The sequence below is a fragment of the Microcaecilia unicolor genome, chromosome 8 (assembly GCF_901765095.1).
Source record: "Microcaecilia unicolor chromosome 8, aMicUni1.1, whole genome shotgun sequence".
NCBI lineage: Eukaryota > Metazoa > Chordata > Amphibia > Gymnophiona > Siphonopidae > Microcaecilia > Microcaecilia unicolor.
The window spans coordinates 69,993,392-70,237,184 of NC_044038.1; the positions used below are offsets into that span (position 1 = coordinate 69,993,392).

The 243,793-nt window shown below is 45.0% G+C and overlaps 3 protein-coding genes across 7 annotated transcripts; 2 read left to right on the forward strand and 1 right to left on the reverse strand.

Annotated features, from left to right (window-relative positions):
- The first annotated feature begins 103,157 nt into the window (after positions 1-103,157).
- Positions 103,158-117,086, forward strand: ERF (ETS2 repressor factor). Of its 2 annotated transcripts, none has more exons than XM_030211643.1 (4): positions 103,158-103,345; positions 113,814-114,048; positions 115,182-115,297; positions 115,468-117,086. In XM_030211643.1, exons 1-4 carry the CDS (start codon positions 103,324-103,326, stop codon positions 116,670-116,672), a joined length of 1,578 nt encoding a protein of 525 aa, XP_030067503.1. In that variant the 5' UTR covers positions 103,158-103,323; the 3' UTR covers positions 116,673-117,086. The 2 variants fall into 2 exon arrangements, with proteins under 2 accessions (XP_030067503.1, XP_030067504.1); XM_030211644.1 differs by having other exon boundaries at positions 115,182-115,219.
- Positions 117,087-123,549: 6,463 nt separating this feature from the next.
- GSK3A (glycogen synthase kinase 3 alpha) lies at positions 123,550-236,832 on the forward strand. Of its 2 annotated transcripts, none has more exons than XM_030211894.1 (11): positions 123,550-123,811; positions 137,834-138,021; positions 145,491-145,574; positions 172,270-172,380; positions 173,427-173,557; positions 174,110-174,216; positions 189,333-189,430; positions 206,073-206,168; positions 206,485-206,671; positions 207,301-207,402; positions 233,610-236,832. In XM_030211894.1, exons 1-11 carry the CDS (start codon positions 123,787-123,789, stop codon positions 233,684-233,686), a joined length of 1,206 nt encoding a protein of 401 aa, XP_030067754.1. In that variant the 5' UTR covers positions 123,550-123,786; the 3' UTR covers positions 233,687-236,832. The 2 variants fall into 2 exon arrangements, with proteins under 2 accessions (XP_030067754.1, XP_030067753.1); XM_030211893.1 differs by lacking the exon at positions 123,550-123,811 and adding an exon at positions 123,831-124,404.
- A 2,620-nt stretch (positions 236,833-239,452) lies between these two features.
- On the reverse strand, positions 239,453-243,308 carry LOC115476528 (zinc finger protein 526-like). 3 transcript variants are annotated; one of them, XM_030212947.1, is made up of 2 exons: positions 243,024-243,308; positions 239,453-242,393 (listed from the first exon to the last, which is right to left on the reverse strand). In XM_030212947.1, the coding sequence occupies exon 2, from the start codon at positions 242,339-242,341 to the stop codon at positions 239,483-239,485; it is 2,859 nt and encodes a 952-aa protein (XP_030068807.1). In that variant the 5' UTR covers positions 242,342-242,393; positions 243,024-243,308; the 3' UTR covers positions 239,453-239,482. The 3 variants fall into 3 exon arrangements, with proteins under 3 accessions (XP_030068807.1, XP_030068809.1, XP_030068808.1); XM_030212949.1 differs by lacking the exon at positions 243,024-243,308 and adding an exon at positions 242,857-242,996; XM_030212948.1 differs by lacking the exon at positions 243,024-243,308 and adding an exon at positions 242,638-242,742.
- Between the last annotated feature and the right edge of the window lie 485 nt (positions 243,309-243,793).

Sequence of the window (243,793 nt, forward strand, 5' to 3'; positions counted from 1 at the left end):
GAGTGGTATAGTTAGTTTTCAATAAACTATACCTTCAAGTTTGCACCCCCTCCCCCAATGAAATTGTAGGCTCCTTGGGTCCTCCAACATCATAATCACCCCAACAGTATACCTCACAGAATAACGTGGGTAAATGGGCTATTTGAAAATTGTCCACCCTCTTTGCTTGTGAAAGGACCTCGTTCTGTATGGCTGTCAAGACTGATTGTTTTGCTTTGCCTACATCTGTTCTTTTATATTCCCCAGAAGCAGCTGCCCTAGGAACCTGCCTAGAATTCCTACTGGCTAGGCCAGCCATGTCTCCTACCTCTTTTGCATTACCTGATAGTGTTTGTTGAGATTACTTCTCGCAGACTCCTTTTGGTAGACGTTGGATTCAGTGAACTGTGCCTTGCACATTGTGCTATATGGCAATACTTTGTTCTCTTTCTCAGTCTCTTCTGGAAAGACTTTAGGGCCGCAGAGCAGGGGCGAACTGACTATACAGACAACCAGGCAGTGCCCGAGGGCCCAGAGGCTCTGCCCAGTTGCCTGCCACTGCACACTACAGCCCCCACAGGGCCCTGGTGGTCTAGTGGCCGCTGCCGCTATTCTCCCTGGTTGTACCGCTGTATTTACAAAATGGCTGCTGAGACTCCCGTGGTAGTCTCGCAAGAGGTGAGACTACCTTGGGAAGTCTCAGCAACCATTTTGTAAAGAACGGCGCCATGCTGGGCAGAGTAGAGGCAGCGGGTTGGCAGGAAAAAGAGGATTTATTTCCTGCCCCCACAAAAGCCACAGCCACTAAACCACCAGGGCCCTTCAAGGTGAAGGGGTGGGAACAGCGGCAACACGGTGGAAGGGATGCAGCACAGTGGGGGTGGGAGCACCGGTGGCAGTGGCAGCAGCATGGCAGGGGGGCCCAGAGTACTCTCAGTCCGCCCCTGCCGCAGAGAGACTATCTCAGTGGTTTAAGGTCACAAAGAGGGGCATTATCGAACGTCACCGGCGAAATAGGTCGCCGGCGATCTATTTTGGCGGCGGCGCAACAGCTGGCCGGAACCGTATTTTCAAAAAAGATGGCCGGCCATCTTTTTTTTCGATAATACGGTGTGGGCTGGCGAAATGCCTTGGATTTCGCCGGGTTTGAGATCGCCACTTTTGTTTTTTCGCAATAATGGAAAAAACTGCCGGCGATCTCAAACCCGGCGAAATCCAAGGCATTTGGCTGTGGGAGAAGCCAGCATTTGTAGTGCAATGGTCCCCCTCACATGCCAGGACACCAACCGGGCACCCTAGGGGGCACTTCAAACATCTTTTATAAACAACCAAATTAGCTTCCAGGTGCATAGCACCCTTCCCTTGTGTGCTGAGTCCCCCAAATCCCCCCCAAAACCCACTGCCCACAAGTGTGCACCATTACCCTAGCCCTAAGGGCTGAAGGGGGGGCACCTACATGTGGGTACAGTGGGTTTTGGGGAGTTTGGGAGGGCTCAACATTACCCACCACAAGTGGAACAGGTAGGGGGGGGATGGGTCTGGCTCTGCCTTTCTGCAGTCCACTGCAACCAACAACAACTGTTCCAGGGACCTGCATACTGCTGTCTGGGTGCTGGGTATGACATTTGAGGCTGGCATACAGGCTGGCAAAAAAGGTTTGTATTTTAATAATTTTAGTGTGGGAGGGGGTTGGTGACCACTGGGGGAGTAAGGGGAGGTCATCCCCCATTCCCTCCGGTGGTCATCTGGTCAGTTGGGGCACCTTTTTGAGGCTTGGTCGTGAAAATAAAAGGACCAAGTAAACCCGGCGAAATACTGCTTATCGCCGGGTTTTATTTTTCCATTATCCGCGAAAGCTGGCCATCTGGTAGCCACGCCCAAGCCTGCCCATGTCCCGCCTTCGCTTCGCCGCCAACACGCCCCTTTGAACTTTCGCCAGCGAGGCGAAGGGAAAGCGGCGAAGCTATCACAAATGTAGCTTTCGAATATATGCTTTTCGCCGCTTTTGCGAAATCGCCGGCCATATCCCGATTTGTGTCGGGAAATAGCCGGCGATTACTTTCGATTATAAGCTGGAAAGTGAACTAAGGACAGAAGAAGGGACGGAACTGGTGAGGGAAATGTCTCAGTTGTATCCTGCCACAGTTAATATGCTTTCTTTTATTCACCTACATTATGTTCTTTCTGCACTTCTGTAGCAATGTCCTCTCCTTAATTTTACTGTTTTAAGTGCAGCTCAGGAAGGGAGTCACTCAGCTATCATCTATTCTGGGGCACAGGTAACATAACAATGGAAAGGGCAGATTATCCTTGTGCCCCTCCTTCTCCCTTCTGATATCTCTCCCTCTCCCCCGTCCCCCCCCCCTTTGGTACTGTAGAGTGGTGGAGAAAGCCTCAAGCAGCCTCCTCTCTAAAAGTCTGCTTTTCAAAGGCTGGCTCAGTGCCCGCAGACTGGGACACGGAAACCAGAGCCTGAGTGTGTACATGCAAGCTGGGGCCTGAACATAGCTACACAGGGAAAGGGGCTGTGTGTCTCTGTGCAAGAATGTGCAGCACACTGGGGAGGAAGACATGCTTTTATTGTAGATTGTATTTTTTTTATTCTATTTGCACTTTCCTGCATTAGGTTTTAATTTTGTCTTTGTCTCATGTCATCAAGTGCTGTCTAATTCCCTGTTTTGGGTAAGGGCAGAATGAAAATGCTAAGTTAAATTGGGCAGCTGAACTTTTTTTTTTGTTTGTTTGGTTGTTTGTTTTAATTGGGAGAGTTAAGCAAAAGCACCAGCTTCTGACCCAGGCTTTCTAGTTGTTGATGCCATATGGGGCAAACGTTGGTTGGGCCAGGAGATCCATCCCATTTCTCTGCCTAGAAAGATGGGAAGGGCAAGTGTGTGTGTATGTGCTAAAATAGATGGGAGGGACAGTTTGTCTATAAGGGGTGTAACTGGGAATGTGTAAGCTCAGGTCAAATCAAACAATGGTTGTGTATTACAAATGGGGACTATTCCAATTGTTTGCCCAGGAGAAGATTATCGTAGTTGACTTGCATATGGTATGTCCTTTCCACTTTAATTAATTATCTTGCCTGAGGCAGAGGGAAGTGGGTGTCATTAATTTTCAGGAAGGAAAAATTCAGCCACACTGTTTCGGGCAAATTTTAGGCACATCATTTTAGAGGCTGACTGAAACCGAATCCACAGCTGAAATCCACGCCTCGGTTTTGGCCAAAACTGAAAAAGTGGCTCTGCCATCACCACTGCAAGATTACCCCCCCAAGAGAAAATCTATCCACCTCACTGTCCCACCCATAGCTTCACCTGCCCTCTCCCTCTCAGGCCTACCTTCTACAGATCCTGATGGTCTAGTGGCTTTATCGGAGCTGGAGCATCCCACATTGCTCCTGCCCCTAGTGGCTTCATGTTCAAAATGACAGCCACGACTTCCTGCAGCAGGCTCGCAAGACTACCATGGGAGGTTGTGACCGCCATTTTGGAATTGGAAATGGCATGAGTAGGAGTCCCCCTACCTTCTCCTCATACCAATTAATGGCCCCTTGTACTAAGCTGGACAACATGCGCCAAATCGGAGTTACTGCCCTGTTACCGCATGGCCCTTGCGGTAATTTCAATTTTGGTGCACATCCACTATGCGCGTCTGAAAAATATTTTTTATTTGCGTAATGGACGCACGCCAAGTGGCACCTGACACACATAGGTCATTACCGTGCAGATTATTTTCGGCAAAAAAAAGGTATTTTTTACCAGTGCGCTGAAAAATGGATTGGCACGCGCCCCAAACCCGCACCTACACTACCGCAAGCCTTTTTTCAGTGGGCCTTTGTAAAAGGACCCCTAAGGTAAGTGAGCATGCTGACCATTGCATACCCAAATATTAGAAGGTGTGCACCACATATACCACCCCTAATCCTTATCACTATTATTATAGCATATATCCCAACTCCATTACAAACCAAAAACATTGTAAACAGTCAGTAGCATGTCAAACATCACTTCAGGGAACCCCTGCATGTAACAACACACATATCCTCCGTGCTCCTCCACAACTCAAGAGTTGTAAACCTTTTGTTATGTATCAAAGTTCTCAGGTGGTCTCAACCCCGAATAGCTGTGTCCCTGATGTCTGTCACATTAAGTGACCTTTCCCATGGTTGACTACTTACCACTTGGGATGAGCCTGACACATCCCTGCAACTTTAGCAATAGCTATTCTCTCAGGCATCAATGATATAGAGGAGGCTGCAGCATGGAAATACTTTGCGTGCGTCATCTAAATGTTATATTAGATATAACTTCCCTTCCAGATAAAAGGCTAAGACAAATAGATGTTGCCATCAGTATTTAATGCCTTTATCTTACAAATATTTAGTGAAAGGTTTAAGTTCAATCCATCGCAGGGCTTCCATGTCCTGATATAGTTCTATATTGTAGGTACCCCATCGGACGGCTGTCCTTGCTCTGGCTTTTACCAGAACTGCTTCCTTGACTTTATAATCCAAGAAGCAAGCAATATTACCTCTGGGTAACATAGTAGATGACGGCAGAAAAAGACCTGCACGGTCCATCCAGTCTGCCCAAGAAGATAAATTCATATGTGCTACTTTTTTTATTTGTACTGTCCTCTTCAGTGCACAGACCGTATAAGTCTGCCCAGCACTATCCCTGCCCCCCACCACCGGCTCTGGCACAGACCGTATAAGTCTGCCCAGCACTATCCCTGCCACCCACCACCGGCTCTGGCACAGACCGTATAAGTCTGCCCAGCACTATTCCTGCCACCCACCACCGGCTCTGGCACAGACCGTATAAGTCTGCCCAGCACTATCCCTGCCACCCACCACCGGCTCTGGCACAGACCGTATAAGTCTGCCCAGCACTATCCCCGCCTCCCAACCACCAGCTCTGGCACAGACCGTATAAGTCTGGCCAGCACTATCCCTGCCACCCACCACCGGCTCTGGCACAGACCGTATAAGTCTGCCCAGCACTATTCCTGCCACCCACCACCGGCTCTGGCACAGACCGTATAAGTCTGCCCAGCACTATCCCTGCCACCCACCACCGGCTCTGGCACAGACCGTATAAGTCTGCCCAGCACTATCCCCGCCTCCCAACCACCAGCTCTGGCACAGACCGTATAAGTCTGCCCAGCACTATCCCTGCCACCCACCACCGGCTCTGGCACAGACCGTATAAGTCTGCCCAGCACCCACCACCGGCTCTGGCACAGACCGTATAAGTCTGCCCAGCACTATTCCCCGCCACCCAACCACCAGCCCCGGCACAGACCGTATAAGTCTGCCCAGCACTAGTCCCGCCTCCCAACCACCAGCCCCAGCACAGACCGTATATGTCTGCCCACACTAGCCCCGCCTCCCAACCACCAGCTCTGCCACCCATTCTAGGCTAAGCTTCTGAGGATCCCTTTCTTCTGCACAGGATTCCTTTATGTTTATCCCACGCATGTTTGAATTCCGTTACCGTTTTCATCTCCACCACCTCCCGCGGGAGGGCATTCCAAGCATCCACCACCCTCTCTGTGAAAGAATACTTCCTGACATTCTTCTTGAGTCTGCCCCCCTTCAATCTCATTTCATGCCTTCTTGTTCTACCGCCTTCCCATCTCTGGAAAAGGTTCGTTTGCGGATTAATACGTGTAATGGCAATTATGTTTTTAAGGGAACCGTTAGGAGAGAGAGTGACAGAGAGAGAGAGAGAGACAGAGAGTGACAGAGACAGAGAGAGACAGAGTGTCACAGACAGAGAGAGAATTCGCAGCAAAGGTTTGAAGCCTCATACAGTAGCTGACAGCAGGAATGGACCATGCTGACACCATCAAAGCTTTGCTCTCAGTATTTCTATTATGGGAACAGCTCTGTTAAACCTATTATCTTCCCCTCCCCTTTGCTTGTTCAACTTCAGAAACCCAAACCTACTTCCCCTCCCCTTTAACCCTGGAGGCTGGCTGACATCATCAGATGTTAATGATGTTACGAACCCAGGCCGCCAGACGGAGGTGCAAATTATTATCAAACATATAAACGGCGAGTGACCAGATATGCTCTTGACCTGCTAATAATCTGATGTGCTCTCACCAGCTTTATAGTATCAGGGAGTACACATTGCACCTCCCCCTACAAGAAGGCTCAAGGATCCCCTTTTTCTCCATTCTTTTGAAAGTTTTTTTTTATATACGTTGGGGTTTGAATTTGAGAAATATGGGAATACATCTTCTATTTATGCTGAATGTTCAAACAGGATTGAAGTTGATAGAAGTCTGGATGTTAAAACACAGACTGAAACTGAACTCAGATAAAACAAATTTGATATGTCTTAAATAATATCTATGGACCACAAAAAATTATGATTTGTCATCTTGCATTAAAATTTTAGGGATCTATTTAGATAATACATTAACATTAGAAACCCAAATAAACTGTTTAATTAGGAAAACATTCTTACTCTTTAGGAAATGAAGACAAATACGTAGATATTTTCAGGAAAATCAGTTTATAATAATGGTACAATCATTCTGAGCCAATGGATTATAATATCATATATTTGGGGCTCAAAACAACTTTTAAAAAGGCTCCAATCAATTCAAAACGCAGTACTTTGATTTTTTAGTTGAAGAAATTTAATAGCATGTTTCAATACTATATTAAGCTGCAGTTGGTGACAGAATTTTGTTCAGATTGTCGTGTTTTCTTTTAAGACTTTATCCCCCGGATTCTGTATAGTGCGCCTAGAAATCGGTGCCGAAATCATTTTTTATGTGGATACTATAACAGTGCGTGTAATTTAACAAGCTAATGAGCACTGATTACAGCACTTGACGCACAACTCACTAAGCATATTCTGTAATGATTCGCGCCGAACTTCTAACATGTGCAGGCAAAAAGGGGCGTGGTTATGGGTTGGGACATGGGCGTTTTGTGGGCATTCTGAAATTTACATGCCTAGTTATAGAATATGACCCAGTGCACCTAAGTCTATGCGCTGGGATTTACGCCATATTTTCGTTGGTGTGAATGGATGCACGTCGATTTAGGTGCTGAAATTTCAACTAAGCATATTCTACAAGCGGCACCTAAATCTAGACACTGATTATAGAATGCATTAGTTGGCACTGATTTCAGCACCGATTTTATTTTTTAGGTGCTATATATAGAATCTCTCCCTATATGCTTAGTTCCATCTTTAAATTAGCAATAAATAATAGGGATGCTAGGAAGGGGTTTGATCATTTTTTTTCCTTTCCTTCCCCTAGAGGTATAAAAAGGCTTAAATGTTTTAAATATTTGTTATCTTTCCAGGCAGCTAGATTTGGGAAAGAAATTTCAACTATAATTAGATCATCTGGCTCCTACATAGAATTTTGTTGTAATATGAAAACATTTCTATTTAGAAATATATATTAAATTCAGTATAGTGTGATTTAGATGGCTGAAGATTAGTATATGTTATGTTGTAATTCTGTAATCTTTATTATTAAATGAATAGTGTGGTAGGAAAGGTTTTCAAATTGTTTATCGTAATTCCTGGGGATTGACCACAATCTTACTTTGTAACCTGCTCTGAACTAGAAGGCTTGTGCGGGTTATACATTTTGTTATTATTACTATGAGAAGTAATTTGTGCTCTGTTAGGGCTGGTTCTGAGAGCCTATTTTATAAAGGCATATGGGTACTTGTGTTGCCTTTTTAAAGAGGAGTTTGTTGGCATGCCACTTAGGCACCAGGTTATAAAACTAACCCCTTTTCACGTCTCTGTTTGTGTGTGTTGGCCCCACACTGTGTATATATGTGTGTGTGTATAGGTGTGGATCATGTGAGCCTCATAGTGAGTGCATGATGTGTGTGTGTAATATAGATTATTTAATAATGTTTATTTTCACATGTAAAATCAGACTCTTCAAAAATTGTGCAAATATGTACATAATTATAATAAAACATTTTTATGGGCCCCAGGCACTGTGCCTATTATGCCTAATGGATAAGTCTGTCCTGGTTTCCTGTTATAAAATTAGCCCTAGGTGTGTATACACGTGTGCGCATGGCTGTTCTGTATGAGCTTCATACTGTGTGAACAGTGTGTGTGTGTATGGTATATAGGGCTGTACTGTATGTTGTATGGTATGTAGGTCTGTACAATGTGTGTGTGTGTGTGTGTGTGTGATATATGTATGTTGGTGTGTAGAGCTGCAATGCATGATTCTACTGTGTGTGTGTGTGTGTAGAGCTGGACCCTGTACTATTATTATTATTATTATTATAAATATTTAAGACCTGCCTATCTTATACACTTCTAAGCAAGTTTTAATCAAACATATATAATAAACAGGTTATACTACGAAGATATGTGTGTGTAGAGCTGCACTATGTGAGCCCTGCAGCGAATGATGGACCAACCCTTTTCCTGGATCCTGCCACTGCTTTTCTCTTTCTCCGGTTATTTTTCCCATTTAATGTACCCATCCAGAGGCACAGCCCTTGGGCTTACTCTCCCAGAATGTACTTTTGTCACAAGAAACACACTTGGATTCTGTGACACTTGGATTCTCCTTCCCCATTCATTCTCACTGTTCCACAGAACTGTAACTGGGTCCTGAGATTAGCGTTCCCACCTCATCCAGATGACTAAACAGGATGAGCCAGTCTTGGCTTTGGCACTACTGTATGCATGGAAATGCAGTTATACTTAAGGGTAAATTTAACTACAACCTCGTGTCCATTTTGGTTCAAAACTAGGACTGTAACAGCTTACTGGGTGAAGTGAGACCCCCCTACATTCGGTAAAGGCAGTGAATCTTAGTCTGTGCCTAGATTTTCTCTCAGTGAAGGAGAACAACTGCCCAGGCGGTGAATGTAACAGTTACGTGAGCAAAAAGTAAGTATAAAAGGGACAGTGTGTGCAGGCAGGAAATCTAAGACAGTGGCGTGCATAAGAAGTGAGTGTGCAAAAAAGATGAGTTTGAAAAGGGCAGCATGTAAAGAGTGTACAGAGCACACAGTAAGTACGTGCAAAAAGAACTTCATATGAGAAGTGTAAAGGATAGGGTGAATAAAATGAAGAGGGAGTGAGTGTGAAAAGATTATGCACACAGAATAGGTGTAAAGGGGCAGAGCGCACTGGGATGACAGTGCATGCAGGGAGTGAGTGTAAAGGGGTAGATTGGGCAGGGGCAAAGGGTGAGAGTGTAGGGGCAGTGTGTGTAAAGAATGAGTGTAAAATGTACAGACTACACAGGTGAATGAGTGTGAAAACGAAGAGCGTGTAATGAGTAAATGTGAAAAGGCAGAGTGTACAGGGGTTTGGTGTGTAAGGGTGGTATATAAACATGGAAAACCTGATGAGATTCAGCCAGCTGGAATATATCCTAAGCACTGTGGACAGGAATAATGGGGTACACTGGATGGGCCAGTTAATCTTTTACTTCAGTCATCCAGCTTGCCATGCTACGCTGTGACTGGGGAAGTCTTCCTGAGTTGGAGAGTGTATTTATTTTATTTTGAAACATTTCAGTTTCTCTAATCCAAATGCCCTCGGCGGATCACCAAAATCATGAAATATTTGTTTGCAACAAATAAACAGGAACATCACCCTATGACAGATAAACTAGAACCCTAAAATGTCTGAGATGCAGGTAGCGATCCAACTGGGTTTGGGTTCAGAAGGTCTCTGAAAGGCCTTGGGAGGTAGTATCACCCTGAATTAGATCCCCCAGAGCTGGGATCTGCTCTATTGTTTTAATTATTGCTGGAAATTAATAAGCTGAAGAGAGTGTGTCTCTGGCAGAGTGCATGGAAATATACTCCAGCCTGGGACAGGCTTCTGGCACCAGGAAGAATAAACCACAGGCTTCCTGAAGCAAACAGCAGAGGCTCGCTCCCTGGACTGCTGCAGTGTCTGTGTGAGAGGGATGACAGCAGCCGAGAGAACTCTGTAAGGAAGAAGACTACAGCAATACAATATACTCTTACAGAAATACAGTGCATACATACTGCTTACACACACAGTACTGTACATCTGTCATACATAAAACTTACACACACAGCACTGTACTGTACATCTTCACACATACACAAAGAACATTTTCCACACATAATATGCACACACTTTACACACCCAGTGGCCAATGCAGAAAGCCACCACGAGTCTAACCGAGCAGTTATCGAGTGCTAAACGTGTAACCTCCCCGCCTCAGGTGATGAAAGCGTGCCTTCCAAAGGACGCAAAAGAGAGATTACACCCCCTAAGAGCTCTGGTTAAGGAGTACAGAGGAAGGAAGAGTCTCCTCACTCAACATACTGGTCAGGCGGTTGCCCCAAGGGAAAAAAAAAGAATGCATCTTAGAGCACCACACACATGTGGGGGAAGGTTTTGTGGATATCGAAGTGGAACTTTTTGGTCTCAATGCTAAATATTATGTGTGGCATGAAGTACACGCAGAAGATTACCCTGCTAACACCATCCTCACAGAAAAGCAAGGTGGTGGCAGCATTATCTTTTGGGGATGCTTTGTAGCTGCAGGGACAAGAACGCTTGTAAAGATAAAGAGAAACAAGGATGAGGCAAAGTACAAGCAGGTCCCAGAGGAAAACCTCTTCCAGTCTGCCGTAGACCTGGAACTAGAGAGAAGTTTCACAATGAAAACATCTTCAAGAATTACAAAACACAGCTGTTCGCTTTCTTTGTCATGCCCATAGGTTTTAACAGTGTCACGCCAATTTAAATTCTATAAACTGGCTTATTTTTATGTTTTGGTTTCAATTTAAGATTTTTTACAATAGTGGTTGTCCCTTACATCCACTTTCGGTGCCTACGTTTGCTTAATGATTACTGCCTGGTACTCCGTTCTCCTGCCGTTGCTTGCTTGGAGGCCACTAGGCATAGCACTACTTTTTCGTGGCCCCAAACCCTTACAAAACAATATCAGAACCCCAGCCTTATGGTTAACTGCAGGAGCTTCCATGTTCTAGAGGACAAGTGGGTCTTCTGCAGAAAGGCAAAGTCCACCCCATGTCAATTCAAAGTATGTAAGATTTTTTGTCTCTTAATAGAGGATGTAACTCCATTAACATTTCAAGATGTAATTTTTTGTTTCAAATATCTTTATTGAATAATAAAAGATGCCAAAATAGAACAACAAGAAGAACAATACAATGCAGGAACCATAAAGCCTAAGAATAACCCCCTTCCCTCCCCCCCCTGCCAAAAAAACCCACATCACATCTGCATAAAATGCTTTCAAGATACAAATTTAAATGGCATCCAGAGTATTAGTAAAGATAGTAAAAACTGTAACTCAAGCTACAAAATATCCCAGGGAGGACCATCCCAGCCAGCACACAGCAAGGGTCAGCCAAGGCCCTTGAGGAGATCTCACCACCACATGCACCACTGAACACATCTCCAAAAATAAGAGAAAACAAAAGAAATACCAACAAAAACTCCAAAAAAACAAAACTGAAACTCCCTCGATTACCAAAGATTACTTGAATCCCATTCCCCCACACCCCAAATTGCATCCCACCCCCTATCATTAGAATGTCCATGTCCAAATATGGACTAGGTCATGGTGAAACTCACTTCCCCCCCAAAGTTCATCCCTCCGAGGAGCAAATAGAGCACACTCAGAACGAATAGATGAAATAACTGGATAAGGGTAAGTAAGGCAAAGCAATACAGCCTGCACTAAATAAGGAATATCCTAAAGGCACAACAAAGGCAGAGAAAACCACCCCCCCTAAACAAAGCAGAAGAAACTGCATGCTCGAAATATAAAACATCCAAATGGAGAAAAAACAAACAAAACCAACAACAAATAAACAAACCCCCCCCCCCCCCATGAATACTCCAAACCCAGGAACATATTAAAATGGAGACCCAAACACAGTAAGTCTCCATGGTTATCCAGAGGCACAATGGTGAACGAACATAACAGGTATACATAGGAACAAGTAGAGATAATTATGAGTTAAAAAAAGCAAAAAAACATCAAAAACAAACCATACAACAGTCTACCAAAATCTGTGAAACAAGAGCAGTTAAAAAGTGAAAACCACTCCAGACAAGAAAAAGAAGATATCGAGCAAGCATCCCCTGCAGAACTGAGTATAGTAAACATCCAAAGATAACCATCATTCCAAAAGGACTTGATCTCTTAGAGATAGGGTGTGTGATGAAACAGTGGGTTTCTAAGCCTGAAAACTGTATTATTTCATGAAGTGTATTGCTTGTTTTGAGTTTTAAAGATGTTGCAGAAAAAAATACTTTTTCTTTTCCAGTTTAAGCTTATGGAAAAGCAATCTGCACGCAGTGCCATTGGCCAGATACTTTCAAAGTCGATGCCCTGGGGCTCTGATTGGCCCTGGACGTCAAATCTAACCAGGAGGTACTGGATTTTTCTTTAATCTCAGTGTGGGTGTACAGAGGAGAAACAAGGAACAACCAATGGTTGTTGGAATATTTCCTTTAAGCGTTGGATAACGGCATTCATTTGCGCTAGACTTTGAAAACATCATCCACTTTATTATTATGACACCATAAGACTTCTGAAGCAGGTGCTTTGGCACCGAAACACGGTAGCTGTGTCGAGTCATTTGGTGATTTTTAATAAAGACCTACACATTGTGCACGCGTCTCCCTGGCTGTTTTTTTTGGAAGAGTCAGCCTACCCTACTCTTGGATTCACTTTGTACAGAGGAGAAACATCTCTGTCATGAACTCCCCAGGTGCTACCCAGGCAATAACAAGTGTTAGGTAGTTTTAATGTTAATCCTTGTTTTGGTTATCTGTTATTGCTTGCTGTACTTTTCCATCTGGTTTTTCAAACATTTACTGTTCAACTTTTTCATGATAATAAACCTATAGTTTATTAACTCTGCTGTCCTGGACTAAGAATCCTGGTTTGTGTTTTTGAGTCTGTGAGTGCTTTCTAGAAACTGTGGGACCCTGGAGTGTGGCCCCAGTTTCCTAGAAATCACCAGGAAATGAGAGTGGGAGACTAGCCCAGAGGTGAGTGGGACCTAGCCGGTGGGATGAGGGTGCTAGTATACAGCACGAGCCCACGTGCAGATGAGTCTGGGCAGTGCTGGGCAGACCCTTCAGGTGGCCGCAGGGTAACTCCAGGTGGGTGCTAGGCATTTTGTGACAGGGTGTATCAGGTAAAATCTTCATAAGCTTAAAGGAAGACTCCATAGAACAAGTGTGGAGTGGAGGAGTGGCCTAGTGGTTAGAGCACCAGTCTTGCAGTCCAGAGGTGGCCGGTTTGAGTCCCACTGCTGCTCCTTGTGATCTTGGGCAAATCCCTTAACCCTCCATTGTCTCAGGTACAAACTTAGATTGTGAGCCCTCCTGGGACAGAGAAATACCCAGTGTACCTGAATGCAACTCACCTTGCGCTACTACTGAAAAAGGTGTGAGCAAAATCTAAAGAAAGAAAGAAAGAATAAGGGTTTAGCTGACCATATCTAGTTTCCAAAAAGAGGAACTGTGCAAACCAATAGGTCAAAAAACAGGATCCTCCTAATATGCCCATGACACATCAGTGCAAACAAAATAAAATGAAGAGAGCCCACATAAAGTCCTCCAGTGGGACAATAGCAGCAATGGCGGAGTACCAGAAAGGCACTATGATCAACAGCTGGCCGGTCCTGCCACTGTCGCTTGCTGAATAAACGTTTATATGCTTCCAGTGATTAAAAAAAAGTGATTTGCCATCAATAAAGGGAAAGGGAAATGGGACTTGATATACAGCCTTTCTGTGGTATTTTGCAACTACATTCAAAGCAGTTTACATATATACAGGTACTTATTTTGTACTTGGGGCAATGGAGGGTTAAATGACTTGCCCACAGTCACAAGGAGCTGCAGTGGGAATCAAACCCAGTTCCCCAGGATCAAAGTCCGCTGCACTAACCACTAGGCTACTCCTCTACTTAGCCAGATATAATAAAGCAAACTTCACATGACGCTTATGCAGGTCCACACACAACGGTGCATAAGCCCGCCGCAGAGATGACATACAGGAGGAGGAATCCTGAAAACATACGACAGTTTTGTTATCATAGGAAAGGGGACCACGAGAGCGAGTTGCCCGCAGTATTTCTACTTTGTATGCAAAGTTCAAAAGTTTGAAAATTACCACCTGAGGTCTGCCATCATGAGTTCTGCGTGAGCCCAGGCAATTATTCTGCTCAATCCACATTGGTCCCGTTGCAGTGGGGAGCTGCAGAGAGTTTGTCAGCCATGTTTCCAGGAACCCCCTCAGCTCATGTTCCACTATAGATTCTGGGAGACCCATCAGCTTGAGATTCCCTTGGCGCGATCTATTCTCAAAGTCATCCATCTTCTCAAGTGCACCTTAGCTTGCAACTATGTATTGGAGGACGTCAAAGCCTGAACATGATCCTCCAAATCTAAGACTTGTTGACACTACGCTGAGAATTCTCCTTTCAGTCTGCCATCACCTATATTCAGTTTGACCGTAATATACTGCAGACGTTCGTCCAAAGAAGAATCGACAGCTTGTTTAACCTCAGTGATTATGGTGCCCACCCATATGGAGCTTACAGAGGATGACTGTCACGATGCTTTACCAGAACCGCTGCACTGGCTGCAGCTTTCTGATGCTGAGCGGAATGCTGACTCCCTCTCCTGCGGAGCTGGCAACTCCTGCTGTGTTGCCCCTACCCTCGCATTGAACCTCTGTGTTACTGTCCACAGTCTGGATGGTATCGGTAGTACTGATGTCAGACGCCCTCACCTTTATTCGTGGTGTCGATGTGCTGCTTGAAGCCTCTGTTACTCACTGGTGTGGTTCCTGGAGCACTGTTTTCTCTCTGTCTTTCTGCCTGAATACTGATGCTGACCTGTCTTTCTGTCTGCCTCTGAACTAGTGGAGCGGAGTGGAGGAGTAGCCTAGTGGTTAGTGAAGCAGACTGTGATCCTGGGGAACTGGGTTCTATTCTCACTGCAGCTCCTTGTGACTCTGGGCAAGTCACTTTACCCTCCATTGCCCCAGGTACAAATAAGTACCTGTATATACTATGTAAACTGCTTTGAATGTAGTTGTAAAAACCACAGAAAGTTGATACATCAAGTCCCATTCCGATGCTGACCTGTCTTGCTGCCTGCCTCTGACCTAGCCTGGATACTAACTGACCTCCTCTGCAGGTCAGGGAATTCCCTTCATCCTTTCTCTGACCAAACAAGACACCTACGCCTGCCTACCTCTCATCCTTTCCTCTGAAGTCCCACTGGCTGCCCAACTGGGCGCTCAACCCTCAGGGAACAGTAGTCACTGCAGGTAAAGAACCAGAGGCTTATAGACCGCCTATCCTATCCCTACTTTGCGACTGGCACAAGGGCTCACTCACACATGCCATCACCATTTGGGTGGTGACAATGACCCAGCAACGTTGCCATTGGCCATTTTAAGTTCTGATTGACACAGTCTCTGTCTCCTGGTTTGTTGAAAGTTTGAGCCATAATCTCCCAGTCAACAAAGCAAGAACATGAGATATTGGGCAGGAGCACCAGTTGTCAGCCACTCACAGGTTCAGCTCCCATTGAGCCTGTCTTCTAGGCTTTCTCTCTGACTCCTTGGTTAACCCAGTTCTCCCAGGTGTGTCTCGCCTGCCATCGGTTAGGACTGCTAGGCCTCCTGTTTGGGCTTCTGTTTCCCGATTGCAAACCAAGGGCTCATCAACCTTGAACTGTGTCAAGATACTAGAAAACAGCATAAAGAATGGCAAGTTAAGTGCAAATCACCAATAAGGAAGGCAAAGAAACTATGAAAAGAAGACTGCATTGGAGGCAAAAATACATGACAAAAACTTTTTTTTAATGTATATTGGAATGTAGAAGCGGGTAAAAGAATCAGTTGGACTGCCAAATGACCAAAGGATAAAAGGGTCACTCAGGGAAGACAATGCCATAGTGGAGAAACTAAATTAATTCTTTGCTTCAGTCTTCATCAAGGAAGATGTGGGGGAGATGCCAGTACCAGAAATGGTATTCAATGGTGATGAGTTGGAGGAACTGAAAGAAATCTCTGTAAACCTGGAAGATGTAATAGTGCAATTTGATAAATTGAAAAGTTAGCAAATCACCTGGACCAGATTGTATACATCTCAAAGTACAGATAGAAATTTAAAAAAAATTAACTTGCAGAGATATTGTTATTAATATGTAATTTATTTTTTAAATCAAGCATGGTACCAGAAGTGGAGGGTGGCAAATGTAATGCCAATTATTAAAAAGGGTTCCAGAGGTGATCCGGAAAATAATAGACCGGTGAGCCTGACATCAGTGCCAGGCAAAATAGTAAAGACTTTTATACAGTGGGGGAAATAAGTATTTGATCCCTTGCTGATTTTGTAAGTTTGCCCACTGACAAAGACATGAGCAGCCCATAATTGAAGGGTAGGTTATTGGTAACAGTGAGAGATAGCACATCACAAATTAAATCCGGAAAATCACATTGTGGAAAGTATATGAATTTATTTGCATTCTGCAGAGGGAAATAAGTATTTGATCCCCCACCAACCAGTAAGAGATCTGGCCCCTACAGACCAGGTAGATGCTCCAAATCAACTCGTTACCTGCATGACAGACAGCTGTCGGCAATGGTCACCTGTATGAAAGACACCTGTCCACAGACTCAGTGAATCAGTCAGACTCTAACCTCTACAAAATGGCCAAGAGCAAGGAGCTGTCTAAGGATGTCAGGGACAAGATCATACACCTGCACAAGGCTGGAATGGGCTACAAAACCATCAGTAAGACGCTGGGCGAGAAGGAGACAACTGTTGGTGCCATAGTAAGAAAATGGAAGAAGTACAAAATGACTGTCAATCGACAAAGATCTGGGGCTCCACGCAAAATCTCACCTCGTGGGGTATCCTTGATCATGAGGAAGGTTAGAAATCAGCCTACAACTACAAGGGGGGAACTTGTCAATGATCTCAAGGCAGCTGGGACCACTGTCACCACGAAAACCATTGGTAACACATTACGACATAACGGATTGCAATCCTGCAGTGCCCGCAAGGTCCCCCTGCTCCGGAAGGCACATGTGACGGCCCATCTGAAGTTTGCCAGTGAACACCTGGATGATGCCGAGAGTGATTGGGAGAAGGTGCTGTGGTCAGATGAGACAAAAATTGAGCTCTTTGGCATGAACTCAACTCGCCGTGTTTGGAGGAAGAGAAATGCTGCCTATGACCCAAAGAACACCGTCCCCACTGTCAAGCATGGAGGTGGAAATGTTATGTTTTGGGGGTGTTTCTCTGCTAAGGGCACAGGACTACTTCACCGCATCAATGGGAGAATGGATGGGGCCATGTACCGTACAATTCTGAGTGACAACCTCCTTCCCTCCGCCAGGGCCTTAAAAATGGGTCGTGGCTGGGTCTTCCAACACGACAATGACCCAAAACATACAGCCAAGGCAACAAAGGAGTGGCTCAGGAAGAAGCACATTAGGGTCATGGAGTGGCCTAGCCAGTCACCAGACCTTAATCCCATTGAAAACTTATGGAGGGAGCTGAAGCTGCGAGTTGCCAAGCGACAGCCCAGAACTCTTAATGATTTAGAGATGATCTGCAAAGAGGAGTGGACCAAAATTCCTCCTGACATGTGTGCAAACCTCATCATCAACTACAGAAGACGTCTGACCGCTGTGCTTGCCAACAAGGGTTTTGCCACCAAGTATTAGGTCTTGTTTGCCAGAGGGATCAAATACTTATTTCCCTCTGCAGAATGCAAATAAATTCATATACTTTCCAAAATGTGATTTTCCGGATTTAATTTGTGATGTGCTATCTCTCACTGTTACCAATAACCTACCCTTCAATTATGGGCTGCTCATGTCTTTGTCAGTGGGCAAACTTACAAAATCAGCAAGGGATCAAATACTTATTTCCCCCACTGTATGTCAATATAACAATATCAATGTCAATGTAAGATTTATCCCCTTGCAGGTTCACTGAGGTTTACAAACAAGGTTTATAATACAAACATTATACTCAACAAAATCCAAAATAAAAGATTAACCAGCTCATTTTCGAAAGTGATCGCCGCCCATCTTCTGACACAAATCGGGAGGTAGGCGGTGATCTCCTGAATCCGCCTAAATCGGCATAATCGAAAGTCAATTTTGGGCGGCTTCAACTGTGTTCTGTCGCGGGCCCGGCAAAAGTTGAAAGGGGGCGTGTCAGCATGGTAGCGAAAGCGGGACAGGGGCGTGCGTTGAGATGGCCGGCTTCATCCGATAATGGAAAAAAGAAAGCCGGCCGTCAGGAGAATTTGGTCCATTTTATTTGGACCCTTTTTTTTGGTCCAAGTCCCCAAAAAGTGCCCCAACTGACCGGATGACCACTGGAGGGAAGCGGGGATGACCTCCCCTTACTCCCACAGTGGTCACCACCCCCTCCCACACAGACACACACAAAAATAAAATCAGACATTTTTTGCCAGTCTGTATGCCAGCCTCAAATGTCATACCTAGCTCCCTGACAGCAGTATGCAAGTCCCTGGAGCAGTTTGTAGTGGGTGCAGTGCACTTGAGGCAGGTGGACCCAGCCCCCCCCCCACCTGTTACATTTGTGCTGGTAAATGGGAGCCCCCCAAAACCCACTGTACCCACATGTAGGTGCCCCCCTTCACCCCTTAGGGCTATGGTAATAGTGTAGAGTTGTGGGCAGTAGGTTTTGGGGGGGATTTGGGGAGCTCTGCACACAAGGGAAGGTTTCTGTGCACCTGGAAGCTAATTGTGTTTTTTAAATTAATTTTTTAAAGTGCCCCCTAGGATGCCCGGTTGGTGTCCTGGCATGTCAGGGGGGCCAGTGCACTAGAAATGCTGGCTCCTCCCATGCCCAAATGCCTTACATTTCACTGGATTTAAGAAGGCCGGCTCCGGTTTCCATTATGGCTGAAAATCGGAGTCGGCTATCTCATCTAACCCCGGCGAGTGATTTGGCTGGCACCAAGCGTATTTTGAAAATACGCTTGGCTCCACCCCTTCATGGAGCCGGCCCCGAAGGTGGCCGCCCATCGATTTGGCCGGCGCTGTTTGATTATGCCCCTCCATGCCATCAGGCTACATCATTAACAGTTATCAAATAAAAATGTCTTGAATTTCTTATGAAAAGATAAATAATTAATTTATAGTCTAACCAACAAAGGTAAAGAATTCCAAAAAGAATGTACTAAAATTTCTGAAAAAGAACACCTCTTTAACTTGGGAGTTCAAAAATAAGCATGGCACATGGGCAAGAAAAATGGCCAGAGAAAGAAGTGATAAACAAACCAAGGATCCCTTTTACCATGGCGCAGTAGGGCTACTGCAGCAATGGCATGTGGTGATCCGTCTGTACCGCTGGGCTCCCGGGGGAGGTCAGTGGTAGTTCTGGCTCCTATCATGTGTCATTTCCTGGTTAGGTTTTTTTTTTTTTTTGCATGGGCAGCAGGGGCATATGCTGATGCCACTGCAGGGTCCCTTTTACTACTGCTTGGTAAAAGGGGCCCTAATAATAATTCAGAGGTAAGACCATAAATCATTTGGAAAAATAAACAAGCTGATTTGAACGAAAATTCTTTAGTGAACTGGAAGCCGATGTAGCTCGGCTAGACATGGTGAAATGCTATCAAAACTTTTGATCTTATAAATCAGCCGAGCTGCAATATTCTGAATTAGTTGTAACTTGTTCAGCAGCTTTGAAGATAAGCCCAAATACAACACATTGCAATAGTCTATATGAGACAAGATCAGCATCTGAACCAACAAATATTATGTGCAATTGTGGTTACCACATCTCAAAAAAGATAAAGCAGAATTAGAAAAAGAACTAAGAAGGGTGATGAAAATGATAAAGAAGATGGGATGACTTCCCTATGAGGAAAGGTTAAAGAGGCTAGGGCTTTTCAGCTTGGAGAAGAGACAGCTGAGAGAGGATATGATTGAAGTCTATAAAAAACTGAGTGGGGTAGCATGGGTAGATATGAATTGCTTGTGTACTCTTAGCAAAAATACAAGGACTAGGGGGCATGCAATGAAGCTACTAAGTAGTAAATTTAAAACAAATTGGAGATAATAATTCTTCACTTAAAGTGTAATTAAACTCTAGAATTCATTGCCAGATAATGTGATAAAAGAAGTTAGCTCAGCAAGGTTTAAAAATGGTTTGGACAGTTTTCATAAAAGAAAAGTCTATAACCCATTATTAAGATGAACTTGGGAAAATCCACTGCTGATTTCTAGGATAAGCAGCATTAAATCTCTTTTACTTGGGATCTTGCCAGGTTATTTGACCTGAACTGGCCACTGTTAGAAACAGGAAACTGGGCTTGATGGACCTTTGGCCTGTCCCAGGATGGCAAGACTTATGTTCTTATGTAATATTGGTAACTCATTAAATAACACATTGGAACAAGTATTTATTGGAATGGAGTGTTTATTTTAATATTTTTCAGGTCCCACAAAACAAAAGTATAAAACAGAAATATTTCCATTTTCAGATATCATATACCGCTTCAATAAACATGCAGTGCACAGTTCCAGAATATATTCGCTGTTGTGTCTTATGTTTGGTTGTCAGCGGGTAATCCTCCAGTCCAATGAGGGACTGGATTACTGTTTGGAGAAACTGAAAGAGACTGTTAGTCACTGAGAAAACCTGTAGGACAGTGCTTATCAATCTGTTGTGGCTGTGACCCTGTAACCCCCCCCCCCCCCCCAAAGAGGTGCAGGATAATGATGCACCTATGGAGAACCTACCCATGTTGCAACCCTAAACACAGGTTTTGTAATCCCATTTTAAGTCCCGCCACACAGTTTAGGAACCTCTGCTGTTGGACATATCAGTGTCTTAATTGACAGTGCAGCTGAGAATATACAGAAGAAAAAAAAAAGGGGTACTTACAAGTTACTGAGTGAAAACTGTTTCCCTTCTTTCTCTCTCTGATTTCCGCAAATTATAAACACTGCCCAAATTAACATTTTTTCCAGACTGTAGATGTTCTGTAATACTCATTAAATTGTCAAGGTGTTCAACTTCTAGCCAGTTTCTCATCTTAGCTTTAATGGCATTCATCAAGCTGAATCCCCTTTCACAGTCTGCACTTGAAATGGGAAAAGTGCCACAAACATCCAGTAGAAGATACAGTTCGGCAAACTGTTTCTTCTGCTCTGTCAAAATGAATCTGTCATCAAACATTTTTACTAGTCCACTTTTAATTTTCTCACACGTAAGGAACTTAAATTATGAATAATGTTCACAGAGTTCCTTTCCAAAAGAAGGTTCATCACAACCTCAACCCCTACATATATGCGGATGATGTCACGATCTACATCCCGTTCAAAAGTAACCTAAACAAAATAAATAATGAGATCAACCAGAGCCTCCAAATCATGCATTCTTGGGCGGACTCATTCCAGCTAAAACTGAACCCAGAAAAAACTCAATGTCTAGTTCTCACTTCCCAATACAACACAAACAACTACACTACCATAACCACACCATACGGCACACTTCCTATCTCAGAAAGTCTGAAAATTCTTGGAGTCACTATTGACCGAAACCTCACACTCGATACCCACTTGAAGAATATAACGAAAAAAATGTTCCACTCGATGTGGAAACTTAAGAGAATAAAACCTTTTTTTCCCAAGAAACATCTTCCGCACCCTAGTACAGTCATTAGTGATAAGTCACTTGGATTACTGTAACTCTTTATACGCAGGCTGTAAAGAACAGACCATTAAAAAACTCCAAACAGCCCAGAACACCGCTGCCAGACTCATCTTTGGAAAAACTAAATACGAAAGGGGGAAACCTCTAAGAGAGAAATTACACTGGCTACCACTCAAGGAATGAGTTGAGTTCAAGATCTGTACAACCGTCCACAAAATCATCCACGCAGATGCCCCACTCTATATGTTAAACCTAGTGGACCTACCGCCTAGAAACGCCAAAAAATCGGCCCGCAAATTCCTCAATCTGAACTTCCCCAGCTGCAAAGGAATTAAACACAAACAGGCATACGCTACTACTTTTGTGTATAAAAGCACAGAGATCTAGAATGCACTACCCATGGCCCTGAAAACTACGGACAATCTAACCAGCTTTCGCAAAGCTTTGAAGACACATCGCTTCAACAAAGCCTACTAAATACATCCTAATAAACCATTCTCAAATTACTCAGGTGCATCAAAACACCTTTCACAATACCTTACCTAGCACCTTACATCTAAACCATACACCTTCAACCGATTATTGAATGTATATCTAAGATAATGTAATGACTGCATCATAACAACACTCTGTAAGCCACATTGAGCCTGCAAAAAGGTGGGATAATGTGGGGTACAAATGCAATAAATAATAATAATAATAAAATGTTCTACCTGTTAACCAACCTGGTAAGCTGTTGATGTTCAAAAGTAAAATTACAGCAGTAACTGGGTGGAAAGGAACCAACTTCAAGTGATCAGTCACCACACCAGGATAAGATGCTCCAATGAAAATTTTATTTGGACCCAACATGGCCCGTGTTTTGGCTATAGCAGCCTTCCTCAGGGGTCAATCGATGAGTGCTCAGTTGCGTATCGATTGATGATGTAGCGTTTTAATATCTATGAATTCCTGCTGTCAGAACTCAGCTGAAACCCACAAGGATATCGGCCATAACCACTAGGCCACAGTTCTACCCACAGGGAGCTGGAACAAGCAAAAGCCCAGAGGCAGGCAGGAAATAAATCCAACCTGTTACTGCTGTGTTCTGTCCTTGTGGAGAGTGTGAACCCCATTTGTCTTTTCAAAAGTAACATTATTCAGGTCGTATGGAGTAGCGAAACAGTCTTTATCAAACAAAGACAGTTCTTTTAATTCTCGGTCAGGAAGTTGTGTTAATAAGAGCACGGAAAGATGACAGCAATTCTAGTACAGCTTCACTGAAATTAATCTTCTCTCCAAGGTATTGGGTCAAATTCAGTGAATGGTGCCCAAAAATCGATGTCGGAAAAAAATCAGCACTCGGTGCTATTCTATAAGGGAGGGGTCCCAGCTGAGCGCCCTGTACAGCATAGCGTGTAGCACTGATTCACACGCCCAACTTTGGGTATAAGGATGTAGGTCTTCTGAAAAAACAGGCAAAAATTCGGGGACGCATGTATTTCCAGTATTCTGTACCACTGAGCCCACATTTTCAGAATGCCCCTGACCCACCCATGCCCAAACCCACGGCCATGCCCTCTTTTGTGTTGTGCGCTTTGGGATTTGGGCACCTAGTGCTCTAGAAGAGCACACGCGCAACTCCTAAGTGGTGTCAATTAATATCAATAATTGATTTTTAGCATCCAATTACTGCTTGTTAATGGTTTGTTAACCAACTAAGTTGGGCGCACATTTCAGGATCGCACCCAAATTTGGGGAATCTTTAGAATCTGGGGGACTGTGTCCTTAGCTTCCTGATAATTGCTTTTGCAAACTGAGGGGTCCTTTTACTAAGGTGCGCTGAAAAATGGCCTGCAGTAGTGTCGACACGTGTTTTGGGTGCGTACAGAATTATTTTTTAGTGCACCTACAAAAAAATGCCTTATTTTATTTTATTTTTTTCGCCGAAAATGGACATGTGGCAAAATGAAAATTGCTGCACGTCCATTTTGGGTCTGAGACCTTACCGCAAGCGGTAAGGTCTCACACGCTAACCGGGTGGTAATGGTCTACCCGTGTCAAATTCCACTTGACGCACCTAGCTGCTGCATGTCAGAAAATAAAATATATTTTTCAGACGCATGTAGCAGACGCGCATCAAAATTGAAATTGCCGCAAGGGCCATGCGGTAACCGGGCAGTAACTCCAATTTGGTGCGCGTTGGGTGCGCATAGGTGCCTACGTGGCTTAGTAAAAGGGCCCCTGAAATACTTCCACAGTTGTCAAATAACTTCTTTGAAGAGTTTTGCAAAACATCATTAAGGATAACCAATGCTACACAATATTCTGCTTTATATTTATTTATTTATTGCATTTGTATCCCACATTTTCTCACCTATTTGCAGGCTCAATGTGGCTTACAGAGTCCTGTTATGGCTTTGTCATTCCAGGATGTCAGATACAATTAGTGATGTGAAAATATTAGATAAGGGAAAGAAGAGAAGATTTAGGCGGATAGGTATAGAACGTAGACTTTCATAAATGGGTGGGTTGGCGAGGTGATTTAGTAAGGTTGTGGGTTTTCTTTGTAGGCCTTGTTGAAGAGATGTGTCTTCAGAGATTTACGAAAGTTGGTTATTTCGTCAATAGTTTTCAAGGTAGTAGGTAATACATTCCACAACTGCGTGCTCATGTAAGAGAAGGTAGTTGAATGTATCAGCTTGTATTTTAGTCCTTTACAGTTGGGGAAGTGTAGATTCAGAAATTTGCGGGATGATCTTTTGGCATTTCTGGGAGGCAGGTCCACGAGGTTTAGCATATAGGTTGGGGCGTCTGCGTGGATGATTTTGTGAACAATCGTGCAGATCTGAATGCGATGCGTTCCTTAAGTGGGAGCCAGTGAAGTTTCTCTCTTAGGGGTTTTGCACTTTCATATTTAGTTTTTCCAAATATGAGTCTGGCGGCAGTATTTTGGGCTGTTTGGAGTTTTTTGATATTCTGTTCTTTGCATCCAGCATACAGTGCGTTGAAGTAGTCCAAGTGACTCAGTACCACTGACTGTACCAGGGTACGGAAGATGTATCTCGGGAAGAAAGGTTTTACTCTTTTGAGTTTCCATATGGAGTGGAACATCTTTTTCGTCGTATTCTTCACATGGGCATCGAGTGTGAGATTACGATCAATGGTAACTCCGAGAATTTTCAGATTTTGTGAGACGGGAAGAGAACAGTATGGTGTGGTTATGGTGGTGAATTTGTTGTGTTATGTTGTGAGGTAAGTACAAGACATTATGTTTTTTCTGCATTAAGTTTTAGCTGGAATGCATCTGTCCAGGAGTGCATGATTTGGAGGCTTTGGCTGATCGCGTTGGTGATTTCAGTTAGATCGTGTTTAAACGGGATATAAATCGTGACATCGTCTGCATATATGTAAGGGTTGAGGTTTTGATTGGCTAGTAAGTTGGCTAAAGGTATCATCATTAGGTTAAAGAGGGTTGGTGAGATTTCTCAGGGGAGTATTTATGCATTGTATTATTGTTTTTATCAAATTGTTCTTTGTAATCTTCTGCCAATAAGTCACAGCTATTTAAATCATAGTTCTTGACTAAAGCACTTTCAGCAAAATGCCTGGATAGCCATCTGACCTCATTTAGAGGTTTGAATGAAATAGCTTTACATTCTGTTGCCTTAGCAATTTCATTAAAATTCACTTTTCTCACACTAGATCTGCAAAAAATTGTATAGATGGTATGTATAAGCATTTCTGAATCACTCTAAATGGACTCTGTTTCCAGGCATCATCAATATAAGAGATTTGGAATGAGACTGGTAGCCAATGCTCCTCATAAAGCAAGGGAGTAACATGATCAAACTGTTTAGCTCCAGTAAGAGGGCATATGGCTGCATTCTGAACCAGCTGTAACCACTGAATATCCTTCTTCTGGATTACCTGCAATAGAACATTACAATAGTCAAGCCACAAAAGCACAAAAAAATGGAGAAGAACATGAAGCACAGAAGTGGAAAACCGATGGCGGACCGAATAGAGCATTTTCAATTTGAAAAAATAAGTTCATATGAATTGAAAAGTCAGCGATTTGTCCAAAATAACACGTAGGACTCTCACTGAAGATACCACGGAGAGTACATTACTCACTATGTTGACAGGATGAATTAAAGAATGAGAGCGGGAACGAGAGAACAAGATAACTGTACATTTCCCAAAGTTAAGAGTGAGTTTGTCCATACGAAGCCAAGAGGCTACCTGATGTAGTTTAAAATTAACTGGTTACTACTGCTGAATATCACCACAGAGCATTAAACTCAAAGCCGTCTATTTTGTGGGAAGTCCAGTGGGCGGTGTCAGCACTTAACTGCCTAAGTTTAGCACAGAGATTTTCAACCTTTTTCATCTCACGGCACACTTACATGGCACTAAAATTGTCGACACACCTCCACAAATGGACCAGCATTTTACCTTCTACCCTACACCCCCCCCCCCCCGTTCCAGCATTTTCCTTTCTTCCTCCCTCCACCTGTACCCTCACACATGGTCCAGCATTTTACCTTCTCCCTCCACTAAATAGTCATATGGGAGGAGGGGAGGTGTCTGATGCTTGAAGGCTGGGGGGAAGTGGTAGGGGATAGGAGGGAGGTGGGAGGTGGGGCAATTTGAGGGGAAACAGGGGGGCTTTTAAGGACAAAAATAGCAGGTTCCAGCCGATATACAGCCAAGGCCCACATAACATTTTTATGTAGGCATCGGCTGAATATCTGGCGACCATCTCTATCTAATTTAGCCCCCAATATTCAGTGGCAGCACCCGGACATAGCCCAGCACTGAATATTGGGGGCTAATCTAGCCAACAGCGGTAAGCTGGCTGAAATCAGGGAAGGGGTATGTTTTAGAAGACACTCTGTATAAGAGTGATAAAATAGATATAAACACATATGTATATTATCTCTTAGATGAGTGCAGCATTGATTTATGGTAGAATACAGCCCTGAGTGAAGTACTTTGTTGAATTGGGTGTTGGTAGGGTTGAAACAGAAGCATATTGCCTATTTTTTGTTGTTTCTTCTGATAATTCTCGAGATACTACTTAGTTCGTTAAGAGATATAGGGATAGGTGGCACGGTACTCCAATGGTTTACATCCTTTTTGATTGACCAAACAGATTCAGATTGGTTATGATGTTTTCAGTTGGCATGTGTTGGCAAGGGGTATCTCCCAAGGCTCCGCACTTTCTTCAGCCTTTTTTAACATCTATAGGACACCTCTTTGAGGTACATTGTGTGCCTTAGACATAAACTTTCGCCTATATGCTGACAACAGTTTCTTATTTGAGCTATTAAATAGAGAAGTTGGTCCACTCTTCCATACATTTTGTCATGTCTTACTAGCAACGGCTTAGTTACTAATCTTAAAAAGACAGAAGCGAAGATAGTGTATTCTGAACGAGATTGGCCTCCTCCTTATCAACCTAAATATAACAGCAAGATAATTCCAATCTGAGATAATGTCAATATTTAGGAATCATGTTAGAGTTATGGTACCTCAGATAGCAAAAGTTATTCAAAATGTTTTATATAAACTTAATTTGGTCAATAGACAGCAATGCTTTTGGATCCTTTAGATCAGTGATTTTCAACCTGCTTTAGATTTTTGTTTGGTTGTGCAGTCATTGGTTCTGCCTTTTCTTGACTATTGTAATATAATTTATCTTGGGCTACCTGATATTGCCATTAAGCCATTACAACTTGCTCAAAATACGGGTGCAAGGGTAGTTAGTGGTCTGATGTGGTGAGCACATCATTTCAGCTCTATCGGGTTACACTGGATCCCTGTAAAATTCAGATCATATTTTAAATGTGTAAGCTTAGTTTTTATTGCCCTTTACCCACTAGTGCCAATCAAACATATCTTTCATATCTTTTTTTTTTTTTTTTGCATAGCCACAACCATGTATGATTTGTACGCTTGAGTTCTTGTTGCTATTGACACTACCTACACTTTTTCCATGTGAGGGCCTTCATTATGAAATAGTTTAATTTATGTACTCAGTATGTCTTCTTAGCATTTCATAAGTGTTTAAAGGCACATTTGTTTCATTCTGCCTTCTGAAGTATAGTTGTGTTTTATGTTTATTGGCAACACAATGTACCGCCTTTCGTTTAGCACAACAAGGTGGTGAACAATGCAAAAATTGAGAGCATGGAAAGGAACACCAAATCCAAGACAGGAAAGCAAGAGACCTAGAGAAAGGGTTAGAATCAGTGAACAGCACTGTCTCTATACAGGACCTTACGAGACTGGGAGACTGGGCATTGAAACGGCAGATGACATTTAATGTGAGCAAGTACAAAGTGATGCATGTGGGAAAGAGGAATCCGAATTACAGCTACATAATTCAAGGTTCCATGTTAGGAATCACTGACCAGGAAAAGAATCTAGGCATCGTCATTGATGATATGTTGAAACCCTCTGCTTTGTGTGTTGCAGCGGTTAAGAAAGCAAATAGAATGTTAGGTATTACTAGGAAAAGATTGGAAAACAAAAATGAGGACGTTTTAACGCCTTTGTACTACTCCATGGTGCAACTGCACCTCAAATATTGTGTTAAAAATGGATAACCAAAGTGAAATACATATGTAAGATGGAGAGGTTAACAGCTGTGAAAAAAAAAACTCTACCTAAATGGGAAAAGGTCTGGTCACCTTTCTTAGCGGCTTGTTCCAAATGAAGGGTGTATATGCAGGTTGAAAGGCTGGGAGAGAGGGGAAGGGAGGGGGGATGGGAGAGGGCGGGAGGGGGGCTAGAATATGGGATAGGGACCTTTCTCCTTTATAAAATTGAAAAATTTCGAAGTAAAATATGTTGTTAAGGCATGTTTGTCAGGTTGGTGCTGTTCCATGGCAAGTACTTAAGTAATGATTATATATATGTGTGACTTTCAGCAATGTATTGAATTGAGAATGTATTGTACTGGCTTTACAATGTTCAATAAAGACTTCTTCAAATTAAAAAAAAAATTCTGGTCACCATATCTCAAAAAAGATATAGTGGAATTAGAAAAGGTACAGAGAAGGGCGATGAAAATGATAAAGGCTTCAGCCTTTCCTTATGAGGAAAGGCTGAAGCAGTTAGGGCTCTTCAGCTTAGAGAAAGGACAGCTGAGGGAAGATATGATAGAGGTCTATAAAATAATGAGTGGAGTGGAATGGGTAGACGTTAATTGCTTGTTTACTTTTTCCAAAAATACTAGGACTAGGGGGCACACGATGAAGCTACAAAGTAGTAAAGTTAAAATGAATTGGATAAAATTTTTCTTCACTCAACACATAATTAAACTCTGGAATTCATTGCCAGAGAATGTAGTAAAAGCAGTTAGCTTAGCGGGGTTTAAAAAAAGGTTTGGATGGCTTTCTAAAGGAAAAGTCCATAGACCATTATTAAAATGGACTTTGGGAAAATCCACTGCTTACTTCTAGAATAAGCAGCATAAAATATATTGTACTTTTCTGGGATCTTGCCAGGTACTTGTGACCTGGATTGGCCACTGTTAGAAACAGGATGCTGGACTTGATGGACGTTCTGTCTGTCCCAGTATGGCAGTACTTATGTACTTATATATGCAACTTTGTATATCTTGGTAAACAAGTAGGTCTTGAGTGCAGCTTTAACTTTAATAAAGGAGGGATGCAGCTGTAACTAGGTGGGCAGTACATTTTTTACATCTAGTATGTCAGAGCTCTATGTCTGTGTGTTTGATTGTATTATGTATGTTTTGGCTGTAAGCCATTTAGTACTTTTATAATGAGCAGTTTATAAATGAAAGTAACATGAAATTAAATACACATACTCCTTTGTACCTTACACATTCCTCTCACACACATGCTACTATATTATCATGTGGCTAAAGATAAGCTGGTTCATTCAGGGTATCTGATTTTTAGAACACATTTGACACTGGATCTACACTAATGTGATTTTGTTTTAGTGCTGCTAGATTGGTCCTTAGGGCTTCATGGAAAGACCCTGGAGTCCCTTCAGTATGTAAATGGCTATACAAGTTAAGATACGGAGTACCTTACCGCACTTTGACGGAAATCATTACAAAAGTGGACCAAGATATAAGGGTCTTTAAAGGATAAACTTTGACCATCTACACCACTGGGCTGTTGTTTCAAGTTGATTTCTTTCTCGAGACTTTTAGAAATACTTCTTTTCTCTCATACAAAGTAATATTCCAGATATAAAGACAACAATGTTCAGATAAGGACAATATATCCCCTTTTCAGTTTACATTTGTTTTAGCTTTTCTTTTCTTTTAACTTTCTTTTTATTTTTTTTGTGGTGTTACCAAAATATTTAAATAGGAGGTTGTCTTTAGCACTGATGTTTGTAATAGACCGATGTTGACATTTATGCCCGATGAAAGGTTTATATTGTTTCTTAACTATGCTGTCAGCTTGTACATTGTGTCTTTCTTTATACCTCTTAAAAAAAGAGGAGGAGGCATTTAACGTCCCTCGAGGCATTTGACAAAGCACTTCATAACAGACTCCTGAGAAAATGAAAAAGTCATGAAGGAAGAGGATAGTGTTCTATTATGGATTAAGAACTGCTTAAAAGATAGTAAATAGAAAATCAGACTAAATGGTCCGTTTTTTCAATGGAGAAAGGTAAATAGTGGAGTTGCCCCAAGAATCTGTTCTGGGACTATTGATTTAACATAAATGATCTGGAAATGAGAACAAATAAGGTGATCAAATTTGCTAATGACACACAAAAAAATTAAAGTTGTTAAATCACACGTGAATTGTGAGATATTGCAGGAGGACCTTGCGAACCTGGTCAGTCAAATGGCAGATGACGTACAGTGCAGACAACTGCAAAGTGATGCACATAGGGAAAAATAATACAAATTATAACCACATGATGCTAGGTTCCACATTAGGAGTCTCCACCCCACCCCCCTCCACACACCCTTGCTAAGATCCCAAAAGCCTTATTCCTAAAAGTCTATTCTTGTACACTGCTGGAGTCATGAATCCTACCCTGCCCAAGAGACATAATGTTAATGAAAATACTCCTGCAATGAGATCCCAAACTTGATCTGTCATAAAGGAAACCCCTTATTCACATCACTCTGCTAGTGAAATCACAACTCCACCTTGGTCCTCCTATGATAGGGTAAGGGAAGAGTAGATGTGTCTGTGCCATTGGTGTAAAATGAGATAAGATGTATAGTAGGAAATTCAGCTCCTCCATCTCTAGTTCTCTGACATCTGTCCCTGTCCTGCATTCTCTCTCATAATCTCTATCTCCTACCACACTAAGACCCCATTCCTGCCCCCCATTTCCCATCTTTCCCTTTCACATTTCTCCCATCTCATGATTATGCCATCTCTGGCTCACTCTTCCCTCCACCATCATTGCCTCTTATACTCCCTCTCCCCTGCCCCCAAACCTTCCCTGTCTCTAAGTTGTGCAGAAAAAGAGAGCAGCAGCAGTAGCACCATCCTCATGTAGCCACAGCCTGCATCTGTAGCATTCTTCCCCCTTGTCTACACTGTAGACTCTACAGTGTGCCCTTCTATCCAAAAGAATTAAATTTGCAGAAGAATGAGAGGAGGATAGATGCAATGGAGATAGAAAGATGGGCTCCACTAGCTGACCATGCACATTCTCAAGCCAAGATCTTTCAGTTCAGCAACTGACAGGATAAACTCTACCACCTGCCCTAGGCCTCTTCCTCTTTTTGCCCCTAGAAAGATGGGTTCCGAGAGTTCCCTGAGTCCACCTTTCCTCTGTGGCAGCTCCACCAATTGCCTCCAGCCTCCTCTCCAATTCGATGGCTGGTGAGAAGAGTTACACCAGTGGGAAGATTTCCAGTTGCCTCCTCTGTAATTTGACAGCAGGATAGAGGCAGACAGTCGCACTGGGTCTCCTTCTCTCCTTGGCTGTGTTGAGGAGCTCTATTAGTTGCCCCAGACCTTATCCGCTTTTTGTCTGCCAGTAGAATTGACTGTGCCAGTTGCCCAAGGCCTCCTACTCTTTTCAGTTGCTTGTGGTATGGATTCTTCCAGTTGTCCTGGGCCATCTTCTGTCATTGGTAGTTGGGAAGATGGCCGCTGTCCTGTCTTGATTGTCCTTTTTTTTTTTTTGGAAGCTAGCAGGTGGAGTGTCTTGGGGATTCACTGAATATTTTAAAGGCCCTGATTGGATACCACAGATCTATGGTCACTAAACCATTGCATTATTTAAAAAAAAAAAAAAAAAGGAACCAAAAGGAAACTGAACACAAACAAGTCCCATGGGGTAGTAATGGCAAAACAGAAAGCGTGAAAAGGAATATTGCTCTCTGCCCGGCACGTTCTGTGAGCACTCACTATCTTAGCACCTTTTAACATTTGGAAAATGCAGTATCCATCCATGCATGGTCTTTTTAAAGACCTTCAAAACATTGTTGAATTTGGACACATTATTATTAGTCCTGCAGAATTTAACATTATCAGACTCCTGAAGCAAGCACTATAGTGACGAAACGTGGTGCCATGTCCAGCCTTATGTACTGCAGCAATAAAGTTTGATTGTTTGTTCCATCGTCTGTCAAGCATTCTTCCTTTTCCCGCTTTCTGTTCTGCCATTATTTTTTTTAAGGCAGATTTAATTTATTTATTTGAATGTTCATATCTTTTCCAGTAGTAGCTCAAGGTGAGTTACATTCAAATACACTAGATATTACCTGTTCCTGGCTTCTTTGGAAACTAATCTCAGGGAGGGCTCGAGTTAAACTGTTGGAGTGGAGAAGTAGCCTAGTGGTTAGTGCAGTGGACTTTGATCCTATGGAACTGGGTTTGATGCCCACTTCAGCTCTTTGTGACTCCAGGCAAGCAATTGTCCCAGGTGTAAATAAGTACCTGTATATACTGCTTTAAATGTAGTTGCAAAAAAACACAGAAAGTCCCATTCCTCTTATGGAGGTGGGTAGGGCAAATTTTAAATGATTTTACTTATTTCTTTTTGTTTGTACCTGCAGGCTGCAGCATGTACTGCTGGTGTCTTCCTGCAAGGAAGAGGAGCAGCTCATCATGGGGACAAGGTAAGAAGGTCCATCCCACCCTTAACTTGTCTACCCTCACTATATGCCCCTCATGTGCACCCAGAGAGACTGAGAAGGATGGAAATCAGCCAGTGGAAAAAAAAAAAAAACCAACACTTGCCTCGCCACCATTCCAGACCTGGGCATCGAATCCTGCAAATGCTAACTAAAAAGCAGCAGTTTCTATTCAGATATGATGGGGTCAGGTGGTCAGGTTTTGATGCTCATGCAACACAGGAGGAGGGGTGATATTACTTGGAGGCTTGATCCAGCTTTCTTGGACAGGTGCCTGCATTACCAAAAGTAGCTATAGAGTTATCACTTGTGCAAGTGGTAGCTTGCATCACCAGCTTTAGTTTCTTGTTCGGTGTGTGACCCTGTATTATCCTGTGGTGACCTATTGGTAGCACTTTTCTGTAATTTTCTGTTAAATGCATGGGAATACACAAAACAAGTTTCCACTGCTCCTGCCCCCCCCCCCCCCCCCCCCCCCCACAAATAACAGGACTCAGAGATGTTTTGAGCTTTGAGAGTTCTTCCCTCTTTCTTCCACAACTGTTGGGAACTTGGGGTAACCTAACAAGAGGTCACAGAGAAGAAGAAACCAGCAAAACCAAAAGTAATGTTAACAACCAGAGGATATTTAAAACAAAAAAATGTAAAAAGTTGAAAAATATACTCCAACAGATAATACATGATGAACTAGTACAATATAATTAAATATAAACAGATTTTATAGTGTTAAAAGCACTCAAGCCTGAAGATTGGTCGCTCCAATGGCAACTAAAAGAAAAGTCAAGAAAACATTGCCATTCCTCTGGAACAGACTGTACTGGGTGGTATCTTAAAGACTTTGTTCTACACTATAGGCATTCAAGAATCCTCTCATGGTTGCCCTAGGTTCCTTCTCTTCTGCAGCTTGGATTCTTCATCTTCCAAGAAGGTCTCTCCATACCATTGTGGTAGATGTAATGTGTAGAAGTGCAAAGTGATGCACGGGGGAAAAATAATCCAAACTATAGCCATCAAAAGCTGGGTTCTACAATAGGAGTTTCCACAGCCACACAGATTGATAAGGAAGTTCAGAGATCTAGATTGTGGATGGTCTCTCATCACTACTACTACCACTACTTATCATTTCTATAGTACTACTAGACATACACAGTGCGGTACACTAAACACATATGTGACAGTCTCTGCTCAACAGAGTTTACAGTCTAATCAAGATAGACAAACAGGACAAATAAGGGATCAGAGAATTACTTTTGGTGGAAATGATTAAAACAGACATGGGTACAGAACAAGTGAACAGGAGTTAAAAGCAGCCTCAAAAAGGTGGGCTTTTAGCCTAGATTTGAATGTTGCTAGAGACGGAGGTTGACGTATCGACTCAGAAAGTCTATCCCAGGCATAAGTTACAGGTAGAAAGAGCGGAGTCTGGAGTTGGCAGTGGAGGAGAAGTGTACAGATAAGAGAGATTTACCTGATGAATGGATTTCCTGGGGAGGTTTGTTGGAAGAGATAAGAGTGGAGAGATATTGAGGAACTGCAGAGTGAATTGTAAGTCAATAAGAGGAATTTGAACTGTATGCAGAAATGGATAAGGAGCCAATGAAGTGATTGAGGAGAGAGCTAATGTGAACATAGTGAGATTGACAGAATATAAGTCATGCAGCATAATTTTCAATAGATTGAAGGGGAGAGAGGTGGCTTAGTGGGATACTTGTGAGAAGCAAGTTGCAGTAATCTAAGCAGGAGGTGGATGAGAGTGTGGATAAGGGTTTTGGTAGTGTGCTCAGAAAGGAAGGGATGAATTTTTGTGATATAGAGAAAGAAATGACAGGTCTTAGCAGAAATTGTGCAGAGAAAGAGAGAGAGGAGTCAAAGATGACTACAAGGTTATGAGCTAACGAGACAGGAAGGACGAGAGTGTTATCTACAGAGTCAGAGAACTGGTGAAGAGGAGAGATAGGTTTAGGGGGAAAGATAAGAAGCTCAGTCTTGGTCATGTTTAGTTTCAGATGGCAGTGAGATATCCAGGTATCAATATCAGACAGGCAGGCTGAGATTTGGACCTGGATTCCTGCTGACATTTCTGGTCTGGAGAGGTAGATCTGGGAGTCATCAGCATAAAGATGATACTGAAAACCATGGGAGGAAATCAGAGCACCAAGGGAATAAGTATAGGCAGAGAACAGAAGAGGTCCCAAGACAGAGCCCTGAGGTACACAAACTGATAGAGGGATAGCAGTGAAGTTGGATCTAGTAGAGCATACACTAAAAGTGTGATGGGAGAGATAGGAAGAAAACAAAGACAGAACAGAGCCCCGAAATCCAAGTGAGGACAGCATATCAAGGAGTAGATAGTGATCAATAGGGTCAAAAGCAGTGGTTAGGTCATTGGAGATTTTATCAAGGGCTCCCCAGTACCTCTCCACTCTCGTTTCTCCTTACGCCCCCCCTCGAGTACTCCGTTCTGTAGATAAATCTCTCTTATCCGTCCCCTTCTCCTCTACTGCTAATTCTAGACTCCGTTTCTTTTGTCTTGCTGCACCTCACGCCTGGAATAGACTTCCAGAGCTTGTGCGTCTAGCAGTGGCGTAGCAAGGACGGGGCGGTGGGGGTGGTCCGCCCTGGGTGTCCGCGGGTGGGGGGTGCTCCATCGCGTCTCTTCTCCTGCCACCGCCTGCCTCTTTCTTTTTTTTTTTTAAATCCATGCAGCCACGCAGGCAGCGCTTTGCGTCTGCCCTGCGTGTGCTGTGAAAGAAGTAAATCGCCAGCGCTGGCGTCGGGCCTTCCCTCGATGTCCCGCCCTCTTGTGAGGTAACTTCCTATTTCCTCGAGGGCGGGACACGAGGGAAGGCCCGACGCCAGCGCTGGTGATTTACTTCTTTCACAGCACATGCAGGGCAGACGCGAAGCGCTGCTGCCTGCATGGCTGCATGGATTTAAAAAAAGAAAAAGGCAGGCGGTGGCAGGAGAAGAGGGCTCTGTGGCTCTCAATGGAGGGGGGATGGGACTGGGTCAGGGGGGAGCTCAGAGGGGAGAAGGGGATTGGAGAGGGGGTGGGGGAGTTCAGAGGAGGGGTGCTCAGAGGGGAGAAGGGGATTGGAGAGGGGGTGGGGGAGTTCAGAGGAGGGGTGCTCAGAGGGGAGAAGGTGAGTGGAGAGGGTGGGGGTGCTCAGAGGGGAGAATGGGGATTGGGGAGGGGTGGGGTGCTCAGAGGGGATTGAGGAGGGTGGGGGAGCTCAGAAGGGTACTCAGAGGGGAGAAGGGGATTGGGGAGGGGTGCTCAGAGGTGAGAAGGGGATTGGGGAGGGTGGGGGTGCTCAGAGGGGAGAATGGGGATTGGGGAGGGGTGGGGTACTCAGAGGGGATTGGGGAGGGTGGGGGAGCTCAGAAGGGTACTCAGAGGTGAGAAGGGGATTGGGGAGGGGTGGGGGAGTTCAGAGGAGGGATGCTCAGAGGTGAGAAGGGGATTGGGGAGGGTGGGGGTGCTCAGAGGGGAGAATGGGGATTGGGGAGGGGTGGGGGTGCTCAGAGGGGATAAGGGGACTGGGGAGGGAAGTGCTCATGGGAGAAGGGGTCTGAAACTGGAACTGGGGGCTGAAAAGGGGCAGGGGCTGAAACTGTGGGGACTGGGGTTGAAAAGGGGACAGGGAGAAGTGGCTGGGGGCTGAAGCCCAGGACTGATGGGAGAAAAGGGCTGGGGACTGGTGGGATAGTGGGGCTGAAAAGGGTGGCAGGTAGGAGATGTGGGCTGGAACTGGAACTAGGTGCAGGTGGAAAGAGGGGGCTGAAAAGAGGGGGCAGAGAGAGGAGACAGACCCTGGATGGAAGGGGGGGAGCGTGAGGGAGGGCAGACCCTGGATGGATGGGAGAGGGAGGGCAGACGGATCGAAGGGGCAGAGAGAAAGGGCAGATGGTGGGTGGAAGGGGGAGAGAGAAAGAGGGCAGATGGTGGATGGAAGGGGCAGAGAGAGAGGGCAGACACTGGATGGAAGGGACATTAGAGAGGGCAGACACTGGATTTCAGAGAAAGAGCGAAGACAGATGCTGGATGGAAGGAAGACAGTGAAAAGAAGATGAGGAAACCAGAGACAACAAACTGTAAATAAAATATATATTTTTTATTTTTTTGCTTTAGGGTATTGTATTGTATCTGTGTTTATGTGTTAATAAATGTTTATAAATAGAACATATAAATAAGGTAATCATTTTATTGGACTAATTTTTAATACATTTTGACTTAACTTTCAGAGAACAAAACCCCCTTCCTCAGGTCAGGATAGGATACTATAACAGCACTATACTGTATTGACCTGAGGAAGGAGGTTTTGGCATCTGAAAGCTAAATGTATTAGTCCAATAAAATGGTATTTTATTTTCTATATTTGTTTTATTTCTATTTGTTAATTTGTAAAGTGATCGGTTTTGTTAGTTTTTTCAAATTTACATCTACTGTCTTTATATTTTGCACAGTACTAGGGGACATTTTCTGTTTCTGTGGTGTTGCATTGTATGCAGAGTCTGGCATCGGGGGTTCAGTTTAATTTTTGTCTAAATAGAAAGTTTATGATTACTTATTCTATAGTGGATTAGGGTGTATCTGTGTTTGTGAAAAAGACATGGCTTTCGGTTGGCATTGACTGTGCAGGATCGATGATCTGTACTAATCTGTCTGTTTTCGTTTTACAATAGATGAATTGATGTTCTAGTGCTCACTGTAGCGTTTAAGATGCTTGTGTGACTTGTAGAAATTACTGCTTATGGTATGGTAGAATTGCGCTATAGGTCCTGAGTGTTTTGTATTCTCGGTATGCCTAGTACTGGATTGGGGGGGGGGGGGGGGGGGTTAAAAAATGACCGGCCCCGGGTGTCAACTACCCTAGCTACGCCACTGGCATCTAGCCCCGTCTTTGGTCGTTTTCAAGTCCAAACTTAAAGCCCACCTCTTTACTACTGCTTTTGACTCCTAACCTCTACTCACTTGCCCTGTCCTTTATCCTCCCCTATTTTCTCTTACCCTTAATTGTTCTGTCTGTTTACCTGTCTTATCTAGATTGTAAGCTCTTTGAGCAGGGACTGTCTCCTTTTGTGTATGGTGTACAGTGCTGCGTATGCCTTGTAGCGCTATAGAAATGTTAAATAGTAGTAGTAGCAGTAGTATTTCAGTTGAATGTAGAGGGCAAAAGCCAGATTGTAATGGATCAAGAATAGTTTGAGATGAAAGAAAGGCAAGACAACGGCAGTGAACAGCTTGTTCAAGTAGTTTGGATAAGAAAAGGAGGAAGGAGATGGCGTAATAATTGGAAGGGCAGGTAGGGTCCAATGAAGGTTTTTTAAGGAGTGGTGTAACTACAGCAAGTTTAAAGGCATCAGGAACAGTTGCAGTGGAAAGTGAAAGATTGAGAATATGACAGATAGAAGGGATGACAGTAGGAGAGACAGTGCTGAGTAGATGGGTAGAAATAGGATCAGAGAAACAGGTAGTGAATTTAGGAGAGGAAAGAAAATGTGCAGTTTCCTCTTCAGTAATTTCAGAAAAGGTGGCAGGGTTGAAGGAAGGTTGAGAGAATGTGAGGGAAGGAGAGGTGGAGGTGACTTGGCTGAGTACTCAGCCATATGGGGAGAAATTGATAGGGGGGGGGGGGAATTGGTGCTGGAGGCACTTTGAGGAGAGAGTTCAGTGTGGCAAAGAGACAGTGAGGGTTAGAGCCAAGAAAGTTTGTAAAATGATGTAGCAGTCTTGTTTGGCAAGTGAAAGAGCAGGCTGGAAGGAGATCAGCAAGAATTTGAAATATATGAAGTCAGCATGAGCATGGGATTTTAGCCAAAGGCATTCAAGCAGATCAGGTACAGGAACGTAGGTAGCGGATTCTAGAGGTCAGCCAAGGCTGGGGTTAGGTATGCTTTATAGAACAGAGAATGGCAGGAGCGAGAGTGTCCAGAGCAGAGGAGAGGACAGTATTATAGTATAACCCCTTGGGGATTACAAGGATGTAGTCTGTCATAAAAGACAGACAGGAGGAGATAGAGAGAATGCTAAGCTTCTGGGGGGTGGACCCAGCAGACATCAGAATAATTATCTCCCCTACTGTATGGGTGGAGATAAGTGACTAATACTGTTGCGAATGTTATGAAAATATGATTGACAGTGTTCTTATGCACAGAGGTTGGGTTTGGAAGGGATAAAAGCATCTGTGTGATACAGGACGGTGTCCTCAGCAGCCCAAACCCCCACCAAGACCTGAGAAGCCAAGGGGATGAACTGACCTGGCAAAAGAAATGGGGGCTGCAGTAATATGGTGATGCATTGCTGCCCAGTAGCAGGGGCAAACTAAAAAGGATACAAGCTCTCCGGGGTGGAGGAATTGTAACCCCCAAGAGTGGAGCAGGAGAATGACCTACTAGAAACGGAGGAGGGTGAGGAGAACCGTACTTCGAGAAATGGATGGACAGGGAAGGTTCAGTCTGTGGAAGAGTCTGGTGGCCGAGGAAAAGGCCCAGTGGGCTCTAGAGTGACAAACAGATCATCCTAGGCGTGGGAAATAAGAGTGGATGGTATGAGATGATTTGTAGTATGGCATGTTGCCATGATTTGGGTTTCTGCCAGGTACTTGTGACCTGGCTTGGCCACTGTTTGGAAAACAGGATACTGGGCTTGATGGATCATTGGTCTGACCCAGTATGGCTACTCATGTTAATTTTTAATTTTCTTTTTCCCCCAAGTTGCTACTTGCAAGAATTGTTCACATGATTTTTGTTTCTGTTAGTAAAGTTGGACTATTTTTGTTTTTAAATAAAACCTGGTGTGTGGGAGGAAGTGACATCATCGCTGTAAGATGGTTGCCTAATTCCAGAGTTCTGCTGGAGAGGGACCTATAATTAGAGATATGCCCATGAAACGATTCTTGGCAATTGCCCTAGACACCCTCTGAAACATCCTGAGGTTTGGCAGCGTGGAAGAAGATAGCCAAGTTTAAATTTACTTTGGAAAACGCAGGCCGGGGATGGCCACGGTGCAGAAGGCGGGTACGCGAGAAGCCAAGATGGCGGAGGAAAATTCCGACTCTGACCCAGACCATGTGGAGCTAATTGACACTAAAACTGAATTTACTAAGAGCGATGTCGCTCGTTGGTTCAAGGAACTCCGTCCAGAAAGAAATTCAAGCTGCGGTTTCTGACATTAGAGAGGAGGTCAGAGAAGTCGGGAGTCAGCTGGATCAATTCGATGAATGGATGTACACCTTTTTGGAGGATCTGCAAGCAGTGCAGACGGAACTTAAAAAGGAGCGACAAATGTGATCAGACTTAGAATTGGCGTTGGAGAACTTAGAGAATAGATCCAGATGGTGCAATTTGCGTTTTAAAGGCGTTCCTGAGGAGGATCAGTTTAAAGATTGTATGAAAGTGGTGAAAGAGATATGTGCCCCACTTCTACGCCCCGGCAAGGATGACACAGGAGATGAAAGAATGGTCTTTATTGTCCTGGACAGAGCCCATCGTAGTTTGGGGCCTCAAAGGAATTCTGCACCGAGAGACATTATCACGTGTTTCCATGATTATACAGTTAAAGATACAATCTGGAGAAAGGTACGACCCCTGGGTGATATTTCCTGGAAAAACTGCAAAGTTAAGATCTTTCAAGATTTGGCCAAGTCGACTATTCAATGGAGGAAAGGCTTTCGTGAAGTGACCACTTACCTGCAAAAGGCGGGTTTGTGATACTGCTGGCTTTACCCCTTTGGAATGCACATTACAGTGGGTGCTCAATCACGGAGAGTACAAACAGTTTCAGGGGCATGGGAAGACCTTTTGGAGATGGGCTGCAAGGATTTACCTGCAGTGGAGCCAGCGGCTTCAGCCCCGGATGCCTCGCATGTTAAATGGCAGAAAGCTAGAGGGGGAAGGAGGCGTTCGGCCTCAGATACTCAATTGGGACAAAGAGCCGATACTTGACTGGTTTAGGATCTTTTCAATAACAAAGCGATACTTGCTGTATACTTCGCTGGGGCATATGTGTTGTGTTATGCTATGGGTGTTTCGGGTTGGGTCTTTGGGAGTACTAGGGAGGGGGAATGACTTTGGAATGGTGTGTGTCTGGTGAGAGCGTGAGTGGTGTGTGTCTGGTGAGAGCGTGAGTAATGAGATGTTCGGGGTTGATGCAAGTTATTGTGGTTCTGCGGGGATGGCATTTTGTAAAGGTATGGTGGGTTTGACTCCGATTGAGGGCACACTTCCTCAGGGATTTAGTTGGCTGGGCGTGGCCCCTGTCGGTTGCTGGAGGGTAGGGGGTGGGTGGGTGGAGGGAGGGATGGGGTTAAGGGTGGGTTCTTGGAATGTTAATGGGTTAAATGATCCAGGTAAAAGATGTATTATCTTCCATGAGTTGAGGCGTCTAAAGTGGGATGTGGCTTTCTTACAGGAGACTCATGTTTATTTATTTATTACATAGTAACATAGTAGATGGCGGCAGAAAAAGACCTACACGGTCCATCCAGTCTGCCCAACAAGATAACTACATTTGTATCCCACATTTTCCCGCATAGCAGTAGGCTCAATGTGGCTTACAGGTTCTGGAGAGGAGAGTACCAACTCTGGGAATTTATACAGAGTGGAAAATAGTAGGTGCAAGGAAGCTGATAAGGTTCCGGAAAAGAGAATACAACTCTGGGACGAATATATAGTAGCATATAGAGAGAAGTAATCCCAATGAGGCTGATACAGTGGTGGAAATAAGTATTTGATCCCTTGCTGATTTTGTAAGTTTGCCCACTGACAAAGACATGAGCAGCCCATAATTGAAGGGTAGGTTATTGGTAACAGTGAGAGATAGCACATCACAAATTAAATCCGGAAAATCACATTGTGGAAAGTATATGAATTTATTTGCATTCTGCAGAGGGAAATAAGTATTTGATCCCCCACCAACCAGTAAGAGATCTGGCCCCTACAGACCAGGTAGATGCTCCAAATCAACTTGTTACCTGCATGACAGACAGCTGTCGGCAATGGTCACCTGTATGAAAGACACCTGTCCACAGACTCAGTGAATCAGTCAGACTCTAACCTCTACAAAATGGCCAAGAGCAAGGAGCTGTCTAAGGATGTCAGGGACAAGATCATACACCTGCACAAGGCTGGAATGGGCTACAAAACCATCAGTAAGACGCTGGGCGAGAAGGAGACAACTGTTGGTGCCATAGTAAGAAAATGGAAGAAGTACAAAATGACTGTCAATCGACAAAGATCTGGGGCTCCACGCAAAATCTCACCTCGTGGGGTATCCTTGATCATGAGGAAGGTTAGAAATCAGCCTACAACTACAAGGGGGGAACTTGTCAATGATCTCAAGGCAGCTGGGACCACTGTCACCACGAAAACCATTGGTAACACATTACGACATAACGGATTGCAATCCTGCAGTGCCCGCAAGGTCCCCCTGCTCCGGAAGGCACATGTGACGGCCCGTCTGAAGTTTGCCAGTGAACACCTGGATGATGCCGAGAGTGATTGGGAGAAGGTGCTGTGGTCAGATGAGACAAAAATTGAGCTCTTTGGCATGAACTCAACTCGCCGTGTTTGGATGAAGAGAAATGCTGCCTATGACCCAAAGAACACCGTCCCCACTGTCAAGCATGGAGGTGGAAATGTTATGTTTTGGGGGTGTTTCTCTGCTAAGGGCACAGGACTACTTCACCGCATCAATGGGAGAATGGATGGGGCCATGTACCGTACAATTCTGAGTGACAACCTCCTTCCCTCCGCCAGGGCCTTAAAAATGGGTCGTGGCTGGGTCTTCCAGCACGACAATGACCCAAAACATACAGCCAAGGCAACAAAGGAGTGGCTCAGGAAGAAGCACATTAGGGTCATGGAGTGGCCTAGCCAGTCACCAGACCTTAATCCCATTGAAAACTTATGGAGGGAGCTGAAGCTGCGAGTTGCCAAGCGACAGCCCAGAACTCTTAATGATTTAGAGATGATCTGCAAAGAGGAGTGGACCAAAATTCCTCCTGACATGTGTGCAAACCTCATCATCAACTACAGAAGACGTCTGACCGCTGTGCTTGCCAACAAGGGTTTTGCCACCAAGTATTAGGTCTTGTTTGCCAGAGGGATTAAATACTTATTTCCCTCTGCAGAATGCAAATAAATTCATATACTTTCCACAATGTGATTTTCCGGATTTAATTTGTGATGTGCTATCTCTCACTGTTACCAATAACCTACCCTTCAATTATGGGCTGCTCATGTCTTTGTCAGTGGGCAAACTTACAAAATCAGCAAGGGATCAAATACTTATTTCCACCACTGTAAGTCTCCGGGGATGGGACTACAGCTTCTAGTGAGCAATACAGAGTAGGATAAGCGTAGAAGTACACTTAAATATAACTGGAGTGGTAAAATTTGTACAGTTTGAAGTAATAGGATTATGTGGAAGGGGTATTGTTCATTTCTTAGTTCGATAGATGTGATGCATTGTTCATGAATTAGTTTGGGTCTGCTGGGTAGGCTTTCTGGAAGAGGTGAGTCTTGAGGTCTTTTCAGAATTTTAGATGGGTGTTCATAGTTCTAATGTTTCTAGGTAATGATTTAAGGGCTGGGTGCAAATGTAGGAAAAGCTGGATGCATATATTGATTTGTATTTTAGTCCTTTACAGTTTGGGTAATGCAGGTTTAGAAACGTTCTTGATGATTAAATTATGTTTCTAGTTGGTAAGTTGATAGGTTCGGTTATGTAGGTTGGGGCCAGACCATGGATTGTTTTGTGGACCAGAGTGAAAATTTTGAAGGCTATTCATTCCTTGATTAGGAAGAAGGACGCCCATCTGCTCCACCGCAGAGAGTATAGTGGGTGCTATACACTTGCTGACCCTAGGGGTGGGGGGAAGTGGGTGGCCTAGTGATTTATATTAGGGCTGGGACTCCCTTTATTAAGGAGAGTGTATTTCATGATGATATGGGTATGTGTATTGCGGTGAAGGGTTCTTTGTATAATCAAAGTGTAGCTTTTATTAACCTTTATGCTCCTAATGTGAAAGAGTGACTTTTTTGAATCCCTGAGGGCACCTCTCTCTCAATTTGCTGAGGGTAGGGTCATAATGGGGGGTGACCAACTCTACCCTATCACCTTTGGATCACTTGGGGGGGGGGGGGGTAGGTGGTAGTGGTATGGCACACAGAGATAAACTTTCACGTTTAACTAAAGATCTTGATCTTCTTGACATCTGGAGATTGAAACATCCGGGGCAACGTACCTACTCTTTTTATTCACATGCTCAACAGGTTTACACACGAATTGATGCAATCTGGTGCAGTCGTTCCGTGTGGGGCCAGGTACAAGATACTGAAATAGAGATCATGCACTGGTATGGGTTTACTTACTAGGCTTAGGTGGGGAGGAGTGCCGTACTTTTTGGAGGTTAAATGAATCCATTTTGGGGGATGTGGAAGTTTGTAAGGATTTACGTGAGATTATTAAAAATTATCTTGAACTTAATGACATGGGTGAGGTGGCTGATAGTATCCTTTGGGATGCTCTTAAGGTGGTGGTGAGGGGTCATCTTATCAAATGGGGTGCTAGACGTAAGAGGGAACGCTGTGCTCAGGAGTTAGGAGTACGCCAGCGGTTGACGAGATTGGAGGCACTGCATCGGGGGGGGGGGGGGGGGGGGAGATTCCAATGTACTACCCCAGCTTTTGGCATGTAGGTCAGAGTTGCAGAGGATCCAGGTGGAGCAGATGGAGCACCACAGACAGTTGTTACAACAAAAATTCTTTGAGTTTAGCAATAAAGCGGGGAAAATGTTGGCCCATAATTTAAAGAAGCATCAGTCGGGACACACCGTTGCTAAGATTAAAGGGCCTGGGGATGTTCTTCTCTTTTCTTCTTTTCTGATGGGGAGATTAGAGAACAATTTGTTCAGTTTTACAGCAACCTGTACTCCAGGGGGGCTAAGGTCTCACCAGCAAAGATTAGAGAATACTTAGTTAATAGTGGACTTCAGCAGTTATCTGCCTCAGTACGGGATGGGCTACAGCTCCTGATAACATTTGACGAGATATTAAGGGTGGTCAAGGGTCTTAAGGGAGGCAAAGCCCCAGGGGCTGATGGTTACAAGGCTAAATTTTATAAAATATTTGGTCAGGACTTGGTTCCCCTGCTGCGGAGGGTAGGTATTGACTGTTTCTTGGGTACTTCCCTCTCTCCTAGTATGTATGAGGCAGGGATTTCAGTCATCTTGAAGCCTGGTAAGGACCCGACGTCTTGTGGCTCTTACAGGCCAATCTCCCTTCTTAATATAGATGTAAAGATTTTAGCGAAGGTCATGGCTGATCACTTAACTGTAGTGCTCCCGCAACTTATACAGGAGGACCAGTCGGGTTTTGTGCCTAGATGCCAGGTAGCGGATAATATCAGGAGAACCCTAAATATTATTTGGGAAGCACAATCGCAGGAGATTCCCTTCACTTTGTGAACTACAGATGCTGAGAAAGCATTTGATAGGGTAGAGTGGGATTACCTGTGGGAAGTACTGTCTTATATTGGCTTTGGCCCTAAATTTATTGGTTGGCTGCGGAGTCTCTATGAGGCTCCCACAGCCCCGAATCAAAGTAAATGGGGGTTACTCTTCTGCATTTTCCATACAGAGAGGTACGAGGCAGGGTTGTCCCCTTTCTCCCCTATTGTTCGTCCTCTCCATTGAGCCGTTTGCATAGCAGGTTTGCAATGTCTCTGATATAAAGGGGATTCAAATAGGAAGTAGGGAGCATAAAATAGCTTTGTTTGCGGATGACATTTTATTTTATGTAAGTGTTCCCCAATCAACCTTGCCCATCATTGTTCGAGAGCTTAATAGATATGGGCAGATATCAGGCTTTAAAATCAATTATGACAAATCTGAGCTGATGGGAATGACTATCTCGGAGGAAGTAGTGGGCAGTCTATTGAAATCATTTGCCTTTCGGAGGTCTAGAACAAGTTTTCGTTATCTGGGAATACAGCTGTCTAGAGATTTATCTCAACTTTATTCTTTGAACTACACCCCTTTGTTTCAACAGCTGAGGAGGGACTTGGTCAGCTGGAAGAATGGTTGGCTTTCTTGGTGGGGTAGAATTTCAGCTATTAAAATTAATTTGCTACCAAGATTATTGTTTTTATTTCAATCTCTACCTCTGTCTGTTCCAAAAGCTGATTTGTTGCGCTTACAGTCTGAAATGTCTGGTTTGTATGGGGGGAGGGGGGTCACCCCTCAAAGTTATCCAAGAGTGTGATGTGGTGCCCTCCGGAGCAGGGGGGTAAGGGATTGCTTAATTTGGTCTGGTACTATTGGCAGCACAACTTAAGTTGATTTCAGGCTGGAGGCGGGAGGAGCAGCCAGCTACAAAAATGTTAGACCAATATTTTGTACGTGATTACCCCCTTGAAGCGGCTCTCTGGATCTCACTTCCTACTACAGCTTATAGGCAACTGATGCTTAATCCTTTTGTGTCTCATCTACTTACGTTACGGGGGTCTCTAAAGCATAATCTTAGGGGCTCTAGTGGCTCTTCATTGTTTGCGCATCTCACTCAGGAGCCAAGATTTCTGGCTGGTTTGCAATGGGCCCGTCGAGGCTTTCGCAGATTTCGGGATTTTCTGGACATGGGTGAGATGTGTCCTTTTGGGGAGCTATGCGAGTCCTATAGGTTTTTGCCTTCTGACTTTTTGGCATATCTACAGGTAAAACATTATATTTCTAGTCATGGATGGTTGAGGATTTTTTTTTTGTTACATTTGTACCCCGCACTTTCCCACTCATGGCAGGCTCAATGCGGCTTACATGGGGCAATGGAGGGTTAAGTGACTTGCCCAGAGTCACAAGGAGCTGCCTGTGCTTGAAGTGGGAATTGAACTCAGTTCCTCAGGACCAAAGTCCACCACCCTAACCACTAGGCCACTCTCCGGATGATACAGAACACCTAGAGAACCTGTGGGCTTCATTAGGAAAAATGGGTAAAGCTATCACACATGTTTATCATTTTATTAGGGGTTTTGATTTTGTTAAGCTGTCTTACATGCATGCATGGGAGAGGGATTTGGGGTGTGAATTGAGTTTGCATGAATGGAAGGCTATGTGTCGTGAGGTGAAAAAAGCTTCTATCTATGTTCTGATTAAAGAAAATGCTTATAAAGTGCTAAGTAGGTGGTATTACACTCCAGATAGGTTACGAATCATGTATCCTGGTTCAGTGGACATATGTGGGAGATGCCAGAAGGTCACGGGGACATTCTTCCATATTTGGTGGACATGTGCCCTTCTGCAGGTCTTTTGGAAAGAGGTGGCCAGTCGTCTATCTACTGCAATTGACTCTCAGTTTTTCTGCGACCCTAAATGGTGTCTTCTTGGATGGGGAAATCACAGAGGGAAGAAATGGCAACGTCGGATAAAGCGGATTAGTCTTGCAGCAGCTAAACTAGTTATAGCGTCCCACTGGAAACAGAGTACGGGACTCACGGTGGACACTTGGTTGCTGAGAGTACATTTGGTGAGGGACCTAGAGCAATTAACTGACTGCAGGCAAGGAAGGTTTTATGCCACAGCGGAAGAATGGGTAGACTAGGATCTTCTACAGGATAATAACTAAGTAATAATGAGAGTGGGAGGTTTTTTTTTAAAGTTACTGTTTTGGTTAACATAGGCTATAACCCAGTTGGTCTTATGTAAGGATTGTGGGTTGGGGGCGGCTAGGGGGGGTTGTAGGGTCAAATCTAGATGTGATATTAGGCATTGTCTATATTTCTGTTCTGGAATGTTTCACTTGTTTTTTTTCGCATCTTTAATAAAAATTCAATGATTAAAAAAAAAACCTGGTGTGTGAGTGAAATTCTTGGAGTTGAACTAGTTGAGATACTGAGTGATGATAGCAAAACCTCCCTGCCTACTGTGATTTAGTCCAGCCCCGGCCTACGCCCACCTAATTTAGACCAGAGGTTTTTTTTTAATAGATCCTGGTCTGGGTACCTAACCCAAAGAGCACAGACAGCCTCCTGGACTGTCTTGAGTGAGACCAGGGTTACAATAGAAAGAGACAGCCTCATTGACAAACTTGGATAACGTGAGTGATTGAGAAGAGAGATGAAACAGTGGTGGAGTGAGTGCAAGGGTCAATAGTCTGAAGATTCCTAAATATATTGATAGAGACTGGACGGGACTGGGGAGGGGGGGTGATTAAGTGTAAAAATTATCAGATGATGGTCAGAGAGGGGAAGAACTGAGATGGAGAAATTTGAAAGTGAGCAGTTGAAAAGATCAATGAAATGGCCATTCTGGTGAGTAGGGGTAGTGGAGGGCAGTTGAAGATTGAATGAGGATGCTAAGGTGAGAAATTTAGAGGCATAAGAATCAGAGGGGTCATTAGCATGAATGTTAAAATCCCTAGGAATGAGGGAATAAGGTTTGAGAAAGAAGGAAAGCCAGGAGTCAGTGAGAAAGGAAGGAAGGGACTTATCAGGGGGTCGATAAATTACTGCCACTCAGAGAGGTAGTGGAGTGAATACACAGATGGAGTGGACTTCAAAGGAAGAAAAGCAGTGAGACTGAGGTGGAAGAAGAGGTTGAAATCTACAAGAAGGTGAGAGTAGAAGACTGACACCACCTCTGCGGCCAACTCGGCAAGGTGTATGGGAGAAAAGGTAACCTCCATGACACAGGGCAGCAACTGAAGCAGACTCTTCAGGGTAAAGTCAAGTCTCAGAGCAAACAGATGGGGAGTATAAGAGATAAAGAAGTCCTGGACATAGGCAAACTTGTTGGAGACAAAGCAGATATTCCACAGGGCACATGAGAAAAGCAGAGAAGAAAGGGAAAGGAGAAAAACAGAAATAAGATTGGAGACATTGTGGTGTCTGCTACATGGGTAGGATGAGAGTTGATCTGGAAGACCAGGATTGGGATTGATGTCCCCAGCAGAGAGCAGGAGGAGTAACAGTACAGAGAAGAGTAAGAAAGGCATGACAACAGTGATGAAGAAGATATGTACTTAGAAAGAATGGAAATAGTTGAATGAAAGGAAGAAAATATTTAAACATGAGAGCTGAGATTAAGTTAGAAGACAAAAGGGATGGTGAGGTGATGAAAGCTGAATGTGGGCAATGTGATCTTGAGGTATGCAGTGGTTTGAGATGGGAAGAGATTTGGAAAAGTCAGTATCAAGAGGAGAAAGTGTACTGGAGCAATTGGAAATAGGAGAAAGGAAAATAAAAACCTGTAGAGATGGAATGTTTTGCACACCATCAGGTGCTCACCATCTGGTAGGCATCCGGGGGGAGCCCTGGGCAGCAGGAGTGGAGACTCCTGGGAAGAGTGTGTAGATGGGCTGAAAGACCTCCTCAGCATATGGTAGGCAGCTGGAGGGAGCCCTAGGCAGCAGGAGTGGAGGCCCTGAGTGGATCGGGATGGACCTGGGAGTCACCCCAGAGAATACTGGGAGGAGTATGCAGACGGACTGCAAGACCCCCTCAGGTGGTCAAATAGGCAATTATAAAATTGCCTGGGTGTATCATACATAAAGTAGGCACTAAGAAAATATAGCACCTACTTTCATGTGATATGGTGACAATTCCATAATGGGACACCTTTAATGTAACACCCTGGGACCACATGGGAGGAGCCTCTTCTATTATGGAACCTTGGCGCTTAGGCTCCATTATAGGATACTAGCATAATCTGGTATTGATGTACCTAACATTTAGTGCGTAAGTGCTGCATACACTTTTGACCTGCTCATGCCCCTCCCATGTTCACACCCCTCTAATAATTATGCACTATAGAATTTGCATGCTACATTTATAGAATACTAAAGTTTGTTAGTGCTAATTAGCAGCTAATTAGTCAATTAAGTTGAATGTGGAACTGTAGGTGTTTTTTAACCTGCATGCACAATGTTGCATGTAAAGTTGGGCACACAAGTTTCTAGAATGAGGAAGTACATGCATAGGAGTTCCCAGGGGCAGAGAGCCATTTATGCATGTACTTTACAAAACACATGCACATGGACCAATTTCTATTACCAAGTACACAAACCAAATGAGTCCTTCCTTGAAGTGGGTATAACTTTGTGCAGGAGCTTGTGGGTAGGCTATTTTATAAACACACATATTGGTTCATTTACTAATGGTTAGTGTGCACTATGTTGTTTATAAAATAGGCATAGCACATGCACCTTTGTGCCCTGAAAGCCTAGGCACTCTGTTATAGAATTATTCCCATAGGGTCATTTTTATAAAAGCTGTTTGATAGGTCCGGGCTGTCAAAAAAAAAAAGACTGGACCTGTTAAACATAACCTGACATGGGGGCTGGAGGTCCGGTGGATATCCAAATCCCCCTACCCCACCCTGACATGGGAAGTTGGAGGTCCACCCAATACAAAACAAATACTTGGTGGTCCAGCAGGACCCTAGTTGTAGCCCCCCCCCCCCCCCCCCGTACTTAAGAGAAGGGAGTAGCACTCCCTCCTCCTGCAAGCGCCACCCTCAAAATGGCAGTGCCCTGCCTGGTGCAATTCTGGGATGTGCTAGGCGGGGGCTTCACTACCATATAAAGCAGTTTCTCCCTTATATGGTAGGGAAGCCCCACCCAGCACATCCTATGATGCACCAGGCAGGGCACTGCCATTTTGAATGCGACAGTCGAAGGAGGGAGTGCTACTCCCTCCTCCTGCCTTAAAGTATGGAGGGTTAGGGTTGGCTGGGAGGCTTGGAGGGGTTACAACTAAGGTCCTGCTGGACCACCAGGTATTTTATTTTGTATTGGAAGGGTAGGGGGCTCCCTGTGTTGGTATCCAGGAGCCTGGGGGAGTGCTAGGCCACAAGGGTGGGGGGGGGGGGGGCATTAGCCATTAGGGGGGCAAGGTGTCCGGGGGCTCACTGGACCCCCAGGACTGATGGTGGCAGCCCAGTGCCTGGCTTGGGGGGGGGGGGGAGGAAAAGAACAGCATTAACCCTAATGCCAGCTCCGAGCTGGCATAGGGTTAAGGCAGTATTCTGCCTGTATGATCAGTGGAATACTGCAGAGCTCATTTAAATATAATTTAAATGAGCTCTGCGGTATTCCCTAGTGTGCTCGTTGTTTGCTACTCCAGACCCTTCTGATCATTCTGTACTGATATATGCGGACGCTAGTCCAGTGCTAATGGCCTTAGCACCCACATTTACCTTTGATCATCAGGGCCAGAAAGAGTGCACTGACCTTCACTCTGCAATCCTAGGGGCATAGGTTGGGTGGAGCAAGGCAGAGTTGTGACTTATGTGAGTATTTTGTGAAACACGTGTGTGCACATGGACCCACTAATTCTATAAAACTGTGTGCAAAGTTGGATATGCTTAGCATGCTGTCAGTTATGTGCACAACTTAATTGTTAAATTAGCTGCTAATTGGCTTTAACAACTAATAATTGACTATAACTGATGCTAACTGGTGCTGATTTGCAGTTATGCGCATAACTGCCCTTGGTCAGCATTCTACAAAATGAGCACGCAACTCTATGGGAAATGTGGATCTGGGAGGGCAGGGCTATGTCTAGCACCTATGCAAATTCTATTAGGTATGTGTGAGTTTTTAGTGAAATTTAGGTGCATAACTGTGGACATACTAGTATGCTATAATGGCCGATATAGAATTCACACTTACCTCCTAATTCTATAAAGGGCACTTTGAGATGTGCATGCAAATTTGGGAGCATACCCACACTGCATGCACATTTTAATTTAATAATTATCGCCAATAATTGGCTTAACAAGCTATTATTGGCGTTAATAGACATGTGAACTACGCCTATCCTGAAAAAGGGGGCATGAAAATGGGAGGCTTATGGGCAGTTCGGGGTGGATCATGGGTGTGGTTTTTGGTTATGCATGCAATTATAGAATAAGGGGGCTCAGCACCTAAATTTAGGCATGAATATTTGCACCACGGTTTTGTTGATACAAATAGACATGCCTAAATTTTACTGCAGACCCCAGAACTTAAGCACTATTCTATAAACCACGCCTAACTTTAGGCACAGCTTATAGAATAGCGCTCAGTCCCCAATTGGCACCAATTTTTTCGGCAACAGCATCATTTACAGAATCTACCCCTTAGCTCTTAACTTTAGGTGATCTATTCAAAATTACCCCAGTAGAATGCATAAGCCCATGCATGACCCCATTATGCCTGGATCAATTGTAACTTATTCAATATAACCTTGTATTTGTTTCTGTACCGGTCTAGGCTTATGCCTTACGGTATTAAGTAAGCCACACTGAGCCTGCAAAACGGTGGGAAAATGTGGGATACAAATGTAACAAATAAATAAATAAATATGTTCTTTGGAGTAGGTGTAAATTTGTGCATTACCAGACATCATCGTGGGAGTCTTTTTTTATAAAAGCACAGAGGTGCTTATGTTGCCTTTATAAAATAAGCACATTTTTGGACATTTGTGACCTTCCCTGGGAAAAGGAGACTAAAATATCGGAATTTTAATGTCTTGGGTCCAGAAGCGGCCTGCAAAAGTTACATATTGGAACTTCTGTAACCTTTTCATTTTTCACAAAAAAGGATGGGTTTTGGATTGTTGTATTATAAATTGTTCGCTGTAACAATTAATTAAAACCTCATTTTTTTTGGTGACCTTAGCCACCTTTCCCACAGATGGTCACATTTCATGTACTTAGAGCGGGGGGGGGGGGGGGGGGGGGGATTTGAACATCCGTGCTAAATTGGCATTTTGCAAAGGGTACTCTGCGTGGAGCGCCATAGAATACTAGTTTAGTGCAGTGGGCGTGGTATTTATGCTTGCTGAAACCTGGTGTAGGAGTGGCCTAGTGGTTAGCATGGTGGATTTTGGTCCTGGGGAACTGGGTTCGATTCCCACTGCAGGCACAGGCAGCTCCTTGTGACTCTGGGCAAGTCACTTAACCCTCCATTGCCCCAGGTACAAATAAGTACCTGTATATAATATGTAAGCCGCATTGAACCTGCTATGAGTGGGAAAGCGCGGGGTACAAATGTAACAAAAATAAAAAAAAAATAATGTAAATGCTGGTGTGCAGCTAATGGCAGCTGGGTGCATAAATGATTGTGCCTAATCTCTGGGAACGTCCCTGGTCTGCCCATGCCCTCCTATGGCCACACCCCCTTTTCACTTGTGTGCTGTAAAATTTAAGTGCGCATTTTATAGAATAGGGCACAGGGCAGATCTGTGCATAAACCCTAATGAGTGCCAATTAACAGCAATTATTGTTAACAGCTCATTAATTAATTAGTTTGCAGGCAGATCTAGGATCCACACCCAAATTTGGGCGACCTATACAGAATCTGGGAGCCACCAGTTTACAAGATGTGGAGGAGTGGCCTAGTGGTTAGAGCACCTGTCTTCGGTTCAAATCCCGCTGCTGCTCCTTGTGATCTTGGGCAAGTCACTTAACCCTCCATTGCCTCAGGTACAAACTTAGATTGTGAGCACTCCTGGGACAGAGAAATATCCAGTGTACCTGAATGTAACTCACCTTGAGCTACTACTGAAAAAGGTATGAGCAAAATATAAATAAATAAATAAATAAATACGATACTCATCCGTCTGGACATCCAGTTCACTCGGAGCATCACAAGCTGAGTGTGCTGGGAGTCACTCTCCATGGAATAAGTATGCAGCCCCATGTAAGCCGCATTGAGCCTGCCATGAGTGGGAAAACGCGGGGTACAAATATAACCAAAAAAAAAAAAGAGCCTGCAAAAGTCAGGAAACCTCACTGTCAGCATACTGCATGTCTAGACTATGTCCTGGTCTGGGCATCCAGTGCAGTGGGAGTTTGCCAGTCTGAGTATGCAGTGTGCTGGGATTTGGAATCTCCCAGTTTGGGCACCCAGTGTGCTGGGAATATCCTTCAGCCTGGCATGCAGCGTAGTGGGATCCTCCCTCAGGCTGTCAGTGCAATACACTGCAGTGCTGTCTTCCTTTGAAGCTTCTAGGTGTGAGCTGAACATTGCATCAGAAACTTGAGAGACAAAAGCTGCCTGTTTTTTAAAAGAAGGTGGGGGCTGGGCTGGTCTGGGGGGGGGGGGGGGGGAATAGGGCTAGGAGAGAAAACAAACAGCACTTTAATGATGCCCCTGGGCACAGTCCTGGCATCCTTACTGCAGGGACCTGATTACACCACACACCACACCTCTCTGGAAGCAAGAGTCAAGGTGTGTATAGGCAGAGGCTGTGTCTCTCCCAGCATACAGCTCACCCAGGCTTCTGTTCTTACTACCCAATTTACAACACGTGTTCACTGATTCTTTCTGTGTGCAGCCACGCCTGACACCAGGCAGCACTTAGGTACACACAGATTTAGGGGGCACAGATAAAGATACATACCATATGAGACACCCCACACTGACCTACAGAAAGAGAAAGCCTGCAGAGAGACAAGGGCTACTTTCAAAAGATAATTACCCAGGTGAAAGGCTCTTTCTGGGGTGTATGCAGCTTCCACAGTCTTGCAGTCCTTTAGCAAAATTAGCAAGAGGCGTTCAGGGAAGAAAATAGTGTGTGTATGTTCACGGTAATGCAGCTACAGAATCTGAACCAATTTTCAAAGAGAAAGTCAGTGCACCCATGGGCATAAAAAATGCTTGTGGACATTAGCATCCCTTTTCATGCAAGTATTTTTTTTCACTGAAAATAACATACAAAGATTTGAAAATGTAATCTACCTGCATTATATTCCTTCCTGACTTAAACACGGCCTCTTCCCCAAAAAAACATCATTGGCTGCCCATAGAACAAAGGATTCTTTATTAAGTTAAAGCTATCTGGTCCGGAATTCCCGCTTATTTGTCTAACCTCATTATACCATACTGCCCCAACAGAGTTTTACGATCTTTAAATGACCACCGCTTCGTAAAAAGCTGCCTATTACGATTCCACCCGATTTTCATCTTTTTATTTTCTGGCACCTTTCACTTGGAGTAACTTACCACTTTCCCCATATGCCAATATTTAAATAAGTATTTGGGATTCCTGACTGACTTCTAGGACTGTCTGACACTGACTCATTAGAACTCCAGCCTTTTCTTCCTTTTTTGTTCTTCTAGTTCACTTATCTCTCGGTAGTGCTTGTGTTTACTTTCCTATAATTTATGGAGTTCCTTTCATGCTGCATATTAGATTTGTAAACCCCTTTGTTCTGATTTCAGTTTTAGCGGGATAGTAAATTTTAATAAACTATAAACTTCTTTTAGGAAGGGCAATTTTCAGACAAACAGTTCACTTGTGTAAGCTGCTATCTACATATGTGAATGTCTTTTGAAAATTGTCCTCCCCATTTTCAAATGTAAGCACACTGTTTTACCCTCCATCACCACCCTGCAGATGCATTTAATGCACAAACTTTGCACTTACTAATTTTCAAAGAAACGGCCGGCATGAAATATCCAGATTTAACACAGGCGGTGGATAGCAAAAGCGCTGCCTGTCGCTGGCTGAATATTAGGCCCCATACGCTTTTGCAAACAAATGTCTGGATGAGTGAAAGTTTGTAACAGACTGCTCCATATGCAAGACTAAGGGTAGAGAATTCCAGAGAAAGGGAGCAGTGCAGGAAAAAACACCAGCAAGGATTCTTCTAAAACAGGGGTGGGCAACCATGTTTTTTGAGGGACACAACCCAGGTCAGGTTTTCAAGATTTCCACAATTAATATGCATGAGGGGCAGATACCGGGCTGACAGAGGGGAGTGAGGCACCCACCACTGGGTGGGCCTGTACCCACCCATAGCTATGCCACTGCCTTGATGGCTGTGGTTGCCCACCCCGGTTCTAAAAGAATCTAGATTCAGTTATATCACGCCTTGCTTGATGCAACTTCATTGGTTATGTGTTGAGTATTGGATTAGTTTCAAGGGGCTTGTATTCACAAAAAGCTGAGCACAGGTCTTTTTCTGCCGTCATCTACTATGTTACTATGTTTTTAAATTTAGGGTTCTAAATTTGTGCCTTATTTTCAGTCAAATTTAGGAGCCTAAGTTTTCGGCTGAAATTTCATCTTAGTTTAGGAACTTAAAAGTAATGTTGATAAATTTAGGTCTGCCATGCAATTGCCTAGATTTATGAGCCTAGCGCTAAGCTCTTACCTTTTCCTTGCTCTACATCTGCCCCTGTTGCCACCCACTTTTTATGCTCCTAACTATTTAAGGGTTTTGCCAATTTCCAGGCATTCAGTCCTAGTAAATGTTCGAAGAGACCAATTTAGGAGCATAACTCTCAAAGCTAGAAGCATAAATCCAAGTTAGAATATCAGTCCCAAGGGGTTATTTATATTCGTACCCAGGCTGAATTTGTCGTTTGCATCATTAGCATATACATTACAGTGGTATCAGTTGGATTGGCCAGTTAGGTGGTGTTTACAGAAATCTTTGATAGTACCGCCTGTGGCAGAACGTGGGGGGTGCTCCCATGCTTTGTGATTTGTATTGCTACCCTGACACATTTTTCCTTCAGGGTATTTCCCTTGGTTGGCCAGCAGGTGGTGTTTGACCTCTGCATTACATCCTGTAACAGAGATCCGTTTTCTTTTTAGCTACATTCCCCAAAAGGGAAAAGTAACCTGCAGTGTCATTGGTCAAACATCTTTAGTGCTAATGCTCTGTGCCCTGATTGGCCCTGAAGCCGACCTAGCCCAGAATGTGCTAGAAATTAAACTAATCAGTTTCAGTTGGGAGTGCAGAGCCGCCAAGAGGTGAGGGGGGGGGGGGGGGGGGGGAATTCCCCAGGCCTGGCCTCCAAGGCGGGTCTGGCACTGGGGTCTCTCTCTCTCTCCTGCTCCTGACGGGAGCTGGGTGATCGCATCATGACAGGGGCAGGAGAGAGAGAAAACTCTGGTGCCAGGCCCTCCTTGGAGGCTGGGGAGGAGCAGACACAGCAGGGCTTCGTGCAAGGGCCTCTGGTTTGGCTGGCGGGGCCCCCCCAAGGCCCCGTCAACAGAAGAGGTCTTCTTCCAGTGCTGCTGTTCACTCTCTGCCACATTGCCTAACAAGCGGCTGCTTTTTCCCTGAGGCTGCACATGCTCGGTTTTTAAACCGAGCATGCGCAACATGAGAAAAAAAGCAGCTGCAGGGACAGGTTAGGCAATGAGGCGTAGTGAAAAGCACTGCAGCACTGGAGGAAGACTTCTTCTGCTGGCGTGGCCTCAGGATCCCCGCCAGCCAAAGTATTTGGAGTTGCGCGGGGGGTGACAGTGGCAGTGGGGGGGGGGGGGGGGGGTAGCGACGGCAGCGATCCTGGAAGGGGGCGACAGCAGTGACAATCCTGGGGGGGGCAGCCCTACCCCGGGCCCAGCTCAGTCTCTCAGTGGCCCTGTGGGAATGTGGAGGGAGTAGAACTCTGAGCTGTGGCCGTGTTCAATTCCTGTGAGCAGTTTTTTTTCCTGACCTCCCCAGTTTCTATTTAGGTAGTAAAAAGTGGTCAGCTAGATTTAACAAGAAACAAAACAGTGAAGATGACTAACAAAAACAAAAACCCAAAAAAATAGAAATAAAATATATGTATTAAAAACGTAAAAATTAATCATAAAATATGTATTTAAAAAATAAATTCATCAAGATCAAAAATTACATAAAAAAGATGACACTTTGGATGTAAAAATGAAGAATCAACTTTATTAGCCAAACAGTAGCAGGGAGAAAGGGACTCGACACAGCTGTGTTTCGGCCATACTGGCCTGCGTCAGGAGTCTTCTCTGCCGTATGTTGATTATTTATTCTATCCAAATGTGAAAACAATATGTGTGTCAATGAATTGAAGCAATAGCGCTCAATTATACTCGAAATGGAGTCAAGCGGAGAAAATCTGATCTATGGAGACGCTGCTCCGATTTTCTCAGCTCGACTCCATTTCGAGTATAATTGAGCGCTATTGCTTCAATTCATTGACACACATATTGTTTTCACATTTGGATAGAATCAATAATCAACATACGGCAGAGAAGACTCCTGACGCAGGCCAGTACGGCCGAAACACAGCTGTGTCGAGTCCCTTTCTCCCTGCTACCGTTTGGCTAATAAAGTTGATTCTTAATTTTTACATCCAAAGTGTTGTCTTTTTTATGTAATTTTTGATCTTGATGGATTTATTTTTTAAATACATATTTTATGATTAATTTTTACGTTTTTAATACATATATTTTATTTTTATTTTTTGTTTTTGTTAGTCATCTTCGCTGTTTTGTTTCTTGTTGATATCCTTGCGAAGACTAGTTTCTTCTGTTTTTTGTACAGCTAGATTTAACACCAAATCCTTGTTATTTTACATGTTCCTGTTTGCAGGTTAAAATTTTACTGTTCACTGTTCTATTTTTTTCTTTTTGATAGTAAATCTATTAAGTTTCTTAGCTCTGTTGTCCTAGACTGACTAGGAATCCTGGCAGTTTGTGTTCTTGGTCCGTGGGTGTTTTCTGGGAACTGTGGAACCTCTAGGATTGTGGCCCCAGTGCTCCTAGAAACCACCAGGGGAATAACTTGCGGGTAGGAGAACTTGTCCAGAGGCAAGCGGGGTCTAGCAGGTGGGTGAAGGGTATGCCAGTGTAGGGGCACATGCACAGGTGCAGGAGGACATGAGCAGTGCTGGGCCAAATCCTCCAGGTGGCTACATGGTTAGGTGGGTGCTAGGGGCAATGCTAAGGCGTTATGTGACACCGCCTTTTAAGGCGGGTAAGTTGCGAATTACTCATAATCGAGCATTTTTATTTTTTTGCACCACAATTATGGAATGTATTGCCTGAGGACCTAAAAACTATTTTGCACATTAAAGATATTTGTAGGGGATTGAGTACTTACTTATTGAGACAAGGTTCAGCTTTATTTAATATACTGCAAATCAATAATATCTAAGCAATTTTCAAAGAAATTTAAAATTTCAGAAGAGGATATTAGGAAAAGAGAGACACAAAAGGTGAGCTAGGTTACAATTTCAGCCTGAATAGGGAGATAGAGGGGAGGAAATAAATTAATTTTAAGGATACAAAAGGAGGGATGATTACAAAAATCCCCCCTCAAAAACACATAAACACAACACAAATGCAGCACTCTCACGGGTAAAGAATGGTGAGCTCTTGGACCGCAGACAGGGGAATACTGAAGTCCAAGCTAGAGGCCAAGTGACCCCAACGGATGGCAGGTGAGACATACCAGGGAAAGCTGGGCTCACTAGAGTGTCTGAGAGTAATCCAGGGAGACAGGTTCAAAGGAAGCTGAACCTGTGGATGGCTCTAAAAAGAGCCTTTGGGGGCAGGCCTGGCAGACAAGAGCTTGAAGGTGGCAGTCCTGGCGGACCAGCGTCTGGAAGCAACTCTGAAAAGAGCCTTTGGGGGCAGCCCTGTGGACCAGGATCTGGAGGCAGCTCTGAAAAGAGCCCTTTGGGCATGTCTGGTGGAGCAGGACCTGGAGGTAGCTCCAAAGACAGAAACGCTGAGGCAGGGACTGGAGACAGGAACCAAGGCTGGAGATAGGAATGCTGCACATTTCGAAGGCAAGGCAGAGAGGGCCCGACTTCCTTAAATGGTCTCCATCCAAGTGATGTCATTATGGGGTGCCTTGGCCCACCTCCTGATGCTGGCCCTTTAAAATGTCCTGCTTGGCATGTGATTGCACCTACGAAAGCTGACGGTGGACTGGGAAGATGCCCTGAGGGGTCACAGACGGCCATGTAGGTGGCTCAACAGAACAAACAGGTTGCTAAGTCCCCAAGAGGGCTGTCTGTCTGGACTCACAGAGGGATGAGGTGAATCGGGGGGGGGGGGGGGGGGGGGGGGTCAGAACTCAGATGCAGCAATGACACGCACATCTCAGGTGATTATAAAAAAAGAAAATCTAGCAGTAATGCAAGACCTACAAAATATCTTTCAAGTACAGTTAAATATTTTATTGAAAAAGTAGGCTTTTAGTGCTTCCTTAAAATTATTAAAAGAGAGTTCTAACTGAAAACTAAGGGGTATGGAGTTCTAAAGTGTAGGAGTGACAGCGGAAAAACAGGTGGACCTAGCTTAATGGGAATGAATTAATAGGCGCAATGGAACAAGTAGGTGGTGGTCCACAGAAAGCAGGGTGAGCATTGGTATATATGGAATGAGCAATCTAAAAAACAACTGAAGAATCCCATGCAGAATTTGATGAGTCAGTGCCAATATTAAAAAAAAATATATGGTAATGAAAGATGGTATGATGATATGATGTGATTATTATGTGTACATCTTATGGCTGTTTTGCTTTATGTTATCTCCCTTCAACTATGGCGAGTGGGTGGATTAGAAATGGTATAAATAAATAAATAGTACTAAGGAAACAAGGGGTTCACTTGCTATTTCACACACTAATTGTGAATTAGTCTTATTGTTTCTATTTTGAATATTATTCTATTTAAAGAAACACAGAATTGTTTAATGTGTATACCTTTTATTGCATAAGGAACAACAGGTTGCAATTCAACAAGGGTACCAATGTAAAAACTTGTAGTTCTCATTATTTATATGTGGCATTCACAAACTTTGTCTCAGCATTGTATATTACAGATGGAGATCCAGGTTAAGGTTAAAAGATGGAGAGAAAGAGGCTATTAAAGCCAAAAGAGCATTTAAAAAAAAAATGGAAAGATCTCAATGAAGAAAACAAGAAGCAGCATAAGCATTGGCAAGTTAGATGCAAAGCAACACTTAACTGGGCAGTGCCGCTGAATATTGGTTCTCACTGTGGGTAGTGCTAAGATGGTCCAGGGGCAGAGTTGAGGTGGTGCCAACAGTTATGCAGGCACTAGCCCACTAGCTATATTTGGTATCAGTGCTGGTGATTGCATAGCTACGTGAGAAGAAAGGACTACCTTTTGTACAGTCTTATTTTTGCCCACCTAGCTCCACTGGTTACATAGAAACATAGAAAAATGTAGGCAAATAAAGACCATATGGCAAATCACTTAGTCCTCCATTGCCTCAGGTGCAATATACTACTTAGATTGTGAGCCAATCAGTGACAGTACAACTACTTGTACAATTGTAAGTAAATCGCCTTGACTTGTGCACAAAAAAGGCGGTATATCAAATGAATAAAACGATAAAAGAAAACGATATAGCCCATCCAGTCTGCCTATCCATGCCATCTACTCTCCCTCATGCCCTTAGAGATCCTATGTACAGTCCTAAGCTTTCTTGAATTCAGATATTGTTTTCATCTCCACCACTTCCACCGGAAGGCTATTCCACAAATTCAACACCCTTTCCGTGAAGAAATATTTTCTCAGGTTACTGTCTGTCCCCTTTCACTTTCATCCTATGTTCTGTTGTTCCAGAGCTTCCTTTCAATTGAAAGGGACTCACCTCCTGTGCATCTATCCTGCATATTTAAATATCTCTATCATATCTCCCTTCTCCCGCCATTCTTCCAAAGTATACATATTGAGATCTTTAGGTCTGTCCCCATATGCTTTAAAGTTCAATATTTCTCTATTATTAAAACTGGAACATAACATAACAGAGAAATTACAACGTACAAGTATGATTGAGAATATAAAAAACGTTAAGCTAACCACAATAGTATTATACATCCACAATATGAGAATGCAAACCGAAGAGTATATATAACATTAGTATTAATATTGGGAATTATGAGGAAATCTTATATTCCTATTGTGAACAAAAATGATCAATTGGTTCTCAGACCTTAATGAAGCGCCCAATCTGATTATACTTTTCAGCTGGCTTTATACCGATAAACAAGACATACTACATCCCACCAGCCATCGTCCATTTTAGTAGTCGCCCTCTGGACCAACTCCATCCTGTTTATATTTTTTTGAAGGTTTGGTCTCCAGAATTGTACACAATATTCTAAATGAGATTTCACCACAGTCTTACACAGGAGCATCATCACCTCCTTTTTCCTACTGGCCATTCCTCTCTCAATGCACCCAAGCATCCTTCTAGCTTTCACCATCACCTTTTCTACATATTTATACACCTTAAGATCATCACATATGATCACACCCAAGTCCCACTCCTCTTTCGTGCAAAAAATTTCTTCACCCCCTAAACTGTACCGTTCCCTTGGGTTTTTGCAGTCCAAATGCATGACCCTGCATTTTTTTAGCATTAAATCTAAGCTGGCAAATTCCAAACCATTCCTCTAGCTTAATTAATCCTTCCTTGTTTTATCCACACCATCAGGGGTGTTTACCCTATTGCAGATTTTGGTATCATCCACAAAGAGGCAACCTTACCAGACAGCCCTTCAGCAATATCACTTACAAAAATGAAGACATGGCCCATGAACGGAACCTTGTGGCACACCACTGAATGAGCTCCATTTACCACTACCCTCTGTCGCCTTCCATTCAACTAGTTCCAACCCAGTCAGTCACTTTAGGGCCCACATTGAGGACACTCAGTTTAGCTTTCTGTCGTCTATGTGGAACCATATCAAAGGCTTTGCTAAAATCTAAATACACCACATCTAGTGCTCTCCCTCAATTCAACTCTCAGGTCACCCAAATAAATTAATCAGATTTGTCTGACAAGACCTGTCTCTAGTGAAACCATGTTACCTCAGGTCCTGTAATCCATTGGATAAAAAAAACTTTACTATTCTCTGCTTTAAAAGTATTTTCATTAATTTACTTACAACAGAAGTCAGACTTACTGGCATGTAGTTCCAAACCTCTTCCTTACTTCTGCTTTTGTGGAGAGGGATCACATCAACTCTTCTCCAGTCTACTCTTGACTCTAGAGAAGCATTGAAAAGGTCAGTCATTGGAGCTGCTAGAACTTTCCCTAATTTTTTTCAGTACCCTTGGATATATGCCATCTAGCCCCATCACTTTGTCCACCTTTAGTTTAGCCAGCTCCCCACACAGCCTCTGAAAATTGTTCAGGGACTACCACCCCTCCATTCCTATTTGTGTTTACCTTCTGCAGTCCTGCTCCCAGCCCTTCAGTTAAGCAATTTTGCCTTATCTTTATCAGCTTCTACATATTCCTCTCCTTCACCTTTGAATCTCACAATGTCACTAACATATCTAAAATATGTCTTGTCCCCCCATTTTACCATATTGACTATTTTTCTTCCATTTGCATCTTGCTTTCCTGACTACTCTACCAGTTTCTCTTAGCTTTTCCAGATATTGTCGCCCGTCTTCCTCTTTCTGCAATCTCCTGTAGTTTATAAAGGCTAACCTCTTTTCCCTTACCTTTGCAGTTACTACTTTTGAGAACCAAAGCGGCCTCCCTTTCCTCTTAATTTTATTTACTTTCCTTACAAAAAGGTTTGTTTCTCTTACAATAGCTCCTTTCAGTTTTGTCCACTGCTTTCCAACTTCTTCCAGATGTTTCCATCCAGACAGCAATTCCTTGAGGTAATCCACCATCTGAATAAAATTAATTTTTTGAAGTCTAGAACCCTCACTTTTGAATAAACCCTCTCCACACTTATCTTAATATTAAACCACACCATCTGGTGATCACTGGTTGCCAGATAATTACCTACTATAACATCAGAAACACTCTCCCCATTAGTAAGAACTAAGTCCAGCATGGCCCCATCCCACTTGGGTTCCATTACCAACTGCTGGAATAGTTCCCCCTTTAGAGAATCCGGGCTCTCCCTGCTTCTAAAAGACCCTGCAATAGAAATAGGTGATTTTAGTAGTACTTCTCCTTATAGTTTGAATGTCTTCAATTAAATCTCTGTCCACTTCTGTCTGTGAAGAAGGACTGTATATCAAACCCGTGTAAATACATTTGCTATTCCCTCTTTCCAGACTGACCCATAGTGCCTCTTCCTTACCCTGTAGGTCCTGCAATTGTGTGGCTTTAGTATTATCTTTAACATATAATTCCACTCCCCCTCCCAGTCATGGTTCTCTGTGAACCATATCTGTGATCGCTATTAAATCCAAATCAGCATTTTCCATCACAGCTTCAAGATCCAAAACCTTCTTTCCCATACTTCAGGCATTAGTATATACTGCTTTCCAGAGGTTACCCATTTTTCCCATTTGTGTAGAGGTATTTAATGCTTCATTTACCTGAGGGCTTGTACTTACCTGTGGGCTTTGATCACCCTGCCCCAATGATTCTAATCTAAAGCCCTCTTCAGTAGGTTAGTCAGTCTGCTGCTGAAAACGCTTCTTCCCTTGATAGATGGACTCCATGATCCCTTTCTGCACCTGCTTGTCTAGTTACAGGTTCAAAAATGTGGTGCTGACCGTTCCCACATCAGCCCACGAGACCACCAGGGATCCCCTTTAGGTAGGTCCCAGAGATGATAGAGGATCTGGCTAGGGGGAGGGGAGGTTCAGAGAAGGTTTGGGTTGAGTACAGGTGTAGTGGGGCATATCTTGGGGACTGGATTGGGGGGGTCAGAGTGGCATTTGCTTATCACACTACTATCTTATTTCATCATTATCATGTTAAACAAGATCCTTATGTAATACTAAATGTATATTCTCTTATACATTTCCAATATTCATGATGTATTGTTAGCCACATTGAGCCCTCAAAGAGGTGGGGAAATGTGGGATACAAATGCAATAAATAAATAAATTGGGGTTCTGATTGGGGAGCTAAGGAAAGAGATAAGATCGTTGGGGGGAGGATGGCAATGGTGGAGGAGAAGGGGATGGAAGAGCTGCCACATGAGACGCTTATGTCAGCTTAGTGACACCCCTTATCTAGGTCCCAGCCAATATTCAGTGCCGGGACCTGCATAGCTGTCTTGTCTGGGTCCCAGATGAATATTGTCTGAAACCTGAAGAAGTGCTGGCAGCCAGCACATACATATATGCCCAGATATTTAATGCTGGTGCCTGGACATGGCTCAGCATTGACCATCTGGGTCTAGCACAGGCAGTGACAGTTGGCATTTAAAATAATACTCACCATCACCAGCTGAATATTGACTGGTAAGTTGTTTTATCGGTGTTTTTTTTTTTTTACTGATTTAAAAAATGTTCTTATGCTTTATAATCCACCCTGTATGCTATGTTGAGTGAAAGACGGAATAGAAGTATTTAAATTAACTTAAAAACTTTCTGAATTCAAACCAAGGCGTCTGTTACTGAGACAATGGAGCAGATCCACTAGCTGAATAATGTTATCTTCGTTATTCAAATCCTTCCCGAGTATTTTACTCTAATACATGATCTGTCCTACCGCAATCCATTCTATCCTTACCTTTACAATGCCATCGCAATCTAGGGTTACCATATGACTCCAGAAAAGGAGGACAGATTGAGCCATTCTGGGTTTTACTTCCATTGCTTCTAATGAAAGCAAAACCCAGACTGGATCAATGTGTCCTCCTTTTTCTGAAGCCATATGGTAACAATATCTCAATCTACCCTAATCCATCCCCATTTTCAGTCTTTCTCAACCCATCCTACATAAATGTAACCCCTTCCACAAATAAGCTTTTTTTATACAGGGCCATGGAATTGCAGTCAAGAATGCAGTGTTATTCCTAGCTGACATCACAGGCAGCTGATCACTTCCTGTTAACCTGCCTGGGTCCTGACCTCAGTCACACACCAATGGCCCAAAGACTTGTTCACATTCCTTCATATTAGCCAAAGTGGAGAGGGTCCTAGGTATGGGTGGGGGAGGGGAAGCAGAAGAGGGCATCTGTTTTCTGTTCGTTCATCCCCTAGCAAACTTTCATCCGAAACAGATCTAAAAAAGTTGCTTCATAAATGTAGAGGTTGGTGAAGAAATGGATTATGGATCAATTTGTTCGCAGCAGTGTCTTTTGTAATAGACTCAGCTCCAACAAACACAGGCTGTTCTCCGTCTGAACATGGGTGGGAGCAAGCACGGACTCCTCCACCCTCCTCTTTACCCACGTAAAAGCTGCTCTCCTCCCTCAAGTCTTCTTTACCCTGGAACATGCTGCTGTCCTCTCTTTTGCTTACCCAGACACACGTTCCCGCTCTCCTTTCACTTCCTGACACCCCAGGATATTGCTGCTCCCCTCCCATCCTTTCCTTTTGTCCCTGGATACCCTCTCTCCTCCCTCTTACCCCCAACACACAGTGCTGATTGTTGCTGCTCTCCTCTCGGATATAAAACATACAGGCAAAATGATCAAGAAAAAAAATTAAGAAGACAGGAAGAGAAAAAAACCCCAATCAATAAAAGGAGAAAATAAAACATTTTTTTTAGTTATTTACTTTTTGCAAGTTATTTACTTTTTGCAAATCCCACTTTTTCCCTTTATGTTACCTATTCCTCCTTTGTTTATTGTTGTCTCTCCGACAACAATAAACAAAGGAGGAATAGGTAACATAAAGGGAAAAAGTGGGATTTGCAAAGAAGAGACCAGTGGAATGCAGAAATCTTAAAATATATCCTTTTGCTCAGTATTTACAGAGAAGGAAAAAAGGCACGGATAAAGGTGAAATAGCTACATACCCAGTTACAGAGGGGGGTTACATGAAATATTCCTATAAATGAAAGTGAATAAGACAATATGACCCCCTACCCCTAAGTACTAACCAACTGATATTCAGTGCTATTTAACCGGCCAGGAATGACTCGTACCTGGTTAAATAGCACTTAGCCAACTAAGCACTAATATTCAGCAAGGGATAGCCGGTTATCTCTGCTGAATATTAGCACATCATGGTAACCGGCTATATTGCAAGATATACAACTGGCTAGCTGCGAATATTCAGCACTTTTCTGGCTAAGTTTAGCAGCCAAATCAGATTGCCTAAATAGCAGTCCTATTTTTGGCCAGCGCTGAATATTAGCTTGACCGGTTAAGTTTAAGCTGCCCCCTCCCCCGGATATTTAATGCTGGTCACCCAACATAGCCTGGCATTGAATATCTGGGCTCAGCGCCGATCACAGCACTTAACTGGCCTGCTCCCATGGGCTGAATATTGGCAAGTAAATGAGATCAAAATCCTGCTGTCCATACCCCTACAAATCTCTTCAAGTGGCCTTGAAGATGGGGGGAGGTTCCAAGCAGGGATAGTGGTGTTGGGTGAGAGGAGATCAACAGGGCGCTTGCATGCCACAAGGGGCCCCAAGCCTGCCTGAAGCTGAAGGATGCACACCCTGCTGGCAGGATTTGGGATCACCAACAACATTTCTACTCTGGTCCCTAGCATGTGTAGCAATGGCCCTGGTTGCACCATACCAAACTGTAGTTGGGCACTGTGTGACATGCCCACTGGCAACCCCTGTCCCACCCATCTTGCTGTTGCTAACGAGAGCAATGTTTGTGCTCCTTCATGTTTGCACCCTGTGCAGCCTCAGTGCTTGCACAGCTCCCGGTATGGCGCAGGGCTCTTGTTCATGTCTAGGATTACTATATTTGCCCTAAGAAAAAAAGAGGACACATGCCCTGCCCCCTGTCGCACCCCGCCCTGCCCCATCACACCCCACCCCCTGTCACTTTGACCGCCCAAAGCCAGATTCCCTCTCCCCCCCCCCATGTAGATCCCCTCCCCAATTTTCCAGCCTCCCTCCACCCACATGACTCCAATCACTACCCCCTCCTCTCCCCTCCTTTACCTTAGTGTGGTGCCCCGGTGGTCTAGTGACCTCTTTGGGGCAGGAAAGAGCCCCCTCTTTCCTGCCTGGAGCATCTGTAGACTGGCACTGATTCAAAATGGCTGCCAACAGTTCAAGCAGCGGCCTTGCAAAAGTTGGCTGATGCTTGAACTCTCAGCAGCCATTTTGAATCAGCACTGGGAGAAAGACAGTCTGCAGATGTGCTGGGCAGGAAAGCGGGGGCTCCTGCCCAGAATAGGTCACTAGACCACCAGGGCACCACACTAAGGTAAAGGAGGGGATGGGAGGGTAGGACACCCGCTTGCCTGCCAGCTCATCTGCAAATCTGGATAAATGGGAAACCTGGCAAAACCCGCCCAGTCATGTCCTCAAAAAAGAAGACATGTCTGGGTAAAACTGGATGTATGGTAACCCTATTCATGGCAGAGGGTAGGTAATCCTAATCCACAAAAGTAGTAACAAGGAAGCCCCCCCCCCCCACCCCCAGTCTAACTTCATTAGTAGAAACACTACTAAAGGAAAAAAAAAACGATAGTACTGTGCCTTGTAACAAGTAGATGCATTACAGCATGCCAGACCACATAGATTCAAAAAGGGAACATCTTATCAGGCAAATTTGATTGAGTTCTTTAATAAACGTACAATAGTACGAACAGTAAGGAATGAATCTGCTCTTTGGAATCCTGTGACCTAGATTGACCACTGTCAGAGACAGGATGCTGGGCTCAATAGACCTTTGGTCAGACCCAGTGAGACTCATCTGTTCTTACCTAAATAGGGAAAGGGGATGGGATTTGATACACCGCCTTTCTGTGGTAACAATCAAATTGGTTTACATATTATATACAGGTACTTATTTGTACCTGCTGCAATGGAGGGTTAAGTGACTCGCCTGGAGTCACAAGGAGCTGCAGTGGGAATTGAACCCAGTTCCCCAGGTCACTGTACTAACCATTAGGCTACTCCTCCACAGTGCATCAGGGAGATGCAGTGGGTTTCCTACTGGGACTTTAGTAAGGTTTTGGACACTGTTCCATATGAAGCAACCTGGACAGTATGGCTGTAATCCATAAAGTTTATTTATTTATTGGGATTAACCATTATATGCCATACTTTGTATTGTTATTTGAATATTTTTACTGCTGTAATTGCCTATTGCTCATGTTTGATCTATTCTTACTGTACACCGCCTTGAGTGAATTCCTTAAAAAAGGTGGTAAATAAATCCTAATAATAAATAAATAAATTAACCACCTTTATGAAGAGATTCACCCAAAGCAGGTACAGTTTAACATAAAACTTACAATTTTGTTAACAGCATAACAATAGTAAAATAACCAAAAACAAAATAAATACAATAAATGAGGTAAACTTGACAACAGTAAATTGAAACCTAATAATAGAACTACCATGAAACAGTATAAAAAAATAAACATTTAACAGCACTGGAATTCAAATACCAGAGTTGTAAATTGGGTGGGGAACTAGTGGAGGAGTAGCCTAGTGGTTAGTGCAGGGAACTTTGATCCTGGGGAACTGGGTTTAATTCCTACTGCAACTCCTTGTGACTCTGGGCAAGTTATTTAACCCTTCATTGCCCCAGGTACAAATAAGTACCTGTATATTATATGTAAACCGCTTTGAATGTAGTTGCAAAAAACACAGAAAGGCAATATATGAAGTCCCATTCCCTTCCCTACTTGAGCAGGATGCAGAAAATTGTGGGAACTGGAGTCCATGCTGAAGACAACCCCCTTAATTCTATAACATTGCATGCACAATTTTATTCTTAGCAAACAAGGTTGTGCACCCCCCCCCCCCCCCCAGATTCAATATATGGCACTCAAAGTTAGGTGCAGAGATCCTTGCGTGGTTTCCACATGCAACTTAATAGGTTGATTGGAGCTAAGGATCAATCAATCGACTTTAACAAGCATTAACTGGAGGCCTTATGCCCTATTCTGTAACCCCTGCGCCTGATTTCCATCGTACTCAACTCCAAAGTGGGTGTGGCCATGGAAGGGGCATGGGTGGATTAGGGGTGTGCCTGGAAATTAGGAGTGTGGTTATAGAATACCTGCATTTCCACGCCTAACTGCCATTAGTTGGGAGCAAGCATTTACAGCAGCCTTTGACAATAGGTGCAAAATGCATGCTAAGCTATTATTCTATAAAGATTATTCTATGCGGAACTGCCATTATCGAATTTGTGCTTGGTGTGCATCATCCCGGTGCCTAACTTTGGCCAAACTTTACTGAAATCCTCCCACAACTTACCAAATTAGGTCAATTAATAATTAGATTCTAATTGGCAGTAACAACCAATATTGGCTATAGTTCACGTTGTCACTAATTAGCATTTACGTGCTGAATTTATCTACAGTGCATAACTGCCTTAGGGCCCTGTTTACTAAGCTGCGCTAGAGGCGGATTAGCATTTTTCGCATGCGCTGTGTAGGTGCCCACAATATTCCTATGGGTGCTTACACAGTTAGAACGTGCTAATTTTGTGCACATGCTAAAAAACTTAGTAAACAGGGCCCTTTGATTATTATTATTATTATTTGTTACATTTGTATCCCACATTTTCCCACCTTTTGCAGGCTCAATGTGGCTTACATATGACCATTAACGGTGTTAGCCAATTACTGTCTGAACAAATACATGGTATGATTGAATACAAAGTGATATTGTAGTAGAATGAAGTACATGTAAGGTAGTTACATGTATGGTTGGTGCGTTGGGGGGAAGTTAGAGAGGGAAAAGGGGAAGAAGAGTCAGATAATGTCCGTTATGGTCTTTGGCTATATTGTGTCGCATGTGACCAGGTATTTTTATGTTGGATCGGTGGAGTATGCTCAGGGCTTTTTTTGAGGGGGCACTTGGGGGTACTGAGTACCAGTATCTTTTCTGTTGTCTGCTAAAATTGACCCATGGTCCCCAAGTTTTAATGAAAGAGCTCAAGCCCTACACACCAATTCTACCTTGTCATAGATTTTGTGACTGGCTGCAGGGAGCCCGGCTATTGTGGGGGTGGGTCCCTCAGTGATCACCCCACTCCTGAAGGGTGGCCTAGCATTGAGTACCGGCACCTTTTTTGCTAGAAAAAACACACTGAGTATGCTCTTCTGAACAGAACAGTCTTTAGTGCTTTCTGAAAATTTAGGTGGTCGAGCATAGTTTTTACTGCTTTTGGTAATTCGTTCCATAGCTGTGCGCTTAGGTAGGAAAAGCTGGTTGCATAGGTGGATTTGTATTTGAGTCTTTTGCTGCTTGGGTAATGGAGGTTTAGGTATAATCGTGCAGATTTTGTAGTGTTTCTGGTTGGCAGGTTGATGAGGTCTGTCATGTATCCCGGGCCGGGATACATGACAGACCTCATCGACCTGCCATCATCGACCTGCCTCACGACCAGGATAGATGGGATTCTACAACTTGTGCAGACAAAATCCATACCGCCCCCAATTTTTTTTTAAATGGCTGCTAGAACAGCACTTAGGTGGCCATCCAGTGATATTCAGCGCTGGGTAGCTGGCTATTGTGCACTGAATATTGCTAGTTAGCAGCTTGGCCTGCCACAATAGGTGGAATAACTTTGGCCGTTCTGACTTTAATTGTCCAGCGCTAAATATCAACTTGGCTGGTTAAAGTTTGACCAATCAAAGTTAAACCGGATATTCAACACCTATCACCGGAAACAGCCTGGCATTGAATATCTGGGTTTAGCGCGGACTGTGGGGAAGACAGCCCGGCTATCTCTCATGGTCCGATTATTGGGTGAATAGTCTGCAATGGCAATGAGGAAATGGACTTTGGAAAGGCATGAATGGGTCAAGGGCATGCCTAGCACTTAAGCGCACAAGTTATAGAATACAATCAGTTACATGCCTAACTGACAGCAGATAGTTGTGAGTAGTTACACCAGCCTTTGAGCTAGCGTAAGTGCTTGCACCTAAAGTTAGGCCTGTAACTTAAGACTTATCCATATACCCCCAGATTCTGTAAAGGTCTCCCAAATTTAGGTGCTGACAAAATAATTAGATAATGGGCTCCAATGATTTAATTATTGGAGCGAACAAGCACTTAATTAGCTCTAATTAACTTCCCAAGTTGTAAAAGCCTGAAGTATAAATCAATATACGTGTCAAGTTTCTCTTACATATGCACACAGCTCTGGAATTCTCTACCAAAACGCCTGAAATCTACGAATAATCATCTAGAATTCTGAAAAAAAACTAAAACCTCACCTGTTCAAGAAGGCATACACCATAGCATCTGACATAAACACCGAATAATGAAATATGGCATTTTAATCAGGAAACGGACAGTTTTCAACCCTGACGCATTATCACACCCTAACATTTTGTCTGAATCACCCCAACCTATTTACCGATACTTCTTTACTGTATTTGTTCACACCGGAGTCTGTAACCTCCTCTCCTGAACTATGTAAGCCACTTTGAGCCTACTAATAAGTGGGAAAAGGTGGGATACAAATGTAACAAATAAATAAATTATGATTTGGGCGCTGATCTGAGCTATGCGCTATTCTGTAACAATGGGTGCCTAAATTGGATCACACACAACTAAAAAAGGTGCGTGGCCACAGGAGGGGCATGAGTAGGTCAGGGGTGTTCACACAAGATGTGCACTGCATTACAGAATAGCAGGGAGTTGTGCCCAATTTGCACACCGGAATTTACACCAGGTTTCAACTGGTGTAAGTTCTTGTGGCCAAAGTTGAGTGCCAAATTTTCATCACCATTTATAGAATCTGGCTCATAATTTTATTTGTTTGTTACATTTATACCCCGCTCTTTCCCGCTCGATAGCAGGTTCAGTGCGGCTTACGTAATATGGGTTACAAAGTATCACAGAAAGAAATGATGCGATTGTTTAGAATAGGTTAAGAAGGGTGTGATGGGCAAGGGAGGAGGGAGGTAGAGGTAGTGGTGGTGTTGAATGGGCTTGTAGATTAAGTTGGGTCATTTGGGTAGGCTTGCTTGAAGAGGTAAGTTTTTAGCAACTTCCGGAAGGGTAGATGGTCACCTCCCATAGGAGGCGGTGAGGGCTCCGGAACCCGGCAAAAATCGGGTATTTTCTAGCACCAGAAATGGTACAAGGGAGACGCGGAACTACTGCCGGGCTCCTGGGCGAGCCTAGCAGTACGGCAAAATCAGTATGCACTAAGCGGGCGCAACCTGTACCGCCCTTTGGTAAAAGGGTCCCTGAATGTTTAAAACATGAAGATAAAATTGGTGTAACATGGAACAACCAAAACATGAAAAGGCTGTCTATGAAAACTAACATAAGTAATACTAATAATATAACTAAAAACCAGTGACAGGGAAATACCTGAATGCAACTTATTTTGAGCTACTACTGAAAAAGATGTGAGCTAAATCCAAATAAATAAACAAACCAATTAAATAAATATACATCATACACTGGAATAATACACACATCCTGATAAAACAAATAAAAGAACTGATTCAAAAATTAAAAATAACATCTTTAAATGGCATTGAAGGTAGTGCCTCTTTCGCAGAACAAGTTTGAAAGTGCTACGCTTGCCTAATTTAACAGTGAGCACTGGGGCTGTCGGAGTGAATGGCTGAGTGGTTAATGTCTTAGGGGAAATGCAAGCAACATCGGCCAGATTTGTCACAGGTTGCAATGGTGGAATCAGCTGGTGATGGGTTGGTCTGTAAGAAGTCCAACAGGTTTAATGCCTTGAATAGTGAGTCTTTTGACTCTTCTTTTGAGAGTAATTGAACAGTGAATCTGAGGTGGTAAGGGGAAGAGGGGTTAAGCATGTTTAATGTAACTAGCAATAGTAATAGAGGGGTGGATGTACAGTAGTCTGATATTTAGAAGGAAGCAGGGAGTCAGGAACAATTTCTGCCAACATGGAACATTCTTAGATGTTAGTAAAGTACCATCAAGTGAAAATGCTTGTTTATCAGATCAGGCTTTGTCTTGAATTTTGGTCTTGTTAACTGAGCAACTTGCCTCCTTCCACATACATCTAATAAATCAATCATTTTGTGCAGGAGAGGTATCAAGCCAGTTGAAGCATGCTGTAGTTATATACAAAAAAGGAAGGGGAGTAGGGATGATGTTTCGGTGTATATGTCTGTCTCAATTTGCCAGTTCCAAAATGGAGAAAATTGTTCTCTCTCAATTGAACTCTTCTCTAGATGAAGTAGAACCATATCTTCCGACTCTTTGGGGTTTCTACACTCCATGTGCATCACTCTACACTTCTCATTTCCCCCCCCAAACCCACCTCCCCGCTCCCTCCGTTTTCTATGTCTGTTGATGGCTCTCTCATTCTCCCTGTCTCCTCAGCTCGAAACCTTGGGGTCATCTTTGACTCTTCTCTCTCCTTCTCTGTTAATATCCAGCAGATTGCCAAGACCTGTCGTTTCTTTCTTTACAACATCTGTAAAATCCGCCCCTTTCTTTCCGAGCACTCTACCAAAACCCTCATCCACACCCTTGTCACCTCTTGTTTAGACTACTGCAATCTGCTTCTTGCTGGCCTCCCACTTAGTCACCTCTCCCCTCTCCAGTCGGTTCAAAACTCTGCTGCCCGTCTCGTCTTCCGCCAGGGTCGCTTTACTCATACTACCCCTCTCCTCAAGTCGCTTCACTGGCTCCCTATCCGTTTTCGCATCCTGTTCAAACTTCTTCTACTAACCTATAAATGTACTCACTCTGCTGCTCCCCAGTATCTCTCCACACTCGTCCTTCCCTACACCCCTTCCCGTGCACTCTGCTCCATGGATAAATCCTTCTTATCTGTTCCCTTCTCCACTACTGCCAACTCCAGACTTCGCGCCTTCTGTCTCGCTGCACCCTACGCCTGGAATAAACTTCCTGAGCCCCTACGTCTTGCCCCATCCTTGGCCACCTTTAAATCTAGACTGAAAGCCCACCTCTTTAACATTGCTTTTGACTCGTAACCACTCGCCTCCACCTACCCTCCTCTTTTTCTTCCCGTTCACATTAATTGATTTGATTTGCTTACTTTATTTATTTTTTGTCTATTAGATTGTAAGCTCTTTGAGCAGGGACTGTCTTTCTTCTATGTTTGTGCAGCGCTGCGTACGCCTTGTAGCGCTATAGAAATGCTAAATAGTAGTAGTAGTAGTAGTAAATTTTAACTTCAAAAAATGCATAGGAATAGAGATATATTTAAACAATACGTTTTTAATTAGTATCACAATCCACCACTATCATATGAAATCCATTATGTTATTATTATATCTAACATTGAACATATAGTGTATTGCATATTAGAATCTCCTCTCATAGAATGTCCATATGTTCTTAAAATATCATGTTCAAACTCGTATATAGATGTTCCTTGCAATGAACCAATCATATATTTTTTGTCCATCATACCGTATTAGATTGTTTGGTACTGATAATAGTCCATCTTCAGCCTAAAAAAGCTGATCAAATAAACATTTGATAATGTTCATATATTTCTTCCAATGGTTTGCTTATAAAGCAACAATTCACAGCTCTACACAGTGCTGTGTTTCGCCATTGGCGTCCTCAAGAGCTGTTCATAATTTGCTGTGCTAGCGATATATCAATGTAGTTAATCCTTTAAACAATATTTTTAAATAACGGTAGAATCTGACGATATTCATTTTAGTTTTACACTGACACATTCCTTCAGACAGGAGGCCTATCTTCGTAGGTTCATCCTGTATTCATTCGATCAGTGAAACAAATGCCATAAGTACATAAGTACATAAGTAGTGCCATACTGGGAAAGACCAAAGGTCCATCTAGCCCAGCATCCTGTCACCGACAGTGGCCAATCCAGGTCAAGGGCACCTGGCACGCTCCCCAAACGTAAAAACATTCCAGACAAGTTATACCTAAAAATGCGGAATTTTTCCAAGTCCATTTAATAGCGGTCTATGGACTTGTCCTTTAGGAATCTATCTAACCCCTTTTTAAACTCCGTCAAGCTAACCGCCCATACCACGTTCTCCGGCAACGAATTCCAGAGTCTAATTACACGTTGGGTGAAGAAAAATTTTCTCCGATTCGTTTTAAATTTACCACACTGTAGCTTCAACTCATGCCCTCTAGTCCTAGTATTTTTGGATAGCGTGAACAGTCGCTTCACATCCACCCGATCCATTCCACTCATTATTTTATACACTTCTATCATATCTCCCCTCAGCCGTCTCTTCTCCAAGCTGAAAAGCCCTAGTCTTCTCAGCCTCTCTTCATAGGAAAGTCGTCCCATCCCCACTATCATTTTCGTCGCCCTTCGCTGTACCTTTTCCAATTCTACTATATCTTTTTTGAGATACGGAGACCAGTACTGAACACAATACTCCAGGTGCGGTCGCACCATGGAGCGATACAACGGCATTATAACATCCGCACACCTGGACTCCATACCCTTCCTAATAACACCCAACATTCTATTCGCTTTCCTAGCCGCAGCAGCACACTGAGCAGAAGGTTTCAGCGTATCATCGACGACGACACCCAGATCCCTTTCTTGATCCGTAACTCCTAACGCGGAACCTTGCAAGACGTAGCTATAATTCGGGTTCCTCTTACCCACATGCATCACTTTGCACTTGTCAACATTGAACTTCATCTGCCACTTGCACGCCCATTCTCCCAGTCTCGCAAGGTCCTCCTGTAATCGTTCACATTCCTCCTGCAACTTGACGACCCTGAATAATTTTGTGTCATCGGCGAATTTAATTACCTCACTAGTTATTCCCATCTCTAGGTCATTTATAAATACATTAAAAAGCAACGGACCCAGCACAGACCCCTGCGGGACCCCACTAACTACCCTCCTCCACTGAGAATACTGGCCACGCAATCCTACTCTCTGCTTCCTATCTTTCAACCAGTTCTTAATCCATAATAATACCCTACCTCCGATTCCATGACTCTGCAATTTCTTCAGGAGTCTTTCGTGCGGCACTTTGTCAAACGCCTTCTGAAAATCCAGATATACAATATCAACCGGCTCCCCATTGTCCACATGTTTGCTTACCCCCTCAAAAAAATGCATTAGATTGGTGAGGCAAGACTTCCCTTCACTAAATCCGTGCTGACTTTGTCTCATCAGTCCATGTTTTTGTATATGCTCTGCAATTTTATTCTTAATAATAGCCTCCACCATCTTGCCCGGCACCGACGTCAGACTCACCGGTCTATAATTTCCCGGATCTCCTCTGGAACCCTTCTTAAAAATCGGAGTAACATTGGCTACCCTCCAGTCTTCCGGTACTACACTCGATTTTAGGGACAGATTGCATATTTCTAACAGTAGCTCCGCAAGTTCATTTTTTAGTTCTATTAATACTCTGGGATGAATACCATCAGGTCCCGGTGATTTACTACTCTTCAGCTTGCTGAACTGACCCATTACATCCTCCAAGGTTACAGAGAATTTGTTTAGTTTCTCCGACTCCCCCGCTTCAAATATTCTTTCCGGCACCGGTGTCCCCCCCAAATCCTCCTCGGTGAAGACCGAAGCAAAGAATTCATTTAATTTCTCTGCTACGGCTTTGTCCTCCTTGATCGCCCCTTTAACACCATTTTCGTCCAGCGGCCCAACCGACTCTTTGGCCGGTTTCCTGCTTTTAATGTATCTAAAAAAATTTTTACTATGTATTTTTGCTTCCAACGCTAATTTCTTCTCAAAGTCCTTTTTTGCCCTCCTTATCTCCGCTTTGCATTTGGCTTGGCATTCCTTATGATCTATCCTGTTACTTTCAGTTGGTTCTCTTCTCCACTTTCTGAAGGATTGTTTTTTGGCTCTAATGATTTCCTTTATCTTACTGTTTAGCCACGCCGGCTGACGTTTAGTCTTTTTTCCCTTTTTTCTAATACGTGGAATATATTTGTCCTGAACCTCCAGGATGGTGTTTTTAAACAGCATCCACGCCTGATGCAAGTTTTTTACTCTGCGAGCTGCTCCTTTCAGTCTTTTTTTCACCATTTTTCTCATTTTGTCGTAATCACCTTTTCTATAGTTAAACGCTAGTGTACTTGATTTCCTAGTTTCACTTCCTTCAATGCCAATATCAAAACCGATCATATTATGATCACTGTTATCAAGCGGCCCTCGTATCGTTACCCCCTGCACTAGATCATGAGCACCACTAAGGACTAAGTCTAGTATTTTTCCTTCTCTTGTCGGCTCCTGAACTAGCTGTTCCATGAAGCTGTCCTTGATTTCATCAAGAAATCTTATGTCCCTTGCGTGTACAGATGCCATTCAATTTGTTCACAAGCCTCCTATGAGGAACCACGTTAAACGTTTTGCTGAAGTCCAAATAGACCACATCTAGCGCAAGACCTCGATCCAGTTCTCTGGTCACCCAGTCAGATAAATCAATCAGATTAGTTTGACACAATTTTCCTTTGGTAAAACCACGTTGTCTTGGATCTTGTAAGCCACTAGATTCCAACAACTGTACTATCCTTTCCTTCAGCAGAGCCTCAATATTTTTCCTACCACTGAAGTGAGGCTTACCAGCCTGTAGTTTCCCATCAAATGCAACAAACCATAAACCACTTCTTCTCTGTCACCGTTTTTATGGGGAGGAACCACATCTGCCCTTCTCCAATTCTATGGAACCTCCCCTGTCTCCATTATACAATTTAAGAAGGCCCACCAGAACCTCTTTGAGCTCCTTCAATATCCTCAGATGTATCTCACCTGGCCCCATTTTAGTCGCAAGCAATTACATCATGTCAAAGGCTGGTGTAAATGCTTCTGCTTAAATGCCGTCAGTTATGCATGCAACTGACAATATTCTAAAACGTTAGTGAGTGTCAGGCACGCCTATGACTCACCCATATCTCCTCCATATCCACACCCCTAGCAGTTGCATGCTAAAGGCATTACACGCTAAGGTTATAATTGAATAAGGGCATAAAAACGATCACTTTTCCCTTATCTAAGAGAGGCTCACTGGTTCCCCATTACTCACCGTATTAACTATAAACTTATTTTGCTTGTTTTTAAAATCTTGCAAGCTGAACAGCCTCTCTATCTTTTCTGTCATCTTATTCCTTGTATTCCTGCACGTGGACAGCAAAATCAATTAGTGATACCAAGCCATCGCAAAGTAATTCATGAGCACATCAGACATGTTATATTAAATGTACAGGGGCCATACCTTTGGATCTCACTCCCTGTTTCTCTTCATTCAATTCAAAACTGAAATTAAAACGTATCTTTTAAAGATGCATATAAATTAGTTTTCACCCATCAACTGTAGACATGCCGGGAAATAATTTGGAAGATATTTATAACCCTCCCTCTTGTCCTTTCCCTCCCCCTTCTATCCTATCAATTATTGTAGTTCTCCCCACTGCCCTACATAGTCATGTCTGCTTCTTTGTTTGACCACTTGTTCACCCCCTCTCTATATCTTTTAGATAGTAAACCACCTTGAAGGTGCTCCGTAGGGCAGGATAGTAAGCTAATAAATAAACTTGATAAACTTGCCAATTAGCACCAATTAACTCCAATTATTAGTTATTAATGTCAAATAGCATCTAATTTTACAATTAAGTCACACATGTAACTGCCATTATTTTATAATGCATGCACGCAATATTTCATGCTAAGTGCAAAAATATGCACACAAGATTATAGAATTAGGGGTACTGTGTCTGGAAACTGGGATATATCTTTAGCAGCAGTTCAAATTATATTTATTCTATACAAGCCCACAGGAAAGAATTTTTGAGTTTGTGTAATGCTGATATTGTTTGGGGGCCCAGCTGATGCTAAAATATCCTTCAAATGGACTATATATATTTGGGTAATACGCGAGGGTTTAGAGCCCCAGCTCTATCATCTACCTTTTGTAAGAGATACATCCATTTTGAACTAGACAGTATATCAGATATCTCTTTATTTTATGTTCCTTTAATTACTTCACTGTATATATGTTTGTGCTTTCTTGTCTGTGACTTGAACAGAGCCTTGTAGAAGACTTCACACTCTTGTACATTTTTTATATTCTGCAAGTTTACACATACATTTCTAAGTGCACCGGGGGTTTGTTTCACTGACCTACACAATAGAAGCTATTCTTGCAACCTGAAAAATTAAATTTAGAAATATTCAGAAAGTAATTAAGAATAAACCAAACATTCTTGATTGTATAAGTCTTCACGCCTTTTGTCACTGCAACTCCAAATTAGCCTAATTTATAAAAATTGCCTTAAAAATGCCTATAAGCAGTTAATTGGAGCAGTCATAGTAGCTGATCTGATCTGAATACTCTTGGATGAGGAATCAAAGTATTTCTGTTGTACATAGTGAAATGTGAAGCAAAGGTCTAAACAAGCTGAACTATGATGCCAAAAAAAAATGGAATGCTAGGATAAAGTTATTCAAAGATACAGACTAGAGGAAGGCTAAAAGAAAAATTGTGTTTGAATATCCTTTGGGGCACTGTCAGGTGCATCACTGTAAGCTGGACAACAGTTTGGTACCACAAAGATACTACTTTGATCAGGATGTCCCTCCTAAATTAGTAGCCTGTAATTTAGAAAACTTATGAGGAAGACCACTAGAAGGCCTAAGATTTAGAGGGTGATCAAAACCAGGGTTCTCAGTTTCGACCAAAACCAAATCAGCAGTTAAAATTAGCTGTTTGGCCGAAAACAAAACCATCCCCCCCCCCCCCCCAGCAGAAATAGGTCCTCCTGGGGCAGCTACTGCTACCGCACCCCCCCCCCCAACCACAACCCTACTACCTGAAGGCCCTTCCTAACCCCACCTTTAAATGCCCTGGTGGTCTAGTGCCCTGTTCTGGGGTAAGAGCAATCCCCATTCGTTCCTGCCCCCACTGGTTCCTCAGCTAAAATGGTTGCCGGGACATCTTGCAGAAGTCTCACAAAGCTGCCATGAGAGGTCCCGGCAACAATTTTGAGATTGCTTCTGCTGCTTCCAATCGCCAATTGCTCCTGCTTATGCTGGTTCCAATTCCAAAATGGCCACTGGGACCTTCCACGGCATCCTTGTGAAATTACTGTGGGAGGTCCCAGCAGGCATTTCTCTACTAACATTACAGTAGAATCACGATTAACCGACATGAATGGGACTGGCCCACTGTTGGATAAGTGAAAAATCGGATAATACGGAAAACAATGTTTACTTAAAAATTGTTTATTAATGTAACCCTGTAGGTTAGAATATGTTTTAAATAAAAAATACCTGGTCAACAGGATCGGGTCTGGGTGTTCTGAGACAGGACTGGCAGTTACACTGCCACAGCTGAAAGTAGCAGGAAGGTCTGGTAGTCCGAGCATGGGCAGGATCGGAGTTGAAGAGGCTTATGGTTCAGGGTTGCTGCAGATGTTGAAGTACCGCGGTAAAGCGGCTCATCTCCGTTCAGGCCTGACTTCTGACCTCCTCAGAGCATGTGCAGGAAAACCGCACATGCACAACAGAAACCCCCACCTGTCTGCCCCTCACGCTACCAAAGCATGCTCTCATTCAGCCTGGACTCCTCAGGTGCCGCTTCAGTGCAGCCCAATGCTGCCCATTTACCGCAGTACTCCAGCACCCTCGGCAACCCTCAACCACGAGTCTCTTCAGCCCTGATCCTGCCTGGGTTCGGATCACTGGACCTTCCTGCTACCATGGCAATGTCAATGCTGGTCCTGTCTGGGCTTGGACAACCGTTATGGACGATTGTTGGAACTTCCTGCTACCATGGCAGTGTCACTGCGGGTACTGTCTCCTGACCCAGACCACCCAGACTCGATCCTGTTGACCAGGTATTTTTATTTAAAAACATATTCTAACCTACAGGGTTACACTAACACTAATCAGCAACAGAAAAGAAAGAAAAAAAAATTGTAAAGCAGGCAATTTGTGAACAAATACAGAGCAGTGACATCACTGGGTGGGGTCTGTCGGATATGCTGGATGGTCGAATTACCGACACTGTACTGTACTTTAAGAGAGCTCTCTGTCTGAGATCCGAGAAAATGCTGACTGTTCAACAATGTCAAGATTAATCCACAGGCATGGCCTGTACAGAAGGAAGCCACTGATGAAGAAAAGTCATAGGATGTGCCACATAGCATTTGAGAAGAAACACTTAGGAGGCACTGTCCCCCCCCTGAGATTTTCATAATCAAACAGAACAATAATGTTTATCCCAACATCACTCACCCTAGAACAATCCTGTTATGTTTCCATCATTTTTATTCAAAACTTAAGAAGAAAAGTTAACATCATCATGTATGAACATCTGATATTTTCCCCCTATGTGGCTAAACTAACACATAGTACTTCTACCCCAACAAATAGGACTTAACCTTCCCTCCCATTCCCTTCCCCTCCCACCCCCCTTTTTTTTGTTTCCCTTGCTATGGCATCAAATGAACATAATAACGCAGGGTACAGGGCAATATCTAGAAGTTTAATAGTCTACTCCTGGCAGTTGGGGTCAGAGTATTCCAAAAGGGAGTCCCAAGTGAGTTGGAAACGCACTCCAGTCTTCGTTTTAAAGTCTGTAATTCCCACCCTCTCTACCCGCAATAACGTTATCATACGCACACGCCACTGCGATACTGTAGGGTAGTTGTATGTAAGCCATTCTGAGAGAATTGCTTGTTTAGAACAATCCTGTTATAATGCATAAATGGACATCACATTTTTAAATATTAAACTTTGTTTTGTACATACATATGTAATGAGGGCAATTTCCAAAAGCTATCAAGATAAATGAGCTATAGAAAATTGTCCAGCCTTCCTACTGATAAATGTAAGTACTCATGGGTCTTTGAGTTACTAGCTGTCAGGACCTCTTGTTCTGCTTGTTTACAGCTGCTCTTTTGTTACTCCCCAGAAGCTGCTGCCCTAAATTTGTCTAATAGTTAAACCAGTCTTGGACACTGCATGCATTTTGGAGAAGGTTTTGTGGTCTGATGGGATACTAAGTCACATGTGTGCTATAAAACAAACACAGTACATCAACCCTGCTAACACCATCTCTATAGTAAAGTATGGTGATGGCAACCTGTGTTCTAGGGATGCATTGCAGCAGCAGCAGCAGGGACAGGAAGGCTTGAGTAGATCAAAGGAAAGATGGATGGTACAACGTACATGTGGATCATGGAGGTAAACCTGTTCCAGTTTGCCAAACATCTAGGACTGGAAATGATGTTCACCTTTCAGCAGGACAATGATTCTAAGCACAAAGGAAAAGCAACAGTGGAATGGTTCAGCAAGAAGAAAGTGCATGTTCTTGAGTGGACAGTCAAAATCCAGACCTGAATCCAAAAGAAAATTGATGGTAAGACTTGAAGACTGCAATCCACAGACAATCCCCAGCCAATCTAAAAGAGTCTGAGTTATTAATGTCCAGATGGCATTACTGATGGCGCGGTATATCAAATAATAACTAAACTTAGAAACTGGTTATGCTAAGAAGAATGGGCAAAAAAACTTCACCGTTCCGTTATGCAGATCGACACTTATCCTAAATGACTCGGCTGTTATTGAGGCAAAAAGGGCTTCCACTTTGAGTCACAGAGGGCTAGATTTAATAAATAGCTCCCAAAGTTAGGCGCCAGGATGATCGGTGCTAAGTTAGTATTCTGTGTGGATAGTCCTGTATAGAATACTAGCTTGGTGTGTATTTCGTGCCTAACTTTGGGTGTGAGCACTGCTGCCTGCCAAAGGCTGGTGCAAATGCTGGTGCCCAAATGATGGCAGTTAGGCGTACAAATCCAGGTATTTCGGAGAATGTATCTGACCCACCCATGCCCCTCCCATGGCCATACCCCCTTTTGAGCTGCATGTTATGAAATGTAGGCACACGTTATAGAATATGGCGTAGGGCAGGTCCATGGGTAATTACTGCAATTAACTTCTTGTTAACTCCAATAATTGCTAGTGGCTAATCGACTAATTACCATATTTTTTACACGTATACCCTCATATTCTATATAGCATGCCTAGAGATCTGCGCCGAAATCCAAGAAGATTCTGTAACAACGCGCATAACTTAATTGGCTTAACAAGCCAATCAGCGTTGTTAACAGCACTTAACAAGAATAATGAGCACTAATGGGCAATAATTAGAATTTACATGCACAACTCGCTAAGCGTATTCTGTAACACAGTGCACCTAAGTTCTAATGCATGCAGGCAAAAGGGGCGTGGTTATGGATGGGGAAATGGAAGTTCCAAAATTTACCTGCTTAGTTATAAAACATGTCCCAGTGCATGTAAATCTATGTGCTGGGATTTACACCATGTTTTCGCTGGTGTAAATGGATGTGCGTAGTTGTAGGTACTGGGATATCAACTAAGCGTATTCTATATACTGCGCTTAAATCTAAGCACCGCTTACAGAACACGCTTAGGCGGAAATACTCTCTGCGTGGATTTTTTAGGTGCCATAGAATCTTCCACATAACGTGCACGCATATATTGAACTAGATTCTATATCTCAGCACTGAAACTAAATATGTCTAGATGTATTCTATAAAGTATGCCTAAATTTAGGTGTACTTTATAGAATAAGCCTACATTTCCATGCGTATTATAGAATATGCCAAGTGCTCATCCACATGACTAAACTTGGTGTGAATCCTGACGCCTAAATTACACGTGGACTGTAAATTCTATAACAGTGCGTATAGATTTTAGAAACGTCCATGATCCACCCATTCCACACCCCCTTTCAACTGTGCAATTTAGAATTTACGAGCATCATGTTATAGAATGCACTTAGACAGTTCTGCGTGTAAATTCCAATTAATGCCAATGTCAGTAATTGATTGTTGGCAATTATCCAGTGCTGACTGGCTTGTAAACTAAGTCACATTATATAGAATCCCAGGGTATATGTGTGAAAATACAGTAGTTTACGTGTGGATCTGGGTGACCAATACAGAATCCAGGGGAGAACGTGAAGACTTCCAGTATACAATCAATATATTTTGGTTTCTCATTAATTAGTTTCTATAAGTGTTGTGAAGATCAATGGAATAAACTACTGTAATGCATTTTGAATTGTGCATGATATATATATAATGTGAAATACAAGGGACAAGAGGTGTGAAGACTTGTAAAAGGGGTGTGGGGCAACAGCAGGAAAAAGAAGGGAACACTACCCTTGGAGGGGTCACTAGGGAGAGGCCATATAGAGTACTGTTCAGCTTAGAAACCTTAACTTTGGCAACACTAGGGGGTGATAAGTGCCACCCCCAGAAATGGGCTTGCCACCCCAGTCAGAACCAGACCACACATGTAAGCTAGTCTGGCTCGGGCTGCAGATCTGGTGGCAGCAGCAAGTCTCATAGTAGCTTAGCAGATTGGCCAGATCTCGTGATTCTAACTTCCTCAGTTTCCACGGAGCCCTGTACAGTTCAAAAATCATCTGTCCAAGCTATGCTTAAACCATGCAGGACTTTATAGACACAGAGCCCTGTAGTTCAAATTAATTGGTCTGGAATTGCATGGCCTGGCCCCCCTCTACAGAGGAAGGAGCTACTACAAGACTCACTGCCACCACCAGAGATGCAGTCCAAGCCAGACCAGCTTATATGTGTGGTCTGGTCTGCCTAGGGTGGCACTTATCACCCCACAGTGACGCCTATGCTTTACAAAGTTATGATTTCCACAAGTGATGGGCCAAATATAGGATATGGAAATTTTTTTTTTTTGTTGGGGGGGAGAAGTGGAACAGATCAGAAGATGGATGGGGCTCGGTGACTGGTGTTGTATGTGTGTGTGTTGCGGGGGGGGGGGGGGGGAGAGCAGGGAATTATGGATGGGAGAGACTGAGTGGAATTCTGAAGGGGATAGTGAGGACCTAGCAATTGGTAGGTTTGAGTGAGCGCACGTTGATGGGTTGGGAGTATAAGTGAGGGTGTAAAATGGAGGAAGAGAAAGGGGGTGAAGTATGGGGCACAAAGGCATAGAAAACTGGCTAATTTAGGGTGGGCAAGCCCAAAATTTATCTCTGCCCCTACCCTCCTCACTCTCCTTGCTTCACCAAACTCAAAATAGAAGTACCTGAGTTGGCGGGGATCCCCAAGCCCCATCAGCTGAAGACCTCCTCCTAGCTAGAATTCTTCTAACCTGGGAAGCCAGCAGCAGTGTTCCCAAGCCACTGCCCCTGCACATACTTGAAGGGGTCCAGGGGGCTGGCAGTGGTGGCGGCTCAGGGACATTGCTGCCGGTTGCCTAGGTTGGAAGAGTTCTGACCAGAAGAAGTCTTTGGCTAGCAGGGCAAGTCCACCAGCCACGCCAAGGGAACACCAATTTTGTGTGGGCTTGAGCCCTTGCACCATGGGTGGTGAAAGGTTGAGACATAATATGAATGACCTTGAAGACTGAAGAAAGGATGAGAGGCATTGAAAAAGGATGGGCAAATGAGAGAGGAAGGGGATGGGTCTCTGAAGGGGTGACAATGCGGTTAAAAAGATGGTGAAAGAGAAGCAATAGAGGATGGGCTAGAAGGTAAGAGACAGAAGAATAGCCCAGAGGGAAGAGAAGGAAGGAGAGACAGGGATGGAGCTGGGGTTGGTGTGGGGATGAGAAGCAGTAAAGGGTAGGTGAGGGCTGAGAGGGTGAGTACAGAGGATGGAAATTAGAGTGGGCTAAAGACAGAGGAGGCAGTGGAGACTGGGGAAGGAGAGAGACAGTGAGCAATGGGAGAGCTGGGGGGGGGGGGGAAGCTGGTAGGTGGATAAAAGGTGAAGAGAAAGCGGCTAAGAACTAGTGGGTGAAATAAAGTGAGAATAAAGGGTAAAATCACATATGGGTGGATATAAAAGCAGAAAAGAGAAAAGTGAAGAAATAAACATGAAAAGAAAGATTAGTGCTAGACAGATGTAGAAACAAAAGGGAACAAGACAGGAGGAGAGAGAAGAAATGGAAAGGCAACCCTTAAAAATAATTTAGGAGAAGACTGATACATGGAAAAGAGACTGAGACCAGCCTAATTAGTAAAACAAAATACTCAGACAAAGGTAAAAAAAAAGAATAGCATTATTTAATATTTTTAAGGATTGGAATGTGTTCACTTTGGGGAAATGTACATATTTCTATTTTTGATGCATTTTATTATTTATTTTTCCCCATTATTTAGCCCATCCTCCCAAGAGTGCACAGAATGGGCTACAAAATGACATCAATATAATAAAACAGTACAACATACAACAAAATTAAATTAAACAGGTTCCAGCCTGACAACTTCCATTTCAACTCATCAAATTGCTACAGCCTTACAAAATCCCAAAAGATCATTCATAGATCTCACAGAAGGAGGAATGTTCTTCTACAACCAGGTCATAAGATAAGAGTAAGCTCAAGAGTGAGCACGCTGCAACTGAAAGGATCTGGTAGGAAGTAAAAGAACACGCCCTGCGTTTTGAAAATACGTTTTAAAAAAAAATGGAAGTCAGTGCAAAGAAGAAAGAATAGGTGAGAAAGGATCTCGTAAACCTAAATTCTTCAAAAGTTGAACAGATACATTTTGAACATGCTGGAGTCTTTTTTATGTTTCAACATTTTTATTAAAGGTGATTCAAACTAGCCACAACCAAGCTTGTTAACAGTCGTCGTTTCAGAACAGATCCAATGCATTGACATCGAAGTTAGAGAAACAGTTATCAAAAGTTTTTAAATAGTTTTCTCGCCAAACGCCACCAACGTTATTCCTCCCCCTCCCAGGTTATTAAATACAACGTCTTGTCTTCAGTGCCAAATCCCCAACTTAACATATTTACTTGCTCATCCTTAGCTTAATATGCTGGAGTCTTTTTAAACACTTAGCAGGTAACCCCACAAACTGCAATAATCAACATGTGAAACTGCATTTATTTATTTGTTACATTTGTATCCCACATTTTCCCACCTCTTTGTAGGTTCAATGTGGCTTACATAGTGCCGGAGAGCTGTTTCCAGGCTCCGGGGTAAACAAATACAATGTGGTGTAGTGGTAAGATACACCACAAGCATAAAGTATATTCTCCATAAGCATAAAGCAACTGAGCAAGCTCAGACTCTGTAAAATAAGTATGAATCCTGCGTAATCCTCCTACAATACTATTCTATCCTCTGCTTTAGACACTCTTGCACCTCTCATGCCCCTTCCTATAAGGCGTACCAAACTCCAGCCTTGGCTGACTCTAAAATCCGCTACCTACGTTCCTGTGCTCGTTCCGCCAAACGCCTCTGGCTGAAATCTCGGGCCCTTGCAGACTTCATACACTTCAAGTTCATGCTGACCTCCTTCCAATCTGCTCTTTTGCTTACCAAACAGGACTATTACATCCAGCTAACTAATTCTCTCAGCTCAAACCCTCGACTTCTCTTCGCCACACTGAACGCTCTCCTCAAGGTGCCTCCATCTCCAACTCCTCCCTCACTATCTCCTCAGACCCTAACTGAGTTCTTGCATGACAAGGTTCAGAAGATAAACCTTGAATTCTCAACCAAGCCACCCCCACTTCTCCCTCCCCTTGTCCCTTCCCTTGTTCGTTCCCCTATCTCCCCAACCCCTCCGTCCTTTTCGTCCTTTCCCGAAGTCACTAATGAAGAAACAACACACCTTCTCTCCTCCTCTAAATGAACTACCTGTCCCTCTGACCCCATTCCGACCCACCTTCTTAACACCATCTCTCCTACTCTTACCCCTTTTATCTGTCGTATCCTCAATCTTTAACTTTCCACTGTGACCGTTCCCAATGCCTTCAAACATGCTGTGGTCACACCACTCCTTAAGAAGCCCTCACTTGACCCTACACGTCCTTCCAACTATCGACCCTGGGAGAAGGATGTCCATCTTCAATTCTATTAACCAGATTAATGGAAATTGGGATATGTGATGTTGCACTACTCTGGACTTATTGTCTAAAAACGATCTAAACCAGTTATTTATTTTGTTAAGGTCTGCCAGAGGGGGTCAATTGGAGATATTGTGGATTTGTCTGACTGAAATAAAAAAAATTGGATGATGTTGAATAAGTTGCAATTGAATGTGTCCAAAAATTAATTCTTATGGATTCATAGAGGTAATTGTTAGTTTTCTCATCTGTCTTTATCATGGGAAGGGTCTAATATAATGGCAAAAGTCCAAGTACGTAGTTCATCGCCGCTGTCTTGACTTTCTTTCATCTCATGCCGTTCTTGACCCACTCCAATCTGGCTTTCGCCCTCTTCATTCAACTGAAACTGCACTTACAAAAGTTTCCAATGACCTGTTACTGGCCAAATCCAAAGGTCTCTATCCTATCCTCATCCTTCTCGATCTATCCACCACTTTTGATACTGTTGATCACAGCCTACTCCTTGATACACTGTCTTCACTTGGATTCCAGGGCTCTGTTCTTTCCTGGTTCTCCTCCTACCTCTCGCTTCGCACCTTTAGTGTACATCCTGGTGGATCCTCTTCCACTTCTATCCCACTACCAATCAGAGTACCTCAGGATTCTGTTCTCTCCTGTTCTCCATCTACACTTCCTCCCTTGGCTCTCTGATATCATCCCATGGCTTTCAATACCATCTCTACGCTGACGACTCCCAGATCTACCTCTCTACCCCCGAAATCTCAACCAGCATCCAGACCAATGTTACAGCCCGCCTGTCTGTCTGACATCGCTGCCTGGATGTCTCAACGTCATCTGAAGCTTAACATGACCAAGACCGAGCTTCTCATCTTTTCCCCTAAACCCACCTCTCCTCTCCCCCCTTTCTCTATTTCTGTGGATGGCACTCTCATTCTTCCTGTCTCATCAGTTCGTAACCTTGGGGTCATCTTCGACTCCTCTCTCTCCTTCTCTGTTCACATTCAGCAGATTGACAAAATCTGTTGTTTCTTTCTCTATAACCTCAGCAAAATCCATCCCTTCATCTCTGAGCACTCTACCAGAACCCTAATCCACACTCTTATCACCTCTCGCCTAGACTAATGCAACCTGCTTCTCACCGGCCTCCCACTTAGCCATCTCTCTTCTCTTCAATCAGTCCAAAACTCTGCTGCACGACTCATTTTCCACCAAAATCACATTAGCCCTCTCCTCAAATCACTTCACTGGCTCCCTATCCGTTTCCGCATTCAATTCAAACTTCTCTTACTGACCTATAAGTGTATTCACTCTGCTGCTCCCCAGTACCTCTCCACTCTTGCCTCTCCCTACACCCCGCCTCAAGCAAATCTCTCTTGTCTGTCCCCTTCTCCTCTACTGCTAATTCCAGACTCCGTTCCTTCTATCTCGCTGCACCACACGCCTGGAATAGACTTCCCGAGCATGTACGTCTAGCCCCGTCTTTGACCGTTTTCAAGTCCAAGCTAAAAGCCCCACTGCTCACTTGCCTGTACCTTTTATCCCATCCTCTTTAATTCCCCTTACTTCTTCTGTCTGTTACCTGTCTTATTTAGATTGTAAGCTTTTTGAGCAGGGACTGTCTTTATGTGTATGGTGTACAGCGCTGCGTATGCCTTGTAGCGCTATAGAAGTGATAAGTAGTAGTAGTAGTAGATAGTAAAATGAAGAGAAGACCAACTGAGAAATCCAGCATCTAGCAAAACTCCCAGACTACGTACTTGGACTTTTGCCATTATATTAGACCCTTCCCATGATAAAGACAGATGAGAAAACTAACAATTACCTCTACGAATCCATAAGAATTAATTTTTGGACACATTCAATTGCAACTTATTCAACATCATCCAATTTTTTTTTATTTCAGTCAGACAAATCCACAATATCTCCAATTGACCCCCTCTGGCAGACCTTAACAAAATAAATAACTGGTTTAGATCGTTTTTAGACAATAAGTCCAGAGTAGTGGAACATCACATATCCCAATTTCCATTAATCTGGTTAATAGAATTGAAGATGGACATCCTTCTCCCAGGGACGTCCAAATCGGTATAATTGAAACCCGATTTAGGACGTCTCCAACTGCAGTTCATCGCAAGGAGCCAAAGTTCAAGGGGGTGTGTCGGAGGCGTAGCGAAGGTGGGACTTGGGCGTGCCTAACACTTGGACGTCTTTGACCCATAATCGAAAAAACAAGGATGTCCCTGACGAACACTTGAACGTTTTCACTCGGACCTGTTTTTCTTATGAATAAGACACAAAAACGTGCCCGAAATGATCAGATGGAGAGAATCGGGGATGACCTCCCGTTACTCCCCCAGTGGTCACTAACCCCCTCCCACACTCAAAAACCATCTTTCAAAATATGTTGTCCATGACAGCGCATGCAGGTTCCTGGAGCAGTTTTAATTGGTACTGCAGTGCACTTCAGACAGGCGGACCCAGGCCCATACCCCCCCTACCTGTTACATTTGTGGAGGGAACAGTGAGCTCTCCAAAATCCACCACAAACCCGCTGTACCCACATATAGGTGCCCCCCTTCACCCGTAAGGGCTATGGTAGTGGTGTACAGTTGTGGGTAGTGGGTTTTGGGGGGTGAGGATGGGGGGCTCAGCACACAAGGTAAGGGAGCTATGTTCCTGGGACCAATTTATGAAGTCCACTGCAGTGCCCCCTAGGGTGCCCGGTTGGTGTCCTGGCATGTCAGGGGTCCAGTGCACTACAAATGCTGGCTCCTTCCACAACCAAATGGTTTGCATTTGGCCGTTTTGGACATGGACGTCTCTGGTTTCGAAAATCGCCGAAAGTCAGAAACGTCCATGTCTATGGATGACCAAATCTAGGGACATCCACATTTAAGGATTTGGATGTCTCTGACAGTATTTTTGAAACGAAAGATGGACATCCATCTTTTTTTGAAAATATAGGTTTCCCCGCCCCTGGATTTCGCCGTTTTGCAAGGACGTCCCTTTCGAAAATGCCCCTCTATGTAACTTTGTAAGTCTAAGTGCTTTGAAAATACACCTATACATGAATCAAAGGCAGCATTTAGATCCAACAGAACCAATAGGATATCATTTCCTTTATCTAAATATTTTCAACAATCATCAACAATGTCCAACAAAACAGTTTCTGTTCTATGGAACTTCCTAAAACCAGACTGAAACTCAGAAAGAACCCCCTGCTTCTCAACAAAATCAAGCAGTTGTTTTAAAACCACCTTTTCTAAAGCTTTAGATATAAATGGGAAATTTGACACTGGCCTAAAATTACTTGGCAGACTTGCACTTAATGTAGGTTTCTTCAATATTGGTCAAAGTACTGCAGTCTTCCAAGCCTTAGGTTTAACTCTTTCATTAATCAAAGGCATAACAGACTTAAGCTTTACATATTTCATAGCCAGTAGTAAAGTTGAAAGACACTGATCAAAAACTGAAGCTGAAAAACGCAAGGAAGCTATTAATTTTCCTAGGTCATCCAATGAAACTGCTTGAAAATGACCTGAAGTATTAAACCCCCAATCGGTTGAGCACACTTTATCAATCTTCTCATGGAAAAAAATCTGACAACATTTCATCAGTATTACAGTGCTTATAGAGTCTTATAGAATGACTAGTAAAACAGGCCCGTTTCTGACACAAATGAAACGGGCGCTAGCAAGGTTTTCCTCGGAGTGTGTATGTTTGAGAGAGTGTGTGTGAGAGTGACTGTGTGAGAGAGAGAGAGAGTGAATGTGTGAGTGTGAGAGAGAGAGAGTGTGGGTGCGAGTGTGTCTTTGAGCGAGTGTGTGAGAGAGAGTGTGTGTGTGTGAGACAGATAGAGTGTGTATGTGTGCGATACAGACTCTCTGTGAGACCGAGAGAGTGTATGAGATCGAGTGAGAGTGACTGTGTGACACAGAGAGTGAATGTGATAGTGTGAGACATAGAGTGTGTGAGAGACAGTGTGTGAGAGTGAGAGAAAGACACTGACTGTGAGAGAGAGTGTGTGTGTGACAGAGATATCTCCCCCCTCCCTCTCTGGTCTCAGGACCCCCTCCCCCTCTGGTATCAGGACCCCCTCCCCCCTCTCAGGTCTCTGGACCCCCTCCACTCTGGTCTCAGGACCACCCCTCCCCTTCTGGTCTCAGGACCCCCTCCCCCCCTCTCTGATCTCAGGACCCCCTCCCAATGTCTCCCCTCTTTCTTTCTGCATCCTTCCATCCAGTGTCTCCTTTTTTTTCCTTACCCTTCCATCCAGCATCTTCCCGCTTTCTCTCCCCATCCTTCCACCCATCTACCCTCTCTCCTGATCCTTCCATCTAATGTCTCTCTCCCCCTCCTTCTATCCAGTGTCTCTCTCTCTACCCTTTCCTGTTCAGTGTCCCTTCACATCCTTCCAGTCTCTCCCCGTTCTCTCTGCATCCATTCATCCATCTCCCCCTTTCTCTCCCCATGCTTTCATCGTGTCTCTCTCCCCATCCTTCCATCTGTTTTCCCTGTCTCTCTCCCCACTCTTCCATCCATCTACCCCCCTCTCCCGATTCTTCCATCCTGTGTCTCTCTCTCTACCCCTTTCTTTCCATCCAGGCCCGCCCACCCAACACAGACCTGCCAAGTCTCCCATGAAACATGCGGCGCCAGCTCCCATTTCTGGCCACTGCTACTTCTCCTGTTGAGCAGCAGCGGCCGCTACAAAACCAGCTGTTTTTAAAAAGCAAGTGCGGCACCGCAGGCAGCCATCAGGCATTGGCTGTCGGCTCTGCAGCCGCTCCTCTCACCTTTCACATCGCTGCACTCCTCCAGGGGCAGTGACATGAGAGGCGAGAGGAGCAGCTGCAAAGCCGACAGCCAATGCCTGATGGCTGCCTGTGGTGCCGTGCTTGCTTTTTAAAATTAGCTGTTTTTGTACCGGCCACTGCTGCTCAACAGGAGAAGCAGCAGTGGCCGGAAGTGGGAGCTGGCGCTGCGTGTTTCACGGGAGACTTGGCAGGTCTGTGTTGGGTGGGCGGGCCTGGAGGGAAAGTGGCTGGGCCTGGGCGGCGACCTCAGGGGGGGGGGGAAGCAGTGGCTGCGGCGACCTTGTGGGGGGTGGAGCGATGGCGACCTTGGGGGAGGGGCGTGATGGTGAGGGCGGCAGGGGTGGGGCCTCGTGCTGCTGTTGTGCGGTTGGTCAGTGCTGCGTGTGATGTCAGCCTGGGCTTCGGAGCCTAGCAGACCAACTCAGCCACGAACACAGGCAGCAAGACAGAACGTTGGAGGTGAGAATTATTATATAGGATAGGTATAATTAGGAAAGGAATGGAAAACAAAAATGGGGACATTATAAAGCCTTTGTATCGCAACATGGTGCGACTGCATCTTGAATACTGTTTGAAGTTCTGATCACCGTATCTCAAAAAAGATGTGGAGGCGTATTTTCAAAGCACTTAGACTTACAAAGTTACATTTTGGCATATTTTCAAAGCATTTAGCTTGGAAGGCTAAGTGCTTTGAAAATATGCCTCAACATTGTAATCTATGGAACTTTGTAAGGCTAAGTGCTTTGAAAATGAGCCATATAGAGGGGCATAATCGACCAGAAACGCCTATCTCCATGGGCGTTAATCTCCGAGAACGGGTCCGTGAAGGGGCGGAGTGAACCGTATTTATTAAAAAAAATAGACGCCCATGCTTTATTCGCCAAGGTGTGAGCTGGGCGTTTTTGCTTTTCACCGATAATGGAAAATGAAATCGCCCAGCTCAAAAACGAATAAATGCAAGGCATTTGTTCGTGGGAGGGGCCAGGATTCATAGTGCACTGGTCCCCCTCACATGCCAGGACACCAACCGGGCACCCTAGGGGGCACTTTTACAAAAACAAAAAAAAAGGTAAAAGAGCTCCCAGGTGCATAGCACCCTTCCCTTGGGTGTTGAGCCCCCCAAATCCCCCTCAAAACCCACTGCCCACAAGTCTACACCAGTACTATAGCCCTAAGCGGTGAAGGGGGGCACCTACATGTGGGTACAGGGGGTTTGGGGGGGGGGTTGGACGACTAGTAGCATTAAGCAGCACAATTGTAACAGGTAGGGGGGGGATGGGCCTGGGTCCACCTGCCTGACGTCCACTGCACCCCCTAACAACTGTTCCAGGGACCTGCATACTGCTGCTTGGGAGGAGGGTATGACATTTGAGGGTGAAAGTAAAAAGTTGTGAAACATCATTTGTTGTGGTGGGAGGGGGTTAGTGACCACTGGGGGAGTCAGGGGAGGTCATCCCCGACTCCCTCTGGGGGTCATCTGGTCATTTAGGGCACTTTTTGGGGCCTTATTCGTCAAAAAACAGGGTCCAGGAAAAGTGCCCTAAATTCTAGCTACAAACGCATCCATTATCGGCGAAGGGCGCCCATCTCTGTTCGGGTGATAACCACGCCCCAGTTCCGCCTTCACCACGCCTCCGACACTCCCCCGTCAACTTTGTCCGCATCCGCGACGGAGTGCAGTTGAAAGCGTCCAATGTTCGGCTTTCGATTATGCCGCTTTATTTGTTTTTGTGAGAAGAACGCCCATCTCCCGATTTAGGTCGGAACTTGGGCGTTATTCTCGTTCGATTATAAGCAGGATAGTGTAATTAGAAAAGGTACAGAGAAGGGTGATGAAAATGATAAAGGGTAAGGGACAACATTCCTATGAGGATAGGCTAAAGTGGCTAGGGCTCTTCAGCTTGGAGAAGAGACGGCTGAAGGGAGATATGGAACGGGTAGACGTGAATCGATTGTTTACTGTTTCCAAAAATACTAGGACTAAGGGGCACGCAATGAAGCTACAAAGTAGTACATTTAAAACAAATCAGAGAAAATATTTCTTCACTCAATGTGTAATTAAACTCTGGAATTCATTGCCAGAGAATGTAGTAAAAGCAGTTAGCTTAGTGGGATTTAAAAAAGGTTCAGCTAGCTTCCTAAAACAAGTCCATAAGCCATTATTAAAATGGACTTCGAGAAAATCCACTGCTTATTTCTAGGATAAGCAGCATAAAATGTATTGTACTGTTTTGGGATCTTGCCAGGTACTTGTAACCTGGATTGGCCACTGTTAGAAACAGGATGCTGGGCTTCATGGACCTTTGGTCTGTCCCAGTATGGCAATACTTATGTACTTATGGCTTTCTTGGGCGGTCTCAATTTCAAGGTTTTGTTTGCATGTTTGTTTTTTGTGGCTCCTTATTCTGCATCAGGTGCAACTGAGGTGAAGGATTCTGCTAGCTTGTACTACTCAATTCTGTGAATGGTGCCCAAATTTAGATGGCAAAAAAATGTGCACTATGCACTATTCAATAAACATCACTCCAAGTTTAGTGCACCAGGATCTATGCCCAATTTTGGGCACAGGGATTTACACCAACTGAATCCTGGTGTAAATCCCCACCTCTAAATTAGACACAGTTCCCCCAAATTCTATAACACTGCGCGCAAATCCTAGAAATGTTCCTGACCCGCCCATTCCCTCCCATGACCACACCCCCTTTTTGAATCCATGCGTAAATTCCAATTATTGCCAATTAGTGTCAATAATTGATAGCACCCAATTATCAGCACTAATTGGCTCATTATGCAACTAAATTGCATGCACAAATCTGAGCGCTACATAGGGGGATAGTGTCTGTGTAGGAATCTGTTTAAGAGTTCAGCTTGTTCTAGATTCCCAGTAGTAGATATATTGGTGCTCTAGGGCCCAGTGTAATATTTATAGCACTGCCTTTTCATAGGTAGATTAGTGCTGTCACGGTTTGGTAACTTTATTATATAGGTTTTGAATGTCATATTGCAGGGTCTTGTTTTATTTTAAATCTTAAATCATTTACCATTGAGAATATCACATATCCCCTTGACTCAACTATGAAAATCTTAGGAGTCACAATTGACCAATTCTTCACGCTTGATAACCAAATTTCCAAAGTGGTCTCAAGTGACTTCAATTCATTATGGAAATTGAGGAAACTAAGACCATTCTTCGCAAAATCAGTCTTCCGTACTCTAGTTCAATCCCTAGTCCTAACAAAATTTGATTACTGCAACTCTATTTACTCAAGACTTAAAGGGGATCTCCTCAAAAAACTACAAACCGCTCAAAACACTGCCGCACGTCTTATATTCAGACTACCACGTTTTGCCAAAGCAACCCCCCTTCTGTACAATTTTCATTGGCTGCAAATAAAAATATTGTATCATTCAAGCTATGTACCTTCATTCACAAAATTTTGTATGGCTTGGCCCCAATATACATGAACAACCCTCATTGAATTACCCTCACATAATGCCTCTAAATCACCTAGAGAATATCTTATCCTACATTTCCCGAATTTTAAGAAAGTAACCTACAAAACAATCCATACTGCTAACTTTTCATATAAACCATCAAATGCACTGATGATTATTTGTTATTCCGAAGTCTATTGAAAACTCACTTCTTCAGTCTGGCCTTTAAGGAAATAGGCACTTTTCTCAAATAAATTCATGGCATTAATTTTTACCTCATCCCACCTCACATTACTCCTGTTTATCCCAGCTAATCCTAGCCCTTACCTTTTCCCTCCATATTTCAATTATCTTGCTTAAATCACTAAGGGCTTCTTTTACAAAGCCGCACTAGCGATTCCCGTGCGGCAAATGAGAGGAAGCCCATAGGAATTGAATGGGCATCCTCTCATTTGCCGAACAGAAAAAATCAGTAGTGTGGCTTTGTAAAAGAGGCCCTAAGCATTTAATTAAATCTGCTCCTAACTCAAGTTTTGCTGGTCTAACATTATCCCCCCTGTTTACTAAAGCTTAGCTCGAGTTATCTGCAGCAGGGCCCATTTTATTCCTATGGGCTCTTCTGCAGATAACTCGAACTAAGCTTTAGTAAACAACCCCCTATGTGACATATTTTACTTTCTGTTAATATATTTTGAACATGTTCATGCTTTTCTAATTGTTATTTAAGCCATATTGAACCTGAGTTCTACTCGGCTTAATGCGGGATATAAATGTAAGAAATAAATAAAATAAAAATAAATAAACTTTGCAAAGTGTCTGGCCCTATTTGAAAGCAGGCCCCTGGCACCCAAAATAAAAATACTCAAGGCTAGAGGTCTTCACATTCTGTAGAGTCACCACAGAAACAGAAACCTTTCTGATTTAAACAGTGCTTGGCAGTGAAAGGATGGTATGTTGTTCCTGAGGTGATAATCCAATTTGAATAATTTTGTATCCTGGCTTGTAAGAGGAATAGCTCCGTTGTAGGAAAATATGGAGTTTTTGATACAGCAGTGTTTCCCAAGTCTGGTCCTGGAGTACCCCTTGCCAGTTAGGTTTTCAGGATATCCACAATGAAGAAATGAAGGAAAGAGCTTAACTACACAGATATAGGAAACTTTTGAGAGCCAAAGCGGGGAAATACAAGCAACAAGCAGAGAGTGGCAGTATGGTCGCATCAGCTTCCAAGAAGGATGGAGCAAGCGCAATGGCTATAAGCTGAACATCACAAGCGCAGGGTGATGAGATATTTCAGACAACAGCTTCACTATGTTTGGTGGCAGCTTGCATTATTACTGGTTTCTGAAGTAAGACATAGGACAAGGCTGGGCCCAGCCTACATGCAGAGGTGGTGGAGGTCAGTCCTTTAGGGAACTGAAACATGCATGGGATAACTTCAGAAGGGCACTGTAAAGAACAGGGCTGAGAAATCTATAAAAGACCTGGGGAAAGCTGGTGTTGCTTTACATCTGGGAATTTCTGGACACATCTACTCAAAGCAGTAGAGAACCAAGGAGAAAGACACACTGGAGGGACTGGATGGACCAACTGGTCACTATCAGCTGTCTTTTAGTTGTATTTATTTATTCCCATTAAATGCTTTAAAAACAAAACAAAACTGAAGTGAGTTATAATAAAATAAGAACAAACATCCAGTTCCAATATTAATAAAAGTATAAAAATTTCCCCTCCATCTCCAAACTCCCATGCCCTTCCAAACACTCCAATATAACAGCTAATCTCAACCTACCTCCCTATACCACCATCCCAACACCCCCACTCTCTCCCAATCAGTTTAGTAATAGAACCACAAACCTCCCTAACTACTACTATTACTACTACTACTTAACATTTCTAGAGCGCTACTAGGGTTACGCAGCGCTGTACAGATTAACAAAAAGGACAGTCCCTGCTCCAAGGAGCTTATAATCTAATGGGCGAAATGTCAAGTAGGGGCAGCCCAGATTTCCTGAATAGAGGTATGATGGTTAGGTGCCGAAGGCGACATTGAAGAGGTGGGCTTTGAGCAAGTCTTTGAAGATGGGCAGGGAGGGGGCCTGGCGTATTGGGCTCAGGGAGTTTATTCCAGGCATGGGGTGAGGCAAGGCAGAAAGGGCGGAGCCTGGAGTTGGCGGTGGTGGAGAAGGGCACTGAGAGGAGGGATTTGTCCTGTGAGCGGAGGTTACAGGTAGGAGCGTAAGGGGAGATGAGGGTAGAGAGGTAATGAGGGGCTGCAGATTGAGTGCATTTGTAGGTTAATAAGAGAAGCTTGAATTGTATGCGGTACCTGATTGGAAGCCAGTGAAGTGACTTGAGGAGAGGGGTGATATGAGCATATCGGTCTAGGCGGAAGATAAGACGCGCAGCAGAGTTCTGAACGGATTGAAGGGGGGATAGATGGTTAAGTGGGAGGCCAGTGAGGAGTAGGTTGCAGTAGTCAAGGTGAGAGGTAATGAGAGAGTGGATGAGAGTACTGGTGGTGTGCTCAGAGAGGAAAGGGTGAATTTTGCTGATGTTATAGAGAAAGAAGCGACAGGTCTTGGCTGTCTGCTGGATATGCACAGAGAAGGAGAGGGAGGAGTCGAAGATGACACCGAGGTTGAGGGCAGATGAGACGGGGAGGATGAGGGTGTTATCGACTGAAATAGAGAGTGGAGGGAGAGGAGAAGTGGGTTTGGGTGGAAAGACAATGAGTTCAGTCTTGGCCATGTTCAGTTTCAGGTGGCAGTTGAACATCCAGGCAGCAATGTCGGATAAGCAGGCCGATACTTTAGCCTGGGTTTCTGCAGTGATGTCTGGTGTGGAGAGATAAAGCTGGGTGTCATCCGCATAAAGATGATATTGGAACCCATGGGAGGAGATTAAGGAACCCAGGGAGGAGGTGTAGATTGAGAAAAGAAGGGGTCCAAGGACAGATCCCTGAGGAACTCCAACAGAGAGCGGGATGGGGGTGGAGGAAGAACCCTGAGAATGTACTCTGAAGGTACATAAGAGGAGAACCAGGAGAGGACAGAGCCCTGGAACCCAAGTGAGGACAGTGTGGTGAGAAGTAAGTTGTGATTGACAGTGTCAAAAGCAGCGGATAGGTCGAGGAGGATAAGGATGGAGTAGTGACCTTTGGATTTGGCAAGGAACAGGTCATTGCAGACTTTAGATAGTGCCATTTCCGTCGAGTGTAGGGGGCGAAAGCCGGATTGAAGCGGATCGAGGATGGCATGGGAGGAGAGAAAATGAAAGCAACGGCTGTGAATGGCGCATTCAAGTATCTTGGAGAGGAAGGGTAGGAGGGAAATGGAGCGGTAGTTGGAGGGACAGGTAGGGTCAAGTGATGGTTTTTTGAGGAGTTGTGTGACTACAGCATGCTTTAAGGTGTCAGGGACAGTTGCAGTGGAGAGAGAGAGGTTGAGGATATGACAGATGGGGGGGGGGGGGGGGTGACAGTAGGAGTGATGGTGTTAAGTAAGTTGGTGGGGATGGGGTCTGAGGAACAGGTGGTGCATTTCGAAGAGGAGAGAAGATAGGCGGTTTCCTCTTCGGTGATATCGGGAAAAGAGGAGAAGGAGGCCTGGGTTGGTTGATTGAGGGAGTGTGTTATAGGGTGAGGAGGAGGAGAAGATGGTTTGGTGGTGAATTCGAGGTTGATTTTCTGCACCTTGTTGCGAAAGTAGTCCGCCAGTGATTGAGGACAGAGTGAGGGGGGGGGGGGGGAGCGGAGGGCACTTTGAGGAGGGAGTTAAGGGTGGCAAAGAGACAACGGGGGTTAGAGCTGAGGGAGTTAGTCAATTGGATGTAATAGTCCTGTTTGGCGAGGAATAGGGAGGACTGGAAGGAGGATAACATGAATTTATAATGAATGAAATCGGTATGGGTGCGAGATTTCCTCCAGAGGTGTTCAGCCGATCGGGCGCAGGAGCAAAGGTATCGGGTGCAAGGGCTGGGGATTAGTACGCCTTATGGGATGGGAGATGGACGGTGCAAGGGCGTCAAGAGCAGAGGAGAGGGTGGCATTGTAAGTGGAGACAGCCTTCCTAACAGATCACTAACACCATACTACACTTGTAAGCTTACTGTGGGGTCCTATTTACTAACCTGAAATATGGCAAATAACTCTTAGACCAATGCACCCTAATGAACTGCTTTGCATACAAGTGAATACAATGCAGCTCATTATTATGCAAATTGAGTAATGCAACTTACTGTAAATGTTGGCAAATTACTTTATTCCTGGAAAGTTAACACTAACTGCAGAGGTGGTGTTAACTCTCTCCTAGGAGAATGAGCTTATTAATGCATGAGTGGACACTCTGAGAGAGGAGCTTAACGGTGCTTGCAGTTCTGAAAAAAAGCCCAAACCTGACACCTTCTCCTCTCCAGCACCTGGTGGTCTATTAGTGTCATGACTCTTGACCCACTGGCTACACCACATTGATCCTTGTATAAATATAATGAGCCCCCATATCTCCAGTCCTTTGTATAGAAAATGCATACCTCTCCACATCTACTGAAGTACACCTGCTGCCAGTAAACAGCAGGACAAATCCTCAGTCACTCCTGTCCCAATGCCTCCATTTACCATGCTGCTCTCCTCCCTCCCTCTCTTGCCCCTGCACACATTCTGCAACCATCACCCACTATCTTCCCCCTGCAAGGATTGCTGCTCTCTTATTCCTGCACAGACAGCTCATCTTCCTTTCTCTCTTACCCCTGCCCTTACTGCTGCTCTTTTCCCTCCCTCTCTTACCCCCTAGCATTCTTGTTGTCCTCAATTCTCTCTTACCCCAGCATGCACTGCTACTCCTGCATGCATTGCTGTTCTCCTTGCTCTGTTACTCCTGCACACATTTTTACTCTGTCTTCCTTCCTCTTCTACTCTCCCACCCCTGCACACATTGCTGCTCTCTCCTTCATTTTCTCTTATCCTGGCATGCATGGATTTTGCTCTCTTACCCTGCATGCATTACTGCTATCCTCCCTCAGCTCATAGAGCCCTGCACACATTTCTGCTTTCTGCACTCACTCTCTCTTACCCCTGCATGTTACTGCTCTTATTCATCCTTCACTTACCACTGCATGTATTGCTACTCGCCTCATCCAGTCTCTCTAAATCCTGCCCAAGGTGCTGCTCCACTTTCTTGATCTATTAACCCTGCATGCATTGCTGTTCTCCTTCCTTCCTCTCTTGCATCTCTGCACATATTGCTGATCTGTTCCCTTGCTCTCTTTCTTACTGCTAAAGACATTACTGCTTTCTTCCCTCACTCTTACCCCTGCATGCATTACTGCTCTCCTCCCTTCCTCTTACTCCTCCACTGTCTTCCGTCCCTCTCTTACCCCTCCATGCATGGTAGTTATCCTCCTCTCCTCTCTTACCGATGCACGTATTGCAGCTCTTCCCTCTTGTTCACTCTCCCCTATATGCATTGTAGATCTCTTCTCCCATTCTCTTACCCCTGCACTTTGCAGCGGCCCTTCCTTCCTGTTATCCCTGCACTATTGCTGTACTTCTTCCTCCCTTACCCCTGCATGCATTGCTGCTATCCTCCATTCCTCTCTTACCCCAGGTATTCACACATTACAGCTCTCCTCCCTTGCTCTTTTTGCCCCTGCACACTTTGCTGCTCTCCTCCTGTCTTCTCTTACCCCTGCACACATTGGTGTTGTCTCCCCCTCTCTTACCTCTGCACACATTGCTGCTCTTCCTTCCATCTGCATGCATTGCTGCTGTCCTCCCTTCTTCTCTTATGCCTGCAGAGGTGTTGTTTTTCTCCCTCTTACCCCTTTACAATGTGCTGCTCTCCTTCCTCTCTCTCATAGCCCTGCTCACTTTTCTGCTCCCTTCCTTTCTCTTTTACCCCTGCACATATTGGTGTTCTCTCTATGCCTCTTACCCCTGCACACTTTGCTACTCTCCTCCTTTCATCTCTCTTAACCTTGCATGCCTTGATGCATTCCTCCCTCCCACCCCTGCACATATTGGTGTTCTCCTTCCTCTCTAACCCCTTCAAAATTTGCTGCTCTCCTCATTCTCTTACCCCTGCACACGTTGGTATTCTCTTAACCCAAGCACACTCTGCAGCTCTTCTCCTTCTCTTACCGGTGCCAACTTTTCACAATGATTGGGGATGCTGAATCCATCACCCATTACCCATACTTGGACAAAGAGGAGGTATTTGCTCAATATTGGGGTGCTTGAGCACCAACAGAGCTGGCTCCCACATCGGTGTTTTCTTTCTCTCTCTTACTCCTGCACATTTTGTTGCTTTCCTCCCTCTTTTACCCCTGCACACATTGGTGTTCTCTCTGTGTTTCTCACTTACCCCTGCACACTTTGTTGCTTTCCTTCCTCTCTTCCCTGGATACTTTGCTGCTTTCCTGCCAGCCTCCCTCCCTCTGTCTCTTAGGCCTACACACTTTGCTGCTTTCCTTCCTTCCTCCCTTACCCCTGCACACATCGGTGTTCTCTCTTCCTCTCTTACCCCTGCACACTTTGCTGCTCTCCTCCCTTGCTCACGCTCTCCTGCCTCTGTACTTTGAGTCGGTGTGTGAGAAGAGTGGGAGGGGGCAGACCGGTGGGGGGAGCTGTTTCCATGGCGACGCGGTGCTGGGTCGTGACGTATTGAGGGGGCGTCCCGTGCAGGCGGCGCTATTAAAGGACGGAGCGGGGCGGCGCAGGGAGGGAGACGCTGCCGGGGTTTGGGGTAAAGAGCTAGGAAGTTGGCTGCGGTTGGCAGTCTAGCACCAGAAGCAGATACTGCGGGCCGGTGGCTGGAGTACCGGGAAGGATTCTTCGTCAGGGATAAAAGACGAGAACAGCCTGCCGCCACTGGGGATCGGAGACAGGCAGCTCGCAGCCATGAAGACTCCGGCGGACACAGGTGGGCGGAAGAGCGACGGCACCGGGCTGCAAAGTGCTCTCCAGGCGCCTGGGTAGTTACTCCTGGAGAGATGCCCCCATGTACCGCGGGGTGGGGGTTACATGCTTAAAGTTCTGTGCATGGACTAAGTATTACTCTGTGCATCGTGGCGAGGCGGTACCAAGATTACTTTGAGTGGAATGGGTTGGGGGGGGGGGGGAGGAGGAGGATACGTTAAATATTTTCAGGCTGGTAGGGATCTGTTGCGGTGCTGCTGCGATCGCTCCCCCCACTATCTTGTCGCTTCTCTAAGTCACTCATTCTCTTTGCAGAGTTTCGCTCTTGGGGGACCTGTTGCTTCTTTTCCTTGCAGCCCCCTACCCGCTACTGCATGGTCCGGTTTTTGTGCTCCGTTTTCTTTGGCACTGCACGATGTGTAATATGTTATTAATCTCTCCCCCCCCCCCCCCCCCCCGAATGCGAGTCTTTGTGGCTTTTCTTTTTCTGGCATTTAAAGATTTCCGTTTGCAGAGGGAAGAATTGCTACTCCTGTATTTGGGAGGACGGATAGAATTAAAGAATAATCCCTCTCTACCCCGATCGCTTTTTCCAACTTCCGATTTCTGAAGTTTTTTTTTCTCTAATATGCTGGAATTTATTGGGGGGGGGGGGGGCGAAACAAAGTTCGTGTTAAGGAGCTGGGTTGGAGCGTCGTATGGCTTTCCTGGGCCGTTTTCTTAGTGCTAATGTAAAAAGATCACGGGGCAGCTTTTCCGGCTGGGAGGGGGGCTAGTTCCACGTGCGCGGCTTCTATCTGCGGATAGATTTCTGAGGCGGTGATTTCTAAGCTTCTGCGGGAGGGGGCTGCTGAGCGGGCAGTGATCCCGATCGCCAGCTTACATAAACAAAAATCGGGAACTGGGTTGACCCCCGAGGTACAGAGTCCGTGCATGGATGTCTCCCTCGGGAAGGATCAGGGTGGGGGTGATTAACTCTTGCGGGGGTGGCAGATTAAGCGCACCGCCCCCAGGCTGCACGCTTCCTTTCCTCCTTGTTCGTTGTCTCGTTCCACCTCTCTGAGAGGGTAAAGAGTTAGTTACAAAGTTTCCGAGCTGGGAGGTGAAGGTTCGAAAAAGAAACTTTTTGTTTCCGACAAAAACGTGGTCTTAAGGTGGAGCGCCCCTGTGAAGTGTTCCTTATCCTGGTGTGTGTGTTTTTAACTCGTGCATATGTGGCGAAGGGGATGGGAGGGGATTTCTTTTAAAAATCCGTGCAAGTAGGAAGAGCCGCAGATTATCCAGCTTTGTTGTCGTTAGGCATAAGGCTTCTTAAATCGGAACCTTATCCACCCTCCCTCCCCTTTCCCGGCACCAGCCTTTCCTGGCGCGGTGTTTGGGAGATATAGACATGATTTTCTGGCTCTTGAATGAAAGAGTTGGTTGGCATGGAAGGGTTTAGCAGTGACGGACGAATATGCTGTGGGGAAATTATTTAGAGAGGATTTCAGCGCTAATTTTTAATAGCGTTTGAGACTTTGGAGTGGGAGAGGACGACGACTGTGTCATGTCACTCCTCTTCCCGCTCGGATTCTTTGGACGCCACCTTAAACCCGCCCCTCCCCCTTCAGCCGGATTGTCTCCTTCTGGAATTTGAGCTCCTTTGAAGTGTCTCCGCTGCTGTTAAAACTTGTTTCCTCCTCGGGGCCGAGGCCCGAGCCACATCAACTCCACTCATCGCCTCCGGCTTGGCTCGATCATGGCCAACTGGGGCTCCCGCCTCCCCTTGTTTGGGCCCACGCTGTGCACCCTCTCTTTATCTGATCCTACGTTGCACTCCTCCTACCCCGTGGAATCACTGCCGCCTTCGGGGAAACTTATGTTTTGAGGCAATAGCAGTGATTGGTGGCATAATAACTTGAATTAAAAAAAAAACGATCAGGGGAGGGGAGCTAGAGCATGGCTTGGGACCTACTCTGATCATGACCTTGATCTGATAAGGATGAGGGAATTTAAAAATAAGGTCAAAGTTGAAATAAAAGCGCTGGAGAAGAACAGTAGTAACTAGCCCCCCCCCCCCTTATTTTTGCACGTCGGATCATCGTGCTGCTTTAGCCAAAGTCAGTAACTTTGATTGGGGGGGGGGGGTCTGTTTACAGTCTACTGTCTGGCCCTTTAAGGTCGTGCAGGCATTAGAGTGATGTAATGTTAGTTTTTTGAGGCTCAGATTGAATTCCAGCCTTTTAGCTTTTGGCTCAGGGGATTATCCGAAATGGGTGGTGTAGTTGTAGGGGGAGGGGAAGAATGTTTAAAGAGACAGTAACTTAATTCTACACCATGCACCTTCTGGGAGCCCTGTTTTTTTTTTTTTTTGCACATTCTTGAGAATTTGTGGGAATGCCTATGTCTAAACTTAATATTGGCCTATTTCTAACCATCCACTATCAGATCCTGTAGTCTTAGGAAGAGGAGGTTTTACACTGTGGTCTTCACCACGTCTGTAGTATCAAGTCTAGATGGGCAGCTCTCCATAGAACTAGCAGCTTGTTAGGGATAGAGAGTGAAGAGGAAAGTGTGCAAATTTTTGTGGTTAGAGTACTGTGCCTCACATCCCCAGGGACCTTCCTGTGTGAAAAGATATAATCTGAGGCCCAGGGAATGCTCCAGACACAGAGAGGACACACTGTAGAGCAAGGGTCCTCAAATACCTCAAGGTCCACAACCCAGACCAGTTTTCTGGATTTCTACAATTAATATGTATGAGATCTATTTACATTCACTGCTTCCATTGAATGCAGATCTCATACATATTCATTGTGGAAATCCTGAAAATCAGGCTGGGTTTTGTGGATTTTGAGAACCCCTGCTGTAGAGGCTGCAGACCTCTTTCCCCACCCCCAAAAAAAATCCTCTTGCAGAGGAGCAACTGATCATAACCTTAAGATGGAATGGCACCCTCTGCCCCCTCCCCCACACATGCTGCAGTATGTCATCCTTTTTCATTGTTCCTGAGACACTGATGTTGAAAGTGAGTGGCTGTGAGGAGAAGAGGGTCTAATAGGAAGGAATCTCTTGGTAAGATTTACTTGTAAAATACTTTTAGCCTTTTATCCCATTAGAGTATTTATATTTTGTAATTTTTGTAGCATAACTACCTTACGTTGGTAAATGTTGTGGCCCCTTCACCTATGTAAGATCTTTGCTTACCTTTGAAAATTGTCTCTTGGTGGCCAGCTGCTATTGAATACCCCTTTGAGAAGTACTGTCATGTTTAATAATTAACCCTCTTCTTACCAAGCCCTCAGGTCAAACATGGAGCCCTGTATATCTTCTGTGTGAGTTCTCTAAAGTGCCAGTACAGGAGGGCCCTGTGGGAGGGAGGAATTGCTGAAAGTTTGAAGAGATGGCAGCAGTGAATTTTAGTGGGTGTTAGGACAAGTATTGCCTACTGTCTTGAGGCAGGCACACAGGATACGGTTCTGCTTTAATACCTCTTCCCCCACACCTGTGCAGGCTAGGAACATTTGAAAATTGATTATTGAATGAGCATGGGGATGGAGACATTGCTTCTCCGCCCCCCATCCCCAGTTGAGGATGGTAATACAAGCATGAAACTTGGGGGAGACAGGGGCAAGAACAGTTGAGGGTGAAATTTCAGATACAGCCCAGCTGATTGCTACTCGCCTCCTTGTCCACTTTACTGAATCCTTGTCCTGGAGCTCTCTGCCTTCTTATATTGTATGAGGCTCTTCAGTGCTCATACAATATAAGATTAGCTGATTTTTCCCATCTTGAGCATTTTTATGCAGAAATACTGCAGAAATGGTTGTGTGGGATGTGCTCTCTGACTCAGAGCACAGTGCTGGAGTGTTTGGCTTACAGCGCAGACACTGCGAGAGTGTATCTGTCTCTTTTCTTTCACTTGTATTGCCTGTTTGTGTCTCTAACTCAGCTTATGCTGTGTGAATATATTTGTCTCTAGCTCAAGAGAGCACTGATGCAGGAATGTAGCGGATGGGTTGTCTGTACATTCCTGGAAGGGCGAAACAAGGATGAGAATTTGAACTTTGGAATCCATAAACGCTATTAGCCTGGGGGGTGGAAGGGGGAAGCAGCAACCCCCTTGCCTTCCAGGGACATGAAGTGGGTTTGGTGCCTGGCTTGGTGCAGCAACTCTAGCAGAGACAAAGAGCAAGGGGGTGGGGGCACTGCTTTTCTGAGGACACTCAGTTCTTATGCCATGCCCTGTAGACTGTTTGAGAGACCCCAATACCCCCTCCCTTAGCAGGTAAAGTCACTGCTGGCACCTGTATACAGCCTCTCCTTTTGCTTCAGGCACTGAACCTTTGACTTATCTGTATTTCTGTTGTGGTATATGTGATTATTTTCTAACTTTGTGGTAAGACTTGAGTTAATAGATTAAAAGTTAACTTTTGTTTGTGCCCACTGCCGTGTGGAACGGGATTGCAACCATCTGGATGTGTTCTTTATGGAGTTGATATTCTCCGATAATGGCTCTCCAGTTATCTTACAACAGCAAACAGAAGAAGATAGCAGCGGGTTAAAAAAATAAATCATAAATGCATTAGTCCAATAAAAAGGTATCACCTAAGGATTGTTTGACCTTTATTCCTAGATATCCAAGTGGACTAACACAGTGAATATACTGCTTTATATCAGAATCTGAAGTGGTGAGCTGAGCACAGGCCTGAGCTGGGAGTCAAGCTTCACAGTCCATTCTCCCCTGCAGGAAAAGTATAAGAAAAGTCCTTGTGGGTTGGGGGACACTCCCTGCCTTGGGAGGGACTTTCCACACTCGCTTTGGCTTTGTTTAGTCTCTCTTTTTCTAGTTCATGGGAGATTTCCCTCCTGGGTATTCAGGCTTTGTGTGTGATGTATTCTTTTTCCACCAACTATTTTTACACAGATGTTCCTTTTCCTGTTTTCCAGCTGCATGTGGTGTGTAAGGTGGGGGGGGGGGGGGGGCTGCAGAGGCTGGGTGTGATGGGGAGGCGTGTGTAAGGCTGGAAGTGATGGGGTGGGGGTGGGAAACGGGGGCCAGGGCTGGATGTGTAAATCTGGGAACTGAGTTGCCAGGTGTCTTGCTGCTGCTTCCCCTAGTTTGAGGACATTTGGGTGGGTTAATGCTCATTGCTTCTTCCCACTGTGTGGTTCAAAGTGTAGTGGGGTTTGTGTACTTTGGTGAATGGCTCTTGCAGTCTGGATTCTGTTTAGGAAGGCTGGAGGAGGAGTCAGTCCCCCCTCCTCCAGCTTGGCCTGGTGTGTGGCTGCACACAGAGCCCCTTTCAGAGCTGCCCTGTCCAGGCTGCACCAGGGCCTGATGTCACAGGCTTGTTTTTCCCTCTTTAATTATAAAGAACAGGCATCCTGTGTGTGTCTGACTCAGCCCCGTGGTGGCATGCTGCTCCTAACCTCGGCCCCTCGCCTCTGATGGGGAAGGGGAGGGATGTCTGGAGACTCCTTTTCCGTTGGGGGAGGGATAGGTTGTTTTGAGGCCCCTCTGATTGAAAAGAGGGGTACTGCACAAGCAATGTTAGGTCCGAGGGACATTGTTTTTGGGGTAGTGTACAGATAGGACCCCCCCCCTGTAATAAAGACAGTGTATTGTAGAAGCATTGCTGGAAAGATTCTGCTTACAGAAATGGGACAGGCTGGCTACAGAAAGTAGCATGTTTTTAAAGGTACAAGTCTGGTAGATACTGTTAACAGTAAACTGTGCCAGTCCTCTCCCCACCCTAGGGCCCTCATAGCTGAGCAGCCATTGCTGTAGTCTCTGCAGGTGAATTCCCAGAGCAAGAGTCACTAAGAGTGGAAATAGGAACAAGCTGGCAATACCACCTTCTCCTCTACGCCCTTCCTTTCTCAGAGGCTCCTTTGTAATCTCTCACCCCTCCCTTTTGTACTTTTCAGGGTACCAGTGTGGAAGCAGCAGCAGCTGCTGCCTGTGTTAACACTTGAGCCTTTGGGTTCATCTGGTAATGGAGGTGTTTGATCTGAGCTCACAGCACTCAAGTGAAGAGGGAGGATCTGGTTTGACAACTTAAATTCAGCTGTTACCACTGTGTCCAAGAATGCTTCCTCCTCAAGCTCTTGCTCCCAGTTCTTCTTTCTCATTTGTATGTTTGGGGGGGGGGGGGGGGGTTGAGGACGAATTAGATGTGTGTGTTAATGTTAGTATAGCTTGCCCCCTTCGTTTTTTTAAAGATTGTACCTGAGCAGTTCCTGTTTGACACGTTATGGTGGAGAGGGGTGGATGGCGAAGTTTTTTTTTTTTAAATTCAGAAATGTGTATCAAAAGTGTAGTCTGTATAGATAAAAGCTTTTCCTCACCCAGAATCCCTCTCAGGCTGTAGGTGAAGGCTTCCCAGCAGAGGCAGCAGTTATTTTGGAGGTAGAGCAGTTTGGGGTAGGCCCAAAAGTGGCTTGACTTTTTTGGAAGAGGAGTTTGGGGTAGGCCCAAAGGTGGCTTGACTTTTTGGAAGAGGATAGAAAAATGACTAGCTCAGATTTCAGAATCATGATTAAAACTTGTATTCCCTTAGGCTCTGAGCAAGGTGAGCTGCACTGTTATGGCCATGGTTAGCTGGAGGGTAAGGTATAGCAAATCCCCCTCCCCTCTGAAAATAAGGTAAGGTGTGTGACAGGTTGTGCAGGGCAAGATTGAGATTCTCTGAGGATTGTGTGAATAGTGTTTTCTGTATTAGACTTTTCCCCCCCTTAATTTATATGATCCTGTGTAGATTTGAAATTGAGTATTAAGTATTTTTTCCTTCTTTTCTCTGACAAGCTTATTTTTAGCACAGCTTTTCACTTTCTCTCTTTCTGTGTTCCCGGTTGCTTGGAGACTGGTACACAGTTACCAGAATTTCTCTCTGTAAAGGACTTGTGTGTGTCGGCAAGTTTCAAAGATGCTCTAAGTGACTTGTGTGGTCTTTATTTTTATTTTTCCACACCCTAGGAACATCTGTAGGCCATCCCCCTCCCCCACTGGATTAATATTGGTGTGACTTGTGCAGAGCGGTAGGATGGGGCACAGATGTATTCTCTTGTATGAAAACATTTGGATTGTAGTTCTGATTAACTTTTCCATCTGTATTCCATCTGTAGCCTCTCTCCCCCTTTTGGAGTGGTTGGCACTGGATTTTGGCCTGAGAATAATGTGGGGGTGATGCTGTGCGGGTGTTGTGGTGACATTGATAGGATTGTTTCCCTAATTTAGTAGTTCCCAAATCTGTCCTGGAGGAACCCCAGCCAGTCAGGTTTTCAGGATATCCACAATGAATATTTATGAGATTGTGTTGCATGCAAATTTCTCTCATGCATATTCATGTGGATATCCAGAAAATCTGACTCAGGGATCTTCCCCCACCCCCCCCCCCCCCCCGGTTCCCCGGACATGTTTGGGAACCACTGCCCTAAGTCTAGTAAACTGATACAATGGTTTTCATACTGAAGTAGTGATACATGTAGCTTTCAACAGGGGGGGGGGGTCATTTGAACAGCCCTCCCCCCTTCTTGTATTATAAGGGCATACCGATAATAAATGATTGAATTACCCCATCCATGGGGTGGGATGCTAGAGTCCTACCCTGCAGATGTGTTCTGTATTATGGAATTCTACCAGTTCCCGGAGATGGGGGGGGGGGGGGGGGGGGGAGAGATACTGGAACAGACTCCACCACCTCTACTGGCAGTGCAATTCTGGGTGACATCACAGTTTGGATGCCTTTGTGAGCGTCCTTGTAGTAGCACATGGCTCCCTCAGGCTTCCATTACCCACTTAACAGCTGAATTATTGATGCCTGCGGAATTGGCTGGGATTTGGGAAATGGTGAACTGCAGTTATCCTGTGCCCCCTCTCGCCCCCACCCCCAATACAGTAAAAGAACAGCAGCAGCTGGAAACAGAAGCCCCTTTTATGAATTGGAGAGAGTGAGTGAAAATGTCCTTACACATCAGCATTTTGGGGAGGAGGTGTTATGCAGAGTAGCCTGTGGTATGAATAGTTATGGGTTGTTATGAAACTGGAAAATGCCTGGTGATCAGTCAGTTACTCTCCTACTTGGTGATAGGTATCTGCATTAATTTTTACTGACTTTTTTTTTTTAAATCTCCTACAATTAAGCAAGTGTCTGGCGGACTAAATGTCCACTTCACCTGTGTAATTGTGTCCTCCACCCATGTGCACGTCCACCAGCAGTGTATAATTTATTGTAAACAGCTTTGCCATATTTTGCAATGAGAGGTGATCTAATAAACCATTTTGTCTTAGGAGTGGAGGAGTAGCCTAGTGGTTAGTGCAGCGGACTTTGATCCTGGGAATTGGGTTTGATTTCCACTGCAGCTCCTTGTGTCTCTGGGCAAGTTACTTAACCCTCCATTGCCCAGGTACAAATAAGTACCTGTTTATACTATGTAAACCGCTTTGAATATAGTTGCAAAAACCACAGAAAGGTGGTATATCAAGTTCCAATTCCCTTCCCTCTGCTGTCCCGCCCATACTCTGGTGTTCCACCCTAGGCACACTGGCATTGAAGACTGGTTTTTTTTTTTTGGGGGGGGGGGGGGGGGGAGAGTTGGAATGTATAGATTCCCTGGCTTTTGTGGGAGGGGAAGGGGGTGGAAGTTGTATGTGTTTCCCCTGGAGCTGTATCTGGCACATACTGGCATGGATGAGTTTGTGTGTGGATCCTCCTCACCTGGCTGTGTTGTGACACATAAGTCTTTGTTGCTCAGCAGGAACCAGGAAGTTGGTGTTCTGTTTTGTTCTCCTGCCCCCAGGGACAGTCTGAGTCAAGTAGGGCTCTGGTATGTTACCCCCCTTTCCACCCATGGCCCTACCCTACTCTGCCTTCAGCCAGCAGCACAAAGGCTGGGTGGAGTCCCACCATTGCAAAGCATGATGGGGTATCAAGCTATTGTTTTTCTACTACAGAGCAAACCTTGTTTCCTGGAGTAATTTTTAAAAAGTCTTTTTTGGGGGGGGGGGGGAGGGAAAATATTTGGCTGACTTAACCCGCTTTCCTGTACAGTGCATCAAAGTCTGACACTTTATATGGCGGGTGGCAGGGTGCAAGTATAGTTGAGAGATTTTATCAGGGTCAGGCTGGCATCCTCTCTGTCCTTTCAACCCAACCAAAATTCCTCTCCCCGAGCTGAGGGAAACTGATAGTTGTCAACCACATCCTGAGCTTTGCCTGGTGTGGTCACAGAGCAGTGATGAGTCTGTGTGGTGTTTAACAAGTAAATGAATCAGATTTGACCTGGAAGTGGTGAGAGACCCCCTTCTGTGAGATGCATTACTTTTGTGACAGGGAGCATTCTGTGTACAGGGTGGGTGTTCTGGCAGTTAAGGTGAGGGATGTATACATAAACAGTGTAGCAGAATAAGGCTGGATATTAGAACTTTCTGATTGTAAAGGAGCTAGCTGGCAGGTTATATAAACAGCTGTCTGTGCTCTGTGCTGGTTTAAGGAGAGCAAATCCTGTCTGGGGTACATGGATAAGTTGTGGGTGTCCATTCCAGATCCATTTTCCTGTCATTCTAGAAGTTATGTAGAAGGGAATTTGTTGTAATTGGGGCAGTGGTGAATGTCTGTTTGGAGGCACAGTCTGTGAGGGTAGGCGAGAGATGATGGCTAGCATGTTTAGGGGCAGTAGCTGATGGAGGAAAGGCTGGTTGGAGAAGCAAGTGCCAGGCCTACACTGTCTGACACGAGCCTCTTTAGAAGAAAGGCTGTGCTTGGCCCTGCTGCTGTTCCTGCTAAGAAAAGCCTCTTTGTCTGGAAGATGCAGTGACCTCAGTCTGTAAATATTCCGTGTGGTCGGGAGTTCTGCCGGTTTTTCTGTGGAACAAGTCACGACTGCTGCTGCTCAGGCCTGAGGAAGTGTGAAGGGGATTTTTCAGACACCCGCCATCCCCACCCACACCCACCACACACTTCCTAACCACCCCTTGGAGATTCTTAGCAGTCCTGCTGCTTGTAATAGAAATAGCGTAAACCTTCTCAAACATCGGGAGAACTGGGAGACTAGGGAGCAGCAGCCAAAGAGCATTCTTGCACTCACGAGTTTCCAAATCAAGTTTGGGGGTGGGGAGGAGGCATGGGGTAGGTCACATAATGGATTGTGAGTTTCTGCGCTTCCACCCCGTGCAGCATTTCTGTGAGAAGCACAGGCATAATATCAGTGGCTCACACTGTGTAGATTTTTCTTGGATAGATAGGGTATAGTAAAGAAATTTTTGGTTGATTATTGTCATCTGGTTTTGTTTTGGTCAGATCCCAACATCTCCTCTCCTTCCTTAATATTTCCTAGACTCTCCTCTTTCTTCCCCATTCCCTAATCCTCCTGGCATCCCCTCCTGGGCCCGGGGCTCATCAGCAATGACTTGCATATCAAGATGGAAGGGACTGTAGTGCTTACTGAAGGGTGATTGTTCCATTTGTATTCTTTTTTTTCTTTTTCCTCAGGGTTCGCCTTCCCTGACTGGGCATACAAACCCGAGTCCAGCCCTGGCTCCCGGCAGATCCAGCTCTGGCACTTCATCCTTGAATTACTGCGGAAAGAGGAATATCATGATGTTATTGCTTGGCAAGGAGACTATGGAGAGTTTGTCATCAAGGACCCCGATGAGGTGGCTCGGCTGTGGGGGGTGCGAAAGTGCAAGCCTCAGATGAACTATGACAAGCTGAGCCGAGCTTTGAGGTTAGCTGGGGCTCTATGGGAGTACTCTGTACTGATGACAGCTGTCATCCTTGGTAGACTGCTCCGGGGCTGTGCACCAGATCAGAGTATGGAATCAGATCTTAAATTCGGTCCCGACACTCAGGTCGTCATTGAACTCTGCTCTACCTCTCATATGAGATGAGGGTTTTTCAGGGCCTCACCCTGCAGGAGCAGACAAATAATCATTGTTAGAAACAGACACCAGCTTAATAAGAGTGCTCGCAAATGCTACCTTGGAGGGGCCTGTGGAGAAGAGGCATTTTCTAACTTTTGTTTCCCCAGCTTAATTAAGAACAAGACAAGTAAAAACAAGTGAAAGCTGAGGGGTGGGGTTGTAAACCAACCCTTCATCCAGGGATAGAGTTAGTGTAGTCATGTAATGCATCTCCCAAGCAGTGGTGAGGAGGAAATTCCAGAGTAAAGTTTTGGCCTGTTTGAAGAGGACAGGCCCTGTGGGAGAGGCAATAAAAATGCAAAGAACATGAGAACCAGTGATCTGTCCTTAGCAAAGTGGAATCTCCCACTTTGTACAGGTCCTCAGGGCTTGCTTTCTCTGCCAGAAGGAGAAACTATAGTAAAGTGGAATCTCTCAGTGTGTCCCGATTGCAGAAGTTCTCAGGGCTTGCGTCCTCTACCAGAGACTAACACACAGACTTTTGTAGGCCATGTCTGGATAAGAAAGGAATTTGCTCAAAATGCCTGTCACCTTGTTTTGGTGTATTGTGCCTCTTCCTTACCTGAATTATCCTTCAAGTCACTATTATTATTAATTTGCATTTTGCTCACAGCTTTTTCAGTAGTAGCTGAAGTTGAGTTACATTCAAGTGCAGTAGGTATTTCTCATCCCTGGAGGGCTCATAATCTAATTTTGTACCTGAGGAAATGGAAGGTTAAATGACTAGAACCAGACACCCCTGGATGTCAGGCCTGGTGCTGTAACCACTAGAACAACGCCTTTACTAGGAGCAGCTGATTCAGGCTTCTTGGTTGGGAATTACAATGGCAGCAGCAGACTGGCAGATGTTAGGGCTTGGGGATAGTCATTCTGATTGTGCATTCAAAGTGACCATTGCATATAGCTAATGGTTGGGTATATGTTTTGTTTGTCTCAGGTATTACTACAACAAGCGGATCCTCCACAAGACCAAAGGCAAACGTTTCACCTACAAATTCAACTTCAACAAATTGGTGTTGGTCAACTATCCCTTCATAGATATGGGCATGGGTGGTGAGTCCTAATCCTTCTGCACATATTAGGAACAAGGGCAAACAAGTCCTTGGCACAGCATGTGGTCTGATGGGCGCTGTCTCCTATGGGTTCCGGGTGGGGTTGGGGACGTCTTCAGCAGTGTAGTTTTCCCCCACATATGTGACTGACTGATCCTTTCTATCCTGCAGGTGGACCCATCCCTCAGAGTGCCCCGCCTGTACCCTCTGGTGGCTCCCACTTCCGTTTTCCACCATCTACTCCTTCAGATGTCCTGTCTCCTAGTGAGGATCTGCGCTCTCCGACTGTCTTCTCTTCAGTGGCCCGGCGTGTGGCCCGTGGCTCTGTCAGCGACTGCAGTGATGGAACCTCAGCCAACTCAGAGGTGGAGGAGAGCCTGGCAGAGGAGCAACGTCGTGGGGCTGAACTGAATGCCTTTCGGGGGCCCCCACTGCCCGCCCATGCCCGTCTGGCTCATGAGAGCTTCTTTCGTGTCTACCCCCGACCTCGAGTTCCAGAACCTCTCAGCCCTTTTCCTGTCTCGCCCATGGGAGCTCCAGGGGCCCTGCTGCCCCCTCAGCTCTCCCCAGCCTTGCCAATGACCCCCAACCACATGAGTTATACACCATCACCCACACTAAGCCCCATGTACCCCGGTGGCAGTCATTTTTCTTTCAATCCTGAGGACATGAAACGCTACCTGCAAGCTCACACGCAGAGTGTTTACAACTATCACCTGAGTCCTCGTGCCTTCCTGCATTACCCAAGCATTGTGGTGCCACAGCCTCAGCGACCTGAGAAGCAGCCCCCCCTGACTTTGCCCCCTGAGGACCCTGCACCATTCAAGTTTAAGCTGCAGCCTCCACCACCAGGTAGGAAGAACCGGGACAAGCTTGGGCTGGTGCAGAATGAGGGAGCCAGCACCAGTAGGGTAGCAGAGGGCCCAGCTGGGGTCCTGCCGCAGATCAAAGTGGAACCAATATCAGATGTGGAGTCAGAGGAGGAACTGACGGTGGAGGTGACTGATATTAGCGATGAGGATGAGGAGGTGTTTAAAACCCCCACTGCTCCCCTGGCCCCAGTACCTGAGGAGAGAGCGCCATCGCTGAGATTGGATGGGGAGTGCAGTGGCATCCTATCTCCTGCTGTCGCAGAGAGGGCGCCTGCACAGGATGAGGGTGGACGCTGCATTCCACTGAAGCTGCGTTTCAAGCGACGTTGGAGTGAGGACCAGCGCACTGAGGCATGTGCAGAGGAGGCAGATGATAAGAAGGTGCGGGGCGAGGACAACACGGGTCCCAGGAGCCCTTTTCCTGATGCAGGACCTGCCCGGCGTGTAAGTGCGGACTTGCAGCAGGCTACAGCAGAGCTGTCATTGGAAAACAGGGACTCATGAGCTTGTCTGGTGTCAGCATTGCACTCTGCGCCTTTAACACTTTCCTGCCTCAGAGGTGAGGGAGGATACAAAGCAACCCGGTTTTTACTGCCTTATAAACTCATCGGGATTATTCCGTTGGTTTTTTGGGGTTTTGACCCTTTTCTTTGTGTTGTGACACTTTGGACATCTTTTAATTTGGGGGTGGGGAGGGCCTTCCTATCTTTTCCTGACTTCCTTTTTTGTGGGTATTTTACTTGTTGGTAAATTTCTTCTCTACCTTTATATTCAGCGTATGAACTTTGTTAATGTTTACTTATCTTTCTTTTGAACTTTTTATGGGGGGGAAGTGTATATCTCTCTTTAATTTTGTTGGCTATTCAGGTGTATCAATTTTATTTTTAAAGAAAGCCAGGAAATTAAAAAAAAAATACATATATAAATATATATATATATAATTGGGAAGGGGATTTTAATAGATTTTGCCTCCTTTAAAAAAAAAAAAAAAAAACCAACAACCCAATTTAGAAAAAGCTGTAGTTCCGTATGACCTGGCTAATGTACCTTTTCTGTGTCACCTAAGGGGAAAATTTGTACATGAATGCAGTTAAATGCCTTTTGCCAGCTTTTGGAACAGACATGGTTTTTACATATCAGTTTGCTGGGAAATGAATCAGTATTAAGACCACAAAGTTGGACTTAGGAAAGTGGGGTGACAGCCACCTATTTTAGGCCTGTCCTCTAGAGGACTTCTTCATGCCACTGCAGGCAGCTGCCTTGGTAAAAGATGGGGGATACCTGAGCTTCCACTTCCAGTCCATCCTGCAGGAGCCTCTATGAAGCTTCCCATGCCTGTTGGGATATCAGATTTGGGGATGAACAAATGACCCACCCCCACATTCCTATTTTGGGAGGGAGTTCCACTGTTGAGAAGAAAAAGTACTGTTGTTCAGGTCCTATATATATATATTTTTAAATAAAGGGATATTTGTAACCCTGCTATACCTGCCTTGTGAAGTGGTGCCTAAGTGAGTGCCATATCTGCCCCAGAATTTGCAGTGTTTGAGACATTTTGCTCTGTCTCTGCCACGATGCTGCATGTTCCTAGCTCAAGCAGGTGGCTTGAATGATAGAGCCACACTAGTGCTGGTATGAGCTGTCCCCACCGCCAGGAGATCACCTACACTGTTGCTTTATAGTCTCTCTCAGCCCCTTGACGTAATGTGAGCAGATAACATGGTTAGCTGGGTAAGGGTGGATTGGGATGGCCAAGGGGTCGATAAAAGGGGGAGGGAAGGGCTTTTGGTGTGAGACAAGAACCAGCTGTGCCTTCTGCCTGCTCAGGGATAACATGAGACTTCAGGACATGGCACAGTGCGTAAAGTGTAACACCTCCTCCCCCCCCCCCCCCCCCCAACTTGCTTTATGTGCAGTTGACTCCCGGGCACTGATCACAGGTATAGCTGATCCACCCTCATTCTCCTTTTTTTTTTTTTTGCTGTTGAGGCAGAGACTTTTCCCATATGTGCCTGTGTGTGCAGCTGATCTAATTCCTGCTCCTGACTTTATCCTGTGTACAAGGTGATCTAGGCCCTTCATGCACAGCTGACTGGAACATTTATCCCTCCCTCCGGGTGTGTAGCTGCTGCATGAGAAGTCTTTATTTCTGTGCATATGGTCTCCACCATTCTGGGTTGTGTTAAAAAGCAGAACTTCCTTGGCTACTGGAGAAGATTTGGGTGAGGGTTTGAAGTCTTTCCATGCAGTGTAAAACTTAACTCGCTTGCACATACCTGATTATGTATGTATTCATGGAAGGATGCATACCACATACCAGTTGCTTGACTGCCCTACCTAGATTAAGGGACTAGAAACACAATTTTGGGTGCTAGGAGGTTCATATTTAGCAAGGTTATGGCATTCTTAAGTGCCTATGTCAGCATCATGGGTATCTGTACAAGAAGTATCCCACCAATGTTATACAAATATTGCTACATTAATGGGTGAAGAAAAATAGGAGGTCCTCATATTTGCTACTGGCCTCCTCCTTGACAGTTTTAAGGCACAAAAGTTCAAAACTGTGGGTGGAATCTGTAAATTAATTGTGAAAGTTCTCTTGGCCCTGGATTTAGGAATGATATTGATCATTTCTAGCTTGCTGAGGCCTGACCTGCTCTAACCCATCTGACTTGAGTTAGTGCTAATCCCGTCCTCTTGGGAGATCAGAAAGTGGTACTGGGATTTAAAACCCACCCCTATCCTGAAGCCCTTTTATTCTGAGTGGAGGGTTAAGGACAGCGGGCTGAGAACCAGGGTTCAAATCCTATTGTAGCTCCTTGTGGTTTTGGGCAGGTCATTTAACTCTCCATTGCTTCAGGTATGAAATTAGATTGTGAGCCCTCCAGGGACAGTATGTATGTATCTTACCAACTGGAAAAGGGAACTCACATTTTTTTTAAACCAAAAGTTTTAAAAATACTCAGACGCCCAAGCAAAAACTGGAAAATCGCTGAGAAAATGGGATGGATCTGTCTAGTATACAGGTTTTAAGTTTTTGGGGTTTTTTTTTTTTTTGGGGGGGGGGGGGGGGGTAGAGAAATGTTCCTCCCAGAGGGTGATAGCCATGGCCGAACACCTTAAAAACATCACCAAATTGAGGATACAGAGCGGGTTAGCAGGTGCTCCAGATTGTATTGGGCTGCCATCGTTCAACTTTGATATAAGCCTTACTCAGAATATTGTACAGAAGATAGAAATTACGTGCAGTCACACTTTAAAGAATGTATTCTAAAACCAATAAAAAGTTAAGAAAGCATCTGGCTTATGTTCCTGATTGTTGTACTTTATTAGGGGTGGGAGCTTGTCTAGGAGTCAGGACCCCCCCCCTTTCTTCTGAACTTCCTGGTGAGGATAGCTTCTGTCCACAGCAGCTGGGGAGGTGAGGTCCAGCGGGTTCCTGGAAAGAGAAGGTGTCTATATGGATATGTTCCAGCACATGACTCCCCGGCCAGGGGCTGTAACCGATGTGGGAGCAAGTGGCTTTTTCCCATGTATCTGCCCAGTTCTCGTCCAACTGCTTCCTTAACTGAAGCCTAACCATCCAAACCAGTTTGTAAGTCAGGATGTTTCCACAATTTTTACTTTTTTTATTTTAAAGATGAGAACCTGTACTTTAATTTTCATGGGAAGTAGATCAACTGCATTGTAGGCTTGACCTGTGAAAACATGTAAGTAAAACCTGGAAAAAATGTACTAAGAGGATCGGCAATTGTTTTCCTTGTATACAAAGTCCATTGCCTTGCAGTGCACTAGATTTAAGGACTCTGAGCTATAAAATCAGGAAAATCGGGCTGCTTTATTTGAACTCCTGGGTCATCCTTTTTACGTGCTTCATACCATGAATTTCAGTATTTCAGAATTAAATCCAAAGCGGCTTGATATCTTTTGAGTATTAAGTATATTGTTTACCTACATGTTAAGGTATCGGGTGGGATGAAAACACTCGGTTATATATTCGGCTTTAAGAACGGCTGATAAAATGACACCTACTGCAAGAACATTTGATGCTGCAGCAATGCTTGTTGCTTTTTAATTATTTTTTTAAGCGCACTATACAGTTAGTGATCATATACTGTGTGTCCTGTCTACATTCTCCCACACATGCAAGCAAGTTGCACTACAAATGCTTTATAAACTTCCAGAGGAGAGAGAATCGATGTTGCAGAAAGAGTGCTGCCACTTCCTCACTGCAGAAAAGGGTTTCGGGGAAATTGTGTGCGGGGGTCTGATGTCTCAAAACCTTCCTTTCTTTAGCTGTGTGCTGCGTGTGATACTTTTAAGGAGTCCAGTATGGACAAGGGGGTGGTGGTATGAAGTGGGACAGGAGTTGAGGCTGGTGTGCCTATGACACTACATAGGACTAAAACCACACGAAGTGGAAAGAACACTGATGTCCCACGAAGAATCACAGGAAAAAGCAGAGAGGGGGAACAGAGTCAGGCTCTCCAAAATATACCAGAAGACATCTGGCATATTTTGGAGATCCTGACTTTCCTACTACATAAGATTAAACCTAGAGGATGTGCAACACTTGGGGATGCGTGTGAACAGTTTAGTACCTTGGTGTGCGAGAAATTTCCTAGAGTTGAGTGTGGGGTATGTGTGTAGGATGACTCTTGGAAGGGGTTGTGACAGCTAATGTTGGGGTGAAGATGTTACATAATTTCTGAGGCAGAATGTGGGGGTAAGAGTGTGTTACAACTCCTTGGGCTGCTGGATATGTTGATGCAGCAGTGTAATGAGAGGGGAGGAAGGAGCTCGGAAATCTTGACATAAGACAACTGAAAAAAAAAAAAAAGAAGCAAGATACAGCATCCGGAGTCAGGCACAGAACTGTCACAGTTCTGTGGTGGGATGGCACTTTTACTTGCTGGCAGCGTGTTTTACAGGGTAGTAGAACTGTCCCAGTGACCCGCCAATGTGTCAAGTGAAACAATAACATCATAAAACAGCACTTAGACTATGAGAACAAACTTCTGCTCTTATTATTTTGGAGTCTGAAAGCTCATCTCTTTCTGGACTTTCTGCTGAGCACATTTCTCTTGCTAGGGACTATGAACTCTTCTCACCTTTCCTGCCCATGAATCCCAGGCTGTGAACTTTCTCTCCTGCCTCTGGCTCTCTAGCTCTACAGGGAGCAGGCTTCTGTATTTTTCTTTCTGTCTGGTAGAGAGGTAAACAAGGTGCACTTCTTGTTTGTATGATCTTTGCAAAGACTGCTGTGCCTCCCTAGTGCTATCTTTCTGTTCTTACCCTCTAGGGGTCCCACAGGCCCTGAGGCCTCTTTTTGCTTCAGTGTCCTGCTTTCGAGAGAATCATGCAGTTTCTGCTCCACTTAAAAAAAAAAAAAAAAAAAAGTTCTAAGCAGGCAGAATATATCATGTTGCACCTAATCAGTTACAAATAAGACTGCAACAGCCACCACTGCTTATCAATCTCACAACTTGCAGTCCCAACTTATGGTGGAGTCTCGAATGTGTTCAATCCCGAAGAGTCCACCTCTTGCAGAACGATTGAAAATCCCTAGCAGAACTTGGGGATTTGTTCAGATATGGGCTGACAGGATGTGAAAGATACAGCCAGACAGGGCCATGCCAGAGCTGGGAGCTGAACGATAGCATCATGGCACAGCTTTGGCAGGGTGCTTGCTGTTCACAAGCAGAGCAGAGGGTGCCAAGGACCTGTATGGGGGTGTCAGCACCCAGGAGAGCTCCAGCTGTCTTGTGAGCTGAGAACATTTGACTGATTGGGAAGGGGGAAGGTGGGGCAGAGTCTCGGAGCAACAGGAATCTTTCTCAGCCAATATAATGAGACAAGCAGAACTGCTTCCACTTAGAGGACACATTAGCAATGTCCCAATGGAGACAATGAAAGCTTCGTCTCAATGAGCTGGAGAAAACTTCATCTGGCCCCAACTCCAACATCGGGGCTGTTCCCTTCCCGCCCCTGCAAAATACAATCCTAGTGCCTCGACAGACCTCTTGACAATATGGCATTAAGAGACTGTCGCCCTGATGCTTTATTATTAGCATTATATTATTTTGCTTGTTAGTTTCAGAGTCCAGGAAAGTTGAGCTACAGAATCAAACAGGTTTTTCTAGACTAGGAACCGACATCAATGCAAACCATAAAACCGCATATGCCACGAGAAATGCCAGCAGGTAAAAACAAAAAAACAACACACAGGACATTAAAAGCTTGTTTTTCTCTCCCGGCGCGAACTCCAGAACTCAGGATATGAGCAGCAGCCAGCAGTGCGTTGGTGGGAGCAGGTTTGGAGAGGAATGAGGATTTTTTTTTTTTCATTTTTCTTGGTTGCCAAATTTTCAAATCCCTGGCAGAAAAAGAAAGGCTGCTGAGAAACCAGTGTAGGAGACAACAGCTTCTATTTATAAAAAGTTTTGATATATAATTTAATTACTTTTCCCTCGCTTCGTTCCCATCCCCCTCTCTTTTCACCAGGGCTTAATTCCCTTTCGGCACAGCTTTGTTTTGCTCTACCTTGTCTCTCTCCCCCCCCCCCCCCCCCAAACACACCCTTTGGTCTCTCTCCCTTTTGATTTAGCAGTAAATAATACATTAACCTATTTTTTTCTTCTAATGCATTCATCATCCACACTATTAACTCTTTGCATGTTGCTCTAATGGAGCTGAAAATAGTTGATTTTTTTTTTTTTGCAGATTCCACCTTGGGGACATGGCTTGCGGCTTACGCAACATTCAGCCGCTGTTTGCACCAGCTACGTTTCTTCTCTCTGTAGCAGAGGGACGCTACGAACTATGTAGTCTACAGAGGGCGCCACTGAACACCAATCGACTACAACTCACAGCAAACTTAAGAATTGACATAGGATGTGGATGGAATATACAATTTGTCATAGTCCAACGATCATAGCCAGAAATAATGGGAGTTACGGTGTTCAGTCGTGACCCGTGTTTTTCTAATGGGAAACTCCTGGAAACTATAGTGTGAAATAACATAAAATAGGAAGATAAATACTAAACCGAAAGTTCGGTTCTGTTTCCCGTATGAGCACGTGGGAGTTAGTTTTTTTAGAATACAGAAAGTGATTTAAAAAAAACAAAAACCCGAAGGCATTGTAGCAACCAAATTCATTTTCTAGCTATGGCCACTATCTGGAAAGGGGATACCGGGAGCCGTAGTCTCCACGTTTATGCAGTCAGTTGTTTCCTAGCAACCTCTCCGTCATTGTCTCACTTCTTTTCTATCTAGTAGTAACTTGAAAAGGTCATCTCTGTCGAATGACTACATTTCCCAGAGAACACCAGTCACCAAACAAAACAAAAATCATAGCTAAGTCTCGAAGGTTCTGGCGGGAGTTGTAGTTTTCGTCTTCCAGAGCGCCCGAAAAGCGAGCTCTTTCTTGAACAGCCAAACTTGCAAAAATTTCAAGCCTCCAACGTTGCTTCAGTTGAGTGGATGACGTATCCATGCTACAGACACATTTGCGCAGAAGACACCAGAAAATGTAGTTCAACTGTTGCCTAACTCAATTTCCCAAACTGCCACGTATAGGCGGTTTCCGACTGATGACCTTTGGGCATACATTCACTTATGGCCGCGTTGCTTACACCAGCAGGTGGGAATTGTAGTCTGGGTGGCAAAGCTTACGTTTCTGAGAGGCGCTCCATGCGTTTGTGTTAGAAATTGTAGTCTGCGTAGCACACTATCGTTTGTGTGAGCGGCAAGGAAGTTTAATGACAAGCGCCGGGTTTGACGGGAGCTGTAGTTTGCACGGCGTCGGCTACGCAAATGTAAGTGAGCAGCGGTGAGCTTCGCGTTGGTTTTCCGCCAAAGAGCTGTACTTACGTGACCACGCTAACGTTAGTAAGCGGCGCTTCTTTCGAGGGGGTCGGTGGGAGCTGTAGTTTGGTCGGTGTCGAGTGCAGGACTCGGTTTCCCACACAGCGCCGCGCTGTGCTTGGAGCGTCTTTGGCGGAGAGGGGAGAGGCCTGTGCGGGAGGAGAAGCCCCGGAGCCGCCGCCATTCAGCGCCTGTACACCGCGCTCCTCAGCATGAGCGGCAGCAGCCGGCAGAGGACCAGCTCGTTTGCCGACTCGGGCTCGGGGCCTTCCGCTGCTGGAGGAGCCGGAGTCGGGAAGTCGGGCCCTGCTGCGGGAGCAGGAACAGTACAGGCCGCGGCTGCTACCGGAGGAAACCTGAAACCTACTCGTGAGTACCGGGTATTGCCGCGGGATGTAGATCCCTCAGAGGAGAAAAGATACTGAAGAAGGGGAATGCTTCATAGGAATAAATGAGAGCTGAAATGGTTGAGGGAAGAGATCTGGTGAGAAGGGAGTACAGAAATAGGGACTTAAAATAAAGAGGGTGGGGAGAAGATAAAGGGGCAGTGCTTGGAAATTAAGGGGGTACTGAACCTAGGTATACGGGTGGTGACTTCAAGAAGAAAGCTGGGTGGGTGGGTGGGTGGGTGGGTGGGGGAAGATACTTAAGTGTGAGAGAAGTATTGGAGGGGGGCGCAAAGGATAAGTGGTAGACGTGTGTGTGAAAGGGAAGGAAGATAGAGCACATGAAAGATGGATGGATGAATGGGTGGGGGTCTCTAGGTGAGAGGGACATAGGATCAAGGGGAATACAGAAGGTGAAAGAGACGGTAAGGTTAAAGCATTTGGTATACCACTTTTCTGTGGTACAACCAAAGCAGTTGACATATAGGTACTTTCTATGGCCCTAGTGGGCTCACAGTCTAAAATGTATGAAAGAATATAGGTGTGTAGTTTGGGGTTATATGTATTGATGTAAGAGAATAGGATTTGAAAACAAAAGGTGTATAAAGAAAACGAGATCGGCTTATCATTACTTTTAGGTTGAAAGGGTGATCTAGAAAGAAGGAGAATATATAAAAGTCATGAAATTACAAGAAAATTTACTCAAAATTAGCAAAACTCATCATTTGCAGGATGGCTGTGTTAGGGGAAAATGAGAACACCTTGACACACACTGGAGCGTGCCCTCAAAGGATTTCCTGTCCAAAACATTCTGTTAAGGCTAGAGGAAGAATCCTAGAAAGTCAGGCTGTCTTCTCAGAAGGCATTGTGTTAGGGCACCTACCTTACTGTTGAGATGTTGATATTTCTTGAGGATGTCTGTTTATGGTTTGTAATGCAACATGGTTTCTTATTTTTTACTAGAGGAGTTCACAGCTTCTTTCCTGCACTTTCCATGGGCTATTTTGATAGTTTGTGTTTGACAAACCCTCTGCCCTGGTTGTGTGATCCCTCACTCCTGCTGGCCAAGAAGATTATGCCTAGACACTCAGTAAAGCTGTGCTATCCTCAACTACTGGATCTTTTATTGTAAGAAAAAAAAAGAGGAAATGTCTAGATTTCTATGATATTATATTTAGTACTAAAACATTGCCTTGTATAGAGAGAGAAATCATGGACAGGCATCTTCCTTAGAGAGCAAGAGAAAGGGAATTAAAAGAATTGCCTCCTCTCTCATGAAAATATAAAGGCATCAAATACTGTATGCATCTTTCCAGAACTGACAAGAGAAAATCAAATCTCTCTCCTAAAAGAAAGAGTATGAAAAACAATGAGGAGAGGCTGAAGCGTCTAGGGCTCTTCAGCTTGGAGAAAAGGCGGCTGAGGGGAGATATGATAGAGGTCTATAAAATAATGAGTGGAGTGGAACGGGTAGACTTAAATCGTTTGTTTACTCTTTCCAAAAACACTAGGACAAGGTGGCATTCGATGAAGCTGCAAATTAGTAAATTTAATACGAATCAGAAAATTTTTCTTCACTCTGGAATTTGTTGCCAGAGAATGTGGTAAAGGTTGTTAGCTTAGTGGGGTTTAAAAAAAGGTCTGGACAGCTTCCTAAAGGAAATGTCTATAGATCATTATTAAAGTGACTTGGGGAAAATCCACTCCTATTTCTGCAATAAGCAGCATAAAATGGATTGAACTTTTCAGGATCTTGCCTGGATTGGCCACTGTTGGAAATAGGATGCTGGGCTGGATGGACCTTTTTGTCTGTCCCAGTGTGGTCATAAGTATTTATGTAACAGTTTTCAGTCATTTTCCAAGTAGGAAAATATCAGACATTAGTCTAAGTTCTACCAGCAAGATATTCTATAAAAAGAAGTGGCAGCACCTAAAAAAATCCACAGTTGAACAGTAACTTTCCACGTAGTCCTTACTGAAGCTGGTCAAGGTGGCATCGGGGGGTGATCAAGATGGGTTCCTTTGGGGGGGGGGGGTAGTATCAAGGATGTTATTGATTATAGAGATGATTCTTCAATTCCTATAATTGTAAATCAACCACGACATCCTAAACTGTAGAGTTATAACCCTCAGAGGGTTGAAAATTTGATATATTGTTCATTGGTATGCCAAGGGCTATACCAATCCTTATGAGTATTAGAAGAAAGAAATTTGAACATTACAAAAAAATAGGGATCTTGTTCAGATATCCTTTTAACAGGTTGAGGAGCCCACCGGGGATTATGAAGCAATGGAGTTCTTGTATTTTAATGCTAGGTCAGTTTGTGATAAGGCACTTTTAGTTAGAGATTTTATTATAGATTCTTCTCCAGGTTTAATTTTTATTGCAGAGACATGGATCCCTGATCTTAATTCCCCTCATATTTTATCAGTTTTTCCTAGTGGTTATAAGGCTATTAATGGTCCACATCAAGATAAGGGTAGGGGCTTTGTCCTTGTTTATAAAGATTTTTTAAGTATAAAGTTAGTGGATAAGTATCAAGATTGTAATCTCAAATTTATGATCTGTCAATTTAGGAATGTGTGTAAAAGAGGTATACTGGGATTAATATTGATTTACAAGACCACCAAACAGTCTGTAAAGTCATGTATAATGTTATGCAATTTTCTTTTTTTTATGCAATATATTTTTATTTTACATTTATATATTTAACATAAATGTTTAAGCAATATCACAACTTAATTAACAGGAAAACAAATAGATTTAACAAAAGAAGAAAAATAGTTATTTTCACTTTGTCCACATATTTGGATCCAAGTACTAGGAAATAAGACAATACTAAGAAAATATATTATCAGAGCAATAGAGAGCTGGATATTCGCAGCCGATATACAGCGAGCTCAATTACTAGATGTGACCAAGGTATCTGTAACACCCTCTTTAGAATTAATATATTTCAACAGTTTCTTTGGGTCAAAAAAGACATACATAATTATTTGAATTTAGTGAAATTAAACACCTGCAAGGGAATTTCAACACAAACGTACCACCCAAATTAAGAATTCTAGGTTTTAAAACAAAGAATTCTGGCCTTTTTTTGTGTTTCCCTGGCTAAGTCAGGAAAATTTTTAATTTTTACACCCAAAAACTCTGCATTCATGTGATGAAAATAAGTTTGAAAAAATATTTCCATTACATTCATTCCCACTATTCCAGGACGAGTGGTTAGTTATGTCCATCGACCAGCAGGTGGAGATAGAAAATACAGAACTGAGCACAACTACATAGCTCCCTGCTAGCAGCTCAGCTCCTCAGTATCTTCTATCTCCAGCAGGTAGATGGACAGACTTCCTTTGTGGTTGAGGCCTTGCTCCTGGTCCAGTTGGTCCACTGGTTCCCAGTTGAGCAGACATACCTGGTGGTGCTGGGTCCCTGTCATGCCTTCCCCCTGGGACGTTCTGCGCCTTTTCCTTGTTTTTCCTCTGTGTGAGAGCCTGTTCAGCAACCAGTCAGCTCAGAAGATGAGGAGTCGCAGGCAACACAGTGAGTCTGGCAGGCCGGTGCTGCTGCCGTGCCCTGCTGTGGCAGGGGGGGTGACTGTGGACCCAGGGTGGTGGGTCCTTTTTTGCTGTGCTTCAGGCCTCGAGACATCGATGGGAGCACTGCGTATTGTTGCTACAAAAAAAAAAAAAACACGGAGGAAGTGGAGGAGCAGTTTTAGTGATTGGATCGGTGGAGTGAGAACCAGGGGAGCCTGGTGCAAATATCACTACTGCTCCTTGAGGTCCTTGGCTGATACAATCAGACTGTGATTCCTCCTAAGATAGAAACTGCCTAATCTCCTAATTCTATAAAATAAAAAACAAAATAAAGCGGGTGGGTAGCACGGTGCGCCACATGTTTTCCCGCACAGCGGCAGTCCCTGGCCATGGCAGCCCCCGCTTAGAGTGCGACCTGCTACCCGTCATTGGGCTGCTAGGAGCAGTGGGCGGTGTTCTCAGACCGCGGCACAGTGTGCAGTCCGGTTTCCGAGTGGAGGAGCTGATTCAGGGTTCGCACATAAAGGGCGTGCTCGGTCACAGCAGCGCATTTCTTTCGACCGGTCCCCGATGCAGGGCCTCGGCACTTCGCCTCAGAAGGAGGCGGGAATGGTGACCATTTTGTTTTTCGGCAGAAGTGAAGCCCCCACGCAGCCGGCTGTGTCGGTGGGGGTCCCTTCGGGGGGGGGGGGGGGGACCCTGGGTCAGGGCCATCCCTTCATCTGCTCCACCAACCCTTGGGCTGTAGCTAGGAGCCTCTTCTCCAGCGGGCCTCGCAGCTCTGGCGAGAGAGGAGATGGGGATCTCCCTGTCTGTTCACAGTGGATTGCGACTGCTGTCCCGTGGAGACTGTCTCGGATTTTGCTGCAGTTGGGCTGCTAGGAGGCTGATTTCAGAGGCAATTGCCGTGCTCCCTTGGGGAGTTTTCGGAAGGTAGGTGTCTAGCCTTATGAAGGGCCTCAGGGGCCCGTTCAGGGTGTTCCCACATTCACCTGGGCATTCGAGTTCTGCTTGCCGCAGTGTGGAGTGCGTCTGACACAGGCCTACAGTTTGGGAGGACCATGGCTCATTCTTTTTTCTCTGGTGCCAGAAGAAGGGGATGTTCCCTTACCTAAGTTGAGCTCTGTGTCTGCAGTCACCTACAGTACTCCCCTCCTGGTGTTTGGCGGCCTTGCCTTGCGGGATCTGCTAGATAGGAGGCTGAAACGGGCTTTGCAGTGCACCTTTAGGTGACTGTTTTGGAGCTGCAGGCTTTTATTTGTGGCCCTTTGGTGGCACAGGTCTGTTTACAGTGACATCAGCAGTCCCTTTTCCCAGGGCATTCCACGGGCTGCCTGGATGGAGGCACACTTATATCATTCTTAGTGGTTCAGCCACAGGCATGTCATTGATGCTGTCCGTGAGGCGTCAGTTCTGGCTGCGGGCGTGGGTGGCGGTTGCCACTTCCAAGGCCTACATGGTCGGGTTACCCCTTTGAGGCACATTTCTCTTTCGGAATGGCCTCAGCAGTTTGGTTCAGGAGCTGGGTGAACGGGCCCCAGCATCTTTCAGAAGATGCTCCTTGTCCCTCTGCTCGCCTTGCGGACTCAGCAGGTGCCCTGTTTCGTGACGGCTTTATGTGTAAGTCTGGTCGTCAGACCTTTGACCAGAGGGCTCAGTCTCCGGCCCGGCAATCTTTCTGCCGGGGGATGGAGAGTCGGCAGGGCACTCAGTGTGTGGCTGCTGTCTCCCGGCAATCCCAATGTAGCCAGGCCGGGTGGTCCATCCGGGCCTACAGGGGGCTGCTTCAGGCCTTTCGGGACTTGTGGTACCTTTTTCTGCAGCTCTGGCGCTGGTTATTCTGGGTGATGGCTTCCAGTTGGAGTTCTCCCAGCCGGTAGCTCCCGTCTTCTTACAGTCTCCTTGTCGGGGGGGGGGGGGGGGGGGGGGGGGGCTCTGGCAGCTCAGGGCAGTTCAGTTGAGGTGCTTCTGGCCCTTCGGTCCATTGTTACCATCCCTCCCGCAGAGTGCGGTCTGGTCGGTTCCTCTCCTATTTTGGAGTTCCCAGGAAGACGGGAGCAGTGCAATCCAATCTGGATGTCAAGGGGTCCACCGGTGTCTGTTTTCGGATGGTGACCCTGAGGTCTGTGCTCCCGTCCGTTCAGAGCGAGACTTCTCTCTGCTCTTGAGACCAGGGAGGCATAATTACCTTCCCCTCTGCGGGCTGCTTCTGCAGTTCTTTTTCAGTTCTGGGCCCGACCATTTGGCCTTCCCTCGGGCCCGGGGACCTTTTTCCTAGGTCGTGCACGTAGCAGTCTTTCTGCGGAGATGGAGGTTTCATTTCCTCTTGCAGTTGGACAGCTGGCTAATTCGGGCCTCCTCTTGTCAAGCCTGTGTGGAGGCCCCTTCAACAATGGTTCGCCTCCTGTTTTGTTTTCCTTTCAGGTTTAGGTGTTCTTTTGGTTTCCCTGTGAGCTTGAGTGTTTCGCACAGAGGGCGGCACTTTGTTACCGCATTGGATTCTTTGCTCCTGCTTCGTTCCCAGCTTCCAGCCTGAGATTTTGCGCAGGTCCTCGGTTCTGTGGCAGCAGCCCTGGAAGTGGTAGCTTACGCTCTGATGTGGCCAATTCATAGGGCCCTGTTCAGCCATTGGTCTCTGGTTTCAGAGGATTACAGCTTACGGCTTCCTTGCTCCTGGCGGTCAGACAGATTTGAGGTAGCTGCAGCTTCCCCAGTCGTTGACCCTAGGGAGGCCCTCCCCACTCCTGCCTTGGGAAGTGGGATCTACGGAGGACAGTTTCTTGGGCTGGGGGCCCTTTGCTGGGGTCCCCTGGCACAAGACTCTTGGTCTCCAGTAGAGGCACATTGACCCCTTTCCTCTGGAGCTGTGAGTGGTGCTCTAAGCTCTGGAGGCTTTTGCCCCGTTGTTGGGAATGCTTTGGTGTGGGTCTTTTCGGACATGCTATGGCACAGGCCTCTTCTCCTAGCTAAGGGGGGTCTCCTAGCAGTCGACTGGCTCGGGAGCCCAATTGGTTTTTGGCCGGGGCAGAGACACCTGTTGTGCCTTTCAGCTGTTTGAGAGATTCCTCACATGGGGACCGATCTTCTTAGCAGGCACTCTCTGACTTCCAGCGAGGGGGAGTTGTCGGTCAAGCCATTACAGCTGGTGATTTGTTGATGGGGCTTAGTTCTCTTGGCCTATTCCTATGTCATGCTTCCTCGGTTCTTCTGCCATCACAGGGAAGAGGAGTCTTGGGGGCTAGACGCCCTGCTGCGTTTGTGTCTGAGCGAGGGACTCCCGTACGCCTTCCCCTGTTCCGAAGTTAGGCCGGGAGTGGGGGAGAGTGGCAGTCCCTTGGGATACAGTGCTCCTGTTCTCCAGCCTGGTCATGGCTCCAGTGCTATACAGATCTCATGAACCTCCTAGTTGGGGAGCTACTTCGATTCCCTCAGTTTCGAGGTTTCTTCTGTCAGGGCCTGGTGGTCATGGAGGATTCTTCTCTTTTTGGTCTTTCAGCCTGGCCCTTGAGAGGGCTCGGCTGAGGAAGAATGATTAGTGGATTCAGTTGTGGCTTCTCTGCTGCAGGCTGCTCTTCCTCGGTGCCGGCCAGTTATTTGCTTCCTCCTTAGGCTATTTCCTGGCATTTTTGCGGGAGGGAATATCGAGGGCTAGCGCTGGGATCCTTGTGGGTTCCAGTGGCAGCCCTGGCTTGCTTTCAGGGTCATTGGCAGACCTCTTCTTTAGAGGCTCGTCCGGTTGTGATTCATTTTCAGAGAGGTGTGGGTTGCTTACACTGCCCTTCGAGTGCCTTTTCCGAATGGGATTTTATGCTGGTCCTTCGGGTGCTGTAGCACTCTCCGTTTGTGCCCCGTCGCTAGGTGTTCCAGACAGTTCTCGCGTAGAACTCAGTGCTATCGGGGCGCTTGAGGCGGGGTTCTTGTTTCGGGCAGTTTTGACCTTCTTGCCCTAGTGCTTGTTGGTTTTTTATGTAGTCGGCTATATGCCTCTTGCAGGGCTCTCTTGCATTTTTTTTAGGTTCTTGATGTCTTCCCACTTTCATATAGACCTTTTGGGCAGTTTGGTAAACATCAGTTGGGTCTCTTGGCATCCAAGACTTCCTTTGCCGGGTGGGTGACGGTGGCCGTGGTCTCGGCCTGTATTCTGGGAGGCTGTTCTGACCCTGTTTTTCGAAGAGTGGGCCAACATTACTTCAGACCAGTGGGTGCTGGATATTATCAGAGAAGGTTACAAGCTAGAGTTTTCTTCGCCCGTAGGCGATGCCTTTTTGGAATCCCGCTGTGGCTCTCCCGCCAAGAGGGTAGCTGTCCAGACTACTGTGCGGTCCCTCATGCAGACCGGGGCTGTGGTGCCTGTTCCTCCTGCCGAAATCCGGAAGGGCCGCTATTCCGTTTATTTTGTGGTGCCTCGAAAAGGAGGCTCCTTTCGGCCCATTCTCGATCTACGCAAGATAAATCAGTTCCTGAGAGTTCAGCATTTTTGCATGGAGACTTTGCGGTCTGTGGTGACGGTGGTTCAGCCAGGAGAGCTCCTCACCGCTTTAGATCTCGGAGGTTTATCTTCATATTCCCATTTGGCAGCCACATCAGCGTTTTCTACGTTTTGCCATTTTGGGGCGTCATTTCCAATTTCGGTCACTTCCCTTTGGTCTCGCTACAGCTCCTTGGACGTTCTCAAAGGTCATGGTGGTGGTGGCTGCGTTTCTGCGGAAGGAAGGAATTAGAGTTCATCCCTACCTCGACAACTGGTTGATTCGGCAAGGTTTGGCTCTGGAGAGACGTTGGGTGACTGACCGAGTCATTTGTCTGCTTCACTTGTTGCAATGGGTGGTCAATTTGTCCAAGAGTCACCTGGTTCCGTCTCAGCAGTTGGATTACCTGGGAGTTTGATTCGACACTGCGAGGGGATGGGTTTTTCTTCCAGAAGAGCGGGTGCTGAAGCTTCAGGCTCAGATTTCCCATCTTCGTCGGATGTGCCGTTATCGAGCTTGGGACTATGTGCAAGTTCTAGGTTCAATGGCAGCGACTTTGGAGGTGGTCCCTTGGGCCAGAGCTCACATGAGACCTCTTCAGTCGTCGCTTCTATGCAGATGGTCTCCGATTTCTCAGGAGTATCAACGCAGGCTTCCTTGGACTGCCACGACGAAGCCTGTCTTGGTGGCTTCAGATCCCCACTTATGGAGAGGAATTTCTATGGCGATTCCACAGTGGCTAGTTCTTGTAACAGACGCCAGCCTGTCAGGTTAGGGAGCTCATTGTCTGCAACGGTATGCCGAAGGAACTTGGTCGGCGGCCGAAGCCAGTTGGCCGATCAATCGTATGAAGCTCAGAGCGGTGTTCAATGCCCTCCTTCAGTTTCAGTCTCTGTTGGAGGGGAAAGAAGTACGTGTTTTTTCGGACAACACGATGGCAGTAGCCTATATCAACCATCAGGGCGGCACTCGGAGTTTGGCCCTGGCGACGGAAGCGAATCGTCTCCTTCGGTGGGCGGAACTTCGTCTGGAATCCCTGTCGGCGGCGTTCATTGCGGGTACCAACAATGTCCAAGTGGACTATCTCAGTCGACACACTTTAGATCTGGCCGAGTGGAAGTTGTCGGAGGAGGTGTTTCAATTGATCTGTCAGAAGTGGAGAAGTCCGAAAATAGATCTCATGGCAAACCAAAGCAACGCCAAGGTGTCCGTGTTCTTCAGCAGAAGAAAGGAGCCAAAGTCGGCAGGTCTAGACTCTCTTCTTCAGCCGTGGCCGGTAAACGCTCTTCTTTGTGTTTCTTCCCTGGCCCTTGATAGGGCGGGTTCTTCTCAGGATTGCTGGGCATCCGGGTCAAGTCATTCTGGTGGCTCCAGATTGGCCTCGGCGGCCCTGGTATGCGGATCTAGTGCGTCGTCTAGTGGAGTCATTTTTCAGCTACCGGTTCAGGTCGATCTCCTTCATCAGGGTCTGGTAAATATGGAAGATCCCTCCCACTTTGGTCTTACGGCCTGACTATTGAGAGGCCACGTTTGAGAAAGAAAGGCTATTCTGTTGTTGTTATAGCTACTCTTTTGCAGGCGCGTAAGTGATCTACTTCGACTGTGTACGCCCGGGTTTGGCGCACATTTGTGGCTTGGTGTGATGCCCGTGCATGGTCTCCTTTTCAGGTTTCTGTGGCTCAGTTGTTGGGTTTTCTGTAGGACGGCTTGCAGAAGGGTTTGGCCTATAACTCTCTCCGAGTTCAGGTAGCAGCCCTGGCGTGCTTTCGGGGAAGAGTGTCAGGATCTCCTTTGGCGGCGCATCCAGACGTAGTCCGGTTTTTGTGGGGGGCACTTCATCTTTGTTCTCCTTTTCGGCGACCTTATCCGTCTTGGAATCTTAATCTGGTTCTTAAGGCGTTGCAAGCTACTCCTTTTGAGCCCTTACTAGAGGCTTCGGAAAAAGATCTCACTCTGAAGACTGTATTTTTGGTGGCTATTGCTTAGAATCTCTGAGATTCAAGCCCTTTCTTGTCGGGATCCCTTTTTGCAGTTCTCTGAAGCGGGAGTCACGTTGCACACAGTTCCATCCTTTCTACCGAAGGTGATTTCGGCTTTTCATCTTAATCAGCCGCTGTTTCTTCCGTCTTTTCGGAAGCAGGATTTTCACCGAGACTTTTCATGGTCTTCACCTTTTGGGTGTACGTCGTGTCCTCTTCCGCTATTTGGAGATGTCGAATGACTTTCGTCAGACAGACCACTTATTTGTACTTTCTTTCAGGTTCTCGTTGTGGTCAGGCTGCTTCTAAACCGACAATTGCGAGGTGGATTAAGGAGACTATTTCTGTGGCGTACTTATTTATTGGCTGGTCGAGTAGCGCCAGAACCCTTGTGTGCTTGTTCCACTAGGGCGCAATCGACCTCTTGGGCGGAGTCTTCAGTTTTGTCCTTGCATGAGATTTGTCGAGCAGCTACTTGGGCTTCCATACACTCTTTTTTCCAAACATTATAGAGTGGATGTGGCAGCCAGATCTGATGCTTCTTTTGGTACGGCGGTCTTGACTAGAGGGGCGACGGGGTCCCTCCCTTTTTAGAGAGTGCTTTGGAACATCCCACCAGTTGATGGATTCATCTGCTGCTTGCGCTAAGGAAGGTAAAATTATGTTCTTACCTGATAATTTTCTTTCCTTTAGCTGCAGCAGATGAATCCAGAATCCCTCCCTAGCTTACCATTGCCTTTTGATTCTATTCAATCTGTCAGTTTGTTGTTCTGACTGTTTTTGTTTCTTGCAGTTTAACACAGGAATTTCAATGTTTCGACAGAGTTGCATTTTCAATTTATGATACTATTGTTCTGTTGAAAATTTCCTTCTGGTGAAGAAGGTGGTTTTTTCCTATTCATGGGGAGTTATTTTTGCTTTGTGATGAGACATACTAACGTGCAGAGCGGCTGGTTGTCCAATACCACTCACTGAAGTCAGTGATCTCTATCTCCACCTACTGGTGGATGGATACAACCCACCAGTTGATGGCTTCATCTGCTGCAGCTAAAGGAAAGAAAATTATCAGGTAAGAACATAATTTTACCGTCCCTGCTCGACAGATCTTATAATCAGGACAAATAAGGGATTATGGACTTACTTATGGTGGGAATGATTAAAACAGACATGGGTACTGAACAAGTGAATAGGAGTTAGATAAAAGCAGCCTCAAAAGCGTGGGCTTTTAGCCTAGATTTGAATATGACCTGAGACCAAGCTTGTTATACTGACTTGGGAAGTCTATTCCAGGCATACACTGCTGCAAGATAAAAGGAATGGAGTCTGGAGTTGGCAGTGGAGGAGAAGGGTACAGATAAGAGAAATTTACTCAATGAGCAGAGCTCCTGGGGAGGAGTGTAGGGAGAGATAAGAGTGGAGAGGTACAGAGGAGCTGCAGAGTGACTGCACTTGTAAGTCAATAAAATAAGAGAACCATATGTGGAAACAAAGAGCTAATGAAGTGACTTCAGGAGAGGGCTAATGTGAGCGTAGCGACGCTGGAGGAATATAAGTCATGCAACAGAATTTTGAACCGATTGGAGGGGAGAGAGATGGTTTAATGGGAGCCCTTTGAGAAGCAAGTTTCAGTAATCTAAGCAGGAGGTGGATGAGAGTGTGGATAAGTGTTTTGGTAGTGTTCTCAGAAAGGAAGGGATGAATTTTGGTGATAGAGAAAGAAATGACAGGTTTTAGCAGTCGGATTTGTGCAGAGAAAAAGAGTGAGGACCCTAAAGTTACGAGCTGATAAGACAAAGGATGAGAGTGTTATACACAGAAATAGAGAATGGAGGAATAGGAGAGGTGTGTTTAGGGGGAAAGATAAGAAGCTGAGTCTTGGCCATGTTTAGTTTCAGATGGTGGTGGATAAACACTACCAGCTGTTTGTGGAGCAGTGTTTTACAACTTATTTCAAACCATACCCTCTACCCACTTCCCTTGCACCCTCTCATGAAAATGTCAGAAATGGCCTGTACTCTTATAGCCCCCTCCAACACTATCTAGGAGACAAAGGAAAAACATATTAAAATCTACCATGCCAACCATTATCTTTAAAAGTCCTACCCATCAGGAGCCCACATTCCTCTTTTATGTTGAAATCTTTTTTTTTTTTTTTTATTGACAATAACACAATTAAGATCTGGTACAATCATACAAGTATCCTCAAACAAATAATTGTCAAAAAAGTCACATTTTCTCCTCATCCCACCCCACTCTCCAACCTTTCAACTACAATCACATGGAAACTATCACATAAACTCCCCCTGTCCAACCTAACCCCACAGAAAAGCACCTAACACCTCAAAATCTAGATGACAAAAACACAGATCCATGTTGTGTAGCACAATTATACTAGAAATACCCTAAAAATCCCCCCAAACAACATAAGAAAGCCACAGACCCTCTGCTAACAAACAGAATAAACCAGGAGTAGGGAGAAAATATCTCCAATCTCCAAACGGGTCAAGAAAGCAGAAAGTATATAACAGATATGAAAAGGAAGAGGTTAAATGTCAATAACAACCAGTTTGACCCCCCATCATTGACAGAAAAAGGAAAACAGAGGTGCAAAATCAACCCATGTCTGGCAAAAAAATTATGCCAGAGAAGTGGCTTTAACGGTGGGGAGACGAGCCCAACAGGCAGCCTCACAGGTCTCACCACATCCTTCTTTTTATAGCTTCTCAGGTAAACGTCCCACAACATTCAAAAGTTGACTTTGAGCTCTTGGTGATAACGACTGTATATAAAATTCCTAAATGTTCAGAAATTTTTCCTACGCTTGTGAAGGTCCCTCACTCCTTGAAGTTCCTTCAGACACATGGAATGAAACCTTTTCTGACATTCCCAATAGGACGGTGGAATCGCTTGTGCCCATGCCCTGAGAATACATTTCAGCACTATCACTCTAACTTTCTGCACCAACATCTTTCCTTTCCTTGAAACCCCCAAACTTTGTTCCCTCCCTAACACAAGGCCCTCAGGACTGATATTTAATGTCTTGTTCCAAAATATTATTTAAATAGGCAAACAATAGGTCCCCAAAAAGATCTTACTGGGACAGTGCCACAATACATGTCCCAAATTTCCTCTAGTCAAGGTACACTTAGAGTACTGGGGAGATGATTCACAGCCCGTTCTGGTAACAATCAAATTTAAAACATAGTAATATAATAACTGACTCGCCTATCCAGATCTGTATATAAAATAACTATAATCACATAACACTTTAAGAGAGAGCAGCTTAGTCACCAACTATTGCCTTGGAGAGTGGTTGGTGCCTACAAAACTGATCAATGAGCAAGGCTTTTAAATGTTTCTTGAACCTGCATTAATGAGTCTGCCTTTATGAGCTGTTTAATATGTTGTCTCCTCATCCCAACAGGAGACAGCGGTAAGCTGTCCACAGTGGTAGCGACACCAGGACAGGGGCCTGACCGCCCACAGGAAGTATCTTACACGGATATCAAGGTCATTGGCAATGGCTCGTTTGGAGTGGTATACCAGGCCCGGCTTGTGGACTCTGGGGAACTGGTTGCTATTAAAAAAGTGCTGCAGGACAAGCGCTTCAAGGTGAGGTCTGCAAGTGACAAATCTGGCATGCATGGATGTGTGACAGGGGGCTGCTTGGCTAGTTCCATGATATGGCAAATAGGATAGGGTTTTAGCTTGTGTCTCAAATGTTGTTAACCTAAAAAAAAAGACTATCTGCACCCAAATATTTTTTTAGCATTAATTTCATTTACTAGAATGAGATAATATCAAAACACCGAAGACTTTGACTGGGTAGAGTACTGGATGTGTTGTACTTGAATTTAAATAAGGCTTTTGACAGCATTCTACACAGAAAGCCTATTGGTAGACTGAGTAAACTATCAGCCGTAGGCATCAGAGTAGTGGCTAATGACGATCACTCCATGGACAGGGTGTTTTTTTTTTTTTTTTTTTTTTTAATGGTTTATTTCCAGTTCTGGGTCTTTTGTGTGATGTAGAAAAGGTTTGCCTTTCAGACCATAAGGAGATCTGCAACAGAGTGAGCAGTTTAGATGGAGCTGAAAAAATGAGAGGTGGTCTAAGAAAGCTTGAGTTGTAAACTTGAAAATAAGAGTTGTCTGTGTACAGGTTTGCATCAAGCATTAGCTGCCATGTATTTGGGATGCAGAGATAGGAGTGAGCATTACATGATGAGGTATTAATGTGACCATGCAGAAGAGAGACAATGGTGTGGTCATATCTGATGATATTTGGATTGCAAAGCAGTATGATGGGACATGGTCTGTGTGCATATAAAGAGGAATGGACCTATGGCAGGGATGCAGGAAGTCAGGTTTTCAGGATATCCCTAACAAATATGCATAGATACTGATTACGCTTTATGCAAATGTCTTGCATATTTATTAGGGATATCCTGAAAACCTGACCTGTTAGCAGCACTCAAGACTTGAACTCCTGCATCCCTGTCTTTTGTAAGAAAAAGGAGAAAATAATGTCCTTTCCATGCCATTGGTGAGACCTCACCTGTAATATTATGTTCTGTTTGTCATATTTTCAAAAAGATATAGACAAATTTCATCGGCGGAACAGGGAAGGGCTCCTACAATGGTGCATAGACTTCATGAAATAAACTTTAGGTGTGCATATCATAAAGCAGGAGTGGGCAACCTCAGTCCTCGAGGGCTTTGCGCAACCCAGTTAGGTTTTCAGGATGTCCCCAATGAATATGCAGGAGATCTATTTGCATACACTACCTCCACTGTATGCAAAAAAGATCTCATGCGTATTTGTTGGGGAAATTTTGAAAACTCGACTGGGTTGTGGCTCTCAAGGACCGAGCCGAGGTTGCTCACCCCTGCCCTAAAGGAAGAGAGAAGGATGAGATAGACCAGTTCAGAACATGTGGGCTGTGCTCATCAGCAGATGGAGACCCAATAAGCTTTAGACCCCCCCCCCCCCCAAAAAAAAAAAAAGACACACAGCAAATTTTATTTGATCTGAAATAGTGAGGAGTCTGAGTTCTACTTCTTCCCCTCCCTTGTTCACTGCTCTTTTTTTTCCCCCCTGAAAGGGGATTAAATAATTGATGGAAAGTTTCTTCCTCAACTTGACATCAGGAAAATGCAGCATTTGTTTTGGCAGTTAATAAAAACAGGTGGGAGTGCACACCTGTGCTGTAAGGAGGGAGGGATGATTTTTTTTTCTTTCCTGAGGGAGCTTGGGTTAGAGGCTGAATGTTCAAGCACTAGGCCAAAGCACCAGTCTTTCCTATCAACTAAGCTCTTCAGGCTTGAGATAAGTTTTGGGGTATGCTTCAGGATCCAGGCCTTGGCAGAAGGGAAAAATTCACAGGAGTCTGAGTCTTCTCCCTTCTGTTTTCTTTCAGCGGAGTTTCTAACATCTGATTGTTTTGAGCCAGTGCTCTTTAAGACAACAAATTGATGGCAGTCCTAGTACTACACTTCTTCCAATCTCTTGGCTGTGTGGTCAGTCTCTCTTGGGGCAGGCTAGTTTTCTGTCAAGTTTCTCACTTAGTTGAGAGAGTCATCACCAAGTCATTGTAAGATCCCTTTGAATTCAAGGAGTATTTCCATTTTAATTCTACATCCAGTTTTTATGCTACATGGAGCCTTGGTCATGGGCTAGGTTTAGGTGCTGGAATCGATAGCAGTTTCCATAAATTCATTAGCATCCCTCCAGACTAGGCCAGACTCTTGGTTTATACACTCCTATCAGCAAATGGAAACAGAACCACTGACTTCAGAATAAGCCTGTAAGTATGCTTGTGCAGTCCCCCAGGCAGTCTCCAACAGATGGTTGTCATAAGTAAACATGTATAGTCTGATTTATCCAGGTAGGATGGTTTCTGTTGTCCCCGTGGCATCATGTTTGGTGGAAGAGCAGATAGAAAAAAATATTTGGATAATTAAAAAAACAAACAAAAGCTGGATAAATTTATATGTTAGCATAGGGGACTGATATGGGCATCAGTTCTTCAGAGCCAGGTTCTTCTGTTTGGGGCTGCTAAACCCAGGTGGATGAGTCCCTCCCACTTCTCGAGGACAGGTAGCTGGTAGAGCAAATATTTTGTGCCTCAGTCTTCCCTCCTGGTAAGCACAGGTGAGGCAAACAGCCTTGAGTGCTGTTCAGAGTGAGAAATCCTATAACAGACTTAAAAGAAAAAAAAAAAGAGGAGAAAACAAGGACTGTGTCCTTGAGACTTTGCTATGGTCTGTACCTTGGAAGTAACTGCTTGACTCTGTCTGCAGCCCTTGCACCACTCAGTGTGAGAGGGGAGTGTAGTTGACTTCTGCATGGGGCACTGTGGTAGTTGGACTCATGCTCTTACAGATCCCAACATTGCAGGTCATGCGGCAAGTATGATCTGGATGTCACTGGAAGCTGACGCTTGTGTGGCGGTCAGTGGGTACTGGAGCTTCAGCAGCCTTAAGTCTCATGGTCGTGGGCTTATATGAAGTCCTTACAGAGTTTTCTGTTCTCTTGCTGGTTGCTACTCTTAGATCCTTGAGTTTAATCTACTTTTGGATTTCTTAGCACAGAGCACTATAAGGTGGTGGGTTTGGTTTATCATGTTCCAAGATGTCAGCCTTTGACGCTCACATTTGTGTAATAATGTAAGACACCAGCCTGTTGACTAAGATGCTATCAGGATCAGGTGGCATAAGGAACTTGGTCTTCGTCTATTGTATCCTGGTATTTTTACTCTCTAGAGCTTTTTGACTTCTGCTACAGGGCTTACCACCTTCCTCTTCATGGAAGAGCACTGAGGTTTTTTTTCTCCTACAGTGGCTTAAGTCAACAGATAAGGAGCTACGAGAAGCATTTTCTTCTTCTATCTGCAGTGCTTATTGCCAGAATACAAAATATTCAAGCAGAATTTGATCCCTCACATGCATTATCAGTCCAGGGAAATGGCTCCTATCTTCTGTGGGCTTTGCATTATAATAGTTGTTTGAGATTATCCATTCTAGATCCTGTGGCAACGAGGGGGCAACCACAAGGTTCAACACTTTTTTGCTCATCTGAAATAGACTTGTTCTGAAGGTCTGGAACTGTTTTTTCAGTTCTGGCCACATGGAAAACTGTAATATGTATTCCAGTTTCTTCGGATGTTAGGATGGGTGCTCCAGAGATTCACATATCTCTGCTACAGTTTTCTGATGGCAGTGAACTAACCATGGAGGTTTTGATTAGCTAACTTAATCTAAGACATTTCAACATCTTCAGATTTCTCTGTGGAGGAGTAGCCTAATGGTTAGTGCAGTGAGCTGAAATCATGGGTACCTGGGGTTTCATTTCCACTGCAGCTCCTTGTGACCCTGGGCAAGTCACTTAACCCTCCATTGCCCCATGTACAAAACACACCTTAGATTATGAGCCTGCTAAGGACAGAGAAATTACCTGCATTTAATGTGTTTGAGGGCTGTGTACATCCAGTAGCGCTATAGAAATAATTAGTAATAGTAGAGATTCTGCTGTCTCCATTTTTCTATTACAGTTTGGCTCTTGAGTGGTCATCCTTCAAGTGCTGTAGTTTAAGGAGCATGCCCTTGCTATGAATCTTGGAACAGCCTTCCCTCTTTGGTGTACTTGAAAATTTGGTGAATCTTTACAAGTGGTATACAGAGAAGGTAGTTCTCCCTCTGTTAAATCATTCGCTCAAATCTTTCTTTTCTTCAGGTCAGAATCCAAGTAGAAGTAGCTTGAGTGTCATTAAGTTCAAGTTGCAACTTTATCATGCTTTTGAAGCTGCCTGAAAGGTTCTCTCGAGTATTTCATCTAAGTTGGGATGCTAAATACCCTTTTGTGCGTTTCTGTTATTCTGAGTGGTGTTTAATTCTGCCGCTTAAGGCACAGGGACTTCTGTCCTTTGACCCCCTTTAAGGAGTGAATTGGAAGAATTTTACCTACAGGTTTTAACAGGCACAGATCCCTTTCTCCAGTTTGTGGAAGCAGGAACATAGATTAAACAATTCTGTCCTTTCTTCCAAAGGTGGTATCCTTATTTCAAGTAGATCAAATCTTTACGTTTATGTTCATTATGTACGTTACAAGTACATTGAAGTGTCCAACCAATTTCCAAGGTTGATTTTCCTCTTTGCAGGTTTCAGATAGAGGCTGACTGAATTTCGGTTTTGTTTATGGCACCAAAACTGGCCCCAAATTCTTCTACTCACTTTTGGTTTTGGCCAAAAGGTTATTTAAATTTTCGGCCATATTTTCTGTTTCTTCCAAAAATGATTGTGTTTTTGGTGGAAGCTGAAAATTTGTGCTTTGTCCTTTTTGTGTCCCTCCCCCTAAACAGGAGTTTCCCCCCCCCCCCCCCCCCCGGGCCTTTTTTTGAGTTTCAGCCGGCCTCTAGTTTCAGGTAAGGTAAACCAATTTCTAAAACTATCATTGCCCGTAGCTGAGGTAATATTATATCATCATATATAACAAAATGGCCGCTGAGTAACGGGCTAAAAAACAGCTCCAGATAACATTGCAGAGTTGTATCGTTGTCTGGCTGTATGCTGGCCCGATTTTGCGCGAACCGGTTTCGTTTGGTACCGCAGTGGTCTGCTTTTCTCCTCGGCCCCTGTTTCGCACTGGGGCTTCAAAGGGAGTGCATTTCCATCCTTGATTGTTGTGTCGGCGGTCCGGCTGCACGCGCGGTTACATCGATGTTCCGGTACTGGGAGCAGGGGTGCGGGGACCGGCCCCCCACGATGCGGGACGCTAGTGCGACTGTTGGTTGACTCCTCTCTGATGCTTGTTTGACCCGGCTGTCCTTCGGCCTCTCCGTCAGACTGCTCCACTCCATGATGGTCTGCTGAGCAGCTTGTGGCTGGCTGTTGGGCATCAGGGCCTCCTTCGCGATGGGAAGATCTTTTGTGCATTGCTTCATCGTGTGGCCTTCTCGGCTTTGCTGCTGGACTGGGATGGTCGTCTTCGGCGATGCTGGCTGCTGGTCTTCTCTTCTGCAGCTGCTTTGTGCCTGGAGAGTGCTGCCTGGAGAGTGCTGCATGTTGAAGGGGGCCCTGTTTCCTCCTGGATCGCCGATTCCAGCTGCTGGCTACCGCTTGCATTCCTGTCTTGTTTGCAGGCTCTGATTACCTGCCTTCAGTGTCTCAGCGAGTCAAGATCTGATTTTGGACTCCTTACTTTCTTTTTGTTTTCTTTTCCTTGCCTACCTATTTGATTAAATATTGTAGTTGTATTCCTTTCCCTTCCCTTCTTCCTCCCACTGTCATTGTAAATGTTTCGTTAGTTCATTGTAAGCCACTTAGGGGCTGCTTTATGTGGTAATAGGCGGGGTATAAATGATATATATATATAATTTCAAATGGAAGTGACCTAAAGTTTGACATAATGGGCAGAGTTGAGTGATACTTCAATTTACAGCTGCAGACCGGTGATAGTCATTCCTTTTTACATTTTCAAAGCATTGTTGTCTTCAGGTAGGAGCACAACAGTATACTCTGGGACTGAAATTATTTGGGCAGGGATTTTGGAGCCCCATCCAGCTTGGGAACTGCTTTGATACATCCTACAGGTTCTAATCTGGTTAGGACACTGAGGAAGGAGAAATTAGGTCTTACCACCTGTTTTTCTTCTAGTCCCATCAGATAGCAGGCCGACCCTAGTATATTTCCAGTTATTAAACCATTTTAATATTCTTAAATATTGCTGTTTTCACTCTTTATCAGCACTCTTCAGGATCAGTGTTCAGCTTTCTTTCTCAGTTTATTTTTTTTCTCTGTTTTTAGTGTTATGAGTAGTACTTAATTTTTGTGCATAAAAGCCGCACCCTATTATAAGCCATGGATTTTCTGCTTTCGTGCTTCTGCATAAGTCGCACCTATGTATTAGCTGCCCCTTGGACATGTATACACGTTAGTATGCGCCAAATTCTCTAGTGTGGGTGTTAACATGCGTGTGGTACAGGTGGCTGCAAATTGTAAATTTTAAACAGAGATAGCAAGCAGCAAACATACATGTGTCTCAACAGAAGTGAAACATGCATGTTCAGGTGCAGAATAGGCGCCAGTGTGTGCTTACACTTCATTTTTTGTCTGGGCATGTGCACAAGAGCCACACTTGCTGCAAATCCTTTGTGCACATGTGCCAGGCAGAGTCATCTCCTGCTTTCGGTATAATAGCGTGATTTTACCAAATATAAAATTTGCATGTGACTTTTGCTTTGCTGTTGTGATAAACTTTATGTTGCATGATCCACTGCATATTTATGTAAACAGGAACATCTATAAACAACACCCTTGTATTAGCCGCAACCCCTTTAGTCAAAATGTAAAAATGAGTATTAGCTGCAGCTTATGTGTGTGACAATATGGCATTAGTACAACAACCCAGCAAAATGGAAAACCCAGGGTCCATTGCTTTGTCATTTTGAAGTACTGAGCATGTAAAGCTGCATGATGCCTTTATTGGGCGAAGCATGCAGGACTTCTTTTTTTTCCTCTGTCTCCATTCGCTGGTCGACGGGCAGGTTCTGGACTGGTCTGGTGGGACTACAGGAAAGAAAATTAGCAGGCGAGACCAAATTTCTCCATTCAAATGCTTATAAAAGTATAAATGCATAAGAAGCAAGTGTTTCTCAATTGAAAGAACGTTCTAGATGTTAGGCTTTGGTATACTATAAGGAAATATTTTTTCAGAGACAGGGCTGTGAGCGCATGGGAAAAAAAATTCAAGTCAGCATGGGAAAAGCATAAAGCGTCTAAGATCAAGTAGGTTTTGTAGTGGTTTATAGGCAGACTAGTTGGGCTTTGCTGTCTGTAGCTGCTATCATAATTTTGTTCTTGTGTGTGTTGACCGTGTTGAAGATCCCTCTTAGTTTTTTTTCCCTTTTAGAGCAGACTGTTAAGCAGTTTCTCCGTGTCTCTGACAACCCCCTCAGGAAATCAGGAGGTGTCAGTAGTCATTACTGATGAGGAAATATGGGATGGGGGCACATGTAAAGGGTGATATTTGAATGTATAGCTTTGGTTGTATTATGCCACTGATACTCTGTTTTCTTTCTCTAGAATCGAGAACTACAGATTATGAGGAAACTGGATCATTGTAATATCGTGCGACTGCGCTATTTCTTTTACTCCAGTGGAGATAAGGTCAGAGGGAAAAGTCTCTACTTAGCACATGCTTGTTCTCTACTGTCTCATACTTTCCATCCAGGTCCTCTTTCACACTCTGCTAGTACTGCCATGGCTTCTCTTGATCTTCAGCATGTGTGTATCTTCTGCTATCTCACAGCTTATGTAAGAACATAGACAAGTCATGCTGGGTCAGACTAAAAGTCCATTGAGGTTGACATTCTGTCCTCACAGTGGTGAATCTGGATCTTGGGGTTAGTACCCAGATGATCCAAAAGAATAGTTCTGTTCCTTCTTGCCCACTACCTGGGATAAATGATTGCTTTAATTTATGGCCTTTTTCTCCAGAAATCTGTCCAAGCCCCTTTAAATCCAGCTCTGTAAGAGGTCCTGATCACATACTATAGTAATAAATTCCTTAGCTTGATTGTTGAGCAAAAAATACTTTCTCTAATATCTTTGAAGACTGCAACAGGGGGGATTTTAAGGTACCGGGGGGGGGGGGGGGGGGGGGGGGACTGCACCCCCTGTTAAAAAAAAAAAAAAAAAAAAAATCCTGGCTATGCAACTGTAAGATTAATGAATATGTTAAACACCAACAGTCTTGGTGCAGATCTCTGAGGCACTCCACTATTTGTCTCTTTACATTTAAAAAACTGACTATTCTGTAATACTCTTTGCTTCATTTGTTTTGTTGGTTTTTTTTTTTAATCCTTTAATTATTTTATTGGTGATTTAGAGAAAGATAACATTAAAATAAACATTCTCAATATATACTGTGATTCTTCGGTACAAAGCTTCAAATGAAAATAAAACCACCTAGAACTCAAATTCCTATCCTGTCCCCCACCCCCTCCCTCAAGCAAGAATACAGAACTAGCAGAATAAATGAGCTCTTACTCTGTAAAAGATTAGAAGAAACAGGGGCAAAGCCTGCAGAAAGTCAGCCCCCTAGCTGTTCCTTCCACTTGCCATAAATGTCTCATGTTTTGGTTAAGTTCAAAAGTCTATTTCTCCACAGGGCTGTTAGATTGTTTTTACCTAATGATCAATCTATTTTGGCAACTACTTGCTGAAGACAACACTAATCAACCTGCCTGGTTTTACTGACCACAGGCTTTTGCAGCATGGCTGGGAGACTATCAGGCTCATTTTCAAAGCACTTAGCCTCCCAAAGTTCCATAGAAACCTATGGAACTTAGCCTCCCAAAGTGCTTTGAAAATATGCCTCTTGGTGGACCAATATTAAGCAAACAACAATATTGTCTTTTATCTTTGTCACATGAGTTCCCAGAATTTCTGTAACAAGTCCAAATATGGTATTGTACCTCAGGACAGGTCCACTAAATATGTAGGAAGGTGCCTCTCTCACCACAGGTCCACTAAATATGTAGCAAAATGCCTCTCTCCCCACAAGACCACCAGTAAAGATCACTTCCTGTTCCGTACATGTGTTTCAAGTGTACGGTTGTGTAATACCATTGATAAAGCATCTTATATCATTTCTTAACCATATTACTTGCTACACACACCTTCAACAACTTTTAAAATAGTTTGTCTTGTTCTTTAGTTTTGAAAGTATGCCCCAGGATTTCCTTCCAAACAGCTATGTACTTTTATGGACTGGGCATCCTGCAGTGCCTGGTAAAAATCTAGTTAGTCTCCCCCCTTCCCTCCTACCCTCCACAACTTTTCATAGTTTTTTCAGTGATTCTTATAACGAGTTACCAGTCCACCTTTCCTGTGTCGTCTTGGTTTCCTGAGGGGCCTCTCATGAGGCTTTATTAAATGCTTTCTGAAAATTAAAATACACTATATTTCTCAGCTTTATGAAAATGATGTTTTCACACCTTCCAATAAGTGTAATAGTAATGTGTGATCTCCCTTTGCTAAATCTGTGCTGGTCTGTCCCCATTATGCCATGTTTATCCATATGACCAGTAAATATATTCTTTTTTTTTAATATTTGTATTTTTGCAGCGAAAATGCAGTACAATAGCCAAACAATAACAAACAAATGATGAATCTCAAAACACAACAGTATATGCATTCTGGAGTTTTTTGTTTTGTTTTTTTACTAAACTTTAGAAAGTCAACCCCTCCAATTCCCTATTCCAGTTACGCTATGCAACTTAATCGATGGAGTGGGCAGTATACCACAAAGACAATAATGATAATCTTAGAGGGCGCGTAGAGACATCCTCCAAGTTGTATAAATGTCCCATACTTCGCAATGTACGATAATGCACCAATGCTTCTGTGCTGTCAGTTTGGACATCAAACAATAATAGTCTACTTTCTGAAAATTTTTTTTTTTACAGAGGTGGTACCGCTGATTGTTTCCATAATTGAGCTAGAACTGTTCTAGCTGCAGTGAAAATATACATTAACAACAATGTATCTCTTGGGGGATCCCTAGGATTTTATAATTCAGTAAGCAACAGGCCGCCTGAGTGGGGCAGATGATGGGTAAAAAAGTGTTAAGCTCCTGGACCAATGCCTGCCAAAAGGTTTGTACCACTGGACATGACCACCATATATGCAAGAATGTCCCTCGTTCCCCGCAGTTGCACCAGCATTGGGAGGACCCAGTGTTATATTCAAGCCACCTTTATAGGGGTAAAGTACCATTGATAAAACATCTTGTATCCATTTTGTACCAGTGAAGTAGCTATTGATATCGTAAATAGATTTTTATAGATCTTAGTCCACTAGAGTGGGGTGTAAGACTGTGACAGATTATCTTCCCACTTTGCAATATATCTCTAGACAGGGGTCCCATCTTTCAATAATGCTCGATACTATTTTGTTATACCTCCCTACCTGTACCAGAAATCATAGCCAGCTCAAAGAGGTGTCAGCCAAAGCTAACTCCTTCCTTGCTCTGCACAGTATAAAGTCTCTGAGCTGTAAGTAGTAAAAATAGTCTCCTATGAGTAGCCCAAATTCCTCCTGAAGTTCAGAGAATGGCAAAAGGTTGTCCTCCACCCATACCTGCCTCAGTGTGCGTAGGCCTTGTCAGCCCCAACGAGTATAAGTTGTATCAAGACGCCCAGGGGCGAATTTATCAGCATACTGTATGGGAGTGGTTGAATATTGTCTCTGTTCAAAAATGTTTTTTTGTATTGTCAACCATAATGATAAAGAAGGTCTCAAGATAAGGCTTGTGGTAGCTAATATCTCTTACAGGTGTGTGATGGGGAACCAGGGCAGAGCCCACGGTGGGACTCGGCCTCAGGTCTCTACATTCGTTCTGGTCCACGAATTGTCACTATCCTTCTGCCGATGGGCCACAATCTGTAATAAGGCTGCCTGATAATATAATTCAGTTAGGCACTCCCTTACCCCCACCTGCTTTCAGTTGATGATAAAATCCTACGTCCCACTCTAGGGGGTTTGCGTTTCCAAATATAGGCAAAGGCTTTGTGCCTGAGAGCTTCAAAAAATATGAATGGGGGGGGGGGGGGGGGGGGATCTGTAAGGAAGTAGCCTGAAACACAGCAGCTTCGGGAGGATTGTTATCTTAAGAGCTGAAATTCGCCCTAGCCAGGATGTTTGCAAACTCTCCCACCTATCAAGATCCATGAACAACTCTTTCAGCTTAGGAGGGAAATTTGCCTCATAGATCCCAGCAACCGTATTAGTCAATTGCACACCCAGATATCGAATAGATTTGGGCATCCATTGGAAAGGCAGACTGCAGGGGTAGAGCATCCTCGGGGGGCATCGTTAGATTCTGCAAATTTATTTTAAATCTCGAGACTTGGGCGTAGATATCCAAAATATTAATTGCTGCCCTCGGGGAAATCCGGGGGTTGGTTAGCGCGAGAAGTATATCGTCTGCAAACAACATTAGTTTATGGGTCAACCTCCCCACTTGGATTCCAGTTATAGCTGAGGATGTACATATATCTGCCCAGGGTTCAGTTGATAAAGGTGATAGTAAAGGGGAGAGTGCAGACCCCTGGAGAGTGCCCCTCCTCGTCTCAAACGTAGCAGTGCATGAGCCATTAAGCTTGAGCACGGCTAAGGGGTACTTATAGACCCAGTAATTATATTAACAATAGCTTCAACAAATTGTACCCAGAAGTACTGTCTGGTTTACTGGCTTTAGTTACTTGGATTACTTCTAAAGCCCTTTTGGAAAATTGTCATTTCATTTGCTGTCTTCTAGCCCTCAAGTACAGAGGCAAATTTGATTAATGATAGTTTACAGATAACACTGCACACCTGCTGCTGGTAGTATTTGATTGCCTTTAGAACTCTGGGGTAAATACCATCCCAGAGTTGCTTTGTTGTTATTTTTTTTTCATACTCTGTTAGTGATCAATTTATACAAAAACACAAAACAACAATGCAAATATAATAAATAAAAACTCACCAAACCACCCCCCCTCCAAAAAAAAATGTGGTTCGTGATACATGGTACAAAAAAGGAACAGAAGTTCATAATCCCATAGAAACACAATACAAAGAACTCTAGATACAAATTGTACAACAGATGGTATTACACCAACCAACTCCAGCATGTCCCATATCAAAACCTCAAAAATATACAGTGGGAATAGTAACAGTATTTAAACAACTCTCTCAAGTAAAGCATACAATGAAAACAATTCTTCATTTCACTTGAACAGAGATTTGCCTCCACTGCATGCAAATATCTCATGAATATGATTTAGAGTTAAAAAATTTCTTGTAGTATGTGAATCAAGTCAGTGACCATATCAAATTTGTCCATCATATTGGAGTTCATGAGGTCAATTTTTTGGATATCAATATTCGGTGGGATGGTAATCAATTTACCACTACATTATATCACAAGAGTACGACTGGAATACAGTTCTCCATTACCGTAGCCATCATCCTCGAGCCTTAAAAAACAGTATTCCGGCAAGTCAACTGCTACACACACGTAGAGTGTGTAGCTCTAGGGAAGAATTCTGCGCTGAGGCTGAAAAAATTGTAGATAGATTTCGTGTTTGGGGTTACCCCCATAAAATATTGAAAAAAGCTGCCAAACGTGCGTTCAATTATCATAGTGTATGGGTATTTAATGATATTCCTCGTTTTGCCTTTTCTAGGGGCATGAATATAGGTGAATTATTGGTTCACAAGCAGGGCAGGAATGGGTCCCCCCTCCTGGAAAGTGGGCATCGCAAATGTAATCAATGTACTTATTGCCGTTATGTTATGGAAGTTAAAGACGTCCAGATTCCAAATTCTACGAAAGTGCATCGATTTATATAGTAGTACAGATTGTAATACATCTAATTGTATTTATGGAATATTATTTCTCCGAGGACAAGCAGGCTGCTTGTTCTCACTGATGGGTGACGTCCACGGCAGCCCCTCCAATCGGAAACTTCACTAGCAAAGTCCTTTGCTAGCCCTCGCGCGCCCGCGCGCACCGCGCATGCGCGGCCGTCTTCCCGCCCGAAACCGGCTCGAGCCGGCCAGTCTTCTTTTGTCCGCACTCGGTACGGTCGTGTTTCGCCGTGTCGGGCCCCGGAAAGTTGACCTCGCGCGTCCAAATTGTTTTTTGAGCGTGTTTTTTTCTTCGGAAAAGCTTTTCTAAAGTCGGGAAGTGCTCCGGAAACCCTCCACCGGGTTTCGTGTCAATCCTCCCCGTACTTCCAGCTTTTTGCCCCGGTAAGTTTTCTTTCGTCGTCGGGGTAGGCCTCTTTTTGGCCTCGGTCGAGATTTTTCTCCCTCTAAATTTTGGTGCTTCAATTTTCGCCATTTCGGCTTTTGATTTCGCCGGCGTGATTTTTCCGCCCATGACATCGAAGCCTTCCAGCGGCTTCAAGAAGTGCACCCAGTGCGCCCGGGTTATCTCGCTCACTGATCGACACTCGTCGTGTCTTCAGTGTCTGGGGGCCGAGCACCGCCCTCAGAACTGCAGTCTGTGTTCCCTGCTTCAAAGGCGGACTCAGGTAGCGAGACTAGCCCAGTGGAACGTGTTGTTCTCGGGCTCTTCGTCGGCATCGGCACCGGGATCTTCGAGTGCATCGACGTCGTCAGCGTCCAGACCATCTTCCTCGGCCGCCCTTGCATCGAGTGCATCGAGGCATCGGGCCTCTGCATCGGCGCCGAGACATCGGATAGCTGCATCGACGTCGGTGGTACCAGGACCTCGTCTGCTGATGTCGTCGGACGGTGGTGCATCGGGTGGAGTGCAGGTGAGGGCTGTCCATTCCCCTGCTGGTGGCGGTGAGCCCTCGGGTGGGTCTCCTCCTACCCTGAGGGCTCCTGCGGTACAGCCCCCCCGAGATCGACCCTCTTCGGTCTCGGCCCCGAGGAAGCGACGGGTGGATTCGACGTCCTCCTCGTCGGTGCCGGGGAGTTCCGGTGACATGCTTCGGAAGAAGTCGAAGAAGCATCGACACCGGTCCCCTCCCCGCGTCGGCACCGAGAGCTCTGGGTCGCCGAGGGAGTCGGCACCCAGCAGGCATCGGCACCGAGAGGACCGCTCACCCTCTGTTCAGGAGGTGTCGATGCGCTCCGCTCTGGACAGCCCGGAACAGCCTCCACGCCCGGAACAGGTACTGACGTCGACGCCTGCATCGACCTCCATGCCTTTCTCTGCAGCCGCTCTGAACGAGAGCCTCCGGGCCGTTCTCCCAGAGATTCTGGGGGAGCTGTTGCGCCCTACCCCTCCGGTACCGACGGTGCTTGCGCCTCCGGTAACGTCGAGCGTGGCGCCGGCTGGCCCATCGCCCGGGGTGAGGTCCCCGACGTCGGTACCGCGTGCGGTGCCGACTGCGGCCACCTCCCAGGAGGGCTCCCCGACTACGTCGGCGGAGGGAGCTTCGCCGATGCGGGCGAGGGAGTCTACCTCTCGACGCCCCCATCGTGGACGTGGCTCCACGGAGTCGAGCCGGGCCTGGTTGCAGACGCAGGTCCGTGAACTTGTGTCTGACACCGAGGGTGAGGCCTCGTGGGAAGAAGAAGAAGATCCCAGATATTTCTCTGACGAGGAGTCTGAGGGTCTTCCTTCTGATCCCACTCCCTCTCCTGAAAGACAGCTTTCTCCTCCCGAGAGTCTGTCTTTTGCTTCCTTTGTCCGGGAGATGTCTACGGCCATCCCCTTCCCGGTGGTTGTGGAGGACGAGCCCAGGGCTGAAATGTTTGAGCTCCTGGACTATCCTTCTCCACCTAAGGAAGCGTCCACTGTTCCCTTGCATCATGTCCTAAAAAAGACATTGCTTGCGAACTGGACGAAACCTCTAACTAATCCCCACATCCCCAAGAAGATCGAGTCCCAGTACCGGATCCATGGGGACCCAGAGCTGATGCGCACCCAGTTGCCTCAAGACTCTGGAGTTGTGGATCTGGCCCTAAAGAAGGCTAAGAGTTCTAGAGAGCATGCTTCGGCGCCCCCGGGCAAAGACTCTAGAACCTTAGACTCCTTTGGGAGGAAGGCCTACCATTCCTCTATGCTCGTGTCCAAGATCCAGTCTTACCAGCTCTACACGAGCATCCACATGCGGAACAATGTGCGGCAGTTGGCGGGCTTGGTTGATGCTCCTCCCCCTGAGCAAGCCAAGCCTTTTCAGGAGGTGGTCAGGCAGCTGAAGGCGTGCAGAAAATTCCTGGCCAGAGGAGTTTATGACACTTTTGATGTTGCGTCCAGGGCCGCTGCTCAAGGTGTGGTGATGCGCAGGCTCTCATGGCTGCGTGCCGCCGACCTGGAGAATAGAATCCAGCAGCGGATTGTGGACTCGCCTTGCCGTGCGGATAACATTTTTGGCGAAAAAGTCGAACAGGTGGTAGAGTCTCTCCACCAGCGGGACACCGCATTCGACAAATTCGCCCGCCGGCAGCCTTCAGCTTCTACCTCTACAGGTAGACGATTTTTCGGGGGAAGGAAGACTGTTCCCTATACTTCTGGCAAGCGTAGGTACAATCCTCCTTCCCGACAGCCTGCGGCCCAGGCTAAGCCCCAGCGCGCTCGCTCTCGTCAGCAGCGTGCGACTCAGCAAGGCCCCGCGGCTCCCCAGCAAAAGCAAGGGGCGAGCTTTTGACTGGCTCCAGCAGAGCATAGCCGACATCCAAGTGTCAGTGCCGGGCGACCTGCCAGTCGGGGGGAGGTTGAAAGCTTTTCACCAAAGGTGGCCTCTCATAACCTCCGATCAGTGGGTTCTCCAAATAGTCCGGCAAGGATACACCCTCAATTTGGCCTCAAAACCTCCAAATTGTCCACCGGGAGCTCAGTCTTACAGCTTCCAGCACAAGCAGGTACTTGCAGAGGAACTCTCCGCCCTTCTCAGCGCCAATGCGGTCGAGCCCGTGCCATCCGGGCAAGAGGGGCTGGGATTCTATTCCAGGTACTTCCTTGTGGAAAAGAAAACAGGGGGGATGCGTCCCATCCTAGACCTAAGGGCCCTGAACAAGTATCTCGTAAAAGAAAAGTTCAGGATGCTTTCCCTGGGCACCCTTCTCCCCATGATTCAGCAAAACGATTGGCTATGCTCTCTGGACTTGAAGGATGCCTATACACACATCCCGATACTGCCAGCTCACAGACAGTATCTGCGATTTCAGCTGGGCACACGCCACTTCCAGTACTGTGTGCTACCCTTTGGGCTCGCCTCTGCACCCAGGGTGTTCACAAAGTGCCTAGCTGTGGTAGCAGCGGCGCTTCGCAGGCTGGGGGTGCACGTGTTCCCATATCTCGACGATTGGCTGGTGAAGAACACATCCGAGGCAGGAGCCCTGCAGTCCATGCAGATGACTATTCGCCTCCTGGAGCTACTGGGGTTTGTGATAAATTACCCAAAGTCCCATCTTCTCCCAGTGCAGAAACTCGAATTCATCGGAGCCCTGCTGGATTCTCGGACGGCTCGCGCCTATCTCCCAGAGACGAGAGCCAACAACTTGTTGTCCCTCGTCTCGCGGGTGCGAGCGTCCCAGCAGATCACAGCTCGGCAGATGTTGAGATTGCTGGGCCACATGGCCTCCACAGTTCATGTGACTCCCATGGCCCGCCTTCACATGAGATCTGCTCAATGGACCCTAGCCTCCCAGTGGTATCAGGCCGCTGGGGGTCTAGAGGACGTGATCCACCTGTCCACGAGTTTTCTCGAATCCCTGTTTTGGTGGACGATTTGCTCCAATTTGACTCTGGGACGTCCCTTCCAAATTCCTCAGCCACAAAAAGTGCTGACCACGGATGCGTCTCTCCTGGGATGGGGAGCTCATGTCGATGGGCTTCACACCCAAGGAAGTTGGTCCCTCCAAGAACGCGATCTACAGATCAATCTTCTGGAGTTGCGAGCGATCTGGAACGCTCTGAAGGCTTTCAGAGATCGGCTGTCCCACCAAATTATCCAAATTCAGACAGACAATCAGGTTGCCATGTACTATGTCAACAAGCAGGGGGGCACCGGATCTCGCCCCCTGTGTCAGGAAGCCGTCAGCATGTGGCTCTGGGCTCGCCGTCAGGGCATGGTGCTCCAAGCCACATATCTGGCAGGCGTAAACAACAGTCTGGCCGACAGGTTGAGCAGGATTATGCAACCTCACGAGTGGTCGCTCAATTCCCGTGTGGTGCGACAGATCTTCCAGGCGTGGGGCACCCCCCTGGTGGATCTCTTCGCATCTCAAGTGAACCACAAGGTCCCTCAGTTCTGTTCCAGGCTTCAGGCCCACGGCAGACTGGCGTCGGATGCCTTCCTCCTGGATTGGGGGGAAGGTCTGCTGTATGCTTATCCTCCCATACCTCTGGTGGGGAAGACTTTGTTGAAACTCAAGCAAGACCGAGGCACCATGATTCTGATTGCTCCCTTTTGGCCGCGTCAGATCTGGTTCCCTCTTCTTCTGGAATTATCCTCCGAAGAACCGTGGAGATTGGAGTGTTTTCCGACCCTCATCACGCAGGACGACGGGGCTCTTCTGCATCCCAACCTCCAGTCCCTGGCTCTCACGGCCTGGATGTTGAGGGCGTAGACTTTGCCTCTTTGGGTCTGCCAGAGGGTGTCTCCCGCATCTTGCTTGCTTCCAGGAAAGACTCCACTAAGAGAAGTTACTTCTTTCATTGGAGGAGGTTTGCCGTCTGGTGTGACAGCAAGGCCCTAGATCCTCGCTCTTGTCCTACACAGACCCTGCTTGAATACCTTCTGCACTTGTCTGAGTCTGGTCTCAAGACCAACTCCGTAAGGGTTCACCTTAGTGCAATCAGTGCATACCATTACCAAGTGGAAGGTAAGCCGATCTCAGGACAGCCTTTAGTTGTTCGCTTCATGAGAGGTTTGCTTTTGTCAAAGCCCCCTGTCAAGCCTCCTACAGTGTCATGGGATCTCAATGTCGTTCTCACCCAGCTGATGAAACCTCCTTTTGAGCCACTGAATTCCTGCCATCCGAAGTACTTGACCTGGAAGGTCATTTTCTTGGTGGCAGTTACTTCGGCTCGTAGAGTCAGTGAGCTTCAGGCCCTGGTAGCCCAGGCCCCTTACACCAAATTTCATCACAACAGAGTAGTCCTCCGCACTCACCCTAAGTTTCTGCCAAAGGTCGTGTCGGAGTTCCATCTGAACCAGTCAATTGTCTTGCCAACATTCTTTCCCCGTCCTCATTCCTGCCCTGCTGAACGTCAGCTGCACACATTGGACTGCAAGAGAGCATTGGCCTTCTACCTGGAGCGGACACAGCCCACCAGACAGTCCGCCCAATTGTTTGTTTCTTTTGACCCCAATAGGAGGGGAGTGGCTGTAGGGAAACGCACCATATCCAATTGGCTAGCAGATTGCATTTCCTTCACTTACGCCCAGGCGGGGCTGGCTCTTGAGGGTCATGTCACGGCTCATAATGTTAGAGCCATGGCTGCGTCGGTAGCCCACTTGAAGTCAGCCTCCATTGAAGAAATTTGCAAAGCTGCGACGTGGTCATCTGTCCACACATTCACATCTCATTACTGCCTGCAGCAGGATACCCGACGCGACAGTCGGTTCGGGCAGTCAGTTCTTCAGAACCTGTTTGGGCTTTAGGATCCAACTCCACCCCCCGAGGGCCCTGTTTGTTCTGTTCCAGGCTACACTCTCAGTTAGTTGGTAAATTTTTTAGGTCAATCTCAGTTATGTCCTCGCCGTTGCGAGGCCCAATTGACCAGTGTTATTGTTTTGAGTGAGCCTGGGGGCTAGGGATACCCCATCAGTGAGAACAAGCAGCCTGCTTGTCCTCGGAGAAAGCGAATGCTACATACCTGTAGAAGGTATTCTCCGAGGACAGCAGGCTGATTGTTCTCACAAAACCCGCCCGCCTCCCCTTTGGAGTTGTGTCTTCCCTTGAAGTGTATTGTCTTGCTACATACTGGACTGGCCGGCTCGAGCCGGTTTCGGGCGGGAAGACGGCCGCGCATGCGCGGTGCGCGCGAGGGCTAGCAAAGGACTTTGCTAGTGAAGTTTCCGATTGGAGGGGCTGCCGTGGACGTCACCCATCAGTGAGAACAATCAGCCTGCTGTCCTCGGAGAATACCTTCTACAGGTATGTAGCATTCGCTGTCCCTGCGGGCTGTGGTATATTGGCTTAACGACTCGGAAGATCAAATTGAGAATTGCTCAGCATTTGAGCAATATACGGACTGCTCGAATGGAAGCCCCTATAGTGGCTCGTTGGCTTGAATTACAGCACAGTATCCAGGAGTTTCGTTTTGTTGTTCTTGACTGTGTTAAATTAGAAAGAGGAGGCAACATCCCTTTAGTACTACTTAAGAAGGAGCAGCGGTTCATATTCCTATGGAATACGGTGGTTCCAGCTGGACTAAATAAGGAGATTGAATGGTTAAATGTATAGAGTATTTAAATGCCCTGATAGCCAGCTACTAGTCATGCGCAAGGGTGAGGTCCCCTTTGGGAGGTCTCGCTGGCACATCGCTGGTAGTCGTGAGCCCCACCACCTGGTTGAGCCAGTAAGTATAGTTTATTTTGTTTTGTTTTGATGGTTATTTAAATTAAGGAGTATAAGTTGGTGTATGAATGGTGTGTAGTGAATGGTATGTTTAGACGTCAAGACCCCTGACGACGCTTCATAAAGCGAAACATGATCATGTCGGGTCCTGTTGGTTTGGTGGAGTGACTACATTAAAGTAAAGTATTGCTGATGCGTAATGATACAATAGACGCTTACAGCATCAAATGACTATACCTGGAATGGCATGCATTGAGCTATGTTGAGGATCTCAATTTGCAATTGTAAGATCTGGATAATCGGAGCTATTATATAGAATACAGAGACTGAGCTGGAATAATTTGCAAATTACTGACAACGGTTTATTGATGATGATAGTGACAAGGTTGACCTGATGAAGAACCTTTTTCTCATCGCATCATAGGATATTCTCCGAGGACAAGCAGGCTGCTTGTTCTCACTGATGGGTGACTTCCACGGCAGCCCCTCCAATCGGAACACTTTCTAGCAAAGTCCTTTGCTAGTCCTCGCATGCCGATGCGCATCGCGCATGCGCGGCCGACTTCCCGCCCGAACCGGCTCGTGCCGGCCAGTCTTCTTTTGTCCGCGCTCGGTACGGTCGTGTTTCGCTGTTCGCGCCCTGAAAGTTGACCTCGCGTGTCGTTTTTGGACTTCGCTTAAAAAAAAAAAAAAAAAAAAAAAAAGTGTCAGAAGGAGACCTTTTCGGTCTGTTCCCCTTCCTGTATTTCTAGTTTCGCCCCGGTAAGTTTTCTTTCGTCGTCGGGGTAGGCCCTTTTTAGGCCTCGGTTCGAAGTTTTCTTCCTCCTTTTGTTGTGGTGCCATTTTTGCCATTTCGAGTTTTGATCTCGCCGGCGCGATTTTTCCGCCCATGACATCGAAGTCTTCCAGCGGCTTCAAGAAGTGCACCCAGTGCGCCCGGGTAATCTCGCTCACTGACAGGCACGCGTCGTGTCTTCAGTGTCTGGGGGCTGGGCACCGCCTGTAGTCTGTGTTCTCTTTTGCAAAAGCGGACTCAGGTAGCGAGATTGGCCCAGTGGAACGTTTTGTTCTCGGGCTCTTCATCGGCACCGGGAGTATCGACTGCTTCGACGTCGTCGGCGCCCGGACCTTCATCCTCGCCCCCGATTGCATCGAGGCATCGGCCCTCTGCATCGGGGCGACATCGGAGGGCATCGTCGGTGGTACCGAGACCTCCTCGTCTGCTGATGTCGTCGGACGGTGGTGCTTCGTCTGGAGTGCAGGTGAGGGCTGTCCATTCCCCTACTGGTGGCGGTGAGCCTTCGGGTGGGTCTCCCCTACCCTGAGGGCTCCTGCGGTACAGCCCCCCCGAGACCGACCTCCTTCGGCCTCGGCCCCGAGGAAGCGACGGCTGGATTCTACGTCCTCCTCGTTGGTGCCGGGAAGCTCCGGTGACATGCTTCGTCCCAAAAAGTCGAAGAAGCATCGTCACCGGTCCCCTTCCCGTGTCGGCACCGAGAGCTCTGGGTCGCCGAGGGAGTCGGCACCCAGTAGGCATCGGCACCGAGAGGACCACTCGCCCTCTGTTCAAGAGGTGTCGGTGCGCTCCCCTTTGGACAGCCCGGAACAGCCTCCACGCCCGGAACAGACTCTGACCTCGATGCCTGCATCTGCTTCCATGTCTTTTTCCACAGCCGCTCTGCACGAGAGTCTCCGGGCCGTTCTCCCAGAGATCCTGGGAGAGCTGTTGCGCCCTACCCCTCCGGTACCAGGGGTGCTTGCGCCACCGGTACCGACGAGCGAGGCGCCGGCTGGCCCATTGCCCGGGGTGAGGTCTCCGACATCGGTGCCGCTTGCGGTACCGACTGCGGTAGCCTCCCAGGAAGGCTCCCCGACTACGTCGGCGGAGGGAGCTTCGCCGGTGCGGGCGAGGGAGTCTACCTCTCGACGCTCCCACCGTGGCCGTGGGTCCACGGAGTCGAGCCGGGCACGGCTGCAGACACAGGTCCGTGAACTTGTGTCTGACACCGATGGTGAGGCCTCGTGGGAAGAGGAAGAGGACATCAGATATTTCTCTGACGAGGAGTCTGAGGGTCTTTCTTCTGATCCCACTCCCTCTCCTGAAAGGCAGATTTCTCCTCCCGAGAGTCTGTCTTTCGCTTCCTTTGTCTGGGAGATGTCTACGGCCATCCCCTTGCCGGTGGTTGTGGAGGACGAGCCCAGGGCTGAAATGTTTGAGCTCCTGGACTATCCTTCTCCACCTAAGGAAGCATCCACAGTACCCATGCATCATGTCCTAAAAAAGACATTGCTGGCGAACTGGACCAAGCCTCTAAGTAATCCCCACATTCCCAAGAAGATCGAGTCCCAGTACCGGATCCATGGGGACCCAGAGCTGATGCGCACTCAGTTGCCTCATGACTCTAGAGTTGTGGATTTGGCCCTAAAGAAGGCCAGGAGTTCTAGGGAGCATGCTTCGGCGCCCCCGGGCAAGGACTCTAGAACCTTGGACTCCTTTGGGAGGAAGGCCTACCATTCCTCTATGCTCGTGGCCAAAATTCAGTCCTACCAGCTCTACACGAGCATACACATGCGGAACAATGTGCGGCAGTTGGCGGGCTTGGTGGACAAGCTCCCCCCTGAGCAAGCCAAGCCATTTCAGGAGGTGGTCAGGCAGCTGAAGGCGTGCAGAAAATTCCTGGCCAGAGGGGTGTATGACACCTTTGATGTTGCGTCCAGGGCCGCTGCTCAAGGTGTGGTGATGCGCAGACTCTCATGGCTGCGTGCCTCCGACCTGGAGAATAGAATCCAGCAGCAGATTGCGGACTCGCCTTGCCGTGCGGATAATATTTTTGGAGAGAAAGTCGAGCAGGTGGTAGAGCAGCTCCACCAGCGGGACACCGCTTTCGACAAGTTCTCCCGCCGGCAGCCTTCAGCCTCTACCTCTACAGGTAGAAGATTTTTTGGGAGAAGGAAGACTGTTCCCTACTCTTCTGGCAAGCGTAGGTACAATCCTCCTTCTCGACAGCCTGCGGCCCAGGCTAAGCCCCAGCGCGCTCGCTCTCGTCAGCAGCGTGCGACTCAGCAAGGCCCCTCGGCTCCTCAGCAAAAGCAAGGGACGAGCTTTTGACTGGCTCCAGCAGAGCATAGCCGACATCCAAGTGTCAGTGCCGAGCGACCTGCCAGTCGGAGGGAGGTTGAAAGCTTTTCACCAAAGGTGGCCTCTCATAACCTCCGATCAGTGGGTTCTCCAAATAGTCCGGCAAGGATACACCCTCAATTTGGCCTCAAAACCTCCAAATTGTCCACCGGGAGCTCAGTCTTACAGCTTCCAACACAAGCAGGTACTTGCAGAGGAACTCTCCGCCCTTCTCAGCGCCAATGCGGTCGAGCCCGTGCCATCCGGGCAAGAAGGGCTGGGATTCTGTTCCAGGTACTTCCTTGTGGAAAAGAAAACAGGGGGGATGCGTCCCATCCTAGACCTAAGGGCCCTGAACAAACATCTGGTCAAAGAAAAGTTCAGGATGCTTTCCCTGTGCACTCTTCTCCCCATGATTCAGGAAAACGATTGGCTATGCTCTCTGGACTTGAAGGACGCCTACACACACATCCCGATACTGCCAGTTCACAGACAGTATCTGCGATTTCAGCTGGGCACACGTCACTTCCAGTACTGTGTGCTACCCTTTGGGCTCGCCTCTGCGCCCAGAGTGTTCACGAAGTGCTTGGCTGTAGTAGCAGCGGCACTTCGCAGACTGGGGGTACACGTGTTCCCATATCTCGACGATTGGCTGGTGAAGAACACATCCGAGGCAGGAGCCCTGCAGTCCATGCAGATGACTATTCGCCTCCTGGAGCTACTGGGGTTTGTGATAAATTATCCAAAGTCCCATCTTCTCCCAGTGCAGAAACTCGAATTCATAGGAGCTCTGCTGGATTCTCGGACGGCTCGCGCCTATCTCCCTGAGACGAGGGCCAGCAACTTGTTGTCCCTCGTCTCGCGGGTGCGGGCGTCCCAGCAGATCACAGCTCAGCAGATGTTGAGATTGCTGGGCCACATGGCCTCCACAGTTCATGTGACTCCCATGGCCCGCCTTCACATGAGATCTGCCCAATGGACCCTAGCTTCCCAGTGGTTTCAGGCTGCTGGGGATCTAGAAGACGTGATCCATCTGTCCACGAGTTTTCTCAAATCCCTGTATTGGTGGACGATTTGGTCCAATTTGACTCTGGGACGTCCTTTCCAAATTCCTCAGCCTCAAAAAGTGCTGACAACGGATGCGTCTCTCCTGGGGTGGGGAGCTCATGTCGATGGGCTTCACACCCAAGGAAGCTGGTCCCTCCAGGAACGCGATCTACAGATCAATCTCCTGGAGTTACGAGCGGTCTGGAACGCTCTGAAGGCTTTCAGAGATCGGCTGTCCCACCAAATTATTCAAATTCAGACGGACAACCAGGTTGCCATGTATTACATCAACAAGCAGGGGGGCACCGGATCTCGCCCCCTGTGTCAGGAAGCCGTCAGCATGTGGCTCTGGGCTCGCGGTCACGGCATGGTGCTCCAAGCCACATATCTGGCAGGCGTAAACAACAGTCTGGCCGACAGGTTGAGCAGGATTATGCAACCTCACGAGTGGTCGCTCAATTCCCGTGTAGTGCGACAGATCTTCCAGGTGTGGGGCACCCCCTTGGTAGATCTCTTCGCATCTCGAGCCAACCACAAAGTCCCTCAGTTCTGTTCCAGGCTTCAGGCCCACGGCAGACTGGCATCGGATGCCTTCCTCCTGGACTGGGGGGAGGGTCTGCTGTATGCTTATCCTCCCATACCTCTGGTGGGGAAGACTTTGTTGAAACACAAGCAAGACCGAGGCACCATGATTCTGATTGCTCCTTTTTGGCCGCGTCAGATCTGGTTCCCTCTTCTTCTGGAGTTGTCCTCCGAAGAACCGTGGAGTGTTTTCCGACCCTCATCACACAGGACGAAGGGGCGCTTCTGCATCCCAACCTCCGGTCCCTGTCTCTCACGGCCTGGATGTTGAGAGCGTAGACTTTGCCTCTTTGGGTCTGTCAGAGGGTGTCTCCCGCATCTTGCTTGCTTCCAGGAAAGATTCCACTAAGAGGAGTTACTTCTTTCTATGGAGGAGGCTTGCCGTCTGGTGTGACAGCAAGGCCTTAGATCCTCGCTCTTGTCCTACACAGACCCTGCTTGAATACCTTCTGCACTTGTCTGAGTCTGGTCTCAAGACCAACTCCGTAAGGGTTCACCTTAGTGCAATCAGTGCATACCATTACCGTGTGGAAGGTAAGCCGATCTCAGGACAGCCTTTAGTTGTTCGCTTCATGAGAGGTTTGCTTTTGTCAAAGCCCCCTGTCAAACCTCCTACAGTGTCATGGGATCTCAATGTCGTTCTCACCCAGCTGATGAAACCTCCTTTTGAGCCACTGAACTCCTGCCATCTGAAGTACTTGACCTGGAAGGTCATTTTCTTCGTGGCAGTTACTTCAGCTCGTAGAGTCAGTGAGCTTCAGGCCCTGGTAGCCCAGGCCCCTTACACCAAATTTCATCACAACAGAGTAGTCCTCCGCACTCACCCTAAGTTCTTGCCAAAGGTTGTGTCGGAGTTCCATCTGAACCAGTTAATTGTCTTGCCAACATTCTTTCCCCGTCCTCATTCCTGCCCTGCTGAACGTCAGCTGCACACATTGGACTGCAAGAGAGCATTGGCCTTCTATCTGGAGCGGACACAGCCCAACAGACAGTCCGCCCAATTGTTTGTTTCTTTTGATCCCAACAGGAGGGGAGTGGCTGTGGGGAAACGCACCATATAAAATTGGCTATCAGATTGCATTTCCTTCACTTACGCCCAGGCTGGGCTGGCTCTTGAGGGTCATGTCACGGCTCATAATGTTAGAGCCATGGCAGCGTCGGTAGCCCACTTGAAGTCAGCCACTATTGAAGAGATTTGCAAAGCTGCGACGTGGTCATCTGTCCACACATTCACATCTCATTACTGCCTGCAGCAGGATACCCGACGCGACAGTCGGTTCGGGCAGTCAGTGCTTCAGAATCTGTTCGGGGTTTAGAATCCAACTCCACCCCCCTAGGCCCATGTTTGTTCTGTTCCAGGCTGCACTCTCAGTTAGTTGGTAAATTTTTTAGGTCAATCTCAGTTATGTCCTCGCCGTTGCGAGGCCCAATTGACCATGGTTGTTGTTTTGAGTGAGCCTGGGGGCTAGGGATACCCCATCAGTGAGAACAAGCAGCCTGCTTGTCCTCGGAGAAAGCGAATGCTACATACCTGTAGAAGGTATTCTCCGAGGACAGCAGACTGATTGTTCTCACAAACCCGCCCGCCTCCCCTTTTGGAGTTGTGTCTTCCCTTCTCTTTGTCTTGCTACATATGAGACTGGCCGGCACGAGCCGGTTCGGGCGGGAAGACGGCCGCGCATGCGCGGTGCGCATCGGTGCGCGAGGACTAGCAAAGGACTTTGCTAGAAAGTGTTCCGATTCGAGGGGCTGCCGTGGACGTCACCCATCAGTGAGAACAATCAGCCTGCTGTCCTCAGAGAATACCTTCTACAGGTATGTAGCATTCGCTTTATGGGACTGTTGATTTTGCACTATAGATTCTGTGTGTAGATTTTAAGTGTGTAAAACGACGGATTGAGATTGTATATTCACCATCAGATATATGTCAAAGTATTGGATGCTGTAACATGGGGTGTTTGAATGTATGGTGGAATGAATGTATGGAGTATTTTGGGTTAGCTTTGGTTTAATTTAATTTAGATTTTAGTGTTTTAGCATATTGAAATAATAAAGGAATTTTTGTATTTTCAAACAGTTGTCGTATGTAATTTTTATATTATCTTGTACAACTAATTAATGTGTGTAGACCTTGTTGGGCATCGATGAATATTCATTGTGGATATCCTGAAAACCTGACTGGCTGGGATGCCTACAGAACCAGGTTTGGGAACCACTGACATATCCAATTCAGATATACCATCGAGGTTTGGGACATTTTTATAAGGAATGTGGGTGGTAATATTTTTTTGGATATTTGTAATAATAAAAAAAAATGTACATATCAAAACCTGGCAAGCTATACAAAAAAAACACAGTATGGAAGACAAAATAATTGAGCTCCCAGAAAAGAAAAAGACAAAATGCAAAACAAGAAGTAAAACAGCCCAATGAAGGCTAAGCCCCAGAGTCACTTTCATACCAAGTCGCAAACAATTTCTAGTGTTTTTCAAAAGATGGCAGATAACCATGTTTAATGGCTGGAAATCTACTCAAGTAGTAGGCATGCCTAAGTATTGACTTAAAGCTAGGTACGTGTGGAGTTGTCTGAGATGCCCAACACTGGACAGTCTCCCTACGGATGGTAGCTAGAAGCTGCTTTGTTATTATTTAGTCAGTTTGCTCACTAATCTTCGTATATGCCTGTGATTGAACTATGCAAAAACAGCAAGAGAAATTCTCTAGTGGTAGGAATTATTTCCAATTGATCTCTATACATATGGCTTCCCAGCTGGATGAGATGATATTTATTTTTTTTAAAAATGGGCAGGCTTGGGACTGTGTACTCTAGAACAGTTAGTAGAAGAAGGCAAAATACTAAACTTTGAGGGAATGGTAAAAGAATATGGAATAGCATGGAACGAGATATTTATTTATTTATTTATTTATTTGTTACATTTATATCCCACATTTTCCCACCTATTTGTAGGCTCAATGTGGCTTACATAATACCGGAGAGGCGTTACAGACTCCGGTGTAAACAAATACGAAGTGATGTTGTGGTAAGATAAAGTTCATGTGGCACAGCCACACTAAAGAATCGTATAGCGGAAGAGTTGTGTTATGTCCATTACGTTCTTTAGTTTTGTTGTTTTGCAAAGATCAGGCATTTATGTTGGATCAGTAGGGTATGCCTTTTTAAACAGGTTAGTTTTTAGTGTTTTCTGGAAGTTTAGGTGGTCGTTCGTAGTTTTCAAGGCTTTTGGGAATGCGTTCCACAGTTGTGTGCGTATGTAGGAGAAATTGGATGCGTAAGTTGATTTGTATTTGAGTCCTTTGCAGCTTGGGTAGTGCAGATTTAGGTACGTTCATGTTGATTCAGATGTGTTTTTAGTTGGTAGGTCAATCAAGTCTGTCATGTATCCCGGAGCTTCACCGTAGATAATTTTGTGAACCAGAGTGCAGATTTTGAAAGCAATGCGTTCTTTGATTGGGAGCCAGTGTAGGACTTGGCTAGTGGGGTCATCATTAGGTTGAAGAGGATCGGTGATAGCGGTGATCCTTGTGGTACTCCGCAGTCTGCTCTTCATGGTGATATGTTTGAGTTTGATTTTACTTGGTATGTTCTTGTGGTTAGGAAACTCTTGATCCAGCTAAATATGTTTTCACCAATCCCGAACTTATCTAGTAATCTTATTAATATATTATGGTTTTACCATGTCAAATGCACTAGACATGTCGAATTGGAGGAGGAGGATGTTTTTGCCTATTGCTATTTCCTGCTTGAATTTGGCTAGGAGAGTGAGTAGTACTGTTTCTGTGGTGTGGAGGGGGCAAAAACCTGATTTAGGTAAGTAAGAGACTTTATTCATAGTAAAGCTATCTCTGAATTGAAAATGGAAGAAACACCCTTGGAGTTAGCTTCAGATGGGGGATAATAAGGCTCTGTCTTGCATTACTCACACAGGGCCTTCCTCCTATAAAATGCTAAACATATGGGCTCAAGATTTGGGAAACACTATGAGACAAAGGTATGGGAGAAAACATTCCAACAACTACTAAAGGTGTTGATAGCGAGCAATCTGGTTGAAAATGGATATAAAATAGATTTCTAGTATGTCAGTTTGCACTAGTAACTTCTTCCAGCTTCATCTGAAACATCACCTCCAAGGAATGGTCCTGGTATATGTATATCCCCAGAATTCTTCATGGTAAAGACTGAAGTTGTATTTTCACCGAGTGCCTCATTTATTCTCCTGGCCATCTAATGGCTCAGCAGACTCCTTTGCAAGTCTTCTGTTTTTAATGCACGTGGAAGAGTGTTATTAGCGTTGGCCTCTATTGCAAATCTCTCCGCATATCTTTTCTTGGTCTGCTTTCTTAATGTTTTACATCTAATTTGCTAGTGCTTATGTGCCTTTCTATTTTCTTAATTAGGTTCTGTTTTCTGTTTTGTTTAGGATGCCCTTTTCACTTTAATAGCCTCTCTTTGCAGCACCATTTAGCTATGCTGGCAGAGGCTTGTTCTTTTAAATGTTTTTTTTAATTTGTGGAATTCATTTTATCTGTGCTTCCAAGACAGTATTTTTAAACAGGCTCTCTGCTTTCCTGCAGACAGTTAATCTTTCCGACTTCCCTTTTTAGTTTCATGCTAACTCAGGGGCCAATGTAGAAAGCCACCCAGTAAAGCTGTGCACGGCTGTCTTTTCTATTGAAATTGTAGTACCACACTATTCAGAAAGCTAAGTATATGCAAATTTTATGAGCGCAGAACTTGCGTTATAATTGAGGGAGCCTACTAGATATGTTCATGAAAGCTTTTGTGGTAAGCGTGGCATATCGGTACACATCAGTGCATTCTGCATATTAAAATCAGCCTTGCAAAAATTTCTTGAACGTAAAATTTTTGTGAGGCTTCTATTTATGCGCAGAATAGGTAACAGTGTGTGCTGATACTTTTTTTTTTTGTTTGGATATGCTCATATAATTTGTTAGCTTTCACCAGTCTCTTAAACTTGCAGGCAGTTCTTTCTGTTACAGAATACGACAAAACAGGTTACACTGTCTCAGACATGGCAAAAAAATGTGTGTAGCAGAGACTACTGTTTCCATCTCTGCTTTGAGCAGAATACTTAGTGGCCTTCATTACCGTACCGTTCTAAATGCAGGGTGTGGCCATGCCTTTTGTGCTAGTTAATACCTGTGTTCAATCTCTCTCCGCAATGCTAGGCCAGTAACATGTACGTATAACCTTTGGTAACCACACATATCCCTGAGATTAGAACGTTCTCATTTGAACTTTAAACAAGAATTAAAGACTCACTTAATTTCGTGATGCATTAAAAAAATAGGTTGTATCTATATCCTTTTTCCCCTTTTAAACACTCCTGCCTTTGCACCTCTGAGGGACAGGACATGATTCACTGCTGAATGTTTTGTCTTTGTTTTATTTGTCATTTAATAATTTTATAATTCTACCCTTTTCTATACTTGAGTATTTCTTTCCTCTCAAATGTATGTAGTTTCTTTTCCATACTTTATATTAATAATTATTCCTAATCGTCTACTCCAGACCATTGCCGACGAGTGGATAAATGCACTCCTACCAGCAGAGGGAGACTGAGAACTAATTATATTGTATAAGGCGCTGTGGCAATCCCTGACCCCCCCCTCATCATTTCTCAGTCTCCCAGCAGAGAGATAGATGGTGTCTGTGCAGCCCTGCTCACTTTGGTTGGTGGTGCATTGTTTTGACCGCTTAATATATTAAAAAAAAAAAAAAAAAAAAAGATTGGGACAACAGACAAAAAAAAAAGACAACCTAAGAGAGGAACCGACGAGATTCTCTCTACCTTCTGCTAAGGGCCTGGTAGGTCTTTGTATCCCGTGGGAGCATGCTCCAGTGCCTCGAGTCTCCCCCCCCCACCCCCCACCATCTGGAGCGTTCTGTGCTTCAGCCTCCTCCCCTGCTGTGCCTGGGAGGGGGTACCTTGGGTGCCTTTCTTTAGGAGACAGGAGCACTGTTTTAAGAAAACAAAACAAAAAAACAAACACAGCCATTTCAGCTACTGCAGCCTTTCCTGGGTCTCTGGCTTTGCCTCAGCTCCAGTGTCTTCAGGCAGGGTGGGTCATTTGTATTTGGTGGTGAGAGGCCTCTTCTGGGCACTGCTGGGGCTGGGGGTCCCAATGCTGGCTCCATCTGAAAAAGCACGCCGATGTGTAGCCTATGCAGCGCGCCATGTGATTTCAGCAGTGGCTGCCCTGTGCAGCGTTTGTGACAGTGCCACGCAAGAGAAATCCGTAGCTCCTATTTCGTGGTCTCAGGAGGCTGTTGGGTGTTGGCAAGGTTCTGAAGCTAGCCAAAAATGTTTCCTCCAGTGAGGTGCCTTTTGAATCTGCATTCCTCTGCAGGGTCTGTTTTGGTGGGAATGTCCGCTGTTTTGGGACCAGAGCTGGAAATCCTCTCCTCCTCAGAACTCCCCCGCACCTTTACTGTCTCAGCACAATACCTGGCAGGGATCTGCCCCATTTTCCATGGAATTTGTCCTCTTACTCCACAAGGCCTTCTACTTGAAGAAGGGCCTGCCTGTAGATTACTCAGGGGTTCTCAGGTGACTCTTCCCAAAGAGGAGGCTATGAGGAGTTTTGGGGTGATCCCTAATGCCAAGAGGCCTTGCGTTACGCTTAGGGAGGAGCTAGCAGATGTCATGTCTCTGGGGTCAGACTCCACGGGAGATGTCTGTTTGCACAGGGAGGACCCTTGTGATCCTTTGGAAGATCCTCAAGACATTCCTCTGGAGGAGAATCCATCTGTAGTCTGCATTTTTAGGTGGGCAGAATCACCTGAGTTTTTGTCTGAAGTCCTGCAAGCCCTTAATATTTCTGATCTGCTGCTGGTGGTGAGGAAGGGTTGACCCTCTTTTGCGGGGATTGCGCACACTACCTCAGACTTTTCCCTACCTTGAGGATCTGAAATAGCTGGTAGAGGCAGAGTGGCAGTCTCCATTGCGCCTTTGAGGATTGGTAGGGCCAATGCTTTGGCATTACCAGCTTCAAGCTTGACGTGTTCAGGTTACCTAAGATGGGTGCGTTGTTTACTGTGGTTATCAAGAAGACTGCGATCCTGGTGGAAGGTGAGGTGGCCCTGAAGGATTGCCGCTAGATCACAGGCTGGAAGCCCTATTGAAGAGGTCCTTTGAGGTTTTTGCTTTGGCATTGCAAGCAGCCATTTGTGGTGGTTATGTGGCACGTGCCAAGCATTGGCTGGATTCGTCTGCTTAAGACTCACAGTCTGCCGGTGATGTGATCAGTTTGTAGATGGTGGCTTGTTTGGCAGATATTGGTATGTACTTCAGCGAAGAGTTTGGCCTTTACTGGTGGCTGAGCAGAGATTCTTGTGGCTGAGGTCCTGGTCAACGGATGTTCCTTCTAAAGTTAGGTTGCATCAGGTTCCCTTTAAAGGCATGCTGCTTTTTGGGGAGGAGCTGGAAAAATTGGTGAAAAGCTTGGGAGATTCCAAGGTCACAAGGCTCCAAAGGATAAGTCCTGTACATCTGGCCATCCTGCTGTTCAGGGCATCTTTGTGAGCTTCAGTGGTATTGCCCAGGCAGAGTAGCTGCTTCACCTCGGACTTGATACTGGAACAGAGGGCAGTCCTTTCATGGTGGAAGGCTGGGGGGGGGGGGGGGGGAACGACACAATGGTGCTCAGGGGAGAGTGGCCACTTTCCGAGGGTCCCAATGAAGATTTGGTGACCCAGTTTCCAGTTGTTCCCATCGGCAGCAGATCCCAATTGTTTTACTGGGAGTGGGTCCCCAAAGTCATAAAACATGGTTATTTCCTGGAGTTTCGTTGTTCTCTAGGATGCCTTCCTCATGTCTCCCTGCAAGTCCCCTGTCAAGGCAGACGCAGTGCTTCAAACCCTGGACTGGCTTCTCGCTTTGCAAGCGTGGTTGTGGTTCCTCAGTCAGAGTATGGTTCTGGAAGGTATTCTATTTACTTTGTGGTTCCCATGAAACAGGGCTCTTTTCGACCCTTTCTGGACCTCAAGCACATGAACAGTGCATTGCAAGTCTCGTCGTTCTGCTTGAAGACCCTCCAATCTGTCAATGTGGTAGTACAGAGCGGGGAGTTCTTGACCTTGCTGAATCTGTCGGAGGCCTATCTTCACATTCCGATTTGCGCGGAACATCAGAGGTAACTTTCTTTTACTGTGCTTGGGGGATATTAACCACTTACGGGTGCTCCCTTTTGGGTTGTCTACTGCGCTGAGAACATACTCCAAGGTGATGGTTGTTGTGGCAGCCTTTCTCTGGTGGAGAGAATTCTGGTCCACCCTTACCTGGAGGGTTGATTAATTCGGGCGAAGTCCGTCGAGGAGAAGTTGGTCTTCCATATCCAGGGTGGTTCACGTGCTCCAGCAACTAAACTTTAAACTTTCTGCATCAGCCCCTGGTTTCTTCATTTTATTATAACTTCTCTTTATAAAGTTATATGCTACTGCAATAGTTTTATTTTATCTCTGGCATTTTCTCAGATTTCACTGCATTCTGATCACTTGCTAAATGAGTGTACCACAGTTAACGTACACCAGATCCTGCATTCAAGTGAGAATTAGATATAAAGTAGCACCTCCTCTCATTGTTTGTAGGACCATCTGCTCTGTGTCTAGAAACTTAATTGTTTATATTGGAAAGATTCTGCAATATAGAATCTGAAGAGAAATTTTCCTCTGTTTAAAATGAATACTTTTATTGAAGGAGAGAGGAGACTGAGGGATCAAATGGGGAGAGGGGGCAAAATAAAGTAAGGGGATTGAATGCAAGCGTCAGGGGTCAGGCCTTATGATGCCTTGTTAAGCATTCTTGAGTGAATGGTACACAAAATATTACAAATTCTGCATATTTGTTTTCCTTTATTTCACTTTAAATTACTTATTACTGGGGCAGTGATTGCTAAAACTTCCAATATTGTTTTACATTTCGTAAAAAGAAAAAAAAAATTGGGTGAGAGAATGAAGGTCGTGGGGATGAATGAGTCGGTGTGAAGGTGTGTGGTGGAGATCAGAGAGGGGAAGAAGAAAGCCAAATACCGAGGAGCTGATGGAGTAGCAGTTTAATAAAGAGGAGGAGGAAAGCTGAGTGGGGCAACTGTTTGGACAGGGAGAGCTAGATGATGAGGAATAGTGAAATGATGAACATGAGTGAGAAGGAGTGGTGAGTAGATAAAGTGAATTGATAGTGATGTAAGGGAGGGATTCAGAGGTAGAAAAGAGAGATGAAGAAAAAAATAGTTTAAAAAAAAAAAAAAAAGAAAGATTAATATCAAAAAGAGGGAAAGGACAAGTAAACTGGAAAGGAGAGCCTGGAAAAGCAGGCAATAAGAAAGCAGAAAAAATGGATTGAGACAATTTGGAGAAACAAGGAAGAACCCTCACCCCCATTATTTTCTTGTTTTCAATTTAGTAACTAGAATGTGTGTCGTATTAATCTTGTTCTTTAAAGTTTCTAGTACAGAGAGAGATACCAGGATAGGTAGTGGCAAGAGAGTGGAGAAGGAGAGAGGTAAGCACATGCATATTTGTGTGCAGGGTTTGGGGGGGGGAACAGAAGAGGGAAGGGAAGGTGTGACTGAAGAATTGAACTCCAAAAGTATGGCCCAACATAAAATAAGAGTTGATTTGCATTGCTCTAGTGCCCGCTGGAGCCTCCTTTAAAAATTGGTGTCGCATTAGCAACCCTCTTGTCCTCGGGTACGGTGACAGAATTTAAACGGTCGTTGCTGATTTATTGGTAGCAGGTTTGCAGTTTCAGAACCCTTGGGTAAATACCATCAGATCCTAATGATTTGCTACTATCTGGTTTATTAATTTTAACATAGCAGCCCTGCATATCCTTGGCCCTCACACCTGCCAGCATTGCCATGATTTCTTATAGACTTACATGCTGTAGTGGAGTCCTCTTCTTTTAGAAACTATGCATCATCTATATCTCTCTCTCTTAATGATACTTACCCTTACTTACTGTTTCTCACTGTCCATGCACCATCTGTGTTCACTTTTTCCTAACGCCTTTCTTACAGAAGGAAGATGTATACTTAAACCTGGTTTTAGACTTTGTTCCAGAGACAGTGTATCGGGTGGCCCGGCACTTCATCAAAGCCAAGAGTCCCATCCCTGTGATATATGTAAAGGTATGTTGGAGGAGATACTGGGTACAGGAAGGTGGGAATGTGAAAAGTTGAAAAAGATGAGGGGTGCAGTACATATACTGCCTTGAGACTGATGAGAACTGTGATGTTTCATTCCAGGTTGTCCTTAGTATAGTATGACTTTCATCTGACAGGATGCATCCAGGGCAGAATTACGGCATACACAAATTAGAGACCTGCCTAGGTCTGCCTTAATCTGGTCCTTGCCTTGATCATGGCCGTTGCATTGGCTCATATAAGTCAAAAGGTGACATGATCAGCACCATGAATTAGCACTCTTCCCCTTGCTACCCTGAGTCTTCAGGCCAGTATAGTGTAGTTACTTGCTGACATATGTCGGTTTCCTAGGGCAATCTGGCTTTTGGTCTGTTAGAATTTTCAACCTCCAAATACATTTACATGGTCCAATAGTGTTAAAAAGACAGACTGTGCTCCTAAATTTGTGCCCTATTTTCATCTAAAAATTCATATTGTTTAGGAGCTTTTCATCTTTTGCCTAGATTTATGAGGCTAGTGCTGAAAATCGGTGTTAAGCTCCTAACTTCTTTTCTTTGCTTTAAATTCACTCTTGTTGCCACTCACTTTTTATGTTCCTAAATTTAAGGGTTTAGTGACATTTTGAGCATAAATGTTGCCAGTTTAGGATCAGAACTCTCAAAGTTAGAAATGAGTCCTTTGAGTATCAGGTCCAGGTACTTAAAGGTGCAGAAACTGCTGGGAATTTGAAGCTGGGGAGAATGCTTGCCAAGTTCGGGGGGAGGCAAGGGATTGGGAAGATTTTGCATGCTGGGGTCTGAAGGCTGAAAGAAGGAAAGTTCTTCCTGGGGTTAAATGGGTGGGGAGTGCTTGTTGGGATTTGGAATGTATTTTAAAACTGCCATTTTAATGTGGGGGAGGAGAGGTAATAGTGTTCCCATTGTTGTTAGGGTTTAACAATATAGTTCTATTTTAATGAGGGTGTGTTAATATGCTTATTTGCCAAGGGTTAATTTCTCCCTGGATGCATCATCTTTCCCTCTATTTTGCAGGTATACATGTACCAGCTGTTCCGCAGCCTTGCTTACATCCATTCCCAGGGGGTCTGCCACAGAGACATCAAACCCCAGAATCTGCTGGTAGATCCTGACACCGCAGTGCTTAAACTATGTGACTTTGGCAGGTAGGGCATGACAAAATCAAGCCCAGGGATGTTAGGTGGGGGGGGGGGGGGGGGCAGATGGTGCTCTGGGGGAACCTCAGTATAGTGTGAATTGCTGGTAGTCTTAGTTAACAGCTCTTTCTGCTCTTAAGAACTTTTCATCTTAGTATTCATAGATGCATCATTTGGCATGCAGATCAGCAAGGTGAAGCAATGCTCTCTTAGGTCTCACGGTTCTTTGCAGCTGTCAGAGTGGTGCGGAGTCCAAGTTTGCTTGACTGACATTTCAGTCATTTTGCTGTAGTTTCCTTGAGGGTGATGCTGTGTGCTGGATTTTATGTAGTGGTTTTGAATCTGGGTAGGTTGGTGTCTAATCACATTTAAATTCTTGAAGATGAGAAAAGTAATTTGGTTTCTGTCCAATCAAATTTTTTTTAAAAATGTTCTCCCTATAGAGACTGGTTATTTGTAATTTTGATAGGCTTCCTCAGCTGGTATCTTACTAACTATGGTATCTTGGCCTATCACAGTCCACTGCCATGCAGGCCTTGAATGTCTTTCTTCTTCTTGCAGTGCAAAGCAGCTGGTGAGGGGAGAGCCCAATGTCTCTTACATTTGCTCCCGATATTACAGAGCACCAGAACTCATCTTTGGAGCCACAGATTACACCTCAAATATTGGTGAGTACCAAGGGGAAATTTCTTTGAATCACATGTCGTCTGGGTAACAGGGTCACAGCCGCAAAGGATGCTGACAGAGAATTATCCCAGGTTACCTTATCCCTTGTCATATATGAATGGGGAAATCAGCTCTTATCTTTGCAAGTGGTGGCAACTACCTTTGGATTCTGAAAGGCATTTTGAGGGAGGTTGTAACAAGGAGGATGTGTACGTGTTGGCTGTTCCCACTGTTTTTCACTAATTCAAGATTTTCTAACTTAAACTTTGACTGCTGTTTCTCTGGAAAAATCTTCTGCTTAGAGGCCAACTGAATTTCAGTTTTGGTTTTGGCTGATATCCAGGTTTGGCCATGTCGTGGTTTTGGCATTTACGTCTTAAACTGAACCCCTTCCCCTACCTCTGCCTAGCCCTGGGCCTCTGTTTTAGAAGCCTTAGTGGCCTCTTCGTAGCAGAAACATTTCTAGGTAGAGAGCTGCATGGAAGCGGGGATATCCCCTCCAGGTCCTGCGGGATCCCTGCGGAAGTGCCTTCCTTCCCTTGGGCGTAGGGTGTTCTGACACATACCTCAAGGTACCCTGGTGGTCTAGTGGCTTCTTCGGGGCAGGAAAGATCCCCACTCTTTCCTGCCTGCTGCTGCAGCCATGTTCCTCTGCACTCCATTTTTTTTAAATGGCTGCCAAGATTTCCAGTGGAAGTGTTGTGAGGTCACTGCTAGAAGTCTCAGCAGCCATTTTAAGAAAGTGGAGACAGCGAGAGGATCTGCGGCAGCGGGCAGGAAAGAGTGGGGATCTTTCCTGTCCCAAAGAGGCCACTAGACCATCAGGGTGCCTTGAGGTATGTGCTAAGGAATGCACCCAGGGCCGGAGGGGAGGTGGATGGATGGAGGCGGGATGATAAAAAGTTGAAGCCATTTAGTTGAATCTGTTTCTCCTTCGTGCAGCCGTCATCGCCGTACACTCAAAACAAAGCAAGCATACCTATGTTGTTCTTTATTGTTGGTGGCATTTTTATTTAATCTCACTTATATGTTCAAACATGCCGGCTTATACAGCATATAGATGTACACAGAGGAAGTATAATAACAGAATAACTTTTCGTATGTAGATTAGCAATTTGTTATAAATCGTAATCAGTGTGTCATTTGGAGAGGCTGGTTATAGGGACACCCTAGCACTGTTATATTCTTGCAGAGGTTATTTCTCCTAGTAAAGGGCACTAAAACAGACATAATGTTATGAGAATCAGGTGCCCAACATTCAGAGTTTATATCTATCTATTTACTTGTTTATGACATTTATATCCCACATTAAACATGAATTAGGTTGAAACCTGGGAGCATTTACATTTTTTTTCCTGTTCCTACATCAAAAGAAAAAGATGGCATGTGGGAATTTGCTCCTTTTATTTTGTGGATTGGAGCAGTATATTATAAAAATGCACTTTGCCTTTTTTATTACTACTTTTTCACAGAGAGGTATTGAATAATTAGTGAAGGGCTTCCTTCTTGCAGAAGTTTTGTCCAGCATCGTTCTAAATGTGCCAGCATTGTCCAGTTCGCACACTATTAGCCCTCAAGTTAATACAAAGTTAATTATGTTCAATAGAAAATAAATCTGTTTCCTCAGACTGCTTGCTATGTGAATATTCCATCGCTCTTTCATTATTGCTACCAAGTATTACATATTAAGGGTATTTTCTTTAAACTTTTTAAAAATCTTTTGTTAAGTACATAAGTATTGCCATACTGGGACAGACCGAAGGTCCATCAAGCCCAGCATCCTGTTTCCAACAGTGACCAATCCGGGTTACAAGTACCTGGCAAGATCCCAAAACAGTACAATACATTTTATGCTGCTTATTCTAGAAGTAAGCAGTGGATTTTCCCCAAGTCCATTTTAATAGTGGCTTATGGACTTTTCATTTAGGAAGCTAGCCAAACCTTTTTTAAACCCCGCTGAGCTAACTGCTTACATTCTCTGGCAGTGAATCCAGAATTTAATTACATGTTGAGTGAAGACATTTCTCTGATTCATTTTAAATTTACTACTTTGTAGCTTCATTGCATGCCCCCTAGTCCTAGAAATTTTGGAAAGACTAGGGGGCATGCAATGAAGCTTCAAAGTAGTGAATTTAAAATGAATCAGAGAGAATATTTTTTTCACTCAACGTGTAATTAAACTCTGGAATTCATTGCCAGAGAATGTAGTAAAAGTGGTTAGCTTAGCGGGGTTTGAAAAAGGTTTGGATGGCTTCCTAAAGGAAAAGTCCATAGACCGTTATTAAAATGGACTTGGGGAAAATTCATTGCTTATTTCTAGAATAAGCAGCATAAAATGTACTGTTTTGGGATCTTGCCAGGTACTTGTGACCTGGATTGGCCACTGTTAGAAACAGGATGCTGGGCTTGATGGACCTTCGGTCTGTCCCAGTATGGTAATACTTATGTATTTATGATCCCAGGGACCAGCAGTGGCTTTCCTCATGTCTATCTCAGTAGCAGACTATGGACATTTTCTCCGGAAACTTGTCCAAACCTTTTTTAAACCCAAACACACTAACTGCTGATACCACATCCTCTGGCAATGAGTTCCAGAGCTTAACTATAACTATTTGTTGAGTTGGATCCTCGAGGTCATTCACGAGGTCTGTGCCATAGAATTTGCCTGTTCCTTGTCAGATGTTTTTCTGGAGTCTCCCTGTCGAGCTGTGTGGAAAGTAATGCCTGTCGAGGACACTCTATGAAGGCTCTTCAGCCTTCACACGGTGGTTCTGGTTCTAAAGGACGAATTGGGTACAGGCCCCTCTTCCATCTACTTTGTAGTTCCGAAGAAGGAGGGGTCTTTCAGGCCAATTTTGGATTTGAAAGGAGTAAATCAGGCCCTCTATATTCCTTCCTTTGCTCAGTGATTTGTGGGTGTGAGGCCCAGGGAATTTCTCACTTTCTTGGATCTAATTGAGGACTACGTTCATATTCTGATCTGTCAAGGGCACCAGAGATTTCCTTCACCTTGCAGTTTTAGGATAGCATTATCAGTTGTGTGCACTCTTTTGGCCTAGCAGCAGCTCCTCACACTTTCTGCAAGGTGATGGTAATGGTGGCTGCGGCACTTCGGAAAGAGCATCTTGGTGCATCCGTGTCTCGACGATTAGCTGACAAAAACCTTTCAGGAGAGCAGCAGATTCACGCCCCAAGTAGTGCAGTTCTTATAGTCGTTGGACTGTGTAGGCAATTGGCCCAAGAGTCATCTGGATCCCTCTCAGACCTTGGAATATTTGGGAGTGAGATTCAACACCTTGATGGACAAGGTGTTTCTCCCGGAACAAGAATCCAGAAGTTGCAGGGCCAGTTACGATCTCTCCTTCAGGCCAATGCCCGATGACAAGAGATGATCTTCAGGTACTGGGCTCCATGGCAGCGAGTCTGGAAGTGGTATCATAGGCCAGAGCACATATGAGACTGGTTCAAGAGGCCCTTTTCTCCAGGTGGTCCCCCCAGTCTCATCCATTGGAGACCATTCTACCGCTGGGAGTCTAGTAAAGCACAGCCTGGGATGTTGGTTGGATGTTCAAAATTTGTCCAGTGGGATAAATCTGGAAGTGCCGCAGTAGACGGCAGTAGGTGATAATGGATGCCAGTCTCCAAAGTTGGAGAGCCCATTGCCTGGGCTGAGTAGTGGCAGGCCTGTGATCTGTGAGGAGGCGAGCTGGTTGATGAACAGACTGGAGACAAGGGTGATCCACCTTGTATTACAATCCTTCTGGGATTTGCTCAGTGGGAGAGCAGCCCGGGTCCTGTTGGCAATGCTACGGTGGTTGCCTATGTCAACTGACAAGAAGGCATAAAAAGTTGTCTGGTGGCACTGGAACAGCACTCGTGACCTGGGTGAGATGTCATTTGGAAGATTTGTAAACTGGGTATGTATCAGGAGTAGACAATGTACAAGTGGATTTTCTTAGCAGGGATGTTCTAGATACAAGGTAATGGAGTCTTAAGTCAGAGTGCTTTTGCTTCTCATTGTGAACAAATGGGAATTACTGCCTTTTGAAATGCCAAAGTCCTCCTCTTCTTCAGCCAGCATCGGAATTGTTGAGCGGAGGATGTTGACATGTTGGTGCAGACATGGCCTTCTCAGTGTCTTCTCTGTGTTTTTGCCATGGCTACTCATAGTGTAGAAATATACTGTCACTTGCTCTCAGTGAAATACAGGCCAATGGCTTAGGCTAAGAGCTAGGCCTCTTAAAATCAAAAATCATCTCTGATACAAAATACATTTCACTGCAGCACAAAGCTGACGTGAGTTCCCAGAGAGCTGGTAAGGGAGGGGGCATTTGCTTTTGTCAACAATCCTGGGACTGGCACCTGCGAGAAGTCATGAGCAAGATGTTATGGCTAATGCAAGTGAGTAGTGGGTCAGGTGCAAGTAGAGGGGGGGGAGCTGAGGAGGGCAAAATGACCTGTGAAGTCATTTCTTTGCAGATGTTGTCCTAAACATAATTTGTTTATACTTAGGGCTTGAGAACATGTGAAGTCATTCTTATCAACCGATAAGGGCCAAGAGCTCTGGTGAGAAAGCTAGGGTCCATTGAAATGAATAGGGTCAAAATGGTATAAAAAGGGGAGTCTGAAGGGTATTAGATCAGAAGAAGAGAGAAGACTCCAGACGGCTGTAGAAGTGTCATGAAGTGCTGTTCTACCATATGAATACCTGGTTGCCTGTACTGCCTTTGGGTGAGATGCTGATCCTAATAAACTATCTATATATATAAAAGGCACCACTGAAGCCTCCAGCCGGAAGTGTGAAGCGCCAGAGATATCCGGTTTCCCCATGAGTGAAGGAAAACAGCACAGCAGGAAATCCCACGAAACTGTGAAGGACTCAGAGGGGGGAAGGGAGAGAGATGCCCTCACTCTGTAACAAAAACACAGAACACCAGGAAACAACACTGAAGGACTGGACTCGGAGGGGGGAGGGGGGAGGGACAGAGGGCAGAGGGCAGGGACGCACACACTCCCACATGCACACTCTGAAGAAAACCTTGCTAGCCCCCGTTTCATTTGCATCAGAAACGGGGTTTTTTTTTTACTAGTCTTATTATTTTCAATGGAAAGCAATGGAAGTAAAACCCGGCTGGCTCAATCCGTCCTCCTTTTTCTGGAGCCATATGGTAACCCTATATATACTGAATACTGGGTTTCTTTCTAATTAGGGAACCTGCTACCGCCCAGACTGTGTAAAACTGTCATGAGCAGACACAAGGTTGGGGTAATTAAGTATTTAGAGGGGAACATGCAATCCTTTTCAGGATAATAGAAAGCCCATGGCTTCCGCTGCCCAACAGAGGTGGCAGTCCTAATTATATTCAATAGGCAGGATCTTTCAGAGGATAGAGGGCCATGAAGGTCGGGAGGTTTAGGTGGTTCCGGATTGGCCAAGCAATCTATATGTATAGCAATCTAGTGTGTTTGATAGTGGACATGCCTCTTCCTCTTTTTTTTTTTTTTTGTCGGAGGACCTGTTGAAGCAAGGCCCTGTTTGCATGGTAGATCCAGCTCCATTGTGTCTTATGGCTTGGTTCTTGAGAGGGGGTATTCTGGCAAAGTGAATTTTACCCTTTTACACTGGGAAGAATTCTACTTCTCTAGCGTATGTACAGGTATGGTAGATTTTTGAGGGTGGGTGTGATAACAGACAAATCTCTCCCTTGAAGTCTTTGCTGCCTCAGATTCTAGAATTCTTGCAGGACAGTTTGGACAAAGGTCTGGCTTTGGCTTCTCTGACGGTACAGGTTGCAGCTATTGTGTGCTATCGACCTTTGATCAGAGGCAAGAGCTTGGCTTCCCATCAGGAGGATGCCCATTTTCTTTGGGGTGTGTGGCTTATCCCCCTCTTTGCCTGTCTGTTCCTCCTTGGGATCTTAATCTCATCTTGTCCATTTTAGTCTCTGCTCCCTTTGATCCTCTAGCAGATTGTTTTCTTAAAGATCTTATGTTGAAGATGGTTTTCCTAGTTACTATCACCTTAGTTTGTCAAATTTCTGAGTTGTATGCCACCTTCTTACAGTTTTCGGCGGAGGGAATGATGTTAAAACCAGTTCCTTCCTTTCTTCCTAAGGTGGTGTCTGAATTCCATATTAATCAGTGTCTTTGCCGGTTCTGGGGGAGATTGAAAACTGGGTGGAGCAGAAGCAGTTGTATTGGCTGGGTGTTCGTCGGGCCTTAACTATGTATTTGGAGAAGGCTTGAGAGTTTTGTCATTCCGACTGCCTTTTTTTTGCGTTTCGGAGGTCATAGGAAAGGAGAGGTAGCTTCCCAAAGCCTCTGCTTGATGGATCAAGGAGGCGGTGATGGCAGTTTATCTTCTCAAAGGAGAGGCCTGTTCCCTCGTTTCTGAATGCTCATTCCTCTGGAGGCCAGGTGGCTTCTTGGGCAGAGCATTCTCTAGTTCCTCCTCTTCACATTTGTAGGACTGCAGTGCAGTCTTTATTACGTACCTTTGCTTGCCAATATTGAATGGATGTGCAAGCTTGACAAGAGGCAGTTTTCAGATTGTGACTGTTAGAGGTAGGACTTCAGCTGCTTTGGTACTTCCCAAAGTGTCTGGAGGGACACTTAAGAAGGAGAAATTAAATCTTACCTGCTAATTTGCTGTCCTTTAGTTCCTCCAGACCAGCACAGATCCCACCCTTTTCAGCTGTAATATTTCTTCATGTTCATAGGTGGTGGTATTCTTTCATCTTTTTTATTTTTTTTTCTCTTTTGGGGCTGCAAGGTATTGCTTGATTTGCTCTTTCAGCTGTTTTGGACTGTGGATAGCCTGGGGGCAGTTTGGCTATAAAACAAAACAGGGATAGCTTATAGCTTTTCTGGTGGTCATGTTTTTCATTGACCAAAGGGCAGCAGCAGGAGTGCTACAGCCTGATTTAGAACTCACACTGAGAGGGACAGGTACAAGGATTTTTTTCCTCTGTGGATCTGCTTGACTATTTGGGGACTGGCTTTCAAGCACAGCCCACATAGGTTAACTTGATAATCAGTGCTCCACAGTCCCCATCTGCTGGTAGGAGTTCATAACCCATCAGTCTGTGCCAGTTTGTGGGGACTAAAGGAAAGCAAGTTACCAGGTAAGACCTAATTTCTCCTTGTATAGCAATTGTAACTAACTTAAGCTCAGATCTTGAAAGGCGAGTAATTCAGTTAAAATAAAAATAAATAAGGGAAAGGGAAATGGGACTTGATATACCGCCTTTCTGAGGTTTTTGCAACTACATTCAAAGCAGTTTGCATATATTCAGGTGCTTATTTTGTACCAGGGGCAATGGAAGGTTAAGTGACTTGCCCAGAGTCACAAGGAGCTACAGTGGGAATCGAACTCAGTTCCCCAGGATCAAAGTCCACTGCACTAACCACTAGGCTACTCCTCCGACATCTTTGTGTGTGAAAAAGGTCTCAGGGATGGAGATACCTGTTGTCAATCACAAAGAGCAGTACTAGCTAGAAGAATGCCAACAAAAATCAAGCAAACTGCTTGAGTGGTGAGTTACCTAGGTTAGGGAGGGACTTCTGTTTGGTTTCAAGATAGTAGTAATGCATGTGAATGAGGTAGATCTGCCTATACTAAATTCCAGTATATAATGCATATTTACTAATGGTATTCTAAAAACCAAATGAGTTAGGTGTACCTCTGACAAGTTTGGGAATTATGAATCTGGCTGGTTGGGTACTGTTGGAAGGAACCTTCTGCCAGACTCCCATAGACAGAGAATAGTAGGGGTCAGTTGCAAAGTTGGTAAATGCTGTTTCCTTAGCGTCCCTCCGGACCGGACCAGGATTGGACTGTTGGGTTGTGCCCGCCTACCAGCAGGTGGAGACTGAGAAAAACTCTGACTCTAGAGAGCCAATAGGAGCCCTGGCCATGTGACCTTAGCCTCAGTATTTTCTCAGTCTCTCAGCAGGTAGGAAGTGAGCCCATTAGTCTCTCTCTCTTTTTCTCTATAAGACTAGACTTTGAGCCCGTAAAAACGGGCTATTATAGGAAGGGGGGGGTTGAAAGGCCCGCCCCCACCGCCGAGTTCGCCGCTGCCCCTCCCCCTCCGAGTTCGCGCCCCCCCACCGAGCCGTCACCACCCACCTTCCACCCGGCCGGGCCCTCGCTCCGCTATTGAAACAGCGAGGGTCCGGGAACGCAGCACTGAGCTCTGCTGAGCTGCCGACGTCGGCCTTCGTTCTTCTTCTCTGCCTGTCCCGCCCTCGTGTGACGTAACGTCGTCGAGGGCGGGACAGAGGCAAAGAAGAAGAAGGAAGGGCGATATCGGCAGCTCAGCAGAGCTCAGTGCTGCGTTCCCGGACCCTCGCTGTTTCAATAGTGGAGCGAGGGCCCGACCGGGTAGAAGGTGGGTGGCGGCGGCGACTCGGGTGGGGGGAGCGTTAGACGGCGGTGTCCCTCCCTCAGCAATGCGCAGTACAGACCCTCTGTGTTACGCCCCCCGTCATCACGTATTGACGTGGGGGCGGGGCAGAGAAGGTCTCTACTGCGCATTTGCGAGTGAGTACGGTCACTCACCGTTTATATGTTTGATGATATTACAGATATATTTATAATACTTCTGTGCCTGGAATCGTAATTAGAGGCTTGACAGGGTTTCTTTTCTTTCTTTGACAGCCTCTGGGGTGTTAAACTCGGGTGTCTGGAGTCCACCCCCCTTCCTCCCCATCTCCCTGGCTTAGCAGGGAAGGGCCGTCCCTTTCTCTGGAAAGGTGTACCGTCTTTGGGAGAGGTAGCCACTTTTAATAGTCAGCTGTTTTTAAAGAATTAAATCAAGTAAAAGAAAATTAAAAGAATTAATTCAATTGAAAGGAATTTAAAGGAAGTAGTTTTTGCTTTCCCCAGGCGTATAACGAGCAGGTAGCTCTTCTGTCTTATTCTGTTTGAAGAGTCTTTATTTTCTTTTCTGGCGGAGCTATTTAAAAAAAAAAAAAAAAAAAAAGTGATAAGTCAGCGTCTGTGACTTTAATTGGCGGTTTTTTGTTATCTGAATTATTTTTCCTCTGCTATCCGGCGTTGTTAGCGGCGGTAGTTGTAAAAAAAAAAAAGAGGCGCGAACTGTTAAGCGCGTGCTCGCTCTTGGACGGGTCTGTATAGCTTGGGAGCTGTATTGACGGTTCCTGTTCGGGCCAGAGGCTAAACCATGTTTTGTGCGGCATCGGAGGCTATCTGTTTTTCGGCGGCACAGATTTCCTGCTTCTTCGTCGGTCCGGTCAGTGGTTTTCTCCCCCGAACTTTATTCTTCTCATTTTGGTGCGCTTGGCCGCCATTGTTTTGCTTGCAGCTGCAATTTCCCTTGATGCGGCAGCGTTTTTCTGCTTTTACTGTGTTTGGCTGTTTGTGCAATGGAAAGGAGATATTGTTTCTCTGGTAGTTGGGGCAATTGGTAGTATATTTGCCCCGAAATTAATTTTTACATGTATTTTTCAAGCTATTAAAAAAAAAAAAAGAAATGCTACGATGCGAATGGCGCTCATTTTGTTTTTCCCTCTGTTTTTTCTCCGTCGGGGACTTTTTGGTTGCTAGCAATGTTGTGAATTAAAGTGCAGCTCAGTTGGAGATTTCTTTGTTCTTGGCAAGACTCCGATTCAAAGTGCAGCTCAGTTGGGAATACTCTGTTTTTGACAATGGGGCGAATTAAATTGTATCTTAGCTCCAAAATAACCATTTTCCTATTCCTTTCCCTGCTATTGTCTAGCGCAGTTTTTATGGGGGTCCAGTGTACGTCACTCTGTGTCTTTCTCATTTCCTGGTGAATAGGACTACATTTTCTAATAGTCAATTGATTAGTACTTTACAAATCTGGCCATAATATCTTAGTTCCTTTCAAGCATTTCCCTTCATGGCTATGATGTTATACAGTGTTTTTAAGAACTTAACAAACATTTTCTATGGCATAGGCTATCTGGTTCAGGTGCCATGTGGATAGAACTACATTGCTGGATAGTCTATTGTTTGGTACTTTACAATGCTGGATATAAGATCTTAATTCCTTTCAGGAAATTTTCCTCCGTGGCTATGTTCTTATACAGTGTTTTAAGATCTTAACAAACGTTCTCTAGAGCGTAGGCTGTATGGTTCAGATGCCATGTGCAATGAAATACATTGTCTGATACTCAATTGTTGCGTACTTTGCAATTCTGGACATAAGGTCTTACTTCCTTTCAGCAATTTTCTTTCATGGCTATGCTTTCTCTTTGGCATAGCAGATGACAGCTGCATAGGCTACATGGTTCAGATGGTTCTCATATTCTAGGAGACTCAGTCCTGTCTACCGAGCACCCAGTTTTCTCAGCTGCTTTAGAAGGCATGTTTTATTCACGTCTTCTCTACTTTCCAACTGTCTTGGAGTTTCTCATGTGTTATCTTAGTTTTCTTCTAGGACTTACAAGATATATGTCCACTTAGGGAGTAAAGTTATCCGGTCAATTTGCATTTTCTCCCACTTAAGGATATTGGGAGGTCCTCATGCCATCTACTTGTATTTTTGTTTCCTCTATCTATTCAGCCTGGGCACATGGTAAACATTCTGGTTTTGTCCAGTATGACCATCCATAATATCTGCTATCCCTTTCTCTTCCTTACAGATTTTAGGGTCTTGTTTCAAGCTTTCTTGACGTCAGGTACAGTCTTGTCTCCTGTGGCACAAATTCACCACCTTTTCCGTAATAGGTATTTTCCAAGTCTATTCCTTTTCATTTTATTCTTCCTCTCTCCAGAGTTTTTTTCTCTTGGAAGGAGATTCACTCATTTTCTGTGCATTTTTTGCCATAAGGGCATAAGTGTTGCCATAATGGGAAAGGCCAAGAGTCCCCATCCAGGATGGGTTTTCAGATGGGGTCAATCCAGATTGCAAATACCACATTCATATCTCGTGAGTGTGCGTCTGTTCATCTCTGTACATCTCAGTGAGGAAGGAGGCATGACATGATACAAGGTTTGGGGAGAGCCGGTAAAATTAAAGGCCAGTGTGTCTCAGTCCACGCTCAACATATGGTGATCCTTTCATTTTCATTCTATACGTCCTCACTCCAGACCTTCCTTTCAATTGGAAGGGGATTCTTTCACTTCCTGTGCATTTTTGCTATTAGTATATGAGTATTGTCATACGGGGAAAGTCTAAGAGTCCATTAAGCCCAGCATCCTGTCCTCAGTTGTGGTCAATCCAGGTTGCAAGTACCACATTCATTTCTTATGGGTGTGGGTCGGTACATCTTAGTACATCTCAGTATAGGAGGAGTAATGTCCACGATACGAGGATGATGAGAAGGTCCTCATTACAAGTTTTCTTGCCCTGCTCTTCGGTCTCACGTCGGCTCCGCGCACTTTTTTCTTAAGTTATGGTCGTAGTAGCAGCGGCGCTCATGAAACAACGTCTCCTCGTTTTTATCCTTTCCTAGATGTCTGGTTCATTACAGACAGTCTTATTGGCAGAGTTGTCAGGTCAAGCAACGGGTGGTGCATTTCGGGCACACTCTAGGTTACGGGGTGCATGTAGCCAAGTCTCTCATTTGATCTCTCTTTTGAGCTCTTGTGTGATCTCATTAGATTTCGTAGCTTGTCTCTATTTTTTCTCTCTTTGTTTAGTCAAGTTGGCACAGACTGTTTTTGTCTTCTCTACAAGCGTCCCACTTTCTGTTTTCTCTGGATGTTCTTGGGCCTTCGGCCATTACCTTGCTCTATTTTGCAGAGTAAAATTTTACTTTCTAGCTCCCAAGAAGGAATTTTTTCTTCATTCTCTTTGGAGTCTCGATAGTCTTTTTTGGCAGCTTTTCACTCCGTCAATTTCGTGACCATTGAAAAAAAAACAAAAAAACTTCTGGGAGTTCTCAATGGATAGTACCTTAAGGGGAGGTCCCAGTTCTAGAACTAGTTCTTTTCACTCTGACCTTCCATGTGCCTCGCTTACTCTCTTGCTAAAAAGACTTGTCAGCGGCAGAGATAGATGCCTTCTCGTATCCAGATATTTATCTCGGATGGAATTCCCTCCGCTCAGTTGGCCTCTGTATTCTCACTAGTGCAGCACTTGGGTCTGGTGGTTGAGATTGAGCATTGTTCCTGCAAGTATGCCGGGAGCATATACACAGTGAGCAGTTTTTTTGATGGCTGCATCTGTGAAAATATATATGTATATTTATAGTTCTACTACATAAGTACATATTTAATTCCATACTGGGAAAAGCTCAAAGGTCCTATCGAGCCCACCTTTCGGTCCACAGCCAATCCAGACCATGAGCACCTGGCTAGATTCCTAAACGTACAAACATTCTATACATGTTATTCCTGGAACTGTGTAGTGTTTTATATGTATCTAACAGATGAAAGGTACTAACAAGTGTCTACTGTTGATTTATTCCCGTTTTCACTAATTGGGGTCTACGACAAGAGTCTCAGGTGATCTGCTTACAGAGGCAACAGCTACAGATGATTCTTTCTCTCTCATTTGAATTGCGCTCTGAGATATGTTTTCTTCATGTTGGGTAACTGCAGCGGCTGTCAGTTTATTTGGACCTTCAGTCTAGTTTGCAGCAGGGATTTAGGTACTTTCTTCTTCTGCATAGTATTTAACTGCATTCTTGTTTTTACCTATTTAGCTTCTAGTGATCAGGTACTTTCTCACTGACAGGCTTTACATACTTCCAATCTGTTGCTAGGTCAGCAATAGTCTACGATATCTGGAGTATTGTACTTCAGGATCTCGGTTTCCACTTTCTCAGCTGAGGTAGATTCATTGCAGTTATTTGTTTCCAGGCGGCTCTGCTTCTACCTTTGCCATCTTTCTTTCAGTCGTTTTTTTTTTTTTCTCGAGTCTCTCTGTCCTTTGCGCTGCACATTATATAGCGGCCACTTGGTAGGGGACAGTGTTCAGCGTCGCTTGAACTTTTCAGCTTTTTTGCTTTGTAGTCATTCTATTTAGTTTATTGGCGGTTCTTGGATCGTCAAGCTTTTGGCTTCGTATTCATCCTAGTTTGGGTGTTTTCAGGGACTCTACCGCATTCTCAATGTCTGTCCCTCCCGTAAGATTACTGCTTTGGTACTTCCCAACAGTCCAATCCTGGTCCGGTCCGGAGGGACGCTAAGGAAGGAGAAATTAGATCTTACCTGCTAATTTGCTTTCCTTTAGTCCCTCCGGACCGGACCAGGCCCCTCCCATGTTCTATCAACTCTTTAGATTCTTTTATTAAGTTTGGAAGTGGAATGTTTAAAAAAAAACAAAAAACAGATGATACTGTATATATATATATATATATATATATATATATATATATATATATATATATATATATATATAAAAAGACTTTGCGTGGACCATACCACTTCTCTGGTGGTTGCTGGTGAGCTCGGTTGCTGGAATATATAAAAAAACCTTAATGGGTCATACCACTTCTCTGGTGAGAGTTGCTGGTGAGCTCAGTTGCTGGAATATATATATATAAAACCTTAATACCACTTCTTTGGTGAGAGTTGCTGGTGAGCTCAGTTGCTGGAATATATATAAAGCCTTGAATATGTTATACCACTTCTCTGTTGAGAGTTGCTGGTGAGCTCAGTTGATGGAATATATATAAAACCTTGAGTCATACTACTTCTCTGGTGAGAGTTGCTGGCGAGCTCTAATACAAATGGGCCATACCACTTCTCTAGTGAGAGTTGCTGGTGAGCTCTAGTACTCGGTTTTGCCGAGGAATTTGTGGCTGCTAGGATTCCATACGGCACAGAAGTTCTTTCTTTCTTTCCTGCTTTGTTATTCAAATACTGAGGCTAAGGTCACATGGCCAGGGCTCCTATTGGCTCTCTAGAGTCAGAGTTTTTCTCAGTCTCCACCTGCTGGTAGGCGGGCACAACCCAACAGTCCAATCCTGGTCCGGTCCGGAGGGACTAAAGGAAAGCAAATTAGCAGGTAAGATCTAATTTCTCCTTGTTTCTGAGGGAGAGAGAATAAATTACTCTTCTCAAGTGTCATTGAGTACCTTTATGTGGTGACCTCCTATTACAGATGTCAGATCTCAATAAGGTGATACGGCAATTTAGTATGGTAGGAAAAAATAAGAAGAATACATATTGACTGTTTTGCCCAGGATAAAAAGCTGCCTAACCATAGCTTATACAGTAGGGCTAGAGATGATGGTAGTGGTAATGCAGACACTACAGATGAAGATAGCATCCTTATTGAAAATGAAGAACTTGTTCGGGGACCCACTGCAGCAGGAGATAACCCTAACTGTTTCATTAGCTTTGGAGGTTTAACTACAATTAAGTGGGCTCCTGCAGATAAAGAGGAGATATGATGTACTGCTACCTTTATGCCACAATCACTATATGTAAATCAAAAGTTTATAGAACAAGAGCTCACCAGAGGGTATGATGCAAGTACTACAGCATCATACCAGTAAATATGAGAGACAGATACCCTGGCTTAGGAATGAGGTTCATTACTGTCTTGGTATTTACAAAAATAACCCCTTGGGAGACATTGCCCCCACAGGGAGTATTGCTGGAGGAAAACTCCCATTGCCAGAATTTGTCTGGATAACAATATTGGATTTTTAAGATATTTCCAGATGTATCTAAACAGAGACAGAAAAGGCGTCAATCGTTTTTGAAATTGCGTACTCGTGTCCTCCAATTAGGAGGAATCTTCTGGTTAAATTTCCCTTGTAAATGCGTGATAAAATTGCAATCTGTTAAGTATGTTTTCTATGAGAGTGAACATTTGCAGACCTTTTTGGACTCTAAACAAGGCCAGACTATATCCTCACCGTTAGCAAACCCTCTGATATCTACACTGTAAAAATTATAAGCACGAGTGGTATACCCCTACTATTTTCCTTGTACTAAGTATTACAACCTTGAATTGTGTCTTGTCTTTATTGTGGACTTGAGATGTATATGTCATTTGAAAAAAAATTTAGTTATTTGTGGAAAAAAAATGTTTTTGAGTTATAACTGATGACATTATTCTTTCTGTACAAGATTGTTTCTTGTGAATTATTTTGAAATTAATAAATATTAAAAAAACAATATTGGATTTTTCTGGTGCACTTGTGATATTGGGCCTCTCTTCTTCTTCAGATATTTGGTCGGCAGGATGTGTGCTTGCAGAACTCCTCCTGGGACAGCCCATCTTTCCTGGAGACAGTGGTGTGGATCAGCTGGTGGAAATCATTAAGGTAAGATCTTTAGTTGTTTAACCAAAACCTGGTCTAAAAGATTGAACGTACAAGAATCAGAAGATTAATTTTCTTTTATTGGGCTTTGATTGATTTTTAAATGTATAGTTTTCTTAATATGATGGGTGTTTGGATGCTGTTTGCTTCTAATCCCAAGCAATTGGTTAAACATAGTAAAAAGTTGTCTATCTGTAATTGGAGTTCTTCATAGACAGCAGCTGAATCCGTTGCACAAGTGGGTGATATCTGATGATGCCACGATGGACTGGTTCTCTGAGTCCAGAAAGAGCAAGAAGGGGGATGGGATTCGATATACTGTCTTTCTGCGCTTACAATCAAAGCGGTTTACACATACAGGTTCTTATTCTGTACGTGGAGCAATGGAGGGTTAAGTAACTTGCCCAGTCACAAAGAGCTGCAGTGGGAATCAAACTGAGTTCTCTTGGTTATCAGGCTGTTGCGCTATTGGGCTACTCCGCTACCCAAGAAATCTTTCTGGGTATGAATGGGAGCTCCCGCTTTGTTCTTCTCCTGTTCTGTCGTCAGTCTAATGGCTCTGGGAAAGAAGGGATGGGTATGTGTGACTGATTTACAGGTAAGCAACTATACTTTCTCCGCAGACACACTGGGAGATGCAGACACAATCTTTGGTGATGTCATGCTGTATTGCTGAATCTCTGTCAGCTCAGAGACGTCTTTGGTTTCTCTGGACCCGTGCAGGGGTTCTCGCACTGCCATACAGTCCCACCCCCCTTAGTCCTTTCAGTCTGCAGACCAGAAAAAAAAAAAAACACGACTTGCCAAAATACTTCTTTCTGCAGGTCCATATTATAAATATTTGTGTGGACTTTCAGCACTGTGCCTCCTGCTACTACCCTGCTGAGCCTAGCTTTATCAAGACAGGGGATGCCATGAAGCCTACCTCAACAGTCACTGGTAACCCACGAAGCCGGAAGCAGTTTTCTTCCAGCCAGCGATTAATTATAAAAGGCCACAGCTCTGCATAAAGTCAGTGCTATACACACACTTTCTACCTCTGGTAACAATACCACTCGTTCACAGGCATCATCACAACAGTGGAATTCAGCTGCCTCAAAATCGGCGCTTGTCTCCTCAGGTTCTGAAAAATCAAGGCAAAGAAAAAATCCTGCCATAAGACTGCCCAGCGTTTGGTAGATCAGGGGGTGTCTCAAGTCCCATATTTCGTTTTTCCTGTAAGAAAACATTCTATTACTCACTTTGGAGAGAAAAAAAAGTAAAAAAAAAAACCAAACAAATAAAACAACAACAACAAAAAAATAGTAGAGCCCTCCATCCTTCAGGAACCTTCTGTAAAACATTACAGGAAGTCCTCCTCCCACTCGGGAATGCCCCTGCTGTCTCTGGGACTGACAGCTGCACATCCCCAGTAGTGTCCACAGCTGAAGCAGGAAAACACCCTCTACGGAAATCCAAAGGAAACGAAGCAAGAGTAGAGGATGACACAATGACAATCCACCAAGGAGATAAAGTTCAAAGCAGCTTTATTAGTTGTGTATAGTGACCACTGAGGCAGGCATCTGCCGAAACATGGCCTGTGTGAAGTCTTTTCGTTTTGATGCTCTAATAAAGCTGCTTTGAACTTTTTCTTCCTTTATTTGTCAGGTGCTCCCAAAGAATTTTTTAAATGGGAAAATAATATGATCGATCTTTCTTTGCTGTCAAGTTTCATTGTCTCTATGCTGACAGGTTGGGGGATGAGATTCAGCTCTAAATCAGGGAGATTCCCTAAAAAAAAAAAAAGAAAAAAGTAAAATCTAATTTGAGCTTCATTTCCTTTAACTGGGTTTTCAGGCAGACTGATATGCAGGTTTAGCAGCACACATAGATTATATCCTTGGCCTCAGATCTCATGAAGCCATTTCAGTTTTCCTAGGCACCTGTTGGTGATCTGCCCCTCCTTTTTTTTTTTTTTTCTCCTCTTCTGTATTCTCAATGGTGATAGAAGTATCTGCCTATAGCTTTGTTGATTCGATGTGTCTGCCGATATCTTAGCTTGAGTTTTGAACAGTGAGGTTAAGCCAAGTTGCTAATTGCAAGCTGTCATGGTTCCTTCCTTGATTGGTTTAAGGTTCAGGACAGTTGCCACAGCTGTCTTTCCCACCATCAAAGCATCCCAGGACTCCTTGGCCTGTAGTCAAAGGTAGACCACCTATTGCTTTGGGTCTTTAGAGAAGTTAATCTCAGTTTGAAGAAAGTTGTGGTAGTGGGATAGAGTTGGTTATTCCTTTGGTCGGGGAGCACAAGGAAGAGTGTCTCCTTGCTTTCTGGTTCAGGAAGGTCATTTCCTGCGATTGATTTTTAAACCACTACATCCTTAGCATCCCTCCGGACCGGCCCAGGATTGGACTGATGGGTTGTGCTCGCCTTCCAACAGGTGGAGACTGAAGAAAGTTGTGGTAGTGGGATGGAGTTGCTTATTCCTTTGGTCGGGGAGCACAAGGAAGAGTGTCTCCTTGCTTTCCGGTTCAGGAAGGTCATTTCCTGCGATTGATTTTTAAACCACTACTTCCAGTACAAGCTTCTTCCTTTTGACTTTCCTTCGGTACCCCAAATCCTCACAGGTTGTTGTTGCTGCTGATCTCTGATAGAGAGGTCATTACATTTTATATTACATGTAATTGTGCTTTTCTCTCTTCCATCAAGTTCATCTTTTCTGTGCTTTGTACCATTAACATGCTACACATCCTTGGATTGACACCCAGACTGCTACTGCATTTAATTGGGGGCCACTTGGACACAAAAATAGCAAGGATATTTCATTTGGAGGATTGAGTACATGCCCTTCAGTTTCTGGCCTGCAAGGCATATTGCATGCACTGCTGACTAGTTTGTTCTTTCCGATAGCTATTGGGCTGCATGGCTGTATCAGGTCATGTCATCTAGTAAGCCACTCAGTTGTGGAAAGGGTGTCTGGTGACATAATGCTTCTGGCTAAGTTCCCCTCTAGGAATTTCCTTTCCCCTGAGTTTGTCCTACTATTGCATAAAGCCTACTTGTTAAAAAAGGGTGTTGCAGCCAGTTGCAGATGATCAGGTTGCAACAAGGGGTATGGAAGAACCACCTTGGTCCAAGAGACCAAGAATGGGAATTCTAGATGATCGAGAGTCCTGCTCCGTATGACTGATGGTCCTGTCAGAGCATGGTACTACTTCATGTTGGTCTTTTTTGGTGAGGAAGACTTAGTGGCAGCAATTGCTAATACTCTAGAAATGTTAAGTATCACCAAAACTCTGGTTCCTGAGGTGGCTTCCTTAGGGGATCTAATTCTAGCAGGGATAAGAGAGCTTCCCAAAAACTTTCCAGTGCATCAGGCAGTTCAGACTTCAATATCAGGGGATTGGAATGCTCCTGAGGCAGACCTCATGGTTGGTAGAGCTATGGTTAAGTTTTACGCTCTGGTACCAGAGGAGAAAGAGAAATGTAAATAACCCGGAGTGGATTCCTTGTTTACCTCTGTTACCAAAATGACCACTACTCTGGTAGAAGTTGATATTGCTAAGAAAAATATACAGGACCACAAACTGGAGTTGACTTTGAAGTAAGCATGTGAATTTGCAGTGCTTGGGCTTCAGGCAGCTGTCTGCAGCATCTATATCTCTAGAGCTTGGTATTAATTGTTGTATATCTGTATATATATTTGTTTAATCACTTTGTGGATGAGATTTAGCGTATGATATACAACAAAATAATACCACAAAATTATAAAAAATGTTGGAGGTTTTTGTGACCAGTGATAAGAACGGAGTCCAACAAGAGCTGACATTGAAGATATTATACTTGCTGTCAAGCTGGGACTTTAACTATATATATGTGCAAGGTTGAAAAGCACTGGTGATAGCACTGATGATAGTTATATCAATGGAAAAGAGGTTTTTTTAACACACAAGAGATGTAAAAAATGTTTTCATTTTGTTGATTTGTTTGATGGCAATGAGCTTGGTTAGTAAAAGATCTACTTTCTTCCTCTGATTGCTGAGTATTATTAATACTAGTCTCTCCGAAGGAGTTTCTGATGCCTGGAAGAAGTCCATTATGGGGCTAAGGTTTGGGGGAAAAATCCACTTGCTGATCCCTTAATTCCTCAGAATTACCATCTATTGTTATTTTTACACATTCTTGCTAAAGTGACATAAAAGACAGTGTTTCAGCAATTGAATCAGTTTTGGACTAGTAATAATGCTTTTCACCTGAGTCTGGTTTTAGAGAGGGTTGTAGCACTGAAACCCTTTTGGTGGCACTGTTGCATGATATTGTTTGCGATTTGATGGTCAGGAAGATGTTTTACTTATTCTATTAGATCACTGCTGCATTTGATCTTATAGATCACTCTTTGTTGCTATCTTGCTTCAGAAATCTGGCCTGAAAGGAACAGTTTTAAATTGGTTTTGATCTTATCTCTCCTTTTGTGTCCACTGCAATGCATCTCTTTCTACTTTGCAGCCTCTGTTGTTCAGTGTATTCATTGCACCAATAGCTGTTCTTTCACAAGATTTGGGTTTTACTGCCTATTTATAAACCAGTAATATCCAATTCCTCGTGACCATTGATGCATGGGATCAGCCTTTTATAAATTAAACTTATGACAGGCCTAAATATTATTGCATCTTGGATTCATCATCATAAATTGGCTCTTAACCTGGATAAGTCTGAAGCTATATGACTTCCTCATAACAATTGATCAGTTCCATTTCAGTATCTATGCATAACTTTCTTATTTCTTGTAAGGGATCTTTCACTTCCTTAGGAGTCTTGTTTGACTGTTCTCTCTTTTGTGGGCAGGACATTTCTCATCTATCAGTCTTCTTTTTGTTCCTTTTGTAAGTTAGATCCGTGAAACCATATCTAGATTCAAAAGTACTGTGTATCCTACTTTGTGCTTTGATTATCAACTGACTGGACTATTGTAATTATCTCTTGACTGGCACTTCTAAAACATCCCCTGCTTATACAGAACATGGCTGTGGAAACTCATATGTAATGCTCGAAGATACAGCCATGTGACTCCTGTGCTAATGGAACAACATTTGCTATATTTCAAAGTAAATTTAAGATCCTCACTGATGAGATATTATACTGGTATTTCATGTTGTCTTTCATATCTTCTAATCCCCTGTTATTCTGCCCGTTCATTTAGACCTTCCTTATCTAATCTTCTAATGGTACTATACATACTATTCTACACTATAAAATGTCTTATATTCTGCTTGGATTCAACGTGGATTACAATAAAAAAAGTACCTCTCACAAACGGAGTGAATTACAACTTACACCAAAAATATATATTTAAACTACTGTATATTATTTACAGAAAATAAATAAGTTTTTACGTTTTTACAAAACAGGTAAGAACTAGATCTTATAATTTGAATGGGCAAACTATTCCAAATTGTTGTACTTTTATGTTTCAACAATTTTATTGATGATTTAGCAATAAAAGCATCCATAAAGTTCAATATACACTGAATTGGAAACAACAAACATCAAACTGAGCATAAGCAGGTTTTAACCTCATCATCAAACTTTTAATTTTTCTCCCCACCTAAGCCAACCCCACCCCCCACCCCCAATAAACTACATATTCCAACATTCTATTGATGGTACATGAAAGCACAATGTCAATAAACTCAGAACCCTGCACATTAAATATGCCAACATAATAAAGAAAGACCATTTACCCACCATCACCAATTATCCTATCCAACCCCCCTACCTTCCTCCTCTCCCCCAATCCTAATAGTGAGCAATCTCCAACCCACCCCCCTCCCCCTTTAACCTGCACGCTTACTGATAATTACCTTCCAAAAGCACATAACTCCCATATCTCGAAGGAACATGACTCTTGTGTCCCTTCCAATGTATAACCGAAGTCTTTATCACTATTCCATACTACTGCAAAGCGACAAATATGTCATTATCAATGCCTTGTATCCCAATTCCCCCTCCCTACCCACCCCTCCTATCTCCTAATCCAACTACTGCGGCTAGGAAAGTGAATAGAATGTTGGGTATTATTAGGAAAGGTATGGAAAACGGGTGTGAGGATGTTATAATGCTGTTGTATCGCTCCATGGTGCGACTGCACCTTGTTCAATTCTGGTCGCCGCATCTCAAGAAAGATATAGTAGAATTGGAAAAGGTGCAGTGAAGGGCGACTAAAATGATAGCGGGGATGGGACGATTTCCCTATGAAGAAAGACTAAGGAGGCTAGGGCTTTTCAGCTTGGAGAAGAGACGGCTGAGGGGAGACATGATAGAGGTATATAATATATTGAGTGGAGTGGAACAGGTGGATGTGAAGTGTCTGTTCACGCTTTCCAAAAATACTAGAACTAGGGGGCATGTGATGAAACTACAGTGTAGTAAATTTAAAACAAATCGGAGAAAATTTTTCTTCACCCAACGCATAATTAAACTCTGGAATTTGTTGCCGGAGAACGTGATGAAGGTGGTTAACTTAGCAGAGTTTAAAAAGGGGTTAGACGGTTTCCTAAAGGACAAGTGGTTAGGGTGGTGGACTTTGGTCCTGGGGAACTGAGTTCAATTCCCAGCACAGGCAGCTCCTTGTGACTCTGGGCAAGTCACTTAACCCTCCATTGCCCGCCTTGGGAAAGCACGGGGTACAAATGTAACTAAAATAAAAAAAAAAAAAATAAACCACTACTAAATGGATTTGGGAAAAATCCACAATTCCAGGAATAACATGTATAGAATGTTTGTACGTTTGGGAAGCTCGCCAGGTGCCCTTGGCCTGGATTGGCCGCTGTCATGGGCAGGATGCTGGGCTCGATGGACCTTTGGTCTTTTCCCAGTGTGGCATTACTTATGTACCGAATCGGAAGGTTTGTGAGTGTCGACCTAGAATTATAGGTTATTAATAAGGAGACTGCGGCCATGCGGACTCAACCGCTGCAAGTAGGGATTCCAAAGCTTTAAAAAAAATTGCGTTTGTGGGACCCATGTGCTTCCCTAGCCTCCCAGGTGGTCAGAAGATGAACCTGATTGTGCCAATTCCAATAAGCTGGGAATTCTGCCGATGTCCAATATTGCAAGGTTATTTTTTTAGCAATCAAGACAAGTTTCCGACATAGCAGAGTGTTATATTTACCCATGGGATGAAATGCCCCAGGCTTGTCTAGTAAAAATTGTTCTGCTGTCCCATGAAGGCGGCAACCCAACATTTGCGTTAAAAAGCCCTTAACCTTCCCCCAAAAGAGTCTGATCCCAGGGCAAAGCCAAAAGGCATGAAAATACGTATGTCTCTGATGATTGCATTTAGGGCAGACTGACTCCCCATTGCCCACCACATACGCGATATCCAAATTTTTGTACTTAAGTATCTACAAAAATATTCCAGATATTTTTTCAATCTAACCCCTCTAAAACTTGGAAAAGCCAAAGTTAAATTTTGAGTAGAACGGGAATCAATAGAATTATTGAAAAGTACACAGTAATTGCCAATCTGTACAAGTTTTGGCCTGTCAATGATTTATAAACCGTGCAAGCTACCTTGAATTCTATTCTGGAATTTACTGGCAGTCAATGACTCATTAATAAAAGAGAAGCTTTCTCAAACTTATTCACCCTAAAATCAGCCTGGCTGCAGTAATTTGGAGCAATTGTAAGTTTTTAAACAATTTTACAGAAATCCCCTCATATAATAAATTTCAGTCATCTAAATAAGGCAATAATACTGCTTGAGCGACACTTCTAGAACTTTGAGATCAAATAGCCTTGAATTGTCATAGCTGGAAATTTTATTTTTGTCAGACCATTTACTTGATCCTCTAACATCGTCCTAGAATCAAGAATCATACCTAAAACTCTTGATTTACTTTCTCTCTGCAGAATTTCTCCTGTATTCAATATAAAATTCTTATGTGAAATCGACTCAAAATCACCAAACCAAACAACTTTTGTTTCTGCCTATTCAGTTTTAGAAGATTTCTAATGCTGGGCATAGAAGTAAAATATCATCTGCATATGATAGCATTAAAATACCAAGTTTGGTCAATAACACGCCCAAAGATTTCATATAGATATTAAAAAGTAAAGGGGAGAGTGGTGAACATTACTGAACTCCACACAAAGAATGCTAGAGGGTTGAAATAAACCCATTCTGCTGTACCCTATATGATCTTTTCCCCCCAAATTCCTTAAACCATTTAATAACTGTTCCTGTAATATCCAACTCGCTAATCCCTCTGTTTACTAAGCTGCGTGATAATGCCAACACAGCTCATTCACTTTGAATGGGCTGTGTTGGCATTGCTGCACGGTTTAGTAAATAGGGGGGTACGTCTGTACAACATCAAAGAATGGTCTATTGCATTGTAGTGGTGACCCCAGTGTATCACCTTTTGTGCAACTGAGGCCTGTGAACCAATCTCTGACTAGCCCAGAACCATCTTTTTAGGACAACACTGTCATGGTTGCCTGAATGTTTCCTGCATTTCTACACTGCCTGCCAGCTCAAGGACGCACAGGCATTCAAAGGAGCATCTGCATTTTGTTTTGGGGGTGAAGTTGGTAATAAGACAAATTTACACCGACGCATAAGACTTGTGGGCCTCCTTGGTTGGTGCCGGCATTCACAGGGAGTGTCATAATCAACTATTGGACCTCATTGTTCTCCAGGCCTGCATCTCTCTAAGTATTTAGCCTCTCTATATAACAACATTACAGAGAAGTAAAAGCTGATAATTACAGCTTCCAACCTTGTGCGAGAGACCACTACCGGTGTTGGCTGGATCTGTAACTTTTATCTCTACACTAAACAGATGCTTACTGGTAGGCTCGCTGTGAATGTTCAGCTTCAGCCAAAGGGAAGAATCTTGCCTTTGATCCAGAGATCCTTCAGGGTTCACTCCTGTAGTTTGGGGATGGTTGGTTACTATTTCTAGTCTGCCAAAGGCTGTGTTAGCTCTCATCATAGACATGGTTTATTAACCAAATATATTTGGCTTTTAGTATTCTCAGGAATAATTCTAGTACTGAAACAGAATATATATATATATATATATATATATATATATATATATATAGATAGATAGATAGATACAGATATCTATTTTTGTGTAATTCTTATTGAGATCTTTCTTGTAATCCTAGCAGTATTTATTTTGTGTGTGTGCCATTTCACTAATTATTATTATATAAATATATATATTTCTCTTTGGCGTATTTCCTCATTGGGTACTACCAGTGTGAAACAAAACCTGTTGGGTGCTGTAGTGCTATACCCTAGACACATGAGTCCAGAGAATTGGTAGAGTATTACTAAGTTCTGCAATTATCTGTTCTTTCCTAAGCACCTTTCACTACATTATCAAATGTGGCTGAAATATCAAAATGGAGGACTACCTGCCTTCCCCTGCTCAAAATCTCCTTGACTTCTGATGACAGTGTCAGTAACAGTGATTCAGTGCTGTGTATTGGACAGAAGCCATGTTGTGAAAATGTAAAGAATCATCTAAAAATATGAAGTCTGAAAGTTGTTGATGAACTACAAATTCCAATAACTTGGCTAACTAAGCAATAACAACCACTGGTCTATAATTAACTACTGTGTTTAAATCTTTTTATTATTAATGAAAGAACATATACATTCGTAGTGACATTCCACAAAGCTCATATACCATATTTTACCTCCTATCCCTAACTTACCCCCTAACTCCTCCGCTCTCTCCTTCTACTTCCCTCTAACCCTCCCCCTACCCCCCAAAATTGAACAGGCCACAAATACATCAAAGTCATAGTATTACATATTCAATATCTGACTTCTAGATTCAGAGGGCATTGTATTCAGGAATGGGCTCCATCTGTCCATAAAAAGTTCATACTCTTATAATTAACTACTGTAAGGTCTGCTCCAGCTTACTTTTGTTATAGGAGTTGATACTATTTCTGCTGTTGTGACCGGATGTAAACATTTCTGCAACTTAAGATTAATACATTTTACTGCTATAACACTGTATCCTGTGGAGCAATTTTTAAAAGATAAAAGGGACATATATCCAGACTACAAGATTCCTTTGAGAGCTTTTTCATTAAATTTTCAATTTAATGAGATGAAATCATAGTAAATCTATCCTAAACTCTGTCTCCAGGAATTCCTTCATACATATACATAGTAAATGACTGCAGATAAAGACCTGAACGGTCCATCCTTAAGAAGGCTTAATATAGAACCTATCACATATATCTAAGCAAACTGATTGTCGGATCTTAATTACCTTAGATTGAAAAAACTTTGGTAATTTGCCTAGATAAAACTATTTTGAATTTTCTGCTTTAGATTACAAGCATTTTAGGTGCATGATTAAGACATATCTGTTTAGGATATTTGTGTTAAACTGCTGTATATTAACAATTATCGGTCATTCATTACCTTGTCATTGACCTTATTGTAAATTTTAAATGGAATTTTATTTTTTTGTCATAATGTAGCGTTGTTAATCACTGGTAATTTCCAGATTTATCTTTTGTAGTCCACATAGAACCGAAAGGTAGATAGCAGACTATTAGATGTTGTGTTGTGTTGTGTTATATTAGAACCCTGGATTTCTCTAGTTAAAGGGAAAATTAAGGGTGGTTGTTCACATTGCTTTGTTTTGTTATTGAAAAAACTGGTGAGCTTGAGCTGCACGGTGCCATATGTAAAGTAGAGTTCACTAGCAATTGGTTTCTGTCTGGTGTGATTCAAGGGAGTCATCAGTTAAGAATGAATTTTGTCTTTTAATCTCTTAAAGATGGGCTGAATAGGAGGGCTTCTCCTAGGTGTATTAGCAGGAGTGGTTGCCCTAAAGGAACATAAGAACATAAGCATTGCCATACTGCCACAGGTCCATCAAGCCCAGAATCCTGTTTACAACAGTGGCCAATCCAGGTCATGAGAACCTGGCAAGATCCCAAAAGAGTAAAACAGATTTTATGTTGCTTATCCTAAAATTAAACTGTGGATTTTCCCAAGTCTATCTTATTAATGGCTTATGGACTTTTTCTTTATGGAAGTTTCCAAAACTTCAAAGAAGAGAGGCCATATGGTAAAGGGGCTGGAACTCCTCTCATATGAGGAAAGGCTAAAGAGGTTAGGGCTCTTCAGCTGGGAAATGATACGGATGAGGGGGGATATGATTGAGGTCTACAAAATCCTGAGTGATGTAGAATGAGTAGAAGTGTTTTTTTTTTTAATATATAGTTGTCCCAAAAGTGCAAAGACTAGGGGACACTCAAGGAAGTTACATGGAAATACTGTTAAAACAAATAGGAAGAAATATTTTTTTCACTCAACTAATAGTTAAGCTATGGATCTCTTTGCCGGAGGATGTAATAACAGCGTTTAGTATATCTGGGTTTAAAAAAGATTTGGACACGTTCCTGGAGAAAAGTCCATAGTCCTCTATTGAGACAGACATGGTGAAGCTACTGCTTGCCCTGGGATTGGTGGCATGGAATGTTGCCACAATTTGAGTTTCTGCCAGGTACTTGTGACCTGGCTTGGCCACTGTTGGAAACAGGAAACTGGGCTAGACGGATCATTGGTCTGACCCAGTATGGTGGTTATTATGTTCTTAACCCTGCTAAGCTAACTGCTTTTACCACATTCTCCGACAATGAATTCCAGAGTTTACTTACATGTAGAGTGAAGAAATATATTTTCTTCAATTTGTTTTAAATTTACTACTTGGTAGCTTCATTGTGTGTCCCCTGTGGATGTGGATCCAACATATGAAGTCAAATTAGCTGTGGATGCTCTTATTAGAGAAGGTGTAGAGAAACATTACCTTACTTCTCTAGAAGGTCAGTTTCTAGAGGTTCTGCAACCAGTGATGCTGGTTATTTGAGTTACCTAAAATACACAAGAATCTTCATTATCCATCTGGTAGACCTATTATGTCATCTAAAGGTTCTCCTTTGGAACTGCTTTCCATTTAAGTGGACACTTTTTTTGAGACCTTTAGTGAATTTGGCCCCCTCTTATCTGAAGGATTCCATATGAGAGGAATTCCATCCCCTTTATCATTTTGTTCGCTCTTCTTGAAGGTTTGGAAAATTTCCTGAAAGAAAAGTCCATAAGCTATTATTAAGATAGACTTGGGAAAACCCACTGCTTATTTTTAGGATCTGTTTTACACACGACATATATATGCATAGTAGGAAGAAATAACATACTTCAACTCTAACTGGAAAAAACACACTGTGTAAATTAAGAGTGGGGCTTCCGCTACCATTCACCTTTTTAAAGTCACGTGATACTGATATAAAGCACTATGCTGCATGATGCAATAAATGTCTGCTCACACCACAGACGGTATAAATAGCATGCCTAACTAATTAAACAAAGACATGTATACATGTGTGTTATTTATTTTATTTATTTATTTTATTTTATTTCATTTGTATCCCACATTTTCCCACCTCTTTGCAGGCTCAATGTGGCTTACAATACATCATGAATAATGAAAATACATGATAAGATAGATATGTAGTATTACAGACAGATCTTGGGTGACATGATTATGATAAGACAAGATAGTAGTCTAACAAGCAGATATGCTAAGTCTTTTCTGGATACTTGTGGAGAGGTTTACATTTGTTATAACAACAATTAAGGGAAAACAAAACCAGGAGACAAAAAAAAAAAAGCAATGAAAACAAAAATACCAAATCTTTAAGCATCAAAAACTCTGTTTAAACCATGGGGGGTTTACGGTAGCCAAAAAATAAATCCATCATTGTTCTCAGTAATGCAATTTAGCATCCAGTTCCTCCATGGGGGAATTGCAAAATTTGTTCTAGCACCACAAACTGTTTAGTTGGTCAAAAGTGTGCCTCAAAGCCAATGTTCTACTAATGGGGCTGCAGTGTCTTGACATTTAAGGCGGTTTCTATGTTCCAAGACTCTGTTTTTCACTGTTCTCAATGTGTTACTGACATACGCAAGGTCACATGGACACCAGATGGCATACACTACTTGAGTTGATGTACAATTGCTGGAGTTTTCAACGTCACAAGATGACCATTCAAAGTGTCAGATGACCCAGAAAATGAAATGCAACTCACGCTGCAATGCATGCAAGGGTAGTGTCCTATGACCCCCACTGCTGGAAGAGATGTAGAAACATGGGGCAAATGGGAGGGCACAAGTAAATCCTTCAAATTTCTGCCTCAACGAAAGGTGAAGAGAGGAGATTATTGTAAACTAGAATGCATCTCCACTACATGCCAGTATTTTAAAATCGTAGATCTTATCAAATACGTCCCTGAAGAATAAGGAAGAACACAGGTGACCCTCTCAGTAGGTTCTGGTGAAGCTGGTAGCAGAGGATGTTCTCTGGCAGCCCACCTGGTTATTTTATAAGCTTTCTTAATCACTGAAACAGGGTAACCTTGCTGTAAAAATCTTTCAGACATCACAGTTGCCTGTCGTTTAAACTCTGCAATAGTGGAGCAAATACGCTTCAGCCTTAAAAACTGGCCAACAGGTATGCTCTTCCACAACTTGCGGGGATGTCCACTTTGAAAATGAAGCAAAATATTTTTGTCGGTAGGTTTTTGAAAGATGGTGTAATCAAAATCAGAATCTTTTCTAGAGATTTGGCAAATCCAAAAAACAGTTGATGGACATCATAATGGTAAGTAAATTTGAGATTTTTATCACAACCGTTTAACCAAACAAAAATGGCAGTAGGAGAACTTGCATCTTCCCCTCCTCTCCCCAAGCATGAACACATCATCTATAAAATGTTTCCAAAAAAGGATACCAAATTTAAATAGAGAATTAGATAAAAACTTCTCTTCAAAATTTTTACCATAAAGGTTAGCCACATCTGGGGCAACTGTAGCCCCCATGGCAATGCCCTTAATCTGAACAAAATATTTATCTTGAAAAAGAAAAAAAAATGTTGTAAGGAGTAATCGCAAAAGTTGGATGAGAAATTCAGTAGTGGGATGGTGAACCTGTCAATGAATATCTAAAACTCCCATATCACCTGTAGAACAGCTTCCTGTGGTAAATTGATATAAAGAACTTCAGAGTCTGCGGAGACCAACAAACAATATCAATCACCAATCATACAGGCATCTAGTTTCAACATGAAGTCCGTGGAATCCTTCAGATAAGAAGGAGCCAAACTCGCTAAAGGTCTCAAAAAAGTGTCCACATAAATGGAAAGCTGTTTCAAAAGAGAACCTTTTGATGAAATAATAGGCCTTACCAGGTGGATAATGAAGATTCTTGTGTATTTTAGGTAACGCATAAATAACTGACATCACTGGATGTGGAACCTCTAGAAACTGACTTTCTGGAGTAGTAAAGTAATGTTTCTCCACACCTTCTCTAATAAGAGCATCCACAGCTAATTTGACTTCATATGTTGGATCCACATCCACAGGTTGATAAAATCTGTATGGGAAAGTTGTGATTCAATTTCTTGAATATACATGGCTCAATCCATCACCGAACCCCCTTTTATCTGTTGGCTTTATAATCCGAGATGGATGATCTCTAAATTCGTGGAGAGCGGCCTGTTGAAGCTTTGACAAATTATGATGGTGAAACTGAGTCAAAACTTGCGTCTCCATCTCTCGCAACCAACTTTTGAAAAACCTCAGTAACAGCATCAATAGGACCTGGAGGAAACCATTTAGAACGGGATTTAACCCGGGATACATCTGAAGATGATTCAGAAGAATGAGTAGAGAAAAACATTTTCAATCTCAAAATCAGAAAAAAAATCTTGAAGAGAGTCCTGTACAATGAAAAGGTCTAATTAAGTGTAGGTACAAAAGAAAAGCCATTACTCAAAAAAGCCACTTGAAGTTCTGTCAATGTGATTTGAAGAAATACTAATTACAGCCTGTTGTATCAATGTTTTGAACATGTCACTGGGCAGTAGTCTCTGGATGCACCATGTTGCAAAGGTTGGCCGGATGTAGGAAGGAATCTACCTCTGGGGCATGAAGGAGGCCCGAAAAACCTTCATGTGCTGGTATAGTACCCAGAGAAACCACTGAATGTTATTTATTTCTCTTTTTTAAATGTTTTATTTATTTATTTATTTATTTTACATTTATGAATGACATATGCAATTAAGTAGACAGAAAAGAAAAAGCAAGAAACAAAATTGTAAAAAGATATATGTATATATGTGTTCTCTGTATAACATAAGTCCACAATAAAGAGGGAAACGCAAGCAAGAAATCTTAAGAAAATTAATAAATAAGAAGAAAAAAGATGCAGAAACTACTCCAGATCCAGACCATTAGCATACTGTTTTTTTGTTGTTTTTTTTCCCCCCATCAAAGCTGTGCAATATGTCTAGGCAGTAGTGTGGATAGAAAAAGACTTAGGACACAGAGCAGGAAAGGAATGAGTTAGGAGCTCCTGTGCATGCCCAGAGAGATTATTAGTTCTTGAGATCCAGTTTGTATTGGCACCATCGGATGATATTACTAACTTGTGTGGCTGATTTATGCAGCTTGTCTACAGAAGTATTTTAGTTGAGCAAGACCTTAGCCTTCAGTTCTTTCTGTTTGCATGAATGAATAAGAGTGTTTCTGATACTAAAGGCAAAGAAAGATTTTTAATGCAAGTTCATTTTTTAAATTTCATATTACTTTAAATCTTTTTATTGAAAACTGACAGCACAAAATGCAAACAATATACAAAGCCAATAGTTCTCTTTAAACATATTTTTTTTAGAATTAATTTCCCTTTCCATCCGCAGTACCAAATATATGCAAGATAAAAAGACAATGCAGAAGACCTTGGTTCTTATAGCCTTCATCCTTTTGAACAAAACTCTCCACCCTTCTGTAATCCCAAGAATGATCTTCAGTATATCACTTATAAAGCTAATACATTTAGTATTACGTTTCATTTTAACGTCTGCCTCATACTGCACGTCTGGTTGGTAAATATGCTGTTGTTGGCCTGGAGGGCTGAGAGTCTGTGCTTAAGCACTGCTAGCGTCATCAGACAAGCATGATGAACCTAAGTCTGCTGTGCCATATTGTAATCAGTAGGCAAAAGTGGGAAGTTGGAGAAAGACCATGGACACGAGATGTTCATCAGGAATCAGAATACTTTAGTGCAAATTCATGTAAGGCCCGACACGGCATTGTGCTAAGTGCCTGCCTCAGGGATCATAGATTGTTACGTAATGGACACTGTGAGAATTGTGAATTCAAGGAATTACTGTTATGAAAGTAAAACTGGTCTTTAAAAAGACCTTTGTAAATCACGAGCTGCTTGTGGCAAAGTGCTTGTTGCACTTAGTGCCGAAACACAGTGCCGTGTTGGGCCTTGCATGCATTTACAATAAAGTGTTCCGATTATTGATGAACATCTTGTGTCCATGGTGTTTCTCCTGCCTTCTCCAGCTTCCAACTTTCGCCTACTGATTATGTTCTATGTGGGATTTCTTTCGGTTTCCTTTTCCCCTATCATATTGTAAAGTACTGTTACCTAAACCACAGGACCCACCTTTCCTAGCCCATGTTTATTTCATTTTGTTATAAGTTGTGAAAGAGGCATGAAATAAACCTTTCTGGGCACACACAGGGCAGAGCCTTACTCTGGCAATTTGTTTTCTTGCAGGTATTAGGAACTCCAACGAGGGAACAGATCCGGGAAATGAATCCCAATTACACAGAATTTAAATTTCCACAGATCAAAGCGCATCCATGGACAAAGGTACATAAGGAATGGAGAAAATTCAACTAACTAACCCTGCCACTGACAGGGATGGGAGAAGCACACTGGTGTTAGGATACTCCTGTTACATGAGATTTATAGCTGGGGGATACTGCCACAAGGTGTCTTCTAATGCCAAAATTTATTGATGGGGCATTGCCATGAGGAAGCTGCTTTTGCTAAATTCATACTGAGATTTGGGATGACGACGACGACGACAGCCACTAACATGGGATGTCTCCCACTAATGAAAGTGGTCTGTGCCTGATGGAATATGAGGCTGTGCTCACAGTGCTGCTGTATTCTTTCTTTACAGGTCTTCAAGCCACGCACCCCACCTGAAGCAATAGCTCTGTGTAGTCGACTGCTGGAATACACCCCTGTCACTCGCCTCTCCCCCTTGGAAGCCTGTGCACATGGCTTCTTTGATGAGCTGCGAGATGCCAGCGTACGCCTGCCTAACGGGAGAGACCTACCACCCCTTTTTAATTTCAGCCCTGTAGGTAAGTCACTGGTGAAGACATAGAGGCTCGGACTTCCCTTTATCCAGCTTGTTTCTTGAGAACTGCATAAGAGTGCCTAGATAATCACTTCACCTTTTTTTGGTGACTAGCTAAAAAAACAATATATATACATTTTTACTCCTTTGTAGCTGTTAGGCTAAAGTGGGGAATATGTGTCACAGCTTGACTCTCCCTCATTAGCTGTGAGGCCTTATTTGTCTACTGCAACACTTCACTTCTTGGAAATAGAAGCACTTGGAGTCACTCTAGACGATATTCAGCCCACAGGAAGCAGGCTGGTTAATGTTCAGTGCTGGCCAGTTAAGTTTTTATAGTGGCCAAAGATAGGACTGCTATTTAGGTGGTCCTATTTGGCCGCTAAACTTAGCCGGTGATGTGCTGAATATTTGCGGCTAGCCGGTTAGCTGCTAAGTGTTGTTATTCAGCAGAGATAACTGGCTGTCTCACACTGAATATTAGCACTTGGCTGGTTAAGTGCTATTTAACTGGCCGGGAGCTGTTCCTGGTTGGTTAAATAGCGTTGAATATCTGCTGGACTGTTTTTAATTTTACTAGCTGCTGTTTGCATATATTTTATTTATTATTATTATTTTTTTTTTTTGTTACAGAGCTATCCATCCAGCCTGTCCTGAATTCCACCCTCATTCCGCCCCATGCCCGAGCACATGCCCCTTCTGCATCCTGCACGGCCGGAACACCTACTTCACACGGTATGGATGTGACTCTTTGCTGGAAGGAGAGAGACCCAAATAGCCTGGGGCTGGGGGAAGACCTGTCATGAGGAAAGGAGACTATTGCAACCCAGTGGGCAGATGTCAAGGGGGAGATGCCTTGCATTATGGGAGGAGGAAAGGAGAGGAGGCAGTGAAGAGGCCCTCGGAGAGGAGAGCTTTGCAACATGTAGGGAAGCTAGAACATCACAGTATAGAAGGGCAAGGAGGTAGGTGGAGACCCTTCAAGAAGGAAAACCTTTGGAGCATGGGAGTGAAGGAGATCTTGCACATCATAAGGGGGGGGTTAAGGGGAAGAGTCACAGTGTCTACCTTGAAGCATGGTATGGAGAGGAAGGAAATGGGACACCAGTGTGCCACAGATGGAAACTGGTGAGATGTAAGGAAGAGACCAAAGAGTAAGACTGGCACACAGAATATTTAGTCATGAAACTGAAGGAGTTCAGTTCAAGAGGCATAGGAATTAATATTCCTTTTCATTTCTGCTAGACTAGTCTAGACCAATGAGTTGAGTACCCTACCAACAGATGGAGATAAAGATAAGGCCTAGTGCAGCCTAGAATTCTCCAGTATTCCTCTACCTCCAGCAGATGGTGTAAGTCTGGTGTGGTGCAGCAGGTCCCTTGACTAGGCCTTACTCCCTAGGACGCAGGCCATGGTCCACATCCTTCAAGGTTGTCCTTTTGGCCACTGCTACTCTTGTGGTTGTTGAACTTAGAGGAGATTTCCTTTTCCAGATCCAATCTTCAGCCTGTGGTGTCTGGCTGTGGTCCTTGTGGGACCTATGCCATCCATGTGTGTGTGTGTGTGGGGGGGGGGGGGGGGGGGGGTTCTCTATCCCTCAACCCTTCTGCCCCCTGCATTCAGGGTGCTCCTGCAGTGCAAAAAGAAAAATTATCTGCATTGGCTGATCTTTATTCCCCTGTCATTGTCAGGGGAATAAAACTATATTAAAAGGGGAGGAAAAAAGGAAAAGACATTCAAGTCCACATACTGAGAGCAAGCATGGGAGCTTCCAAGAGGTTTGCTTGGGGTACTGATAGGGAGGCCCTCTTTGTTCCATTTGTGATTTCTCTGGAGTCTTTGGCTGCGATGATCTCAGGGGAAACTCAGGAGGGGGACTGCAGTGTGCACGATCCACCTCTCAGCCCACATTTGGACTGGCATTGGTGGGAACAGCAGCCATCTTGTTGCTTCAGCACGCAAGCCAGCATGAGGAGCAAGGATTGACAGGGATGGGAAAACAATGGTTCCTGTGCCCACCAGTTTGGGCCTTTGGAGGCCAGGAGACATCCCATGAGCTTCTAAAGGACAAGTGGATGAAGGCCCTTATACAGTATGTGAAGCAAGCCCTTGCAGGGACAACTACTGCCCCTAGGGGAGGCTTCTTCCTCCTGGTGTAGGTTCCCTCTGGTGGGACCCCACGGGGCTCAGGACTGTCGAGCCCAAGAGGTGACATCAGCTCAGTGGAGAAGGGAGGTTGGGTTAGTTTCCCTGTCCTTTGCCTTCTTTGCGAGGGGACTTCTGGGAACTGGACGAGGGGAGTGCAGGGGATGGGGAGGGGGCGTGTTTGCCGATAGAAGAGGATAATTCCCTGGTGGTCTAGCTTTTTTGCCATGAGAAACTGGGTCAGCTGATTGACTCTGTGTCCGAGGCTCTGCATGTTTCAGTGCCAATGCAGTTGTACCCCATGGTTGGCAACCTATGGAATGGTATTAGGAGACCCTCCAAGGCCTTTACTTTACATTGGATGCTTTCCCAGATGGTTCTAGCGGAGTGTAAGGCCCTGGAGGGTGTCTTCTGGGATACTAGGCTTTTGAACAGGTTCTACCCCTTGCATTCCAATGAGTTAAACAGGTTGTTTTGGCTACCCAAATGGATGCTCTGGTCATGGCAGTCACCAAGAAAATGATCATTGGTGGAGGGTGGCTTGGCACTGAAGGATCCTCATGATTGGAAAGTGGAACAGCTCCTCAAACAGGCCTTTGCTGCCTCAGCCATTGAAGTCCAGTCTTCATTGTGGCTACATCACTGTGTGGCCAGTGGAACCTCAGAGGCACTTCTTGGCAAGCTGCTCTTTCGGGGCTGTTTGCTCTTTAGGGGTTGGGGGAAGTTGGTGAAGGACCTGGGCGAGTCCAGGCCTCAAAGCCTCCCAGAGGACCATCCATGCTCAAACTCCTACTGGGGGGAGCAAGTAGGTCTTTGAAGGATGGAGATCATTTTTGCTATAGGATACAGGTAAGTATGTTTTTTCCTATAGTCTTTCTCCTTTTACATTTGTTGAGTCTTATCTTTGTTTCTTATCTCACAGCCCTTCTCCTTCCTTTAAATTCTTCTGCATTTGTCTTTTATTTATGTTGGAGCTCAAGTTTTCTTCCAGCTTCTCTTTTCTTCACAGACATGTACTCCCTACCTCTACAAACCTATTAGAAGGAAAAGCCTACACTATCTTAGGTGAGCCCAAGTGATGGTTAGGAATTTTTTTTCCTAATTATCTAAATAAAACAGAAGATAATTAAGGTCCCTGCTAGAATCCTCTCATGAAGACTTCCCTCAACTCAACATTCACTCAGAAATAATCTAGTATATTTTTTCACAGTCTCAATAATATCAGATCAAAGTCTAAGGAATTATAGAAACAGACCCTTAAGATGGTTTATCTTTTTTTTTTTTTTTTTTTATTACATTTGTACCCCGCACTTTCCCACTCATCTCACTTTCCCACTTTCTCTTCATATATACTACTTCGAACATGAGTCAAAATGGTTTACAAAGATGTTAATAAATTTAAAACTTTGATATTTAAAAGGATACCTGGCTAGTCAGATTTTTTTTTTTTTAAGGAAATTAACCTTTAGCCACAGTTCCCCAGTATTTATAATTATAGTAGATTTTTATTTCATGAACATACTTAAAATTTTAGACTACTGTTCTTCCTTTTAAAGAACAGTGGGGTCCTTTTACAAAGACACGCTAGCATTTTTAGCACATGCTAAAAATAAGTGTGCGTTAAACGCTAGAGACGCCCATATGGGCATTTCTAGCGTTTAGTGCACGCTAATCATTAGCTTGCCCTAAAAGCACTACCGTGCTTTTGTGAAAGACCCCTTTTGTCTTTTAATTCTTTTAAGAAATGGGTTACTGTCCTCTATTACAATTTATGTACAATCAGCGCAAGCTTCTCAGCACTGTCATTTACTTTCTGAGAGCTTCTAGAGCAGAACACTGAAAATTGAAAGTTCAGCAATTCAGCCTCTGACTTGACTTTTAAATATGTTTTCTCTTTGAGTATGTTTTCTCTTTGAGTATAAGTAAAATTGTTCTCTCAATTTTTTTTCCCACCAGTGTCATACAGAGCAGTCACACAGCTTGAAGTGAAAAAAACACCTGCAGGCTTCTAAACAACTAATTCAGTCAAACTCTAGTCACTAGAATTAAAATTCTTTCAAAAATGAACTTTAAACATCTCGTGTGCACAACCTTTCTTTCCAACATTACCCATCTAACTCCCTGAAACAGCAGTATAGAATCCTGCCCTAGAGTTCTGACAGCTCAAGACAGCACAAGCTACATACAGCTGCTGCAACAAGTTGCATTCCTGCCCTCACTTGCCCTACACCTGACACTTAGCAAACTTTTTTTCTTACCTTGCCAGGTCCTCCTCCTGCTTTAACTTCTGTTTTCCCCATGTACCAGCTCATTTTCCACTGCAGGCTCTCGCACCTGATACGCCCCTTCTAGTGCATGGGTGCACACAGCATTCCCAGGCTGCTTCCTGCATGGCTCAGAAAAAAACTTTGGGGAAACTCTCTGGAGCTTTCCCAAGCGTTGTTGGCATCTCCACAGGCCTCCCGCCTGTGGAGCTGACTCACCTCCCTGTATCGGGTTGGTTCCACTCTGGCCTGATTTAGAGGTTCTTTTGGCACATGCCTAGTGGAGACGTGACCAGGCCCAACACAGCCTGGTCTTTCCTATGCGCGAGGCCACAGCTCCACTTCCTGGCACTTTCTTCCCACTGTAGCCTGAACCACCAACACACTCTGCCTTCTTCAGCCACAACAATGCGGCTTAGCTCTTTCCCTACTTGTCCCGGCTCCACCCTGCCCCGGTGACCAACACCCACCTGGTACCCAGGACTCCAGTGAGAGCTTTAGCACCAGCCAGGTAAATAAACAAACAAACAAACAAACAAAAAACAACCCACTAATACTATAGGGTTACATTCGCACAGGCTGAATTAAAAATGTGTGTGTGTGTGTATATATATATATAATATTATTTACAGAAACTTTTTTTTTAAGAAACTCCCGCTAGCCTTTTTTCAAACTTCACTCATACAACTGTCATGCCCAACAGAAGCAACCTTCTTTACTCAAATTTTACTTATACTTTTTTGTCTACACTTGACTGACTTGGAATTTCTCATTCGTTGAGGATATAATCCTTTTGTAAATAATTGGGTACTTTCCCTTTATTTCTCCTCTTTGAGCACCTGGACTCAGGAGGTGCTGTTTGTACTGGGTCTATATAGGTACATCTGCTATCGAGTTATTTACATATTTAATCTCATTAGTGACAATATACCACTGTCTTTCATTATCTATAGAGAAAGAAGAATGATCAGACATTCGGCTTTCTTTTTCAGTTTCCTTGCTCTTGTCAGTGTCTACTAAGTGAGCCGACTTGATTTGATTTTGATGCAAAACTTTTATGTTTCCAGTCTTATTTTTTAGCCAGAAAACATTTGTGTGTGCTCCAAAAATTTTTTAAATCTGGTAAAGATCTTGGTCCCAGATTTTTTTAAAGTTTCTGACGCTGATGAAACCCTTGTTTTCTGACCAAGACCCAGTCTCCCACCTCGAGGGTCACTTCTAGAGCTTTGGTATTGTAGGCTCTTTTCATCCTCATTTCTGCCTTTTCAGAAGCAACTCGGGCAATGTTCATAGCTTCTTGTAATTTGTGCCTGTGTTGTTCCACCCAGACTTCCAGATTGGCTATGTATTGCCTTTCCCTCAGGATACAAATTCTCAAACGGAAGTAGTGACTCTCTTCCCAACATTAAGAAAACTGGAGTGCAACCAGTTGAGGAATGAATTAAACTATTATAGATTTTATTTACTCCAGAGATATAATCGTACCAGTGCCTCCTTTTAAATTCTGTTACTGTCTTAATGTTATGCATCGTGTGATCAGGGCACTGTGTTTGTGTGGTGGTGGTGGGTGGGGGAGCAAAATTCCCCGGGCCCGGCGCCAGCAAGCTTCTTCCTGCCTGTCCTCTCCTGCTCCCGTGTGTTGCTCAGGACCCGGATGATTGCATTAACACGATACTACGTTAATGCAATCATCTGGCTTCCAACTTCTGTCACAGACGTTGGAGTTTGCGGATCGTGTTCCACGTTGGAGTTTGCAGATCGCTTGCCTTGTTTTTTGGGACAGACAGGAGCAGTGGAGAAGACAGGTGGGGGGGAGGGGGGTGCAGCGGTGGTCCAGTTCTGTCCCGGGCCCAGCTGTATCTCTCGGCGGCCCTGCATGTGATTATATCTTTCACACTGTTTTCTTGGGGATGGTATGGACTGGTGCAAGATTTTTCTATTTCATACCAGTGGCACATATCCTTGACAACTTTTCCTTGTCCGAGTGAATCCCCTTCAGATATCCACACACACTGATCCAGTTTTTAATAAACGGCTTAGCTCTGTTTTTAGTGGTCTGACCAGGGGCGTATCTGAACTGCGGCGGTAGGGGGGGCCAGGGCCAGAGAGGGGGGGCACATTATAGCCCCCCCCCCGCCGCCGCCGCCGCCATTGCCGATCCCCCTCCCCCCAGCCGCTGCCATTGCTAACCCTCCCCCTCCGTTGCTCGCCTACCTTCGCTGGCGGGGGACCCCAACCCCCGCCAGCCGAGGTCCGCGTCCTCCTGCCGCTGCCGGCTGCCTTTGGTCCTTTCATTCTTCCATTGAAGCTGGCGCCGACGAAAAAGTTTCTTTTGAATCTGACGTCGCTGCACGTTGCACGTTGTACGTGCAGGACGTCAGACTCAAAAGAAACTTTCGTCGGCGCCAGCTTCAATGGAAGAATTAAAGGACCAAAGGCAGCCGGCAGCGGCAGGAGGACGCGGACCTCGGCTGGCGGGGGTTGGGGTCCCCCGCCAGCGAAGGTAGGCGAGCAACGGAGGGGGAGGGTTGGCAGCGGTAGGGGGGTCCAGGGCGAAATCTGCGGGGGCCCAGGCCCCTGAGGCCCCACGCAGATACGCCCCTGGGTCTGACTCTTTGAAGGCACTACAACTGTAAACCTTGTGAACATGTCAGTTATTACCATAGCATTTTCAATGCCTTTGTGTCTTATCCAGCACTTTATAGTCCAACGGTACAAACTTTAAAGGCTCAGTTACATGCAGGTTAAGGGATTCATGCCCCTTGACCTGCACACTGAGGATCCGCTAGGCCCCTCAGTGGTGCAGGTGGGTGGAAGACTCACTTGATTTCACAACGAATGGTCCTACATCACTTCCGACCAATGAATCTTGCAGATGGTGTGCCAAGGCTACACCTTGGAGTTTGTTGAACCAGTTTCTGATACCTTTATGGCATCCCCCTGTACTTACAGGTTATTCTGCAAGGGCTGGTACAGCTGGGAGGGGTGGAGCTGGTTCCCTGAGGTGAGGAAGGGCAGGGTTGGTACTCCATTTATTTCATGGTTCCCAAGAAAGGAGGCTTGTACAGGCCTATCATAGATCTCAAGGAGGCCAATGTCTCCTTCCAAAGCTTGCAGTTTCACATGGAGACCCTGCTGTTGGTTATTGCCTCGGTGTGGCTGGGCAAGTTCCACTAGATTTAGAGAGGTTAGGAATGTCTCCATATTGCCTTCAGGGAGTAACACATATGCTTCTTGCACTTCTGCATCTTAGGCAGATACTTTCAATTCTGGGCTCCAAGTTTGTCATTTGTTATACTGGTAATTTCCATTTTAGTGGTTTACAATGAAATAATAGGTAAGAGAAAATAATTACAAACTTTTTTCTTTAAAAGAGCGTGAGAGGATGAAAGATACACTATAAACAGTGGTCTGTTTCTGCATAATCCAACAAATCTTTTTCTTGAGTGCCGACCCCCAAGGTGGACCATAGCATCAGGTAACTGTGCTTCAGATTATTCTTTCCAATGTGAATCACCTTGCATTTGTCCACATTAAAATTCATCTGCCATTTGGATGCCCAATCTTCCAATTTCCTAAGGTCTTCCTGCAATATTTCATGATCCTCACGTGTTTTAACAACCTTGAATAGTTTTGTGTCATCTGCAAATTTAATCACCACTCATTGTTCTGATTTCCAGATCATTTATAAATATGTTAAATAGCATCGGTCACAGTATTATCCCTGCGGCACTCCACCCTCCTCCATTGAGAGAAATGACCATTTAACCTTACCCTCTGTTTTCTGTCCAATGACCAATTCCTAATTCACATTAAAACCTTGCCTCCTATCCCATGACTCTTTAATTTTCTCAGGAATATCTCATGAGGAACTTTATCAAAAGCTTTCTGAAAATCTTGATATACTACATCAACCGGCTCACCTTTATCCACTGTTTATTCATGCCTTTAAAGAAATTAAGCAAATTGGTGAGGCAAGACTTCCCTTGGCTGAACCCATGCTGTCTCATTAAACCATGATTGTGTTCTGCAGTTTTATTCTTTATAATAGTTTCCACTATTTTGCCTGGCACTGACGTCAGTCTTACCAGTCTGTAATTTCCTGGATCGCCCTGGAACCCTTTTTAAAAATCGAGGTCACATCGGCCACCCTCCAATCTTCAGGTATTATGGACGATTTTATTGACAGGTTACATATTATTCTCCGAGGACAAGCAGGCTGCTTGTTCTCACTGATGGGTGACGTCCACGGCAGCCCCTCCAATCGGAAACTTCACTAGCAAAGGCCTTTGCTAGTCCTCGCGCGCACCGCGCACGCGCGGCCGTCTTCCTGGCTGAACTGGCTCGTGTTCGTCAGTCTTCTTTTGTCTGCGCTCGGTACGGTCGTGTTTGCGCCGTTCGCGCCCCTTAAGTTGACCTTCGCGCGTCTTTTGACTTTTTCGCTCTTTAAAAAAAAAAAAAAGGGATTTCGGAGAAGGGCCTTACGGTCTTTTTCCCTTCCCCGTATTTCTAGTTTTTGGCTCCGATAAGTTTTCTTTCGTTTTCGGGGTAGGCCCCTTTGAGGCCTCGGGTCGAGTTTTTTTCTCCCCCTCTTTTTGGTGCCTTACCACAATTACGAGTTTTGATTTCGCCGGCGTGATTTTTCCACCCATGTCATCAGTCTCCCAGTGGCTTCAAGAAGTGCACCCAGTGCGCCCGGGTAATCTCGCTCACTGATAGGCACGCGTCGTGTCTTCCGTGTCTGGGGGCTGGGCACCACCCGCAGGCCTGTAGTCTTTGCGCCCTTTTACAGAAAAGGACTCAGGTAGCGAGATTGGCCCAGTGGAACGTTTTGTTCTCGGGCTCTTCGTCGGCATCGGCACCGGGAGTATCGAGGACGTCGACAGCATCAAGACCTCCGCCCTCGGCCGCGATTGTATCGATTGCATCGAGGCATCGACCCTCTGCATCGTCGGGGCCGAGACATCAGAAGGCTGCGTCGGCGTCGGTGGTACCGGGACCTCCACTAGTGCTGATGTCGTCGGACGGTGGTGCTTCGTCTGGAGTGCAGGTGAGGGCTGTCCATTCCCCTGCTGGTGGCGGTGAGCCTTCGGGTGGGTCTCCCCCTACCCTGAGGGCTCCTGCGGTACAGCCCCCCCGAGACCGACCTTCTTCGGCCTCGGCCCCGAGGAAGTGACGGCTGGATTCTACGTCCTCCTCGTCGGTACCGGGAAGCTCCGGTGACATGCTTCGTTTGAAAAAGTCAAAGAAGCATCGACACCGGTCTCCTTCCCGCGTCGGTACCGAGAGCTCTGGGTTGCCGAGGGAGTCGGCACCCAGCAGGCATCGGCACCGGGAGGACCGCTCACTCTCTGTTCAGGAGGTGTCGATGCGCTCCACCTTGGACAGCCCGGAACAGCCTCCATGCCCGGAACAGACTCTGACTTCGACTCCTGCATCGGCTTCTATGTCTTTCTCCACAGCTGCCCTGCATGAGAGTCTCCGAGCCGTTCTCCCAGAGATCCTGGGAGAGCTGTTGCGCCCTTCCCCTCCGGTACCAGGGGTGCTTGCGCCACCGGTACCGTTGAGTGAGGCGACGGCTGGCCCCTTGCCCAGGGTGAGGTCTCCGACATCGGTGCCGCTTGCGGTACCGACTGCGGTCGCCTCCCAGGAAGGCTCCCCGACGACGTCGGCGGAGGGAGCTTCGCCGGTGCGGGCGAGGGAGTCTACCTCTCGACGCTCCCACCGTGGCCATGGTTCCACGGAGTCGAGCCGGGCACGGCTTCAGACACAGGTCCGTGAACTTGTGTCTGATACCGATGGTGAGGCCTCGTGGCAGGAGGAGGAGGACATCAGATATTTCTCTGACGAGGAGTCTGATGGCCTTCCTTCTGATCCCACTCCCTCCCCTGAAAGGCAGCTTTCTCCTCCCGAGAGTCTGTCTTTTGCGGCCTTTGTCCGGGAGATGTCTACGGCCATCCCCTTCCCGGTGGTTGTGGAGGACAAGCCCAGGGCTGAAATGTTTGAGCTCCTGGACTATCTTTCTCCACCTAAGGAAGCGTCCATAGTACCCATGCATCATGACCTAAAAAAGACATTGCTGGCGAACTGGACCAAGCCTTTAAGTAATCCCCACATTCCCAAGAAGATCGAGTCCCAGTACCGGATCCATGGGGACCCAGAGCTGATGCGCACTCAGTTGCCTCACGACTCTGGAGTTGTGGATTTGGCCCTAAAGAAGGCTAAGAGTTCTAGAGAGCATGCTTCGGCGCCCCCGGGCAAAGACTCTAGAACCTTAGACTCCTTTGGGAGGAAGGCCTACCGTTCCTCTATGCTCGTGGCCAAAATTCAGTCCTACCAGCTCTACACGAGCATACACATGCGGAACAATGTGCGGCAGTTGGCGGGCTTGGTGGACAAGCTCCCTCCTGAGTAAGCCAAGCCATTTCAGGAGGTGGTCAGACAGCTGAAGGCGTGCAGAAAATTCCTGGCCAGAGGGGTGTATGACACCTTTGATGTTGCGTCCAGGGCCGCTGCTCAAGGTGTGGTGATGCGCAGACTCTCATGGCTGCGTGCTTCCGACTTGGAGAATAGGATCCAGCAGTGGATTGTGGACTCGCCTTGCCGTGCGGATAATATTTTTGGAGAGAAGGTCGAACGGGTGGTAGAGCAGCTCCACCAGCGGGATACCGCTTTCGACAAGTTCTCCCGCCGGCAGCCTTCAGCTTCTACCTCCACAGGTAGACGTTTTTATGGGGGAAGGAAGACTGTTCCCTACTCTTCTGGTAAGCGTAGGTACAATCCTCTTTCTCGACAGCCTGCTGCCCAGGCTAAGCCCCAGCGCGCTCGCTCTAGTCAGCAGCGTGCGCCTCAGCAAGGCCCCTCGGCTCCCCAGCAAAAGCAAGGGACGAGCTTTTGACTGGCTCCAGCAGAGCATAGCCGACATCCAAGTGTCAGTGCCGGGCGATCTGCCGGTCGGAGGGAGGTTGAAAGTTTTTCACCAAAGGTGGCCTCTCATAACCTCCGATCAGTGGGTTCTTCAAATAGTCCGGCACGGATACACCCTCAATTTGGCCTCAAAACCTCCAAATTGTCCACCGGGAGCTCATTCTTACAGCTTCCAACACAAGCAGGTACTTGCAGAGGAACTCTCCGCCCTTCTCAGCGCCAATGCGGTCGAGCCCGTGCCATCCGGGCAAGAAGGGCTGGGATTCTATTCCAGGTACTTCCTTGTGGAAAAGAAAACAGGGGGGATGCGTCCCATCCTAGACTTAAGAGCCCTGAACAAATATCTGGTCAAGGAAAAGTTCAGGATGCTTTCCCTGGGCACCCTTCTCCCCATGATTCAGGAAAACAGTTGGCTATGCTCTCTGGACTTGAAGGAAGCCTATACGCACATCCCGATACTGCCAGCTCACAGACAGTATCTGCGATTTCAGCTGGTCACACGTCACTTCCAGTACTGTGTGCTACCCTTTGGGCTCGCCTCTGCGCCCAGAGTGTTCACGAAGTGCTTGGCTGTAGTAGCAGCGGCACTTCGCAGGCTCGGGGTACACGTGTTCCCATATCTCGACGATTGGCTGGTGAAGAACACATCCGAGGCAGGAGCTCTACAGTCAATGCAGATGACTGTTCGCCTCCTGGAGCTACTGGGGTTTGTGATAAATTATCCAAAGTCCCATCTTCTCTCAGTACAGAGACTCGAATTCATAGGAGCTCTGCTGGATTCTCGGATGACTCTTGCCTATCTCCCAGAGGCGAGAGCCAACAACTTGTTGTCCCTCGTCTCGCGGGTGCGAGCGTCCCAGCAGATCACAGCTCGGCAGATGTTGAGATTGCTGGGCCACAAGGCCTCCACAGTTCATGTGACTCCCATGGCCCGCCTTCACATGAGATCTGCTCAATGGACCCTAGCTTCCCAATGGTTTCAGGCTGCTGGGGATCTAGAAGACGTGATCCACCTGTCCACGAGTTTTCTTAAATCCCTGTATTGGTGGATGATTTGGTCCCATTTGACTCTGGGACGTCCTTTCCAAATTCCTCAGCCACAAAAAGTGCTGACTACGGATGCGTCTCTCCTGGGGTGGGGAGCTCATGTCGATGGGCTTCACACCCAGGGAAGCTAGTTCCTCCAGGAACGCGATCTGCAGATCAATCTTCTGGAGTTGCGAGCGGTCTGGAACGCTCTGAAGGCTTTCAGAGATCGGCTGTCCCACCAAATTATCCAAATTCAGACAGACAACCAGGTTGCCATGTATTACATCAACAAGCAGGGGGGCACCGGATCTCGCCCCCTGTGTCAGGAAGCCGTCAGCATGTGGCTCTGGGCTCGCCGTCACGGCATGGTGCTCCAAGCCACATATCTGGCAGGCGTTAACAACAGTCTGGCCGACAGACTGAGCAGGATTATGCAACCTCACGAGTGGTCGCTCAATTCCCGAGTAGTGCGCCAGATCTTTCAGGTGTGGGGCACCCCCTTGGTAGATCTCTTTGCATCTCAAGCCAACCACAAAGTCCCTCAGTTCTGTTCCAGGCTTCAGGCCCACGGCAGACTGGCATCGGATGCCTTCCTCCTGGATTGGGGGGAGGGTCTGCTGTATGCTTATCCTCCCATACCTCTGGTGGGGAAGACTTTGTTGAAACTCAAGCAAGACCGAGGCACCATGATTCTGATTGCTCCTTTTTGGCCGCGTCAGATGTGGTTCCCTCTTCTTCTGGAGTTGTCCTCCGAAGAACCGTGGAGATTGGAGTGTTTTCCGACCCTCATCACACAGGACGAAGGGGCGCTTCTGCATCCCAACCTCCGGTCTCTGGCTCTCACGGCCTGGATGTTGAGAGCGTAGACTTTGCCTCTTTGGGTCTGTCAGAGGGTGTCTCCCGCATCTTGCTTGCTTCCAGGAAAGATTCCACTAAGAGGAGTTACTTCTTTCTATGGAGGAGGTTTGCCGTCTGGTGTGACAGCAAGGCCCTAGATCCTCGCTCTTGTCCTACACAGACCCTGCTTGAATACCTTCTGCACTTGTCTGAGTCTGGTCTCAAGACCAACTCTGTAAGGGTTCACCTTAGTGCAATCAGTGCATACCATTACCATGTGGAAGGTAAGCCGATCTCAGGACAGCCTTTAGTTGTTCGCTTCATGAGAGGTTTGCTTTTGTCAAAGCCCCCTGTCAAACCTCCTACAGTGTCATGGGATCTCAATGTCGTTCTCACCCAGCTGATGAAACCTCCTTTTGAGCCACTGAACTCCTGCCATCTGAAGTACTTGACCTGGAAGGTCATTTTCTTCGTGGCAGTTACTTCAGCTCGTAGAGTCAGTGAGCTTCAGGCCCTGGTAGCCCAGGCCCCTTACACCAAATTTCATCATAACAGAGTAGTCCTCCGCACTCACCCTAAGTTCTTGCCAAAGGTCGTGTCGGAGTCCCATCTGAACCAGTCAATTGTCTTGCCAACATTCTTTCCCCGTCCTCATTCCTGCCCTGCTGAACGTCAGCTGCACATATTGGACTGCAAAAGAGCATTGGCCTTCTATCTGGAGCGGACACAGCCCAACAGACAGTCCGCCCAATTGTTTGTTTCTTTTGATCCCAACAGGAGGGGAGTGGCTGTGGGGAAACGCACCATATCCAATTGGCTAGCAGATTGCATTTCCTTCACTTACGCCCAGGCTGGGCTGGCTCTTGAGGGTCATGTCACGGCTCATAATGTTAGAGCCATGGCAGCGTCGGTAGCCCACTTGAAGTCAGCCACTATTGAAGAGATTTGCAAAGCTGCGACGTGGTCATCTGTCCACACATTCACATCTCATTACTGCCTGCAGCAGGATACCCGACGCGACAGTCGGTTCGGGCAGTCAGTGCTTCAGAATCTGTTCGGGGTTTAGGATCCAACTCCACCCCTCTAGGCCCATGTTTATTCTGTTCCAGGCTACACTCTCAGTTAGTTGGAAAAATTGTTAGGTCAATCTCAGTTATGTCCTCGCCGTTGCGAGGCCCAATTGACCATGGTTGTTGTTTTGAGTGAGCCTGGGGGCTAGGGATACCCCATCAGTGAGAACAAGCAGCCTGCTTGTCCTCGGAGAAAGCGAATGCTACATACCTGTAGAAGGTATTCTCCGAGGTCAGCAGGCTGATTGTTCTCACAAACCCGCCCGCCTCCCCTTTGGAGTTGTGTCTTCCCTTGTCTTTGTCTTGCTACATGTGGGACTGACGAACACGAGCCGGTTCGGGCGGGAAGACGGCCGCGCATGCGCGGTGCGCATGGGCGCGCGAGGACTAGCAAAGGCCTTTGCTAGTGAAGTTTCCGATTGGAGGGGCTGCCGTGGACGTCACCCATCAGTGAGAACAATCAGCCTGCTGTCCTCGAAGAATACCTTCTACAGGTATGTAGCATTCGCTTTAACAGCAGATCAGCAATTTCATGCTTGAGTTCTTGGAGTACCCTTGGATGTATGACATCCGGTCAAGGTGATTTACTACTCTTTAATTTGTCAATTTGGCTCAGTACATCTTCCAGGTTCACAGAGATTTCTTTCAGTTCCTCCGCATCATCGCCCTTGAAAATCATTTCCGGTACAGGCAGATCATGTACGTTTTCTTCCTTAAAGTCTGAAGCAAAGTTAAGCTCTGGAACTCTTTGCCAGATGTAGTAACAGCGATTAGTGTATCTGGGTTTAAAAAAGGTTTGGGCAAGTTTCTGGAGGAAAAGTCCATAGTCTGCTATTAAGACAGACATGGGGAAGCGAATGTTGCCACAATTTAGGTTTCTGTCAGGTACTTGTGACCTGGCTTGGCCACTGTTGGAAATAGGAAACTGGGCTAGATGGACCATTGATCTAACCCAGTATGGCTACTCTTTTGTTCTTATATAATCCAGTTTCCACCCAAATCAAGAATCAAATGATTTTTAAAGAAAGTAACTCTTCAGTTTAAATCTAAACTTTTGATATGATGTTTCAAGATGCAGTTCTAGTGGCAGGTTATTCCAAAGTGTAGGACAACGAAAATTGAAGAATGTGTAGATGCATAGCGAATTGACAGTAAGATGGCTCTTTGGCTTTGGCACTGTGGACCTTCTCTAAGGTCATGGTGGTGGCGGCTCACAAGCAGGGAGTCTGGGTGCATCCATACCTGGATGACTAGTTCCTTTTCAGCCAATTTGGAGGAGCAGTCATAACTGCCATGGCAGAAGTGATTCTCCTCCTCAAACGCCTGGGCTTGGGAAGTCAGTTATGCTGAGTCACTTGGCTCCCAGACAGAAACTGGAGTAACTGGGAATATGCTTTGACACCAGGCAGAGAGCAGTGTTTCTCCTGGAAGGTCACATATGCAAGCTGCAGTTCCAGATGTGGGAACTATGTGCTCCTTGGGCCCCTTGGGCCTGGGATCAATGTTCCGTGTAAGCTGCATGGCTGCTCACTCTCTGGTAAGAAGGCGTGCAGCTGTCCTGCCCTGCCACACAGCCAGCAAGATCTCCATCCGCTGCCTCCTTCCCAGACACCCCCTGCCACTGCTTCCCCAAACCAGCAGCAGTGGTGTTGATGGCAAAACAAAGAAACATAGCAGGGCCACACTGTACATACCTGTGACTGCCAGTCCCTCCTCCCCCACCCCCCGATGTTACTTCTGGTTTTGGGTCAGAGCTGGCAGCCACATGACACGGGGACCTGCAGTAACCACGGGAATGGGTAGAGAGTCTGCGGGTATGGGACAGGGACAAAACCGGAGAGGATAGGACGTGGGGTCGGGGATGAATTTTATCATTCTTTACTTTGAAGCCTGTTAATGAACTGGACCATTATTTATGTTTGAGTGATACAGACAATGATATTTTGATTTTCTTTTTCTTTTTCTTTTTTTTTTTAAACATGCTGGCCACAACTGGCAAAATTTGCATGAGGAAACCTGTACATTCCCGCTACCTGCATGTCTTCTGAGAAGACATCATCTTTGCAGGAAGTACTGTGGAAGACAGGGAGAGCAAGACTGAACCCTGAGATTGTTGATGACTTATTCATCCACAGATTAAAAAATCATAACAGTGCTTTATAGGGCTTATTTCTACCCCACTAGGGCATACAGAACGGGCTGTATTTTGTACCCCTGGACATTTTAACAGGGTGGATTAGGATTCCTTGGGGTAGTAGAAGTCAGCTATTGTTGGGGTTGGAAGGGTAGAGGGTGGGGGTGGGGGTTGTGGTGGGGTTGTTATAGTTACTCATTATTGTTTTCTGTTTGTGATTTGTAAACAACAGTTGCACAGCTTATTGTTCCTTTTTATACTTTAATAAAAAGATTTAAATATAAAATCATAAGTGTTCCAGGCTTCTGCAAATGAGGACAGAGCCCATGGGGATGGGGTTGGGACGGGGACAGAACCTGCGGGGGGGGGGGGGGGGGGGCAGACTGGGGAATAAGAGAAAATGAAATAGAGCCAGGGTGACTGTAAGAGAGGTGGCAAGCTGTGGGGTACATGTAGTAAAAAGAGGGAAATGGATGATTGGATAGTAAGAGAGAATTAAATCTGGACAGAGGCAGAAAATAAATTGAAGAAAGCTGAAAGGAAAAGAATGAGAGAACTGGCAAATGAACAGGAAATCCTGGCAAGAAGAGGAAAGCAGAAACAGAGACTTGGGACCAACACAATTGAAAAAAGTAAATGGTCAGACAAAGGTAGAAAATTTTTTTTTAGTTTAAGATAAAGTAGTGTGGTAGCTGTGTTGTTAAATTGCAATAGAAAATGGAAATAAGGTGTTATATTTTTATTGGGTTAATTATAATAGATTTTTGACTAACTTTCAGAGACCAAAACCTCCTTCCTCAGGTCAGAACAGGATACCATAACAGCAGAATACTGTCTTGACCTGATGGAGGTTTTGGCCTCTGTAAGCTAATTGAAAAAAATATATTTAGTCCAATAGAATGGTATTGTATTTTCTATTTTTTGTTTTATTTGCATTTGTTAATTTGTAATGTAATGATTAGAATAATGTCAGTTTTGAAATTTAGGTCTGCCATCTTTATATTTTGCACAGTACTGGGGGGCCACACATTGCTTTCTCTTGCTCTGGTGTTGCACTGTATGAAGAGTCTGGCTTCTTGGGAGTTCAGTTTAATTTTAATTTCTAGTTTTATTTTGTGGTTACTTATTCTAGACTGGGTGAGGGTCTGTGTTCTGTGTGTGTGAAAGAGATGTGGTTTTCTGTTAGCATTGAGTATACGATCTGTTCCAGTTGGTTTATTAATGTTCTAGTGCTCACTACAGTGTTTGTGGTTTTGTCTTTTCCTAGGTAGGTGCTGTTTTTGTGATTTGTGGAAGTTACTGCTGTTATCATATGTTGGAATTGCTTTGTAGATACTTAATGACATTCACACTATGCCTGGTATTGGATTTTGATTAGGATTTAGACCATACGTTTCCCAGTAATAGCTCAAGGCAAGTTACATTCAGGTACAATAGGTATTTTCATGTCCCGGAGGGCTTAAAATTTAAGTTTTGTATTTGAGACAATGGAGGGTTAAGTGACTTGACCAAGATCTCCAGGAACATCAGTGGGAGTTGAATCCTGGCTTCCCTGGTTTTCAGCCTGCTGCTCTAACCACGTTTGATAACTCATCAGCAAACTAAGGGCTTCTTTTACAAAGCCACATTAATGATTGTCATGTGGCAAATGCAACAAAGCCTATAGGAATTGAATGGGCTTTGTTTCATTTGACGCTCCAGGAATCTCTACCACTGCTTTGTAAAAGTGTTTATGTATGCATGTCTGTGTATGTCTCTGTAAGAAGTGCTGACAGGGCAAAGTAATGGAAATTTTTTGCTCATGCCAACTCAGTCCTTAGAGGGAACATTGTCCAGGATAACTTGCAACTTCTCTTCCCAGATGTTGGAAGTAGTGCTGTGGATGAGGGCACACATGCGCCTGCTGCAGCAGGTGCAGTTCTCCTGTTGGGCTCCTTGCTCCCAGCAATTCAAGAGGCATCGCCCTCTGTCAGGTTCTCTGTGCTTGAGTCTAGTGAGGTGGGATGACCCTTGCTACCTTCTCAAGAGGGTTCCATTTGATACCCCTGACTGGATTGTAGTAACCACGGGAGTCTCTAGTGGTGGTGAGCTCACTACCTAGGGTGGGCTGTGCAAGGCCTGCCGTTCCAAAAGGAGTTAGAGTGTCCTATCAATTACCTGCAGATGAGAGCAGTTTGCTCGGCACTACTAGAATTCCTTCCCTAGTCTGAGCTAAGATGATTTGAGTGATGTCAGACAATGCCATGGCAGTGGTGTACATCCACAAGCAAGCAGGGAGGGATTCGGAATGTGGCAGTAACCCTAGAAGCTGCCCTGATATGCATCAAAATCAAATTAAGTTGGCTCACTTAGTAGACATTGACAATATGCAAGAACTGGAGAATTGATAGCTCAGTCAAGAGTCCATATATTAATTTTTGTGTTATCTGTGATTTTTTTTTGTTTTGCAAAAAAATGAAGTATTAACTTTTAATATGTATTTATTGGTTGTAAACCGCCTAGAATGTTTGGTAGCATGGTATATAAACACTGAAATAAATAAATAAATACATTTGGGCCAAAAGTCATTTCTTTGCCTTTTTGGTACCCCATATCTCTGGGGTGGTAAATGTGCAGGTGGACTTTCTCAGCTAAAAGGCACAGGATCTGAGAGAGTGGGAGTTGTACTCCTCTGCCTTTCAGGTTTGGTAGATCGTTGGGGCAATCATTGCATCAACTTGATGGTGATGTGGCAGAACTCTAGTGTTTGCAGGTTTCCAGCCACTGTGTGGGGATTGACGTATTGGTACAGCCCTGGCTACAATAGGAGCTCCGGTATGTGTTTACTTCATAGCTGCTGATAGACAGGGTCCTTGGATGATGGCCAGACATCTGTTCCTAGTATTTCTGGTCACTCTAGACTGGCCAGCGCCACCTGTGGTGTGCCTCCTAGTAGGGCTTCTGCTTCTGTGGGGGTGGGGGACCCCGAGGCAGGGTCCAGCGAAAGTGGAGGATCCTGATCCCATCTGGCTTATGCCAGACACAGTCTGATGAGTGGAGGCTACTCAGCCCCAATCATTTCCACCCTTCTCAGGGCTTAGAGGCAGTCTGTCTCTGTGGCCTATGTCTGGATCTGGCCAATCGTCGATTGATGATGCATGGAGAGGAATGTATGGCAAGGTGGACCTAATTCTGATTTGAAAGTGTCATACTAGAGAATTCTAGGCTGCACCAGCCCTTATACCGGTAATGGCACTGGAATAGTTCAGTATCTTTACCTCCATCTCCTGGTAGGGCAACTCAACCCATTGATCTGACTAGAGGGTGACTGAAACTTGGGTTTTAGGTTTCAGCTGAAACAGAATCTGTGGCTCAGATTAGTCACTCTCAATTAAAACCATTACCCTTCCCCTAGGCATAAAGCAGACCTCTTAGAAGCCCTGGTGGTCTAGTGGTGGTCTAGTGGTTTCTTTGGGGCAGGAGCGATCCTGAGTTGCTTCTGCACATGGCATCTCTGCAAAGTTGCTGCCGTGACTTCTCACAGCAACCTTGCAAAACTACTGTGGGAGGTCACAGCAGCCATTTTTAGATTGAAGCCGACATAGGCAGGAGTGATTGGGGCTTGCTCCTACCCATGGTGGTTCTAATCTCAATACAGCTGCCACGACCTCCTGCAGCAGTTTCGCAAGCTGCCACAGGAAATTGCAGCAGCCATTTTGACTGCAGAGAGAGCATGGGCAGTAAATTGATTTTTTTTTACTTGTTCCAAACATACAAGGAGTAGGGGACACTCAAGGAACTTACATGGAAATACTTTTAAAACAAATAGGAGGAAATATTTTTTTACTCAAAGACTAGTTAAGCTCTGAAACTCTTTGCTGGAGGATGTGGTAACAGTGGTTAGCGTATCTGGCTTTAAAAAAGGTTTGGACAAATTCTTGGAGGAAAAGTCCATAGTCTGCTATTGAGACAGACATGGGGAAGCAACTGCTTGCCCAGGGATTTGTAGTATGGAATGTTACCATGATTTGGTTGCTTGGCCACTGTTTGGAAAACAGGATACTGTTCTTATGCAGTGGCGTACCAAGGGGGGGGGGGCGGTGGGGCGGTCCGCCCCCGGGTGTCAGTGGGTGGGGGGTGCTCCGTTGCTGACTGCAGTCAGCCCTCGTCTCCTCTCCATCCTGTGCCTTTAAAAAAAATCTGAAAAGCAGCATGGCAGGCAGGGCTTTGCGTCTGCCCTGCCTGCTTGTAAAAGAAAGCGCTGGCAAACCTCGTCGACGCGACGTCGACGAGGAGGTTTGCCACTTTCTTTTACAAGCAGGCAGGGCAGACACGAAGCACTGCCTGCCATGCTGCTTTTCAGATTTTTTTTTTTTAAAGCCCTGGTTGGAGGCAGGAGACGAGGGCTGTCGTCGAAGGTGGTAGGTGGGTCAAGTTGGGGGGGGGGGGTGCTTAGATGGGCGAGGAGAGTTTCAGATGGGAGAAGGGGACTGGAGAGGGGGGCCTCAGATGGGAGAGGGGGATGTGGGGAGGGGGGTCTCAGATGAGAGAAGGGACTGGGCTGGGGAGAAGGGGGTGGGGGTCTCGGTTGGGAGAAGGGGACGTGGGGAGGGGGGTCTCAGATGGGAGAAGAAGGGAGAAGGGGCCTGGGCTGGGGAGAAGTGGGGTGGGGGTCTCAGATGGGAGAAGGGGACGTGGGGAAGGGGGTCTCAGATGGGAGAAGAGGGGAGAAGGGGACTGGGCATCTCAGATGGGAGAAGGGGACGTGGGGAGGGGGGTCTGAGATGGAAGAATAGGGGAGAAGGGGACTGGGTTGGGGAGAAGGGGGGGTGGGGGTCTCAGATGGGAGAAGGGGACGTGGGGAGGGGGGTCTCAGATGGGAGAAGGGGATGTGGGGAGGGGGGTCTCGATGGGAGAAGGGGACTGGGGTGGGGAGGGGGATCTCAGATGGGAGAAGAGGGGAGAAGGGGACGGGTGAGGAGAAGGGGACTGGGGTGGGGAAGGGGCCATGCGAGAAAATGGGAGCCATGCCTAGGGCTGGTGGGAAAATGGGTCTGGGGCTGAAAAGGGGTCCCTAATGCAAGGCATATGGATGAAGGGGGCTGGAACTGGGGGCTGAAAAGGAGGGTAGGTGGGATAAGGGGGCTAGTACCTCAGTCATTTATGGCCCCTATTCATATTCTCTTCCTAGCCCTGTCCCTTCCTAATCTTTTCCCTCACCCCCTACCTCTCTCTGCTACAGGAACTCACTGCCCATCCATCGACTTCATCACCTCACCTTCTCTCCTACCCTCTTCCTCCCTCTTGGCTTTTAATCTCCGCCTCTTTCTTCCGTCCATTTTGCCTTCCCCATTCCACCTAAATACCTCTCGCCTTCGTGGCCACACCTCTCCTACTCTCCTCCGCTCTCTTTTACTCCTTCTCTTACTCTCAGCCGGTGACATCAATCCCAATCCTGGCCCCCCTCACCAACTATTATCCCAACCCTACAGATCTCACCGCGACCTCTCTAACCTCATCTCTATTTCTCTACTCCCCTCCTCTTCTCTGCCCTTCTCTTGCGCCCTATGGAATGCCCGCTCTATCTGTAACAAACTCGCCTATATCCATGACCTCTTTATCTCACGTCACCTCCATCTGCTCGCCATAACAGAAACCTGGCTCTGCCCTGATGACTCTGCTTCAGTTGCAGCCCTGTGCCATGGCGGTTCTCTATTTTCACATACTCCTCGCCCTGCTGGCCGTGGGAGCGGTGTTGGACTACTACTCTCTCCCTCCTCCAGATTTCAACCCCTTCTTCCACCTCAATCTCACTGTTTTTCCTCCTTTGAAGTCCACTCTATCCGCCTTTTCTCTCCTCTGCCTCTTCGAATAGCGGTCATTTATCGTCCCCCTGATAAGTCCCTTTAATCCTTTCTCAGTGACTTTGATGCCTGGCTTGCCTTCTTCCATGATCCTTCCTCCCCCTCTCTCATCCTTGGTGACTTTAATATTCCTGCTAATGATCCTTCCAACTCTTATATTTCCAAGTTACTCGCTTTAACGTCCTCCTTTAATCTCCAACTATGCTCCACCTCCCCCACTCATCAAAATGGTCACTGTCTTGATCTCATCTTCAACTGTTCACCCTCTAGTTTCCTTGCCTCTGATCTTCCCTCCTCTGATCACCATCTTATAACTTTCACACTTAAATCTCCTCCCTCCCAGTCCCGTCCTATCTTCTCATTTATCTAGGAATCTTCACGATATTGACCCTTCATCTCTATCCTCCCATGTTTCAAACCTCCTCTCTACTGTGGCACCATCCACATCTGTCAACGAGGCTGTTTCTTCTTACAACAATACACTATCCTCTGCCTTAGACACTCTTGCACCTTTGATGACCCGCCCTGTAAGGCGTACAAAACCCCAACCTTGGCTGACTTCTAATATCCGCTACCTACGTTCCTGTACCCGCTCCGCCGAACGCCTCTGGCGGAAATCTCGGGCCCTTGCTGATTTCTTACACTTTAAGTTCATGCTGACCTCCTTCCAATCTGCTCTTTTACGTGCCAAACAGGATTATTATATCCAACTGACCAACTCTCTTGGCTCTAATCCTTGACTTCTCTTCACCACATTGAACTCTCTCCTCAAGGTGCCCCCTCCCCCAACTCCCCCTTCATTATCTCCTCAGACCCTTGCTGAATTCTTTCACAACAAGGTTGAAAAGATAAACCTTGCTTTCTCTACCTCACCACCTCTCTCTCCACTAGTCCATTCCCCTCTCTCTCCTTCCCCTCATTCCCTTTCCTCCTTTCCTGAAGTTACTATTGAGGAAACTACACTTCTCCTTTCTTCCTCAAAATGTACCACCTGTTCCTCTGATCCCATTCCCACCCACCTTCTTAATGCCATCTCTCCTGCTCTTATTCCTTTTATCTGTCACATTCTCAGCCTCTCCCTTTCCACTGTGACTGTCCCTGCTGCCTTTAAACATGCTGTGGTCACACCTCTCCTTAAGCCTTCACTCGACCCTACTTGTTCCTCTAATTACCGACCCATCTCCCTCCTTCCTTTTCTCTCCAAATTACTTGAGCGTGCTGTTCACCACCGCTGCCTTGATTTTCTCTCCTCACATGCTATTCTTGACCCACTACAATCTGGTTTTCACCCTCTCCACTCAACCGAAACTGCGCTTACTAAAGTCTCCAATGACCTATTACTGGCTAAATCCAGAGGTCAATATTCCATCCTCATTCTTCTTGATCTTTCCGCTGCTTTTGACACTGTCGATCACAGCATACTTCTTGATACCCTGTCCTCACTTGGATTCCAGGGCTCTGTCCTTTCCTGGTTCTCTTCCTACCTCTCCCTCCGCACCTTTAGCGTTCACTCTGGTGGATCCTCTTCTACTTCTATTCCTCTGCCTGTCGGCGTACCTCAGGGTTCTGTTCTTGGTCCCCTCCTCTTTTCTTTCTACACTTCTTCCCTTGGTTCATTAATCTCATCCCATGGCTTTTCCTACCATCTCTATGCTGATGACTCCCAAATCTACCTTTCTACCCCTGATATCTCACCTTGCATCCAAACCAAAGTTTCAGCATGCTTGTCTGACATTGCTGTCTGGATGTCTCAACGCCACCTGAAATTAAATATGACCAAAACCGAGCTTCTCATTTTCCCCCCCAAACCCACCTCCCCGCTCCCCCTGTTTTCTATTTCTGTTGATGGCTCTCTCATTCTCCCTGTCTCCTCAGCTCGAAACCTTGGGGTCATCTTTGACTCTTCTCTCTCCTTCTCTGCTCATATCCAGCAGATTGCCAAGACCTGTCGTTCCTTTCTTTACAACATCCGTAAAATCCGCCCCTTTCTTTCCGAGCACTCTACCAAAACCCTCATCCACACCTTTGTCACCTCTTGTTTAGACTACTGCAATCTGCTTTTTGCTGGCCTCCCACTTAGTCACCTCTCCCCTCTCCAGTCGGTTCAAAACTCTGCTGCCCGTCTCATCTTCCGCCAGGGTCGCTTTACTCATACTACCCCTCTCCTCAAGACCCTTCACTGGCTCCCTATCCGTTTTCGCATCCTGTTCAAACTTCTTCTACTAACCTATAAATGTACTCACTCTGCTGCTCCCCAGTATCTCTCCACACTTGTCCTTCCCTACACCCCTTCCCGTGCACTCTGCTCCATGGATAAATCCTTCTTATCTGTTCGCTTCTCCACTACTGCCAACTCCAGACTTCGCGCCTTCTGTCTCGCTGCACCCTACGCCTGGAATAAACTTCCTGAGCCCCTACGTCTTGCCCCATCCTTGGCCACCTTTAAATCTAGACTGAAAGCCCACCTCTTTAAAATTGCTTTTGACTCGTAACCACTTGTAACCACTCGCCTCCACCTACCCTCCTCTCTTCCTTCCCGTTCACATTAATTGATTTGATTTGCTTACTTTATTTATTTTTTGTCTATTAGATTGTAAGCTCTTTGAGCAGGGACTGTCTTTCTTCTATGTTTGTGCAGTGCTGCGTATGCCTTGTAGCGCTATAAAAATGCTAAATAGTAGTAGTAGTAGTAGTACTGGAACTGGGGGTTGAAAAGGGGCAGAGGCTGAAGCTGGGGGGACTGGGGGCTGAAAAGGGGACAGGGAGAAGTGGCTGGGGCTGAAGTTCGGGTCTGGTGAGAGAAAAGGGCTGGGGCTGAAACTGCGGACTGGTGGGATAGTGGGGCTGAAAAGGGGGAGCAAGTGGGAGACGTGGGCTGGGGCTAGAACTAGGGGCATGGTGGGATAAGAGGGCTGGAACTGGGGACTGAAAAAAGGGGCAGAGAGAGAGAGGGGACAGACGATGGATGGGGGGGAGAGGGAGGGCAGACCCTGGATGGATGGGGGGAGAGGGGAGGGCAGACCCTTAATGGATGGGGGGGTGAGGGAGGGCAGACCTTGGATGGATGGGGGAGGAGAGGGAGGGCAGAAAGTGAATGGAAGAGGGAGAGAGAGGGCAGACAGTGAATGGAAGGGGCAGGGAGAGAGGGCAGACATTGGATGGAGGGGACAGCAGAGAGGGCAGACACTGGATGGCAGAGAAAGAACGAAGACAGTGAAAAGAAGATGAGGAAAGCAGAAACCAGAGACAACAAACTGTAAATAAAATATATATTTTTGTTTTTTTTTTGCTTTAGGATAAAGTAGTATTGTAGCTGTGTTAATAAATGTTTATAATAGAACATGTAAATAAGGTAATCTTTTTATTGGACTAATTTTAATACATTTTGACTAACTTTTGGAGAACAAAACCCCCTTCCTCAGGTCAGGATAGGACACTGTAACACACTATACTGTATTGACCTGAGGAAGAAGGTTTTGGCCTCTGACAGCTAAATGTATTAGTCCAATAAAATGGTATTTTATTTTCTATATTTGTTTTATTTCTATTTGTTAATTTGTAAAGTGGTGATTGGTATTTGTTAGTTTTTTTTTTCCAAATTTACATCTGCTGTCTTTATATTTTGCACAGTACTAGGGGACATTTTCTGTTTCTGTGGTGTTGCATTGTATGCAGAGTCTGGCATCTTGGGGGTTCAGTTTAATTTTTGCCTAAATAGAAACTTTATGATTACTTATTCTATAGTGGATTAGGGTGTATCTGTGTTTGTGAAAAAGACATGACTTTCAGTTGGCATTGACTGTGCAGGATTGACGATCTGTACTATCTGTCTGGTTTCGTTTCACAATAGGTGAATTGATGTTCTAGTGCTCACTGTAGTGTTTAAGATTTCTTTTTCCATGTGTGACTCATAGAAATGACTGCTTATGGTATGGTAGAATTGCTCTATAGGTCCTGAGTGTTTTGTATTCTTGGTATGCCTAGTACTGGATTTTGGAGGGGGGTGTTAAAAAATGACCGGCCCCGGGTGTCAACTACCCTAGGTACGCTACTGTTCTTATGGGATGGCCTTTAGGTGGTGCATGGGTGGAGCTTGTGGTCATGGGGCGGGGGGTGGATTTCGGTTCCGGCTGAAACTATTACTTCTCCTACTACATATCATTTTTATAGCGCTACTAGACATATGCAGCACTGTACACTAAACATGTACAGAGCTTACAATCTACTCAAGAGAGACAGACAAGACAAATAAGGGATTAGGGAATTAATTATGAACAAGTGAATATGAGTTAGGAGTTAAAAGCAGCCACAAAAAGAGGTGGGCTTTTACCCTAGATTTGAATATGACCAGAGATGGAAAATGCCTCCGAAGCATGGCCAAACTCAGGCCCTACACCAAAACCAAACTTCAGTCTCACACTGGTCTGGCAGGACTCAAGGATAGGATTTTAGGACTGCTAAAACATGGCAGGATGCTAGTGCTTTCCTTATCCTTTGTATAGTGTGCTTTTGTTTTGGATCATGCCTTAAAGAAGAAAGGGGTGGGGTGAGAAGGTGCTTTTCATTCATTCTGTTGTGAAGAAGTTTGTAACTTTCATTTTATTGATAGTTTTAAACCCTCACCTGCACTGTTTACTAATGATGCAGCTGTTAATCTCTTCACTAAGTTTGTTTTCTTTTCCTTATTTTGTAGCTGAGAGCAGACTGGGAGCAGACAGAAGCCAAGTGACAACAGGAGAGGCTGTAGGATCCATCCCCAACACCTCCTGAGGAGCAATCCCTAGCCCCCTTCCCAATTGCCAGTGCCCCTACCCTCTCCCCTACCCGTCAGCCCCACTCTCACACTCATGAAGTCAGCCTGAAGCCCGGGTCCCCTTTGCATTCTTACACACACCACAATGCTAACAACCTCACATGTCTCACACACAGACCACACTGGCTTCCCATCCATCCATCTTCCTAGCATAGCAGCTCAGCTTCATGCTTCTCCCTCCAAAATTCAGCTATCTTATCCTTGTGGAGAAGTTATCCCTATGTCCTCAGCCCAGCCCTGCCCAAAAGGGTTACAGCAAAATATGATCATCTTTTCTTCATCTGTGTGCTGAGGGCAATGGCTCGCTGCTGGACTGTGAGAGACTCCTGGGGCCACCTCTCCATAGACTTACCTTTCCTCGCCATACAACAAGAGAAGCTCCTGGCAGGCTCTGGAGCGGGAGAGGCAAGGTCAGGACCTGGCTACTCCTTTGTGGTGGGAGAAAGACTGCTGCAGACAGTGATGGGATTCCATGTTCTGTGCAATATGGGGACTCTGGAGCTGACAAAAAAACTAAAGGATGCTGAGGAGATTGCTTCAGGACTGCTTCTGATCAGTGGCATGGGACAATGGCAGCCAACACCCCCAGCGTCTTCCTGGACCACAAAAGATCAGGGGTCTTGTAGGACTTGCTCCTAACAGGTTGAGGAGTTTGGCTTATGAATGGGCTCCTGACAGATGCTGTGTAAGGGACACTTCCATCTCCACTTCTATCATACACAGATTGGCCCTCCCAGGACTTGCTGTTGTATACCTAGGGCACACTAGCGTGCAATTTCATACAAATGATGAACAGAAGATGGTGTTTTAGTGGGGGAGGGGCACTGGTTCAGTGACTGTTCTTTTTTTTTTTTTTTTTTTACAACACCCCTCCCGCATACACACACACACATGCGTGTGCTGTAGAAGTCAAAGTGGAGAGTGTGAGGAGAATGGAAGAACTTCATGGAGAATGCAGATCCTTCCACAGCAGGTGAACAAAGAATTTTGCTCAACCCAATTCTTCAGATTGGTGTGATTGACCTCCCTATCCCAGCAGGACCTGAGCCTGGTTTTCCCATTACAAGGCACCAATTGAGCAACTTCAATAGATTATTTTTTTTTTTGTCACATGAAGTAAATTGATAATGTGCATGTGAGATGGTGGTTTAACTGTTTAGCGCTCCGAGCCTGTGATTGGAACAGTGCACAAGTGTTTTATAAGGATACAGGGCAGATTCAGATCTGGCAACATCCCCTCACTCTCATCCTATAAGCATGGCCCAGTCCTACACCTCATTTTAACTGAACCAAAAGTCTCCTGCCCTTTTACAAGAGATTCCTGCAGCTCTGGGCTGGGTTTTAATCTTTGTGCATTATTTTTTTTTAAACGCACCTTTTTTCTGATTGTGTTAATTTTAGTCCAAAAACACCATGCCGGCTGTTCCAAGACCATCTCATATCTGCCCTTTATATACAAAGATTAGCAAAGGGAGCAGGGGAAATTTGCTGCTAGTTTAATCCTCTCTACCACCATCTCCTCCCATCCTTTCCTGATTTTATGACAGTTTGATTTGAAAAGTTGAACAAATGTTTGTCATGTAGTTTTTCTTTCTCTTTGAATAATCACGAGTCACTGGAGCAACTTTGCACAAAGGCAGGTGATATTTACTGGAGCTGGGTAGCATTAGTGGGGAACTGAGTTCTGCTTGTTGATTCATACCTTACAATGTTTTTGTGTCCTGGAGCAGGGTGGTGTTCCAGGGTCATTTTTGGTGACCTTTGCAGATAGTGCTACCCTGAGCTGTTTTGTCAGACCAGAAGTACAGGTTCCCTTCCCAGCCTACTCCACCCCCAGCACCGTCATGTGTATTGTTAAAAAAGGGAGTTGTATGAGGTTGGCTTACCACCCTCACCCCTGGCATTGTGCCTGCATGTGTTTCCAGTGATGGCATTCATGCACACCTATAAGGGGTCTGTCTTCTTAGGCTGTCTCTGAGCATTGCCTTGCTCATTCTCCGAGCAAGACAGCTGCTGACTAAGCTGCTCTGGCCTTTTACTGTAGAGACTGCCACCAGCAATCTTACAGAATACCATGTTGGTTTTAAGTTTCTGTTGTATTGTGTGAATGATAATATTGGTGCTCTTGGGCAGGGAGATGGGGGGTCCTTGTTTCCAGTGACCCCAGCAATTGACTCTGATTGGTTGAGTGTTTTTTCAGCTCCCTCAATTTCAGTCCCCTTCCCCCTAAGAAGTCTATGGTTCAAGATATCCACAGTGCCTATGTAAGATATTTGCATATATGGGGACTTGGAACCAAGGTGATTTGCATATTTTGGTTAGTCTTGAACACTAGATCATGAGGAACTTCAGGGACCAGAGCTGAAAGCCACCAGATCAAACAGTTGCAGTGGGGATCCCATGTCCTTCCCTTCCAGGAAACCAAAGGAAGGCTGAGCCCCTCTGATCCAGTTCAGTGGGCATATTGAGAACCTCAGACCTATAAAAATGCAGTATATAATGTGTTGCATCATCTGTGGGGCATTCTAGTGTGTATGGTACATGAAAGAAACAGGTACAGGTACATCTGTTTATTGTAGTGTATGAAGAGTGGACCTCCCTGCCTGCAGCGTCATGTGCTCCTGGCATCAGCTGACTCCTTTCTCCTACTTAGACTGAGAATTTTATGCCTCTCCCCTCACCTTGTTTTCAGTAGGCTGCTTTCCCTGCTGAAGTTACTTTTAATGGATTTTATTTCTTGTCATCGTCGTTGAGGGAAAACTCCTCTGGTTACTTGTAAATATTTTTTTTTCAACATCCTAGGAACTTCTTACAATTAACTAAATGATTTAGTTACAATTTTTTTGTAAATATATTGTTATAATTTGTTTTTTTCTTAATGACAAAGTTAGTAAGCTCTTCCCTTCCCGCCACTGTTTTCTTTTGTTCCCCTGCCCCCTCCCTGCTGTTTACCACCTTAGGATTTGAAGGTGATACCATAGTTTGATGTTAAGAGCAAGAGGCCAGAAGATAGTGTGCAAAACCTTCCCATATTGTGTATTAGTTCTTCTTAGGTTTTGGCTGTGTACAGACATCGGTTCAATAAATTATTGGCATGAAAGAGGTTGCTGTGTCTGGCTCATGTATGTGACACAGCTTGATGTATGCTTTCGGGGGGGGGGGGAGGGGTGAGGGAGGTGTTTTATGCTTTTAATTTCTTAAAAAGCCATGAATTTTTGCTTTCTGAGCCCTGGGATCAATGATATGGCCTTATAGAACGAATCACTGTCAGCAGGGTACTTGATTTTGTATAGCTACACATTTTGGCAACTAAGTCTGCTGTGTATGTCTGGTCTCTATAGAAAGAGGGATCTTACAATATAGACACTGTAGATGTACTGCATAATAAGGTAAAATCAATCAGTTGTGGAAAAACTTAATATCAAACAGTATAATGTAATAACTTCAAATCAAAAAATGATTATAGATCATGTGAGTATAAAAGAATAGAGGACTCAAAAATATTGTGATTGCTTATCTGTCCAATGACAGATTATATAAGTTGCTCAATCAAAACTCATTATTGTCCCATATTTCCTCTTTCCTTTAAAGTGTCCAAAGAAGTTCCAGTAACAGTCAACACAACTTCATCTGTTCATAGCCTTATTTGAAGTTTATAAATCATACATCCAGCTTTAATATTCATATCTCCATCTCAGTTTATAATGCCATAGCTCTGAACTGGCCTATGGTTTCACCTTCTTAGGCTTCTTTAGGGGATGGAGATTAACAATCTGTTTCAACTGCACAGCATCGATTCCAGCAATGATGTGTTATTGGGCAACTTACTAAATCAGTCACTAAGTAGATAAACAGTTGCAATATCATGAGCCCTCTTTTCATTTTATATTCACATAGGTCGATATTTACTTGTAATTTTTATACTATTTATTTGATATTGAGTATTTCCACAAGTGATTTTTTTTGTGTGTTTATGGAAGTTCAAATATTGTAGTAGTACACATTTTTACACAGTAAATAAGATACCATGAAGTCGTTACTGTGCTCTTATAATATACTGGTATGTGTTAAGTACTGTACTACCCACTTACACACCGATTTATCATTACTGACCTTCTGCTCATGCAACATCTGATAATGCAGAAGGCAGTAGTAGTCTGTATCCATGGAGATGCTGTATGTGTTAGAACCCACCCCACTGCAATGAAGGGAGCATGACAACCGTAACTGATGTTTTACTTTGAATTTTGCAGCTTTTTAATGGCTAGTAGTTTATCATTTTTAGGAGTGGAGTTAATAAAGTTTGTTGATGACCTCCTACCTAAAATGCTCTGAGTCTTCTAGAGAGATGTTGTTGCCTCATAACTTTAAGGGGTACATCTTGCTGCATGAACTTATTGCTGCCTCTTTTGCACTGTAACAGCTGTACCTAGTTCTGCAGATGGGTTCATATAAAGGCAATATTGTCCAGTTGCAGGCTTTTTTTTTGGCTTATGGAAAAAGACTCCATAGAGGGAATAGTTCAGTTGATTTGGCATGTGGCTTTATTACAGGTTAGTGTAGTAGGGGACAGCAGCCTATGAAAGACAGCAAACAGTCGTTGAACTTCTCTACATGTTGTTAGGATCTAAGCCTTAAGGGCTGGAGAATTCAGGCTTAGATCCTATCACGTAGAGAAGTTCAATGACTGTTTGCTGTCTTTCACTGGCCGCTGTCCCCTACAGCACTAATCTGTAATAAAGCCACATGCCAAATCAACTGAACTATTCCCTCTATGGCGTCTTTTCCCATAGGCCAGAAAACCCCCTCTGTACTAATTTTCGCAAGTGTAATATTATTTGAAGAATCAGTGTGTTGTGCTGAACCAGTGGACAAGTGACCATATTGCTTGGTGAAGAGCACATGCGTGCTAGAATTTGCATGTGAAGTCGCAGTTTTGCAAGTATGGGGGTAGTTTTAAAATGCATACTTTAGTGAATTTTCAAGGGGAAACCAGGCAGGTAGGTTTCATTTGAAAAATTGTGTATAGTATGTGCATAAACCCTATTCATAGAGTTTGTATCTGCTCTGTTAGTGGGCAGCTGGTTAAAAAAAAAATCTGTACTTTGAAAGTGTTTGTGTGCTATTTTTACCCCTGATCTAAACATATCTAGAAACATTCCCCTTTTTAATACAGGTAAAAGCATATATGACACCTCCATCTACTTTTATCTGCATGTCAGTAAGGCCTATTTAATTGTGTAAATGGCTTTGAAGGTTGTTTCAGAAGTCTCTGAGACTCTTCCCACCATATATAGACCTGGAAAAGTCCCAGCTATCTTTAAAACTTGGGCCCTATTGCAGAAATGCTACTTGCGAGTTGGCAGTGGAGCACTGCAAAACTGATCCGGACCATAGAAAATCAGAATGGGTTTACTGCTGCTGCTGGAGGGCTAGGGCGAAGGAGCTAACATGGAAGAATGGGAAGGGAGAGAGAAGAATATGTATTCAGGTGAAAGGAGAAAGAACTAACAGCATCAAAGAAAAAAAAAAAAAAAGTGTAGCCACACCCACACACAAAAAGTGCACAGGCTCCTAAAAGTTGGTAGCTGGCACTTACCTGTCCTAACTTTTTCCACTCTTGTTTCCTTGTAACATAACTATACCTAGGAATCTAAAAGGAGAAACTGAAGAAGCAATGAACGACCTGCCTAAAGAAAACTTTATTTATAGTTACAATCCAGGGACACTTTTTGAAGGACTTCCCATCCCTTTCATACAAATGCATTCATTTGCAGGCTCCCATCCAGTGTGGCCTGATAGATTTCAATAGTCTCCATTAGAGGGAGGGGCTCACTGCTCTCAATGATAGCAATTGTCTCTCCAAACTCTGTACACATTATGGTCTGCTGTGGTGGTGGTGGGGTCTCAGCCTCCCTATGTATCTTGCGATGGCTCCGCAGGTTAGATAGTGTTTTGAAGGCCTTGCCACACTCTTGGCAGCTATGAGGCCATTCCCCCGTGTGAATCCGCTGGTGTTCAGCAAGGTGGATGGACTGTATGAAGCTCTTACCGCATTCTTGGCAGCTGTAGGGCCTCTCACCTGTGTGCAGCCGTCGGTGCTCCCGTAGATGTGTAGCCTGGCGAAAAGCCTTGCCACAGTCAGGACAGGGGAAGGGCCTCTCACCAGTATGGATGCGCTGGTGCAGATGGAGGCTGGAGGCAGCCACAAAAGTCTTGCCACAGAGGCTGCACTGGTGTGGGCGTATCCCAGAGTGCCTCTGCCAGTGGCGTGTCAGGCCACTCTGACTGGTGAAGCCCTTGGTGCACAGTGAACACTTATAGGGGCGCTGTCCAGCATGCACTAATTCATGTAGGCTCAGAGCAGCCAGGGAACCCAGTCGCTTGCCACATGCAGGGCACTCATATGGCTGCCTCTTGAGACCACATTGATGCTCATTCAGCTCAGCCATGTGAAGGAAAGTGGCTCCGCACTGCTGGCAGTGTGGTGCTTCTCTGCCCTGGTGGTTGTACCGGTGCAATTCCAGTAGGCGTTTGCGCAGGAAGGTCTTGCCACAGTCGGCACACTTGAAGGGGAGCTCCCCTGTGTGGACATATCGATGGGCTGCCAATTTGGCAGCTCGGCTGAAACTCAAGCCACAGTCCTGGCAGGTAAAGGGACTACTGCTGCCATGCAGAAGACGATGCTGCTGTAGATTGGAGGACTGCGTGAAGGCCTTGCCGCACACCTCACACTTGTAGGGCCGCTCCCCAGTGTGTGTCAGGTGGTGGCGCATGAGATTGGCCAGGGAGGCAAAAGTCTTACCACACTCTGTGCATTGGAAAGGCCTCTCCCCCGTATGTGTCCGCATGTGATTTTTCACATGTACCAGCTTCTTGAATTTCTGCCCACAGATCTGACATTTATGCTTTCGCTCAAGAATGTGCACTACACGCTTATGCCGCACCAGGCGAATGTGCGTGGAGAAAGTCTTGCTACATTGTGGGCATCGGTAAGCCAGGGCTAATCTTGCTGTCTCCTCGGTTTGTGTTACATTGGTCACAGGCTTCTGAGGCAGTGCTGGGGGTAATTGTGTTTCAGATGCCCCTATGATTATGTCAGGCATAGTTTCTGTGAGTGCTGATTGAGATGTGGCTGCTTCACCTGTTAACTTTATTTTTTCCTGTGGTGTGCTGCTCTTTCCAGTATGTGTACGTCGGTGATACAGGAATTTTGTCATGTTACTGAAAGACTTGCCACAATGGCAGCGGTGCAGGGGGTTGGCAGTGTGTGTCTTCCGATGTACTACCAAGGTCATCTCAGTGCTGAAGCCCAGGCCACAGTCCATACAAAGGTACAATGCCTCTCCGCTGTGGCTGTGTAGGTGCTGTTCCAGTGATGCTGCCTTTTTGAAGACCTTTATGCATTCTGGACACTCATATGTTCCATCTTCATGTACCTTCTGATGAGCCTGCAGCCGTTTAGCTGAGGTAAAGCTGCGGTTGCACTCCCTGCAGAAATATTCCTCCTTCACGTGTGCCTTCTGGTGTCTTCTTAGCTGCTCTGCTGAACCCAGTTCTTTCCTACACTCCAGGCAACGGAACACCTTCTGAAACTTGCTGCCGCCCTCTTGATCATTCAGATCTTGCAATTGTTTCTGTCTGTCCAAGATGAAGCCATTGTTTCCTTCCTTGCTTAAGGCACTCATCATTTCTTTATTTGTTTTGTCTTGTTGCAGTTCATATATGGATGGTGTGACGGTACCTGGGCACAGGTTTTCCCTTTCTCTGTCCTGTTCTGGCAGACCATTAGTGTCCAGTTCAATTGAGTCTCCACTTTCTTTTTCAGTTTCTGTGAAATGCATTCCTTGGTGGGCCAGAAATTCTTCTGGTGTGTGAAAAACTTGTATGCATTCTGAGCACTCGTATGGGTGCATCTCCAAGGGCTGTGAAGATGTTCTCCCTGATATCTGCTTTTGCTGAGGTGGAGGTAGCTCGCCAATCTTTTGTGTTGGATTGGCGCACTGGATCATCCCTTTCTTTTTATTGCCTGGGCTCTGCACATAAAGCTGTGTGGGTAAGCCCACTGTTGAATGCTGACCCTGCACCATACTGTAAACTTGCCCTTCATACAAATGCTCATTGAGAATCATGTTGTCCAGGTTAACCAAAGTCTGGATACATGGCTCAGCCTGCACTACAATGCTCTGTGATGGCTCCTCCTTTCTATGAGTCTGCTGGTGAGCAAGCCACAGTTCTGGTGATGTGAAAAGCTCTTTACAGTCAGAGCACTGATACTGGATCTGACTGGTGACTGAGCCATGTGCTTCTACTAATTGCTGCAATCCAGGACTTTGGGAAAGCTCCTGCAGATGTAGTTCCTGGTGCTGCAGCAGCTCAGCAGGTGACAGAAGTAGTTGTTGGCATTCCAAGCACTGGTAGTGGCTGTTCTCTAGTGCCAAACCCTGAACCTGGTTGATTGCTACTGCAGAACCTTCGTCTGACTGCAAGCAGGCCTCACCACTGTGGTTCTGTTGATGAACCAGCACTTCTTCCAACGTGTTGTAAAGCAAACCACATTCAAAGCACATGTACTGGTGCTGGAAGATAACAGACTGCATGTCCTCTGCCATTTCTCATGCCTTTCTTGCTGGTCTCTCAGCACAGAATCAGACAACACAATAGCTGTAATGAAAAAAAAAATAATTCCTGAGTAAGAGAAATACAGTGAGAGTGTTAATAGCTAATAAAACTAAAGGCCTGTGCAGTACCCCCCCCCCCCCCCCCAATATCTTTGTATACTTGATGACCTGTCACAGTTTAGTAATTCTTTATGGACTGTCACTCTACTACTACTAAATCCTGGCATGCACTGTACATACTACAGAGATAACACACTTAAAAGGGTTTTTATAATGGGAGTTCTCACCTAGGGGTTAAGGTTTTTAGGTAGCTCCAATGCCGGAGGGAAGCAGTAAGTTAATATTAACTTTACCCCCCCCCCCCCCCCCCTTAGCTCTCTAGGACAGGTAGGCCACTTCGTAAGGAAAGCAGCACTCCGGTCCTATAAAAGGAAAGATTCAGCCTGTGCCTCGCAGCATGCAGTGTAATGCAATGATACCAAGTCACACGAATTCGGCTGCCTCACACTCTCATAGGGCGAGCATCCCCCTCCTCACACGCATTCGGTGATCTGGGGACCGGCTCCTCTCCCATGATCTGCCATTGCTGCCGCTGTTTTCCACGCTCCTCCTTGTCCGCGATCCGGCACCTCTTCCTTAAACTCCCCCCCCCCCCCCCCGGTCAAACTCATACCTGAGGTCGCCCACCAACAGTCCCACAGCTTTCCTTCTCCGGTGCCCTACCCCCTATAATACAGCTTCACTCCCTCTCTGAGGCGTCCCGCCTTGCCGGAAACAGGAAGTTGCATCAGAGAAGAGCCAAAGAACGGGTTCGCGGGAATCCCGCGGGGATGGAGGTAAGACAAGGAGTTTGAAGGAAACAGGAGACGGGGTGTTCCTATCTAGTCCATTCTACGGGCTGAAGCCAGTAGGCGGAGCTTGCCGCCGTTTTAGTTCACCCAAAACAATAGCAAAAGATTATTGAAAGTAAGGGGGAGTGACTTATGCGTGGTCCATGTGTAAAAAATCTAACCCTGATTCGGTTGGATAGGCAATGCCGTCAAAGGTGGAGGACACATTTTTTTTCTTTTTTTTTTCACTTATTTGACAGCTTTTTAAATTATTTTAATTCTTCTTATATGTAGATATAAATATCGTGAAATAAAAATTGAATATTACTAAAAGAGCTTAAAAATTATTGGAGCTCGTAGAAACAGCAGTTATAAACACTGTATTCTGTGCACATTTTTCTACACTGTTCTATATAAATACAGATGGCCAAATTTCAGTGAGGATATCCTGTTTCCTGATTGATTCATCTCAAATGTTGTTTTGTAATCTGTATAGGGAAGTCTTGTGTTATAAAGATGGAATAGACTGCAATTAAATGAAAGTAAAATTAAACTCTTCTCATTGGGGCACATGGAATCACATCTTCACCTCATCTGTTTTGTAGAAGTTTAC

Bases quoted from the DNA above. Each gene is read 5' to 3' on its own strand.
- ERF (XM_030211643.1), top strand. From the start codon at position 103,324: ATGAAGACTCCGGCGGACACAG. The intron at 114,049-115,181 runs GTTAGCTGGGGC...TGTTTGTCTCAG, and splicing joins AAGCTGAGCCGAGCTTTGAG to GTATTACTACAACAAGCGGA. The intron at 115,298-115,467 runs GTGAGTCCTAAT...TCTATCCTGCAG, and splicing joins CATAGATATGGGCATGGGTG to GTGGACCCATCCCTCAGAGT.
- GSK3A (XM_030211893.1), top strand. From the start codon at position 124,248: ATGAGCGGCAGCAGCCGGCAGAGGACCAGCTCGTTTGCCGACTCGGGC. The intron at 172,381-173,426 runs GTATGTTGGAGG...TCTATTTTGCAG, and splicing joins TCCCTGTGATATATGTAAAG to GTATACATGTACCAGCTGTT. The intron at 174,217-189,332 runs GTGAGTACCAAG...CTTCTTCTTCAG, and splicing joins AGATTACACCTCAAATATTG to ATATTTGGTCGGCAGGATGT.
- LOC115476528 (XM_030212947.1), bottom strand. From the start codon at position 242,341: ATGGCAGAGGACATGCAGTCTGTTATCTTCCAGCACCAGTACATGTGC.